Genomic DNA, 288,358 nt, shown 5'->3' with positions numbered 1-288,358 from the left:
TTAAACTTGAACTTAGAAAAAATAAATTATCTTAAACTAAATGAATCCTAGATCTAGTCCTAGTTGTCGCCATCGTCCTCGCTGTCACTTTCGTTCGTGGTGAAGTCATAGATGGGCGGTGGTTGCCACACGTGCGAGAGCGTCGTCTGTTGTGGATCCAGTGGATGTTGCACCACCGACTGACATGACGGGGACGGTGACCATGTCTTCGCCCCTAGCCACACGGTCAGGGGTCGACACATACTCCAGCTGACGAGCATGGTCGACGTCCACGATAAGGACTGACCCACCAGCTAACAGCGGGTTCCAGGACAACTCCTCCTTCACCTCTTCGTCCACCACCCCTTCCTCTGGCATGGGGATGGGGACATACCAGGCGACAGACAAAGCGAGCTGCATCGCCAGGCCGTCCCACTCCCTAAATTTGTCAAGCTTGGAGTCCTCGAGCGCCTTCTTGAAGGCAGCGTCCTCTTTGTCGATGATCATGGCTTCTAGCGGAAATGGCGGTGGGGACGGCGATGGTGAGGGTGCATGTGTGCACCCACGCACGCACATGCAAACAGGGTGAACCGGGAGCACACACACGTGCCCTTGGGTGGGGGTGGGGGTAGGAGCACGCACATGGGCGGCAAAGAAGGACTAGCACGCCATGTTGTGCTCATCTCAGCACCATGTATCCCACATTGGCGATTCGACGACGTACCTTGGGTCATGGAGGAGGTATGAATGCAGCTGAGCTCGACGACGACTGATCTCCATAAGGCTCGTGCGGCCGCTGTCCGGGACGAGAGGCATGGGCACTTGCTCTGAGATTGAGGTGCCATCCATCCGACAGGTGCATGCCGAGCCAAGACAGCCGGGTGGCGGTATCCTAGTAGCGCTGGCACGTCTCCACGCTAACATAGATCCACTGCCATGGCGTAGCGGGCGGCGAAATGGCGAAGGGCGCCACATTCCTCCTCGGCCCCGATTAGCCAGATGATGACCCGACATCATGGTCTGGCTTCCCTGGCTTCCTCGGGATACACTTCCACACCAATGTGGCTGGCGGGCGGTGTTGGCTAGGGTTTGTCGGGTGTCCCACGCACATGGATTAGACGAGGCCGGTGGGAGATTGTTGACGGTCTGATGAGGACGACGAGCGGCATCAGTTCCGTGTTCGCCTTAATGGAAATCAGGCCCAAAATTACGTCAAAAATGCGTTCAGACGGATCGCTCCCGCATTAGGCCATGCTTGGACCCAAACCGAAAAAAATGGTTGGAGTTTTTTTTCCAGGGAAATTCAATGCTTATATTATATTTAACCAAGGTTGTACAAAAGATGTGCTAAAAAAAATTATACTCCAGATTATGTGTACGGAGGCGCGGGTGATGCGTGTGATAAAGCCGGAGGGCAAACGAATTCCAGCTGGCATTCGTATCGCCGTCTATTTAAGTGCGCTCCCACAGCTGCACTGCCGTCGCCATACGTCTCATCCTTTTCACTTCTCCTCCTCTCTCGCTCCACCTCGCCAAAACCCACCAAATCTGACCCGCAGACACAGATCACCGCGGCGGTCGGCGGGGACCTCCGCAGTCCGGCAGGTGAGCCCCGAATGCAGATCCGCTCCCTCCCTCCCTCCCTCCCTCCTCCCTCCTCGGCTCCTCCCTCCTCCCTCCCCCGTCGCTGCGACCCGGCTGGGTGGCCGTGGCCGATTTTGTGGTGCGCCGCTGTTTCGTGCTTTGGTCGATCCATTTGTCGCATCTACATGCGCGCGGCGAGATCGGATTTAGTACTAGTGTCGTGCGGCGTTGCCGATTTCATTCGATTCGCGCTGTGATTCTTTTTGCAAGCGGCGCGGTGGCTTGGGGCGTGCGCGCGCCGGTGGACTAATCGGCGACGTGGAGACGCGGGGGCGCGCGGATCCATCGCGCCTCCTCTCCACGGGCGCCGCAGAGTTGCTCTTGATAGTTGATTCGTGCTTGTTGCCGCTGCCAGGCCTTGTCATCTCGGCGCCGCATGCTACTGGTAAAACCCGTTTCGCTTCTCTGCTTCGCCGCGCCGCCATACGCTTGGTTCTCGAGGCGCTTGAGCAAGATGTACATCCTACCGCGCGCTTAGTAATTACTAGAGGTCAACGCCGGCCATCGTGTCTCATGAACAGTTGTGATTTGTTTTCCTTGGTTCCTTTCCTGCGCTGTGTCCCTTTTTTTGCTTCCGTTTACAGGCAAGCAACTCCGGTGTCCACTGTTTCAATTTAGTGTAATTGATTAATGCGACTTGATTTCAATTCATCTCGTTTCATGCTACTCCAGTACGTACGTACGGTACTCCTAGATACGTAGATCCCGCCTATTTGCCTTCTGGAGTGGAAATGCACTTTGACATGTAGAAATTGATGATGCTCAGGTGTTCCATATGTGCTGCCTGGCTCATGATTGCTAGTGTACCTATGTAGTACTAGTTTCCAGATCTTCGGCGGCGTTAGCAGTTCTGTATACCCTTGTCCATTCCCTTTTCTTTCTTTCTTTCTTTCTTTTTCCCTTATGATCTCATGTTATAATGTACGTGCAACTGTGATGTCAGGACATGAAACCCGTAATAGCTGTCGTTTGGAATCTTGGGGAACCGTTCATTCATCGGGTGATCAAAGAATTGTACCAGAGGATCGGCAAGGAGATTCTCAAGGGCAAAAGGAGGCTGCGATTCCGCTGCGGGGCGGTACGCTACGCCCTGGCCGGCCCGCTGCCAAACTAAGCTCGCGGCATCTAGACGCCCCCGAGCCTCCTGGACGCGATGATGGCCAGGGCGCCCCCTCGACTTGGCCCGGTACTCGTGTGCACTCCCACGTTCGAGACGGTGCCACCTCCTCTGGTCATCGTCAAGCCCACACCACCCGCCGTTGAGCACATCGAGGACATCACCACCACCGACACCGACGGTCACTGGGCAGACCTCCTCCTCTTCCTCGCCGGCGCCGCTTTTCTGGTGTTCATCGCCCACAAGTTGCACCAGCACCGCCTCGCCAACGGCACCCCGGTCGACGACTCCGACGACAACAATTCCCCGACCCCGGCTGACTCGACCCCGATCGCGACCGACTTGACGGCTGCCCCGGTTGACGACTCCGACAACAACGATTCCCCGACCCCGGCTGACTCGACCCCGATCGCGACCGACTCGACGGCTGCCCCCGTCACTCCGACCGAGTCCGACAAGTCAGATCTTTGGTTCGTATACTTGGCCGTTTTCATGGTTCTCTCGATCGTTTAGTTTGTCTCCCACCAACTCCTACTCGGTAAGTATTACCTGGACAAAAGTTATGTGTGCCGTCAATATGTGGAGCTTCTACTCTGTAACTATTACCTGGACAAAAGTTATGAGTGCCGCCAATGTGTGGAGCTTCTATTCTGTAACTATTACCTGGACAAAAGTTATGTGAATGTGTGGAGCTTCTACTCTATAACTATTACCTGGACCATAATTATGTGTGTCCGCAATGTGTGGAGCTTCTACTCTGTAACTATTACCAGGACGAAAATTATCTGCTCATGTTCTCAAGTACTATAGCTGGGATATTTTCGCACAGTCATACTTATATTCGATTTGTTCTTTTGTGAGAATTTTGCACTAGTGGTAGCTAAACGAGAGTTAGTTTTCGATATTCTACAATCGAGAACCACGTATGCGATACCAAAAGGCACTTATATTACGCGATGGGGTAAGCTGGCTCACGTTTGCAAAGAAATGCGACTGGTGGTCCATCCCCTCCACGCCGCTCGGTGCGTGCGCGCATACGTACGTACTACAGTACATTGCATGGCTCGGTCGGACGGGGGTTGGGTCGACGAATCCGGTCGTGGCTCCGTTCGTCTGAGCTCCCAAGGTCTCGTTCGCGCGCCTACCTTACCTTACCTTTGGCAGTAATTAAAAACAAGCAGAAGCAGACAGAAACCCTCAAAACGTGTGCTACCATGCATGTCAATTGATTGGCAATGTACGTGTGCTACCATGCACATGCCAAGAAAAAAAAGGACGTACGCGTCTTTCTAACTTTTTTTTCTAGAGCACCTAACCCGTCTCAAACGGCCGGAGATGTCTTCTTGTCATTGACCGGTCATTAAAAAAAATCCAACCGGACCTCTTAGATCGCGGACAAACGCCCGGACCGACTCTCATCTCTCATATCCAACCCAAATTTATGATATATACGAGGCGGTCCAGGCGCTTCTGTACGGCCCACCACTGGCCCACCCTGACCCCAGAAAATCACCTCCGGAGCAAACTTAGGCTCACTGCGCTCCGCTCCGCTCCCCGACGCACCCCTTTTCCCAACCCGTCCAATCCCGAGCGTCGATGACCATGTCAAGCACCAACAGCCACTCCGACGTCAGCTCGGGAGACGACGACGAGTTGGCGCTCTGTATCGTGCTGGAGCGCTCAAGGGTCGATACGGGCAACATGTTCGGTTCAAGTGCGATGTCACATGTCGCCCATCGCTACAGTGTCGACGCCGATGCCGACCCTTCCCGCCGCGTGCGGATCTGCGAGGTCAGACTGATCTTGAGATGATAAAGTCAACACAGGCACCTCATAGTTAACGAGTATGTTGAAAATGCAAACACATCTGCAAAAGTCTAAGACTTGAAGCCTGGTGAGTTGGTTCCACAATAACAAACCTAACCATCTGAGCTACGCTTGGTTCACCGTGTGACACATTCATATTGTACCGCCTTTGTAGAATGGGACATAGTTGATGCCTAACCGCTCGCTCCATGGATCTAGCACCACGATACACCATCGCCGCCGCTCGCCGTCCATGCTCGTTGCACGGATTGCACGGCCAACGACCACCAGTAAAACGACATTGAATGGATGTAGCAAAATACATCGCCGGTAGTAGCAAAAAAACACCAAAGGTTGTAGCAAAAAAAAGGTAATCGCCGTCGCGGGTCGCAGCTCTGTTACCATGCATGTAGCAAAACCCCTCGCCGGAAGTAGCAAAAGCCAATGACAGTTGCAACAAAAATGTCATCGTCGTTCGCGGGGTTACAACTCCGCTGTGATGGATGTAATAAAATCGTTTACTGATGGCAGCAAATCTGACGGCAGTTGTAGCAAATAAGTCGACACCGTCGCGGGTTGCAACTCCACCGTGATGGATGTAGCAAAAAACATGAGCTGTAGTAGACAAAACAGACAACGATTGTAGCCAATTGCGATGCCGGTTGAAGCATATAGCAAAATAATGACGTCGGTTAATTCCCTGGAGCAGCGCCGCCACGTCCTCGCCGCCCCGCGGTCACCACTCTCCCTGACACTGGTTGCAGCTTCCCTTGACATTGGTTGAAGCTCCTAAGCTTGTCGCCTCCATGTCGGCTATGGGGTCGCATACCTCACGGTCACCGACCACAGCGTTCAGAGGCTGCTGGTCAACGGTGGGGCGATGGGCGAGGGCATGCGAGCTCATCGGGCGGGTGGTGGTTCGCAGGAGAGTGAGAAAAAAAAAGAAGAACTGGGAAAGGGCCGCACGTTTTGCTTTGATCCAATCCAACTATGTCAAGGGAAAGGATGGAAAAGTTTTCCTTGATGTGTTGTCCTGCTGCATAAACCAGCAAGGAACACCAACTACCGGAAGAAAATCTGACCCGCCCAGAAAGCGTAAAGTTTAGACGATGAGTCGCATTTAATCATCGATCGAGCAAGAGCTGTCTTTTACTCCAGCATGGTTGAGCAAATACTTCCTCTCTTTTCGGTTTATAGGGCTTAAATAAAAAATAATACGTAGAGTAGTACAATAAATAATAGTAGCAACGGCAGAGGATTTTTCGATTCAAAAGAAAACGATACGTAGACACCTGGCAGGCCACACGTGTTGACGGCGGGCATGTGGACCATGGATGTACTAGTCCCAGGAGTCCAGCATTGTGAACCTAAAAAAATAGGAGTCCAGCATGCACGTACGACGGCGAGCCGCAGTCCGAACCCGCCAGTGCGTAATCACATGGTCTGTCCTACGGAGTACTAATGACAGTTACGTGCGTCCTCTTTTGTAGTATTCAGATGGTGGCCGATCGGATGGAACGATCCACTCCACGATCCGCCCAGTTGCTGTCGGCCGATCGGACAAAGGAGAAGAAGATCCGGCCCCCTCTCTCTCTCTCCAGATCCAAATTCGGACGTGAAGGGTTGCATGGTCATTCTACGTTCATGAATATTCGTGCTGGCCTGTTCCAAAGGACCGATCGTTTGCATGCTTTTTGCAACTGTCTGTTATTATTAATTGCCAATCATTTGCTCGCTTCCGCAACCAACTGTTGTTTGGTTGTTTGTCAATAATGGCCAATCATACTTTCATAGTTATACTGTAGCTTTCAAAACCATCCTTTCATAGTTAGCATTAATGGTGAATCAATTTTCTATTTCGCTAATCTGACAAGGTAGTCCTTGTCATGCGGTCCGTATTTATATTGATTTGTTCTTGCAGTTAATGATATACTTTCTTCATTTATATTTACTGAGTCCTTCTTATTTTATGTTAAAATTTGATCTCCACAAACCAAATATGAAGTCTATATATGTTATAAAATGTATACTAATGGATTTGTATTCGAAAGAGGTTTCTCGTAATATAATTTATGTGACATACAACTTATATTATATTATTAGTTAATTTTATACTACCTACGTCACGGTTTAGAAGGCACAGTTAAATTTACGTGCATTTCCATAATAGACAAGGTTTAAAGCGCACTGCATTTACTCCTAACAGCTAATTAGTACTCCGCTATACTATTTCTATATGTGTGTATAGTGTGAATACTATTTTTTACTCCATCTCACAGCCAATCAATAACCATCTAGGTTCCAGAGAATTTCCAAACACGCCTTCTAAACCGTGACATAAGTTTCTTTAATTTGGTGAAACCAATGTTTTGAAATAAGTGAAATTGAATTTTTTACATGATTTTTATTGAAATAAGTTTCTTTAATTCAGTGAAACCAATGTTTTGAAATAAGTGAAATTGAATTTTTACTTGCTTTTTTGTTGAAATAAGTTTCTTTAATTCAGTGAAACCAATGTTTTGAAATAAGTGAAATTTAATTTTTAAATAATTTTTTTCTTATTATGAATTTTATATAGTATCACATAACTAGAAACAAAGTTCAGTTCTATTATCTATTTCCAAAAAAAAGACTTGATTCCACACAATTGAATAAAAAACAATTGGATTCATTTATCACCTTATCAATGAATACAATTAATTTCACTGGATTCCACAATTCATAAATCATGTCTTACAAACCATGTTTCAATGGATAGCATTTTAACATCCCCCATAGAGGTTGGGTGTGCACTAAGAGAAGAGGAGAAATTATATTTGATAACATTTTAACAACCAAAACAAACAAACAACCTAGAAAGAAATAAACAATACTCCAAACAAGTTAAATGATGCCTACAAAGACTAAATCACAACATGGCTTCGAGCAAGTCCTAAACTACCATGGTTTAGGGTCATGTTGTGACGATATCTGGTCATGCAAAGGAATGAGTTCAACTAACGACCATCCTAACACATTGAAATGAGAGCCAATTAATGTTTCTAAATCACAAATTACGCTAACCTAGTGTGTTCTATTTTACTAATGATGTTAAAGTTATAGTACTCTTTATGCACGCTACCACATCACATAGCACGACAAGAGGAGGTAATGGACATACCAACGACGGCACTGAAACCTCCATGGCATGGCACGGCTGGGCCTGCACACCATGATGGGAGCACCGAGGTAGAGTATTGGATCATCGAAGCAACATCCCAATGAACAAAGGTTAAGATTTAAATGATGTGGTAGCACGATAAATTATATGTCAGCTATCACTAGACTAAATCACCAATTATGCTAAGTTATGTGTCACTAAATCGCCAACTATCTCATGGAGTTCTTTATCTAAGTGAAAACAAGGAGAGGAGGTGAAGTACATACCAGGGCCGAAAACACCATGGTTTGCGCGACCAAGACGGGAGGTCCAACACAAAATCTTCGGTCATCGCAGCAACATATTACTTCCATCACATCAGAAAAATCCCGTTCGAACAAGGTTAAGCAACCTGCTCGCCGTATCTGAATAGTAAGTATAAGATGGAAGTAATATATCCCAATTAACAAGGTTTGATGCAATACATGCATGAACACACGGTAGAACTTTGGCTACTGGCTGAACATAAATATATCAATGACTTTGACCAGAAACATGTGCAAGATTATTATTTACCACAGCTGACAGTATATCAGAAAAATATCACCAAACATCTACTTGGAAACCTAATATGTCATGCATTCTCAAACAGCCTAATGAGGCTAAAACAACAGTATGGTATAGAGTACAAGTGTACGACACAAAGAGGAGAATGGACTACGGTAGAATGCTGCATCTTCCAAATTAAGACTATGTGCTTTTCGAGCTAGCTAGCACAAGGGAGAACTGGAATCAGTCCAGATTTCCAAAAGATGGGTTAGTCTAAACAATCAACATCAATAGAGAGAGAAGACCAAAGCAACACTAGACGGTCAAAAACAGTAGAGGATCAAGTAGCGGTAGTAGATGGTCGATCAGAGCAACAGCCACATCTTTAAAATTTCAAAAAGAATTAACATTGATTTGCCCAGGAAGATTGAAGTTAACCACTATAAATTTGTAGGTGATGACTTGTGGAATGACACGGTATTGTATGGTTACAACACAAATAGAAGAACAGTCAGAGCATCATAAACTAGTAAGTTCTGAATTTTCGAACACACCAATTATGCCATGAAAATAGGCACAAATAAAAACAAGTGGTCCTGAGCTACCATGAAATAGCAATTGTTATTTACCTTGCATCTGAAAAGCATAAGTCCACCAGATGGCACCTCAGCAAAACAGGAAAAGGTGCCAAATTATTTCCTTGGTATTCAGTTCATATTCAAAATCAGCGCTGGAGTTCAGAAATTCAGGGTGACAAAAAAATACATAGCAAAAACCATCAACAAACTGCTAAATTGGAATACATTAGCTCCAGAATTGTTATGCTCAAGGACAACCCATAAGTGCATTAATCATTCAGTACAAACAAGCAGAAACATCTAATTCAGGCCCTTTAGTTCAGTTTATACTAGAAGTCAGCCCTTGAGTGCAAAAATTCAGGGTTATAAAAAATACATAGCAAAAAACATCAACAAACTACTACATTTCACATTAAAAAACTGCTACACTGGAGATGAAATTGGACATTATGAATAGCTCCAGAATGATTATGCTCAAGGACTACCCATAAGAGCATTAAAACAGTACAAACAAGCAGAAACATCCAACTATGCCTCCCATGTCTAAACGCATGACTGAGCGGTATGTCATGTTTCCACGGGCAACAACATCAAGAAGTTTTGTTATGGACTAATGGACCTCAGCATGAACTAAAGCAAAAAAAAAGAATATTCTGATCCTTGACACCATTCCCATCAGATTTAAGCACCCCATAAACACTTGTATAAACAGACAAAATGGAAGATAGAGACTATGGTTCATTTTTCTCCTCACATCTGTTCAGAATTTCAGACAACCACTACCAAATGACCACCGTCTAAATTCACCGTGGGGTTGACCCTAAAGGTGCATCACTTGGCTAAACAACCTTCAGGCATCTTAAAACGCAAGAAAAACACTCCTACATGCCTAATAATATAAGAAGTAGTCTTCAGGTTCAGTAGAATTCATTGAAGGAAAATTTAAACCTTCAGATCTGAATTTGCATATTTGCAGACAAATAAACAGAGGAGGGGATCATCATATATATGCTTCAGGTATTACTTTCTTTACCTTCCTATTAAAATTATGGGTATGGCTAAGTCTCAGTCGATTGAGATTTAACCAAGTCTTAGTCAAGTGACATAACATACAAGACAGAAAAATAAAAAATTGAAAAGAAAACTTTGCATGGATCTTAATGTAAGACCTCACGGATATAGCATCGACTGAGACTTAACGAAGTCTCAGTCGACTCAGACTTAGCAAGACTGTAAAGTTATTTAGTGTAACAGTACACTGGAATAGCAATATTCAGACATAATATGTTTTACATTCTAAAGTTTGCTTGGTATGCCAAACATTGAACTAAAGAGTACATATGATGTTATGAATTCAGTTGGTTTGGTTGACTGCACGATAACAAATAAAAAGTGTCTCAAAGAAATAAAGCAATATTGTATGGGTAGATAAACAAACAGAGACATGTTTCTTTCAAGTGAAGTCTGTTGGACATTTGCATTGCTATACCCTAAACCCTACAAAACCAAACTATAAAGGGGAGTGTCTATTAGCAAATTTTGGTCTAAATACAGCATAGAAAGACAAGTGCATGAATTCTACAACACTGAGATCTTCAGAAGGTTCCAAAGAAAAATGGAAAACACCATAAGACTACATGTAGTTGAGCAGCAGAAACAAAGATACTATTTGGTGTCTCAGGTTGAAAGCTATCCTTTGAAATAAATCAGAGAAAACCACATTCTCAAAAATGGACCCCATGAAATGTAAAGTTGTTGCTCCATATAATCCAAAAGATTAAAACGACTGACCATAATATATGAAAATATATACTCAGGATTATGTTTTAAATATTCTTACAAAACACAGTAAGTACCCCAGCATAAGAGCTGACAGACTCTCATGTGACACTAAAAATTAAAGCAGTTGGACAGTCTACCGCATAGTTCAATAACACTAAAATATTAGAGCAGCTGGACGCTCTACCGCATAGTTCGATGAACTGAGGTTAGTATACTGTAAATCATGGCAGACAAGGTATTTCAATTACAAAAGGCCCTGTCTGGAAGCAAATTATTTTGAAAAGCAATGTACTCAAAAAGTACAAAAAAGAATGTTGCAGCTATGGAGTACCAGAGCTGACAAGTACTCCCTCAGTCCCGTAATATAAGAGCGTCTTGACACTAGTGTCAAAACGCTCTTATATTACGGCACGGAGGGAGTAGCTCACATGTAGCACAGTTTTCTGCAGTATTAGCAAATCCAAGGTGCCTTTACCAACTTAATTATCCAGGAGAATTGTTTAATTTATCTTCACCAGCAGCAACACAATAATGCTCAGGGTTTGAGCCTTTTGCAACTTATAGCACACCACAAGTGTTAAAATTAAAGCGTTGCAGTGGCAAACCGATGCTAGATTGAAGAATCAACACATTAATAGTCATCATAATTAACAGTCAAGCAATGCCAGATTATAATGAAGAAATAGATAGCAAAGTTAGAAATAACAGTCACACCACAGTTAGGAGATCAAATGTAGAAGATCAACCAGAAAGGAGAATACCATGTGTCTTTTTCCTAAACTAGAGAGAGGCAATTGTGACATGGTTGTTCAATTCCAAATGTAACACCCACAGTTAGGCACTCTGGATTGGGGGACCGTCGTATAATAATGTTGAGATCACGCAGCAACCTTTAAACACAGGTTACTAGACTAGTAGTGCTGGCTTAGGTTAGATACCGTGTTGCAGCACATATCATGACACCCAATACACATAGGCATGCAATCTAGGATTTGTCTTTTTTCTCATTCAAAATGGTGTTCAGCTTTTGCTAGCAAAAAATGAAATTCATATGTCAGGGACATTAACAAGTTTGATCCATAAAAGTTGTATTTCATCCAACATCAGATCATATACTAAAAGTGGTATACATGAATTTAGCTTGATACATCAGATCAAACACATCACAGGATCATGTAATTTACATCTTAACAAGCAACAGATATGTTTTACTAGGGCAGAACTTACGTTATTTCTGGCCCAGCACCAAACAAGTAAAACGAACAGCAGAAAAAAAAAAGATGAAAATTAAATGTCAGGTCTAAGATTTATAGAGCATGAGCAAAGAATAGCAGGCACTAGCTCTGAGCACAAAATATTTACATGACGAACTTACACTTACGTATTACTTTATTAGCAACATGAGTAGTCACAGCATAACAGTTTATATCTGATGGTGCTGTGCTTTGCCTCACATCCTCCTCCCTGCTCTATTTTACCCCACCTCTTTTGTGCTCAATGTTGAGTACGTCTGTTATAGAGTTATAAAAGTTAGTGGCTGGCTGCTTGCCTTCTGTAAAGGATGGTTTGGACGATAATGCATGATGCAACAGAATGCTACGACGATTAAAATAATGCTCACATTCAATTGTCAAGTTTACACTATTTGTGGACTTATTAAATACTTGCTCACTGGTCATGCATCTGTGTGTTTGGGAGAATAACATGTGCAAATAAAATCAAAAGGATAGATGCTACATATATCATATGGCCACAGCAACAAGCAGTTTCAAGGTATGCATGTCTACTGAATAGTTACTTTAATCTGCTGCCACAGTAGGCAGAAGTCAGAACACCATTTTCCATAGTAAATTCTTTTTTCATCATGTTCCCATCACCAACCATCTAGAAAAAATAATGGTTACCATTTAAACTAATCACCTAACGTCAATATGTTTCTATCATTTATATTTCATAACACTCATGTTCCACAAAAACTCATTGCTTGTAAGACTGAATGTAGTACTTTTGTCTTTTGCAGGTATTGAATAAAGTGCGACTTCAAGACTGCCCAACAAAAATGAGCACATTCACCTCAGGTCCGCGTACCCATGTACAATACTTGTTCACACAAATTATCCCTAATATAATCTGTAGTATGACAACCATAAAATGACAGAAGATAAAACAGAAAATTTGGCTAAAGAATAAAGGCCATGGGAATGTTTAATGCATGAAAAGAAGAGAAGGATCTCTTCTTCTAAGGTTAACAGGAGGAAAGAAGCACCAAACAGAAAATGGATGCTTCTGAAACAACCAGAACTTGTATCAAACTCGACCACAAGTCAAAACAGCATTGGATACAGAGCACAACCTAAATTGGGTACAGAGATGTGAGTGATCGATGTTGTCCAAAGTGATTAGCTATCATTCTACTAATTTCCTACCAAGCTGTACATACAGTTTTACTTAACAAAAGAGAATACCAGTGAACATATGCATGTACATCTCTGATGGAAAACATCAGGTTCACAAATGAACATTCATTTGGTATAGAAACAGAGTGAATTGCATGGTCAAGTTGTCCACATTTGCTGCCGTGCAAAAGGATGGAAATTCATTTAACAAGTATGTGTCATGCATGGCAATAAATAAGACCACCTATGATACTACTCTATGATACTATGCACTTAGGATGTAGTATCATACACTGGTATCATATGCATACTACCCATCACGACCAGCCTTAGCCTAAGGCAGTGGAGAGGAGTGAAATGAAATCTTACTTGTGTGCATCCAGCCATTATTCTCCTCGGCACCTGCACCTGCACTCCAACTTGTCTTGCTTGACCAACTTGTCTTCATCACCTTTACCAGTCAGTCGTCTTGCTCGCCCAAGGATCATCTTCTTCACCTACACAAGACCATACAAGTATGATGAAACTTGCAGCATATCGACTACTTCTGCTACGATTGTAAATACTCAGCACATGCAATACAAGCCATCTTGCTAAAGCCAAGGATCAAAGCATCCTTTACCAACACTCAAAGTCTTGAAATTAGTCAAGAGTAATAAAAGAGGCACAATTCTAAGCAGCAGCATTGGATATATATTCGCTCTGCGTTGCACTTCGCAGCGATAAGACTAGGTTCCTATAATCCCTCCCCAGACCCCACCTTGTGTGGGAGCTTCTATGCACTGGGTCTGTCCTTTAGTGTATTGTTGTTGAACATCGTCAGAGTTATCGCTTGGTGACTGTAAATGTTTTGAAGGACATTTATTTATGACTGGAAGTACTCTTAAGGTACATTTTTGTTTTGTGCATAAGCCCGGCTAGATATTAAATGTTCATCTCACATTCCTGCGTCTTTAGGTTTGAAACAAACCGATTGGGCCAGCTAAGATACCTGAGCAGGCGCCATTTTTCTTCCTTGCCCTCGGTTCCATCCCTTTCAGAGGAGATATTGTTTGAGCCTCCTTCCAGTAAAGAAACAGATGGCAACACTACCGAGGACACAATTCATAAAAAGATGGCTCATGTCTCCTCCCACTTCAGTCAGCTGTTGCTATCCTGTGGAGAACTTGACAACTCTAAGTATCTATAACTATATTCGGTCAAGCAAACAGAGATTTTGGTTCACTTTCTTTTGATGAGACTGGAAGAAGTTCCAATCTTCATGGTAAGTGCTGACTTGGAATCTATTTTGCAGATTCAGCGATCACGGACTACCTAAAAGGCCTATCTCCGTCATCTTTAGATATGGAACTACGGATGCTACAGATAATAGATGACGACGAGGTGGAAGAGTCGGAGGAACCAAGACCCATCCGAGCTCCAGTTCATCTCATTGCTGCTGGACTGCTTCATTCATGAGCATTCCTGCAGGAACAACTTTGAGTTTGTTCAAGCTGTTCTGAAATTGTTTCTGAAGGTACTGGCCAGGAACCAACTGGGATTTGGAACCCATTTATAACGTGCATTATTAGTATTATGCCATCTTTCATCAACCTAAAACAGCTATCTTCTTGAGGTCTTATCATTAAGCATTACAACAACAACAACCAAGCCTTTCAGTCCCAAACAAGTTGGGGTAGGCTAGAGTTGAAACCGATAAGATCTCGAAACCAAGTCATGGCTCTGGAACGTTGATAGCTAACTTCCACGCACCCCTGGCCATGGCTAAGTCTTTATCGATATTCCAAACCTTCAGGTCTCTCTTAACGGATTCCTCCCATGTCAAGTTTGGTCTACCACGACCCCTCTTAACATTCTCAGCACGCTTTATCCGTCCGCTATGCACCGGCGCTTCCGATGGCCTCCGTTGAATATGTCCAAACCATCTGAGACGATGCTGGACTAGCTTCTCTTCAATCGGTGCTACCCCAAGTCTCTCTCGTATATCGTCATTCCGTACCCGATCCTTCCTTATGTGGCCACATATCCATCTCAACATGCGCATCTCTGCTACACCTAATTGTTGGATATGCCGTCTCTTGGTTGGCCAACACTCCGCGCCGTACAACACCGCAGGTCGGATAGTTGTCCTATAAAACCTGCCTTTTAGCTTTTGTGGCACTCTCTTGTCACAGAGTACGCCAGAAGCTTGGCGCCACTTCATCCACCCAGCCTTGATTCGGTGGCCCACGTCTTCATCGATATCGCCATCCTTCTGCAACATGGACCCCAAATATCGAAACGTGTCTCTCTCGGTACCACCTGCCCACCAAGGCTAACCTCTCCATCCTCGTGCCTAGTAGCACTAAAACTGCACCTCATGTATTCAGTTTTAGTTCTACTAAGCCAAAAACCTTTCGATTCTAGAGTTGGTCTCCATAACTCTAACTTATCATTAAGCATTAAAGATTAAAAAAGAAGAAAAACCAAAACATCTACAGCGTTGACGGAAAAGGGAGTGCCAAACATGCCTAAGAAAAAAAGGAAACCTAAAGTGTTTCCTGATCCAAATACACTTGTTTGCTAGTACATACGTATTTCTGGAGAATACCGTGGTCAACAAAGGAAACGTGAAATTGCCTTTCATGTGACACAGTATACCATAAGCAATTACCTCTTTAAGTGATCTCCTCTTGGAAATTCTGACACCCAAACAGAACGCACGATAGTCACATCTAGATAGAACAATCTTATCGGGACCTTCTTTCAAAAACGGTCTTAACTCGGAGCAAAAAATTGAGTAGGATCAACAAACATCCATGCAGAAAGTGTATCATGTAACTAATCAACAAATTCTGGCAAATCATTGTTAAGGTATAAAGTTAAAGAACAGCATGCTCCATTGCAACAAGGTACTTACCATAAGACCAGCATATCTACCATTGGCCCCTAACGGCTGTGTAGCTTGCCTGTTGATAACCCAAACAGGAATACCTGAGAAAATAAATAATTTCCAAAACGAATAGTTCAGATCTAGATGAATGAACCCACAATGCAATGACGAAGAACAGTTTTAGCTGCCACAGCATGTTCCATGTAACCAAGCTGGTAAAGACTCGATCACACCTATATGGTTGGAATTATGCAGAACTCAAAAGTATCAAATTCCTGAACTGACAACATAGTGGCATGCTAAAGTAGCACAAGATTAAAATATGCATGGTATTTACTAAGGTCTTGATTGAAATATAAAATTGAAATGGGATACAAAACTTACGAATGTAAATTTACCAACCAATTTACTAGTGTGTTCCTGTTGAACATCATTAAGGTAGCACAACATTAAAATAGATATGGCATTTACGGAGTTGTTGATGGAAAACATCAAATTGATATATGGGATCCAAAACTTAAGAGTACACATTTACCAACCATGATCATTAATAAAGCTACAAGTCTGAAAGGGGCTGCTCACCTCCAGACAGTTTTTTATCCTCCGAGGAGTTACAAGCGGGAGTCTGATATTCATCACATGGCTTGGTGCCTTCATTGGCTGACTGTTTCCCCAGTTTGGTGTATCACTACTGCTCCTTTCCCTTCAAAACTCACAACCTCGATCTCCATTTCTCCAACTATTGTCTCTTCCTCCCCCTCGTCCTCCCCCGATATCCATGAGAGGAACCTAGTGGCATATCTTTTTAACCAATTTATCTCTTGGGTTGATCTCTCTCAACACTACAACTATAGATATATTGAGTAACAGGGTGGAGTGGGTTTAAGAGCACATTACAATAAAGAAAGTAGAGCAAAATGAGAAATTCATGCATAGAAAGATCAAGGTAACATGCATTAGTGAACTATATGTGCATTTCAAATACCATTAAATTTCATTGCGTTCAATTTTGACATCTTCCACTTTTGTTAAGTATTTTCTTGTTGGAAGAATTTTCGTACGTATACTTTAAATCATACTCCGTATTAAAAACCAACTTTATATTGTTTACAATATCTAGAGGTTTAAGAAGGTAGGTTCCTAACGCCTGAGAAGGTAGGGATCTAGAGGTAGGGCCAAGACAATTCATCGTAGGAGTCGGCTCAAGCAGGACGTGGTAAATTGATGGGGTTGGTGGGAGGAACATGACTACCATAAAATTGACTAACGCTAAGGCTAGAACTCACTCTATTGTGAAATAACTGTTTTTCAATTAGCTAGCATTACCATAGGATGTTATTTTTCTAACCTCAAAAAGAGAAGGATATGCACAAATAATTGCAAAGGTCTGATGGTTTAGGAACTATTTGAGATCTAGGCACACAAATACTATCATACAAAGCCATTTATAAAACCAATAGAAGGTATATGTAACACACCTAAAGGTTTTATGTAGTGATAAGGCCAACTCCAACACAGGGACTCAAATGCCTTTTGTCCATTTGGATTGGCCAAACACACACGAGTGTCTGTTTGCGTCCACCGGCCCATAGGTGCGTCCAAGGGGCACACGCATTTCACACATTGAACTTAAACTAAAATTTAAAATATATACATTGCCTCCAAAAGTCGCCGCCATACATTAAACTTGAACTTAGAAAAAAAATTTATCTTAAACTAAATGAATCCTAGATCTAGTCCTAGTTGTCGCCATCGTCCTTGCTGTCACTTTCGTTCGTGGTGAAGTCATAGATGGGCGGTGGTTGCCACACGTGCGAGAGCGTCGTCTGTTGTGGATCCAGTGGATGTTGCACCACCGACTGACATGACGGGGACGGTGACCATGTCTTCGCCCCTAGCCACACGGTCAGGGGTTGACACATACTCCAGCGTGACGAGCATGGTCGACGTCCACGATAAGGACTGACCCACCAGCTAACAGCGGGTTCCAGGACAACTCCTCCTTCACCTCTTCGTCCACCACCCCTTCCTCTGGCATGGGGATGGGGACATACCAGGCGACAGACAAAGCGAGCTGCATCGCCAGGCCGTCCCACTCCCTAAATTTGTCAAGCTTGGAGTCCTCGAGCGCCTTCTTGAAGGCAGCGTCCTCTTTGTCGATGATCATGGCTTCTAGTGGAAATGGCGGTGGGGACGGCGATGGTGAGGGTGCATGTGTGCACCCACGCACGCACATGCAAACAGGGTGAACCGGGAGCACACACACGTGCCCTTGGGTGGGGGTGGGGGTAGGAGCACGCACATGGGCGGCAAAGAAGGACTAGCACGCCATGTTGTGCTCATCTCAGCACCATGTATCCCACATTGGCGATTCGACGACGTACCTTGGGTCATGGAGGAGGTATGAATGCAGCTGAGCTCGACGACGACTGATCTCCATAAGGCTCGTGCGGCCGCTGTCCGGGACGAGAGGCATGGGCACTTGCTCTGAGATTGAGGTGCCATCCATCCGACAGGTGCATGCCGAGCCAAGACAGCCGGGTGGCGGTATCCTAGTAGCGCTGGCACGTCTCCACGCTAACATAGATCCACTGCCATGGCGTAGCGGGCGGCGAAATGGCGAAGGGCGCCACATTCCTCCTCGGCCCCGATTAGCCAGATGATGACCCGACATCATGGTCTGGCTTCCCTGGCTTCCTCGGGATACACTTCCACACCAATGTGGCTGGCGGGCGGTGTTGGCTAGGGTTTGTCGGGTGTCCCACGCACATGGATTAGACGAGGCCGGTGGGAGATTGTTGACGGTCTGATGAGGACGACGAGCGGCATCAGTTCCGTGTTCGCCTTAATGGAAATCAGGCCCAAAATTACGTCAAAAATGCGTTCAGACGGATCGCTCCCGCATTAGGCCATGCTTGGACCCAAACCGAAAAAAATGGTTGGAGTTTTTTTTCCAGGGAAATTCAATGCTTATATTATATTTAACCAAGGTTGTACAAAAGATGTGCTAAAAAAAAATTATACTCCAGATTATGTGTACGGAGGCGCGGGTGATGCGTGTGATAAAGCCGGAGGGCAAACGAATTCCAGCTGGCATTCGTATCGCCGTCTATTTAAGTGCGCTCCCACAGCTGCACTGCCGTCGCCATACGTCTCATCCTTTTCACTTCTCCTCCTCTCTCGCTCCACCTCGCCAAAACCCACCAAATCTGACCCGCAGACACAGATCACCGCGGCGGTCGGCGGGGACCTCCGCAGTCCGGCAGGTGAGCCCCGAATGCAGATCCGCTCCCTCCCTCCCTCCCTCCCTCCTCCCTCCTCGGCTCCTCCCTCCTCCCTCCCCCGTCGCTGCGACCCGGCTGGGTGGCCGTGGCCGATTTTGTGGTGCGCCGCTGTTTCGTGCTTTGGTCGATCCATTTGTCGCATCTACATGCGCGCGGCGAGATCGGATTTAGTACTAGTGTCGTGCGGCGTTGCCGATTTCATTCGATTCGCGCTGTGATTCTTTTTGCAAGCGGCGCGGTGGCTTGGGGCGTGCGCGCGCCGGTGGACTAATCGGCGACGTGGAGACGCGGGGGCGCGCGGATCCATCGCGCCTCCTCTCCACGGGCGCCGCAGAGTTGCTCTTGATAGTTGATTCGTGCTTGTTGCCGCTGCCAGGCCTTGTCATCTCGGCGCCGCATGCTACTGGTAAAACCCGTTTCGCTTCTCTGCTTCGCCGCGCCGCCATACGCTTGGTTCTCGAGGCGCTTGAGCAAGATGTACATCCTACCGCGCGCTTAGTAATTACTAGAGGTCAACGCCGGCCATCGTGTCTCATGAACAGTTGTGATTTGCTTTCCTTGGTTCCTTTCCTGCGCTGTGTCCCTTTTTTTGCTTCCGTTTACAGGCAAGCAACTCCGGTGTCCACTGTTTCAATTTAGTGTAATTGATTAATGCGACTTGATTTCAATTCATCTCGTTTCCTGCTACTCCAGTACGTACGTACGCTACTCCTAGATACGTAGATCCCGCCTATTTGCCTTCTGGAGTGGAAATGCACTTTGACATGTAGAAATTGATGATGCTCAGGTCTTCCATATGTGCTGCCTGGCTCATGATTGCTAGTGTACCTATGTAGTACTAGTTTCCAGATCTTCGGCAGCGTTAGCAGTTCTGTATACCCTTGTCCATTCCCTTTTCTTTCTTTCTTTCTTTCTTTTTCCCTTATGATCTCATGTTATAATGTACGTGCAACTGTGATGTCAGGACATGAAACCCGTAATAGCTGTCGTTTGGAATCTTGGGGAACCGTTCATTCATCGGGTGATCAAAGAATTGTACCAGAGGATCGGCAAGGAGATTCTCAAGGGCAAAAGGAGGCTGCGATTCCGCTGCGGGACGGTACGCTACGCCCTGGCCGGCCCGCTGCCAAACTAAGCTCGCGGCATCTAGACGCCCCCGAGCCTCCTGGACGCGATGATGGCCAGGGCGCCCCCTCGACTTGGCCCGGTACTCGTGTGCACTCCCACGTTCGAGACGGTGCCACCTCCTCTGGTCATCGTCAAGCCCACACCACCCGCCGTTGAGCACATCGAGGACATCACCACCACCGACACCGACGGTCACTGGGCAGACCTCCTCCTCTTCCTCGCCGGCGCCGCTTTTCTGGTGTTCATCGCCCACAAGTTGCACCAGCACCGCCTCGCCAACGGCACCCCGGTCGACGACTCCGACGACAACAATTCCCCGACCCCGGCTGACTCGACCCCGATCGCGACCGACTTGACGGCTGCCCCGGTTGACGACTCCGACAACAACGATTCCCCGACCCCGGCTGACTCGACCCCGATCGCGACCGACTCGACGGCTGCCCCCGTCACTCCGACCGAGTCCGACAAGTCAGATCTTTGGTTCGTATACTTGGCCGTTTTCATGGTTCTCTCGATCGTTTAGTTTGTCTCCCACCAACTCCTACTCGGTAAGTATTACCTGGACAAAAGTTATGTGTGCCGTCAATATGTGGAGCTTCTACTCTGTAACTATTACCTGGACAAAAGTTATGAGTGCCGCCAATGTGTGGAGCTTCTATTCTGTAACTATTACCTGGACAAAAGTTATGTGAATGTGTGGAGCTTCTACTCTGTAACTATTACCTGGACCATAATTATGTGTGTCCGTAATGTGTGGAGCTTCTACTCTGTAACTATTACCAGGACGAAAATTATCTGCTCATGTTCTCAAGTACTATAGCTGGGATATTTTCGCACAGTCATACTTATATTCGATTTGTTCTTTTGTGAGAATTTTGCACTAGTGGTAGCTAAACGAGAGTTAGTTTTCGATATTCTACAATCGAGAACCACGTATGCGATACCAAAAGGCACTTATATTACGCGATGGGGTAAGCTGGCTCACGTTTGCAAAGAAATGCGACTGGTGGTCCATCCCCTCCACGCCGCTCGGTGCGTGCGCGCATACGTACGTACTACAGTACATTGCATGGCTCGGTCGGACGGGGGTTGGGTCGACGAATCCGGTCGTGGCTCCGTTCGTCTGAGCTCCCAAGGTCTCGTTCGCGCGCCTACCTTACCTTACCTTTGGCAGTAATTAAAAACAAGCAGAAGCAGACAGAAACCCTCAAAACGTGTGCTACCATGCATGTCAATTGATTGGCAATGTACGTGTGCTACCATGCACATGCCAAGAAAAAAAAGGACGTACGCGTCTTTCTAACTTTTTTTTCTAGAGCACCTAACCCGTCTCAAACGGCCGGAGATGTCTTCTTGTCATTGACCGGTCATTAAAAAAAATCCAACCGGACCTCTTAGATCGCGGACAAATGCCCGGACCGACTCTCATCTCTCATATCCAACCCAAATTTATGATATATACGAGGCGGTCCAGGCGCTTCTGTACGGCCCACCACTGGCCCACCCTGACCCCAGAAAATCACCTCCGGAGCAAACTTAGGCTCACTGCGCTCCGCTCCACTCCCCGACGCACCCCTTTTCCCAACCCGTCCAATCCCGAGCGTCGATGACCATGTCAAGCACCAACAGCCACTCCGACGTCAGCTCGGGAGACGACGACGAGTTGGCGCTCTGTATCGTGCTGGAGCGCTCAAGGGTCGATACGGGCAACATGTTCGGTTCAAGTGCGATGTCACATGTCGCCCATCGCTACAGTGTCGACGCCGATGCCGACCCTTCCCGCCGCGTGCGGATCTGCGAGGTCAGACTGATCTTGAGATGATAAAGTCAACACAGGCACCTCATAGTTAACGAGTATGTTGAAAATGCAAACACATCTGCAAAAGTCTAAGACTTGAAGCCTGGTGAGTTGGTTTCACAATAACAAACCTAACCATCTGAGCTACGCTTGGTTCACCGTGTGACACATTCATATTGTACCGCCTTTGTAGAATGGGACATAGTTGATGCCTAACCGCTCGCTCCATGGATCTAGCACCACGATACACCGTCGCCGCCGCTCGCCGTCCATGCTCGTTGCACGGATTGCACGGCCAACGACCACCAGTAAAACGACATTGAATGGATGTAGCAAAATACATCGCCGGTAGTAGCAAAAAAACACCAAAGGTTGTAGCAAAAAAAAGGTAATCGCCGTCGCGGGTCGCAGCTCTGTTACCATGCATGTAGCAAAACCCCTCGCCGGAAGTAGCAAAAGCCAATGACAGTTGCAACAAAAATGTCATCGTCGTTCGCGGGGTTACAACTCCGCTGTGATGGATGTAATAAAATCGTTTACTGATGGCAGCAAATCTGACGGCAGTTGTAGCAAATAAGTCGACGCCGTCGCGGGTTGCAACTCCACCGTGATGGATGTAGCAAAAAACATGAGCTGTAGTAGACAAAACAGACAACGATTGTAGCCAATTGCGATGCCGGTTGAAGCATATAGCAAAATAATGACGTCGGTTAATTCCCTGGAGCAGCGCCGCCACGTCCTCGCCGCCCCGCGGTCACCACTCTCCCTGACACTGGTTGCAGCTTCCCTTGACATTGGTTGAAGCTCCTAAGCTTGTCGCCTCCATGTCGGCTATGGGGTCGCATACCTCACGGTCACCGACCACAGCGTTCAGAGGCTGCTGGTCAACGGTGGGGCGATGGGCGAGGGCATGCGAGCTCATCGGGCGGGTGGTGGTTCGCAGGAGAGTGAGAAAAAAAAAGAAGAACTGGGAAAGGGCCGCACGTTTTGCTTTGATCCAATCCAACTATGTCAAGGGAAAGGATGGAAAAGTTTTCCTTGATGTGTTGTCCTGCTGCATAAACCAGCAAGGAACACCAACTACCGGAAGAAAATCTGACCCGCGCAGAAAGCGTAAAGTTTAGACGATGAGTCGCATTTAATCATCGATCGAGCAAGAGCTGTCTTTTACTCCAGCATGGTTGAGCAAATACTTCCTCTCTTTTCGGTTTATAGGGCTTAAATAAAAAATAATACGTAGAGTAGTACAATAAATAATAGTAGCAACGGCAGAGGATTTTTCGATTCAAAAGAAAACGATACGTAGACACCTGGCAGGCCACACGTGTTGACGGCGGGCATGTGGACCATGGATGTACTAGTCCCAGGAGTCCAGCATTGTGAACCTAAAAAAATAGGAGTCCAGCATGCACGTACGACGGCGAGCCGCAGTCCGAACCCGCCAGTGCGTAATCACATGGTCTGTCCTACGGAGTACTAATGACAGTTACGTGCGTCCTCTTTTGTAGTATTCAGATGGTGGCCGATCGGATGGAACGATCCACTCCACGATCCGCCCAGTTGCTGTCGGCCGATCGGACAAAGGAGAAGAAGATCCGGCCCCCTCTCTCTCTCTCCAGATCAAAATTCGGACGTGAAGGGTTGCATGGTCATTCTACGTTCATGAATATTCGTGCTGGCCTGTTCCAAAGGACCGATCGTTTGCATGCTTTTTGCAACTGTCTGTTATTATTAATTGCCAATCATTTGCTCGCTTCCGCAACCAACTGTTGTTTGGTTGTTTGTCAATAATGGCCAATCATACTTTCATAGTTATACTGTAGCTTTCAAAACCATCCTTTCATAGTTAGCATTAATGGTGAATCAATTTTCTATTTCGCTAATCTGACAAGGTAGTCCTTGTCATGCGGTCCGTATTTATATTGATTTGTTCTTGCAGTTAATGATATACTTTCTTCATTTATATTTACTGAGTCCTTCTTATTTTATGTTAAAATTTGATCTCCACAAACCAAATATGAAGTCTATATATGTTATAAAATGTATACTAATGGATTTGTATTCGAAAGAGGTTTCTCGTAATATAATTTATGTGACATACAACTTATATTATATTATTAGTTAATTTTATACTACCTACGTCACGGTTTAGAAGGCACAGTTAAATTTACGTGCATTTCCATAATAGACAAGGTTTAAAGCGCACTGCATTTACTCCTAACAGCTAATTAGTACTCCGCTATACTATTTCTATATGTGTGTATAGTGTGAATACTATTTTTTACTCCATCTCACAGCCAATCAATAACCATCTAGGTTCCAGAGAATTTCCAAACACGCCTTCTAAACCGTGACATAAGTTTCTTTAATTTGGTGAAACCAATGTTTTGAAATAAGTGAAATTGAATTTTTTACATGATTTTTATTGAAATAAGTTTCTTTAATTCAGTGAAACCAATGTTTTGAAATAAGTGAAATTGAATTTTTACTTGCTTTTTTGTTGAAATAAGTTTCTTTAATTCAGTGAAACCAATGTTTTGAAATAAGTGAAATTTAATTTTTAAATAATTTTTTTCTTATTATGAATTTTATATAGTATCACATAACTAGAAACAAAGTTCAGTTCTATTATCTATTTCCAAAAAAAAGACTTGATTCCACACAATTGAATAAAAAACAATTGGATTCGTTTATCACCTTATCAATGAATACAATTAATTTCACTGGATTCCACAATTCATAAATCATGTCTTACAAACCATGTTTCAATGGATAGCATTTTAACATCCCCCATAGAGGTTGGGTGTGCACTAAGAGAAGAGGAGAAATTATATTTGATAGCATTTTAACAACCAAAACAAACAAACAACCTAGAAAGAAATAAACAATACTCCAAACAAGTTAAATGATGCCTACAAAGACTAAATCACAACATGGCTTCGAGCAAGTCCTAAACTACCATGGTTTAGGGTCATGTTGTGACGATATCTGGTCATGCAAAGGAATGAGTTCAACTAACGACCATCCTAACACATTGAAATGAGAGCCAATTAATGTTTCTAAATCACAAATTACGCTAACCTAGTGTGTTCTATTTTACTAATGATGTTAAAGTTATAGTACTCTTTATGCACGCTACCACATCACATAGCACGACAAGAGGAGGTAATGGACATACCAACGACGGCACTGAAACCTCCATGGCATGGCACGGCTGGGCCTGCACACCATGATGGGAGCACCGAGGTAGAGTATTGGATCATCGAAGCAACATCCCAATGAACAAAGGTTAAGATTTAAATGATGTGGTAGCACGATAAATTATATGTCAGCTATCACTAGACTAAATCACCAATTATGCTAAGTTATGTGTCACTAAATCGCCAACTATCTCATGGAGTTCTTTATCTAAGTGAAAACAAGGAGAGGAGGTAAAGTACATACCAGGGCCGAAAACACCATGGTTTGCGCGACCAAGACGGGAGGTCCAACACAAAATCTTCGGTCATCGCAGCAACATATTACTTCCATCACATCAGAAAAATCCTGTTCGAACAAGGTTAAGCAACCTGCTCGCCGTATCTGAATAGTAAGTATAAGATGGAAGTAATATATCCCAATTAACAAGGTTTGATGCAATACATGCATGAACACACGGTAGAACTTTGGCTACTGGCTGAACATAAATATATCAATGACTTTGACCAGAAACATGTGCAAGATTATTATTTACCACAGCTGACAGTATATCAGAAAAATATCACCAAACATCTACTTGGAAACCTAATATGTCATGCATTCTCAAACAGCCTAATGAGGCTAAAACAACAGTATGGTATAGAGTACAAGTGTACGACACAAAGAGGAGAATGGACTACGGTAGAATGCTGCATCTTCCAAATTAAGACTATGTGCTTTTCGAGCTAGCTAGCACAAGGGAGAACTGGAATCAGTCCAGATTTCCAAAAGATGGGTTAGTCTAAACAATCAACATCAATAGAGAGAGAAGACCAAAGCAACACTAGACGGTCAAAAACAGTAGAGGATCAAGTAGCGGTAGTAGATGGTCGATCAGAGCAACAGCCACATCTTTAAAATTTCAAAAAGAATTAACATTGATTTGCCCAGGAAGATTGAAGTTAACCACTATAAATTTGTAGGTGATGACTTGTGGAATGACACGGTATTGTATGGTTACAACACAAATAGAAGAACAGTCAGAGCATCATAAACTAGTAAGTTCTGAATTTTCGAACACACCAATTATGCCATGAAAATAGGCACAAATAAAAACAAGTGGTCCTGAGCTACCATGAAATAGCAATTGTTATTTACCTTGCATCTGAAAAGCATAAGTCCACCAGATGGCACCTCAGCAAAACAGGAAAAGGTGCCAAATTATTTCCTTGGTATTCAGTTCATATTCAAAATCAGCGCTGGAGTTCAGAAATTCAGGGTGACAAAAAAATACATAGCAAAAACCATCAACAAACTGCTAAATTGGAATACATTAGCTCCAGAATTGTTATGCTCAAGGACAACCCATAAGTGCATTAATCATTCAGTACAAACAAGCAGAAACATCTAATTCAGGCCCTTTAGTTCAGTTTATACTAGAAGTCAGCCCTTGAGTGCAAAAATTCAGGGTTATAAAAAATACATAGCAAAAAACATCAACAAACTACTACATTTCACATTAAAAAACTGCTACACTGGAGATGAAATTGGACATTATGAATAGCTCCAGAATGATTATGCTCAAGGACTACCCATAAGAGCATTAAAACAGTACAAACAAGCAGAAACATCCAACTATGCCTCCCATGTCTAAACGCATGACTGAGCGGTATGTCATGTTTCCACGGGCAACAACATCAAGAAGTTTTGTTATGGACTAATGGACCTCAGCATGAACTAAAGCAAAAAAAAAGAATATTCTGATCCTTGACACCATTCCCATCAGATTTAAGCACCCCATAAACACTTGTATAAACAGACAAAATGGAAGATAGAGACTATGGTTCATTTTTCTCCTCACATCTGTTCAGAATTTCAGACAACCACTACCAAATGACCACCGTCTAAATTCACCGTGGGGTTGACCCTAAAGGTGCATCACTTGGCTAAACAACCTTCAGGCATCTTAAAACGCAAGAAAAACACTCCTACATGCCTAATAATATAAGAAGTAGTCTTCAGGTTCAGTAGAATTCATTGAAGGAAAATTTAAACCTTCAGATCTGAATTTGCATATTTGCAGACAAATAAACAGAGGAGGGGATCATCATATATATGCTTCAGGTATTACTTTCTTTACCTTCCTATTAAAATTATGGGTATGGCTAAGTCTCAGTCGATTGAGATTTAACCAAGTCTTAGTCAAGTGACATAACATACAAGACAGAAAAATAAAAAATTGAAAAGAAAACTTTGCATGGATCTTAATGTAAGACCTCACGGATATAGCATCGACTGAGACTTAACGAAGTCTCAGTCGACTCAGACTTAGCAAGACTGTAAAGTTATTTAGTGTAACAGTACACTGGAATAGCAATATTCAGACATAATATGTTTTACATTCTAAAGTTTGCTTGGTATGCCAAACATTGAACTAAAGAGTACATATGATGTTATGAATTCAGTTGGTTTGGTTGACTGCACGATAACAAATAAAAAGTGTCTCAAAGAAATAAAGCAATATTGTATGGGTAGATAAACAAACAGAGACATGTTTCTTTCAAGTGAAGTCTGTTGGACATTTGCATTGCTATACCCTAAACCCTACAAAACCAAACTATAAAGGGGAGTGTCTATTAGCAAATTTTGGTCTAAATACAGCATAGAAAGACAAGTGCATGAATTCTACAACACTGAGATCTTCAGAAGGTTCCAAAGAAAAATGGAAAACACCATAAGACTACATGTAGTTGAGCAGCAGAAACAAAGATACTATTTGGTGTCTCAGGTTGAAAGCTATCCTTTGAAATAAATCAGAGAAAACCACATTCTCAAAAATGGACCCCATGAAATGTAAAGTTGTTGCTCCATATAATCCAAAAGATTAAAACGACTGACCATAATATATGAAAATATATACTCAGGATTATGTTTTAAATATTCTTACAAAACACAGTAAGTACCCCAGCATAAGAGCTGACAGACTCTCATGTGACACTAAAAATTAAAGCAGTTGGACAGTCTACCGCATAGTTCAATAACACTAAAATATTAGAGCAGCTGGACGCTCTACCGCATAGTTCGATGAACTGAGGTTAGTATACTGTAAATCATGGCAGACAAGGTATTTCAATTACAAAAGGCCCTGTCTGGAAGCAAATTATTTTGAAAAGCAATGTACTCAAAAAGTACAAAAAAGAATGTTGCAGCTATGGAGTACCAGAGCTGACAAGTACTCCCTCAGTCCCGTAATATAAGAGCGTCTTGACACTAGTGTCAAAACGCTCTTATATTACGGCACGGAGGGAGTAGCTCACATGTAGCACAGTTTTCTGCAGTATTAGCAAATCCAAGGTGCCTTTACCAACTTAATTATCCAGGAGAATTGTTTAATTTATCTTCACCAGCAGCAACACAATAATGCTCAGGGTTTGAGCCTTTTGCAACTTATAGCACACCACAAGTGTTAAAATTAAAGCGTTGCAGTGGCAAACCGATGCTAGATTGAAGAATCAACACATTAATAGTCATCATAATTAACAGTCAAGCAATGCCAGATTATAATGAAGAAATAGATAGCAAAGTTAGAAATAACAGTCACACCACAGTTAGGAGATCAAATGTAGAAGATCAACCAGAAAGGAGAATACCATGTGTCTTTTTCCTAAACTAGAGAGAGGCAATTGTGACATGGTTGTTCAATTCCAAATGTAACACCCACAGTTAGGCACTCTGGATTGGGGGACCGTCGTATAATAATGTTGAGATCACGCAGCAACCTTTAAACACAGGTTACTAGACTAGTAGTGCTGGCTTAGGTTAGATACCGTGTTGCAGCACATATCATGACACCCAATACACATAGGCATGCAATCTAGGATTTGTCTTTTTTCTCATTCAAAATGGTGTTCAGCTTTTGCTAGCAAAAAATGAAATTCATATGTCAGGGACATTAACAAGTTTGATCCATAAAAGTTGTATTTCATCCAACATCAGATGATATACTAAAAGTGGTATACATGAATTTAGCTTGATACATCAGATCAAACACATCACAGGATCATGTAATTTACATCTTAACAAGCAACAGATATGTTTTACTAGGGCAGAACTTACGTTATTTCTGGCCCAGCCCCAAACAAGTAAAACGAACAGCAGAAAAAAAAAAGATGAAAATTAAATGTCAGGTCTAAGATTTATAGAGCATGAGCAAAGAATAGCAGGCACTAGCTCTGAGCACAAAATATTTACATGACGAACTTACACTTACGTATTACTTTATTAGCAACATGAGTAGTCACAGCATAACAGTTTATATCTGATGGTGCTGTGCTTTGCCTCACATCCTCCTCCCTGCTCTATTTTACCCCACCTCTTTTGTGCTCAATGTTGAGTACGTCTGTTATAGAGTTATAAAAGTTAGTGGCTGGCTGCTTGCCTTCTGTAAAGGATGGTTTGAACGATAATGCATGATGCAGCAGAATGCTACGACGATTAAAATAATGCTCACATTCAATTGTCAAGTTTACACTATTTGTGGACTTATTAAATACTTGCTCACTGGTCATGCATCTGTGTGTTTGGGAGAATAACATGTGCAAATAAAATCAAAAGGATAGATGCTACATATATCATATGGCCACAGCAACAAGCAGTTTCAAGGTATGCATGTCTACTGAATAGTTACTTTAATCTGCTGCCACAGTAGGCAGAAGTCAGAACACCATTTTCCATAGTAAATTCTTTTATCATCATGTTCCCATCACCAACCATCCAGAAAAAATAATGGTTACCATTTAAACTAATCACCTAACGTCAATATGTTTCTATCATTTATATTTCATAACACTCATGTTCCACAAAAACTCATTGCTTGTAAGACTGAATGTAGTACTTTTGTGCTTTTGCAGGTATTGAATAAAGTGCGACTTCAAGACTGCCCAACAAAAATGAGCACATTCACCTCAGGTCCGCGTACCCATGTACAATACTTGTTCACACAAATTATCCCTAATATAATCTGTAGTATGACAACCATAAAATGACAGAAGATAAAACAGAAAATTTGGCTAAAGAATAAAGGCCATGGGAATGTTTAATGCATGAAAAGAAGAGAAGGATCTCTTCTTCTAAGGTTAACAGGAGGAAAGAAGCACCAAACAGAAAATGGATGCTTCTGAAACAACCAGAACTTGTATCAAACTCGACCACAAGTCAAAACAGCATTGGATACAGAGCACAACCTAAATTGGGTACAGAGATGTGAGTGATCGATGTTGTCCAAAGTGATTAGCTATCATTCTACTAATTTCCTACCAAGCTGTACATACAGTTTTACTTAACAAAAGAGAATACCAGTGAACATATGCATGTACATCTCTGATGGAAAACATCAGGTTCACAAATGAACATTCATTTGGTATAGAAACAGAGTGAATTGCATGGTCAAGTTGTCCACATTTGCTGCCGTGCAAAAGGATGGAAATTCATTTAACAAGTATGTGTCATGCATGGCAATAAATAAGACCACCTATGATACTACTCTATGATACTATGCACTTAGGATGTAGTATCATACACTGGTATCATATGCATACTACCCATCACGACCAGCCTTAGCCTAAGGCAGTGGAGAGGAGTGAAATGAAATCTTACTTGTGTGCATCCAGCCATTATTCTCCTCGGCACCTGCACCTGCACTCCAACTTGTCTTGCTTGACCAACTTGTCTTCATCACCTTTACCAGTCAGTCGTCTTGCTCGCCCAAGGATCATTTTTCTTCACCTACACAAGACCATACAAGTATGATGAAACTTGCAGCATATCGACTACTTCTGCTACGATTGTAAATACTCAGCACATGCAATACAAGCCATCTTGCTAAAGCCAAGGATCAAAGCATCCTTTACCAACACTCAAAGTCTTGAAATTAGTCAAGAGTAATAAAAGAGGCACAATTCTAAGCAGCAGCATTGGATATATATTCGCTCTGCGTTGCACTTCGCAGCGATAAGACTAGGTTCCTATAATCCCTCCCCAGACCCCACCTTGTGTGGGAGCTTCTATGCACTGGGTCTGTCCTTTAGTGTATTGTTGTTGAACATCGTCAGAGTTATCGCTTGGTGACTGTAAATGTTTTGAAGGACATTTATTTATGACTGGAAGTACTCTTAAGGTACATTTTTGTTTTGTGCATAAGCCCGGCTAGATATTAAATGTTCATCTCACATTCCTGCGTCTTTAGGTTTGAAACAAACCGATTGGGCCAGCTAAGATACCTGAGCAGGCGCCATTTTTCTTCCTTGCCCTCGGTTCCATCCCTTTCAGAGGAGATATTGTTTGAGCCTCCTTCCAGTAAAGAAACAGATGGCAACACTACCGAGGACACAATTCATAAAAAGATGGCTCATGTCTCCTCCCACTTCAGTCAGCTGTTGCTATCCTGTGGAGAACTTGACAACTCTAAGTATCTATAACTATATTCGGTCAAGCAAACAGAGATTTTGGTTCACTTTCTTTTGATGAGACTGGAAGAAGTTCCAATCTTCATGGTAAGTGCTGACTTGGAATCTATTTTGCAGATTCAGCGATCACGGACTACCTAAAAGGCCTATCTCCGTCATCTTTAGATATGGAACTACGGATGCTACAGATAATAGATGACGACGAGGTGGAAGAGTCGGAGGAACCAAGACCCATCCGAGCTCCAGTTCATCTCATTGCTGCTGGACTGCTTCATTCATGAGCATTCCTGCAGGAACAACTTTGAGTTTGTTCAAGCTGTTCTGAAATTGTTTCTGAAGGTACTGGCCAGGAACCAACTGGGATTTGGAACCCATTTATAACGTGCATTATTAGTATTATGCCATCTTTCATCAACCTAAAACAGCTATCTTCTTGAGGTCTTATCATTAAGCATTACAACAACAACAACCAAGCCTTTCAGTCCCAAACAAGTTGGGGTAGGCTAGAGTTGAAACCCATAAGATCTCGAAACCAAGTCATGGCTCTGGAACGTTGATAGCTAACTTCCACGCACCCCTGGCCATGGCTAAGTCTTTATCGATATTCCAAACCTTCAGGTCTCTCTTAACGGATTCCTCCCATGTCAAGTTTGGTCTACCACGACCCCTCTTAACATTCTCAGCACGCTTTATCCGTCCGCTATGCACCGGCGCTTCCGATGGCCTCCGTTGAATATGTCCAAACCATCTGAGACGATGCTGGACTAGCTTCTCTTCAATCGGTGCTACCCCAAGTCTCTCTCGTATATCGTCATTCCGTACCCGATCCTTCCTTATGTGGCCACATATCCATCTCAACATGCGCATCTCTGCTACACCTAATTGTTGGATATGCCGTCTCTTGGTTGGCCAACACTCCGCGCCGTACAACACCGCAGGTCGGATAGTTGTCCTATAAAACCTGCCTTTTAGCTTTTGTGGCACTCTCTTGTCACAGAGTACGCCAGAAGCTTGGCGCCACTTCATCCACCCAGCCTTGATTCGGTGGCCCACGTCTTCATCGATATCGCCATCCTTCTGCAACATGGACCCCAAATATCGAAACGTGTCTCTCTCGGTACCACCTGCCCACCAAGGCTAACCTCTCCATCCTCGTGCCTAGTAGCACTAAAACTGCACCTCATGTATTCAGTTTTAGTTCTACTAAGCCAAAAACCTTTCGATTCTAGAGTTGGTCTCCATAACTCTAACTTATCATTAAGCATTAAAGATTAAAAAAGAAGAAAAACCAAAACATCTACAGCGTTGACGGAAAAGGGAGTGCCAAACATGCCTAAGAAAAAAAGGAAACCTAAAGTGTTTCCTGATCCAAATACACTTGTTTGCTAGTACATACGTATTTCTGGAGAATACCGTGGTCAACAAAGGAAACGTGAAATTGCCTTTCATGTGACACAGTATACCATAAGCAATTACCTCTTTAAGTGATCTCCTCTTGGAAATTCTGACACCCAAACAGAACGCACGATAGTCACATCTAGATAGAACAATCTTATCGGGACCTTCTTTCAAAAACGGTCTTAACTCGGAGCAAAAAATTGAGTAGGATCAACAAACATCCATGCAGAAAGTGTATCATGTAACTAATCAACAAATTCTGGCAAATCATTGTTAAGGTATAAAGTTAAAGAACAGCATGCTCCATTGCAACAAGGTACTTACCATAAGACCAGCATATCTACCATTGGCCCCTAACGGCTGTGTAGCTTGCCTGTTGATAACCCGAACAGGAATACCTGAGAAAACAAATAATTTCCAAAACGAATAGTTCAGATCTAGATGAATGAACCCACAATGCAATGACGAAGAACAGTTTTAGCTGCCACAGCATGTTCCATGTAACCAAGCTGGTAAAGACTCGATCACACCTATATGGTTGGAATTATGCAGAACTCAAAAGTATCAAATTCCTGAACTGACAACATAGTGGCATGCTAAAGTAGCACAAGATTAAAATATGCATGGTATTTACTAAGGTCTTGATTGAAATATAAAATTGAAATGGGATACAAAACTTACGAATGTAAATTTACCAACCAATTTACTAGTGTGTTCCTGTTGAACATCATTAAGGTAGCACAACATTAAAATAGATATGGCATTTACGGAGTTGTTGATGGAAAACATCAAATTGATATATGGGATCCAAAACTTAAGAGTACACATTTACCAACCATGATCATTAATAAAGCTACAAGTCTGAAAGGGGCTGCTCACCTCCAGACAGTTTTTTATCCTCCGAGGAGTTACAAGCGGGAGTCTGATATTCATCACATGGCTTGGTGCCTTCATTGGCTGACTGTTTCCCCAGTTTGGTGTATCACTACTGCTCCTTTCCCTTCAAAACTCACAACCTCGATCTCCATTTCTCCAACTATTGTCTCTTCCTCCCCCTCGTCCTCCCCCGATATCCATGAGAGGAACCTAGTGGCATATCTTTTTAACCAATTTATCTCTTGGGTTGATCTCTCTCAACACTACAACTATAGATATATTGAGTAACAGGGTGGAGTGGGTTTAAGAGCACATTACAATAAAGAAAGTAGAGCAAAATGAGAAATTCATGCATAGAAAGATCAAGGTAACATGCATTAGTGAACTATATGTGCATTTCAAATACCATTAAATTTCATTGCGTTCAATTTTGACATCTTCCACTTTTGTTAAGTATTTTCTTGTTGGAAGAATTTTCGTACGTATACTTTAAATCATACTCCGTATTAAAAACCAACTTTATATTGTTTACAATATCTAGAGGTTTAAGAAGGTAGGTTCCTAACGCCTGAGAAGGTAGGGATCTAGAGGTAGGGCCAAGACAATTCATCGTAGGAGTCGGCTCAAGCAGGACGTGGTAAATTGATGGGGTTGGTGGGAGGAACATGACTACCATAAAATTGACTAACGCTAAGGCTAGAACTCACTCTATTGTGAAATAACTGTTTTTCAATTAGCTAGCATTACCATAGGATGTTATTTTTCTAACCTCAAAAAGAGAAGGATATGCACAAATAATTGCAAAGGTCTGATGGTTTAGGAACTATTTGAGATCTAGGCACACAAATACTATCATACAAAGCCATTTATAAAACCAATAGAAGGTATATGTAACACACCTAAAGGTTTTATGTAGTGATAAGGCCAACTCCAACACAGGGACTCAAATGCCTTTTGTCCATTTGGATTGGCCAAACACACACGAGTGTCTGTTTGCGTCCACCGGCCCATAGGTGCGTCCAAGGGGCACACGCATTTCACACATTGAACTTAAACTAAAATTTAAAATATATACATTGCCTCCAAAAGTCGCCGCCATACATTAAACTTGAACTTAGAAAAAAAAATTATCTTAAACTAAATGAATCCTAGATCTAGTCCTAGTTGTCGCCATCGTCCTTGCTGTCACTTTCGTTCGTGGTGAAGTCATAGATGGGCGGTGGTTGCCACACGTGCGAGAGCGTCGTCTGTTGTGGATCCAGTGGATGTTGCACCACCGACTGACATGACGGGGACGGTGACCATGTCTTCGCCCCTAGCCACACGGTCAGGGGTTGACACATACTCCAGCGTGACGAGCATGGTCGACGTCCACGATAAGGACTGACCCACCAGCTAACAGCGGGTTCCAGGACAACTCCTCCTTCACCTCTTCGTCCACCACCCCTTCCTCTGGCATGGGGATGGGGACATACCAGGCGACAGACAAAGCGAGCTGCATCGCCAGGCCGTCCCACTCCCTAAATTTGTCAAGCTTGGAGTCCTCGAGCGCCTTCTTGAAGGCAGCGTCCTCTTTGTCGATGATCATGGCTTCTAGTGGAAATGGCGGTGGGGACGGCGATGGTGAGGGTGCATGTGTGCACCCACGCACGCACATGCAAACAGGGTGAACCGGGAGCACACACACGTGCCCTTGGGTGGGGGTGGGGGTAGGAGCACGCACATGGGCGGCAAAGAAGGACTAGCACGCCATGTTGTGCTCATCTCAGCACCATGTATCCCACATTGGCGATTCGACGACGTACCTTGGGTCATGGAGGAGGTATGAATGCAGCTGAGCTCGACGACGACTGATCTTCATAAGGCTCGTGCGGCCGCTGTCCGGGACGAGAGGCATGGGCACTTGCTCTGAGATTGAGGTGCCATCCATCCGACAGGTGCATGCCGAGCCAAGACAGCCGGGTGGCGGTATCCTAGTAGCGCTGGCACGTCTCCACACTAACATAGATCCACTGCCATGGCGTAGCGGGCGGCGAAATGGCGAAGGGCGCCACATTCCTCCTCGGCCCCGATTAGCCAGATGATGACCCGACATCATGGTCTGGCTTCCCTGGCTTCCTCGGGATACACTTCCACACCAATGTGGCTGGCGGGCGGTGTTGGCTAGGGTTTGTCGGGTGTCCCACGCACATGGATTAGACGAGGCCGGTGGGAGATTGTTGACGGTCTGATGAGGACGACGAGCGGCATCAGTTCCGTGTTCGCCTTAATGGAAATCAGGCCCAAAATTACGTCAAAAATGCGTTCAGACGGATCGCTCCCGCATTAGGCCATGCTTGGACCCAAACCGAAAAAAATGGTTGGAGTTTTTTTTCCAAGGAAATTCAATGCTTATATTATATTTAACCAAGGTTGTACAAAAGATGTGCTAAAAAAAATTATACTCCAGATTATGTGTACGGAGGCGCGGGTGATGCGTGTGATAAAGCCGGAGGGCAAACGAATTCCAGCTGGCATTCGTATCGCCGTCTATTTAAGTGCGCTCCCACAGCTGCACTGCCGTCGCCATACGTCTCATCCTTTTCACTTCTCCTCCTCTCTCACTCCACCTCGCCAAAACCCACCAAATCTGACCCGCAGACACAGATCACCGCGGCGGTCGGCGGGGACCTCCGCAGTCCGGCAGGTGAGCCCCGAATGCAGATCCGCTCCCTCCCTCCCTCCCTCCCTCCTCCCTCCTCGGCTCCTCCCTCCTCCCTCCCCCGTCGCTGCGACCCGGCTGGGTGGCCGTGGCCGATTTTGTGGTGCGCCGCTGTTTCGTGCTTTGGTCGATCCATTTGTCGCATCTACATGCGCGCGGCGAGATCGGATTTAGTACTAGTGTCGTGCGGCGTTGCCGATTTCATTCGATTCGCGCTGTGATTCTTTTTGCAAGCGGCGCGGTGGCTTGGGGCGTGCGCGCGCCGGTGGACTAATCGGCGACGTGGAGACGCGGGGGCGCGCGGATCCATCGCGCCTCCTCTCCACGGGCGCCGCAGAGTTGCTCTTGATAGTTGATTCGTGCTTGTTGCCGCTGCCAGGCCGGCGGATCCATCGCGCCTCCTCTCCACGGGCGCCGCAGAGTTGCTCTTGATAGTTGATTCGTGCTTGTTGCCGCTGCCAGGCCTTGTCATCTCGGCGCCGCATGCTACTGGTAAAACCCGTTTCGCTTCTCTGCTTCGCCGCGCCGCCATACGCTTGGTTCTCGAGGCGCTTGAGCAAGATGTACATCCTACCGCGCGCTTAGTAATTACTAGAGGTCAACGCCGGCCATCGTGTCTCATGAACAGTTGTGATTTGTTTTCCTTGGTTCCTTTCCTGCGCTGTGTCCCTTTTTTTGCTTCCGTTTACAGGCAAGCAACTCCGGTGTCCACTGTTTCAATTTAGTGTAATTGATTAATGCGACTTGATTTCAATTCATCTCGTTTCCTGCTACTCCAGTACGTACGTACGCTACTCCTAGATACGTAGATCCCGCCTATTTGCCTTCTGGAGTGGAAATGCACTTTGACATGTAGAAATTGATGATGCTCAGGTGTTCCATATGTGCTGCCTGGCTCATGATTGCTAGTGTACCTATGTAGTACTAGTTTCCAGATCTTCGGCGGCGTTAGCAGTTCTGTATACCCTTGTCCATTCCCTTTTCTTTCTTTCTTTCTTTCTTTTTCCCTTATGATCTCATGTTATAATGTACGTGCAACTGTGATGTCAGGACATGAAACCCGTAATAGCTGTCGTTTGGAATCTTGGGGAACCGTTCATTCATCGGGTGATCAAAGAATTGTACCAGAGGATCGGCAAGGAGATTCTCAAGGGCAAAAGGAGGCTGCGATTCCGCTGCGGGACGGTACGCTACGCCCTGGCCGGCCCGCTGCCAAACTAAGCTCGCGGCATCTAGACGCCCCCGAGCCTCCTGGACGCGATGATGGCCAGGGCGCCCCCTCGACTTGGCCCGGTACTCGTGTGCACTCCCACGTTCGAGACGGTGCCACCTCCTCTGGTCATCGTCAAGCCCACACCACCCGCCGTTGAGCACATCGAGGACATCACCACCACCGACACCGACGGTCACTGGGCAGACCTCCTCCTCTTCCTCGCCGGCGCCGCTTTTCTGGTGTTCATCGCCCACAAGTTGCACCAGCACCGCCTCGCCAACGGCACCCCGGTCGACGACTCCGACGACAACAATTCCCCGACCCCGGCTGACTCGACCCCGATCGCGACCGACTTGACGGCTGCCCCGGTTGACGACTCCGACAACAACGATTCCCCGACCCCGGCTGACTCGACCCCGATCGCGACCGACTCGACGGCTGCCCCGTCACTCCGACCGAGTCCGACAAGTCAGATCTTTGGTTCGTATACTTGGCCGTTTTCATGGTTCTCTCGATCGTTTAGTTTGTCTCCCACCAACTCCTACTCGGTAAGTATTACCTGGACAAAAGTTATGTGTGCCGACAATATGTGGAGCTTCTACTCTGTAACTATTACCTGGACAAAAGTTATGAGTGCCGCCAATGTGTGGAGCTTCTATTCTGTAACTATTACCTGGACAAAAGTTATGTGAATGTGTGGAGCTTCTACTCTGTAACTATTACCTGGACCATAATTATGTGTGTCCGCAATGTGTGGAGCTTCTACTCTGTAACTATTACCAGGACGAAAATTATCTGCTCATGTTCTCAAGTACTATAGCTGGGATATTTTCGCACAGTCATACTTATATTCGATTTGTTCTTTTGTGAGAATTTTGCACTAGTGGTAGCTAAACGAGAGTTAGTTTTCGATATTCTACAATCGAGAACCACGTATGCGATACCAAAAGGCACTTATATTACGCGATGGGGTAAGCTGGCTCACGTTTGCAAAGAAATGCGACTGGTGGTCCATCCCCTCCACGCCGCTCGGTGCGTGCGCGCATACGTACGTACTACAGTACATTGCATGGCTCGGTCGGACGGGGGTTGGGTCGACGAATCCGGTCGTGGCTCCGTTCGTCTGAGCTCCCAAGGTCTCGTTCGCGCGCCTACCTTACCTTACCTTTGGCAGTAATTAAAAACAAGCAGAAGCAGACAGAAACCCTCAAAACGTGTGCTACCATGCATGTCAATTGATTGGCAATGTACGTGTGCTACCATGCACATGCCAAGAAAAAAAAGGACGTACGCGTCTTTCTAACTTTTTTTTCTAGAGCACCTAACCCGTCTCAAACGGCCGGAGATGTCTTCTTGTCATTGACCGGTCATTAAAAAAAATCCAACCGGACCTCTTAGATCGCGGACAAACGCCCGGACCGACTCTCATCTCTCATATCCAACCCAAATTTATGATATATACGAGGCGGTCCAGGCGCTTCTGTACGGCCCACCACTGGCCCACCCTGACCCCAGAAAATCACCTCCGGAGCAAACTTAGGCTCACTGCGCTCCGCTCCGCTCCCCGACGCACCCCTTTTCCCAACCCGTCCAATCCCGAGCGTCGATGACCATGTCAAGCACCAACAGCCACTCCGACGTCAGCTCGGGAGACGACGACGAGTTGGCGCTCTGTATCGTGCTGGAGCGCTCAAGGGTCGATACGGGCAACATGTTCGGTTCAAGTGCGATGTCACATGTCGCCCATCGCTACAGTGTCGACGCCGATGCCGACCCTTCCCGCCGCGTGCGGATCTGCGAGGTCAGACTGATCTTGAGATGATAAAGTCAACACAGGCACCTCATAGTTAACGAGTATGTTGAAAATGCAAACACATCTGCAAAAGTCTAAGACTTGAAGCCTGGTGAGTTGGTTCCACAATAACAAACCTAACCATCTGAGCTACGCTTGGTTCACCGTGTGACACATTCATATTGTACCGTCTTTGTAGAATGGAACATAGTTGATGCCTAACCGCTCGCTCCGTGGATCTAGCACCACGATACACCGTCGCCGCCGCTCGCCGTCAATGCTCGTTGCACGGATTGCACGGCCAACGACCACCAGTAAAACGACATTGAATGGATGTAGCAAAATACATCGCCGGTAGTAGCAAAAAAACACCAAAGGTTGTAGCAAAAAAAAGGTAATCGCCGTCGCGGGTCGCAGCTCTGTTACCATGCATGTAGCAAAACCCCTCGCCGGAAGTAGCAAAAGCCAATGACAGTTGCAACAAAAATGTCATCGTCGTTCGCGGGGTTACAACTCCGCTGTGATGGATGTAATAAAATCGTTTACTGATGGCAGCAAATCTGACGGCAGTTGTAGCAAATAAGTCGACACCGTCGCGGGTTGCAACTCCACCGTGATGGATGTAGCAAAAAACATGAGCTGTAGTAGACAAAACAGACAACGATTGTAGCCAATTGCGATGCCGGTTGAAGCATATAGCAAAATAATGACGTCGGTTAATTCCCTGGAGCAGCGCCGCCACGTCCTCGCCGCCCCGCGGTCACCACTCTCCCTGACACTGGTTGCAGCTTCCCTTGACATTGGTTGAAGCTCCTAAGCTTGTCGCCTCCATGTCGGCTATGGGGTCGCATACCTCACGGTCACCGACCACAACGTTCAGAGGCTGCTGGTCAACGGTGGGGCGATGGGCGAGGGCATGCGAGCTCATCGGGCGGGTGGTGGTTCGCAGGAGAGTGAGAAAAAAAAAAGAAGAACTGGGAAAGGGCCGCACGTTTTGCTTTGATCCAATCCAACTATGTCAAGGGAAAGGATGGAAAAGTTTTCCTTGATGTGTTGTCCTGCTGCATAAACCAGCAAGGAACACCAACTACCGGAAGAAAATCTGACCCGCCCAGAAAGCGTAAAGTTTAGACGATGAGTCGCATTTAATCATCGATCGAGCAAGAGCTGTCTTTTACTCCAGCATGGTTGAGCAAATACTTCCTCTCTTTTCGGTTTATAGGGCTTAAATAAAAAATAATACGTAGAGTAGTACAATAAATAATAGTAGCAACGGCAGAGGATTTTTCGATTCAAAAGAAAACGATACGTAGACACCTGGCAGGCCACACGTGTTGACGGCGGGCATGTGGACCATGGATGTACTAGTCCCAGGAGTCCAGCATTGTGAACCTAAAAAAATAGGAGTCCAGCATGCACGTACGACGGCGAGCCGCAGTCCGAACCCGCCAGTGCGTAATCACATGGTCTGTCCTACGGAGTACTAATGACAGTTACGTGCGTCCTCTTTTGTAGTATTCAGATGGTGGCCGATCGGATGGAACGATCCACTCCACGATCCGCCCAGTTGCTGTCGGCCGATCGGACAAAGGAGAAGAAGATCCGGCCCCTCTCTCTCTCTCTCCAGATCCAAATTCGGACGTGAAGGGTTGCATGGTCATTCTACGTTCATGAATATTCGTGCTGGTCTGTTCCAAAGGACCGATCGTTTGCATGCTTTTTGCAACTGTCTGTTATTATTAATTGCCAATCATTTGCTCGCTTCCGCAACCAACTGTTGTTTGGTTGTTTGTCAATAATGGCCAATCATACTTTCATAGTTATACTGTAGCTTTCAAAACCATCCTTTCATAGTTAGCATTAATGGTGAATCAATTTTCTATTTCGCTAATCTGACAAGGTAGTCCTTGTCATGCGGTCCGTATTTATATTGATTTGTTCTTGCAGTTAATGATATACTTTCTTCATTTATATTTACTGAGTCCTTCTTATTTTATGTTAAAATTTGATCTCCACAAACCAAATATGAAGTCTATATATGTTATAAAATGTATACTAATGGATTTGTATTCGAAAGAGGTTTCTCGTAATATAATTTATGTGACATACAACTTATATTATATTATTAGTTAATTTTATACTACCTACGTCACGGTTTAGAAGGCACAGTTAAATTTACGTGCATTTCCATAATAGACAAGGTTTAAAGCGCACTGCATTTACTCCTAACAACTAATTAGTACTCCGCTATACTATTTCTATATGTGTGTATAGTGTGAATACTATTTTTTACTCCATCTCACAGCCAATCAATAACCATCTAGGTTCCAGAGAATTTCCAAACACGCCTTCTAAACCGTGACATAAGTTTCTTTAATTTGGTGAAACCAATGTTTTGAAATAAGTGAAATTGAATTTTTTACATGATTTTTATTGAAATAAGTTTCTTTAATTCAGTGAAACCAATGTTTTGAAATAAGTGAAATTGAATTTTTACTTGCTTTTTTGTTGAAATAAGTTTCTTTAATTCAGTGAAACCAATGTTTTGAAATAAGTGAAATTTAATTTTTAAATAATTTTTTTCTTATTATGAATTTTATATAGTATCACATAACTAGAAACAAAGTTCAGTTCTATTATCTATTTCCAAAAAAAAGACTTGATTCCACACAATTGAATAAAAAAACAATTGGATTCGTTTATCACCTTATCAATGAATACAATTAATTTCACTGGATTCCACAATTCATAAATCATGTCTTACAAACCATGTTTCAATGGATAGCATTTTAACATCCCCCATAGAGGTTGGGTGTGCACTAAGAGAAGAGGAGAAATTATATTTGATAGCATTTTAACAACCAAAACAAACAAACAACCTAGAAAGAAATAAACAATACTCCAAACAAGTTAAATGATGCCTACAAAGACTAAATCACAACATGGCTTCGAGCAAGTCCTAAACTACCATGGTTTAGGGTCATGTTGTGACGATATCTGGTCATGCAAAGGAATGAGTTCAACTAACGACCATCCTAACACATTGAAATGAGAGCCAATTAATGTTTCTAAATCACAAATTACGCTAACCTAGTGTGTTCTATTTTACTAATGATGTTAAAGTTATAGTACTCTTTATGCACGCTACCACATCACATAGCACGACAAGAGGAGGTAATGGACATACCAACGACGGCACTGAAACCTCCATGGCATGGCACGGCTGGGCCTGCACACCATGATGGGAGCACCGAGGTAGAGTATTGGATCATCGAAGCAACATCCCAATGAACAAAGGTTAAGATTTAAATGATGTGGTAGCACGATAAATTATATGTCAGCTATCACTAGACTAAATCACCAATTATGCTAAGTTATGTGTCACTAAATCGCCAACTATCTCATGGAGTTCTTTATCTAAGTGAAAACAAGGAGAGGAGGTAAAGTACATACCAGGGCCGAAAACACCATGGTTTGCACGACCAAGACGGGAGGTCCAACACAAAATCTTCGGTCATCGCAGCAACATATTACTTCCATCACATCAGAAAAATCCCGTTCGAACAAGGTTAAGCAACCTGCTCGCCGTATCTGAATAGTAAGTATAAGATGGAAGTAATATATCCCAATTAACAAGGTTTGATGCAATACATGCATGAACACACGGTAGAACTTTGGCTACTGGCTGAACATAAATATATCAATGACTTTGACCAGAAACATGTGCAAGATTATTATTTACCACAGCTGACAGTATATCAGAAAAATATCACCAAACATCTACTTGGAAACCTAATATGTCATGCATTCTCAAACAGCCTAATGAGACTAAAACAACAGTATGGTATAGAGTACAAGTGTACGACACAAAGAGGAGAATGGACTACGGTAGAATGCTGCATCTTCCAAATTAAGACGATGTGCTTTTCGAGCTAGCTAGCACAAGGGAGAACTGGAATCAGTCCAGATTTCCAAAAGATGGGTTAGTCTAAACAATCAACATCAATAGAGAGAGAAGATCAAAGCAACACTAGACGGTCAAAAACAGTAGAGGATCAAGTAGCGGTAGTAGATGGTCGATCAGAGCAACAGCCACATCTTTAAAATTTCAAAAAGAATTAACATTGATTTGCCCAGGAAGATTGAAGTTAACCACTATAAATTTGTAGGTGATGACTTGTGGAATGACACGGTATTGTATGGTTACAACACAAATAGAAGAACAGTCAGAGCATCATAAACTAGTAAGTTCTGAATTTTCGAACACAGCAATTATTCCATGAAAATAGGCACAAATAGAAACAAGTGGTCCTGAGCTACCATGAAATAGCAATTGTTATTTACCTTGCATCTGAAAAGCATAAGTCCACCAGATGGCACCTCAGCAAAACAGGAAAAGGTGCCAAATTATTTCCTTGGTATTCAGTTCATATTCAAAATCAGCGCTGGAGTTCAGAAATTCAGGGTGACAAAAAAATACATAGCAAAAACCATCAACAAACTGCTAAATTGGAATACATTAGCTCCAAAATTGTTATGCTCAAGGACAACCCATAAGTGCATTAATCATTCAGTACAAACAAGTAGAAACATCTAATTCAGGCCCTTTAGTTCAGTTTATACTAGAAGTCAGCCCTTGAGTGCAAAAATTCAGGGTTATAAAAAATACATAGCAAAAAACATCAACAAACTACTACATTTCACATTAAAAAACTGCTACACTGGAGATGAAATTGGACATTATGAATAGCTCCAGAATGATTATGCTCAAGGACTACCCATAAGAGCATTAAACCAGTACAAACAAGCAGAAACATCCAACTATGCCTCCCATGTCTAAACCCATGACTAAGCGGTATGTCATGTTTCCACGGGCAACAACATCAAGAAGTTTTGTTATGGACTAATGGACCTCAGCATGAACTAAAGCAAAAAAAAAAGAATATTCTGATCCTTGACACCATTCCCATCAGATTTAAGCACCCCATAAACACTTGTATAAACAGACAAAATGGAAGATAGAGACTATGGTTCATTTTTCTCCTCACATCTGTTCAGAATTTCAGACAACCACTACCAAATGACCACCGTCTAAATTCACCGTGGGGTTGACCCTAAAGGTGCATCACTTGGCTAAACAACCTTCAGGCATCTTAAAACGCAAGAAAAACACTCCTACATGCCTAATAATATAAGAAGTAGTCTTCAGGTTCAGTAGAATTCATTGAAGGAAAATTTAAACCTTCAGATCTGAATTTGCATATTTGCAGACAAATAAACAGAGGAGGGGATCATCATATATATGCTTTAGGTATTACTTTCTTTACCTTCCTATTAAAATTATGGGTGTGGCTAAGTCTCAGTCAACTGAGATTTAACCAAGTCTTAGTCAAGTGACATAACATACAAGACAGAAAAATAAAAAATTGAAAAGAAAACTTTGCATGGATCTTAATGTAAGATCTCACGGATATAGCATCGACTGAGACTTAACGAAGTCTCAGTCGACTGAGACTTAGCAAGACTGTAAAGTTATTTAGTGTAACAGTACACTGGAATAGCAATATTCAGACATAATATGTTTTACATTCTAAAGTTTGCTTGGTATGCCAAACATTGAACTAAAGAGTACATATGATGTTATGAATTCAGTTGGTTTGGTTTACTGCACGATAACAAATAAAAAGTGTTTCAAAGAAATAAAGCAATATTGTATGGGTAGATAAACAAACAGAGACATGTTTCTTTCAAGTGAAGTCTGTTGGACATTTGCATTGCTATACCCTAAACCCAACAAAACCAAACTATAAAGGGGAGTGTCTATTAGCAAATTTTGGTCTAAATACAGCATAGAAAGACAAGTGCATGAATTCTACAACACTGAGATCTTCAGAAGGTTCCAAAGAAAAATGGAAAACCCCATAAGACTACATGTGGTTGAGCAGCAGAAACAAAGATACTATTTGGTGTCTCAGGTTGAAAGCTATCCTTTGAAATAAATCAGAGAAAACCACATTCTCAAAAATGGACCCCATGAAATGTAAAGTTGTTGCTCCATATAATCCAAAAGATTAAAACGACTGACCATAATATATGAAAATATATACTCAGGATTATGTTTTAAATATTCTTACAAAACACAGTAAGTACCCCAGCATAAGAGCTGACAGACTCTCATGTGACACTAAAAATTAAAGAAGTTGGACAGTCTACCGCATAGTTCAATAACACTAAAATATTAGAGCAGCTGGACGCTCTACCGCATAGTTCGATGAACTGAGGTTAGTATACTGTAAATCATGGCAGACGAGGTATTTAAATTACAAAAGGCCGTGTCTGGAAGCAAATTATTTTGAAAAGCAATGTACATAAAAATTGCAAAAAAGAATGTTGCAGCTATGGAGTACCAGAGCTGACAAGTACTCCCTGAGTCCCGTAATATAAGAGCGGCACGGAGGGAGTAGCTCACATGTAGCACAGTTTTTTGCAGTATTAGCAAATCCAAGGTGACTTTACCAACTTAATTATCCAGGAGAATTGTTTAATTTATCTTAACCAGCAGCAACACAATAATGCTCAGGGTTTGAGTCTTTTGCAACTTACAGCACACCACAAGTGTTAAAATTAAAGCGTTGCAGTGGCAAACCGATGCTAGATTGAAGAATCAACACATTAATAGTCATCATAATTAACAGTCAAGCAATGCCAGATTATAATGAAGAAATAGATAGCAAAGTTAGAAATAACAGTCACACCACAGTTAGGAGATCAACTGTAGAAGATTAACCAGAAAGGAGAATACCATGTGTCTTTTTCCTAGACTAGAGAGAGGCAATTGTGACATGGTTGTTCAATTCCAAATGTAACACCCACAGTTAGGCACTCTGGATTGGGGGACCGTCGTATAATAATGTTGAGATCACGCAGCAACCTTTAAACACAGGTTACTAGACTAGTAGTGCTGGCTTAGGTTAGATGCCGTGTTGCAGCACATATCATGACACCCAATACACATAGGCATGCAATCTAGGATTTGTCTTTTTTCTCATTCAAAATGGTGTTCAGCTTTTGCTAGCAAAAAATGGAATTCATATGTCAGGGGCATTAACAAGTTTGATCCATAAAAGTTGTATTTCATCCAACATCAGATGATATACTAAAAGTGGTATACATGAATTTAGCTTGATACATCAGATCAAACACATCACAGGATCATGTAATTTACATCTTAACAAGCAACAGATATGTTTTACTAGGGCAGAACTTACGTTATTTCTGGCCCAGACCCAAACAAGTAAAACGAACAGCAGAAAAAAAAAGATGAAAATTAAATGTCAGGTCTAAGATTTATAGAGCATGAGCAAAGAATAGCAGGCACTAGCTCTGAGCACAAAATATTTACATGACGAACTTACACTTACGTATTACTTTATTAGCAACATGAGTAGTCACAGCATAACAGTTTATATCTGATGGTGATGTGCTTTGCCTCACATCCTCCTCCCTGCTCTATTTTACCCCACCTCTTTTGTTCTCAATGTTGAGTACGTCTGTTATAGAGTTATAAAAGTTAGTGGCTGGCTGCTTGCCTTCTGTAAAGGATGGTTTGAACGATAATGCATGATGCAGCAGAATGCTACGACGATTAAAATAATGCTCACATTCAATTGTCAAGTTTACACTATTTGTGGACTTATTAAATACTTGCTCACTGGTCATGCATCTGTGTGTTTGGGAGAATAACATGTGCATATAAAATCAAAAGGATAGATGCTACATATATCATATGGGCACATCAACAAGCAGTTTCAAGGTATGCATGTCTACTGAATAGTTACTTTAATCTGCTGCCACAGTAGGCAGAAGTCAGAACGCCATTTTCCATAGTAAATTCTTTTTTCATCATGTTCCCATCACCAATCATCTAGAAAAAATAATGGTTACCATTTAAACTAATCACCTAACGTCAATATGTTTCTATCATTTATATTTCATAACACTCATGTTCCACAAAAACTCATTGCTTGTAAGACTGAATGTAGTACTTTTGTGCTTTTGCAGGTATTGAATAAAGTGCGACTTCAAGACTGCCCAACAAAAATGAGCACATTCACCTCAGGTCCGCGTACCCATGTACAATACTTGTTCACACAAATTATCCCTAATATAATCTGTAGTATGACAACCATAAAATGACAGAAGATAAAACAGAAAATTTGGCTAAAGAATAAAGGCCATGGGAATGTTTAATGCATGAAAAGAAGAGAAGGATCTCTTCTTCTAAGGTTAACAGGAGGAAAGAAGCACCAAACAGAAAATGGATGCTTCTGAAACAACCAGAACTTGTATCAAACTCGACCACAAGTCAAAACAGCATTGGATACAGAGCACAACCTAAATTGGGTACAGAGATGTGAGTGATCGATGTTGTCCAAAGTGATTAGCTATCATTCTACTAATTTCCTACCAAGCTGTACATACAGTTTTAGTTAACAAAAGAGAATACCAGTGAACATATGCATGTACATCTCTGATGGAAAACATCAGGTTCACAAATGAACATTCATTTGGTACAGAAACAGAGTGAATTGCATGGTCAAGTTGTCCACATTTGCTGCCGTGCAAAAGGATGGAAATTCATTTAACAAGTATGTGTCATGCATGGCAATAAATAAGACCACTTATGATACTACTCTATGATACTATGCACTTAGGATGTAGTATCATACACTGGTATCATATGCATACTACCCATCACGACCAGCCTTAGCCTAAGGCAGTGGAGAGGAGTGAAATGAAATCTTACTTGTGTGCATCCAGCCATTATTCTCCTCGGCACCTGCACCTGCACTCCAACTTGTCTTGCTTGACCGACTTGTCTTCATCACCTTTACCAGTCAGTCGTCTTGCTCGCCCAAGGATCATCTTCTTCACCTACACAAGACCATACAAGTATGATGAAACTTGCAGCATATCGACTACTTCTGCTACGATTTTAAATACTCAGCACATGCAATACAAGCCATCTTGCTAAAGCCAAGGATCAAAGCATGCTTTACCAACACTCAAAGTCTTGAAATTAGTCAACAGTAATAAAAGAGGCACAATTCTAAGCAGCAGCATTGGATATATATTCGCTCTGCGTTGCACTTCGCAGGGATAAGACTAGGTTCCTATAATCCCTCCCCAGACCCCACCTTGTGTGGGAGCTTCTATGCACTGGGTCTGTCCTTTAGTGTATTGTTGTTGAACATCGTCAGAGTTATCGCTTGGTGACTGTAAATGTTTTGAAGGACATTTATTTATGACTGGAAGTACTCTTAAGGTACATTTTTGTTTTGTGCATAAGCCCGGCTAGATATTAAATGTTCATCTCACATTCCTGCGTCTTTAGGTTTGAAACAAACCGATTGGGCCAGCTAAGATACCTGAGCAGGCGCCATTTTTCTTCCTTGCCCTCGGTTCCATCCCTTTCAGAGGAGATATTGTTTGAGCCTCCTTCCAGTAAAGAAACAGATGGCAACACTACCGAGGACACAATTCATAAAAAGATGGCTCATGTCTCCTCCCACTTCAGTCAGCTGTTGCTATCCTGTGGAGAACTTGACAACTCTAAGTATCTATAACTATCTTCGGTCAAGCAAACAGAGATTTTGGTTCACTTTCTTTTGATGAGACTGGAAGAAGTTCCAATCTTCATGGTAAGTGCTGACTTGGAATCTATTTTGCAGATTCAGCGATCACGGACTACCTAAAAGGCCTATCTCCGTCATCTTTAGATATGGAACTACGGATGCTACAGATAATAGATGACGACGAGGTGGAAGAGTCGGAGGAACCAAGACCCATCCGAGCTCCAGTTCATCTCATTGCTGCTGGACTGCTTCATTCATGAGCATTCCTGCAGGAACAACTTTGAGTTTGTTCAAGCTGTTCTGAAATTGTTTCTGAAGGTACTGGCCAGGAACCAACTGGGATTTGGAACCCATTTATAACGTGCATTATTAGTATTATGCCATCTTTCATCAACCTAAAACAGCTATCTTCTTGAGGTCTTATCATTAAGCATTACAACAACAACAACAACCAACAACAACCAAGCCTTTCAGTCCCAAACAAGTTGGGGTAGGCTAGAGTTGAAACCCATAAGATCTCGAAACCAAGTCATGGCTCTGGAACGTGGATAGCTAACTTCCACGCACCCCTGGCCATGGCTAAGTCTTTATCGATATTCCAAACCTTCAGGTCTCTCTTAACGGACTCCTCCCATGTCAAGTTTGGTCTACCACGACCCCTCTTAACATTCTCAGCACGCTTTATCCGTCCGCTATGCACCGGCGCTTCCGATGGCCTCCGTTGAATATGTCCAAACCATCTGAGACGATGCTGGACCAGCTTCTCTTCAGTCGGTGCTACCCCAAGTCTCTCTCGTATATCGTCATTCCGTACCCGATCCTTCCTTGTGTGGCCACATATCCATCTCAACATGCGCATCTCTGCTACACCTAACTGTTGGATATGCCGTCTCTTGGTTGGCCAACACTCCGCGCCATACAACATCGCAGGTCGGATAGTTGTCCTATAAAACCTGCCTTTTAGCTTTTGTGGCACTCTCTTGTCACAGAGTACGCCAGAAGCTTGGCGCCACTTCATCCACCCAGCCTTGATTCGGTGGCCCACGTCTTCATCGATATCGCCATCCTTCTGCAACATGGACCCCAAATATCGAAACGTGTCTCTCTCGGTACCACCTGCCCACCAAGGCTAACCTCTCCATCCTCGTGCCTAGTAGCACTAAAACTGCACCTCATGTATTCAGTTTTAGTTCTACTAAGCCTAAAACCTTTCGATTCTAGAGTCCGTCTCCATAACTCTAACTTATCATTAAGCATTAAAGAATAAAAAAGAAGAAAAACCAAAACATTTACAGCGTTGACGGAAAAGGGAGTGCCAAACATGCCTAAGAAAAAAAGGAAACCTAAAGTGTTTCCTGATCCAAATACACTTGTTTGCTAGTACATACGTATTTCTGGAGAATACCGTGGTCAACAAAGGAAACGTGAAATTGCCTTTCATGTGACACAGTATACCATAAGCAATTACCTCTTTAAGTGATCTCCTCTTGGAAATTCTGACACCCAAACAGAACGCACGATAGTCACATCTAGATAGAACAATCTTATCGGGACCTTCTTTCAAAAACGGTCTTAACTCGGAGCAAAAAATTGAGTAGGATCAACAAACATCCATGCAGAAAGTGTATCATGTAACTAATCAACAAATTCTGGCAAATCATTGTTAAGGTATAACGTTAAAGAACAGCATGCTCCATTGCAACAAGGTACTTACCATAAGACCAGCATATCTACCATTGGCCCCTAACGGCTGTGTAGCTTGCCTGTTGATAACCCGAACAGGAATACCTGAGAAAACAAATAATTTCCAAAACGAATAGTTCAGATCTAGATGAATGAACCCACAATGCAATGACGAAGAACAGTTTTAGCTGCCACAGCATGTTCCATGTAACCAAGCTGGTAAAGACTCGATCACACCTATATGGTTGGAATTATGCAGAACTCAAAAGTATCAAATTCCTGAACTGACAACATAGTGGCATGCTAAAGTAGCACAAGATTAAGATATGCATGGTATTTACTAAGGTCTTGATTGAAATGGGATTCAAAACTTACGAATGTAAATTTACCAACCAATTTACTAGTGTGTTCCTGTTGAACATCATTAAGGTAGCACAACATTAAAATAGATATGGCATTTACGGAGTTGTTGATGGAAAACATCAAATTGATATATGGGATCCAAAACTTAAAAGTACACATTTACCAACCATGATCATTAATAAAGCTACAAGTCTGAAAGGGGCTGCTCACCTCCAGACAGTTTTTTATCCTCCGAGGAGTTACAAGCGGGAGTGTGATTTTCATCACATGGCTTGGTGCCTTCATTGGCTGATTGTTTCCCCAGTTTGGTGTATCACTACTGCTCCTTTCCCTTCAAAACTCACAACCTCGATCTCCATTTCTCCAACTATTGTCTCTTCCTCCCCCTCGTCCTCCCCTAATATCCATGAGAGGAACCTAGTGGCATATCTTTTTAACCAATTTATCTCTTGGGTTGATCTCTCTCAACACTACAACTATAGATATATTGAGTAACAGGGTGGAGTGGGTTTAAGAGCACATTACAATGAAGAAAGTAGAGCAAAATGAGAAATTCATGCATAGAAAGATCAAGGTAACATGCATTAGTGAACTATATGTGCATTTCAAATACCATTAAATTTCATTGCGTTCAATTTTGACATCTTCCACTTTTGTTAAGTATTTTCTTGTTGGAAGAATTTTCGTACGTATACTTCAAATCATACTCCATATTAAAAACCAACTTTATATTGTTTACAATATCTAGAGGTTTAAGAAGGTAGGTTCCTAACGCCTGAGAAGGTAGGGATCTAGAGGTAGGGCCAAGACAATTCATCATAGGAGTCGGCTCAAGCAGGACGTGGTAAATTGATGGGGTTGGTGGGAGGAACATGACTACCATAAAATTGACTAACGCTAAGGCTAGAACTCACTCTATTGTGAAATAACTGTTTTTCAATTAGCTAGCATTACCATAGGATGTTATTTTTCTAACCTCAAAAAGAGAAGGATATGCACAAATAATTGCAAAGGTCTGATGGTTTAGGAACTATTTGAGATCTAGGCACACAGATACTACCATACAAAGCCATTTATAAAACCAATAGAAGGTATATGTAACACACCTAAAGGTTTTATGTAGTGATAAGGCCAACTCCAACACAGGGACTCAAATGCCTTTTGTGCATTTGGATTGGCCAAACACACACGAGTGTCTGTTTGCGTCCACCGACCCATTGGTGCGTCCAAGGGGCACACGCATTTCACACATTCAACTTAAACTAAAATTTAAAATATATACATTGCCTCCAAAACTCGCCGCCATACATTAAACTTGAACTTAGAAAAAATAAATTATCTTAAACTAAATGAATCCTAGATCTAGTCCTAGTTGTCGCCATCGTCCTCGCTGTCACTTTCGTTCGTGGTGAAGTCATAGATGGGCGGTGGTTGCCACACGTGCGAGAGCGTCGTCTGTTGTGGATCCAGTGGATGTTGCACCACCGACTGACATGACGGGGACGGTGACCATGTCTTCGCCCCTAGCCACACGGTCAGGGGTCGACACATACTCCAGCTGACGAGCATGGTCGACGTCCACGATAAGGACTGACCCACCAGCTAACAGCGGGTTCCAGGACAACTCCTCCTTCACCTCTTCGTCCACCACCCCTTCCTCTGGCATGGGGATGGGGACATACCAGGCGACAGACAAAGCGAGCTGCATCGCCAGGCCGTCCCACTCCCTAAATTTGTCAAGCTTGGAGTCCTCGAGCGCCTTCTTGAAGGCAGCGTCCTCTTTGTCGATGATCATGGCTTCTAGTGGAAATGGCGGTGGGGACGGCGATGGTGAGGGTGCATGTGTGCACCCACGCACGCACATGCAAACAGGGTGAACCGGGAGCACACACACGTGCCCTTGGGTGGGGGTGGGGGTAGGAGCACGCACATGGGCAGCAAAGAAGGACTAGCACGCCATGTTGTGCTCATCTCAGCACCATGTATCCCACATTGGCGATTCGACGACGTACCTTGGGTCATGGAGGAGGTATGAATGCAGCTGAGCTCGACGACGACTGATCTCCATAAGGCTCGTGCGGCCGCTGTCCGGGACGAGAGGCATGGGCACTTGCTCTGAGATTGAGGTGCCATCCATCCGACAGGTGCATGCCGAGCCAAGACAGCCGGGTGGCGGTATCCTAGTAGCGCTGGCACGTCTCCACGCTAACATAGATCCACTGCCATGGCGTAGCGGGCGGCGAAATGGCGAAGGGCGCCACATTCCTCCTCGGCCCCGATTAGCCAGATGATGACCCGACATCATGGTCTGGCTTCCCTGGCTTCCTCGGGATACACTTCCACACCAATGTGGCTGGCGGGCGGTGTTGGCTAGGGTTTGTCGGGTGTCCCACGCACATGGATTAGACGAGGCCGGTGGGAGATTGTTGACGGTCTGATGAGGACGACGAGCGGCATCAGTTCCGTGTTCGCCTTAATGGAAATCAGGCCCAAAATTACGTCAAAAATGCGTTCAGACGGATCGCTCCCGCATTAGGCCATGCTTGGACCCAAACCGAAAAAAATGGTTGGAGTTTTTTTTCCAGGGAAATTCAATGCTTATATTATATTTAACCAAGGTTGTACAAAAGATGTGCTAAAAAAAATTATACTCCAGATTATGTGTACGGAGGCGCGGGTGATGCGTGTGATAAAGCCGGAGGGCAAACGAATTCCAGCTGGCATTCGTATCGCCGTCTATTTAAGTGCGCTCCCACAGCTGCACTGCCGTCGCCATACGTCTCATCCTTTTCACTTCTCCTCCTCTCTCGCTCCACCTCGCCAAAACCCACCAAATCTGACCCGCAGACACAGATCACCGCGGCGGTCGGCGGGGACCTCCGCAGTCCGGCAGGTGAGCCCCGAATGCAGATCCGCTCCCTCCCTCCCTCCCTCCCTCCTCCCTCCTCGGCTCCTCCCTCCTCCCTCCCCCGTCGCTGCGACCCGGCTGGGTGGCCGTGGCCGATTTTGTGGTGCGCCGCTGTTTCGTGCTTTGGTCGATCCATTTGTCGCATCTACATGCGCGCGGCGAGATCGGATTTAGTACTAGTGTCGTGCGGCGTTGCCGATTTCATTCGATTCGCGCTGTGATTCTTTTTGCAAGCGGCGCCGTGGCTTGGGGCGTGCGCGCGCCGGTGGACTAATCGGCGACGTGGAGACGCGGGGGCGCGCAGATCCATCGCGCCTCCTCTCCACGGGCGCCGCAGAGTTGCTCTTGATAGTTGATTCGTGCTTGTTGCCGCTGCCAGGCCTTGTCATCTCGGCGCCGCATGCTACTGGTAAAACCCGTTTCGCTTCTCTGCTTCGCCGCGCCGCCATACGCTTGGTTCTGGAGGCGCTTGAGCAAGATGTACATCCTACCGCGCGCTTAGTAATTACTAGAGGTCAACGCCGGCCATCGTGTCTCATGAACAGTTGTGATTTGTTTTCCTTGGTTCCTTTCCTGCGCTGTGTCCTTTTTTTGCTTCCGTTTACAGGCAAGCAACTCCGGTGTCCACTGTTTCAATTTAGTGTAATTGATTAATGCGACTTGATTTCAATTCATCTCGTTTCCTGCTACTCCAGTACGTACGTACGCTACTCCTAGATACGTAGATCCCGCCTATTTGCCTTCTGGAGTGGAAATGCACTTTGACATGTAGAAATTGATGATGCTCAGGTGTTCCATATGTGCTGCCTGGCTCATGATTGCTAGTGTACCTATGTAGTACTAGTTTCCAGATCTTCGGCGGCGTTAGCAGTTCTGTATACCCTTGTCCATTCCCTTTTCTTTCTTTCTTTCTTTCTTTTTCCCTTATGATCTCATGTTATAATGTACGTGCAACTGTGATGTCAGGACATGAAACCCGTAATAGCTGTCGTTTGGAATCTTGGGGAACCGTTCATTCATCGGGTGATCAAAGAATTGTACCAGAGGATCGGCAAGGAGATTCTCAAGGGCAAAAGGAGGCTGCGATTCCGCTGCGGGACGGTACGCTACGCCCTGGCCGGCCCGCTGCCAAACTAAGCTCGCGGCATCTAGACGCCCCCGAGCCTCCTGGACACGATGATGGCCAGGGCGCCCCCTCGACTTGGCCCGGTACTCGTGTGCACTCCCACGTTCGAGACGGTGCCACCTCCTCTGGTCATCGTCAAGCCCACACCACCCGCCGTTGAGCACATCGAGGACATCACCACCACCGACACCGACGGTCACTGGGCAGACCTCCTCCTCTTCCTCGCCGGCGCCGCTTTTCTGGTGTTCATCGCCCACAAGTTGCACCAGCACCGCCTCGCCAACGGCACCCCGGTCGACGACTCCGACGACAACAATTCCCCGACCCCGGCTGACTCGACCCCGATCGCGACCGACTTGACGGCTGCCCCGGTTGACGACTCCGACAACAACGATTCCCCGACCCCGGCTGACTCGACCCCGATCGCGACCGACTCGACGGCTGCCCCCGTCACTCCGACCGAGTCCGACAAGTCAGATCTTTGGTTCGTATACTTGGCCGTTTTCATGGTTCTCTCGATCGTTTAGTTTGTCTCCCACCAACTCCTACTCGGTAAGTATTACCTGGACAAAAGTTATGTGTGCCGTCAATATGTGGAGCTTCTACTCTGTAACTATTACCTGGACAAAAGTTATGAGTGCCGCCAATGTGTGGAGCTTCTATTCTGTAACTATTACCTGGACAAAAGTTATGTGAATGTGTGGAGCTTCTACTCTGTAACTATTACCTGGACCATAATTATGTGTGTCCGCAATGTGTGGAGCTTCTACTCTGTAACTATTACCAGGACGAAAATTATCTGCTCATGTTCTCAAGTACTATAGCTGGGATATTTTCGCACAGTCATACTTATATTCGATTTGTTCTTTTGTGAGAATTTTGCACTAGTGGTAGCTAAACGAGAGTTAGTTTTCGATATTCTACAATCGAGAACCACGTATGCGATACCAAAAGGCACTTATATTACGCGATGGGGTAAGCTGGCTCACGTTTGCAAAGAAATGCGACTGGTGGTCCATCCCCTCCACGCCGCTCGGTGCGTGCGCGCATACGTACGTACTACAGTACATTGCATGGCTCGGTCGGACGGGGGTTGGGTCGACGAATCCGGTCGTGGCTCCGTTCGTCTGAGCTCCCAAGGTCTCGTTCGCGCGCCTACCTTACCTTACCTTTGGCAGTAATTAAAAACAAGCAGAAGCAGACAGAAACCCTCAAAACGTGTGCTACCATGCATGTCAATTGATTGGCAATGTACGTGTGCTACCATGCACATGCCAAGAAAAAAAAGGACGTACGCGTCTTTCTAACTTTTTTTTTCTAGAGCACCTAACCCGTCTCAAACGGCCGGAGATGTCTTCTTGTCATTGACCGGTCATTAAAAAAAATCCAACCGGACCTCTTAGATCGCGGACAAACGCCCGGACCGACTCTCATCTCTCATATCCAACCCAAATTTATGATATATACGAGGCGGTCCAGGCGCTTCTGTACGGCCCACCACTGGCCCACCCTGACCCCAGAAAATCACCTCCGGAGCAAACTTAGGCTCACTGCGCTCCGCTCCGCTCCCCGACGCACCCCTTTTCCCAACCCGTCCAATCCCGAGCGTCGATGACCATGTCAAGCACCAACAGCCACTCCGACGTCAGCTCGGGAGACGACGACGAGTTGGCGCTCTGTATCGTGCTGGAGCGCTCAAGGGTCGATACGGGCAACATGTTCGGTTCAAGTGCGATGTCACATGTCGCCCATCGCTACAGTGTCGACGCCGATGCCGACCCTTCCCGCCGCGTGCGGATCTGCGAGGTCAGACTGATCTTGAGATGATAAAGTCAACACAGGCACCTCATAGTTAACGAGTATGTTGAAAATGCAAACACATCTGCAAAAGTCTAAGACTTGAAGCCTGGTGAGTTGGTTCCACAATAACAAACCTAACCATCTGAGCTACGCTTGGTTCACCGTGTGACACATTCATATTGTACCGCCTTTGTAGAATGGAACATAGTTGATGCCTAACCGCTCGCTCCGTGGATCTAGCACCACGATACACCGTCGCCGCCGCTCGCCGTCAATGCTCGTTGCACGGATTGCACGGCCAACGACCACCAGTAAAACGACATTGAATGGATGTAGCAAAATACATCGCCGGTAGTAGCAAAAAAACACCAAAGGTTGTAGCAAAAAAAAGGTAATCGCCGTCGCGGGTCGCAGCTCTGTTACCATGCATGTAGCAAAACCCCTCGCCGGAAGTAGCAAAAGCCAATGACAGTTGCAACAAAAATGTCATCGTCGTTCGCGGGGTTACAACTCCGCTGTGATGGATGTAATAAAATCGTTTACTGATGGCAGCAAATCTGACGGCAGTTGTAGCAAATAAGTCGACACCGTCGCGGGTTGCAACTCCACCGTGATGGATGTAGCAAAAAACATGAGCTGTAGTAGACAAAACAGACAACGATTGTAGCCAATTGCGATGCCGGTTGAAGCATATAGCAAAATAATGACGTCGGTTAATTCCCTGGAGCAGCGCCGCCACGTCCTCGCCGCCCCGCGGTCACCACTCTCCCTGACACTGGTTGCAGCTTCCCTTGACATTGGTTGAAGCTCCTAAGCTTGTCGCCTCCATGTCGGCTATGGGGTCGCATACCTCACGGTCACCGACCACAGCGTTCAGAGGCTGCTGGTCAACGGTGGGGCGATGGGCGAGGGCATGCGAGCTCATCGGGCGGGTGGTGGTTCGCAGGAGAGTGAGAAAAAAAAAGAAGAACTGGGAAAGGGCCGCACGTTTTGCTTTGATCCAATCCAACTATGTCAAGGGAAAGGATGGAAAAGTTTTCCTTGATGTGTTGTCCTGCTGCATAAACCAGCAAGGAACACCAACTACCGGAAGAAAATCTGACCCGCCCAGAAAGCGTAAAGTTTAGACGATGAGTCGCATTTAATCATCGATCGAGCAAGAGCTGTCTTTTACTCCAGCATGGTTGAGCAAATACTTCCTCTCTTTTCGGTTTATAGGGCTTAAATAAAAAATAATACGTAGAGTAGTACAATAAATAATAATAGCAACGGCAGAGGATTTTTCGATTCAAAAGAAAACGATACGTAGACACCTGGCAGGCCACACGTGTTGACGGCGGGCATGTGGACCATGGATGTACTAGTCCCAGGAGTCCAGCATTGTGAACCTAAAAAAATAGGAGTCCAGCATGCACGTACGACGGCGAGCCGCAGTCCGAACCCGCCAGTGCGTAATCACATGGTCTGTCCTACGGAGTACTAATGACAGTTACGTGCGTCCTCTTTTGTAGTATTCAGATGGTGGCCAATCGGATGGAACGATCCACTCCACGATCCGCCCAGTTGCTGTCGGCCGATCGGACAAAGGAGAAGAAGATCCGGCCCCCTCTCTCTCTCTCCAGATCCAAATTCGGACGTGAAGGGTTGCATGGTCATTCTACGTTCATGAATATTCGTGCTGGCCTGTTCCAAAGGACCGATCGTTTGCATGCTTTTTGCAACTGTCTGTTATTATTAATTGCCAATCATTTGCTCGCTTCCGCAACCAACTGTTGTTTGGTTGTTTGTCAATAATGGCCAATCATACTTTCATAGTTATACTGTAGCTTTCAAAACCATCCTTTCATAGTTAGCATTAATGGTGAATCAATTTTCTATTTCGCTAATCTGACAAGGTAGTCCTTGTCATGCGGTCCGTATTTATATTGATTTGTTCTTGCAGTTAATGATATACTTTCTTCATTTATATTTACTGAGTCCTTCTTATTTTATGTTAAAATTTGATCTCCACAAACCAAATATGAAGTCTATATATGTTATAAAATGTATACTAATGGATTTGTATTCGAAAGAGGTTTCTCGTAATATAATTTATGTGACATACAACTTATATTATATTATTAGTTAATTTTATACTACCTACGTCACGGTTTAGAAGGCACAGTTAAATTTACGTGCATTTCCATAATAGACAAGGTTTAAAGCGCACTGCATTTACTCCTAACAGCTAATTAGTACTCCGCTATACTATTTCTATATGTGTGTATAGTGTGAATACTATTTTTTACTCCATCTCACAGCCAATCAATAACCATCTAGGTTCCAGAGAATTTCCAAACACGCCTTCTAAACCGTGACATAAGTTTCTTTAATTTGGTGAAACCAATGTTTTGAAATAAGTGAAATTGAATTTTTTACATGATTTTTATTGAAATAAGTTTCTTTAATTCAGTGAAACCAATGTTTTGAAATAAGTGAAATTGAATTTTTACTTGCTTTTTTGTTGAAATAAGTTTCTTTAATTCAGTGAAACCAATGTTTTGAAATAAGTGAAATTTAATTTTTAAATAATTTTTTTCTTATTATGAATTTTATATAGTATCACATAACTAGAAACAAAGTTCAGTTCTATTATCTATTTCCAAAAAAAAGACTTGATTCCACACAATTGAATAAAAAACAATTGGATTCGTTTATCACCTTATCAATGAATACAATTAATTTCACTGGATTCCACAATTCATAAATCATGTCTTACAAACCATGTTTCAATGGATAGCATTTTAACATCCCCCATAGAGGTTGGGTGTGCACTAAGAGAAGAGGAGAAATTATATTTGATAGCATTTTAACAACCAAAACAAACAAACAACCTAGAAAGAAATAAACAATACTCCAAACAAGTTAAATGATGCCTACAAAGACTAAATCACAACATGGCTTCGAGCAAGTCCTAAACTACCATGGTTTAGGGTCATGTTGTGACGATATCTGGTCATGCAAAGGAATGAGTTCAACTAACGACCATCCTAACACATTGAAATGAGAGCCAATTAATGTTTCTAAGTCACAAATTACGCTAACCTAGTGTGTTCTATTTTACTAATGATGTTAAAGTTATAGTACTCTTTATGCACGCTACCACATCACATAGCACGACAAGAGGAGGTAATGGACATACCAACGACGGCACTGAATCCTCCATGGCATGGCACGGCTGGGCCTGCACACCATGATGGGAGCACCGAGGTAGAGTATTGGATCATCGAAGCAACATCCCAATGAACAAAGGTTAAGATTTAAATGATGTGGTAGCACGATAAATTATATGTCAGCTATCACTAGACTAAATCACCAATTATGCTAAGTTATGTGTCACTAAATCGCCAACTATCTCATGGAGTTCTTTATCTAAGTGAAAACAAGGAGAGGAGGTAAAGTACATACCAGGGCCGAAAACACCATGCTTTGCGCGACCAAGACGGGAGGTCCAACACAAAATCTTCGGTCATCGCAGCAACATATTACTTCCATCACATCAGAAAAATCCCGTTCGAACAAGGTTAAGCAACCTGCTCGCCGTATCTGAATAGTAAGTATAAGATGGAAGTAATATATCCCAATTAACAAGGTTTGATGCAATACATGCATGAACACACGGTAGAACTTTGGCTACTGGCTGAACATAAATATATCAATGACTTTGACCAGAAACATGTGCAAGATTATTATTTACCACAGCTGACAGTATATCAGAAAAATATCACCAAACATCTACTTGGAAACCTAATATGTCATGCATTCTCAAACAGCCTAATGAGGCTAAAACAACAGTATGGTATAGAGTACAAGTGTACGACACAAAGAGGAGAATGGACTACGGTAGAATGCTGCATCTTCCAAATTAAGACTATGTGCTTTTCGAGCTAGCTAGCACAAGGGAGAACTGGAATCAGTCCAGATTTCCAAAAGATGGGTTAGTCTAAACAATCAACATCAATAGAGAGAGAAGACCAAAGCAACACTAGACGGTCAAAAACAGTAGAGGATCAAGTAGCGGTAGTAGATGGTCGATCAGAGCAACAGCCACATCTTTAAAATTTCAAAAAGAATTAACATTGATTTGCCCAGGAAGATTGAAGTTAACCACTATAAATTTGTAGGTGATGACTTGTGGAATGACACGGTATTGTATGGTTACAACACAAATAGAAGAACAGTCAGAGCATCATAAACTAGTAAGTTCTGAATTTTCGAACACACCAATTATGCCATGAAAATAGGCACAAATAAAAACAAGTGGTCCTGAGCTACCATGAAATAGCAATTGTTATTTACCTTGCATCTGAAAAGCATAAGTCCACCAGATGGCACCTCAGCAAAACAGGAAAAGGTGCCAAATTATTTCCTTGGTATTCAGTTCATATTCAAAATCAGCGCTGGAGTTCAGAAATTCAGGGTGACAAAAAAAATACATAGCAAAAACCATCAACAAACTGCTAAATTGGAATACATTAGCTCCAGAATTGTTATGCTCAAGGACAACCCATAAGTGCATTAATCATTCAGTACAAACAAGCAGAAACATCTAATTCAGGCCCTTTAGTTCAGTTTATACTAGAAGTCAGCCCTTGAGTGCAAAAATTCAGGGTTATAAAAAATACATAGCAAAAAACATCAACAAACTACTACATTTCACATTAAAAAACTGCTACACTGGAGATGAAATTGGACATTATGAATAGCTCCAGAATGATTATGCTCAAGGACTACCCATAAGAGCATTAAACCAGTACAAACAAGCAGAAACATCCAACTATGCCTCCCATGTCTAAACGCATGACTGAGCGGTATGTCATGTTTCCACGGGCAACAACATCAAGAAGTTTTGTTATGGACTAATGGACCTCAGCATGAACTAAAGCAAAAAAAAAGAATATTCTGATCCTTGACACCATTCCCATCAGATTTAAGCACCCCATAAACACTTGTATAAACAGACAAAATGGAAGATAGAGACTATGGTTCATTTTTCTCCTCACATCTGTTCAGAATTTCAGACAACCACTACCAAATGACCACCGTCTAAATTCACCGTGGGGTTGACCCTAAAGGTGCATCACTTGGCTAAACAACCTTCAGGCATCTTAAAACGCAAGAAAAACACTCCTACATGCCTAATAATATAAGAAGTAGTCTTCAGGTTCAGTAGAATTCATTGAAGGAAAATTTAAACCTTCAGATCTGAATTTGCATATTTGCAGACAAATAAACAGAGGAGGGGATCATCATATATATGCTTCAGGTATTACTTTCTTTACCTTCCTATTAAAATTATGGGTGTGGCTAAGTCTCAGTCGATTGAGATTTAACCAAGTCTTAGTCAAGTGACATAACATACAAGACAGAAAAATAAAAAATTGAAAAGAAAACTTTGCATGGATCTTAATGTAAGACCTCACGGATATAGCATCGACTGAGACTTAACGAAGTCTCAGTCGACTCAGACTTAGCAAGACTGTAAAGTTATTTAGTGTAACAGTACACTGGAATAGCAATATTCAGACATAATATGTTTTACATTCTAAAGTTTGCTTGGTATGCCAAACATTGAACTAAAGAGTACATATGATGTTATGAATTCAGTTGGTTTGGTTTACTGCACGATAACAAATAAAAAGTGTCTCAAAGAAATAAAGCAATATTGTATGGGTAGATAAACAAACAGAGACATGTTTCTTTCAAGTGAAGTCTGTTGGACATTTGCATTGCTATACCCTAAACCCTACAAAACCAAACTATAAAGGGGAGTGTCTATTAGCAAATTTTGGTCTAAATACAGCATAGAAAGACAAGTGCATGAATTCTACAACACTGAGATCTTCAGAAGGTTCCAAAGAAAAATGGAAAACACCATAAGACTACATGTAGTTGAGCAGCAGAAACAAAGATACTATTTGGTGTCTCAGGTTGAAAGCTATCCTTTGAAATAAATCAGAGAAAACCACATTCTCAAAAATGGACCCCATGAAATGTAAAGTTGTTGCTCCATATAATCCAAAAGATTAAAACGACTGACCATAATATATGAAAATATATACTCAGGATTATGTTTTAAATATTCTTACAAAACACAGTAAGTACCCCAGCATAAGAGCTGACAGACTCTCATGTGACACTAAAAATTAAAGCAGTTGGACAGTCTACCGCATAGTTCAATAACACTAAAATATTAGAGCAGCTGGACGCTCTACCGCATAGTTCGATGAACTGAGGTTAGTATACTGTAAATCATGGCAGACAAGGTATTTCAATTACAAAAGGCCCTGTCTGGAAGCAAATTATTTTGAAAAGCAATGTACTCAAAAAGTACAAAAAAGAATGTTGCAGCTATGGAGTACCAGAGCTGACAAGTACTCCCTCAGTCCCGTAATATAAGAGCGTCTTGACACTAGTGTCAAAACGCTCTTATATTACGGCACGGAGGGAGTAGCTCACATGTAGCACAGTTTTCTGCAGTATTAGCAAATCCAAGGTGCCTTTACCAACTTAATTATCCAGGAGAATTGTTTAATTTATCTTAACCAGCAGCAACACAATAATGCTCAGGGTTTGAGCCTTTTGCAACTTATAGCACACCACAAGTGTTAAAATTAAAGCGTTGCAGTGGCAAACCGATGCTAGATTGAAGAATCAACACATTAATAGTCATCATAATTAACAGTCAAGCAATGCCAGATTATAATGAAGAAATAGATAGCAAAGTTAGAAATAACAGTCACACCACAGTTAGGAGATCAAATGTAGAAGATCAACTAGAAAGGAGAATACCATGTGTCTTTTTCCTAAACTAGAGAGAGGCAATTGTGACATGGTTGTTCAATTCCAAATGTAACACCCACAGTTAGGCACTCTGGATTGGGGGACCGTCGTATAATAATGTTGAGATCACGCAGCAACCTTTAAACACAGGTTACTAGACTAGTAGTGCTGGCTTAGGTTAGATACCGTGTTGCAGCACATATCATGACACCCAATACACATAGGCATGCAATCTAGTATTTGTCTTTTTTCTCATTCAAAATGGTGTTCAGCTTTTGCTAGCAAAAAATGAAATTCATATGTCAGGGACATTAACAAGTTTGATCCATAAAAGTTGTATTTCATCCAACATCAGATGATATACTAAAAGTGGTATACATGAATTTAGCTTGATACATCAGATCAAACACATCACAGGATCATGTAATTTACATCTTAACAAGCAACAGATATGTTTTACTAGGGCAGAACTTACGTTATTTCTGGCCCAGCCCCAAACAAGTAAAACGAACAGCAGAAAAAAAAAAGATGAAAATTAAATGTCAGGTCTAAGATTTATAGAGCATGAGCAAAGAATAGCAGGCACTAGCTCTCAGCACAAAATATTTACATGACGAACTTACACTTACGTATTACTTTATTAGCAACATGAGTAGTCACAGCATAACAGTTTATATCTGATGGTGCTGTGCTTTGCCTCACATCCTCCTCCCTGCTCTATTTTACCCCACCTCTTTTGTGCTCAATGTTGAGTACGTCTGTTATAGAGTTATAAAAGTTAGTGGCTGGCTGCTTGCCTTCTGTAAAGGATGGTTTGAACGATAATGCATGATGTAGCAGAATGCTACGACGATTAAAATAATGCTCACATTCAATTGTCAAGTTTACACTATTTGTGGACTTATTAAATACTTGCTCACTGGTCATGCATCTGTGTGTTTGGGAGAATAACATGTGCAAATAAAATCAAAAGGATAGATGCTACATATATCATATGGCCACAGCAACAAGCAGTTTCAAGGTATGCATGTCTACTGAATAGTTACTTTAATCTGCTGCCACAGTAGGCAGAAGTCAGAACACCATTTTCCATAGTAAATTCTTTTTTCATCATGTTCCCATCACCAACCATCTAGAAAAAATAATGGTTACCATTTAAACTAATCACCTAACGTCAATATGTTTCTATCATTTATATTTCATAACACTCATGTTCCACAAAAACTCATTGCTTGTAAGACTGAATGTAGTACTTTTGTGCTTTTGCAGGTATTGAATAAAGTGCGACTTCAAGACTGCCCAACAAAAATGAGCACATTCACCTCAGGTCCGCGTACCCATGTACAATACTTGTTCACACAAATTATCCCTAATATAATCTGTAGTATGACAACCATAAAATGACAGAAGATAAAACAGAAAATTTGGCTAAAGAATAAAGGCCATGGGAATGTTTAATGCATGAAAAGAAGAGAAGGATCTCTTCTTCTAAGGTTAACAGGAGGAAAGAAGCACCAAACAGAAAATGGATGCTTCTGAAACAACCAGAACTTGTATCAAACTCGACCACAAGTCAAAACAGCATTGGATACAGAGCACAACCTAAATTGGGTACAGAGATGTGAGTGATCGATGTTGTCCAAAGTGATTAGCTATCATTCTACTAATTTCCTACCAAGCTGTACATACAGTTTTACTTAACAAAAGAGAATACCAGTGAACATATGCATGTACATCTCTGATGGAAAACATCAGGTTCACAAATGAACATTCATTTGGTATAGAAACAGAGTGAATTGCATGGTCAAGTTGTCCACATTTGCTGCCGTGCAAAAGGATGGAAATTCATTTAACAAGTATGTGTCATGCATGGCAATAAATAAGACCACCTATGATACTACTCTATGATACTATGCACTTAGGATGTAGTATCATACACTGGTATCATATGCATACTACCCATCACGACCAGCCTTAGCCTAAGGCAGTGGAGAGGAGTGAAATGAAATCTTACTTGTGTGCATCCAGCCATTATTCTCCTCGGCACCTGCACCTGCACTCCAACTTGTCTTGCTTGACCAACTTGTCTTCATCACCTTTACCAGTCAGTCGTCTTGCTCGCCCAAGGATCATCTTCTTCACCTACACAAGACCATACAAGTATGATGAAACTTGCAGCATATCGACTACTTCTGCTACGATTGTAAATACTCAGCACATGCAATACAAGCCATCTTGCTAAAGCCAAGGATCAAAGCATCCTTTACCAACACTCAAAGTCTTGAAATTAGTCAAGAGTAATAAAAGAGGCACAATTCTAAGCAGCAGCATTGGATATATATTCGCTCTGCGTTGCACTTCGCAGCGATAAGACTAGGTTCCTATAATCCCTCCCCAGACCCCACCTTGTGTGGGAGCTTCTATGCACTGGGTCTGTCCTTTAGTGTATTGTTGTTGAACATCGTCAGAGTTATCGCTTGGTGACTGTAAATGTTTTGAAGGACATTTATTTATGACTGGAAGTACTCTTAAGGTACATTTTTGTTTTGTGCATAAGCCCGGCTAGATATTAAATGTTCATCTCACATTCCTGCGTCTTTAGGTTTGAAACAAACCGATTGGGCCAGCTAAGATACCTGAGCAGGCGCCATTTTTCTTCCTTGCCCTCGGTTCCATCCCTTTCAGAGGAGATATTGTTTGAGCCTCCTTCCAGTAAAGAAACAGATGGCAACACTACCGAGTACACAATTCATAAAAAGATGGCTCATGTCTCCTCCCACTTCAGTCAGCTGTTGCTATCCTGTGGAGAACTTGACAACTCTAAGTATCTATAACTATATTCGGTCAAGCAAACAGAGATTTTGGTTCACTTTCTTTTGATGAGACTGGAAGAAGTTCCAATCTTCATGGTAAGTGCTGACTTGGAATCTATTTTGCAGATTCAGCGATCACGGACTACCTAAAAGGCCTATCTCCGTCATCTTTAGATATGGAACTACGGATGCTACAGATAATAGATGACGACGAGGTGGAAGAGTCGGAGGAACCAAGACCCATCCGAGCTCCAGTTCATCTCATTGCTGCTGGACTGCTTCATTCATGAGCATTCCTGCAGGAACAACTTTGAGTTTGTTCAAGCTGTTCTGAAATTGTTTCTGAAGGTACTGGCCAGGAACCAACTGGGATTTGGAACCCATTTATAACGTGCATTATTAGTATTATGCCATCTTTCATCAACCTAAAACAGCTATCTTCTTGAGGTCTTATCATTAAGCATTACAACAACAACAACCAAGCCTTTCAGTCCCAAACAAGTTGGGGTAGGCTAGAGTTGAAACCCATAAGATCTCGAAACCAAGTCATGGCTCTGGAACGTTGATAGCTAACTTCCACGCACCCCTGGCCATGGCTAAGTCTTTATCGATATTCCAAACCTTCAGGTCTCTCTTAACGGATTCCTCCCATGTCAAGTTTGGTCTACCACGACCCCTCTTAACATTCTCAGCACGCTTTATCCGTCCGCTATGCACCGGCGCTTCCGATGGCCTCCGTTGAATATGTCCAAACCATCTGAGACGATGCTGGACTAGCTTCTCTTCAATCGGTGCTACCCCAAGTCTCTCTCGTATATCGTCATTCCGTACCCGATCCTTCCTTATGTGGCCACATATCCATCTCAACATGCGCATCTCTGCTACACCTAATTGTTGGATATGCCGTCTCTTGGTTGGCCAACACTCCGCGCCGTACAACATCGCAGGTCGGATAGTTGTCCTATAAAACCTGCCTTTTAGCTTTTGTGGCACTCTCTTGTCACAGAGTACGCCAGAAGCTTGGCGCCACTTCATCCACCCAGCCTTGATTCGGTGGCCCACGTCTTCATCGATATCGCCATCCTTCTGCAACATGGACCCCAAATATCGAAACGTGTCTCTCTCGGTACCACCTGCCCACCAAGGCTAACCTCTCCATCCTCGTGCCTAGTAGCACTAAAACTGCACCTCATGTATTCAGTTTTAGTTCTACTAAGCCAAAAACCTTTCGATTCTAGAGTTGGTCTCCATAACTCTAACTTATCATTAAGCATTAAAGATTAAAAAAGAAGAAAAACCAAAACATCTACAGCGTTGACGGAAAAGGGAGTGCCAAACATGCCTAAGAAAAAAAGGAAACCTAAAGTGTTTCCTGATCCAAATACACTTGTTTGCTAGTACATACGTATTTCTGGAGAATACCGTGGTCAACAAAGGAAACGTGAAATTGCCTTTCATGTGACACAGTATACCATAAGAAATTACCTCTTTAAGTGATCTCCTCTTGGAAATTCTGACACCCAAACAGAACGCACGATAGTCACATCTAGATAGAACAATCTTATCGGGACCTTCTTTCAAAAACGGTCTTAACTCGGAGCAAAAAATTGAGTAGGATCAACAAACATCCATGCAGAAAGTGTATCATGTAACTAATCAACAAATTCTGGCAAATCATTGTTAAGGTATAAAGTTAAAGAACAGCATGCTCCATTGCAACAAGGTACTTACCATAAGACCAGCATATCTACCATTGGCCCCTAACGGCTGTGTAGCTTGCCTGTTGATAACCCGAACAGGAATACCTGAGAAAACAAATAATTTCCAAAACGAATAGTTCAGATCTAGATGAATGAACCCACAATGCAATGACGAAGAACAGTTTTAGCTGCCACAGCATGTTCCATGTAACCAAGCTGGTAAAGACTCGATCACACCTATATGGTTGGAATTATGCAGAACTCAAAAGTATCAAATTCCTGAACTGACAACATAGTGGCATGCTAAAGTAGCACAAGATTAAAATATGCATGGTATTTACTAAGGTCTTGATTGAAATATAAAATTGAAATGGGATACAAAACTTACGAATGTAAATTTACCAACCAATTTACTAGTGTGTTCCTGTTGAACATCATTAAGGTAGCACAACATTAAAATAGATATGGCATTTACGGAGTTGTTGATGGAAAACATCAAATTGATATATGGGATCCAAAACTTAAGAGTACACATTTACCAACCATGATCATTAATAAAGCTACAAGTCTGAAAGGGGCTGCTCACCTCCAGACAGTTTTTTATCCTCCGAGGAGTTACAAGCGGGAGTCTGATATTCATCACATGGCTTGGTGCCTTCATTGGCTGACTGTTTCCCCAGTTTGGTGTATCACTACTGCTCCTTTCCCTTCAAAACTCACAACCTCGATCTCCATTTCTCCAACTATTGTCTCTTCCTCCCCCTCGTCCTCCCCCGATATCCATGAGAGGAACCTAGTGGCATATCTTTTTAACCAATTTATCTCTTGGGTTGATCTCTCTCAACACTACAACTATAGATATATTGAGTAACAGGGTGGAGTGGGTTTAAGAGCACATTACAATAAAGAAAGTAGAGCAAAATGAGAAATTCATGCATAGAAAGATCAAGGTAACATGCATTAGTGAACTATATGTGCATTTCAAATACCATTAAATTTCATTGCGTTCAATTTTGACATCTTCCACTTTTGTTAAGTATTTTCTTGTTGGAAGAATTTTCGTACGTATACTTTAAATCATACTCCGTATTAAAAACCAACTTTATATTGTTTACAATATCTAGAGGTTTAAGAAGGTAGGTTCCTAACGCCTGAGAAGGTAGGGATCTAGAGGTAGGGCCAAGACAATTCATCGTAGGAGTCGGCTCAAGCAGGACGTGGTAAATTGATGGGGTTGGTGGGAGGAACATGACTACCATAAAATTGACTAACGCTAAGGCTAGAACTCACTCTATTGTGAAATAACTGTTTTTCAATTAGCTAGCATTACCATAGGATGTTATTTTTCTAACCTCAAAAAGAGAAGGATATGCACAAATAATTGCAAAGGTCTGATGGTTTAGGAACTATTTGAGATCTAGGCACACAAATACTATCATACAAAGCCATTTATAAAACCAATAGAAGGTATATGTAACACACCTAAAGGTTTTATGTAGTGATAAGGCCAACTCCAACACAGGGACTCAAATGACTTTTGTCCATTTGGATTGGCCAAACACACACGAGTGTCTGTTTGCGTCCACCGGCCCATAGGTGCGTCCAAGGGGCACACGCATTTCACACATTGAACTTAAACTAAAATTTAAAATATATACATTGCCTCCAAAAGTCGCCACCATACATTAAACTTGAACTTAGAAAAAAAATTATCTTAAACTAAATGAATCCTAGATCTAGTCCTAGTTGTCGCCATCGTCCTTGCTGTCACTTTCGTTCGTGGTGAAGTCATAGATGGGCGGTGGTTGCCACACGTGCGAGAGCGTCGTCTGTTGTGGATCCAGTGGATGTTGCACCACCGACTGACATGACGGGGACGGTGACCATGTCTTCGCCCCTAGCCACACGGTCAGGGGTTGACACATACTCCAGCGTGACGAGCATGGTCGACGTCCACGATAAGGACTGACCCACCAGCTAACAGCGGGTTCCAGGACAACTCCTCCTTCACCTCTTCGTCCACCACCCCTTCCTCTGGCATGGGGATGGGGACATACCAGGCGACAGACAAAGCGAGCTGCATCGCCAGGCCATCCCACTCCCTAAATTTGTCAAGCTTGGAGTCCTCGAGCGCCTTCTTGAAGGCAGCGTCCTCTTTGTCGATGATCATGGCTTCTAGTGGAAATGGCGGTGGGGACGGCGATGGTGAGGGTGCATGTGTGCACCCACGCACGCACATGCAAACAGGGTGAACCGGGAGCACACACACGTGCCCTTGGGTGGGGGTGGGGGTAGGAGCACGCACATGGGCGGCAAAGAAGGACTAGCACGCCATGTTGTGCTCATCTCAGCACCATGTATCCCACATTGGCGATTCGACGACGTACCTTGGGTCATGGAGGAGGTATGAATGCAGCTGAGCTCGACGACGACTGATCTCCATAAGGCTCGTGCGGCCGCTGTCCGGGACGAGAGGCATGGGCACTTGCTCTGAGATTGAGGTGCCATCCATCCGACAGGTGCATGCCGAGCCAAGACAGCCGGGTGGCGGTATCCTAGTAGCGCTGGCACGTCTCCACGCTAACATAGATCCACTGCCATGGCGTAGCGGGCGGCGAAATGGCGAAGGGCGCCACATTCCTCCTCGGCCCCGATTAGCCAGATGATGACCCGACATCATGGTCTGGCTTCCCTGGCTTCCTCGGGATACACTTCCACACCAATGTGGCTGGCGGGCGGTGTTGGCTAGGGTTTGTCGGGTGTCCCACGCACATGGATTAGACGAGGCCGGTGGGAGATTGTTGACGGTCTGATGAGGACGACGAGCGGCATCAGTTCCGTGTTCGCCTTAATGGAAATCAGGCCCAAAATTACGTCAAAAATGCGTTCAGACGGATCGCTCCCGCATTAGGCCATGCTTGGACCCAAACCGAAAAAAATGGTTGGAGTTTTTTTTCCAGGGAAATTCAATGCTTATATTATATTTAACCAAGGTTGTACAAAAGATGTGCTAAAAAAAATTATACTCCAGATTATGTGTACGGAGGCGCGGGTGATGCGTGTGATAAAGCCGGAGGGCAAACGAATTCCAGCTGGCATTCGTATCGCCGTCTATTTAAGTGCGCTCCCACAGCTGCACTGCCGTCGCCATACGTCTCATCCTTTTCACTTCTCCTCCTCTCTCACTCCACCTCGCCAAAACCCACCAAATCTGACCCGCAGACACAGATCACCGCGGCGGTCGGCGGGGACCTCCGCAGTCCGGCAGGTGAGCCCCGAATGCAGATCCGCTCCCTCCCTCCCTCCCTCCCTCCTCCCTCCTCGGCTCCTCCCTCCTCCCTCCCCCGTCGCTGCGACCCGGCTGGGTGGCCGTGGCCGATTTTGTGGTGCGCCGCTGTTTCGTGCTTTGGTCGATCCATTTGTCGCATCTACATGCGCGCGGCGAGATCGGATTTAGTACTAGAGTCGTGCGGCGTTGCCGATTTCATTCGATTCGCGCTGTGATTCTTTTTGCAAGCGGCGCGGTGGCTTGGGGCGTGCGCGCGCCGGTGGACTAATCGGCGACGTGGAGACGCGGGGGCGCGCGGATCCATCGCGCCTCCTCTCCACGGGCGCCGCAGAGTTGCTCTTGATAGTTGATTCGTGCTTGTTGCCGCTGCCAGGCCGGCGGATCCATCGCGCCTCCTCTCCACGGGCGCCGCAGAGTTGCTCTTGATAGTTGATTCGTGCTTGTTGCCGCTGCCAGGCCTTGTCATCTCGGCGCCGCATGCTACTGGTAAAACCCGTTTCGCTTCTCTGCTTCGCCGCGCCGCCATACGCTTGGTTCTCGAGGCGCTTGAGCAAGATGTACATCCTACCGCGCGCTTAGTAATTACTAGAGGTCAACGCCGGCCATCGTGTCTCATGAACAGTTGTGATTTGTTTTCCTTGGTTCCTTTCCTGCGCTGTGTCCCTTTTTTTGCTTCCGTTTACAGGCAAGCAACTCCGGTGTCCACTGTTTCAATTTAGTGTAATTGATTAATGCGACTTGATTTCAATTCATCTCGTTTCCTGCTACTCCAGTACGTACGTACGCTACTCCTAGATACGTAGATCCCGCCTATTTGCCTTCTGGAGTGGAAATGCACTTTGACATGTAGAAATTGATGATGCTCAGGTGTTCCATATGTGCTGCCTGGCTCATGATTGCTAGTGTACCTATGTAGTACTAGTTTCCAGATCTTCGGCGGCGTTAGCAGTTCTGTATACCCTTGTCCATTCCCTTTTCTTTCTTTCTTTCTTTCTTTTTCCCTTATGATCTCATGTTATAATGTACGTGCAACTGTGATGTCAGGACATGAAACCCGTAATAGCTGTCGTTTGGAATCTTGGGGAACCGTTCATTCATCGGGTGATCAAAGAATTGTACCAGAGGATCGGCAAGGAGATTCTCAAGGGCAAAAGGAGGCTGCGATTCCGCTGCGGAACGGTACGCTACGCCCTGGCCGGCCCGCTGCCAAACTAAGCTCGCGGCATCTAGACGCCCCCGAGCCTCCTGGACGCGATGATGGCCAGGGCGCCCCCTCGACTTGGCCCGGTACTCGTGTGCACTCCCACGTTCGAGACGGTGCCACCTCCTCTGGTCATCGTCAAGCCCACACCACCCGCCGTTGAGCACATCGAGGACATCACCACCACCGACACCGACGGTCACTGGGCAGACCTCCTCCTCTACCTCGCCGGCACCGCTTTTCTGGTGTTCATCGCCCACAAGTTGCACCAGCACCGCCTCGCCAACGGCACCCCGGTCGACGACTCCGACGACAACAATTCCCCGACCCTGGCTGACTCGACCCCGATCGCGACCGACTTGACGGCTGCCCCGGTTGACGACTCCGACAACAACGATTCCCTGACCCCGGCTGACTCGACCCCGATCGCGACCGACTCGACGGCTGCCCCCGTCACTCCGACCGAGTCCGACAAGTCAGATCTTTGGTTCGTATACTTGGCCGTTTTCATGGTTCTCTCGATCGTTTAGTTTGTCTCCCACCAACTCCTACTCGGTAAGTATTACCTGGACAAAAGTTATGTGTGCCGTCAATATGTGGAGCTTCTACTCTGTAACTATTACCTGGACAAAAGTTATGAGTGCCGCCAATGTGTGGAGCTTCTATTCTGTAACTATTACCTGGACAAAAGTTATGTGAATGTGTGGAGCTTCTACTCTGTAACTATTACCTGGACCATAATTATGTGTGTCCGCAATGTGTGGAGCTTCTACTCTGTAACTATTACCAGGACGAAAATTATCTGCTCATGTTCTCAAGTACTATAGCTGGGATATTTTCGCACAGTCATACTTATATTCGATTTGTTCTTTTGTGAGAATTTTGCACTAGTGGTAGCTAAACGAGAGTTAGTTTTCGATATTCTACAATCGAGAACCACGTATGCGATACCAAAAGGCACTTATATTACGCGATGGGGTAAGCTGGCTCACGTTTGCAAAGAAATGCGACTGGTGGTCCATCCCCTCCACGCCGCTCGGTGCGTGCGCGCATACGTACGTACTACAGTACATTGCATGGCTCGGTCGGACGGGGGTTGGGTCGACGAATCCGGTCGTGGCTCCGTTCGTCTGAGCTCCCAAGGTCTCGTTCGCGCGCCTACCTTACCTTACCTTTGGCAGTAATTAAAAACAAGCAGAAGCAGACAGAAACCCTCAAAACGTGTGCTACCATGCATGTCAATTGATTGGCAATGTACGTGTGCTACCATGCACATGCCAAGAAAAAAAAGGACGTACGCGTCTTTCTAACTTTTTTTTCTAGAGCACCTAACCCGTCTCAAACGGCCGGAGATGTCTTCTTGTCATTGACCGGTCATTAAAAAAAATCCAACCGGACCTCTTAGATCGCGGACAAACGCCCGGACCGACTCTCATCTCTCATATCCAACCCAAATTTATGATATATACGAGGCGGTCCAGGCGCTTCTGTACGGCCCACCACTGGCCCACCCTGACCCCAGAAAATCACCTCCGGAGCAAACTTAGGCTCACTGCGCTCCGCTCCGCTCCCCGACGCACCCCTTTTCCCAACCCGTCCAATCCCGAGCGTCGATGACCATGTCAAGCACCAACAGCCACTCCGACGTCAGCTCGGGAGACGACGACGAGTTGGCGCTCTGTATCGTGCTGGAGCGCTCAAGGGTCGATACGGGCAACATGTTCGGTTCAAGTGCGATGTCACATGTCGCCCATCGCTACAGTGTCGACGCCGATGCCGACCCTTCCCGCCGCGTGCGGATCTGCGAGGTCAGACTGATCTTGAGATGATAAAGTCAACACAGGCACCTCATAGTTAACGAGTATGTTGAAAATGCAAACACATCTGCAAAAGTCTAAGACTTGAAGCCTGGTGAGTTGGTTCCACAATAACAAACCTAACCATCTGAGCTACGCTTGGTTCACCGTGTGACACATTCATATTGTACCGCCTTTGTAGAATGGAACATAGTTGATGCCTAACCGCTCGCTCCGTGGATCTAGCACCACGATACACCGTCGCCGCCGCTCGCCGTCAATGCTCGTTGCACGGATTGCACGGCCAACGACCACCAGTAAAACGACATTGAATGGATGTAGCAAAATACATCGCCGGTAGTAGCAAAAAAACACCAAAGGTTGTAGCAAAAAAAAGGTAATCGCCGTCGCGGGTCGCAGCTCTGTTACCATGCATGTAGCAAAACCCCTCGCCGGAAGTAGCAAAAGCCAATGACAGTTGCAACAAAAATGTCATCGCCGTTCGCGGGGTTACAACTCTGCTGTGATGGATGTAATAAAATCGTTTACTGATGGCAGCAAATCTGACGGCAGTTGTAGCAAATAAGTCGACACCGTCGCGGGTTGCAACTCCACCGTGATGGATGTAGCAAAAAACATGAGCTGTAGTAGACAAAACAGACAACGATTGTAGCCAATTGCGATGCCGGTTGAAGCATATAGCAAAATAATGACGTCGGTTAATTCCCTGGAGCAGCGCCGCCACGTCCTCGCTGCCCCGCGGTCACCACTCTCCCTGACACTGGTTGCAGCTTCCCTTGACATTGGTTGAAGCTCCTAAGCTTGTCGCCTCCATGTCGGCTATGGGGTCGCATACCTCACGGTCACCGACCACAGCGTTCAGAGGCTGCTGGTCAACGGTGGGGCGATGGGCGAGGGCATGCGAGCTCATCGGGCGGGTGGTGGTTCGCAGGAGAGTGAGAAAAAAAAAGAAGAACTGGGAAAGGGCCGCACGTTTTGCTTTGATCCAATCCAACTATGTCAAGGGAAAGGATGGAAAAGTTTTCCTTGATGTGTTGTCCTGCTGCATAAACCAGCAAGGAACACCAACTACCGGAAGAAAATCTGACCCGCCCAGAAAGCGTAAAGTTTAGACGATGAGTCGCATTTAATCATCGATCGAGCAAGAGCTGTCTTTTACTCCAGCATGGTTGAGCAAATACTTCCTCTCTTTTCGGTTTATAGGGCTTAAATAAAAAATAATACGTAGAGTAGTACAATAAATAATAGTAGCAACGGCAGAGGATTTTTCGATTCAAAAGAAAACGATACGTAGACACCTGGCAGGCCACACGTGTTGACGGCGGGCATGTGGACCATGGATGTACTAGTCCCAGGAGTCCAGCATTGTGAACCTAAAAAAATAGGAGTCCAGCATGCACGTAGGACGGCGAGCCGCAGTCCGAACCCGCCAGTGCGTAATCACATGGTCTGTCCTACGGAGTACTAATGACAGTTACGTGCGTCCTCTTTTGTAGTATTCAGATGGTGGCCGATCGGATGGAACGATCCACTCCACGATCCGCCCAGTTGCTGTCGGCCGATCGGACAAAGGAGAAGAAGATCCGGCCCCCTCTCTCTCTCTCCAGATCCAAATTCGGACGTGAAGGGTTGCATGGTCATTCTACGTTCATGAATATTCGTGCTGGCCTGTTCCAAAGGACCGATCGTTTGCATGCTTTTTGCAACTGTCTGTTATTATTAATTGCCAATCATTTGCTCGCTTCCGCAACCAACTGTTGTTTGGTTGTTTGTCAATAATGGCCAATCATACTTTCATAGTTATACTGTAGCTTTCAAAACCATCCTTTCATAGTTAGCATTAATGGTGAATCAATTTTCTATTTCGCTAATCTGACAAGGTAGTCCTTGTCATGCGGTCCGTATTTATATTGATTTGTTCTTGCAGTTAATGATATACTTTCTTCATTTATATTTACTGAGTCCTTCTTATTTTATGTTAAAATTTGATCTCCACAAACCAAATATGAAGTCTATATATGTTATAAAATGTATACTAATGGATTTGTATTCGAAAGAGGTTTCTCGTAATATAATTTATGTGACATACAACTTATATTATATTATTAGTTAATTTTATAGTACCTACGTCACGGTTTAGAAGGCACAGTTAAATTTACGTGCATTTCCATAATAGACAAGGTTTAAAGCGCACTGCATTTACTCCTAACAGCTAATTAGTACTCCGCTATACTATTTCTATATGTGTGTATAGTGTGAATACTATTTTTTACTCCATCTCACAGCCAATCAATAACCATCTAGGTTCCAGAGAATTTCCAAACACGCCTTCTAAACCGTGACATAAGTTTCTTTAATTTGGTGAAACCAATGTTTTGAAATAAGTGAAATTGAATTTTTTACATGATTTTTATTGAAATAAGTTTCTTTAATTCAGTGAAACCAATGTTTTGAAATAAGTGAAATTGAATTTTTTACATGATTTTTTGTTGAAATAAGTTTCTTTAATTCAGTGAAACCAATGTTTTGAAATAAGTGAAATTTAATTTTTACTTGCTTTTTTGTTGAAATAAGTTTCTTTAATTCAGTGAAACCAATGTTTTGAAATAAGTGAAATTTAATTTTTAAATAATTTTTTTCTTATTATGAATTTTATATAGTATCACATAACTAGAAACAAAGTTCAGTTCTATTATCTATTTCCAAAAAAAAGACTTGATTCCACACAATTGAATAAAAAACAATTGGATTCGTTTATCACCTTATCAATGAATACAATTAATTTCACTGGATTCCACAATTCATAAATCATGTCTTACAAACCATGTTTCAATGGATAGCATTTTAACATCCCCCATAGAGGTTGGGTGTGCACTAAGAGAAGAGGAGAAATTATATTTGATAGCATTTTAACAACCAAAACAAACAAACAACCTAGAAAGAAATAAACAATACTCCAAACAAGTTAAATGATGCCTACAAAGACTAAATCACAACATGGCTTCGAGCAAGTCCTAAACTACCATGGTTTAGGGTCATGTTGTGACGATATCTGGTCATGCAAAGGAATGAGTTCAACTAACGACCATCCTAACACATTGAAATGAGAGCCAATTAATGTTTCTAAATCACAAATTACGCTAACCTAGTGTGTTCTATTTTACTAATGATGTTAAAGTTATAGTACTCTTTATGCACGCTACCACATCACATAGAACGACAAGAGGAGGTAATGGACATACCAACGACGGCACTGAAACCTCCATGGCATGGCACGGCTGGGCCTGCACACCATGATGGGAGCACCGAGGTAGAGTATTGGATCATCGAAGCAACATCCCAATGAACAAAGGTTAAGATTTAAATGATGTGGTAGCACGATAAATTATATGTCAGCTATCACTAGACTAAATCACCAATTATGCTAAGTTATGTGTCACTAAATCGCCAACTATCTCATGGAGTTCTTTATCTAAGTGAAAACAAGGAGAGGAGGTAAAGTACATACCAGGGCCGAAAACACCATGGTTTGCGCGACCAAGACGGGAGGTCCAACACAAAATCTTCGGTCATCGCAGCAACATATTACTTCCATCACATCAGAAAAATCCCGTTCGAACAAGGTTAAGCAACCTGCTCGCCGTATCTGAATAGTAAGTATAAGATGGAAGTAATATATCCCAATTAACAAGGTTTGATGCAATACATGCATGAACACACGGTAGAACTTTGGCTACTGGCTGAACATAAATATATCAATGACTTTGACCAGAAACATGTGCAAGATTATTATTTACCACAGCTGACAGTATATCAGAAAAATATCACCAAACATCTACTTGGAAACCTAATATGTCATGCATTCTCAAACAGCCTAATGAGGCTAAAACAACAGTATGGTATAGAGTACAAGTGTACGACACAAAGAGGAGAATGGACTACGGTAGAATGCTGCATCTTCCAAATTAAGACTATGTGCTTTTCGAGCTAGCTAGCACAAGGGAGAACTGGAATCAGTCCAGATTTCCAAAAGATGGGTTAGTCTAAACAATCAACATCAATAGAGAGAGAAGACCAAAGCAACACTAGACGGTCAAAAACAGTAGAGGATCAAGTAGCGGTAGTAGATGGTCGATCAGAGCAACAGCCACATCTTTAAAATTTCAAAAAGAATTAACATTGATTTGCCCAGGAAGATTGAAGTTAACCACTATAAATTTGTAGGTGATGACTTGTGGAATGACACGGTATTGTATGGTTACAACACAAATAGAAGAACAGTCAGAGCATCATAAACTAGTAAGTTCTGAATTTTCGAACACACCAATTATGCCATGAAAATAGGCACAAATAAAAACAAGTGGTCCTGAGCTACCATGAAATAGCAATTGTTATTTACCTTGCATCTGAAAAGCATAAGTCCACCAGATGGCACCTCAGCAAAACAGGAAAAGGTGCCAAATTATTTCCTTGGTATTCAGTTCATATTCAAAATCAGCGCTGGAGTTCAGAAATTCAGGGTGACAAAAAAATACATAGCAAAAACCATCAACAAACTGCTAAATTGGAATACATTAGCTCCAGAATTGTTATGCTCAAGGACAACCCATAAGTGCATTAATCATTCAGTACAAACAAGCAGAAACATCTAATTCAGGCCCTTTAGTTCAGTTTATACTAGAAGTCAGCCCTTGAGTGCAAAAATTCAGGGTTATAAAAAATACATAGCAAAAAACATCAACAAACTACTACATTTCACATTAAAAAACTGCTACACTGGAGATGAAATTGGACATTATGAATAGCTCCAGAATGATTATGCTCAAGGACTACCCATAAGAGCATTAAACCAGTACAAACAAGCAGAAACATCCAACTATGCCTCCCATGTCTAAACGCATGACTGAGCGGTATGTCATGTTTCCACGGGCAACAACATCAAGAAGTTTTGTTATGGACTAATGGACCTCAGCATGAACTAAAGCAAAAAAAAAGAATATTCTGATCCTTGACACCATTCCCATCAGATTTAAGCACCCCATAAACACTTGTATAAACAGACAAAATGGAAGATAGAGACTATGGTTCATTTTTCTCCTCACATCTGTTCAGAATTTCAGACAACCACTACCAAATGACCACCGTCTAAATTCACCGTGGGGTTGACCCTAAAGGTGCATCACTTGGCTAAACAACCTTCAGGCATCTTAAAACGCAAGAAAAACACTCCTACATGCCTAATAATATAAGAAGTAGTCTTCAGGTTCAGTAGAATTCATTGAAGGAAAATTTAAACCTTCAGATCTGAATTTGCATATTTGCAGACAAATAAACAGAGGAGGGGATCATCATATATATGCTTCAGGTATTACTTTCTTTACCTTCCTATTAAAATTATGGGTGTGGCTAAGTCTCAGTCGATTGAGATTTAACCAAGTCTTAGTCAAGTGACATAACATACAAGACAGAAAAATAAAAAATTGAAAAGAAAACTTTGCATGGATCTTAATGTAAGACCTCACGGATATAGCATCGACTGAGACTTAACGAAGTCTCAGTCGACTCAGACTTAGCAAGACTGTAAAGTTATTTAGTGTAACAGTACACTGGAATAGCAATATTCAGACATAATATGTTTTACATTCTAAAGTTTGCTTGGTATGCCAAACATTGAACTAAAGAGTACATATGATGTTATGAATTCAGTTGGTTTGGTTTACTGCACGATAACAAATAAAAAGTGTCTCAAAGAAATAAAGCAATATTGTATGGGTAGATAAACAAACAGAGACATGTTTCTTTCAAGTGAAGTCTGTTGGACATTTGCATTGCTATACCCTAAACCCTACAAAACCAAACTATAAAGGGGAGTGTCTATTAGCAAATTTTGGTCTAAATACAGCATAGAAAGACAAGTGCATGAATTCTACAACACTGAGATCTTCAGAAGGTTCCAAAGAAAAATGGAAAACACCATAAGACTACATGTAGTTGAGCAGCAGAAACAAAGATACTATTTGGTGTCTCAGGTTGAAAGCTATCCTTTGAAATAAATCAGAGAAAACCACATTCTCAAAAATGGACCCCATGAAATGTAAAGTTGTTGCTCCATATAATCCAAAAGATTAAAACGACTGACCATAATATATGAAAATATATACTCAGGATTATGTTTTAAATATTCTTACAAAACACAGTAAGTACCCCAGCATAAGAGCTGACAGACTCTCATGTGACACTAAAAATTAAAGCAGTTGGACAGTCTACCGCATAGTTCAATAACACTAAAATATTAGAGCAGCTGGACGCTCTACCGCATAGTTCGATGAACTGAGGTTAGTATACTGTAAATCATGGCAGACAAGGTATTTCAATTACAAAAGGCCCTGTCTGGAAGCAAATTATTTTGAAAAGCAATGTACTCAAAAAGTACAAAAAAGAATGTTGCAGCTATGGAGTACCAGAGCTGACAAGTACTCCCTCAGTCCCGTAATATAAGAGCGTCTTGACACTAGTGTCAAAACGCTCTTATATTACGGCACGGAGGGAGTAGCTCACATGTAGCACAGTTTTCTGCAGTATTAGCAAATCCAAGGTGCCTTTACCAACTTAATTATCCAGGAGAATTGTTTAATTTATCTTAACCAGCAGCAACACAATAATGCTCAGGGTTTGAGCCTTTTGCAACTTATAGCACACCACAAGTGTTAAAATTAAAGCGTTGCAGTGGCAAACCGATGCTAGATTGAAGAATCAACACATTAATAGTCATCATAATTAACAGTCAAGCAATGCCAGATTATAATGAAGAAATAGATAGCAAAGTTAGAAATAACAGTCACACCACAGTTAGGAGATCAAATGTAGAAGATCAACCAGAAAGGAGAATACCATGTGTCTTTTTCCTAAACTAGAGAGAGGCAATTGTGACATGGTTGTTCAATTCCAAATGTAACACCCACAGTTAGGCACTCTGGATTGGGGGACCGTCGTATAATAATGTTGAGATCACGCAGCAACCTTTAAACACAGGTTACTAGACTAGTAGTGCTGGCTTAGGTTAGATACCGTGTTGCAGCACATATCATGACACCCAATACACACAGGCATGCAATCTAGGATTTGTCTTTTTTCTCATTCAAAATGGTGTTCAGCTTTTGCTAGCAAAAAATGAAATTCATATGTCTGTCGTCTTGCTCGCCCAAGGATCATCTTCTTCACCTACACAAGACCATACAAGTATGATGAAACTTGCAGCATATCGACTACTTCTGCTACGATTGTAAATACTCAGCACATGCAATACAAGCCATCTTGCTAAAGCCAAGGATCAAAGCATCCTTTACCAACACTCAAAAGTCTTGAAATTAGTCAAGAGTAATAAAAGAGGCACAATTCTAAGCAGCAGCATTGGATATATATTCGCTCTGCGTTGCACTTCGCAGCGATAAGACTAGGTTCCTATAATCCCTCCCCAGACCCCACCTTGTGTGGGAGCTTCTATGCACTGGGTCTGTCCTTTAGTGTATTGTTGTTGAACATCGTCAGAGTTATCGCTTGGTGACTGTAAATGTTTTGAAGGACATTTATTTATGACTGGAAGTACTCTTAAGGTACATTTTTGTTTTGTGCATAAGCCCGGCTAGATATTAAATGTTCATCTCACATTCCTGCGTCTTTAGGTTTGAAACAAACCGATTGGGCCAGCTAAGATACCTGAGCAGGCGCCATTTTTCTTCCTTGCCCTCGGTTCCATCCCTTTCAGAGGAGATATTGTTTGAGCCTCCTTCCAGTAAAGAAACAGATGGCAACACTACCGAGGACACAATTCATAAAAAGATGGCTCATGTCTCCTCCCACTTCAGTCAGCTGTTGCTATCCTGTGGAGAACTTGACAACTCTAAGTATCTATAACTATATTCGGTCAAGCAAACAGAGATTTTGGTTCACTTTCTTTTGATGAGACTGGAAGAAGTTCCAATCTTCATGGTAAGTGCTGACTTGGAATCTATTTTGCAGATTCAGCGATCACGGACTACCTAAAAGGCCTATCTCCGTCATCTTTAGATATGGAACTACGGATGCTACAGATAATAGATGACGACGAGGTGGAAGAGTCGGAGGAACCAAGACCCATCCGAGCTCCAGTTCATCTCATTGCTGTTGGACTGCTTCATTCATGAGCATTCCTGCAGGAACAACTTTGAGTTTGTTCAAGCTGTTCTGAAATTGTTTCTGAAGGTACTGGCCAGGAACCAACTGGGATTTGGAACCCATTTATAACGTGCATTATTAGTATTATGCCATCTTTCATCAACCTAAAACAGCTATCTTCTTGAGGTCTTATCATTAAGCATTACAACAACAACAACCAAGCCTTTCAGTCCCAAACAAGTTGGGGTAGGCTAGAGTTGAAACCCATAAGATCTCGAAACCAAGTCATGGCTCTGGAACGTTGATAGCTAACTTCCACGCACCCCTGGCCATGGCTAAGTCTTTATCGATATTCCAAACCTTCAGGTCCCTCTTAACGGATTCCTCCCATGTCAAGTTTGGTCTACCACGACCCCTCTTAACATTCTCAGCACGCTTTATCTGTCCGCTATGCACCGGCGCTTCCGATGGCCTCCGTTGAATATGTCCAAACCATCTGAGACGATGCTGGACTAGCTTCTCTTCAATCGGTGCTACCCCAAGTCTCTCTCGTATATCGTCATTCCGTACCCGATCCTTCCTTATGTGGCCACATATCCATCTCAACATGCGCATCTCTGCTACACCTAATTGTTGGATATGCCGTCTCTTGGTTGGCCAACACTCCGCGCCGTACAACACCGCAGGTCGGATAGTTGTCCTATAAAACCTGCCTTTTAGCTTTTGTGGCACTCTCTTGTCACAGAGTACGCCAGAAGCTTGGCGCCACTTCATCCACCCAGCCTTGATTCGGTGGCCCACGTCTTCATCGATATCGCCATCCTTCTGCAACATGGACCCCAAATATCGAAACGTGTCTCTCTCGGTACCACCTGCCCACCAAGGCTAACCTCTCCATCCTCGTGCCTAGTAGCACTAAAACTGCACCTCATGTATTCAGTTTTAGTTCTACTAAGCCAAAAACCTTTCGATTCTAGAGTTGGTCTCCATAACTCTAACTTATCATTAAGCATTAAAGATTAAAAAAGAAGAAAAACCAAAACATCTACAGCGTTGACGGAAAAGGGAGTGCCAAACATGCCTAAGAAAAAAAGGAAACCTAAAGTGTTTCCTGATCCAAATACACTTGTTTGCTAGTACATACGTATTTCTGGAGAATACCGTGGTCAACAAAGGAAACGTGAAATTGCCTTTCATGTGACACAGTATACCATAAGCAATTACCTCTTTAAGTGATCTCCTCTTGGAAATTCTGACACCCAAACAGAACGCACGATAGTCACATCTAGATAGAACAATCTTATCGGGACCTTCTTTCAAAAACGGTCTTAACTCGGAGCAAAAAATTGAGTAGGATCAACAAACATCCATGCAGAAAGTGTATCATGTAACTAATCAACAAATTCTGGCAAATCATTGTTAAGGTATAAAGTTAAAGAACAGCATGCTCCATTGCAACAAGGTACTTACCATAAGACCAGCATATCTACCATTGGCCCCTAACGGCTGTGTAGCTTGCCTGTTGATAACCCGAACAGGAATACCTGAGAAAACAAATAATTTCCAAAACGAATAGTTCAGATCTAGATGAATGAACCCACAATGCAATGACGAAGAACAGTTTTAGCTGCCACAACATGTTCCATGTAACCAAGCTGGTAAAGACTCGATCACACCTATATGGTTGGAATTATGCAGAACTCAAAAGTATCAAATTCCTGAACTGACAACATAGTGGCATGCTAAAGTAGCACAATATTAAAATATGCATGGTATTTACTAAGGTCTTGATTGAAATATAAAATTGAAATGGGATACAAAACTTACGAATGTAAATTTACCAACCAATTTACTAGTGTGTTCCTGTTGAACATCATTAAGGTAGCACAACATTAAAATAGATATGGCATTTACGGAGTTGTTGATGGAAAACATCAAATTGATATATGGGATCCAAAACTTAAGAGTACACATTTACCAACCATGATCATTAATAAAGCTACAAGTCTGAAAGGGGCTGCTCACCTCCAGACAGTTTTTTATCCTCCGAGGAGTTACAAGCGGGAGTCTGATATTCATCACATGGCTTGGTGCCTTCATTGGCTGACTGTTTCCCCAGTTTGGTGTATCACTACTGCTCCTTTCCCTTCAAAACTCACAACCTCGATCTCCATTTCTCCAACTATTGTCTCTTCCTCCCCCTCGTCCTCCCCCGATATCCATGAGAGGAACCTAGTGGCATATCTTTTTAACCAATTTATCTCTTGGGTTGATCTCTCTCAACACTACAACTATAGATATATTGAGTAACAGGGTGGAGTGGGTTTAAGAGCACATTACAATAAAGAAAGTAGAGCAAAATGAGAAATTCATGCATAGAAATATGAAGGTAACATGCATTAGTGAACTATATGTGCATTTCAAATACCATTAAATTTCATTGCGTTCAATTTTGACATCTTCCACTTTTGTTAAGTATTTTCTTGTTGGAAGAATTTTCGTACGTATACTTTAAATCATACTCCGTATTAAAAACCAACTTTATATTGTTTACAATATCTAGAGGTTTAAGAAGGTAGGTTCCTAACGCCTGAGAAGGTAGGGATCTAGAGGTAGGGCCAAGACAATTCATCGTAGGAGTCGGCTCAAGCAGGACGTGGTAAATTGATGGGGTTGGTGGGAGGAACATGACTACCATAAAATTGACTAACGCTAAGGCTAGAACTCACTCTATTGTGAAATAACTGTTTTTCAATTAGCTAGCATTACCATAGGATGTTATTTTTCTAACCTCAAAAAGAGAAGGATATGCACAAATAATTGCAAAGGTCTGATGGTTTAGGAACTATTTGAGATCTAGGCACACAAATACTATCATACAAAGCCATTTATAAAACCAATAGAAGGTATATGTAACACACCTAAAGGTTTTATGTAGTGATAAGGCCAACTCCAACACAGGGACTCAAATGCCTTTTGTCCATTTGGATTGGCCAAACACACACGAGTGTCTGTTTGCGTCCACCGGCCCATAGGTGCGTCCAAGGGGCACACGCATTTCACACATTGAACTTAAACTAAAATTTAAAATATATACATTGCCTCCAAAAGTCGCCGCCATACATTAAACTTGAACTTAGAAAAAAATTTTATCTTAAACTAAATGAATCCTAGATCTAGTCCTAGTTGTCGCCATCGTCCTTGCTGTCACTTTCGTTCGTGGTGAAGTCATAGATGGGCGGTGGTTGCCACACGTGCGAGAGCGTCGTCTGTTGTGGATCCAGTGGATGTTGCACCACCGACTGACATGACGGGGACGGTGACCATGTCTTCGCCCCTAGCCACACGGTCAGGGGTTGACACATACTCCAGCGTGACGAGCATGGTCGACGTCCACGATAAGGACTGACCCACCAGCTAACAGCGGGTTCCAGGACAACTCCTCCTTCACCTCTTCGTCCACCACCCCTTCCTCTGGCATGGGGATGGGGACATACCAGGCGACAGACAAAGCGAGCTGCATCGCCAGGCCGTCCCACTCCCTAAATTTGTCAAGCTTGGAGTCCTCGAGCGCCTTCTTGAAGGCAGCGTCCTCTTTGTCGATGATCATGGCTTCTAGTGGAAATGGCGGTGGGGACGGCGATGGTGAGGGTGCATGTGTGCACCCACGCACGCACATGCAAACAGGGTGAACCGGGAGCACACACACGTGCCCTTGGGTGGGGGTGGGGGTAGGAGCACGCACATGGGCGGCAAAGAAGGACTAGCACGCCATGTTGTGCTCATCTCAGCACCATGTATCCCACATTGGCGATTCGACGACGTACCTTGGGTCATGGAGGAGGTATGAATGCAGCTGAGCTCGACGACGACTGATCTCCATAAGGCTCGTGCGGCCGCTGTCCGGGACGAGAGGCATGGGCACTTGCTCTGAGATTGAGGTGCCATCCATCCGACAGGTGCATGCCGAGCCAAGACAGCCGGGTGGCGGTATCCTAGTAGCGCTGGCACGTCTCCACGCTAACATAGATCCACTGCCATGGCGTAGCGGGCGGCGAAATGGCGAAGGGCGCCACATTCCTCCTCGGCCCCGATTAGCCAGATGATGACCCGACATCATGGTCTGGCTTCCCTGGCTTCCTCGGGATACACTTCCACACCAATGTGGCTGGCGGGCGGTGTTGGCTAGGGTTTGTCGGGTGTCCCACGCACATGGATTAGACGAGGCCGGTGGGAGATTGTTGACGGTCTGATGAGGACGACGAGCGGCATCAGTTCCGTGTTCGCCTTAATGGAAATCAGGCCCAAAATTACGTCAAAAATGCGTTCAGACGGATCGCTCCCGCATTAGGCCATGCTTGGACCCAAACCGAAAAAAATGGTTGGAGTTTTTTTTCCAGGGAAATTCAATGCTTATATTATATTTAACCAAGGTTGTACAAAAGATGTGCTAAAAAAAATTATACTCCAGATTATGTGTACGGAGGCGCGGGTGATGCGTGTGATAAAGCCGGAGGGCAAACGAATTCCAGCTGGCATTCGTATCGCCGTCTATTTAAGTGCGCTCCCACAGCTGCACTGCCGTCGCCATACGTCTCATCCTTTTCACTTCTCCTCCTCTCTCACTCCACCTCGCCAAAACCCACCAAATCTGACCCGCAGACACAGATCACCGCGGCGGTCGGCGGGGACCTCCGCAGTCCGGCAGGTGAGCCCCGAATGCAGATCCGCTCCCTCCCTCCCTCCCTCCCTCCTCCCTCCTCGGCTCCTCCCTCCTCCCTCCCCCGTCGCTGCGACCCGGCTCGGTGGCCGTGGCCGATTTTGTGGTGCGCCGCTGTTTCGTGCTTTGGTCGATCCATTTGTCGCATCTACATGCGCGCGGCGAGATCGGATTTAGTACTAGTGTCGTGCGGCGTTGCCGATTTCATTCGATTCGCGCTGTGATTCTTTTTGCAAGCGGCGCGGTGGCTTGGGGCGTGCGCGCGCCGGTGGACTAATCGGCGACGTGGAGACGCGGGGGCGCGCGGATCCATCGCGCCTCCTCTCCACGGGCGCCGCAGAGTTGCTCTTGATAGTTGATTCGTGCTTGTTGCCGCTGCCAGGCCGGCGGATCCATCGCGCCTCCTCTCCACGGGCGCCGCAGAGTTGCTCTTGATAGTTGATTCGTGCTTGTTGCCGCTGCCAGGCCTTGTCATCTCGGCGCCGCATGCTACTGGTAAAACCCGTTTCGCTTCTCTGCTTCGCCGCGCCGCCATACGCTTGGTTCTCGAGGCGCTTGAGCAAGATGTACATCCTACCGCGCGCTTAGTAATTACTAGAGGTCAACGCCGGCCATCGTGTCTCATGAACAGTTGTGATTTGTTTTCCTTGGTTCCTTTCCTGCGCTGTGTCCCTTTTTTTGCTTCCGTTTACAGGCAAGCAACTCCGGTGTCCACTGTTTCAATTTAGTGTAATTGATTAATGCGACTTGATTTCAATTCATCTCGTTTCCTGCTACTCCAGTACGTACGTACGCTACTCCTAGATACGTAGATCCCGCCTATTTGCCTTCTGGAGTGGAAATGCACTTTGACATGTAGAAATTGATGATGCTCAGGTGTTCCATATGTGCTGCCTGGCTCATGATTGCTAGTGTACCTATGTAGTACTAGTTTCCAGATCTTCGGCGGCGTTAGCAGTTCTGTATACCCTTGTCCATTCCCTTTTCTTTCTTTCTTTCTTTCTTTTTCCCTTATGATCTCATGTTATAATGTACGTGCAACTGTGATGTCAGGACATGAAACCCGTAATAGCTGTCGTTTGGAATCTTGGGGAACCGTTCATTCATCGGGTGATCAAAGAATTGTACCAGAGGATCGGCAAGGAGATTCTCAAGGGCAAAAGGAGGCTGCGATTCCGCTGCGGGACGGTACGCTACGCCCTGGCCGGCCCGCTGCCAAACTAAGCTCGCGGCATCTAGACGCCCCCGAGCCTCCTGGACGCGATGATGGCCAGGGCGCCCCCTCGACTTGGCCCGGTACTCGTGTGCACTCCCACGTTCGAGACGGTGCCACCTCCTCTGGTCATCGTCAAGCCCACACCACCCGCCGTTGAGCACATCGAGGACATCACCACCACCGACACCGACGGTCACTGGGCAGACCTCCTCCTCTTCCTCGCCGGCGCCGCTTTTCTGGTGTTCATCGCCCACAAGTTGCACCAGCACCGCCTCGCCAACGGCACCCCGGTCGACGACTCCGACGACAACAATTCCCCGACCCCGGCTGACTCGACCCCGATCGCGACCGACTTGACGGCTGCCCCGGTTGACGACTCCGACAACAACGATTCCCCGACCCCGGCTGACTCGACCCCGATCGCGACCGACTCGACGGCTGCCCCCGTCACTCCGACCGAGTCCGACAAGTCAGATCTTTGGTTCGTATACTTGGCCGTTTTCATGGTTCTCTCGATCGTTTAGTTTGTCTCCCACCAACTCCTACTCGGTAAGTATTACCTGGACAAAAGTTATGTGTGCCGTCAATATGTGGAGCTTCTACTCTGTAACTATTACCTGGACAAAAGTTATGAGTGCCGCCAATGTGTGGAGCTTCTATTCTGTAACTATTACCTGGACAAAAGTTATGTGAATGCGTGGAGCTTCTACTCTGTAACTATTACCTGGACCATAATTATGTGTGTCCGCAATGTGTGGAGCTTCTACTCTGTAACTATTACCAGGACAAAAATTATCTGCTCATGTTCTCAAGTACTATAGCTGGGATATTTTCGCACAGTCATACTTATATTCGATTTGTTCTTTTGTGAGAATTTTGCACTAGTGGTAGCTAAACGAGAGTTAGTTTTCGATATTCTACAATCGAGAACCACGTATGCGATACCAAAAGGCACTTATATTACGCGATGGGGTAAGCTGGCTCACGTTTGCAAAGAAATGCGACTGGTGGTCCATCCCCTCCACGCCGCTCGGTGCGTGCGCGCATACGTACGTACTACAGTACATTGCATGGCTCGGTCGGACGGGGGTTGGGTCGACGAATCCGGTCGTGGCTCCGTTCGTCTGAGCTCCCAAGGTCTCGTTCGCGCGCCTACCTTACCTTACCTTTGGCAGTAATTAAAAACAAGCAGAAGCAGACAGAAACCCTCAAAACGTGTGCTACCATGCATGTCAATTGATTGGCAATGTACGTGTGCTACCATGCACATGCCAAGAAAAAAAAGGACGTACGCGTCTTTCTAACTTTTTTTTCTAGAGCACCTAACCCGTCTCAAACGGCCGGAGATGTCTTCTTGTCATTGACCGGTCATTAAAAAAAATCCAACCGGACCTCTTAGATCGCGGACAAACGCCCGGACCGACTCTCATCTCTCATATCCAACCCAAATTTATGATATATACGAGGCGGTCCAGGCGCTTCTGTACGGCCCACCACTGGCCCACCCTGACCCCAGAAAATCACCTCCGGAGCAAACTTAGGCTCACTGCGCTCCGCTCCGCTCCCCGACGCACCCCTTTTCCCAACCCGTCCAATCCCGAGCGTCGATGACCATGTCAAGCACCAATAGCCACTCCGACGTCAGCTCGGGAGACGACGACGAGTTGGCGCTCTGTATCGTGCTGGAGCGCTCAAGGGTCGATACGGGCAACATGTTCGGTTCAAGTGCGATGTCACATGTCGCCCATCGCTACAGTGTCGACGCCGATGCCGACCCTTCCCGCCGCGTGCGGATCTGCGAGGTCAGACTGATCTTGAGATGATAAAGTCAACACAGGCACCTCATAGTTAACGAGTATGTTGAAAATGCAAACACATCTGCAAAAGTCTAAGACTTGAAGCCTGGTGAGTTGGTTCCACAATAACAAACCTAACCATCTGAGCTACGCTTGGTTCACCGTGTGACACATTCATATTGTACCGCCTTTGTAGAATGGGACATAGTTGATGCCTAACCGCTCGCTCCATGGATCTAGCACCACGATACACCGTCGCCGCCGCTCGCCGTCCATGCTCGTTGCACGGATTGCACGGCCAACGACCACCAGTAAAACGACATTGAATGGATGTAGCAAAATACATCGCCGGTAGTAGCAAAAAAACACCAAAGGTTGTAGCAAAAAAAAGGTAATCGCCGTCGCGGGTCGCAGCTCTGTTACCATGCATGTAGCAAAACCCAATGACAGTTGCAACAAAAATGTCATCGTCGTTCGCGGGGTTACAACTCCGCTGTGATGGATGTAATAAAATCGTTTACTGATGGCAGCAAATCTGACGGCAGTTGTAGCAAATAAGTCGACACCGTCGCGGGTTGCAACTCCACCGTGATGGATGTAGCAAAAAACATGAGCTGTAGTAGACAAAACAGACAACGATTGTAGCCAATTGCGATGCCGGTTGAAGCATATAGCAAAATAATGACGTCGGTTAATTCCCTGGAGCAGCGCCGCCACGTCCTCGCCGCCCCGCGGTCACCACTCTCCCTGACACTGGTTGCAGCTTCCCTTGACATTGGTTGAAGCTCCTAAGCTTGTCGCCTCCATGTCGGCTATGGGGTCGCATACCTCACGGTCACCGACCACAGCGTTCAGAGGCTGCTGGTCAACGGTGGGGCGATGGGCGAGGGCATGCGAGCTCATCGGGCGGGTGGTGGTTCGCAGGAGAGTGAGAAAAAAAAAGAAGAACTGGGAAAGGGCCGCACGTTTTGCTTTGATCCAATCCAACTATGTCAAGGGAAAGGATGGAAAAGTTTTCCTTGATGTGTTGTCCTGCTGCATAAACCAGCAAGGAACACCAACTACCGGAAGAAAATCTGACCCGCCCAGAAAGCGTAAAGTTTAGACGATGAGTCGCATTTAATCATCGATCGAGCAAGAGCTGTCTTTTACTCCAGCATGGTTGAGCAAATACTTCCTCTCTTTTCGGTTTATAGGGCTTAAATAAAAAATAATACGTAGAGTAGTACAATAAATAATAGTAGCAACGGCAGAGGATTTTTCGATTCAAAAGAAAACGATACGTAGACACCTGGCAGGCCACACGTGTTGACGGCGGGCATGTGGACCATGGATGTACTAGTCCCAGGAGTCCAGCATTGTGAACCTAAAAAAATAGGAGTCCAGCATGCACGTAGGACGGCGAGCCGCAGTCCGAACCCGCCAGTGCATAATCACATGGTCTGTCCTACGGAGTACTAATGACAGTTACGTGCGTCCTCTTTTGTAGTATTCAGATGGTGGCCGATCGGATGGAACGATCCACTCCACGATCCGCCCAGTTGCTGTCGGCCGATCGGACAAAGGAGAAGAAGATCCGGCCCCCTCTCTCTCTCTCCAGATCCAAATTCGGACGTGAAGGGTTGCATGGTCATTCTACGTTCATGAATATTCGTGCTGGCCTGTTCCAAAGGACCGATCGTTTGCATGCTTTTTGCAACTGTCTGTTATTATTAATTGCCAATCATTTGCTCGCTTCCGCAACCAACTGTTGTTTGGTTGTTTGTCAATAATGGCCAATCATACTTTCATAGTTATACTGTAGCTTTCAAAACCATCCTTTCATAGTTAGCATTAATGGTGAATCAATTTTCTATTTCGCTAATCTGACAAGGTAGTCCTTGTCATGCGGTCCGTATTTATATTGATTTGTTCTTGCAGTTAATGATATACTTTCTTCATTTATATTTACTGAGTCCTTCTTATTTTATGTTAAAATTTGATCTCCACAAACCAAATATGAAGTCTATATATGTTATAAAATGTATACTAATGGATTTGTATTCGAAAGAGGTTTCTCGTAATATAATTTATGTGACATACAACTTATATTATATTATTAGTTAATTTTATACTACCTACGTCACGGTTTAGAAGGCACAGTTAAATTTACGTGCATTTTCATAATAGACAAGGTTTAAAGCGCACTGCATTTACTCCTAACAGCTAATTAGTACTCCGCTATACTATTTCTATATGTGTGTATAGTGTGAATACTATTTTTTACTCCATCTCACAGCCAATCAATAACCATCTAGGTTCCAGAGAATTTCCAAACACGCCTTCTAAACCGTGACATAAGTTTCTTTAATTTGGTGAAACCAATGTTTTGAAATAAGTGAAATTGAATTTTTTACATGATTTTTATTGAAATAAGTTTCTTTAATTCAGTGAAACCAATGTTTTGAAATAAGTGAAATTGAATTTTTACTTGCTTTTTTGTTGAAATAAGTTTCTTTAATTCAATGAAACCAATGTTTTGAAATAAGTGAAATTTAATTTTTAAATAATTTTTTTCTTATTATGAATTTTATATAGTATCACATAACTAGAAACAAAGTTCAGTTCTATTATCTATTTCCAAAAAAAAGACTTGATTCTACACAATTGAATAAAAAACAATTGGATTCGTTTATCACCTTATCAATGAATACAATTAATTTCACTGGATTCCACAATTCATAAATCATGTCTTACAAACCATGTTTCAATGGATAGCATTTTAACATCCCCCATAGAGGTTGGGTGTGCACTAAGAGAAGAGGAGAAATTATATTTGATAGCATTTTAACAACCAAAACAAACAAACAACCTAGAAAGAAATAAACAATACTCCAAACAAGTTAAATGATGCCTACAAAGACTAAATCACAACATGGCTTCGAGCAAGTCCTAAACTACCATGGTTTAGGGTCATGTTGTGACGATATCTGGTCATGCAAAGGAATGAGTTCAACTAACGACCATCCTAACACATTGAAATGAGAGCCAATTAATGTTTCTAAATCACAAATTACGCTAACCTAGTGTGTTCTATTTTACTAATGATGTTAAAGTTATAGTACTCTTTATGCACGCTACCACATCACATAGCACGACAAGAGGAGGTAATGGACATACCAACGACGGCACTGAAACCTCCATGGCATGGCACGGCTGGGCCTGCACACCATGATGGGAGCACCGAGGTAGAGTATTGGATCATCGAAGCAACATCCCAATGAACAAAGGTTAAGATTTAAATGATGTGGTAGCACGATAAATTATATGTCAGCTATCACTAGACTAAATCACCAATTATGCTAAGTTATGTGTCACTAAATCGCCAACTATCTCATGGAGTTCTTTATCTAAGTGAAAACAAGGAGAGGAGGTAAAGTACATACCAGGGCCGAAAACACCATGGTTTGCGCGACCAAGACGGGAGGTCCAACACAAAATCTTCGGTCATCGCAGCAACATATTACTTCCATCACGTCAGAAAAATCCCGTTCGAACAAGGTTAAGCAACCTGCTCGCCGTATCTGAATAGTAAGTATAAGATGGAAGTAATATATCCCAATTAACAAGGTTTGATGCAATACATGCATGAACACACGGTAGAACTTTGGCTACTGGCTGAACATAAATATATCAATGACTTTGACCAGAAACATGTGCAAGATTATTATTTACCACAGCTGACAGTATATCAGAAAAATATCACCAAACATCTACTTGGAAACCTAATATGTCATGCATTCTCAAACAGCCTAATGAGGCTAAAACAACAGTATGGTATAGAGTACAAGTGTACGACACAAAGAGGAGAATGGACTACGGTAGAATGCTGCATCTTCCAAATTAAGACTATGTGCTTTTCGAGCTAGCTAGCACAAGGGAGAACTGGAATCAGTCCAGATTTCCAAAAGATGGGTTAGTCTAAACAATCAACATCAATAGAGAGAGAAGACCAAAGCAACACTAGACGGTCAAAAACAGTAGAGGATCAAGTAGCGGTAGTAGATGGTCGATCAGAGCAACAGCCACATCTTTAAAATTTCAAAAAGAATTAACATTGATTTGCCCAGGAAGATTGAAGTTAACCACTATAAATTTGTAGGTGATGACTTGTGGAATGACACGGTATTGTATGGTTACAACACAAATAGAAGAACAGTCAGAGCATCATAAACTAGTAAGTTCTGAATTTTCGAACACACCAATTATGCCATGAAAATAGGCACAAATAAAAACAAGTGGTCCTGAGCTACCATGAAATAGCAATTGTTATTTACCTTGCATCTGAAAAGCATAAGTCCACCAGATGGCACCTCAGCAAAACAGGAAAAGGTGCCAAATTATTTCCTTGGTATTCAGTTCATATTCAAAATCAGCGCTGGAGTTCAGAAATTCAGGGTGACAAAAAAATACATAGCAAAAACCATCAACAAACTGCTAAATTGGAATACATTAGCTCCAGAATTGTTATGCTCAAGGACAACCCATAAGTGCATTAATCATTCAGTACAAACAAGCAGAAACATCTAATTCAGGCCCTTTAGTTCAGTTTATACTAGAAGTCAGCCCTTGAGTGCAAAAATTCAGGGTTATAAAAAATACATAGCAAAAAACATCAACAAACTACTACATTTCACATTAAAAAACTGCTACACTGGAGATGAAATTGGACATTATGAATAGCTCCAGAATGATTATGCTTAAGGACTACCCATAAGAGCATTAAACCAGTACAAACAAGAAGAAACATCCAACTATGCCTCCCATGTCTAAACGCATGACTGAGCGGTATGTCATGTTTCCACGGGCAACAACATCAAGAAGTTTTGTTATGGACTAATGGACCTCAGCATGAACTAAAGCAAAAAAAAAAGAATATTCTGATCCTTGACACCATTCCCATCAGATTTAAGCACCCCATAAACACTTGTATAAACAGACAAAATGGAAGATAGAGACTATGGTTCATTTTTCTCCTCACATCTGTTCAGAATTTCAGACAACCACTACCAAATGACCACTGTCTAAATTCACCGTGGGGTTGACCCTAAAGGTGCATCACTTGGCTAAACAACCTTCAGGCATCTTAAAACGCAAGAAAAACACTCCTACATGCCTAATAATATAAGAAGTAGTCTTCAGGTTCAGTAGAATTCATTGAAGGAAAATTTAAACCTTCAGATCTGAATTTGCATATTTGCAGACAAATAAACAGAGGAGGGGATCATCATATATATGCTTCAGGTATTACTTTCTTTACCTTCCTATTAAAATTATGGGTGTGGCTAAGTCTCAGTCGATTGAGATTTAACCAAGTCTTAGTCAAGTGACATAACATACAAGACAGAAAAATAAAAAATTGAAAAGAAAACTTTGCATGGATCTTAATGTAAGACCTCACGGATATAGCATCGACTGAGACTTAACGAAGTCTCAGTCGACTCAGACTTAGCAAGACTGTAAAGTTATTTAGTGTAACAGTACACTGGAATAGCAATATTCAGACATAATATGTTTTACATTCTAAAGTTTGCTTGGTATGCCAAACATTGAACTAAAGAGTACATATGATGTTATGAATTCAGTTGGTTTGGTTTACTGCACGATAACAAATAAAAAGTGTCTCAAAGAAATAAAGCAATATTGTATGGGTAGATAAACAAACAGAGACATGTTTCTTTCAAGTGAAGTCTGTTGGACATTTGCATTGCTATACCCTAAACCCTACAAAACCAAACTATAAAGGGGAGTGTCTATTAGCAAATTTTGGTCTAAATACAGCATAGAAAGACAAGTGCATGAATTCTACAACACTGAGATCTTTAGAAGGTTCCAAAGAAAAATGGAAAACACCATAAGACTACATGTAGTTGAGCAGCAGAAACAAAGATACTATTTGGTGTCTCAGGTTGAAAGCTATCCTTTGAAATAAATCAGAGAAAACCACATTCTCAAAAATGGACCCCATGAAATGTAAAGTTGTTGCTCCATATAATCCAAAAGATTAAAACGACTGACCATAATATATGAAAATATATACTCAGGATTATGTTTTAAATATTCTTACAAAACACAGTAAGTACCCCAGCATAAGAGCTGACAGACTCTCATGTGACACTAAAAATTAAAGCAGTTGGACAGTCTACCGCATAGTTCAATAACACTAAAATATTAGAGCAGCTGGACGCTCTACCGCATAGTTCGATGAACTGAGGTTAGTATACTGTAAATCAGGGCAGACAAGGTATTTCAATTACAAAAGGCCCTGTCTGGAAGCAAATTATTTTGAAAAGCAATGTACTCAAAAAGTACAAAAAAGAATGTTGCAGCTATGGAGTACCAGAGCTGACAAGTACTCCCTCAGTCCCGTAATATAAGAGCGTCTTGACACTAGTGTCAAAACGCTCTTATATTACGGCACGGAGGGAGTAGCTCACATGTAGCACAGTTTTCTGCAGTATTAGCAAATCCAAGGTGCCTTTACCAACTTAATTATCCAGGAGAATTGTTTAATTTATCTTAACCAGCAGCAACACAATAATGCTCAGGGTTTGAGCCTTTTGCAACTTATAGCACACCACAAGTGTTAAAATTAAAGCGTTGCAGTGGCAAACCGATGCTAGATTGAAGAATCAACACATTAATAGTCATCATAATTAACAGTCAAGCAATGCCAGATTATAATGAAGAAATAGATAGCAAAGTTAGAAATAACAGTCACACCACAGTTAGGAGATCAAATGTAGAAGATCAACCAGAAAGGAGAATACCATGTGTCTTTTTCCTAAACTAGAGAGAGGCAATTGTGACATGGTTGTTCAATTCCAAATGTAACACCCACAGTTAGGCACTCTGGATTGGGGGACCGTCGTATAATAATGTTGAGATCACGCAGCAACCTTTAAACACAGGTTACTAGACTAGTAGTGCTGGCTTAGGTTAGATACCGTGTTGCAGCACATATCATGACACCCAATACACATAGGCATGCAATCTAGGATTTGTCTTTTTTCTCATTCAAAATGGTGTTCAGCTTTTGCTAGCAAAAAATGAAATTCATATGTCAGGGACATTAACAAGTTTGATCCATAAAAGTTGTATTTCATCCAACATCAGATGATATACTAAAAGTGGTATACATGAATTTAGCTTGATACATCAGATCAAACACATCACAGGATCATGTAATTTACATCTTAACAAGCAACAGATATGTTTTACTAGGGCAGAACTTACGTTATTTCTGGCCCAGCCCCAAACAAGTAAAACGAACAGCAGAAAAAAAAAAGATGAAAATTAAATGTCAGGTCTAAGATTTATAGAGCATGAGCAAAGAATAGCAGGCACTAGCACTGAGCACAAAATATTTACATGACGAACTTACACTTACGTATTACTTTATTAGCAACATGAGTAGTCACAGCATAACAGTTTATATCTGATGGTGCTGTGCTTTGCCTCACATCCTCCTCCCTGCTCTATTTTACCCCACCTCTTTTGTGCTCAATGTTGAGTACGTCTGTTATAGAGTTATAAAAGTTAGTGGCTGGCTGCTTGCCTTCTGTAAAGGATGGTTTGAACGATAATGCATGATGCAGCAGAATGCTACGACGATTAAAATAATGCTCACATTCAATTGTCAAGTTTACACTATTTGTGGACTTATTAAATACTTGCTCACTGGTCATGCATCTGTGTGTTTGGGAGAATAACATGTGCAAATAAAATCAAAAGGATAGATGCTACATATATCATATGGCCACAGCAACAAGCAGTTTCAAGGTATGCATGTCTACTGAATAGTTACTTTAATCTGCTGCCACAGTAGGCAGAAGTCAGAACACCATTTTCCATAGTAAATTCTTTTTTCATCATGTTCCCATCACCAACCATCTAGAAAAAATAATGGTTACCATTTAAACTAATCACCTAACGTCAATATGTTTCTATCATTTATATTTCATAACACTCATGTTCCACAAAAACTCATTGCTTGTAAGACTGAATGTAGTACTTTTGTGCTTTTGCAGGTATTGAATAAAGTGCGACTTCAAGACTGCCCAACAAAAATGAGCACATTCACCTCAGGTCCGCGTACCCATGTACAATACTTGTTCACACAAATTATCCCTAATATAATCTGTAGTATGACAACCATAAAATGACAGAAGATAAAACAGAAAATTTGGCTAAAGAATAAAGGCCATGGGAATGTTTAATGCATGAAAAGAAGAGAAGGATCTCTTCTTCTAAGGTTAACAGGAGGAAAGAAGCACCAAACAGAAAATGGATGCTTCTGAAACAACCAGAACTTGTATCAAACTCGACCACAAGTCAAAACAGCATTGGATAGAGAGCACAACCTAAATTGGGTACAGAGATGTGAGTGATCGATGTTGTCCAAAGTGATTAGCTATCATTCTACTAATTTCCTACCAAGCTGTACATACAGTTTTACTTAACAAAAGAGAATACCAGTGAACATATGCATGTACATCTCTGATGGAAAACATCAGGTTCACAAATGAACATTCATTTGGTATAGAAACAGAGTGAATTGCATGGTCAAGTTGTCCACATTTGCTGCCGTGCAAAAGGATGGAAATTCATTTAACAAGTATGTGTCATGCATGGCAATAAATAAGACCACCTATGATACTACTCTATGATACTATGCACTTAGGATGTAGTATCATACACTGGTATCATATGCATACTACCCATCACGACCAGCCTTAGCCTAAGGCAGTGGAGAGGAGTGAAATGAAATCTTACTTGTGTGCATCCAGCCATTATTCTCCTCGGCACCTGCACCTGCACTCCAACTTGTCTTGCTTGACCAACTTGTCTTCATCACCTTTACCAGTCAGTCGTCTTGCTCGCCCAAGGATCATCTTCTTCACCTACACAAGACCATACAAGTATGATGAAACTTGCAGCATATCGACTACTTCTGCTACGATTGTAAATACTCAGCACATGCAATACAAGCCATCTTGCTAAAGCCAAGGATCAAAGCATCCTTTACCAACACTCAAAGTCTTGAAATTAGTCAAGAGTAATAAAAGAGGCACAATTCTAAGCAGCAGCATTGGATATATATTCGCTCTGCGTTGCACTTCGCAGCGATAAGACTAGGTTCCTATAATCCCTCCCCAGACCCCACCTTGTGTGGGAGCTTCTATGCACTGGGTCTGTCCTTTAGTGTATTGTTGTTGAACATCGTCAGAGTTATCGCTTGGTGACTGTAAATGTTTTGAAGGACATTTATTTATGACTGGAAGTACTCTTAAGGTACATTTTTGTTTTGTGCATAAGCCCGGCTAGATATTAAATGTTCATCTCACATTCCTGCGTCTTTAGGTTTGAAACAAACCGATTGGGCCAGCTAAGATACCTGAGCAGGCGCCATTTTTCTTCCTTGCCCTCGGTTCCATCCCTTTCAGAGGAGATATTGTTTGAGCCTCCTTCCAGTAAAGAAACAGATGGCAACACTACCGAGGACACAATTCATAAAAAGATGGCTCATGTCTCCTCCCACTTCAGTCAGCTGTTGCTATCCTGTGGAGAACTTGACAACTCTAAGTATCTATAACTATATTCGGTCAAGCAAACAGAGATTTTGGTTCACTTTCTTTTGATGAGACTGGAAGAAGTTCCAATCTTCATGGTAAGTGCTGACTTGGAATCTATTTTGCAGATTCAGCGATCACGGACTACCTAAAAGGCCTATCTCCGTCATCTTTAGATATGGAACTACGGATGCTATAGATAATAGATGACGACGAGGTGGAAGAGTCGGAGGAACCAAGACCCATCCGAGCTCCAGTTCATCTCATTGCTGCTGGACTGCTTCATTCATGAGCATTCCTGCAGGAACAACTTTGAGTTTGTTCAAGCTGTTCTGAAATTGTTTCTGAAGGTACTGGCCAGGAACCAACTGGGATTTGGAACCCATTTATAACGTGCATTATTAGTATTATGCCATCTTTCATCAACCTAAAACAGCTATCTTCTTGAGGTCTTATCATTAAGCATTACAACAACAACAACCAAGCCTTTCAGTCCCAAACAAGTTGGGGTAGGCTAGAGTTGAAACCCATAAGATCTCGAAACCAAGTCATGGCTCTGGAACGTTGATAGCTAACTTCCACGCACCCCTGGCAATGGCTAAGTCTTTATCGATATTCCAAACCTTCAGGTCTCTCTTAACGGATTCCTCCCATGTCAAGTTTGGTCTACCACGACCCCTCTTAACATTCTCAGCACGCTTTATCCGTCAGCTATGCACCGGCGCTTCCGATGGCCTCCGTTGAATATGTCCAAACCATCTGAGACGATGCTGGACTAGCTTCTCTTCAATCGGTGCTACCCCAAGTCTCTCTCGTATATCGTCATTCCGTACCCGATCCTTCCTTATGTGGCCACATATCCATCTCAACATGCGCATCTCTGCTACACCTAATTGTTGGATATGCCGTCTCTTGGTTGGCCAACACTCCGCGCCGTACAACACCGCAGGTCGGATAGTTGTCCTATAAAACCTGCCTTTTAGCTTTTGTGGCACTCTCTTGTCACAGAGTACGCCAGAAGCTTGGCGCCACTTCATCCACCCAGCCTTGATTCGGTGGCCCACGTCTTCATCGATATCGCCATCCTTCTGCAACATGGACCCCAAATATCGAAACGTGTCTCTCTCGGTACCACCTGCCCACCAAGGCTAACCTCTCCATCCTCGTGCCTAGTAGCACTAAAACTGCACCTCATGTATTCAGTTTTAGTTCTACTAAGCCAAAAACCTTTCGATTCTAGAGTTGGTCTCCATAACTCTAACTTATCATTAAGCATTAAAGATTAAAAAAGAAGAAAAACCAAAACATCTACAGCGTTGACGGAAAAGGGAGTGCCAAACATGCCTAAGAAAAAAAGGAAACCTAAAGTGTTTCCTGATCCAAATACACTTGTTTGCTAGTACATACGTATTTCTGGAGAATACCGTGGTCAACAAAGGAAACGTGAAATTGCCTTTCATGTGACACAGTATACCATAAGCAATTACCTCTTTAAGTGATCTCCTCTTGGAAATTCTGACACCCAAACAGAACGCACGATAGTCACATCTAGATAGAACAATCTTATCGGGACCTTCTTTCAAAAACGGTCTTAACTCGGAGCAAAAAATTGAGTAGGATCAACAAACATCCATGCAGAAAGTGTATCATGTAACTAATCAACAAATTCTGGCAAATCATTGTTAAGGTATAAAGTTAAAGAACAGCATGCTCCATTGCAACAAGGTACTTACCATAAGACCAGCATATCTACCATTGGCCCCTAACGGCTGTGTAGCTTGCCTGTTGATAACCCGAACAGGAATACCTGAGAAAACAAATAATTTCCAAAACGAATAGTTCAGATCTAGATGAATGAACCCACAATGCAATGACGAAGAACAGTTTTAGCTGCCACAGCATGTTCCATGTAACCAAGCTGGTAAAGACTCGATCACACCTATATGGTTGGAATTATGCAGAACTCAAAAGTATCAAATTCCTGAACTGACAACATAGTGGCATGCTAAAGTAGCACAAGATTAAAATATGCATGGTATTTACTAAGGTCTTGATTGAAATATAAAATTGAAATGGGATACAAAACTTACGAATGTAAATTTACCAACCAATTTACTAGTGTGTTCCTGTTGAACATCATTAAGGTAGCACAACATTAAAATAGATATGGCATTTACGGAGTTGTTGATGGAAAACATCAAATTGATATATGGGATCCAAAACATAAGAGTACACATTTACCAACCATGATCATTAATAAAGCTACAAGTCTGAAAGGGGCTGCTCACCTCCAGACAGTTTTTTATCCTCCGAGGAGTTACAAGCGGGAGTCTGATATTCATCACATGGCTTGGTGCCTTCATTGGCTGACTGTTTCCCCAGTTTGGTGTATCACTACTGCTCCTTTCCCTTCAAAACTCACAACCTCGATCTCCATTTCTCCAACTATTGTCTCTTCCTCCCCCTCGTCCTCCCCCGATATCCATGAGAGGAACCTAGTGGCATATCTTTTTAACCAATTTATCTCTTGGGTTGATCTCTCTCAACACTACAACTATAGATATATTGAGTAACAGGGTGGAGTGGGTTTAAGAGCACATTACAATAAAGAAAGTAGAGCAAAATGAGAAATTCATGCATAGAAAGATCAAGGTAACATGCATTAGTGAACTATATGTGCATTTCAAATACCATTAAATTTCATTGCGTTCAATTTTGACATCTTCCACTTTTGTTAAGTATTTTCTTGTTGGAAGAATTTTCGTACGTATACTTTAAATCATACTCCGTATTAAAAACCAACTTTATATTGTTTACAATATCTAGAGGTTTAAGAAGGTAGGTTCCTAACGCCTGAGAAGGTAGGGATCTAGAGGTAGGGCCAAGACAATTCATCGTAGGAGTCGGCTCAAGCAGGACGTGGTAAATTGATGGGGTTGGTGGGAGGAACATGACTACCATAAAATTGACTAACGCTAAGGCTAGAACTCACTCTATTGTGAAATAACTGTTTTTCAATTAGCTAGCATTACCATAGGATGTTATTTTTCTAACCTCAAAAAGAGAAGGATATGCACAAATAATTGCAAAGGTCTGATGGTTTAGGAACTATTTGAGATCTAGGCACACAAATACTATCATACAAAGCCATTTATAAAACCAATAGAAGGTATATGTAACACACCTAAAGGTTTTATGTAGTGATAAGGCCAACTCCAACACAGGGACTCAAATGCCTTTTGTCCATTTGGATTGGCCAAACACACACGAGTGTCTGTTTGCGTCCACCGGCCCATAGGTGCATCCAAGGGGCACACGCATTTCACACATTGAACTTAAACTAAAATTTAAAATATATACATTGCCTCCAAAAGTCGCCGCCATACATTAAACTTGAACTTAGAAAAAAAAATTATCTTAAACTAAATGAATCCTAGATCTAGTCCTAGTTGTCGCCATCGTCCTTGCTGTCACTTTCGTTCGTGGTGAAGTCATAGATGGGCGGTGGTTGCCACACGTGCGAGAGCGTCGTCTGTTGTGGATCCAGTGGATGTTGCACCACCGACTGACATGACGGGGACGGTGACCATATCTTCGCCCCTAGCCACACGGTCAGGGGTTGACACATACTCCAGCGTGACGAGCATGGTCGACGTCCACGATAAGGACTGACCCACCAGCTAACAGCGGGTTCCAGGACAACTCCTCCTTCACCTCTTCGTCCACCACCCCTTCCTCTGGCATGGGGATGGGGACATACCAGGCAACAGACAAAGCGAGCTGCATCGCCAGGCCGTCCCACTCCCTAAATTTGTCAAGCTTGGAGTCCTCGAGCGCCTTCTTGAAGGCAGCGTCCTCTTTGTCGATGATCATGGCTTCTAGTGGAAATGGCGGTGGGGACGGCGATGGTGAGGGTGCATGTGTGCACCCACGCACGCACATGCAAACAGGGTGAACCGGGAGCACACACACGTGCCCTTGGGTGGGGGTGGGGGTAGGAGCACGCACATGGGCGGCAAAGAAGGACTAGCACGCCATGTTGTGCTCATCTCAGCACCATGTATCCCACATTGGCGATTCGACGACGTACCTTGGGTCATGGAGGAGGTATGAATGCAGCTGAGCTCGACGACGACTGATCTCCATAAGGCTCGTGCGGCCGCTGTCCGGGACGAGAGGCATGGGCACTTGCTCTGAGATTGAGGTGCCATCCATCCGACAGGTGCATGCCGAGCCAAGACAGCCGGGTGGCGGTATCCTAGTAGCGCTGGCACGTCTCCACGCTAACATAGATCCACTGCCATGGCGTAGCGGGCGGCGAAATGGCGAAGGGCGCCACATTCCTCCTCGGCCCCGATTAGCCAGATGATGACCCGACATCATGGTCTGGCTTCCCTGGCTTCCTCGGGATACACTTCCACACCAATGTGGCTGGCAGGCGGTGTTGGCTAGGGTTTGTCGGGTGTCCCACGCACATGGATTAGACGAGGCCGGTGGGAGATTGTTGACGGTCTGATGAGGACGACGAGCGGCATCAGTTCTGTGTTCGCCTTAATGGAAATCAGGCCCAAAATTACGTCAAAAATGCGTTCAGACGGATCGCTCCCGCATTAGGCCATGCTTGGACCCAAACCGAAAAAAATGGTTGGAGTTTTTTTTCCAGGGAAATTCAATGCTTATATTATATTTAACCAAGGTTGTACAAAAGATGTGCTAAAAAAAATTATACTCCAGATTATGTGTACGGAGGCGCGGGTGATGCGTGTGATAAAGCCGGAGGGCAAACGAATTCCAGCTGGCATTCGTATCGCCGTCTATTTAAGTGCGCTCCCACAGCTGCACTGCCGTCGCCATACGTCTCATCCTTTTCACTTCTCCTCCTCTCTCACTCCACCTCGCCAAAACCCACCAAATCTGACCCGCAGACACAGATCACCGCGGCGGTCGGCGGGGACCTCCGCAGTCCGGCAGGTGAGCCCCGAATGCAGATCCGCTCCCTCCCTCCCTCCCTCCCTCCTCCCTCCTCGGCTCCTCCCTCCTCCCTCCCCCGTCGCTGCGACCCGGCTGGGTGGCCGTGGCCGATTTTGTGGTGCGCCGCTGTTTCGTGCTTTGGTCGATCCATTTGTCGCATCTACATGCGCGCGGCGAGATCGGATTTAGTACTAGTGTCGTGCGGCGTTGCCGATTTCATTCGATTCGCGCTGTGATTCTTTTTGCAAGCGGCGCGGTGGCTTGGGGCGTGCGCGCGCCGGTGGACTAATCGGCGACGTGGAGACGCGGGGGCGCGCGGATCCATCGCGCCTCCTCTCCACGGGCGCCGCAGAGTTGCTCTTGATAGTTGATTCGTGCTTGTTGCCGCTGCCAGGCCGGCGGATCCATCGCGCCTCCTCTCCACGGGCGCCGCAGAGTTGCTCTTGATAGTTGATTCGTGCTTGTTGCCGCTGCCAGGCCTTGTCATCTCGGCGCCGCATGCTACTGGTAAAACCCGTTTCGCTTCTCTGCTTCGCCGCGCCGCCATACGCTTGGTTCTCGAGGCGCTTGAGCAAGATGTACATCCTACCGCGCGCTTAGTAATTACTAGAGGTCAACGCCGGCCATCGTGTCTCATGAACAGTTGTGATTTGTTTTCCTTGGTTCCTTTCCTGCGCTGTGTCCCTTTTTTTGCTTCCGTTTACAGGCAAGCAACTCCGGTGTCCACTGTTTCAATTTAGTGTAATTGATTAATGCGACTTGATTTCAATTCATCTCGTTTCCTGCTACTCCAGTACGTACGTACGCTACTCCTAGATACGTAGATCCCGCCTATTTGCCTTCTGGAGTGGAAATGCACTTTGACATGTAGAAATTGATGATGCTCAGGTGTTCCATATGTGCTGCCTGGCTCATGATTGCTAGTGTACCTATGTAGTACTAGTTTCCAGATCTTCGGCGGCGTTAGCAGTTCTGTATACCCTTGTCCATTCCCTTTTCTTTCTTTCTTTCTTTCTTTTTCCCTTATGATCTCATGTTATAATGTACGTGCAACTGTGATGTCAGGACATGAAACCCGTAATAGCTGTCGTTTGGAATCTTGGGGAACCGTTCATTCATCGGGTGATCAAAGAATTGTACCAGAGGATCGGCAAGGAGATTCTCAAGGGCAAAAGGAGGCTGCGATTCCGCTGCGGGACGGTACGCTACGCCCTGGCCGGCCCGCTGCCAAACTAAGCTCGCGGCATCTAGACGCCCCCGAGCCTCCTGGACGCGATGATGGCCAGGGCGCCCCCTCGACTTGGCCCGGTACTCGTGTGCACTCCCACGTTCGAGACGGTGCCACCTCCTCTGGTCATCGTCAAGCCCACACCACCCGCCGTTGAGCACATCGAGGACATCACCACCACCGACACCGACGGTCACTGGGCAGACCTCCTCCTCTTCCTCGCCGGCGCCGCTTTTCTGGTGTTCATCGCCCACAAGTTGCACCAGCACCGCCTCGCCAACGGCACCCCGGTCGACGACTCCGACGACAACAATTCCCCGACCCCGGCTGACTCGACCCCGATCGCGACCGACTTGACGGCTGCCCCGGTTGACGACTCCGACAACAACGATTCCCCGACCCCGGCTGACTCGACCCCGATCGCGACCGACTCGACGGCTGCCCCCGTCACTCCGACCGAGTCCGACAAGTCAGATCTTTGGTTCGTATACTTGGCCGTTTTCATGGTTCTCTCGATCGTTTAGTTTGTCTCCCACCAACTCCTACTCGGTAAGTATTACCTGGACAAAAGTTATGTGTGCCGTCAATATGTGGAGCTTCTACTCTGTAACTATTACCTGGACAAAAGTTATGAGTGCCGCCAATGTGTGGAGCTTCTATTCTGTAACTATTATCTGGACAAAAGTTATGTGAATGTGTGGAGCTTCTACTCTGTAACTATTACCTGGACCATAATTATGTGTGTCCGCAATGTGTGGAGCTTCTACTCTGTAACTATTACCAGGACGAAAATTATCTGCTCATGTTCTCAAGTACTATAGCTGGGATATTTTCGCACAGTCATACTTATATTCGATTTGTTCTTTTGTGAGAATTTTGCACTAGTGGTAGCTAAACGAGAGTTAGTTTTCGATATTCTACAATCGAGAACCACGTATGCGATACCAAAAGGCACTTATATTACGCGATGGGGTAAGCTGGCTCACGTTTGCAAAGAAATGCGACTGGTGGTCCATCCCCTCCACGCCGCTCGGTGCGTGCGCGCATACGTACGTACTACAGTACATTGCATGGCTCGGTCGGACGGGGGTTGGGTCGACGAATCCGGTCGTGGCTCCGTTCGTCTGAGCTCCCAAGGTCTCGTTCGCGCGCCTACCTTACCTTACCTTTGGCAGTAATTAAAAACAAGCAGAAGCAGACAGAAACCCTCAAAACGTGTGCTACCATGCATGTCAATTGATTGGCAATGTACGTGTGCTACCATGCACATGCCAAGAAAAAAAAGGACGTACGCGTCTTTCTAACTTTTTTTTCTAGAGCACCTAACCCGTCTCAAACGGCCGGAGATGTCTTCTTGTCATTGACCGGTCATTAAAAAAAATCCAACCGGACCTCTTAGATCGCGGACAAACGCCCGGACCGACTCTCATCTCTCATATCCAACCCAAATTTATGATATATACGAGGCGGTCCAGGCGCTTCTGTACGGCCCACCACTGGCCCACCCTGACCCCAGAAAATCACCTCCGGAGCAAACTTAGGCTCACTGCGCTCCGCTCCGCTCCCCGACGCACCCCTTTTCCCAACCCGTCCAATCCCGAGCGTCGATGACCATGTCAAGCACCAACAGCCACTCCGACGTCAGCTCGGGAGACGACGACGAGTTGGCGCTCTGTATCGTGCTGGAGCGCTCAAGGGTCGATACGGGCAACATGTTCGGTTCAAGTGCGATGTCACATGTCGCCCATCGCTACAGTGTCGACGCCGATGCCGACCCTTCCCGCCGCGTGCGGATCTGCGAGGTCAGACTGATCTTGAGATGATAAAGTCAACACAGGCACCTCATAGTTAACGAGTATGTTGAAAATGCAAACACATCTGCAAAAGTCTAAGACTTGAAGCCTGGTGAGTTGGTTCCACAATAACAAACCTAACCATCTGAGCTACGCTTGGTTCACCGTGTGACACATTCATATTGTACCGCCTTTGTAGAATGGGACATAGTTGATGCCTAACCGCTCGCTCCATGGATCTAGCACCACGATACACCGTCGCCGCCGCTCGCCGTCCATGCTCGTTGCACGGATTGCACGGCCAACGACCACCAGTAAAACGACATTGAATGGATGTAGCAAAATACATCGCCGGTAGTAGCAAAAAAACACCAAAGGTTGTAGCAAAAAAAAGGTAATCGGCGTCGCGGGTCGCAGCTCTGTTACCATGCATGTAGCAAAACCCCTCGCCGGAAGTAGCAAAAGCCAATGACAGTTGCAACAAAAATGTCATCGTCGTTCGCGGGGTTACAACTCCGCTGTGATGGATGTAATAAAATCGTTTACTGATGGCAGCAAATCTGACGGCAGTTGTAGCAAATAAGTCGACACCGTCGCGGGTTGCAACTCCACCGTGATGGATGTAGCAAAAAACATGAGCTGTAGTAGACAAAACAGACAACGATTGTAGCCAATTGCGATGCCGGTTGAAGCATATAGCAAAATAATGACGTCGGTTAATTCCCTGGAGCAGCGCCGCCACGTCCTCGCCGCCCCGCGGTCACCACTCTCCCTGACACTGGTTGCAGCTTCCCTTGACATTGGTTGAAGCTCCTAAGCTTGTCGCCTCCATGTCGGCTATGGGGTCGCATACCTCACGGTCACCGACCACAGCGTTCAGAGGCTGCTGGTCAACGGTGGGGCGATGGGCGAGGGCATGCGAGCTCATCGGGCGGGTGGTGGTTCGCAGGAGAGTGAGAAAAAAAAAGAAGAACTGGGAAAGGGCCGCACGTTTTGCTTTGATCCAATCCAACTATGTCAAGGGAAAGGATGGAAAAGTTTTCCTTGATGTGTTGTCCTGCTGCATAAACCAGCAAGGAACACCAACTACCGGAAGAAAATCTGACCCGCCCAGAAAGCGTAAAGTTTAGACGATGAGTCGCATTTAATCATCGATCGAGCAAGAGCTGTCTTTTACTCCAGCATGGTTGAGCAAATACTTCCTCTCTTTTCGGTTTATAGGGCTTAAATAAAAAATAATACGTAGAGTAGTACAATAAATAATAGTAGCAACGGCAGAGGATTTTTCGATTCAAAAGAAAACGATACGTAGACACCTGGCAGGCCACACGTGTTGACGGCGGGCATGTGGACCATGGATGTACTAGTCCCAGGAGTCCAGCATTGTGAACCTAAAAAAATAGGAGTCCAGCATGCACGTACGACGGCGAGCCGCAGTCCGAACCCGCCAGTGCGTAATCACATGGTCTGTCCTACGGAGTACTAATGACAGTTACGTGCGTCCTCTTTTGTAGTATTCAGATGGTGGCCGATCGGATGGAACGATCCACTCCACGATCCGCCCAGTTGCTGTCGGCCGATCGGACAAAGGAGAAGAAGATCCGGCCCCCTCTCTCTCTCTCTCCAGATCCAAATTCGGACGTGAAGGGTTGCATGGTCATTCTACGTTCATGAATATTCGTGCTGGCCTGTTCCAAAGGACCGATCGTTTGCATGCTTTTTGCAACTGTCTGTTATTATTAATTGCCAATCATTTGCTCGCTTCCGCAACCAACTGTTGTTTGGTTGTTTGTCAATAATGGCCAATCATACTTTCATAGTTATACTGTAGCTTTCAAAACCATCCTTTCATAGTTAGCATTAATGGTGAATCAATTTTCTATTTCGCTAATCTGACAAGGTAGTCCTTGTCATGCGGTCCGTATTTATATTGATTTGTTCTTGCAGTTAATGATATACTTTCTTCATTTATATTTACTGAGTCCTTCTTATTTTATGTTAAAATTTGATCTCCACAAACCAAATATGAAGTCTATATATGTTATAAAATGTATACTAATGGATTTGTATTCGAAAGAGGTTTCTCGTAATATAATTTATGTGACATACAACTTATATTATATTATTAGTTAATTTTATACTACCTACGTCACGGTTTAGAAGGCACAGTTAAATTTACGTGCATTTCCATAATAGACAAGGTTTAAAGCGCACTGCATTTACTCCTAACAGCTAATTAGTACTCCGCTATACTATTTCTATATGTGTGTATAGTGTGAATACTATTTTTTACTCCATCTCACAGCCAATCAATAACCATCTAGGTTCCAGAGAATTTCCAAACACGCCTTCTAAACCGTGACATAAGTTTCTTTAATTTGGTGAAACCAATGTTTTGAAATAAGTGAAATTGAATTTTTTACATGATTTTTATTGAAATAAGTTTCTTTAATTCAGTGAAACCAATGTTTTGAAATAAGTGAAATTGAATTTTTACTTGCTTTTTTGTTGAAATAAGTTTCTTTAATTCAGTGAAACCAATGTTTTGAAATAAGTGAAATTTAATTTTTAAATAATTTTTTTCTTATTATGAATTTTATATAGTATCACATAACTAGAAACAAAGTTCAGTTCTATTATCTATTTCCAAAAAAAAGACTTGATTCCACACAATTGAATAAAAAACAATTGGATTCATTTATCACCTTATCAATGAATACAATTAATTTCACTGGATTCCACAATTCATAAATCATGTCTTACAAACCATGTTTCAATGGATAGCATTTTAACATCCCCCATAGAGGTTGGGTGTGCACTAAGAGAAGAGGAGAAATTATATTTGATAACATTTTAACAACCAAAACAAACAAACAACCTAGAAAGAAATAAACAATACTCCAAACAAGTTAAATGATGCCTACAAAGACTAAATCACAACATGGCTTCGAGCAAGTCCTAAACTACCATGGTTTAGGGTCATGTTGTGACGATATCTGGTCATGCAAAGGAATGAGTTCAACTAACGACCATCCTAACACATTGAAATGAGAGCCAATTAATGTTTCTAAATCACAAATTACGCTAACCTAGTGTGTTCTATTTTACTAATGATGTTAAAGTTATAGTACTCTTTATGCACGCTACCACATCACATAGCACGACAAGAGGAGGTAATGGACATACCAACGACGGCACTGAAACCTCCATGGCATGGCACGGCTGGGCCTGCACACCATGATGGGAGCACCGAGGTAGAGTATTGGATCATCGAAGCAACATCCCAATGAACAAAGGTTAAGATTTAAATGATGTGGTAGCACGATAAATTATATGTCAGCTATCACTAGACTAAATCACCAATTATGCTAAGTTATGTGTCACTAAATCGCCAACTATCTCATGGAGTTCTTTATCTAAGTGAAAACAAGGAGAGGAGGTAAAGTACATACCAGGGCCGAAAACACCATGGTTTGCGCGACCAAGACGGGAGGTCCAACACAAAATCTTCGGTCATCGCAGCAACATATTACTTCCATCACATCAGAAAAATCCCGTTCGAACAAGGTTAAGCAACCTGCTCGCCGTATCTGAATAGTAAGTATAAGATGGAAGTAATATATCCCAATTAACAAGGTTTGATGCAATACATGCATGAACACACGGTAGAACTTTGGCTACTGGCTGAACATAAATATATCAATGACTTTGACCAGAAACATGTGCAAGATTATTATTTACCACAGCTGACAGTATATCAGAAAAATATCACCAAACATCTACTTGGAAACCTAATATGTCATGCATTCTCAAACAGCCTAATGAGGCTAAAACAACAGTATGGTATAGAGTACAAGTGTACGACACAAAGAGGAGAATGGACTACGGTAGAATGCTGCATCTTCCAAATTAAGACTATGTGCTTTTCGAGCTAGCTAGCACAAGGGAGAACTGGAATCAGTCCAGATTTCCAAAAGATGGGTTAGTCTAAACAATCAACATCAATAGAGAGAGAAGACCAAAGCAACACTAGACGGTCAAAAACAGTAGAGGATCAAGTAGCGGTAGTAGATGGTCGATCAGAGCAACAGCCACATCTTTAAAATTTCAAAAAGAATTAACATTGATTTGCCCAGGAAGATTGAAGTTAACCACTATAAATTTGTAGGTGATGACTTGTGGAATGACACGGTATTGTATGGTTACAACACAAATAGAAGAACAGTCAGAGCATCATAAACTAGTAAGTTCTGAATTTTCGAACACACCAATTATGCCATGAAAATAGGCACAAATAAAAACAAGTGGTCCTGAGCTACCATGAAATAGCAATTGTTATTTACCTTGCATCTGAAAAGCATAAGTCCACCAGATGGCACCTCAGCAAAACAGGAAAAGGTGCCAAATTATTTCCTTGGTATTCAGTTCATATTCAAAATCAGCGCTGGAGTTCAGAAATTCAGGGTGACAAAAAAATACATAGCAAAAACCATCAACAAACTGCTAAATTGGAATACATTAGCTCCAGAATTGTTATGCTCAAGGACAACCCATAAGTGCATTAATCATTCAGTACAAACAAGCAGAAACATCTAATTCAGGCCCTTTAGTTCAGTTTATACTAGAAGTCAGCCCTTGAGTGCAAAAATTCAGGGTTATAAAAAATACATAGCAAAAAACATCAACAAACTACTACATTTCACATTAAAAAACTGCTACACTGGAGATGAAATTGGACATTATGAATAGCTCCAGAATGATTATGCTCAAGGACTACCCATAAGAGCATTAAAACAGTACAAACAAGCAGAAACATCCAACTATGCCTCCCATGTCTAAACGCATGACTGAGCGGTATGTCATGTTTCCACGGGCAACAACATCAAGAAGTTTTGTTATGGACTAATGGACCTCAGCATGAACTAAAGCAAAAAAAAAGAATATTCTGATCCTTGACACCATTCCCATCAGATTTAAGCACCCCATAAACACTTGTATAAACAGACAAAATGGAAGATAGAGACTATGGTTCATTTTTCTCCTCACATCTGTTCAGAATTTCAGACAACCACTACCAAATGACCACCGTCTAAATTCACCGTGGGGTTGACCCTAAAGGTGCATCACTTGGCTAAACAACCTTCAGGCATCTTAAAACGCAAGAAAAACACTCCTACATGCCTAATAATATAAGAAGTAGTCTTCAGGTTCAGTAGAATTCATTGAAGGAAAATTTAAACCTTCAGATCTGAATTTGCATATTTGCTGACAAATAAACAGAGGAGGGGATCATCATATATATGCTTCAGGTATTACTTTCTTTACCTTCCTATTAAAATTATGGGTGTGGCTAAGTCTCAGTCGATTGAGATTTAACCAAGTCTTAGTCAAGTGACATAACATACAAGACAGAAAAATAAAAAATTGAAAAGAAAACTTTGCATGGATCTTAATGTAAGACCTCACGGATATAGCATCGACTGAGACTTAACGAAGTCTCAGTCGACTCAGACTTAGCAAGACTGTAAAGTTATTTAGTGTAACAGTACACTGGAATAGCAATATTCAGACATAATATGTTTTACATTCTAAAGTTTGCTTGGTATGCCAAACATTGAACTAAAGAGTACATATGATGTTATGAATTCAGTTGGTTTGGTTTACTGCACGATAACAAATAAAAAGTGTCTCAAAGAAATAAAGCAATATTGTATGGGTAGATAAACAAACAGAGACATGTTTCTTTCAAGTGAAGTCTGTTGGACATTTGCATTGCTATACCCTAAACCCTACAAAACCAAACTATAAAGGGGAGTGTCTATTAGCAAATTTTGGTCTAAATACAGCATAGAAAGACAAGTGCATGAATTCTACAACACTGAGATCTTCAGAAGGTTCCAAAGAAAAATGGAAAACACCATAAGACTACATGTAGTTGAGCAGGAGAAACAAAGATACTATTTGGTGTCTCAGGTTGAAAGCTATCCTTTGAAATAAATCAGAGAAAACCACATTCTCAAAAATGGACCCCATGAAATGTAAAGTTGTTGCTCCATATAATCCAAAAGATTAAAACGACTGACCATAATATATGAAAATATATACTCAGGATTATGTTTTAAATATTCTTACAAAACACAGTAAGTACCCCAGCATAAGAGCTGACAGACTCTCATGTGACACTAAAAATTAAAGCAGTTGGACAGTCTACCGCATAGTTCAATAACACTAAAATATTAGAGCAGCTGGACGCTCTACCGCATAGTTCGATGAACTGAGGTTAGTATACTGTAAATCATGGCAGACAAGGTATTTCAATTACAAAAGGCCCTGTCTGGAAGCAAATTATTTTGAAAAGCAATGTACTCAAAAAGTACAAAAAAGAATGTTGCAGCTATGGAGTACCAGAGCTGACAAGTACTCCCTCAGTCCCGTAATATAAGAGCGTCTTGACACTAGTGTCAAAACGCTCTTATATTACGGCACGGAGGGAGTAGCTCACATGTAGCACAGTTTTCTGCAGTATTAGCAAATCCAAGGTGCCTTTACCAACTTAATTATCCAGGAGAATTGTTTAATTTATCTTCACCAGCAGCAACACAATAATGCTCAGGGTTTGAGCCTTTTGCAACTTATAGCACACCACAAGTGTTAAAATTAAAGCGTTGCAGTGGCAAACCGATGCTAGATTGAAGAATCAACACATTAATAGTCATCATAATTAACAGTCAAGCAATGCCAGATTATAATGAAGAAATAGATAGCAAAGTTAGAAATAACAGTCACACCACAGTTAGGAGATCAAATGTAGAAGATCAACCAGAAAGGAGAATACCATGTGTCTTTTTCCTAAACTAGAGAGAGGCAATTGTGACATGGTTGTTCAATTCCAAATGTAACACCCACAGTTAGGCACTCTGGATTGGGGGACCGTCGTATAATAATGTTGAGATCACGCAGCAACCTTTAAACACAGGTTACTAGACTAGTAGTGCTGGCTTAGGTTAGATACCGTGTTGCAGCACATATCATGACACCCAATACACATAGGCATGCAATCTAGGATTTGTCTTTTTTCTCATTCAAAATGGTGTTCAGCTTTTGCTAGCAAAAAATGAAATTCATATGTCAGGGACATTAACAAGTTTGATCCATAAAAGTTGTATTTCATCCAACATCAGATGATATACTAAAAGTGGTATACATGAATTTAGCTTGATACATCAGATCAAACACATCACAGGATCATGTAATTTACATCTTAACAAGCAACAGATATGTTTTACTAGGGCAGAACTTACGTTATTTCTGGCCCAGCCCCAAACAAGTAAAACGAACAGCAGAAAAAAAAAAGATGAAAATTAAATGTCAGGTCTAAGATTTATAGAGCATGAGCAAAGAATAGCAGGCACTAGCTCTGAGCACAAAATATTTACATGACGAACTTACACTTACGTATTACTTTATTAGCAACATGAGTAGTCACAGCATAACAGTTTATATCTGATGGTGCTGTGCTTTGCCTCACATCCTCCTCCCTGCTCTATTTTACCCCACCTCTTTTGTGCTCAATGTTGAGTACGTCTGTTATAGAGTTATAAAAGTTAGTGGCTGGCTGCTTGCCTTCTGTAAAGGATGGTTTGAACGATAATGCATGATGCAGCAGAATGCTACGACGATTAAAATAATGCTCACATTCAATTGTCAAGTTTACACTATTTGTGGACTTATTAAATACTTGCTCACTGGTCATGCATCTGTGTGTTTGGGAGAATAACATGTGCAAATAAAATCAAAAGGATAGATGCTACATATATCATATGGCCACAGCAACAAGCAGTTTCAAGGTATGCATGTCTACTGAATAGTTACTTTAATCTGCTGCCACAGTAGGCAGAAGTCAGAACACCATTTTCCATAGTAAATTCTTTTTTCATCATGTTCCCATCACCAACCATCTAGAAAAAATAATGGTTACCATTTAAACTAATCACCTAACGTCAATATGTTTCTATCATTTATATTTCATAACACTCATGTTCCACAAAAACTCATTGCTTGTAAGACTGAATGTAGTACTTTTGTGCTTTTGCAGGTATTGAATAAAGTGCGACTTCAAGACTGCCCAACAAAAATGAGCACATTCACCTCAGGTCCGCGTACCCATGTACAATACTTGTTCACACAAATTATCCCTAATATAATCTGTAGTATGACAACCATAAAATGACAGAAGATAAAACAGAAAATTTGGCTAAAGAATAAAGGCCATGGGAATGTTTAATGCATGAAAAGAAGAGAAGGATCTCTTCTTCTAAGGTTAACAGGAGGAAAGAAGCACCAAACAGAAAATGGATGCTTCTGAAACAACCAGAACTTGTATCAAACTCGACCACAAGTCAAAACAGCATTGGATACAGAGCACAACCTAAATTGGGTACAGAGATGTGAGTGATCGATGTTGTCCAAAGTGATTAGCTATCATTCTACTAATTTCCTACCAAGCTGTACATACAGTTTTACTTAACAAAAGAGAATACCAGTGAACATATGCATGTACATCTCTGATGGAAAACATCAGGTTCACAAATGAACATTCATTTGGTATAGAAACAGAGTGAATTGCATGGTCAAGTTGTCCACATTTGCTGCCGTGCAAAAGGATGGAAATTCATTTAACAAGTATGTGTCATGCATGGCAATAAATAAGACCACCTATGATACTACTCTATGATACTATGCACTTAGGATGTAGTATCATACACTGGTATCATATGCATACTACCCATCACGACCAGCCTTAGCCTAAGGCAGTGGAGAGGAGTGAAATGAAATCTTACTTGTGTGCATCCAGCCATTATTCTCCTCGGCACCTGCACCTGCACTCCAACTTGTCTTGCTTGACCAACTTGTCTTCATCACCTTTACCAGTCAGTCGTCTTGCTCGCCCAAGGATCATCTTCTTCACCTACACAAGACCATACAAGTATGATGAAACTTGCAGCATATCGACTACTTCTGCTACGATTGTAAATACTCAGCACATGCAATACAAGCCATCTTGCTAAAGCCAAGGATCAAAGCATCCTTTACCAACACTCAAAGTCTTGAAATTAGTCAAGAGTAATAAAAGAGGCACAATTCTAAGCAGCAGCATTGGATATATATTCGCTCTGCGTTGCACTTCGCAGCGATAAGACTAGGTTCCTATAATACCTCCCCAGACCCCACCTTGTGTGGGAGCTTCTATGCACTGGGTCTGTCCTTTAGTGTATTGTTGTTGAACATCGTCAGAGTTATCGCTTGGTGACTGTAAATGTTTTGAAGGACATTTATTTATGACTGGAAGTACTCTTAAGGTACATTTTTGTTTTGTGCATAAGCCCGGCTAGATATTAAATGTTCATCTCACATTCCTGCGTCTTTAGGTTTGAAACAAACCGATTGGGCCAGCTAAGATACCTGAGCAGGCGCCATTTTTCTTCCTTGCCCTCGGTTCCATCCCTTTCAGAGGAGATATTGTTTGAGCCTCCTTCCAGTAAAGAAACAGATGGCAACACTACCGAGGACACAATTCATAAAAAGATGGCTCATGTCTCCTCCCACTTCAGTCAGCTGTTGCTATCCTGTGGAGAACTTGACAACTCTAAGTATCTATAACTATATTCGGTCAAGCAAACAGAGATTTTGGTTCACTTTCTTTTGATGAGACTGGAAGAAGTTCCAATCTTCATGGTAAGTGCTGACTTGGAATCTATTTTGCAGATTCAGCGATCACGGACTACCTAAAAGGCCTATCTCCGTCATCTTTAGATATGGAACTACGGATGCTACAGATAATAGATGACGACGAGGTGGAAGAGTCGGAGGAACCAAGACCCATCCGAGCTCCAGTTCATCTCATTGCTGCTGGACTGCTTCATTCATGAGCATTCCTGCAGGAACAACTTTGAGTTTGTTCAAGCTGTTCTGAAATTGTTTCTGAAGGTACTGGCCAGGAACCAACTGGGATTTGGAACCCATTTATAACGTGCATTATTAGTATTATGCCATCTTTCATCAACCTAAAACAGCTATCTTCTTGAGGTCTTATCATTAAGCATTACAACAACAACAACCAAGCCTTTCAGTCCCAAACAAGTTGGGGTAGGCTAGAGTTGAAACCCATAAGATCTCGAAACCAAGTCATGGCTCTGGAACGTTGATAGCTAACTTCCACGCACCCCTGGCCATGGCTAAGTCTTTATCGATATTCCAAACCTTCAGGTCTCTCTTAACGGATTCCTCCCATGTCAAGTTTGGTCTACCACGACCCCTCTTAACATTCTCAGCACGCTTTATCCGTCCGCTATGCACCGGCGCTTCCGATGGCCTCCGTTGAATATGTCCAAACCATCTGAGACGATGCTGGACTAGCTTCTCTTCAATCGGTGCTACCCCAAGTCTCTCTCGTATATCGTCATTCCGTACCCGATCCTTCCTTATGTGGCCACATATCCATCTCAACATGCGCATCTCTGCTACACCTAATTGTTGGATATGCCGTCTCTTGGTTGGCCAACACTCCGCGCCGTACAACACCGCAGGTCGGATAGTTGTCCTATAAAACCTGCCTTTTAGCTTTTGTGGCACTCTCTTGTCACAGAGTACGCCAGAAGCTTGGCGCCACTTCATCCACCCAGCCTTGATTCGGTGGCCCACGTCTTCATCGATATCGCCATCCTTCTGCAACATGGACCCCAAATATCGAAACGTGTCTCTCTCGGTACCACCTGCCCACCAAGGCTAACCTCTCCATCCTCGTGCCTAGTAGCACTAAAACTGCACCTCATGTATTCAGTTTTAGTTCTACTAAGCCAAAAACCTTTCGATTCTAGAGTTGGTCTCCATAACTCTAACTTATCATTAAGCATTAAAGATTAAAAAAGAAGAAAAACCAAAACATCTACAGCGTTGACGGAAAAGGGAGTGCCAAACATGCCTAAGAAAAAAAGGAAACCTAAAGTGTTTCCTGATCCAAATACACTTGTTTGCTAGTACATACGTATTTCTGGAGAATACCGTGGTCAACAAAGGAAACGTGAAATTGCCTTTCATGTGACACAGTATACCATAAGCAATTACCTCTTTAAGTGATCTCCTCTTGGAAATTCTGACACCCAAACAGAACGCACGATAGTCACATCTAGATAGAACAATCTTATCGGGACCTTCTTTCAAAAACGGTCTTAACTCGGAGCAAAAAATTGAGTAGGATCAACAAACATCCATGCAGAAAGTGTATCATGTAACTAATCAACAAATTCTGGCAAATCATTGTTAAGGTATAAAGTTAAAGAACAGCATGCTCCATTGCAACAAGGTACTTACCATAAGACCAGCATATCTACCATTGGCCCCTAATGGCTGTGTAGCTTGCCTGTTGATAACCCAAACAGGAATACCTGAGAAAATAAATAATTTCCAAAACGAATAGTTCAGATCTAGATGAATGAACCCACAATGCAATGACGAAGAACAGTTTTAGCTGCCACAGCATGTTCCATGTAACCAAGTTGGTAAAGACTCGATCACACCTATATGGTTGGAATTATGCAGAACTCAAAAGTATCAAATTCCTGAACTGACAACATAGTGGCATGCTAAAGTAGCACAAGATTAAAATATGCATGGTATTTACTAAGGTCTTGATTGAAATATAAAATTGAAATGGGATACAAAACTTACGAATGTAAATTTACCAACCAATTTACTAGTGTGTTCCTGTTGAACATCATTAAGGTAGCACAACATTAAAATAAATATGGCATTTACGGAGTTGTTGATGGAAAACATCAAATTGATATATGGGATCCAAAACTTAAGAGTACACATTTACCAACCATGATAATTAATAAAGCTACAAGTCTGAAAGGGGCTGCTCACCTCCAGACAGTTTTTTATCCTCCGAGGAGTTACAAGCGGGAGTCTGATATTCATCACATGGCTTGGTGCCTTCATTGGCTGACTGTTTCCCCAGTTTGGTGTATCACTACTGCTCCTTTCCCTTCAAAACTCACAACCTCGATCTCCATTTCTCCAACTATTGTCTCTTCCTCCCCCTCGTCCTCCCCCGATATCCATGAGAGGAACCTAGTGGCATATCTTTTTAACCAATTTATCTCTTGGGTTGATCTCTCTCAACACTACAACTATAGATATATTGAGTAACAGGGTGGAGTGGGTTTAAGAGCACATTACAATAAAGAAAGTAGAGCAAAATGAGAAATTCATGCATAGAAAGATCAAGGTAACATGCATTAGTGAACTATATGTGCATTTCAAATACCATTAAATTTCATTGCGTTCAATTTTGACATCTTCCACTTTTGTTAAGTATTTTCTTGTTGGAAGAATTTTCGTACGTATACTTTAAATCATACTCCGTATTAAAAACCAACTTTATATTGTTTACAATATCTAGAGGTTTAAGAAGGTAGGTTCCTAACGCCTGAGAAGGTAGGGATCTAGAGGTAGGGCCAAGACAATTCATCGTAGGAGTCGGCTCAAGCAGGACGTGGTAAATTGATGGGGTTGGTGGGAGGAACATGACTACCATAAAATTGACTAACGCTAAGGCTAGAACTCACTCTATTGTGAAATAACTGTTTTTCAATTAGCTAGCATTACCATAGGATGTTATTTTTCTAACCTCAAAAAGAGAAGGATATGCACAAATAATTGCAAAGGTCTGATGGTTTAGGAACTATTTGAGATCTAGGCACACAAATACTATCATACAAAGCCATTTATAAAACCAATAGAAGGTATATGTAACACACCTAAAGGTTTTATGTAGTGATAAGGCCAACTCCAACACAGGGACTCAAATGCCTTTTGTCCATTTGGATTGGCCAAACACACACGAGTGTCTGTTTGCGTCCACCGGCCCATAGGTGCGTCCAAGGGGCACACGCATTTCACACATTGAACTTAAACTAAAATTTAAAATATATACATTGCCTCCAAAAGTCGCCGCCATACATTAAACTTGAACTTAGAAAAAAAATTTATCTTAAACTAAATGAATCCTAGATCTAGTCCTAGTTGTCGCCATCGTCCTTGCTGTCACTTTCGTTCGTGGTGAAGTCATAGATGGGCGGTGGTTGCCACACGTGCGAGAGCGTCGTCTGTTGTGGATCCAGTGGATGTTGCACCACCGACTGACATGACGGGGACGGTGACCATGTCTTCGCCCCTAGCCACACGGTCAGGGGTTGACACATACTCCAGCGTGACGAGCATGGTCGACGTCCACGATAAGGACTGACCCACCAGCTAACAGCGGGTTCCAGGACAACTCCTCCTTCACCTCTTCGTCCACCACCCCTTCCTCTGGCATGGGGATGGGGACATACCAGGCGACAGACAAAGCGAGCTGCATCGCCAGGCCGTCCCACTCCCTAAATTTGTCAAGCTTGGAGTCCTCGAGCGCCTTCTTGAAGGCAGCGTCCTCTTTGTCGATGATCATGGCTTCTAGTGGAAATGGCGGTGGGGACGGCGATGGTGAGGGTGCATGTGTGCACACACGCACGCACATGCAAACAGGGTGAACCGGGAGCACACACACGTGCCCTTGGGTGGGGGTGGGGGTAGGAGCACGCACATGGGCGGCAAAGAAGGACTAGCACGCCATGTTGTGCTCATCTCAGCACCATGTATCCCACATTGGCGATTCGACGACGTACCTTGGGTCATGGAGGAGGTATGAATGCAGCTGAGCTCGACGACGACTGATCTCCATAAGGCTCGTGCGGCCGCTGTCCGGGACGAGAGGCATGGGCACTTGCTCTGAGATTGAGGTGCCATCCATCCGACAGGTGCATGCCGAGCCAAGACAGCCGGGTGGCGGTATCCTAGTAGCGCTGGCACGTCTCCACGCTAACATAGATCCACTGCCATGGCGTAGCGGGCGGCGAAATGGCGAAGGGCGCCACATTCCTCCTCGGCCCCGATTAGCCAGATGATGACCCGACATCATGGTCTGGCTTCCCTGGCTTCCTCGGGATACACTTCCACACCAATGTGGCTGGCGGGCGGTGTTGGCTAGGGTTTGTCGGGTGTCCCACGCACATGGATTAGACGAGGCCGGTGGGAGATTGTTGACGGTCTGATGAGGACGACGAGCGGCATCAGTTCCGTGTTCGCCTTAATGGAAATCAGGCCCAAAATTACGTCAAAAATGCGTTCAGACGGATCGCTCCCGCATTAGGCCATGCTTGGACCCAAACCGAAAAAAATGGTTGGAGTTTTTTTTCCAGGGAAATTCAATGCTTATATTATATTTAACCAAGGTTGTACAAAAGATGTGCTAAAAAAAATTATACTCCAGATTATGTGTACGGAGGCGCGGGTGATGCGTGTGATAAAGCCGGAGGGCAAACGAATTCCAGCTGGCATTCGTATCGCCGTCTATTTAAGTGCGCTCCCACAGCTGCACTGTCGTCGCCATACGTCTCATCCTTTTCACTTCTCCTCCTCTCTCGCTCCACCTCGCCAAAACCCACCAAATCTGACCCGCAGACACAGATCACCGCGGCGGTCGGCGGGGACCTCCGCAGTCCGGCAGGTGAGCCCCGAATGCAGATCCGCTCCCTCCCTCCCTCCCTCCCTCCTCCCTCCTCGGCTCCTCCCTCCTCCCTCCCCCGTCGCTGCGACCCGGCTGGGTGGCCGTGGCCGATTTTGTGGTGCGCCGCTGTTTCGTGCTTTGGTCGATCCATTTGTCGCATCTACATGCGCGCGGCGAGATCGGATTTAGTACTAGTGTCGTGCGGCGTTGCCGATTTCATTCGATTCGCGCTGTGATTCTTTTTGCAAGCGGCGCGGTGGCTTGGGGCGTGCGCGCGCCGGTGGACTAATCGGCGACGTGGAGACGCGGGGGCGCGCGGATCCATCGCGCCTCCTCTCCACGGGCGCCGCAGAGTTGCTCTTGATAGTTGATTCGTGCTTGTTGCCGCTGCCAGGCCTTGTCATCTCGGCGCCGCATGCTACTGGTAAAACCCGTTTCGCTTCTCTGCTTCGCCGCGCCGCCATACGCTTGGTTCTCGAGGCGCTTGAGCAAGATGTACATCCTACCGCGCGCTTAGTAATTACTAGAGGTCAACGCCGGCCATCGTGTCTCATGAACAGTTGTGATTTGTTTTCCTTGGTTCCTTTCCTGCGCTGTGTCCCTTTTTTTGCTTCCGTTTACAGGCAAGCAACTCCGGTGTCCACTGTTTCAATTTAGTGTAATTGATTAATGCGACTTGATTTCAATTCATCTCGTTTCCTGCTACTCCAGTACGTACGTACGCTACTCCTAGATACGTAGATCCCGCCTATTTGCCTTCTGGAGTGGAAATGCACTTTGACATGTAGAAATTGATGATGCTCAGGTCTTCCATATGTGCTGCCTGGCTCATGATTGCTAGTGTACCTATGTAGTACTAGTTTCCAGATCTTCGGCAGCGTTAGCAGTTCTGTATACCCTTGTCCATTCCCTTTTCTTTCTTTCTTTCTTTCTTTTTCCCTTATGATCTCATGTTATAATGTACGTGCAACTGTGATGTCAGGACATGAAACCCGTAATAGCTGTCGTTTGGAATCTTGGGGAACCGTTCATTCATCGGGTGATCAAAGAATTGTACCAGAGGATCGGCAAGGAGATTCTCAAGGGCAAAAGGAGGCTGCGATTCCGCTGCGGGACGGTACGCTACGCCCTGGCCGGCCCGCTGCCAAACTAAGCTCGCGGCATCTAGACGCCCCCGAGCCTCCTGGACGCGATGATGGCCAGGGCGCCCCCTCGACTTGGCCCGGTACTCGTGTGCACTCCCACGTTCGAGACGGTGCCACCTCCTCTGGTCATCGTCAAGCCCACACCACCCGCCGTTGAGCACATCGAGGACATCACCACCACCGACACCGACGGTCACTGGGCAGACCTCCTCCTCTTCCTCGCCGGCGCCGCTTTTCTGGTGTTCATCGCCCACAAGTTGCACCAGCACCGCCTCGCCAACGGCACCCCGGTCGACGACTCCGACGACAACAATTCCCCGACCCCGGCTGACTCGACCCCGATCGCGACCGACTTGACGGCTGCCCCGGTTGACGACTCCGACAACAACGATTCCCCGACCCCGGCTGACTCGACCCCGATCGCGACCGACTCGACGGCTGCCCCCGTCACTCCGACCGAGTCCGACAAGTCAGATCTTTGGTTCGTATACTTGGCCGTTTTCATGGTTCTCTCGATCGTTTAGTTTGTCTCCCACCAACTCCTACTCGGTAAGTATTACCTGGACAAAAGTTATGTGTGCCGTCAATATGTGGAGCTTCTACTCTGTAACTATTACCTGGACAAAAGTTATGAGTGCCGCCAATGTGTGGAGCTTCTATTCTGTAACTATTACCTGGACAAAAGTTATGTGAATGTGTGGAGCTTCTACTCTGTAACTATTACCTGGACCATAATTATGTGTGTCCGTAATGTGTGGAGCTTCTACTCTGTAACTATTACCAGGACGAAAATTATCTGCTCATGTTCTCAAGTACTATAGCTGGGATATTTTCGCACAGTCATACTTATATTCGATTTGTTCTTTTGTGAGAATTTTGCACTAGTGGTAGCTAAACGAGAGTTAGTTTTCGATATTCTACAATCGAGAACCACGTATGCGATACCAAAAGGCACTTATATTACGCGATGGGGTAAGCTGGCTCACGTTTGCAAAGAAATGCGACTGGTGGTCCATCCCCTCCACGCCGCTCGGTGCGTGCGCGCATACGTACGTACTACAGTACATTGCATGGCTCGGTCGGACGGGGGTTGGGTCGACGAATCCGGTCGTGGCTCCGTTCGTCTGAGCTCCCAAGGTCTCGTTCGCGCGCCTACCTTACCTTACCTTTGGCAGTAATTAAAAACAAGCAGAAGCAGACAGAAACCCTCAAAACGTGTGCTACCATGCATGTCAATTGATTGGCAATGTACGTGTGCTACCATGCACATGCCAAGAAAAAAAAGGACGTACGCGTCTTTCTAACTTTTTTTTCTAGAGCACCTAACCCGTCTCAAACGGCCGGAGATGTCTTCTTGTCATTGACCGGTCATTAAAAAAAATCCAACCGGACCTCTTAGATCGCGGACAAACGCCCGGACCGACTCTCATCTCTCATATCCAACCCAAATTTATGATATATACGAGGCGGTCCAGGCGCTTCTGTACGGCCCACCACTGGCCCACCCTGACCCCAGAAAATCACCTCCGGAGCAAACTTAGGCTCACTGCGCTCCGCTCCGCTCCCCGACGCACCCCTTTTCCCAACCCGTCCAATCCCGAGCGTCGATGACCATGTCAAGCACCAACAGCCACTCCGACGTCAGCTCGGGAGACGACGACGAGTTGGCGCTCTGTATCGTGCTGGAGCGCTCAAGGGTCGATACGGGCAACATGTTCGGTTCAAGTGCGATGTCACATGTCGCCCATCGCTACAGTGTCGACGCCGATGCCGACCCTTCCCGCCGCGTGCGGATCTGCGAGGTCAGACTGATCTTGAGATGATAAAGTCAACACAGGCACCTCATAGTTAACGAGTATGTTGAAAATGCAAACACATCTGCAAAAGTCTAAGACTTGAAGCCTGGTGAGTTGGTTCCACAATAACAAACCTAACCATCTGAGCTACGCTTGGTTCACCGTGTGACACATTCATATTGTACCGCCTTTGTAGAATGGGACATAGTTGATGCCTAACCGCTCGCTCCATGGATCTAGCACCACGATACACCGTCGCCGCCGCTCGCCGTCCATGCTCGTTGCACGGATTGCACGGCCAACGACCACCAGTAAAACGACATTGAATGGATGTAGCAAAATACATCGCCGGTAGTAGCAAAAAAACACCAAAGGTTGTAGCAAAAAAAAGGTAATCGCCGTCGCGGGTCGCAGCTCTGTTACCATGCATGTAGCAAAACCCCTCGCCGGAAGTAGCAAAAGCCAATGACAGTTGCAACAAAAATGTCATCGTCGTTCGCGGGGTTACAACTCCGCTGTGATGGATGTAATAAAATCGTTTACTGATGGCAGCAAATCTGACGGCAGTTGTAGCAAATAAGTCGACACCGTCGCGGGTTGCAACTCCACCGTGATGGATGTAGCAAAAAACATGAGCTGTAGTAGACAAAACAGACAACGATTGTAGCCAATTGCGATGCCGGTTGAAGCATATAGCAAAATAATGACGTCGGTTAATTCCCTGGAGCAGCGCCGCCACGTCCTCGCCGCCCCGCGGTCACCACTCTCCCTGACACTGGTTGCAGCTTCCCTTGACATTGGTTGAAGCTCCTAAGCTTGTCGCCTCCATGTCGGCTATGGGGTCGCATACCTCACGGTCACCGACCACAGCGTTCAGAGGCTGCTGGTCAACGGTGGGGCGATGGGCGAGGGCATGCGAGCTCATCGGGCGGGTGGTGGTTCGCAGGAGAGTGAGAAAAAAAAAGAAGAACTGGGAAAGGGCCGCACGTTTTGCTTTGATCCAATCCAACTATGTCAAGGGAAAGGATGGAAAAGTTTTCCTTGATGTGTTGTCCTGCTGCATAAACCAGCAAGGAACACCAACTACCGGAAGAAAATCTGACCCGCCCAGAAAGCGTAAAGTTTAGACGATGAGTCGCATTTAATCATCGATCGAGCAAGAGCTGTCTTTTACTCCAGCATGGTTGAGCAAATACTTCCTCTCTTTTCGGTTTATAGGGCTTAAATAAAAAATAATACGTAGAGTAGTACAATAAATAATAGTAGCAACGGCAGAGGATTTTTCGATTCAAAAGAAAACGATACGTAGACACCTGGCAGGCCACACGTGTTGACGGCGGGCATGTGGACCATGGATGTACTAGTCCCAGGAGTCCAGCATTGTGAACCTAAAAAAATAGGAGTCCAGCATGCACGTACGACGGCGAGCCGCAGTCCGAACCCGCCAGTGCGTAATCACATGGTCTGTCCTACGGAGTACTAATGACAGTTACGTGCGTCCTCTTTTGTAGTATTCAGATGGTGGCCGATCGGATGGAACGATCCACTCCACGATCCGCCCAGTTGCTGTCGGCCGATCGGACAAAGGAGAAGAAGATCCGGCCCCCTCTCTCTCTCTCTCCAGATCCAAATTCGGACGTGAAGGGTTGCATGGTCATTCTACGTTCATGAATATTCGTGCTGGCCTGTTCCAAAGGACCGATCGTTTGCATGCTTTTTGCAACTGTCTGTTATTATTAATTGCCAATCATTTGCTCGCTTCCGCAACCAACTGTTGTTTGGTTGTTTGTCAATAATGGCCAATCATACTTTCATAGTTATACTGTAGCTTTCAAAACCATCCTTTCATAGTTAGCATTAATGGTGAATCAATTTTCTATTTCGCTAATCTGACAAGGTAGTCCTTGTCATGCGGTCCGTATTTATATTGATTTGTTCTTGCAGTTAATGATATACTTTCTTCATTTATATTTACTGAGTCCTTCTTATTTTATGTTAAAATTTGATCTCCACAAACCAAATATGAAGTCTATATATGTTATAAAATGTATACTAATGGATTTGTATTCGAAAGAGGTTTCTCGTAATATAATTTATGTGACATACAACTTATATTATATTATTAGTTAATTTTATACTACCTACGTCACGGTTTAGAAGGCACAGTTAAATTTACGTGCATTTCCATAATAGACAAGGTTTAAAGCGCACTGCATTTACTCCTAACAGCTAATTAGTACTCCGCTATACTATTTCTATATGTGTGTATAGTGTGAATACTATTTTTTACTCCATCTCACAGCCAATCAATAACCATCTAGGTTCCAGAGAATTTCCAAACACGCCTTCTAAACCGTGACATAAGTTTCTTTAATTTGGTGAAACCAATGTTTTGAAATAAGTGAAATTGAATTTTTTACATGATTTTTATTGAAATAAGTTTCTTTAATTCAGTGAAACCAATGTTTTGAAATAAGTGAAATTGAATTTTTACTTGCTTTTTTGTTGAAATAAGTTTCTTTAATTCAGTGAAACCAATGTTTTGAAATAAGTGAAATTTAATTTTTAAATAATTTTTTTCTTATTATGAATTTTATATAGTATCACATAACTAGAAACAAAGTTCAGTTCTATTATCTATTTCCAAAAAAAAGACTTGATTCCACACAATTGAATAAAAAACAATTGGATTCGTTTATCACCTTATCAATGAATACAATTAATTTCACTGGATTCCACAATTCATAAATCATGTCTTACAAACCATGTTTCAATGGATAGCATTTTAACATCCCCCATAGAGGTTGGGTGTGCACTAAGAGAAGAGGAGAAATTATATTTGATAACATTTTAACAACCAAAACAAACAAACAACCTAGAAAGAAATAAACAATACTCCAAACAAGTTAAATGATGCCTACAAAGACTAAATCACAACATGGCTTCGAGCAAGTCCTAAACTACCATGGTTTAGGGTCATGTTGTGACGATATCTGGTCATGCAAAGGAATGAGTTCAACTAACGACCATCCTAACACATTGAAATGAGAGCCAATTAATGTTTCTAAATCACAAATTACGCTAACCTAGTGTGTTCTATTTTACTAATGATGTTAAAGTTATAGTACTCTTTATGCACGCTACCACATCACATAGCACGACAAGAGGAGGTAATGGACATACCAACGACGGCACTGAAACCTCCATGGCATGGCACGGCTGGGCCTGCACACCATGATGGGAGCACCGAGGTAGAGTATTGGATCATCGAAGCAACATCCCAATGAACAAAGGTTAAGATTTAAATGATGTGGTAGCACGATAAATTATATGTCAGCTATCACTAGACTAAATCACCAATTATGCTAAGTTATGTGTCACTAAATCGCCAACTATCTCATGGAGTTCTTTATCTAAGTGAAAACAAGGAGAGGAGGTAAAGTACATACCAGGGCCGAAAACACCATGGTTTGCGCGACCAAGACGGGAGGTCCAACACAAAATCTTCGGTCATCGCAGCAACATATTACTTCCATCACATCAGAAAAATCCCGTTCGAACAAGGTTAAGCAACCTGCTCGCCGTATCTGAATAGTAAGTATAAGATGGAAGTAATATATCCCAATTAACAAGGTTTGATGCAATACATGCATGAACACACGGTAGAACTTTGGCTACTGGCTGAACATAAATATATCAATGACTTTGACCAGAAACATGTGCAAGATTATTATTTACCACAGCTGACAGTATATCAGAAAAATATCACCAAACATCTACTTGGAAACCTAATATGTCATGCATTCTCAAACAGCCTAATGAGGCTAAAACAACAGTATGGTATAGAGTACAAGTGTACGACACAAAGAGGAGAATGGACTACGGTAGAATGCTGCATCTTCCAAATTAAGACTATGTGCTTTTCGAGCTAGCTAGCACAAGGGAGAACTGGAATCAGTCCAGATTTCCAAAAGATGGGTTAGTCTAAACAATCAACATCAATAGAGAGAGAAGACCAAAGCAACACTAGACGGTCAAAAACAGTAGAGGATCAAGTAGCGGTAGTAGATGGTCGATCAGAGCAACAGCCACATCTTTAAAATTTCAAAAAGAATTAACATTGATTTGCCCAGGAAGATTGAAGTTAACCACTATAAATTTGTAGGTGATGACTTGTGGAATGACACGGTATTGTATGGTTACAACACAAATAGAAGAACAGTCAGAGCATCATAAACTAGTAAGTTCTGAATTTTCGAACACACCAATTATGCCATGAAAATAGGCACAAATAAAAACAAGTGGTCCTGAGCTACCATGAAATAGCAATTGTTATTTACCTTGCATCTGAAAAGCATAAGTCCACCAGATGGCACCTCAGCAAAACAGGAAAAGGTGCCAAATTATTTCCTTGGTATTCAGTTCATATTCAAAATCAGCGCTGGAGTTCAGAAATTCAGGGTGACAAAAAAATACATAGCAAAAACCATCAACAAACTGCTAAATTGGAATACATTAGCTCCAGAATTGTTATGCTCAAGGACAACCCATAAGTGCATTAATCATTCAGTACAAACAAGCAGAAACATCTAATTCAGGCCCTTTAGTTCAGTTTATACTAGAAGTCAGCCCTTGAGTGCAAAAATTCAGGGTTATAAAAAATACATAGCAAAAAACATCAACAAACTACTACATTTCACATTAAAAAACTGCTACACTGGAGATGAAATTGGACATTATGAATAGCTCCAGAATGATTATGCTCAAGGACTACCCATAAGAGCATTAAACCAGTACAAACAAGCAGAAACATCCAACTATGCCTCCCATGTCTAAACGCATGACTGAGCGGTATGTCATGTTTCCACGGGCAACAACATCAAGAAGTTTTGTTATGGACTAATGGACCTCAGCATGAACTAAAGCAAAAAAAAAGAATATTCTGATCCTTGACACCATTCCCATCAGATTTAAGCACCCCATAAACACTTGTATAAACAGACAAAATGGAAGATAGAGACTATGGTTCATTTTTCTCCTCACATCTGTTCAGAATTTCAGACAACCACTACCAAATGACCACCGTCTAAATTCACCGTGGGGTTGACCCTAAAGGTGCATCACTTGGCTAAACAACCTTCAGGCATCTTAAAACGCAAGAAAAACACTCCTACATGCCTAATAATATAAGAAGTAGTCTTCAGGTTCAGTAGAATTCATTGAAGGAAAATTTAAACCTTCAGATCTGAATTTGCATATTTGCAGACAAATAAACAGAGGAGGGGATCATCATATATATGCTTCAGGTATTACTTTCTTTACCTTCCTATTAAAATTATGGGTGTGGCTAAGTCTCAGTCGATTGAGATTTAACCAAGTCTTAGTCAAGTGACATAACATACAAGACAGAAAAATAAAAAATTGAAAAGAAAACTTTGCATGGATCTTAATGTAAGACCTCACGGATATAGCATCGACTGAGACTTAACGAAGTCTCAGTCGACTCAGACTTAGCAAGACTGTAAAGTTATTTAGTGTAACAGTACACTGGAATAGCAATATTCAGACATAATATGTTTTACATTCTAAAGTTTGCTTGGTATGCCAAACATTGAACTAAAGAGTACATATGATGTTATGAATTCAGTTGGTTTGGTTTACTGCACGATAACAAATAAAAAGTGTCTCAAAGAAATAAAGCAATATTGTATGGGTAGATAAACAAACAGAGACATGTTTCTTTCAAGTGAAGTCTGTTGGACATTTGCATTGCTATACCCTAAACCCTACAAAACCAAACTATAAAGGGGAGTGTCTATTAGCAAATTTTGGTCTAAATACAGCATAGAAAGACAAGTGCATGAATTCTACAACACTGAGATCTTCAGAAGGTTCCAAAGAAAAATGGAAAACACCATAAGACTACATGTAGTTGAGCAGCAGAAACAAAGATACTATTTGGTGTCTCAGGTTGAAAGCTATCCTTTGAAATAAATCAGAGAAAACCACATTCTCAAAAATGGACCCCATGAAATGTAAAGTGGTTGCTCCATATAATCCAAAAGATTAAAACGACTGACCATAATATATGAAAATATATACTCAGGATTATGTTTTAAATATTCTTACAAAACACAGTAAGTACCCCAGCATAAGAGCTGACAGACTCTCATGTGACACTAAAAATTAAAGCAGTTGGACAGTCTACCGCATAGTTCAATAACACTAAAATATTAGAGCAGCTGGACGCTCTACCGCATAGTTCGATGAACTGAGGTTAGTATACTGTAAATCATGGCAGACAAGGTATTTCAATTACAAAAGGCCCTGTCTGGAAGCAAATTATTTTGAAAAGCAATGTACTCAAAAAGTACAAAAAAGAATGTTGCAGCTATGGAGTACCAGAGCTGACAAGTACTCCCTCAGTCCCGTAATATAAGAGCGTCTTGACACTAGTGTCAAAACGCTCTTATATTACGGCACGGAGGGAGTAGCTCACATGTAGCACAGTTTTCTGCAGTATTAGCAAATCCAAGGTGCCTTTACCAACTTAATTATCCAGGAGAATTGTTTAATTTATCTTAACCAGCAGCAACACAATAATGCTCAGGGTTTGAGCCTTTTGCAACTTATAGCACACCACAAGTGTTAAAATTAAAGCGTTGCAGTGGCAAACCGATGCTAGATTGAAGAATCAACACATTAATAGTCATCATAATTAACAGTCAAGCAATGCCAGATTATAATGAAGAAATAGATAGCAAAGTTAGAAATAACAGTCACACCACAGTTAGGAGATCAAATGTAGAAGATCAACCAGAAAGGAGAATACCATGTGTCTTTTTCCTAAACTAGAGAGAGGCAATTGTGACATGGTTGTTCAATTCCAAATGTAACACCCACAGTTAGGCACTCTGGATTGGGGGACCGTCGTATAATAATGTTGAGATCACGCAGCAACCTTTAAACACAGGTTACTAGACTAGTAGTGCTGGCTTAGGTTAGATACCGTGTTGCAGCACATATCATGACACCCAATACACATAGGCATGCAATCTAGGATTTGTCTTTTTTCTCATTCAAAATGGTGTTCAGCTTTTGCTAGCAAAAAATGAAATTCATATGTCAGGGACATTAACAAGTTTGATCCATAAAAGTTGTATTTCATCCAACATCAGATGATATACTAAAAGTGGTATACATGAATTTAGCTTGATACATCAGATCAAACACATCACAGGATCATGTAATTTACATCTTAACAAGCAACAGATATGTTTTACTAGGGCAGAACTTACGTTATTTCTGGCCCAGCCCCAAACAAGTAAAACGAACAGCAGAAAAAAAAAAGATGAAAATTAAATGTCAGGTCTAAGATTTATAGAGCATGAGCAAAGAATAGCAGGCACTAGCTCTGAGCACAAAATATTTACATGACGAACTTACACTTACGTATTACTTTATTAGCAACATGAGTAGTCACAGCATAACAGTTTATATCTGATGGTGCTGTGCTTTGCCTCACATCCTCCTCCCTGCTCTATTTTACCCCACCTCTTTTGTGCTCAATGTTGAGTACGTCTGTTATAGAGTTATAAAAGTTAGTGGCTGGCTGCTTGCCTTCTGTAAAGGATGGTTTGAACGATAATGCATGATGCAGCAGAATGCTACGACGATTAAAATAATGCTCACATTCAATTGTCAAGTTTACACTATTTGTGGACTTATTAAATACTTGCTCACTGGTCATGCATCTGTGTGTTTGGGAGAATAACATGTGCAAATAAAATCAAAAGGATAGATGCTACATATATCATATGGCCACAGCAACAAGCAGTTTCAAGGTATGCATGTCTACTGAATAGTTACTTTAATCTGCTGCCACAGTAGGCAGAAGTCAGAACACCATTTTCCATAGTAAATTCTTTTTTCATCATGTTCCCATCACCAACCATCTAGAAAAAATAATGGTTACCATTTAAACTAATCACCTAACGTCAATATGTTTCTATCATTTATATTTCATAACACTCATGTTCCACAAAAACTCATTGCTTGTAAGACTGAATGTAGTACTTTTGTGCTTTTGCAGGTATTGAATAAAGTGCGACTTCAAGACTGCCCAACAAAAATGAGCACATTCACCTCAGGTCCGCGTACCCATGTACAATACTTGTTCACACAAATTATCCCTAATATAATCTGTAGTATGACAACCATAAAATGACAGAAGATAAAACAGAAAATTTGGCTAAAGAATAAAGGCCATGGGAATGTTTAATGCATGAAAAGAAGAGAAGGATCTCTTCTTCTAAGGTTAACAGGAGGAAAGAAGCACCAAACAGAAAATGGATGCTTCTGAAACAACCAGAACTTGTATCAAACTCGACCACAAGTCAAAACAGCATTGGATACAGAGCACAACCTAAATTGGGTACAGAGATGTGAGTGATCGATGTTGTCCAAAGTGATTAGCTATCATTCTACTAATTTCCTACCAAGCTGTACATACAGTTTTACTTAACAAAAGAGAATACCAGTGAACATATGCATGTACATCTCTGATGGAAAACATCAGGTTCACAAATGAACATTCATTTGGTATAGAAACAGAGTGAATTGCATGGTCAAGTTGTCCACATTTGCTGCCGTGCAAAAGGATGGAAATTCATTTAACAAGTATGTGTCATGCATGGCAATAAATAAGACCACCTATGATACTACTCTATGATACTATGCACTTAGGATGTAGTATCATACACTGGTATCATATGCATACTACCCATCACGACCAGCCTTAGCCTAAGGCAGTGGAGAGGAGTGAAATGAAATCTTACTTGTGTGCATCCAGCCATTATTCTCCTCGGCACCTGCACCTGCACTCCAACTTGTCTTGCTTGACCAACTTGTCTTCATCACCTTTACCAGTCAGTCGTCTTGCTCGCCCAAGGATCATCTTCTTCACCTACACAAGACCATACAAGTATGATGAAACTTGCAGCATATCGACTACTTCTGCTACGATTGTAAATACTCAGCACATGCAATACAAGCCATCTTGCTAAAGCCAAGGATCAAAGCATCCTTTACCAACACTCAAAGTCTTGAAATTAGTCAAGAGTAATAAAAGAGGCACAATTCTAAGCAGCAGCATTGGATATATATTCGCTCTGCGTTGCACTTCGCAGCGATAAGACTAGGTTCCTATAATCCCTCCCCAGACCCCACCTTGTGTGGGAGCTTCTATGCACTGGGTCTGTCCTTTAGTGTATTGTTGTTGAACATCGTCAGAGTTATCGCTTGGTGACTGTAAATGTTTTGAAGGACATTTATTTATGACTGGAAGTACTCTTAAGGTACATTTTTGTTTTGTGCATAAGCCCGGCTAGATATTAAATGTTCATCTCACATTCCTGCGTCTTTAGGTTTGAAACAAACCGATTGGGCCAGCTAAGATACCTGAGCAGGCGCCATTTTTCTTCCTTGCCCTCGGTTCCATCCCTTTCAGAGGAGATATTGTTTGAGCCTCCTTCCAGTAAAGAAACAGATGGCAACACTACCGAGGACACAATTCATAAAAAGATGGCTCATGTCTCCTCCCACTTCAGTCAGCTGTTGCTATCCTGTGGAGAACTTGACAACTCTAAGTATCTATAACTATATTCGGTCAAGCAAACAGAGATTTTGGTTCACTTTCTTTTGATGAGACTGGAAGAAGTTCCAATCTTCATGGTAAGTGCTGACTTGGAATCTATTTTGCAGATTCAGCGATCACGGACTACCTAAAAGGCCTATCTCCGTCATCTTTAGATATGGAACTACGGATGCTACAGATAATAGATGACGACGAGGTGGAAGAGTCGGAGGAACCAAGACCCATCCGAGCTCCAGTTCATCTCATTGCTGCTGGACTGCTTCATTCATGAGCATTCCTGCAGGAACAACTTTGAGTTTGTTCAAGCTGTTCTGAAATTGTTTCTGAAGGTACTGGCCAGGAACCAACTGGGATTTGGAACCCATTTATAACGTGCATTATTAGTATTATGCCATCTTTCATCAACCTAAAACAGCTATCTTCTTGAGGTCTTATCATTAAGCATTACAACAACAACAACCAAGCCTTTCAGTCCCAAACAAGTTGGGGTAGGCTAGAGTTGAAACCCATAAGATCTCGAAACCAAGTCATGGCTCTGGAACGTTGATAGCTAACTTCCACGCACCCCTGGCCATGGCTAAGTCTTTATCGATATTCCAAACCTTCAGGTCTCTCTTAACGGATTCCTCCCATGTCAAGTTTGGTCTACCACGACCCCTCTTAACATTCTCAGCACGCTTTATCCGTCCGCTATGCACCGGCGCTTCCGATGGCCTCCGTTGAATATGTCCAAACCATCTGAGACGATGCTGGACTAGCTTCTCTTCAATCGGTGCTACCCCAAGTCTCTCTCGTATATCGTCATTCCGTACCCGATCCTTCCTTATGTGGCCACATATCCATCTCAACATGCGCATCTCTGCTACACCTAATTGTTGGATATGCCGTCTCTTGGTTGGCCAACACTCCGCGCCGTACAACACCGCAGGTCGGATAGTTGTCCTATAAAACCTGCCTTTTAGCTTTTGTGGCACTCTCTTGTCACAGAGTACGCCAGAAGCTTGGCGCCACTTCATCCACCCAGCCTTGATTCGGTGGCCCACGTCTTCATCGATATCGCCATCCTTCTGCAACATGGACCCCAAATATCGAAACGTGTCTCTCTCGGTACCACCTGCCCACCAAGGCTAACCTCTCCATCCTCGTGCCTAGTAGCACTAAAACTGCACCTCATGTATTCAGTTTTAGTTCTACTAAGCCAAAAACCTTTCGATTCTAGAGTTGGTCTCCATAACTCTAACTTATCATTAAGCATTAAAGATTAAAAAAGAAGAAAAACCAAAACATCTACAGCGTTGACGGAAAAGGGAGTGCCAAACATGCCTAAGAAAAACAGGAAACCTAAAGTGTTTCCTGATCCAAATACACTTGTTTGCTAGTACATACGTATTTCTGGAGAATACCGTGGTCAACAAAGGAAACGTGAAATTGCCTTTCATGTGACACAGTATACCATAAGCAATTACCTCTTTAAGTGATCTCCTCTTGGAAATTCTGACACCCAAACAGAACGCACGATAGTCACATCTAGATAGAACAATCTTATCGGGACCTTCTTTCAAAAACGGTCTTAACTCGGAGCAAAAAATTGAGTAGGATCAACAAACATCCATGCAGAAAGTGTATCATGTAACTAATCAACAAATTCTGGCAAATCATTGTTAAGGTATAAAGTTAAAGAACAGCATGCTCCATTGCAACAAGGTACTTACCATAAGACCAGCATATCTACCATTGGCCCCTAACGGCTGTGTAGCTTGCCTGTTGATAACCCGAACAGGAATACCTGAGAAAACAAATAATTTCCAAAACGAATAGTTCAGATCTAGATGAATGAACCCACAATGCAATGACGAAGAACAGTTTTAGCTGCCACAGCATGTTCCATGTAACCAAGCTGGTAAAGACTCGATCACACCTATATGGTTGGAATTATGCAGAACTCAAAAGTATCAAATTCCTGAACTGACAACATAGTGGCATGCTAAAGTAGCACAAGATTAAAATATGCATGGTATTTACTAAGGTCTTGATTGAAATATAAAATTGAAATGGGATACAAAACTTACGAATGTAAATTTACCAACCAATTTACTAGTGTGTTCCTGTTGAACATCATTAAGGTAGCACAACATTAAAATAGATATGGCATTTACGGAGTTGTTGATGGAAAACATCAAATTGATATATGGGATCCAAAACTTAAGAGTACACATTTACCAACCATGATCATTAATAAAGCTACAAGTCTGAAAGGGGCTGCTCACCTCCAGACAGTTTTTTATCCTCCGAGGAGTTACAAGCGGGAGTCTGATATTCATCACATGGCTTGGTGCCTTCATTGGCTGACTGTTTCCCCAGTTTGGTGTATCACTACTGCTCCTTTCCCTTCAAAACTCACAACCTCGATCTCCATTTCTCCAACTATTGTCTCTTCCTCCCCCTCGTCCTCCCCCGATATCCATGAGAGGAACCTAGTGGCATATCTTTTTAACCAATTTATCTCTTGGGTTGATCTCTCTCAACACTACAACTATAGATATATTGAGTAACAGGGTGGAGTGGGTTTAAGAGCACATTACAATAAAGAAAGTAGAGCAAAATGAGAAATTCATGCATAGAAAGATCAAGGTAACATGCATTAGTGAACTATATGTGCATTTCAAATACCATTAAATTTCATTGCGTTCAATTTTGACATCTTCCACTTTTGTTAAGTATTTTCTTGTTGGAAGAATTTTCGTACGTATACTTTAAATCATACTCCGTATTAAAAACCAACTTTATATTGTTTACAATATCTAGAGGTTTAAGAAGGTAGGTTCCTAACGCCTGAGAAGGTAGGGATCTAGAGGTAGGGCCAAGACAATTCATCGTAGGAGTCGGCTCAAGCAGGACGTGGTAAATTGATGGGGTTGGTGGGAGGAACATGACTACCATAAAATTGACTAACGCTAAGGCTAGAACTCACTCTATTGTGAAATAACTGTTTTTCAATTAGCTAGCATTACCATAGGATGTTATTTTTCTAACCTCAAAAAGAGAAGGATATGCACAAATAATTGCAAAGGTCTGATGGTTTAGGAACTATTTGAGATCTAGGCACACAAATACTATCATACAAAGCCATTTATAAAACCAATAGAAGGTATATGTAACACACCTAAAGGTTTTATGTAGTGATAAGGCCAACTCCAACACAGGGACTCAAATGCCTTTTGTCCATTTGGATTGGCCAAACACACACGAGTGTCTGTTTGCGTCCACCGGCCCATAGGTGCGTCCAAGGGGCACACGCATTTCACACATTGAACTTAAACTAAAATTTAAAATATATACATTGCCTCCAAAAGTCGCCGCCATACATTAAACTTGAACTTAGAAAAAAAAATTATCTTAAACTAAATGAATCCTAGATCTAGTCCTAGTTGTCGCCATCGTCCTTGCTGTCACTTTCGTTCGTGGTGAAGTCATAGATGGGCGGTGGTTGCCACACGTGCGAGAGCGTCGTCTGTTGTGGATCCAGTGGATGTTGCACCACCGACTGACATGACGGGGACGGTGACCATGTCTTCGCCCCTAGCCACACGGTCAGGGGTTGACACATACTCCAGCGTGACGAGCATGGTCGACGTCCACGATAAGGACTGACCCACCAGCTAACAGCGGGTTCCAGGACAACTCCTCCTTCACCTCTTCGTCCACCACCCCTTCCTCTGGCATGGGGATGGGGACATACCAGGCGACAGACAAAGCGAGCTGCATCGCCAGGCCGTCCCACTCCCTAAATTTGTCAAGCTTGGAGTCCTCGAGCGCCTTCTTGAAGGCAGCGTCCTCTTTGTCGATGATCATGGCTTCTAGTGGAAATGGCGGTGGGGACGGCGATGGTGAGGGTGCATGTGTGCACCCACGCACGCACATGCAAACAGGGTGAACCGGGAGCACACACACGTGCCCTTGGGTGGGGGTGGGGGTAGGAGCACGCACATGGGCGGCAAAGAAGGACTAGCACGCCATGTTGTGCTCATCTCAGCACCATGTATCCCACATTGGCGATTCGACGACGTACCTTGGGTCATGGAGGAGGTATGAATGCAGCTGAGCTCGACGACGACTGATCTCCATAAGGCTCGTGCGGCCGCTGTCCGGGACGAGAGGCATGGGCACTTGCTCTGAGATTGAGGTGCCATCCATCCGACAGGTGCATGCCGAGCCAAGACAGCCGGGTGGCGGTATCCTAGTAGCGCTGGCACGTCTCCACGCTAACATAGATCCACTGCCATGGCGTAGCGGGCGGCGAAATGGCGAAGGGCGCCACATTCCTCCTCGGCCCCGATTAGCCAGATGATGACCCGACATCATGGTCTGGCTTCCCTGGCTTCCTCGGGATACACTTCCACACCAATGTGGCTGGCGGGCGGTGTTGGCTAGGGTTTGTCGGGTGTCCCACGCACATGGATTAGACGAGGCCGGTGGGTGATTGTTGACGGTCTGATGAGGACGACGAGCGGCATCAGTTCCGTGTTCGCCTTAATGGAAATCAGGCCCAAAATTACGTCAAAAATGCGTTCAGACGGATCGCTCCCGCATTAGGCCATGCTTGGACCCAAACCGAAAAAAATGGTTGGAGTTTTTTTTCCAAGGAAATTCAATGCTTATATTATATTTAACCAAGGTTGTACAAAAGATGTGCTAAAAAAAATTATACTCCAGATTATGTGTACGGAGGCGCGGGTGATGCGTGTGATAAAGCCGGAGGGCAAACGAATTCCAGCTGGCATTCGTATCGCCGTCTATTTAAGTGCGCTCCCACAGCTGCACTGCCGTCGCCATACGTCTCATCCTTTTCACTTCTCCTCCTCTCTCACTCCACCTCGCCAAAACCCACCAAATCTGACCCGCAGACACAGATCACCGCGGCGGTCGGCGGGGACCTCCGCAGTCCGGCAGGTGAGCCCCGAATGCAGATCCGCTCCCTCCCTCCCTCCCTCCCTCCTCCCTCCTCGGCTCCTCCCTCCTCCCTCCCCCGTCGCTGCGACCCGGCTGGGTGGCCGTGGCCGATTTTGTGGTGCGCCGCTGTTTCGTGCTTTGGTCGATCCATTTGTCGCATCTACATGCGCGCGGCGAGATCGGATTTAGTACTAGTGTCGTGCGGCGTTGCCGATTTCATTCGATTCGCGCTGTGATTCTTTTTGCAAGCGGCGCGGTGGCTTGGGGCGTGCGCGCGCCGGTGGACTAATCGGCGACGTGGAGACGCGGGGGCGCGCGGATCCATCGCGCCTCCTCTCCACGGGCGCCGCAGAGTTGCTCTTGATAGTTGATTCGTGCTTGTTGCCGCTGCCAGGCCTTGTCATCTCGGCGCCGCATGCTACTGGTAAAACCCGTTTCGCTTCTCTGCTTCGCCGCGCCGCCATACGCTTGGTTCTCGAGGCGCTTGAGCAAGATGTACATCCTACCGCGCGCTTAGTAATTACTAGAGGTCAACGCCGGCCATCGTGTCTCATGAACAGTTGTGATTTGTTTTCCTTGGTTCCTTTCCTGCGCTGTGTCCCTTTTTTTGCTTCCGTTTACAGGCAAGCAACTCCGGTGTCCACTGTTTCAATTTAGTGTAATTGATTAATGCGACTTGATTTCAATTCATCTCGTTTCCTGCTACTCCAGTACGTACGTACGCTACTCCTAGATACGTAGATCCCGCCTATTTGCCTTCTGGAGTGGAAATGCACTTTGACATGTAGAAATTGATGATGCTCAGGTGTTCCATATGTGCTGCCTGGCTCATGATTGCTAGTGTACCTATGTAGTACTAGTTTCCAGATCTTCGGCGGCGTTAGCAGTTCTGTATACCCTTGTCCATTCCCTTTTCTTTCTTTCTTTCTTTCTTTTTCCCTTATGATCTCATGTTATAATGTACGTGCAACTGTGATGTCAGGACATGAAACCCGTAATAGCTGTCGTTTGGAATCTTGGGGAACCGTTCATTCATCGGGTGATCAAAGAATTGTACCAGAGGATCGGCAAGGAGATTCTCAAGGGCAAAAGGAGGCTGCGATTCCGCTGCGGGACGGTACGCTACGCCCTGGCCGGCCCGCTGCCAAACTAAGCTCGCGGCATCTAGACGCCCCCGAGCCTCCTGGACGCGATGATGGCCAGGGCGCCCCCTCGACTTGGCCCGGTACTCGTGTGCACTCCCACGTTCGAGACGGTGCCACCTCCTCTGGTCATCGTCAAGCCCACACCACCCGCCGTTGAGCACATCGAGGACATCACCACCACCGACACCGACGGTCACTGGGCAGACCTCCTCCTCTTCCTCGCCGGCGCCGCTTTTCTGGTGTTCATCGCCCACAAGTTGCACCAGCACCGCCTCGCCAACGGCACCCCGGTCGACGACTCCGACGACAACAATTCCCCGACCCCGGCTGACTCGACCCCGATCGCGACCGACTTGACGGCTGCCCCGGTTGACGACTCCGACAACAACGATTCCCCGACCCCGGCTGACTCGACCCCGATCGCGACCGACTCGACGGCTGCCCCGTCACTCCGACCGAGTCCGACAAGTCAGATCTTTGGTTCGTATACTTGGCCGTTTTCATGGTTCTCTCGATCGTTTAGTTTGTCTCCCACCAACTCCTACTCGGTAAGTATTACCTGGACAAAAGTTATGTGTGCCGTCAATATGTGGAGCTTCTACTCTGTAACTATTACCTGGACAAAAGTTATGAGTGCCGCCAATGTGTGGAGCTTCTATTCTGTAACTATTACCTGGACAAAAGTTATGTGAATGTGTGGAGCTTCTACTCTGTAACTATTACCTGGACCATAATTATGTGTGTCCGCAATGTGTGGAGCTTCTACTCTGTAACTATTACCAGGACGAAAATTATCTGCTCATGTTCTCAAGTACTATAGCTGGGATATTTTCGCACAGTCATACTTATATTCGATTTGTTCTTTTGTGAGAATTTTGCACTAGTGGTAGCTAAACGAGAGTTAGTTTTCGATATTCTACAATCGAGAACCACGTATGCGATACCAAAAGGCACTTATATTACGCGATGGGGTAAGCTGGCTCACGTTTGCAAAGAAATGCGACTGGTGGTCCATCCCCTCCACGCCGCTCGGTGCGTGCGCGCATACGTACGTACTACAGTACATTGCATGGCTCGGTCGGACGGGGGTTGGGTCGACGAATCCGGTCGTGGCTCCGTTCGTCTGAGCTCCCAAGGTCTCGTTCGCGCGCCTACCTTACCTTACCTTTGGCAGTAATTAAAAACAAGCAGAAGCAGACAGAAACCCTCAAAACATGTGCTACCATGCATGTCAATTGATTGGCAATGTACGTGTGCTACCATGCACATGCCAAGAAAAAAAAGGACGTACGCGTCTTTCTAACTTTTTTTTCTAGAGCACCTAACCCGTCTCAAACGGCCGGAGATGTCTTCTTGTCATTGACCGGTCATTAAAAAAAATCCAACCGGACCTCTTAGATCGCGGACAAACGCCCGGACCGACTCTCATCTCTCATATCCAACCCAAATTTATGATATATACGAGGCGGTCCAGGCGCTTCTGTACGGCCCACCACTGGCCCACCCTGACCCCAGAAAATCACCTCCGGAGCAAACTTAGGCTCACTGCGCTCCGCTCCGCTCCCCGACGCACCCCTTTTCCCAACCCGTCCAATCCCGAGCGTCGATGACCATGTCAAGCACCAACAGCCACTCCGACGTCAGCTCGGGAGACGACGACGAGTTGGCGCTCTGTATCGTGCTGGAGCGCTCAAGGGTCGATACGGGCAACATGTTCGGTTCAAGTGCGATGTCACATGTCGCCCATCGCTACAGTGTCGACGCCGATGCCGACCCTTCCCGCCGCGTGCGGATCTGCGAGGTCAGACTGATCTTGAGATGATAAAGTCAACACAGGCACCTCATAGTTAACGAGTATGTTGAAAATGCAAACACATCTGCAAAAGTCTAAGACTTGAAGCCTGGTGAGTTGGTTCCACAATAACAAACCTAACCATCTGAGCTACGCTTGGTTCACCGTGTGACACATTCATATTGTACCGTCTTTGTAGAATGGAACATAGTTGATGCCTAACCGCTCGCTCCGTGGATCTAGCACCACGATACACCGTCGCCGCCGCTCGCCGTCAATGCTCGTTGCACGGATTGCACGGCCAACGACCACCAGTAAAACGACATTGAATGGATGTAGCAAAATACATCGCCGGTAGTAGCAAAAAAACACCAAAGGTTGTAGCAAAAAAAAGGTAATCGCCGTCGCGGGTCGCAGCTCTGTTACCATGCATGTAGCAAAACCCCTCGCCGGAAGTAGCAAAAGCCAATGACAGTTGCAACAAAAATGTCATCGTCGTTCGCGGGGTTACAACTCCGCTGTGATGGATGTAATAAAATCGTTTACTGATGGCAGCAAATCTGACGGCAGTTGTAGCAAATAAGTCGACACCGTCGCGGGTTGCAACTCCACCGTGATGGATGTAGCAAAAAACATGAGCTGTAGTAGACAAAACAGACAACGATTGTAGCCAATTGCGATGCCGGTTGAAGCATATAGCAAAATAATGACGTCGGTTAATTCCCTGGAGCAGCGCCGCCACGTCCTCGCCGCCCCGCGGTCACCACTCTCCCTGACACTGGTTGCAGCTTCCCTTGACATTGGTTGAAGCTCCTAAGCTTGTCGCCTCCATGTCGGCTATGGGGTCGCATACCTCACGGTCACCGACCACAGCGTTCAGAGGCTGCTGGTCAACGGTGGGGCGATGGGCGAGGGCATGCGAGCTCATCGGGCGGGTGGTGGTTCGCAGGAGAGTGAGAAAAAAAAAAGAAGAACTGGGAAAGGGCCGCACGTTTTGCTTTGATCCAATCCAACTATGTCAAGGGAAAGGATGGAAAAGTTTTCCTTGATGTGTTGTCCTGCTGCATAAACCAGCAAGGAACACCAACTACCGGAAGAAAATCTGACCCGCCCAGAAAGCGTAAAGTTTAGACGATGAGTCGCATTTAATCATCGATCGAGCAAGAGCTGTCTTTTACTCCAGCATGGTTGAGCAAATACTTCCTCTCTTTTCGGTTTATAGGGCTTAAATAAAAAATAATACGTAGAGTAGTACAATAAATAATAGTAGCAACGGCAGAGGATTTTTCGATTCAAAAGAAAACGATACGTAGACACCTGGCAGGCCACACGTGTTGACGGCGGGCATGTGGACCATGGATGTACTAGTCCCAGGAGTCCAGCATTGTGAACCTAAAAAAATAGGAGTCCAGCATGCACGTACGACGGCGAGCCGCAGTCCGAACCCGCCAGTGCGTAATCACATGGTCTGTCCTACGGAGTACTAATGACAGTTACGTGCGTCCTCTTTTGTAGTATTCAGATGGTGGCCGATCGGATGGAACGATCCACTCCACGATCCGCCCAGTTGCTGTCGGCCGATCGGACAAAGGAGAAGAAGATCCGGCCCCTCTCTCTCTCTCTCCAGATCCAAATTCGGACGTGAAGGGTTGCATGGTCATTCTACGTTCATGAATATTCGTGCTGGCCTGTTCCAAAGGACCGATCGTTTGCATGCTTTTTGCAACTGTCTGTTATTATTAATTGCCAATCATTTGGTCGCTTCCGCAACCAACTGTTGTTTGGTTGTTTGTCAATAATGGCCAATCATACTTTCATAGTTATACTGTAGCTTTCAAAACCATCCTTTCATAGTTAGCATTAATGGTGAATCAATTTTCTATTTCGCTAATCTGACAAGGTAGTCCTTGTCATGCGGTCCGTATTTATATTGATTTGTTCTTGCAGTTAATGATATACTTTCTTCATTTATATTTACTGAGTCCTTCTTATTTTATGTTAAAATTTGATCTCCACAAACCAAATATGAAGTCTATATATGTTATAAAATGTATACTAATGGATTTGTATTCGAAAGAGGTTTCTCGTAATATAATTTATGTGACATACAACTTATATTATATTATTAGTTAATTTTATACTACCTACGTCACGGTTTAGAAGGCACAGTTAAATTTACGTGCATTTCCATAATAGACAAGGTTTAAAGCGCACTGCATTTACTCCTAACAGCTAATTAGTACTCCGCTATACTATTTCTATATGTGTGTATAGTGTGAATACTATTTTTTACTCCATCTCACAGCCAATCAATAACCATCTAGGTTCCAGAGAATTTCCAAACACGCCTTCTAAACCGTGACATAAGTTTCTTTAATTTGGTGAAACCAATGTTTTGAAATAAGTGAAATTGAATTTTTTACATGATTTTTATTGAAATAAGTTTCTTTAATTCAGTGAAACCAATGTTTTGAAAGAAGTGAAATTGAATTTTTACTTGCTTTTTTGTTGAAATAAGTTTCTTTAATTCAGTGAAACCAATGTTTTGAAATAAGTGAAATTTAATTTTTAAATAATTTTTTTCTTATTATGAATTTTATATAGTATCACATAACTAGAAACAAAGTTCAGTTCTATTATCTATTTCCAAAAAAAAGACTTGATTCCACACAATTGAATAAAAAACAATTGGATTCGTTTATCACCTTATCAATGAATACAATTAATTTCACTGGATTCCACAATTCATAAATCATGTCTTACAAACCATGTTTCAATGGATAGCATTTTAACATCCCCCATAGAGGTTGGGTGTGCACTAAGAGAAGAGGAGAAATTATATTTGATAGCATTTTAACAACCAAAACAAACAAACAACCTAGAAAGAAATAAACAATACTCCAAACAAGTTAAATGATGCCTACAAAGACTAAATCACAACATGGCTTCGAGCAAGTCCTAAACTACCATGGTTTAGGGTCATGTTGTGACGATATCTGGTCATGCAAAGGAATGAGTTCAACTAACGACCATCCTAACACATTGAAATGAGAGCCAATTAATGTTTCTAAATCACAAATTACGCTAACCTAGTGTGTTCTATTTTACTAATGATGTTAAAGTTATAGTACTCTTTATGCACGCTACCACATCACATAGCACGACAAGAGGAGGTAATGGACATACCAACGACGGCACTGAAACCTCCATGGCATGGCACGGCTGGGCCTGCACACCATGATGGGAGCACCGAGGTAGAGTATTGGATCATCGAAGCAGCATCCCAATGAACAAAGGTTAAGATTTAAATGATGTGGTAGCACGATAAATTATATGTCAGCTATCACTAGACTAAATCACCAATTATGCTAAGTTATGTGTCACTAAATCGCCAACTATCTCATGGAGTTCTTTATCTAAGTGAAAACAAGGAGAGGAGGTAAAGTACATACCAGGGCCGAAAACACCATGGTTTGCACGACCAAGACGGGAGGTCCAACACAAAATCTTCGGTCATCGCAGCAACATATTACTTCCATCACATCAGAAAAATCCCGTTCGAACAAGGTTAAGCAACCTGCTCGCCGTATCTGAATAGTAAGTATAAGATGGAAGTAATATATCCCAATTAACAAGGTTTGATGCAATACATGCATGAACACACGGTAGAACTTTGGCTACTGGCTGAACATAAATATATCAATGACTTTGACCAGAAACATGTGCAAGATTATTATTTACCACAGCTGACAGTATATCAGAAAAATATCACCAAACATCTACTTGGAAACCTAATATGTCATGCATTCTCAAACAGCCTAATGAGACTAAAACAACAGTATGGTATAGAGTACAAGTGTACGACACAAAGAGGAGAATGGACTACGGTAGAATGCTGCATCTTCCAAATTAAGACGATGTGCTTTTCGAGCTAGCTAGCACAAGGGAGAACTGGAATCAGTCCAGATTTCCAAAAGATGGGTTAGTCTAAACAATCAACATCAATAGAGAGAGAAGATCAAAGCAACACTAGACGGTCAAAAACAGTAGAGGATCAAGTAGCGGTACTAGATGGTCGATCAGAGCAACAGCCACATCTTTAAAATTTCAAAAAGAATTAACATTGATTTGCCCAGGAAGATTGAAGTTAACCACTATAAATTTGTAGGTGATGACTTGTGGAATGACACGGTATTGTATGGTTACAACACAAATAGAAGAACAGTCAGAGCATCATAAACTAGTAAGTTCTGAATTTTCGAACACAGCAATTATTCCATGAAAATAGGCACAAATAGAAACAAGTGGTCCTGAGCTACCATGAAATAGCAATTGTTATTTACCTTGCATCTGAAAAGCATAAGTCCACCAGATGGCACCTCAGCAAAACAGGAAAAGGTGCCAAATTATTTCCTTGGTATTCAGTTCATATTCAAAATCAGCGCTGGAGTTCAGAAATTCAGGGTGACAAAAAAATACATAGCAAAAACCATCAACAAACTGCTAAATTGGAATACATTAGCTCCAAAATTGTTATGCTCAAGGACAACCCATAAGTGCATTAATCATTCAGTACAAACAAGTAGAAACATCTAATTCAGGCCCTTTAGTTCAGTTTATACTAGAAGTCAGCCCTTGAGTGCAAAAATTCAGGGTTATAAAAAATACATAGCAAAAAACATCAACAAACTACTACATTTCACATTAAAAAACTGCTACACTGGAGATGAAATTGGACATTATGAATAGCTCCAGAATGATTATGCTCAAGGACTACCCATAAGAGCATTAAACCAGTACAAACAAGCAGAAACATCCAACTATGCCTCCCATGTCTAAACCCATGACTAAGCGGTATGTCATGTTTCCACGGGCAACAACATCAAGAAGTTTTGTTATGGACTAATGGACCTCAGCATGAACTAAAGCAAAAAAAAAAGAATATTCTGATCCTTGACACCATTCCCATCAAATTTAAGCACCCCATAAACACTTGTATAAACAGACAAAATGGAAGATAGAGACTATGGTTCATTTTTCTCCTCACATCTGTTCAGAATTTCAGACAACCACTACCAAATGACCACCGTCTAAATTCACCGTGGGGTTGACCCTAAAGGTGCATCACTTGGCTAAACAACCTTCAGGCATCTTAAAACGCAAGAAAAACACTCCTACATGCCTAATAATATAAGAAGTAGTCTTCAGGTTCAGTAGAATTCATTGAAGGAAAATTTAAACCTTCAGATCTGAATTTGCATATTTGCAGACAAATAAACAGAGGAGGGGATCATCATATATATGCTTTAGGTATTACTTTCTTTACCTTCCTATTAAAATTATGGGTGTGGCTAAGTCTCAGTCAACTGAGATTTAACCAAGTCTTAGTCAAGTGACATAACATACAAGACAGAAAAATAAAAAATTGAAAAGAAAACTTTGCATGGATCTTAATGTAAGATCTCACGGATATAGCATCGACTGAGACTTAACGAAGTCTCAGTCGACTGAGACTTAGCAAGACTGTAAAGTTATTTAGTGTAACAGTACACTGGAATAGCAATATTCAGACATAATATGTTTTACATTCTAAAGTTTGCTTGGTATGCCAAACATTGAACTAAAGAGTACATATGATGTTATGAATTCAGTTGGTTTGGTTTACTGCACGATAACAAATAAAAAGTGTTTCAAAGAAATAAAGCAATATTGTATGGGTAGATAAACAAACAGAGACATGTTTCTTTCAAGTGAAGTCTGTTGGACATTTGCATTGCTATACCCTAAACCCAACAAAACCAAACTATAAAGGGGAGTGTCTATTAGCAAATTTTGGTCTAAATACAGCATAGAAAGACAAGTGCATGAATTCTACAACACTGAGATCTTCAGAAGGTTCCAAAGAAAAATGGAAAACCCCATAAGACTACATGTGGTTGAGCAGCAGAAACAAAGATACTATTTGGTGTCTCAGGTTGAAAGCTATCCTTTGAAATAAATCAGAGAAAACCACATTCTCAAAAATGGACCCCATGAAATGTAAAGTTGTTGCTCCATATAATCCAAAAGATTAAAACGACTGACCATAATATATGAAAATATATACTCAGGATTATGTTTTAAATATTCTTACAAAACACAGTAAGTACCCCAGCATAAGAGCTGACAGACTCTCATGTGACACTAAAAATTAAAGCAGTTGGACAGTCTACCGCATAGTTCAATAACACTAAAATATTAGAGCAGCTGGACGCTCTACCGCATAGTTCGATGAACTGAGGTTAGTATACTGTAAATCATGGCAGACGAGGTATTTAAATTACAAAAGGCCGTGTCTGGAAGCAAATTATTTTGAAAAGCAATGTACATAAAAATTGCAAAAAAGAATGTTGCAGCTATGGAGTACCAGAGCTGACAAGTACTCCCTGAGTCCCGTAATATAAGAGCGTCTTGACACTAGTGTCAAAACGCTCTTATATTACGGCACGGAGGGAGTAGCTCACATGTAGCACAGTTTTCTGCAGTATTAGCAAATCCAAGGTGACTTTACCAACTTAATTATCCAGGAGAATTGTTTAATTTATCTTAACCAGCAGCAACACAATAATGCTCAGGGTTTGAGTCTTTTGCAACTTACAGCACACCACAAGTGTTAAAATTAAAGCGTTGCAGTGGCAAACCGATGCTAGATTGAAGAATCAACACATTAATAGTCATCATAATTAACAGTCAAGCAATGCCAGATTATAATGAAGAAATAGATAGCAAAGTTAGAAATAACAGTCACACCACAGTTAGGAGATCAACTGTAGAAGATTAACCAGAAAGGAGAATACCATGTGTCTTTTTCCTAGACTAGAGAGAGGCAATTGTGACATGGTTGTTCAATTCCAAATGTAACACCCACAGTTAGGCACTCTGGATTGGGGGACCGTCGTATAATAATGTTGAGATCACGCAGCAACCTTTAAACACAGGTTACTAGACTAGTAGTGCTGGCTTAGGTTAGATGCCGTGTTGCAGCACATATCATGACACCCAATACACATAGGCATGCAATCTAGGATTTGTCTTTTTTCTCATTCAAAATGGTGTTCAGCTTTTGCTAGCAAAAAATGGAATTCATATGTCAGGGGCATTAACAAGTTTGATCCATAAAAGTTGTATTTCATCCAACATCAGATGATATACTAAAAGTGGTATACATGAATTTAGCTTGATACATCAGATCAAACACATCACAGGATCATGTAATTTACATCTTAACAAGCAACAGATATGTTTTACTAGGGCAGAACTTACGTTATTTCTGGCCCAGACCCAAACAAGTAAAACGAACAGCAGAAAAAAAAAGATGAAAATTAAATGTCAGGTCTAAGATTTATAGAGCATGAGCAAAGAATAGCAGGCACTAGCTCTGAGCACAAAATATTTACATGACGAACTTACACTTACGTATTACTTTATTAGCAACATGAGTAGTCACAGCATAACAGTTTATATCTGATGGTGATGTGCTTTGCCTCACATCCTCCTCCCTGCTCTATTTTACCCCACCTCTTTTGTTCTCAATGTTGAGTACGTCTGTTATAGAGTTATAAAAGTTAGTGGCTGGCTGCTTGCCTTCTGTAAAGGATGGTTTGAACGATAATGCATGATGCAGCAGAATGCTACGACGATTAAAATAATGCTCACATTCAATTGTCAAGTTTACACTATTTGTGGACTTATTAAATACTTGCTCACTGGTCATGCATCTGTGTGTTTGGGAGAATAACATGTGCAAATAAAATCAAAAGGATAGATGCTACATATATCATATGGGCACATCAACAAGCAGTTTCAAGGTATGCATGTCTACTGAATAGTTACTTTAATCTGCTGCCACAGTAGGCAGAAGTCAGAACGCCATTTTCCATAGTAAATTCTTTTTTCATCATGTTCCCATCACCAATCATCTAGAAAAAATAATGGTTACCATTTAAACTAATCACCTAACGTCAATATGTTTCTATCATTTATATTTCATAACACTCATGTTCCACAAAAACTCATTGCTTGTAAGACTGAATGTAGTACTTTTGTGCTTTTGCAGGTATTGAATAAAGTGCGACTTCAAGACTGCCCAACAAAAATGAGCACATTCACCTCAGGTCCGCGTACCCATGTACAATACTTGTTCACACAAATTATCCCTAATATAATCTGTAGTATGACAACCATAAAATGACAGAAGATAAAACAGAAAATTTGGCTAAAGAATAAAGGCCATGGGAATGTTTAATGCATGAAAAGAAGAGAAGAATCTCTTCTTCTAAGGTTAACAGGAGGAAAGAAGCACCAAACAGAAAATGGATGCTTCTGAAACAACCAGAACTTGTATCAAACTCGACCACAAGTCAAAACAGCATTGGATACAGAGCACAACCTAAATTGGGTACAGAGATGTGAGTGATCGATGTTGTCCAAAGTGATTAGCTATCATTCTACTAATTTCCTACCAAGCTGTACATACAGTTTTAGTTAACAAAAGAGAATACCAGTGAACATATGCATGTACATCTCTGATGGAAAACATCAGGTTCACAAATGAACATTCATTTGGTACAGAAACAGAGTGAATTGCATGGTCAAGTTGTCCACATTTGCTGCCGTGCAAAAGGATGGAAATTCATTTAACAAGTATGTGTCATGCATGGCAATAAATAAGACCACTTATGATACTACTCTATGATACTATGCACTTAGGATGTAGTATCATACACTGGTATCATATGCATACTACCCATCACGACCAGCCTTAGCCTAAGGCAGTGGAGAGGAGTGAAATGAAATCTTACTTGTGTGCATCCAGCCATTATTCTCCTCGGCACCTGCACCTGCACTCCAACTTGTCTTGCTTGACCGACTTGTCTTCATCACCTTTACCAGTCAGTCGTCTTGCTCGCCCAAGGATCATCTTCTTCACCTACACAAGACCATACAAGTATGATGAAACTTGCAGCATATCGACTACTTCTGCTACGATTTTAAATACTCAGCACATGCAATACAAGCCATCTTGCTAAAGCCAAGGATCAAAGCATGCTTTACCAACACTCAAAGTCTTGAAATTAGTCAACAGTAATAAAAGAGGCACAATTCTAAGCAGCAGCATTGGATATATATTCGCTCTGCGTTGCACTTCGCAGGGATAAGACTAGGTTCCTATAATCCCTCCCCAGACCCCACCTTGTGTGGGAGCTTCTATGCACTGGGTCTGTCCTTTAGTGTATTGTTGTTGAACATCGTCAGAGTTATCGCTTGGTGACTGTAAATGTTTTGAAGGACATTTATTTATGACTGGAAGTACTCTTAAGGTACATTTTTGTTTTGTGCATAAGCCCGGCTAGATATTAAATGTTCATCTCACATTCCTGCGTCTTTAGGTTTGAAACAAACCGATTGGGCCAGCTAAGATACCTGAGCAGGCGCCATTTTTCTTCCTTGCCCTCGGTTCCATCCCTTTCAGAGGAGATATTGTTTGAGCCTCCTTCCAGTAAAGAAACAGATGGCAACACTACCGAGGACACAATTCATAAAAAGATGGCTCATGTCTCCTCCCACTTCAGTCAGCTGTTGCTATCCTGTGGAGAACTTGACAACTCTAAGTATCTATAACTATCTTCGGTCAAGCAAACAGAGATTTTGGTTCACTTTCTTTTGATGAGACTGGAAGAAGTTCCAATCTTCATGGTAAGTGCTGACTTGGAATCTATTTTGCAGATTCAGCGATCACGGACTACCTAAAAGGCCTATCTCCGTCATCTTTAGATATGGAACTACGGATGCTACAGATAATAGATGACGACGAGGTGGAAGAGTCGGAGGAACCAAGACCCATCCGAGCTCCAGTTCATCTCATTGCTGCTGGACTGCTTCATTCATGAGCATTCCTGCAGGAACAACTTTGAGTTTGTTCAAGCTGTTCTGAAATTGTTTCTGAAGGTACTGGCCAGGAACCAACTGGGATTTGGAACCCATTTATAACGTGCATTATTAGTATTATGCCATCTTTCATCAACCTAAAACAGCTATCTTCTTGAGGTCTTATCATTAAGCATTACAACAACAACAACAACCAACAACAACCAAGCCTTTCAGTCCCAAACAAGTTGGGGTAGGCTAGAGTTGAAACCCATAAGATCTCGAAACCAAGTCATGGCTCTGGAACGTGGATAGCTAACTTCCACGCACCCCTGGCCATGGCTAAGTCTTTATCGATATTCCAAACCTTCAGGTCTCTCTTAACGGACTCCTCCCATGTCAAGTTTGGTCTACCACGACCCCTCTTAACATTCTCAGCACGCTTTATCCGTCCGCTATGCACCGGCGCTTCCGATGGCCTCCGTTGAATATGTCCCAACCATCTGAGACGATGCTGGACCAGCTTCTCTTCAGTCGGTGCTACCCCAAGTCTCTCTCGTATATCGTCATTCCGTACCCGATCCTTCCTTGTGTGGCCACATATCCATCTCAACATGCGCATCTCTGCTACACCTAACTGTTGGATATGCCGTCTCTTGGTTGGCCAACACTCCGCGCCATACAACATCGCAGGTCGGATAGTTGTCCTATAAAACCTGCCTTTTAGCTTTTGTGGCACTCTCTTGTCACAGAGTACGCCAGAAGCTTGGCGCCACTTCATCCACCCAGCCTTGATTCGGTGGCCCACGTCTTCATCGATATCGCCATCCTTCTGCAACATGGACCCCAAATATCGAAACGTGTCTCTCTCGGTACCACCTGCCCACCAAGGCTAACCTCTCCATCCTCGTGCCTAGTAGCACTAAAACTGCACCTCATGTATTCAGTTTTAGTTCTACTAAGCCTAAAACCTTTCGATTCTAGAGTCCGTCTCCATAACTCTAACTTATCATTAAGCATTAAAGATTAAAAAAGAAGAAAAACCAAAACATTTACAGCGTTGACGGAAAAGGGAGTGCCAAACATGCCTAAGAAAAAAAGGAAACCTAAAGTGTTTCCTGATCCAAATACACTTGTTTGCTAGTACATACGTATTTCTGGAGAATACCGTGGTCAACAAAGGAAACGTGAAATTGCCTTTCATGTGACACAGTATACCATAAGCAATTACCTCTTTAAGTGATCTCCTCTTGGAAATTCTGACACCCAAACAGAACGCACGATAGTCACATCTAGATAGAACAATCTTATCGGGACCTTCTTTCAAAAACGGTCTTAACTCGGAGCAAAAAATTGAGTAGGATCAACAAACATCCATGCAGAAAGTGTATCATGTAACTAATCAACAAATTCTGGCAAATCATTGTTAAGGTATAACGTTAAAGAACAGCATGCTCCATTGCAACAAGGTACTTACCATAAGACCAGCATATCTACCATTGGCCCCTAACGGCTGTGTAGCTTGCCTGTTGATAACCCGAACAGGAATACCTGAGAAAACAAATAATTTCCAAAACGAATAGTTCAGATCTAGATGAATGAACCCACAATGCAATGACGAAGAACAGTTTTAGCTGCCACAGCATGTTCCATGTAACCAAGCTGGTAAAGACTCGATCACACCTATATGGTTGGAATTATGCAGAACTCAAAAGTATCAAATTCCTGAACTGACAACATAGTGGCATGCTAAAGTAGCACAAGATTAAGATATGCATGGTATTTACTAAGGTCTTGATTGAAATGGGATTCAAAACTTACGAATGTAAATTTACCAACCAATTTACTAGTGTGTTCCTGTTGAACATCATTAAGGTAGCACAACATTAAAATAGATATGGCATTTACGGAGTTGTTGATGGAAAACATCAAATTGATATATGGGATCCAAAACTTAAAAGTACACATTTACCAACCATGATCATTAATAAAGCTACAAGTCTGAAAGGGGCTGCTCACCTCCAGACAGTTTTTTATCCTCCGAGGAGTTACAAGCGGGAGTGTGATTTTCATCACATGGCTTGGTGCCTTCATTGGCTGATTGTTTCCCCAGTTTGGTGTATCACTACTGCTCCTTTCCCTTCAAAACTCACAACCTCGATCTCCATTTCTCCAACTATTGTCTCTTCCTCCCCCTCGTCCTCCCCTAATATCCATGAGAGGAACCTAGTGGCATATCTTTTTAACCAATTTATCTCTTGGGTTGATCTCTCTCAACACTACAACTATAGATATATTGAGTAACAGGGTGGAGTGGGTTTAAGAGCACATTACAATGAAGAAAGTAGAGCAAAATGAGAAATTCATGCATAGAAAGATCAAGGTAACATGCATTAGTGAACTATATGTGCATTTCAAATACCATTAAATTTCATTGCGTTCAATTTTGACATCTTCCACTTTTGTTAAGTATTTTCTTGTTGGAAGAATTTTCGTACGTATACTTCAAATCATACTCCATATTAAAAACCAACTTTATATTGTTTACAATATCTAGAGGTTTAAGAAGGTAGGTTCCTAACGCCTGAGAAGGTAGGGATCTAGAGGTAGGGCCAAGACAATTCATCATAGGAGTCGGCTCAAGTAGGACGTGGTAAATTGATGGGGTTGGTGGGAGGAACATGACTACCATAAAATTGACTAACGCTAAGGCTAGAACTCACTCTATTGTGAAATAACTGTTTTTCAATTAGCTAGCATTACCATAGGATGTTATTTTTCTAACCTCAAAAAGAGAAGGATATGCACAAATAATTGCAAAGGTCTGATGGTTTAGGAACTATTTGAGATCTAGGCACACAGATACTACCATACAAAGCCATTTATAAAACCAATAGAAGGTATATGTAACACACCTAAAGGTTTTATGTAGTGATAAGGCCAACTCCAACACAGGGACTCAAATGCCTTTTGTGCATTTGGATTGGCCAAACACACACGAGTGTCTCTTTGCGTCCACCGACCCATTGGTGCGTCCAAGGGGCACACGCATTTCACACATTCAACTTAAACTAAAATTTAAAATATATACATTGCCTCCAAAAGTCGCCGCCATACATTAAACTTGAACTTAGAAAAAATAAATTATCTTAAACTAAATGAATCCTAGATCTAGTCCTAGTTGTCGCCATCGTCCTCGCTGTCACTTTCGTTCGTGGTGAAGTCATAGATGGGCGGTGGTTGCCACACGTGCGAGAGCGTCGTCTGTTGTGGATCCAGTGGATGTTGCACCACCGACTGACATGACGGGGACGGTGACCATGTCTTCGCCCCTAGCCACACGGTCAGGGGTCGACACATACTCCAGCTGACGAGCATGGTCGACGTCCACGATAAGGACTGACCCACCAGCTAACAGCGGGTTCCAGGACAACTCCTCCTTCACCTCTTCGTCCACCACCCCTTCCTCTGGCATGGGGATGGGGACATACCAGGCGACAGACAAAGCGAGCTGCATCGCCAGGCCGTCCCACTCCCTAAATTTGTCAAGCTTGGAGTCCTCGAGCGCCTTCTTGAAGGCAGCGTCCTCTTTGTCGATGATCATGGCTTCTAGTGGAAATGGCGGTGGGGACGGCGATGGTGAGGGTGCATGTGTGCACCCACGCACGCACATGCAAACAGGGTGAACCGGGAGCACACACACGTGCCCTTGGGTGGGGGTGGGGGTAGGAGCACGCACATGGGCAGCAAAGAAGGACTAGCACGCCATGTTGTGCTCATCTCAGCACCATGTATCCCACATTGGCGATTCGACGACGTACCTTGGGTCATGGAGGAGGTATGAATGCAGCTGAGCTCGACGACGACTGATCTCCATAAGGCTCGTGCGGCCGCTGTCCGGGACGAGAGGCATGGGCACTTGCTCTGAGATTGAGGTGCCATCCATCCGACAGGTGCATGCCGAGCCAAGACAGCCGGGTGGCGGTATCCTAGTAGCGCTGGCACGTCTCCACGCTAACATAGATCCACTGCCATGGCGTAGCGGGCGGCGAAATGGCGAAGGGCGCCACATTCCTCCTCGGCCCCGATTAGCCAGATGATGACCCGACATCATGGTCTGGCTTCCCTGGCTTCCTCGGGATACACTTCCACACCAATGTGGCTGGCGGGCGGTGTTGGCTAGGGTTTGTCGGGTGTCCCACGCACATGGATTAGACGAGGCCGGTGGGAGATTGTTGACGGTCTGATGAGGACGACGAGCGGCATCAGTTCCGTGTTCGCCTTAATGGAAATCAGGCCCAAAATTACGTCAAAAATGCGTTCAGACGGATCGCTCCCGCATTAGGCCATGCTTGGACCCAAACCGAAAAAAATGGTTGGAGTTTTTTTTCCAGGGAAATTCAATGCTTATATTATATTTAACCAAGGTTGTACAAAAGATGTGCTAAAAAAAATTATACTCCAGATTATGTGTACGGAGGCGCGGGTGATGCGTGTGATAAAGCCGGAGGGCAAACGAATTCCAGCTGGCATTCGTATCGCCGTCTATTTAAGTGCGCTCCCACAGCTGCACTGCCGTCGCCATACGTCTCATCCTTTTCACTTCTCCTCCTCTCTCGCTCCACCTCGCCAAAACCCACCAAATCTGACCCGCAGACACAGATCACCGCGGCGGTCGGCGGGGACCTCCGCAGTCCGGCAGGTGAGCCCCGAATGCAGATCCGCTCCCTCCCTCCCTCCCTCCCTCCTCCCTCCTCGGCTCCTCCCTCCTCCCTCCCCCGTCGCTGCGACCCGGCTGGGTGGCCGTGGCCGATTTTGTGGTGCGCCGCTGTTTCGTGCTTTGGTCGATCCATTTGTCGCATCTACATGCGCGCGGCGAGATCGGATTTAGTACTAGTGTCGTGCGGCGTTGCCGATTTCATTCGATTCGCGCTGTGATTCTTTTTGCAAGCGGCGCGGTGGCTTGGGGCGTGCGCGCGCCGGTGGACTAATCGGCGACGTGGAGACGCGGGGGCGCGCGGATCCATCGCGCCTCCTCTCCACGGGCGCCGCAGAGTTGCTCTTGATAGTTGATTCGTGCTTGTTGCCGCTGCCAGGCCGGCGGATCCATCGCGCCTCCTCTCCACGGGCGCCGCAGAGTTGCTCTTGATAGTTGATTCGTGCTTGTTGCCGCTGCCAGGCCTTGTCATCTCGGCGCCGCATGCTACTGGTAAAACCCGTTTCGCTTCTCTGCTTCGCCGCGCCGCCATACGCTTGGTTCTCGAGGCGCTTGAGCAAGATGTACATCCTACCGCGCGCTTAGTAATTACTAGAGGTCAACGCCGGCCATCGTGTCTCATGAACAGTTGTGATTTGTTTTCCTTGGTTCCTTTCCTGCGCTGTGTCCCTTTTTTTGCTTCCGTTTACAGGCAAGCAACTCCGGTGTCCACTGTTTCAATTTAGTGTAATTGATTAATGCGACTTGATTTCAATTCATCTCGTTTCCTGCTACTCCAGTACGTACGTACGCTACTCCTAGATACGTAGATCCCGCCTATTTGCCTTCTGGAGTGGAAATGCACTTTGACATGTAGAAATTGATGATGCTCAGGTGTTCCATATGTGCTGCCTGGCTCATGATTGCTAGTGTACCTATGTAGTACTAGTTTCCAGATCTTCGGCGGCGTTAGCAGTTCTGTATACCCTTGTCCATTCCCTTTTCTTTCTTTCTTTCTTTCTTTTTCCCTTATGATCTCATGTTATAATGTACGTGCAACTGTGATGTCAGGACATGAAACCCGTAATAGCTGTCGTTTGGAATCTTGGGGAACCGTTCATTCATCGGGTGATCAAAGAATTGTACCAGAGGATCGGCAAGGAGATTCTCAAGGGCAAAAGGAGGCTGCGATTCCGCTGCGGGACGGTACGCTACGCCCTGGCCGGCCCGCTGCCAAACTAAGCTCGCGGCATCTAGACGCCCCCGAGCCTCCTGGACACGATGATGGCCAGGGCGCCCCCTCGACTTGGCCCGGTACTCGTGTGCACTCCCACGTTCGAGACGGTGCCACCTCCTCTGGTCATCGTCAAGCCCACACCACCCGCCGTTGAGCACATCGAGGACATCACCACCACCGACACCGACGGTCACTGGGCAGACCTCCTCCTCTTCCTCGCCGGCGCCGCTTTTCTGGTGTTCATCGCCCACAAGTTGCACCAGCACCGCCTCGCCAACGGCACCCCGGTCGACGACTCCGACGACAACAATTCCCCGACCCCGGCTGACTCGACCCCGATCGCGACCGACTTGACGGCTGCCCCGGTTGACGACTCCGACAACAACGATTCCCCGACCCCGGCTGACTCGACCCCGATCGCGACCGACTCGACGGCTGCCCCCGTCACTCCGACCGAGTCCGACAAGTCAGATCTTTGGTTCGTATACTTGGCCGTTTTCATGGTTCTCTCGATCGTTTAGTTTGTCTCCCACCAACTCCTACTCGGTAAGTATTACCTGGACAAAAGTTATGTGTGCCGTCAATATGTGGAGCTTCTACTCTGTAACTATTACCTGGACAAAAGTTATGAGTGCCGCCAATGTGTGGAGCTTCTATTCTGTAACTATTACCTGGACAAAAGTTATGTGAATGTGTGGAGCTTCTACTCTGTAACTATTACCTGGATCATAATTATGTGTGTCCGCAATGTGTGGAGCTTCTACTCTGTAACTATTACCAGGACGAAAATTATCTGCTCATGTTCTCAAGTACTATAGCTGGGATATTTTCGCACAGTCATACTTATATTCGATTTGTTCTTTTGTGAGAATTTTGCACTAGTGGTAGCTAAACGAGAGTTAGTTTTCGATATTCTACAATCGAGAACCACGTATGCGATACCAAAAGGCACTTATATTACGCGATGGGGTAAGCTGGCTCACGTTTGCAAAGAAATGCGACTGGTGGTCCATCCCCTCCACGCCGCTCGGTGCGTGCGCGCATACGTACGTACTACAGTACATTGCATGGCTCGGTCGGACGGGGGTTGGGTCGACGAATCCGGTCGTGGCTCCGTTCGTCTGAGCTCCCAAGGTCTCTTCGCGCGCCTACCTTACCTTACCTTTGGCAGTAATTAAAAACAAGCAGAAGCAGACAGAAACCCTCAAAACGTGTGCTACCATGCATGTCAATTGATTGGCAATGTACGTGTGCTACCATGCACATGCCAAGAAAAAAAAGGACGTACGCGTCTTTCTAACTTTTTTTTCTAGAGCACCTAACCCGTCTCAAACGGCCGGAGATGTCTTCTTGTCATTGACCGGTCATTAAAAAAAATCCAACCGGACCTCTTAGATCGCGGACAAACGCCCGGACCGACTCTCATCTCTCATATCCAACCCAAATTTATGATATATACGAGGCGGTCCAGGCGCTTCTGTACGGCCCACCACTGGCCCACCCTGACCCCAGAAAATCACCTCCGGAGCAAACTTAGGCTCACTGCGCTCCGCTCCGCTCCCCGACGCACCCCTTTTCCCAACCCGTCCAATCCCGAGCGTCGATGACCATGTCAAGCACCAACAGCCACTCCGACGTCAGCTCGGGAGACGACGACGAGTTGGCGCTCTGTATCGTGCTGGAGCGCTCAAGGGTCGATACGGGCAACATGTTCGGTTCAAGTGCGATGTCACATGTCGCCCATCGCTACAGTGTCGACGCCGATGCCGACCCTTCCCGCCGCGTGCGGATCTGCGAGTTCAGACTGATCTTGAGATGATAAAGTCAACACAGGCACCTCATAGTTAACGAGTATGTTGAAAATGCAAACACATCTGCAAAAGTCTAAGACTTGAAGCCTGGTGAGTTGGTTCCACAATAACAAACCTAACCATCTGAGCTACGCTTGGTTCACCGTGTGACACATTCATATTGTACCGCCTTTGTAGAATGGAACATAGTTGATGCCTAACCGCTCGCTCCGTGGATCTAGCACCACGATACACCGTCGCCGCCGCTCGCCGTCAATGCTCGTTGCACGGATTGCACGGCCAACGACCACCAGTAAAACGACATTGAATGGATGTAGCAAAATACATCGCCGGTAGTAGCAAAAAAACACCAAAGGTTGTAGCAAAAAAAAGGTAATCGCCGTCGCGGGTCGCAGCTCTGTTACCATGCATGTAGCAAAACCCCTCGCCGGAAGTAGCAAAAGCCAATGACAGTTGCAACAAAAATGTCATCGTCGTTCGCGGGGTTACAACTCCGCTGTGATGGATGTAATAAAATCGTTTACTGATGGCAGCAAATCTGACGGCAGTTGTAGCAAATAAGTCGACACCGTCGCGGGTTGCAACTCCACCGTGATGGATGTAGCAAAAAACATGAGCTGTAGTAGACAAAACAGACAACGATTGTAGCCAATTGCGATGCCGGTTGAAGCATATAGCAAAATAATGACGTCGGTTAATTCCCTGGAGCAGCGCCGCCACGTCCTCGCCGCCCCGCGGTCACCACTCTCCCTGACACTGGTTGCAGCTTCCCTTGACATTGGTTGAAGCTCCTAAGCTTGTCGCCTCCATGTCGGCTATGGGGTCGCATACCTCACGGTCACCGACCACAGCGTTCAGAGGCTGCTGGTCAACGGTGGGGCGATGGGCGAGGGCATGCGAGCTCATCGGGCGGGTGGTGGTTCGCAGGAGAGTGAGAAAAAAAAAAGAAGAACTGGGAAAGGGCCGCACGTTTTGCTTTGATCCAATCCAACTATGTCAAGGGAAAGGATGGAAAAGTTTTCCTTGATGTGTTGTCCTGCTGCATAAACCAGCAAGGAACACCAACTACCGGAAGAAAATCTGACCCGTCCAGAAAGCGTAAAGTTTAGACGATGAGTCGCATTTAATCATCGATCGAGCAAGAGCTGTCTTTTACTCCAGCATGGTTGAGCAAATACTTCCTCTCTTTTCGGTTTATAGGGCTTAAATAAAAAATAATACGTAGAGTAGTACAATAAATAATAATAGCAACGGCAGAGGATTTTTCGATTCAAAAGAAAACGATACGTAGACACCTGGCAGGCCACACGTGTTGACGGCGGGCATGTGGACCATGGATGTACTAGTCCCAGGAGTCCAGCATTGTGAACCTAAAAAAATAGGAGTCCAGCATGCACGTACGACGGCGAGCCGCAGTCCGAACCCGCCAGTGCGTAATCACATGGTCTGTCCTACGGAGTACTAATGACAGTTACGTGCGTCCTCTTTTGTAGTATTCAGATGGTGGCCGATCGGATGGAACGATCCACTCCACGATCCGCCCAGTTGCTGTCGGCCGATCGGACAAAGGAGAAGAAGATCCGGCCCCCTCTCTCTCTCTCCAGATCCAAATTCGGACGTGAAGGGTTGCATGGTCATTCTACGTTCATGAATATTCGTGCTGGCCTGTTCCAAAGGACCGATCGTTTGCATGCTTTTTGCAACTGTCTGTTATTATTAATTGCCAATCATTTGCTCGCTTCCGCAACCAACTGTTGTTTGGTTGTTTGTCAATAATGGCCAATCATACTTTCATAGTTATACTGTAGCTTTCAAAACCATCCTTTCATAGTTAGCATTAATGGTGAATCAATTTTCTATTTCGCTAATCTGACAAGGTAGTCCTTGTCATGCGGTCCGTATTTATATTGATTTGTTCTTGCAGTTAATGATATACTTTCTTCATTTATATTTACTAGGTCCTTCTTATTTTATGTTAAAATTTGATCTCCACAAACCAAATATGAAGTCTATATATGTTATAAAATGTATACTAATGGATTTGTATTCGAAAGAGGTTTCTCGTAATATAATTTATGTGACATACAACTTATATTATATTATTAGTTAATTTTATACTACCTACGTCACGGTTTAGAAGGCACAGTTAAATTTACGTGCATTTCCATAATAGACAAGGTTTAAAGCGCACTGCATTTACTCCTAACAGCTAATTAGTACTCCGCTATACTATTTCTATATGTGTGTATAGTGTGAATACTATTTTTTACTCCATCTCACAGCCAATCAATAACCATCTAGGTTCCAGAGAATTTCCAAACACGCCTTCTAAACCGTGACATAAGTTTCTTTAATTTGGTGAAACCAATGTTTTGAAATAAGTGAAATTGAATTTTTTACATGATTTTTATTGAAATAAGTTTCTTTAATTCAGTGAAACCAATGTTTTGAAATAAGTGAAATTGAATTTTTCTTGCTTTTTTGTTGAAATAAGTTTCTTTAATTCAGTGAAACCAATGTTTTGAAATAAGTGAAATTTAATTTTTAAATAATTTTTTTCTTATTATGAATTTTATATAGTATCACATAACTAGAAACAAAGTTCAGTTCTATTATCTATTTCCAAAAAAAAGACTTGATTCCACACAATTGAATAAAAAACAATTGGATTCGTTTATCACCTTATCAATGAATACAATTAATTTCACTGGATTCCACAATTCATAAATCATGTCTTACAAACCATGTTTCAATGGATAGCATTTTAACATCCCCCATAGAGGTTGGGTGTGCACTAAGAGAAGAGGAGAAATTATATTTGATAGCATTTTAACAACCAAAACAAACAAACAACCTAGAAAGAAATAAACAATACTCCAAACAAGTTAAATGATGCCTACAAAGACTAAATCACAACATGGCTTCGAGCAAGTCCTAAACTACCATGGTTTAGGGTCATGTTGTGACGATATCTGGTCATGCAAAGGAATGAGTTCAACTAACGACCATCCTAACACATTGAAATGAGAGCCAATTAATGTTTCTAAGTCACAAATTACGCTAACCTAGTGTGTTCTATTTTACTAATGATGTTAAAGTTATAGTACTCTTTATGCACGCTACCACATCACATAGCACGACAAGAGGAGGTAATGGACATACCAACGACGGCACTGAAACCTCCATGGCATGGCACGGCTGGGCCTGCACACCATGATGGGAGCACCGAGGTAGAGTATTGGATCATCGAAGCAACATCCCAATGAACAAAGGTTAAGATTTAAATGATGTGGTAGCACGATAAATTATATGTCAGCTATCACTAGACTAAATCACCAATTATGCTAAGTTATGTGTCACTAAATCGCCAACTATCTCATGGAGTTCTTTATCTAAGTGAAAACAAGGAGAGGAGGTAAAGTACATACCAGGGCCGAAAACACCATGGTTTGCGCGACCAAGACGGGAGGTCCAACACAAAATCTTCGGTCATCGCAGCAACATATTACTTCCATCACATCAGAAAAATCCCGTTCGAACAAGGTTAAGCAACCTGCTCGCCGTATCTGAATAGTAAGTATAAGATGGAAGTAATATATCCCAATTAACAAGGTTTGATGCAATACATGCATGAACACACGGTAGAACTTTGGCTACTGGCTGAACATAAATATATCAATGACTTTGACCAGAAACATGTGCAAGATTATTATTTACCACAGCTGACAGTATATCAGAAAAATATCACCAAACATCTACTTGGAAACCTAATATGTCATGCATTCTCAAACAGCCTAATGAGGCTAAAACAACAGTATGGTATAGAGTACAAGTGTACGACACAAAGAGGAGAATGGACTACGGTAGAATGCTGCATCTTCCAAATTAAGACTATGTGCTTTTCGAGCTAGCTAGCACAAGGGAGAACTGGAATCAGTCCAGATTTCCAAAAGATGGGTTAGTCTAAACAATCAACATCAATAGAGAGAGAAGACCAAAGCAACACTAGACGGTCAAAAACAGTAGAGGATCAAGTAGCGGTAGTAGATGGTCGATCAGAGCAACAGCCACATCTTTAAAATTTCAAAAAGAATTAACATTGATTTGCCCAGGAAGATTGAAGTTAACCACTATAAATTTGTAGGTGATGACTTGTGGAATGACACGGTATTGTATGGTTACAACACAAATAGAAGAACAGTCAGAGCATCATAAACTAGTAAGTTCTGAATTTTCGAACACACCAATTATGCCATGAAAATAGGCACAAATAAAAACAAGTGGTCCTGAGCTACCATGAAATAGCAATTGTTATTTACCTTGCATCTGAAAAGCATAAGTCCACCAGATGGCACCTCAGCAAAACAGGAAAAGGTGCCAAATTATTTCCTTGGTATTCAGTTCATATTCAAAATCAGCGCTGGAGTTCAGAAATTCAGGGTGACAAAAAAATACATAGCAAAAACCATCAACAAACTGCTAAATTGGAATACATTAGCTCCAGAATTGTTATGCTCAAGGACAACCCATAAGTGCATTAATCATTCAGTACAAACAAGCAGAAACATCTAATTCAGGCCCTTTAGTTCAGTTTATACTAGAAGTCAGCCCTTGAGTGCAAAAATTCAGGGTTATAAAAAATACATAGCAAAAAACATCAACAAACTACTACATTTCACATTAAAAAACTGCTACACTGGAGATGAAATTGGACATTATGAATAGCTCCAGAATGATTATGCTCAAGGACTACCCATAAGAGCATTAAACCAGTACAAACAAGCAGAAACATCCAACTATGCCTCCCATGTCTAAACGCATGACTGAGCGGTATGTCATGTTTCCACGGGCAACAACATCAAGAAGTTTTGTTATGGACTAATGGACCTCAGCATGAACTAAAGCAAAAAAAAAGAATATTCTGATCCTTGACACCATTCCCATCAGATTTAAGCACCCCATAAACACTTGTATAAACAGACAAAATGGAAGATAGAGACTATGGTTCATTTTTCTCCTCACATCTGTTCAGAATTTCAGACAACCACTACCAAATGACCACCGTCTAAATTCACCGTGGGGTTGACCCTAAAGGTGCATCACTTGGCTAAACAACCTTCAGGCATCTTAAAACGCAAGAAAAACACTCCTACATGCCTAATAATATAAGAAGTAGTCTTCAGGTTCAGTAGAATTCATTGAAGGAAAATTTAAACCTTCAGATCTGAATTTGCATATTTGCAGACAAATAAACAGAGGAGGGGATCATCATATATATGCTTCAGGTATTACTTTCTTTACCTTCCTATTAAAATTATGGGTGTGGCTAAGTCTCAGTCGATTGAGATTTAACCAAGTCTTAGTCAAGTGACATAACATACAAGACAGAAAAATAAAAAATTGAAAAGAAAACTTTGCATGGATCTTAATGTAAGACCTCACGGATATAGCATCGACTGAGACTTAACGAAGTCTCAGTCGACTCAGACTTAGCAAGACTGTAAAGTTATTTAGTGTAACAGTACACTGGAATAGCAATATTCAGACATAATATGTTTTACATTCTAAAGTTTGCTTGGTATGCCAAACATTGAACTAAAGAGTACATATGATGTTATGAATTCAGTTGGTTTGGTTTACTGCACGATAACAAATAAAAAGTGTCTCAAAGAAATAAAGCAATATTGTATGGGTAGATAAACAAACAGAGACATGTTTCTTTCAAGTGAAGTCTGTTGGACATTTGCATTGCTATACCCTAAACCCTACAAAACCAAACTATAAAGGGGAGTGTCTATTAGCAAATTTTGGTCTAAATACAGCATAGAAAGACAAGTGCATGAATTCTACAACACTGAGATCTTCAGAAGGTTCCAAAGAAAAATGGAAAACACCATAAGACTACATGTAGTTGAGCAGCAGAAACAAAGATACTATTTGGTGTCTCAGGTTGAAAGCTATCCTTTGAAATAAATCAGAGAAAACCACATTCTCAAAAATGGACCCCATGAAATGTAAAGTTGTTGCTCCATATAATCCAAAAGATTAAAACGACTGACCATAATATATGAAAATATATACTCAGGATTATGTTTTAAATATTCTTACAAAACACAGTAAGTACCCCAGCATAAGAGCTGACAGACTCTCATGTGACACTAAAAATTAAAGCAGTTGGACAGTCTACCGCATAGTTCAATAACACTAAAATATTAGAGCAGCTGGACGCTCTACCGCATAGTTCGATGAACTGAGGTTAGTATACTGTAAATCATGGCAGACAAGGTATTTCAATTACAAAAGGCCCTGTCTGGAAGCAAATTATTTTGAAAAGCAATGTACTCAAAAAGTACAAAAAAGAATGTTGCAGCTATGGAGTACCAGAGCTGACAAGTACTCCCTCAGTCCCGTAATATAAGAGCGTCTTGACACTAGTGTCAAAACGCTCTTATATTACGGCACGGAGGGAGTAGCTCACATGTAGCACAGTTTTCTGCAGTATTAGCAAATCCAAGGTGCCTTTACCAACTTAATTATCCAGGAGAATTGTTTAATTTATCTTAACCAGCAGCAACACAATAATGCTCAGGGTTTGAGCCTTTTGCAACTTATAGCACACCACAAGTGTTAAAATTAAAGCGTTGCAGTGGCAAACCGATGCTAGATTGAAGAATCAACACATTAATAGTCATCATAATTAACAGTCAAGCAATGCCAGATTATAATGAAGAAATAGATAGCAAAGTTAGAAATAACAGTCACACCACAGTTAGGAGATCAAATGTAGAAGATCAACCAGAAAGGAGAATACCATGTGTCTTTTTCCTAAACTAGAGAGAGGCAATTGTGACATGGTTGTTCAATTCCAAATGTAACACCCATAGTTAGGCACTCTGGATTGGGGGACCGTCGTATAATAATGTTGAGATCACGCAGCAACCTTTAAACACAGGTTACTAGACTAGTAGTGCTGGCTTAGGTTAGATACCGTGTTGCAGCACATATCATGACACCCAATACACATAGGCATGCAATCTAGTATTTGTCTTTTTTCTCATTCAAAATGGTGTTCAGCTTTTGCTAGCAAAAAATGAAATTCATATGTCAGGGACATTAACAAGTTTGATCCATAAAAGTTGTATTTCATCCAACATCAGATGATATACTAAAAGTGGTATACATGAATTTAGCTTGATACATCAGATCAAACACATCACAGGATCATGTAATTTACATCTTAACAAGCAACAGATATGTTTTACTAGGGCAGAACTTACGTTATTTCTGGCCCAGCCCCAAACAAGTAAAACGAACAGCAGAAAAAAAAAAGATGAAAATTAAATGTCAGGTCTAAGATTTATAGAGCATGAGCAAAGAATAGCAGGCACTAGCTCTCAGCACAAAATATTTACATGACGAACTTACACTTACGTATTACTTTATTAGCAACATGAGTAGTCACAGCATAACAGTTTATATCTGATGGTGCTGTGCTTTGCCTCACATCCTCCTCCCTGCTCTATTTTACCCCACCTCTTTTGTGCTCAATGTTGAGTACGTCTGTTATAGAGTTATAAAAGTTAGTGGCTGGCTGCTTGCCTTCTGTAAAGGATGGTTTGAACGATAATGCATGATGTAGCAGAATGCTACGACGATTAAAATAATGCTCACATTCAATTGTCAAGTTTACACTATTTGTGGACTTATTAAATACTTGCTCACTGGTCATGCATCTGTGTGTTTGGGAGAATAACATGTGCAAATAAAATCAAAAGGATAGATGCTACATATATCATATGGCCACAGCAACAAGCAGTTTCAAGGTATGCATGTCTACTGAATAGTTACTTTAATCTGCTGCCACAGTAGGCAGAAGTCAGAACACCATTTTCCATAGTAAATTCTTTTTTCATCATGTTCCCATCACCAACCATCTAGAAAAAATAATGGTTACCATTTAAACTAATCACCTAACGTCAATATGTTTCTATCATTTATATTTCATAACACTCATGTTCCACAAAAACTCATTGCTTGTAAGACTGAATGTAGTACTTTTGTGCTTTTGCAGGTATTGAATAAAGTGCGACTTCAAGACTGCCCAACAAAAATGAGCACATTCACCTCAGGTCCGCGTACCCATGTACAATACTTGTTCACACAAATTATCCCTAATATAATCTGTAGTATGACAACCATAAAATGACAGAAGATAAAACAGAAAATTTGGCTAAAGAATAAAGGCCATGGGAATGTTTAATGCATGAAAAGAAGAGAAGGATCTCTTCTTCTAAGGTTAACAGGAGGAAAGAAGCACCAAACAGAAAATGGATGCTTCTGAAACAACCAGAACTTGTATCAAACTCGACCACAAGTCAAAACAGCATTGGATACAGAGCACAACCTAAATTGGGTACAGAGATGTGAGTGATCGATGTTGTCCAAAGTGATTAGCTATCATTCTACTAATTTCCTACCAAGCTGTACATACAGTTTTACTTAACAAAAGAGAATACCAGTGAACATATGCATGTACATCTCTGATGGAAAACATCAGGTTCACAAATGAACATTCATTTGGTATAGAAACAGAGTGAATTGCATGGTCAAGTTGTCCACATTTGCTGCCGTGCAAAAGGATGGAAATTCATTTAACAAGTATGTGTCATGCATGGCAATAAATAAGACCACCTATGATACTATTCTATGATACTATGCACTTAGGATGTAGTATCATACACTGGTATCATATGCATACTACCCATCACGACCAGCCTTAGCCTAAGGCAGTGGAGAGGAGTGAAATGAAATCTTACTTGTGTGCATCCAGCCATTATTCTCCTCGGCACCTGCACCTGCACTCCAACTTGTCTTGCTTGACCAACTTGTCTTCATCACCTTTACCAGTCAGTCGTCTTGCTTGCCCAAGGATCATCTTCTTCACCTACACAAGACCATACAAGTATGATGAAACTTGCAGCATATCGACTACTTCTGCTACGATTGTAAATACTCAGCACATGCAATACAAGCCATCTTGCTAAAGCCAAGGATCAAAGCATCCTTTACCAACACTCAAAGTCTTGAAATTAGTCAAGAGTAATAAAAGAGGCACAATTCTAAGCAGCAGCATTGGATATATATTCGCTCTGCGTTGCACTTCGCAGGGATAAGACTAGGTTCCTATAATCCCTCCCCAGACCCCACCTTGTGTGGGAGCTTCTATGCACTGGGTCTGTCCTTTAGTGTATTGTTGTTGAACATCGTCAGAGTTATCGCTTGGTGACTGTAAATGTTTTGAAGGACATTTATTTATGACTGGAAGTACTCTTAAGGTACATTTTTGTTTTGTGCATAAGCCCGGCTAGATATTAAATGTTCATCTCACATTCCTGCGTCTTTAGGTTTGAAACAAACCGATTGGGCCAGCTAAGATACCTGAGCAGGCGCCATTTTTCTTCCTTGCCCTCGGTTCCATCCCTTTCAGAGGAGATAATGTTTGAGCCTCCTTCCAGTAAAGAAACAGATGGCAACACTACCGAGGACACAATTCATAAAAAGATGGCTCATGTCTCCTCCCACTTCAGTCAGCTGTTGCTATCCTGTGGAGAACTTGACAACTCTAAGTATCTATAACTATCTTCGGTCAAGCAAACAGAGATTTTGGTTCACTTTCTTTTGATGAGACTGGAAGAAGTTCCAATCTTCATGGTAAGTGCTGACTTGGAATCTATTTTGCAGATTCAGCGATCACGGACTACCTAAAAGGCCTATCTCCGTCATCTTTAGATATGGAACTACGGATGCTACAGATAATAGATGACGACGAGGTGGAAGAGTCGGAGGAACCAAGACCCATCCGAGCTCCAGTTCATCTCATTGCTGCTGGACTGCTTCATTCATGAGCATTCCTGCAGGAACAACTTTGAGTTTGTTCAAGCTGTTCTGAAATTGTTTCTGAAGGTACTGGCCAGGAACCAACTGGGATTTGGAACCCATTTATAACGTGCATTATTAGTATTATGCCATCTTTCATCAACCTAAAACAGCTATCTTCTTGAGGTCTTATCATTAAGCATTACAACAACAACAACCAAGCCTTTCAGTCCCAAACAAGTTGGGGTAGGCTAGAGTTGAAACCCATAAGATCTCGAAACCAAGTCATGGCTCTGGAACGTTGATAGCTAACTTCCACGCACCCCTGGCCATGGCTAAGTCTTTATCGATATTCCAAACCTTCAGGTCTCTCTTAACGGATTCCTCCCATGTCAAGTTTGGTCTACCACGACCCCTCTTAACATTCTCAGCACGCTTTATCCGTCCGCTATGCACCGGCGCTTCCGATGGCCTCCGTTGAATATGTCCAAACCATCTGAGACGATGCTGGACTAGCTTCTCTTCAATCGGTGCTACCCCAAGTCTCTCTCGTATATCGTCATTCCGTACCCGATCCTTCCTTATGTGGCCACATATCCATCTCAACATGCGCATCTCTGCTACACCTAATTGTTGGATATGCCGTCTCTTGGTTGGCCAACACTCCGCGCCGTACAACACCGCAGGTCGGATAGTTGTCCTATAAAACCTGCCTTTTAGCTTTTGTGGCACTCTCTTGTCACAGAGTACGCCAGAAGCTTGGCGCCACTTCATCCACCCAGCCTTGATTCGGTGGCCCACGTCTTCATCGATATCGCCATCCTTCTGCAACATGGACCCCAAATATCGAAACGTGTCTCTCTCGGTACCACCTGCCCACCAAGGCTAACCTCTCCATCCTCGTGCCTAGTAGCACTAAAACTGCACCTCATGTATTCAGTTTTAGTTCTACTAAGCCAAAAACCTTTCGATTCTAGAGTTGGTCTCCATAACTCTAACTTATCATTAAGCATTAAAGATTAAAAAAGAAGAAAAACCAAAACATCTACAGCGTTGACGGAAAAGGGAGTGCCAAACATGCCTAAGAAAAAAAGGAAACCTAAAGTGTTTCCTGATCCAAATACACTTGTTTGCTAGTACATACGTATTTCTGGAGAATACCGTGGTCAACAAAGGAAACGTGAAATTGCCTTTCATGTGACACAGTATACCATAAGCAATTACCTCTTTAAGTGATCTCCTCTTGGAAATTCTGACACCCAAACAGAACGCACGATAGTCACATCTAGATAGAACAATCTTATCGGGACCTTCTTTCAAAAACGGTCTTAACTCGGAGCAAAAAATTGAGTAGGATCAACAAACATCCATGCAGAAAGTGTATCATGTAACTAATCAACAAATTCTGGCAAATCATTGTTAAGGTATAAAGTTAAAGAACAGCATGCTCCATTGCAACAAGGTACTTACCATAAGACCAGCATATCTACCATTGGCCCCTAACGGCTGTGTAGCTTGCCTGTTGATAACCCGAACAGGAATACCTGAGAAAACAAATAATTTCCAAAACGAATAGTTCAGATCTAGATGAATGAACCCACAATGCAATGACGAAGAACAGTTTTAGCTGCCACAGCATGTTCCATGTAACCAAGCTGGTAAAGACTCGATCACACCTATATGGTTGGAATTATGCAGAACTCAAAAGTATCAAATTCCTGAACTGACAACATAGTGGCATGCTAAAGTAGCACAAGATTAAAATATGCATGGTATTTACTAAGGTCTTGATTGAAATATAAAATTGAAATGGGATACAAAACTTACGAATGTAAATTTACCAACCAATTTACTAGTGTGTTCCTGTTGAACATCATTAAGGTAGCACAACATTAAAATAGATATGGCATTTACGGAGTTGTTGATGGAAAACATCAAATTGATATATGGGATCCAAAACTTAAGAGTACACATTTACCAACCATGATCATTAATAAAGCTACAAGTCTGAAAGGGGCTGCTCACCTCCAGACAGTTTTTTATCCTCCGAGGAGTTACAAGCGGGAGTCTGATATTCATCACATGGCTTGGTGCCTTCATTGGCTGACTGTTTCCCCAGTTTGGTGTATCACTACTGCTCCTTTCCCTTCAAAACTCACAACCTCGATCTCCATTTCTCCAACTATTGTCTCTTCCTCCCCCTCGTCCTCCCCCGATATCCATGAGAGGAACCTAGTGGCATATCTTTTTAACCAATTTATCTCTTGGGTTGATCTCTCTCAACACTACAACTATAGATATATTGAGTAACAGGGTGGAGTGGGTTTAAGAGCACATTACAATAAAGAAAGTAGAGCAAAATGAGAAATTCATGCATAGAAAGATCAAGGTAACATGCATTAGTGAACTATATGTGCATTTCAAATACCATTAAATTTCATTGCGTTCAATTTTGACATCTTCCACTTTTGTTAAGTATTTTCTTGTTGGAAGAATTTTCGTACGTATACTTTAAATCATACTCCGTATTAAAAACCAACTTTATATTGTTTACAATATCTAGAGGTTTAAGAAGGTAGGTTCCTAACGCCTGAGAAGGTAGGGATCTAGAGGTAGGGCCAAGACAATTCATCGTAGGAGTCGGCTCAAGCAGGACGTGGTAAATTGATGGGGTTGGTGGGAGGAACATGACTACCATAAAATTGACTAACGCTAAGGCTAGAACTCACTCTATTGTGAAATAACTGTTTTTCAATTAGCTAGCATTACCATAGGATGTTATTTTTCTAACCTCAAAAAGAGAAGGATATGCACAAATAATTGCAAAGGTCTGATGGTTTAGGAACTATTTGAGATCTAGGCACACAAATACTATCATACAAAGCCATTTATAAAACCAATAGAAGGTATATGTAACACACCTAAAGGTTTTATGTAGTGATAAGGCCAACTCCAACACAGGGACTCAAATGCCTTTTGTCCATTTGGATTGGCCAAACACACACGAGTGTCTGTTTGCGTCCACCGGCCCATAGGTGCGTCCAAGGGGCACACGCATTTCACACATTGAACTTAAACTAAAATTTAAAATATATACATTGCCTCCAAAAGTCGCCACCATACATTAAACTTGAACTTAGAAAAAAAATTATCTTAAACTAAATGAATCCTAGATCTAGTCCTAGTTGTCGCCATCGTCCTTGCTGTCACTTTCGTTCGTGGTGAAGTCATAGATGGGCGGTGGTTGCCACACGTGCGAGAGCGTCGCCTGTTGTGGATCCAGTGGATGTTGCACCACCGACTGACATGACGGGGACGGTGACCATGTCTTCGCCCCTAGCCACACGGTCAGGGGTTGACACATACTCCAGCGTGACGAGCATGGTCGACGTCCACGATAAGGACTGACCCACCAGCTAACAGCGGGTTCCAGGACAACTCCTCCTTCACCTCTTCGTCCACCACCCCTTCCTCTGGCATGGGGATGGGGACATACCAGGCGACAGACAAAGCGAGCTGCATCGCCAGGCCGTCCCACTCCCTAAATTTGTCAAGCTTGGAGTCCTCGAGCGCCTTCTTGAAGGCAGCGTCCTCTTTGTCGATGATCATGGCTTCTAGTGGAAATGGCGGTGGGGACGGCGATGGTGAGGGTGCATGTGTGCACCCACGCACGCACATGCAAACAGGGTGAACCGGGAGCACACACACGTGCCCTTGGGTGGGGGTGGGGGTAGGAGCACGCACATGGGCGGCAAAGAAGGACTAGCACGCCATGTTGTGCTCATCTCAGCACCATGTATCCCACATTGGCGATTCGACGACGTACCTTGGGTCATGGAGGAGGTATGAATGCAGCTGAGCTCGACGGCGACTGATCTCCATAAGGCTCGTGCGGCCGCTGTCCGGGACGAGAGGCATGGGCACTTGCTCTGAGATTGAGGTGCCATCCATCCGACAGGTGCATGCCGAGCCAAGACAGCCGGGTGGCGGTATCCTAGTAGCGCTGGCACGTCTCCACGCTAACATAGATCCACTGCCATGGCGTAGCGGGCGGCGAAATGGCGAAGGGCGCCACATTCCTCCTCGGCCCCGATTAGCCAGATGATGACCCGACATCATGGTCTGGCTTCCCTGGCTTCCTCGGGATACACTTCCACACCAATGTGGCTGGCGGGCGGTGTTGGCTAGGGTTTGTCGGGTGTCCCACGCACATGGATTAGACGAGGCCGGTGGGAGATTGTTGACGGTCTGATGAGGACGACGAGCGGCATCAGTTCCGTGTTCGCCTTAATGGAAATCAGGCCCAAAATTACGTCAAAAATGCGTTCAGACGGATCGCTCCCGCATTAGGCCATGCTTGGACCCAAACCGAAAAAAATGGTTGGAGTTTTTTTTCCAGGGAAATTCAATGCTTATATTATATTTAACCAAGGTTGTACAAAAGATGTGCTAAAAAAAATTATACTCCAGATTATGTGTACGGAGGCGCGGGTGATGCGTGTGATAAAGCCGGAGGGCAAACGAATTCCAGCTGGCATTCGTATCGCCGTCTATTTAAGTGCGCTCCCACAGCTGCACTGCCGTCGCCATACGTCTCATCCTTTTCACTTCTCCTCCTCTCTCACTCCACCTCGCCAAAACCCACCAAATCTGACCCGCAGACACAGATCACCGCGGCGGTCGGCGGGGACCTCCGCAGTCCGGCAGGTGAGCCCCGAATGCAGATCCGCTCCCTCCCTCCCTCCCTCCCTCCTCCCTCCTCGGCTCCTCCCTCCTCCCTCCCCCGTCGCTGCGACCCGGCTGGGTGGCCGTGGCCGATTTTGTGGTGCGCCGCTGTTTCGTGCTTTGGTCGATCCATTTGTCGCATCTACATGCGCGCGGCGAGATCGGATTTAGTACTAGAGTCGTGCGGCGTTGCCGATTTCATTCGATTCGCGCTGTGATTCTTTTTGCAAGCGGCGCGGTGGCTTGGGGCGTGCGCGCGCCGGTGGACTAATCGGCGACGTGGAGACGCGGGGGCGCGCGGATCCATCGCGCCTCCTCTCCACGGGCGCCGCAGAGTTGCTCTTGATAGTTGATTCGTGCTTGTTGCCGCTGCCAGGCCTTGTCATCTCGGCGCCGCATGCTACTGGTAAAACCCGTTTCGCTTCTCTGCTTCGCCGCGCCGCCATACGCTTGGTTCTCGAGGCGCTTGAGCAAGATGTACATCCTACCGCGCGCTTAGTAATTACTAGAGGTCAACGCCGGCCATCGTGTCTCATGAACAGTTGTGATTTGCTTTCCTTGGTTCCTTTCCTGCGCTGTGTCCCTTTTTTTGCTTCCGTTTACAGGCAAGCAACTCCGGTGTCCACTGTTTCAATTTAGTGTAATTGATTAATGCGACTTGATTTCAATTCATCTCGTTTCCTGCTACTCCAGTACGTACGTACGCTACTCCTAGATACGTAGATCCCGCCTATTTGCCTTCTGGAGTGGAAATGCACTTTGACATGTAGAAATTGATGATGCTCAGGTGTTCCATATGTGCTGTCTGGCTCATGATTGCTAGTGTACCTATGTAGTACTAGTTTCCAGATCTTCGGCGGCGTTAGCAGTTCTGTATACCCTTGTCCATTCCCTTTTCTTTCTTTCTTTCTTTCTTTTTCCCTTATGATCTCATGTTATAATGTACGTGCAACTGTGATGTCAGGACATGAAACCCGTAATAGCTGTCGTTTGGAATCTTGGGGAACCGTTCATTCATCGGGTGATCAAAGAATTGTACCAGAGGATCGGCAAGGAGATTCTCAAGGGCAAAAGGAGGCTGCGATTCCGCTGCGGGACGGTACGCTACGCCCTGGCCGGCCCGCTGCCAAACTAAGCTCGCGGCATCTAGACGCCCCCGAGCCTCCTGGACGCGATGATGGCCAGGGCGCCCCCTCGACTTGGCCCGGTACTCGTGTGCACTCCCACGTTCGAGACGGTGCCACCTCCTCTGGTCATCGTCAAGCCCACACCACCCGCCGTTGAGCACATCGAGGACATCACCACCACCGACACCGACGGTCACTGGGCAGACCTCCTCCTCTTCCTCGCCGGCGCCGCTTTTCTGGTGTTCATCGCCCACAAGTTGCACCAGCACCGCCTCGCCAACGGCACCCCGGTCGACGACTCCGACGACAACAATTCCCCGACCCCGGCTGACTCGACCCCGATCGCGACCGACTTGACGGCTGCCCCGGTTGACGACTCCGACAACAACGATTCCCCGACCCCGGCTGACTCGACCCCGATCGCGACCGACTCGACGGCTGCCCCCGTCACTCCGACCGAGTCCGACAAGTCAGATCTTTGGTTCGTATACTTGGCCGTTTTCATGGTTCTCTCGATCGTTTAGTTTGTCTCCCACCAACTCCTACTCGGTAAGTATTACCTGGACAAAAGTTATGTGTGCCGTCAATATGTGGAGCTTCTACTCTGTAACTATTACCTGGACAAAAGTTATGAGTGCCGCCAATGTGTGGAGCTTCTATTCTGTAACTATTACCTGGACAAAAGTTATGTGAATGTGTGGAGCTTCTACTCTGTAACTATTACCTGGACCATAATTATGTGTGTCCGCAATGTGTGGAGCTTCTACTCTGTAACTATTACCAGGACGAAAATTATCTGCTCATGTTCTCAAGTACTATAGCTGGGATATTTTCGCACAGTCATACTTATATTCGATTTGTTCTTTTGTGAGAATTTTGCACTAGTGGTAGCTAAACGAGAGTTAGTTTTCGATATTCTACAATCGAGAACCACGTATGCGATACCAAAAGGCACTTATATTACGCGATGGGGTAAGCTGGCTCACGTTTGCAAAGAAATGCGACTGGTGGTCCATCCCCTCCACGCCGCTCGGTGCGTGCGCGCATACGTACGTACTACAGTACATTGCATGGCTCGGTCGGACGGGGGTTGGGTCGACGAATCCGGTCGTGGCTCCGTTCGTCTGAGCTCCCAAGGTCTCGTTCGCGCGCCTACCTTACCTTACCTTTGGCAGTAATTAAAAACAAGCAGAAGCAGACAGAAACCCTCAAAACGTGTGCTACCATGCATGTCAATTGATTGGCAATGTACGTGTGCTACCATGCACATGCCAAGAAAAAAAAGGACGTACGCGTCTTTCTAACTTTTTTTTCTAGAGCACCTAACCCGTCTCAAACGGCCGGAGATGTCTTCTTGTCATTGACCGGTCATTAAAAAAAATCCAACCGGACCTCTTAGATCGCGGACAAACGCCCGGACCGACTCTCATCTCTCATATCCAACCCAAATTTATGATATATACGAGGCGGTCCAGGCGCTTCTGTACGGCCCACCACTGGCCCACCCTGACCCCAGAAAATCACCTCCGGAGCAAACTTAGGCTCACTGCGCTCCGCTCCGCTCCCCGACGCACCCCTTTTCCCAACCCGTCCAATCCCGAGCGTCGATGACCATGTCAAGCACCAACAGCCACTCCGACGTCAGCTCGGGAGACGACGACGAGTTGGCGCTCTGTATCGTGCTGGAGCGCTCAAGGGTCGATACGGGCAACATGTTCGGTTCAAGTGCGATGTCACATGTCGCCCATCGCTACAGTGTCGACGCCGATGCCGACCCTTCCCGCCGCGTGCGGATCTGCGAGGTCAGACTGATCTTGAGATGATAAAGTCAACACAGGCACCTCATAGTTAACGAGTATGTTGAAAATGCAAACACATCTGCAAAAGTCTAAGACTTGAAGCCTGGTGAGTTGGTTCCACAATAACAAACCTAACCATCTGAGCTACGCTTGGTTCACCGTGTGACACATTCATATTGTACCGCCTTTGTAGAATGGAACATAGTTGATGCCTAACCGCTCGCTCCGTGGATCTAGCACCACGATACACCGTCGCCGCCGCTCGCCGTCAATGCTCGTTGCACGGATTGCACGGCCAACGACCACCAGTAAAACGACATTGAATGGATGTAGCAAAATACATCGCCGGTAGTAGCAAAAAAACACCAAAGGTTGTAGCAAAAAAAAGGTAATCGCCGTCGCGGGTCGCAGCTCTGTTACCATGCATGTAGCAAAACCCCTCGCCGGAAGTAGCAAAAGCCAATGACAGTTGCAACAAAAATGTCATCGTCGTTCGCGGGGTTACAACTCTGCTGTGATGGATGTAATAAAATCGTTTACTGATGGCAGCAAATCTGACGGCAGTTGTAGCAAATAAGTCGACACCGTCGCGGGTTGCAACTCCACCGTGATGGATGTAGCAAAAAACATGAGCTGTAGTAGACAAAACAGACAACGATTGTAGCCAATTGCGATGCCGGTTGAAGCATATAGCAAAATAATGACGTCGGTTAATTCCCTGGAGCAGCGCCGCCACGTCCTCGCCGCCCCGCGGTCACCACTCTCCCTGACACTGGTTGCAGCTTCCCTTGACATTGGTTGAAGCTCCTAAGCTTGTCGCCTCCATGTCGGCTATGGGGTCGCATACCTCACGGTCACCGACCACAGCGTTCAGAGGCTGCTGGTCAACGGTGGGGCGATGGGCGAGGGCATGCGAGCTCATCGGGCGGGTGGTGGTTCGCAGGAGAGTGAGAAAAAAAAAGAAGAACTGGGAAAGGGCCGCACGTTTTGCTTTGATCCAATCCAACTATGTCAAGGGAAAGGATGGAAAAGTTTTCCTTGATGTGTTGTCCTGCTGCATAAACCAGCAAGGAACACCAACTACCGGAAGAAAATCTGACCCGCCCAGAAAGCGTAAAGTTTAGACGATGAGTCGCATTTAATCATCGATCGAGCAAGAGCTGTCTTTTACTCCAGCATGGTTGAGCAAATACTTCCTCTCTTTTCGGTTTATAGGGCTTAAATAAAAAATAATACGTAGAGTAGTACAATAAATAATAGTAGCAACGGCAGAGGATTTTTCGATTCAAAAGAAAACGATACGTAGACACCTGGCAGGCCACACGTGTTGACGGCGGGCATGTGGACCATGGATGTACTAGTCCCAGGAGTCCAGCATTGTGAACCTAAAAAAATAGGAGTCCAGCATGCACGTAGGACGGCGAGCCGCAGTCCGAACCCGCCAGTGCGTAATCACATGGTCTGTCCTACGGAGTACTAATGACAGTTACGTGCGTCCTCTTTTGTAGTATTCAGATGGTGGCCGATCGGATGGAACGATCCACTCCACGATCCGCCCAGTTGCTGTCGGCCGATCGGACAAAGGAGAAGAAGATCCGGCCCCCTCTCTCTCTCTCCAGATCCAAATTCGGACGTGAAGGGTTGCATGGTCATTCTACGTTCATGAATATTCGTGCTGGCCTGTTCCAAAGGACCGATCGTTTGCATGCTTTTTGCAACTGTCTGTTATTATTAATTGCCAATCATTTGCTCGCTTCCGCAACCAACTGTTGTTTGGTTGTTTGTCAATAATGGCCAATCATACTTTCATAGTTATACTGTAGCTTTCAAAACCATCCTTTCATAGTTAGCATTAATGGTGAATCAATTTTCTATTTCGCTAATCTGACAAGGTAGTCCTTGTCATGCGGTCCGTATTTATATTGATTTGTTCTTGCAGTTAATGATATACTTTCTTCATTTATATTTACTGAGTCCTTCTTATTTTATGTTAAAATTTGATCTCCACAAACCAAATATGAAGTCTATATATGTTATAAAATGTATACTAATGGATTTGTATTCGAAAGAGGTTTCTCGTAATATAATTTATGTGACATACAACTTATATTATATTATTAGTTAATTTTATACTACCTACGTCACGGTTTAGAAGGCACAGTTAAATTTACGTGCATTTCCATAATAGACAAGGTTTAAAGCGCACTGCATTTACTCCTAACAGCTAATTAGTACTCCGCTATACTATTTCTATATGTGTGTATAGTGTGAATACTATTTTTTACTCCATCTCACAGCCAATCAATAACCATCTAGGTTCCAGAGAATTTCCAAACACGCCTTCTAAACCGTGACATAAGTTTCTTTAATTTGGTGAAACCAATGTTTTGAAATAAGTGAAATTGAATTTTTTACATGATTTTTATTGAAATAAGTTTCTTTAATTCAGTGAAACCAATGTTTTGAAATAAGTGAAATTGAATTTTTTACATGATTTTTTGTTGAAATAAGTTTCTTTAATTCAGTGAAACCAATGTTTTGAAATAAGTGAAATTTAATTTTTACTTGCTTTTTTGTTGAAATAAGTTTCTTTAATTCAGTGAAACCAATGTTTTGAAATAAGTGAAATTTAATTTTTAAATAATTTTTTTCTTATTATGAATTTTATATAGTATCACATAACTAGAAACAAAGTTCAGTTCTATTATCTATTTCCAAAAAAAAAGACTTGATTCCACACAATTGAATAAAAAACAATTGGATTCGTTTATCACCTTATCAATGAATACAATTAATTTCACTGGATTCCACAATTCATAAATCATGTCTTACAAACCATGTTTCAATGGATAGCATTTTAACATCCCCCATAGAGGTTGGGTGTGCACTAAGAGAAGAGGAGAAATTATATTTGATAGCATTTTAACAAACAAAACAAACAAACAACCTAGAAAGAAATAAACAATACTCCAAACAAGTTAAATGATGCCTACAAAGACTAAATCACAACATGGCTTCGAGCAAGTCCTAAACTACCATGGTTTAGGGTCATGTTGTGACGATATCTGGTCATGCAAAGGAATGAGTTCAACTAACGACCATCCTAACACATTGAAATGAGAGCCAATTAATGTTTCTAAATCACAAATTACGCTAACCTAGTGTGTTCTATTTTACTAATGATGTTAAAGTTATAGTACTCTTTATGCACGCTACCACATCACATAGAACGACAAGAGGAGGTAATGGACATACCAACGACGGCACTGAAACCTCCATGGCATGGCACGGCTGGGCCTGCACACCATGATGGGAGCACCGAGGTAGAGTATTGGATCATCGAAGCAACATCCCAATGAACAAAGGTTAAGATTTAAATGATGTGGTAGCACGATAAATTATATGTCAGCTATCACTAGACTAAATCACCAATTATGCTAAGTTATGTGTCACTAAATCGCCAACTATCTCATGGAGTTCTTTATCTAAGTGAAAACAAGGAGAGGAGGTAAAGTACATACCAGGGCCGAAAACACCATGGTTTGCGCGACCAAGACGGGAGGTCCAACACAAAATCTTCGGTCATCGCAGCAACATATTACTTCCATCACATCAGAAAAATCCCGTTCGAACAAGGTTAAGCAACCTGCTCGCCGTATCTGAATAGTAAGTATAAGATGGAAGTAATATATCCCAATTAACAAGGTTTGATGCAATACATGCATGAACACACGGTAGAACTTTGGCTACTGGCTGAACATAAATATATCAATGACTTTGACCAGAAACATGTGCAAGATTATTATTTACCACAGCTGACAGTATATCAGAAAAATATCACCAAACATCTACTTGGAAACCTAATATGTCATGCATTCTCAAACAGCCTAATGAGGCTAAAACAACAGTATGGTATAGAGTACAAGTGTACGACACAAAGAGGAGAATGGACTACGGTAGAATGCTGCATCTTCCAAATTAAGACTATGTGCTTTTCGAGCTAGCTAGCACAAGGGAGAACTGGAATCAGTCCAGATTTCCAAAAGATGGGTTAGTCTAAACAATCAACATCAATAGAGAGAGAAGACCAAAGCAACACTAGACGGTCAAAAACAGTAGAGGATCAAGTAGCGGTAGTAGATGGTCGATCAGAGCAACAGCCACATCTTTAAAATTTCAAAAAGAATTAACATTGATTTGCCCAGGAAGATTGAAGTTAACCACTATAAATTTGTAGGTGATGACTTGTGGAATGACACGGTATTGTATGGTTACAACACAAATAGAAGAACAGTCAGAGCATCATAAACTAGTAAGTTCTGAATTTTCGAACACACCAATTATGCCATGAAAATAGGCACAAATAAAAACAAGTGGTCCTGAGCTACCATGAAATAGCAATTGTTATTTACCTTGCATCTGAAAAGCATAAGTCCACCAGATGGCACCTCAGCAAAACAGGAAAAGGTGCCAAATTATTTCCTTGGTATTCAGTTCATATTCAAAATCAGCGCTGGAGTTCAGAAATTCAGGGTGACAAAAAAATACATAGCAAAAACCATCAACAAACTGCTAAATTGGAATACATTAGCTCCAGAATTGTTATGCTCAAGGACAACCCATAAGTGCATTAATCATTCAGTACAAACAAGCAGAAACATCTAATTCAGGCCCTTTAGTTCAGTTTATACTAGAAGTCAGCCCTTGAGTGCAAAAATTCAGGGTTATAAAAAATACATAGCAAAAAACATCAACAAACTACTACATTTCACATTAAAAAACTGCTACACTGGAGATGAAATTGGACATTATGAATAGCTCCAGAATGATTATGCTCAAGGACTACCCATAAGAGCATTAAACCAGTACAAACAAGCAGAAACATCCAACTATGCCTCCCATGTCTAAACGCATGACTGAGCGGTATGTCATGTTTCCACGGGCAACAACATCAAGAAGTTTTGTTATGGACTAATGGACCTCAGCATGAACTAAAGCAAAAAAAAAGAATATTCTGATCCTTGACACCATTCCCATCAGATTTAAGCACCCCATAAACACTTGTATAAACAGACAAAATGGAAGATAGAGACTATGGTTCATTTTTCTCCTCACATCTGTTCAGAATTTCAGACAACCACTACCAAATGACCACCGTCTAAATTCACCGTGGGGTTGACCCTAAAGGTGCATCACTTGGCTAAACAACCTTCAGGCATCTTAAAACGCAAGAAAAACACTCCTACATGCCTAATAATATAAGAAGTAGTCTTCAGGTTCAGTAGAATTCATTGAAGGAAAATTTAAACCTTCAGATCTGAATTTGCATATTTGCAGACAAATAAACAGAGGAGGGGATCATCATATATATGCTTCAGGTATTACTTTCTTTACCTTCCTATTAAAATTATGGGTGTGGCTAAGTCTCAGTCGATTGAGATTTAACCAAGTCTTAGTCAAGTGACATAACATACAAGACAGAAAAATAAAAAATTGAAAAGAAAACTTTGCATGGATCTTAATGTAAGACCTCACGGATATAGCATCGACTGAGACTTAACGAAGTCTCAGTCGACTCAGACTTAGCAAGACTGTAAAGTTATTTAGTGTAACAGTACACTGGAATAGCAATATTCAGACATAATATGTTTTACATTCTAAAGTTTGCTTGGTATGCCAAACATTGAACTAAAGAGTACATATGATGTTATGAATTCAGTTGGTTTGGTTTACTGCACGATAACAAATAAAAAGTGTCTCAAAGAAATAAAGCAATATTGTATGGGTAGATAAACAAACAGAGACATGTTTCTTTCAAGTGAAGTCTGTTGGACATTTGCATTGCTATACCCTAAACCCTACAAAACCAAACTATAAAGGGGAGTGTCTATTAGCAAATTTTGGTCTAAATACAGCATAGAAAGACAAGTGCATGAATTCTACAACACTGAGATCTTCAGAAGGTTCCAAAGAAAAATGGAAAACACCATAAGACTACATGTAGTTGAGCAGCAGAAACAAAGATACTATTTGGTGTCTCAGGTTGAAAGCTATCCTTTGAAATAAATCAGAGAAAACCACATTCTCAAAAATGGACCCCATGAAATGTAAAGTTGTTGCTCCATATAATCCAAAAGATTAAAACGACTGACCATAATATATGAAAATATATACTCAGGATTATGTTTTAAATATTCTTACAAAACACAGTAAGTACCCCAGCATAAGAGCTGACAGACTCTCATGTGACACTAAAAATTAAAGCAGTTGGACAGTCTACCGCATAGTTCAATAACACTAAAATATTAGAGCAGCTGGACGCTCTACCGCATAGTTCGATGAACTGAGGTTAGTATACTGTAAATCATGGCAGACAAGGTATTTCAATTACAAAAGGCCCTGTCTGGAAGCAAATTATTTTGAAAAGCAATGTACTCAAAAAGTACAAAAAAGAATGTTGCAGCTATGGAGTACCAGAGCTGACAAGTACTCCCTCAGTCCCGTAATATAAGAGCGTCTTGACACTAGTGTCAAAACGCTCTTATATTACGGCACGGAGGGAGTAGCTCACATGTAGCACAGTTTTCTGCAGTATTAGCAAATCCAAGGTGCCTTTACCAACTTAATTATCCAGGAGAATTGTTTAATTTATCTTAACCAGCAGCAACACAATAATGCTCAGGGTTTGAGCCTTTTGCAACTTATAGCACACCACAAGTGTTAAAATTAAAGCGTTGCAGTGGCAAACCGATGCTAGATTGAAGAATCAACACATTAATAGTCATCATAATTAACAGTCAAGCAATGCCAGATTATAATGAAGAAATAGATAGCAAAGTTAGAAATAACAGTCACACCACAGTTAGGAGATCAAATGTAGAAGATCAACCAGAAAGGAGAATACCATGTGTCTTTTTCCTAAACTAGAGAGAGGCAATTGTGACATGGTTGTTCAATTCCAAATGTAACACCCACAGTTAGGCACTCTGGATTGGGGGACCGTCGTATAATAATGTTGAGATCACGCAGCAACCTTTAAACACAGGTTACTAGACTAGTAGTGCTGGCTTAGGTTAGATACCGTGTTGCAGCACATATCATGACACCCAATACACACAGGCATGCAATCTAGGATTTGTCTTTTTTCTCATTCAAAATGGTGTTCAGCTTTTGCTAGCAAAAAATGAAATTCATATGTCAGTCGTCTTGCTCGCCCAAGGATCATCTTCTTCACCTACACAAGACCATACAAGTATGATGAAACTTGCAGCATATCGACTACTTCTGCTACGATTGTAAATACTCAGCACATGCAATACAAGCCATCTTGCTAAAGCCAAGGATCAAAGCATCCTTTACCAACACTCAAAAGTCTTGAAATTAGTCAAGAGTAATAAAAGAGGCACAATTCTAAGCAGCAGCATTGGATATATATTCGCTCTGCGTTGCACTTCGCAGCGATAAGACTAGGTTCCTATAATCCCTCCCCAGACCCCACCTTGTGTGGGAGCTTCTATGCACTGGGTCTGTCCTTTAGTGTATTGTTGTTGAACATCGTCAGAGTTATCGCTTGGTGACTGTAAATGTTTTGAAGGACATTTATTTATGACTGGAAGTACTCTTAAGGTACATTTTTGTTTTGTGCATAAGCCCGGCTAGATATTAAATGTTCATCTCACATTCCTGCGTCTTTAGGTTTGAAACAAACCGATTGGGCCAGCTAAGATACCTGAGCAGGCGCCATTTTTCTTCCTTGCCCTCGGTTCCATCCCTTTCAGAGGAGATATTGTTTGAGCCTCCTTCCAGTAAAGAAACAGATGGCAACACTACCGAGGACACAATTCATAAAAAGATGGCTCATGTCTCCTCCCACTTCAGTCAGCTGTTGCTATCCTGTGGAGAACTTGACAACTCTAAGTATCTATAACTATATTCGGTCAAGCAAACAGAGATTTTGGTTCACTTTCTTTTGATGAGACTGGAAGAAGTTCCAATCTTCATGGTAAGTGCTGACTTGGAATCTATTTTGCAGATTCAGCGATCACGGACTACCTAAAAGGCCTATCTCCGTCATCTTTAGATATGGAACTACGGATGCTACAGATAATAGATGACGACGAGGTGGAAGAGTCGGAGGAACCAAGACCCATCCGAGCTCCAGTTCATCTCATTGCTGCTGGACTGCTTCATTCATGAGCATTCCTGCAGGAACAACTTTGAGTTTGTTCAAGCTGTTCTGAAATTGTTTCTGAAGGTACTGGCCAGGAACCAACTGGGATTTGGAACCCATTTATAACGTGCATTATTAGTATTATGCCATCTTTCATCAACCTAAAACAGCTATCTTCTTGAGGTCTTATCATTAAGCATTACAACAACAACAACCAAGCCTTTCAGTCCCAAACAAGTTGGGGTAGGCTAGAGTTGAAACCCATAAGATCTCGAAACCAAGTCATGGCTCTGGAACGTTGATACCTAACTTCCACGCACCCCTGGCCATGGCTAAGTCTTTATCGATATTCCAAACCTTCAGGTCCCTCTTAACGGATTCCTCCCATGTCAAGTTTGGTCTACCACGACCCCTCTTAACATTCTCAGCACGCTTTATCCGTCCGCTATGCACCGGCGCTTCCGATGGCCTCCGTTGAATATGTCCAAACCATCTGAGACGATGCTGGACTAGCTTCTCTTCAATCGGTGCTACCCCAAGTCTCTCTCGTATATCGTCATTCCGTACCCGATCCTTCCTTATGTGGCCACATATCCATCTCAACATGCGCATCTCTGCTACACCTAATTGTTGGATATGCCGTCTCTTGGTTGGCCAACACTCCGCGCCGTACAACACCGCAGGTCGGATAGTTGTCCTATAAAACCTGCCTTTTAGCTTTTGTGGCACTCTCTTGTCACAGAGTACGCCAGAAGCTTGGCGCCACTTCATCCACCCAGCCTTGATTCGGTGGCCCACGTCTTCATCGATATCGCCATCCTTCTGCAACATGGACCCCAAATATCGAAACGTGTCTCTCTCGGTACCACCTGCCCACCAAGGCTAACCTCTCCATCCTCGTGCCTAGTAGCACTAAAACTGCACCTCATGTATTCAGTTTTAGTTCTACTAAGCCAAAAACCTTTCGATTCTAGAGTTGGTCTCCATAACTCTAACTTATCATTAAGCATTAAAGATTAAAAAAGAAGAAAAACCAAAACATCTACAGCGTTGACGGAAAAGGGAGTGCCAAACATGCCTAAGAAAAAAAGGAAACCTAAAGTGTTTCCTGATCCAAATACACTTGTTTGCTAGTACATACGTATTTCTGGAGAATACCGTGGTCAACAAAGGAAACGTGAAATTGCCTTTCATGTGACACAGTATACCATAAGCAATTACCTCTTTAAGTGATCTCCTCTTGGAAATTCTGACACCCAAACAGAACGCACGATAGTCACATCTAGATAGAACAATCTTATCGGGACCTTCTTTCAAAAACGGTCTTAACTCGGAGCAAAAAATTGAGTAGGATCAACAAACATCCATGCAGAAAGTGTATCATGTAACTAATCAACAAATTCTGGCAAATCATTGTTAAGGTATAAAGTTAAAGAACAGCATGCTCCATTGCAACAAGGTACTTACCATAAGACCAGCATATCTACCATTGGCCCCTAACGGCTGTGTAGCTTGCCTGTTGATAACCCGAACAGGAATACCTGAGAAAACAAATAATTTCCAAAACGAATAGTTCAGATCTAGATGAATGAACCCACAATGCAATGACGAAGAACAGTTTTAGCTGCCACAACATGTTCCATGTAACCAAGCTGGTAAAGACTCGATCACACCTATATGGTTGGAATTATGCAGAACTCAAAAGTATCAAATTCCTGAACTGACAACATAGTGGCATGCTAAAGTAGCACAATATTAAAATATGCATGGTATTTACTAAGGTCTTGATTGAAATATAAAATTGAAATGGGATACAAAACTTACGAATGTAAATTTACCAACCAATTTACTAGTGTGTTCCTGTTGAACATCATTAAGGTAGCACAACATTAAAATAGATATGGCATTTACGGAGTTGTTGATGGAAAACATCAAATTGATATATGGGATCCAAAACTTAAGAGTACACATTTACCAACCATGATCATTAATAAAGCTACAAGTCTGAAAGGGGCTGCTCACCTCCAGACAGTTTTTTATCCTCCGAGGAGTTACAAGCGGGAGTCTGATATTCATCACATGGCTTGGTGCCTTCATTGGCTGACTGTTTCCCTAGTTTGGTGTATCACTACTGCTCCTTTCCCTTCAAAACTCACAACCTCGATCTCCATTTCTCCAACTATTGTCTCTTCCTCCCCCTCGTCCTCCCCCGATATCCATGAGAGGAACCTAGTGGCATATCTTTTTAACCAATTTATCTCTTGGGTTGATCTCTCTCAACACTACAACTATAGATATATTGAGTAACAGGGTGGAGTGGGTTTAAGAGCACATTACAATAAAGAAAGTAGAGCAAAATGAGAAATTCATGCATAGAAAGATGAAGGTAACATGCATTAGTGAACTATATGTGCATTTCAAATACCATTAAATTTCATTGCGTTCAATTTTGACATCTTCCACTTTTGTTAAGTATTTTCTTGTTGGAAGAATTTTCGTACGTATACTTTAAATCATACTCCGTATTAAAAACCAACTTTATATTGTTTACAATATCTAGAGGTTTAAGAAGGTAGGTTCCTAACGCCTGAGAAGGTAGGGATCTAGAGGTAGGGCCAAGACAATTCATCGTAGGAGTCGGCTCAAGCAGGACGTGGTAAATTGATGGGGTTGGTGGGAGGAACATGACTACCATAAAATTGACTAACGCTAAGGCTAGAACTCACTCTATTGTGAAATAACTGTTTTTCAATTAGCTAGCATTACCATAGGATGTTATTTTTCTAACCTCAAAAAGAGAAGGATATGCACAAATAATTGCAAAGGTCTGATGGTTTAGGAACTATTTGAGATCTAGGCACACAAATACTATCATACAAAGCCATTTATAAAACCAATAGAAGGTATATGTAACACACCTAAAGGTTTTATGTAGTGATAAGGCCAACTCCAACACAGGGACTCAAATGCCTTTTGTCCATTTGGATTGGCCAAACACACACGAGTGTCTGTTTGCGTCCACCGGCCCATAGGTGCGTCCAAGGGGCACACGCATTTCACACATTGAACTTAAACTAAAATTTAAAATATATACATTGCCTCCAAAAGTCGCCGCCATACATTAAACTTGAACTTAGAAAAAAAAATTATCTTAAACTAAATGAATCCTAGATCTAGTCCTAGTTGTCGCCATCGTCCTTGCTGTCACTTTCGTTCGTGGTGAAGTCATAGATGGGCGGTGGTTGCCACACGTGCGAGAGCGTCGTCTGTTGTGGATCCAGTGGATGTTGCACCACCGACTGACATGACGGGGACGGTGACCATGTCTTCGCCCCTAGCCACACGGTCAGGGGTTGACACATACTCCAGCGTGACGAGCATGGTCGACGTCCACGATAAGGACTGACCCACCAGCTAACAGCGGGTTCCAGGACAACTCCTCCTTCACCTCTTCGTCCACCACCGCTTCCTCTGGCATGGGGATGGGGACATACCAGGCGACAGACAAAGCGAGCTGCATCGCCAGGCCGTCCCACTCCCTAAATTTGTCAAGCTTGGAGTCCTCGAGCGCCTTCTTGAAGGCAGCGTCCTCTTTGTCGATGATCATGGCTTCTAGTGGAAATGGCGGTGGGGACGGCGATGGTGAGGGTGCATGTGTGCACCCACGCACGCACATGCAAACAGGGTGAACCGGGAGCACACACACGTGCCCTTGGGTGGGGGTGGGGGTAGGAGCACGCACATGGGCGGCAAAGAAGGACTAGCACGCCATGTTGTGCTCATCTCAGCACCATGTATCCCACATTGGCGATTCGACGACGTACCTTGGGTCATGGAGGAGGTATGAATGCAGCTGAGCTCGACGACGACTGATCTCCATAAGGCTCGTGCGGCCGCTGTCCGGGACGAGAGGCATGGGCACTTGCTCTGAGATTGAGGTGCCATCCATCCGACAGGTGCATGCCGAGCCAAGACAGCCGGGTGGCGGTATCCTAGTAGCGCTGGCACGTCTCCACGCTAACATAGATCCACTGCCATGGCGTAGCGGGCGGCGAAATGGCGAAGGGCGCCACATTCCTCCTCGGCCCCGATTAGCCAGATGATGACCCGACATCATGGTCTGGCTTCCCTGGCTTCCTCGGGATACACTTCCACACCAATGTGGCTGGCGGGCGGTGTTGGCTAGGGTTTGTCGGGTGTCCCACGCACATGGATTAGACGAGGCCGGTGGGAGATTGTTGACGGTCTGATGAGGACGACGAGCGGCATCAGTTCCGTGTTCGCCTTAATGGAAATCAGGCCCAAAATTACGTCAAAAATGCATTCAGACGGATCGCGCCATGCTTGGACCCAAACCGAAAAAAATGGTTGGAGTTTTTTTTCCAGGGAAATTCAATGCTTATATTATATTTAACCAAGGTTGTACAAAAGATGTGCTAAAAAAAATTATACTCCAGATTATGTGTACGGAGGCGCGGGTGATGCGTGTGATAAAGCCGGAGGGCAAACGAATTCCAGCTGGCATTCGTATCGCCGTCTATTTAAGTGCGCTCCCACAGCTGCACTGCCGTCGCCATACGTCTCATCCTTTTCACTTCTCCTCCTCTCTCACTCCACCTCGCCAAAACCCACCAAATCTGACCCGCAGACACAGATCACCGCGGCGGTCGGCGGGGTCCTCCGCAGTCCGGCAGGTGAGCCCCGAATGCAGATCCGCTCCCTCCCTCCCTCCCTCCCTCCTCCCTCCTCGGCTCCTCCCTCCTCCCTCCCCCGTCGCTGCGACCCGGCTGGGTGGCCGTGGCCGATTTTGTGGTGCGCCGCTGTTTCGTGCTTTGGTCGATCCATTTGTCGCATCTACATGCGCGCGGCGAGATCGGATTTAGTACTAGTGTCGTGCGGCGTTGCCGATTTCATTCGATTCGCGCTGTGATTCTTTTTGCAAGCGGCGCGGTGGCTTGGGGCGTGCGCGCGCCGGTGGACTAATCGGCGACGTGGAGACGCGGGGGCGCGCGGATCCATCGCGCCTCCTCTCCACGGGCGCCGCAGAGTTGCTCTTGATAGTTGATTCGTGCTTGTTGCCGCTGCCAGGCCGGCGGATCCATCGCGCCTCCTCTCCACGGGCGCCGCAGAGTTGCTCTTGATAGTTGATTCGTGCTTGTTGCCGCTGCCAGGCCTTGTCATCTCGGCGCCGCATGCTACTGGTAAAACCCGTTTCGCTTCTCTGCTTCGCCGCGCCGCCATACGCTTGGTTCTCGAGGCGCTTGAGCAAGATGTACATCCTACCGCGCGCTTAGTAATTACTAGAGGTCAACGCCGGCCATCGTGTCTCATGAACAGTTGTGATTTCTTTTCCTTGGTTCCTTTCCTGCGCTGTGTCCCTTTTTTTGCTTCCGTTTACAGGCAAGCAACTCCGGTGTCCACTGTTTCAATTTAGTGTAATTGATTAATGCGACTTGATTTCAATTCATCTCGTTTCCTGCTACTCCAGTACGTACGTACGCTACTCCTAGATACGTAGATCCCGCCTATTTGCCTTCTGGAGTGGAAATGCACTTTGACATGTAGAAATTGATGATGCTCAGGTGTTCCATATGTGCTGCCTGGCTCATGATTGCTAGTGTACCTATGTAGTACTAGTTTCCAGATCTTCGGCGGCGTTAGCAGTTCTGTATACCCTTGTCCATTCCCTTTTCTTTCTTTCTTTCTTTCTTTTTCCCTTATGATCTCATGTTATAATGTACGTGCAACTGTGATGTCAGGACATGAAACCCGTAATAGCTGTCGTTTGGAATCTTGGGGAACCGTTCATTCATCGGGTGATCAAAGAATTGTACCAGAGGATCGGCAAGGAGATTCTCAAGGGCAAAAGGAGGCTGCGATTCCGCTGCGGGACGGTACGCTACGCCCTGGCCGGCCCGCTGCCAAACTAAGCTCGCGGCATCTAGACGCCCCCGAGCCTCCTGGACGCGATGATGGCCAGGGCGCCCCCTCGACTTGGCCCGGTACTCGTGTGCACTCCCACGTTCGAGACGGTGCCACCTCCTCTGGTCATCGTCAAGCCCACACCACCCGCCGTTGAGCACATCGAGGACATCACCACCACCGACACCGACGGTCACTGGGCAGACCTCCTCCTCTTCCTCGCCGGCGCCGCTTTTCTGGTGTTCATCGCCCACAAGTTGCACCAGCACCGCCTCGCCAACGGCACCCCGGTCGACGACTCCGACGACAACAATTCCCCGACCCCGGCTGACTCGACCCCGATCGCGACCGACTTGACGGCTGCCCCGGTTGACGACTCCGACAACAACGATTCCCCGACCCCGGCTGACTCGACCCCGATCGCGACCGACTCGACGGCTGCCCCCGTCACTCCGACCGAGTCCGACAAGTCAGATCTTTGGTTCGTATACTTGGCCGTTTTCATGGTTCTCTCGATCGTTTAGTTTGTCTCCCACCAACTCCTACTCGGTAAGTATTACCTGGACAAAAGTTATGTGTGCCGTCAATATGTGGAGCTTCTACTCTGTAACTATTACCTGGACAAAAGTTATGAGTGCCGCCAATGTGTGGAGCTTCTATTCTGTAACTATTACCTGGACAAAAGTTATGTGAATGTGTGGAGCTTCTACTCTGTAACTATTACCTGGACCATAATTATGTGTGTCCGCAATGTGTGGAGCTTCTACTCTGTAACTATTACCAGGACGAAAATTATCTGCTCATGTTCTCAAGTACTATAGCTGGGATATTTTCGCACAGTCATACTTATATTCGATTTGTTCTTTTGTGAGAATTTTGCACTAGTGGTAGCTAAACGAGAGTTAGTTTTCGATATTCTACAATCGAGAACCACGTATGCGATACCAAAAGGCACTTATATTACGCGATGGGGTAAGCTGGCTCACGTTTGCAAAGAAATGCGACTGGTGGTCCATCCCCTCCACGCCGCTCGGTGCGTGCGCGCATACGTACGTACTACAGTACATTGCATGGCTCGGTCGGACGGGGGTTGGGTCGACGAATCCGGTCGTGGCTCCGTTCGTCTGAGCTCCCAAGGTCTCGTTCGCGCGCCTACCTTACCTTACCTTTGGCAGTAATTAAAAACAAGCAGAAGCAGACAGAAACCCTCAAAACGTGTGCTACCATGCATGTCAATTGATTGGCAATGTACGTGTGCTACCATGCACATGCCAAGAAAAAAAAGGACGTACGCGTCTTTCTAACTTTTTTTTCTAGAGCACCTAACCCGTCTCAAACGGCCGGAGATGTCTTCTTGTCATTGACCGGTCATTAAAAAAAATCCAACCGGACCTCTTAGATCGCGGACAAACGCCCGGACCGACTCTCATCTCTCATATCCAACCCAAATTTATGATATATACGAGGCGGTCCAGGCGCTTCTGTACGGCCCACCACTGGCCCACCCTGACCCCAGAAAATCACCTCCGGAGCAAACTTAGGCTCACTGCGCTCCGCTCCGCTCCCCGACGCACCCCTTTTCCCAACCCGTCCAATCCCGAGCGTCGATGACCATGTCAAGCACCAACAGCCACTCCGACGTCAGCTCGGGAGACGACGACGAGTTGGCGCTCTGTATCGTGCTGGAGCGCTCAAGGGTCGATACGGGCAACATGTTCGGTTCAAGTGCGATGTCACATGTCGCCCATCGCTACAGTGTCGACGCCGATGCCGACCCTTCCCGCCGCATGCGGATCTGCGAGGTCAGACTGATCTTGAGATGATAAAGTCAACACAGGCACCTCATAGTTAACGAGTATGTTGAAAATGCAAACACATCTGCAAAAGTCTAAGACTTGAAGCCTGGTGAGTTGGTTCCACAATAACAAACCTAACCATCTGAGCTACGCTTGGTTCACCGTGTGACACATTCATATTGTACCGCCTTTGTAGAATGGAACATAGTTGATGCCTAACCGCTCGCTCCGTGGATCTAGCACCACGATACACCGTCGCCGCCGCTCGCCGTCAATGCTCGTTGCACGGATTGCACGGCCAACGACCACCAGTAAAACGACATTGAATGGATGTAGCAAAATACATCGCCGGTAGTAGCAAAAAAACACCAAAGGTTGTAGCAAAAAAAAGGTAATCGCCGTCGCGGGTCGCAGCTCTGTTACCATGCATGTAGCAAAACCCCTCGCCGGAAGTAGCAAAAGCCAATGACAGTTGCAACAAAAATGTCATCGTCGTTCGCGGGGTTACAACTCTGCTGTGATGGATGTAATAAAATCGTTTACTGATGGCAGCAAATCTGACGGCAGTTGTAGCAAATAAGTCGACACCGTCGCGGGTTGCAACTCCACCGTGATGGATGTAGCAAAAAACATGAGTTGTAGTAGACAAAACAGACAACGATTGTAGCCAATTGCGATGCCGGTTGAAGCATATAGCAAAATAATGACGTCGGTTAATTCCCTGGAGCAGCGCCGCCACGTCCTCGCCGCCCCGCGGTCACCACTCTCCCTGACACTGGTTGCAGCTTCCCTTGACATTGGTTGAAGCTCCTAAGCTTGTCGCCTCCATGTCGGCTATGGGGTCGCATACCTCACGGTCACCGACCACAGCGTTCAGAGGCTGCTGGTCAACGGTGGGGCGATGGGCGAGGGCATGCGAGCTCATCGGGCGGGTGGTGGTTCGCAGGAGAGTGAGAAAAAAAAAGAAGAACTGGGAAAGGGCCGCACGTTTTGCTTTGATCCAATCCAACTATGTCAAGGGAAAGGATGGAAAAGTTTTCCTTGATGTGTTGTCCTGCTGCATAAACCAGCAAGGAACACCAACTACCGGAAGAAAATCTGACCCGCCCAGAAAGCGTAAAGTTTAGACGATGAGTCGCATTTAATCATCGATCGAGCAAGAGCTGTCTTTTACTCCAGCATGGTTGAGCAAATACTTCCTCTCTTTTCGGTTTATAGGGCTTAAATAAAAAATAATACGTAGAGTAGTACAATAAATAATAGTAGCAACGGCAGAGGATTTTTCGATTCAAAAGAAAACGATACGTAGACACCTGGCAGGCCACACGTGTTGACGGCGGGCATGTGGACCATGGATGTACTAGTCCCAGGAGTCCAGCATTGTGAACCTAAAAAAATAGGAGTCCAGCATGCACGTAGGACGGCGAGCCGCAGTCCGAACCCGCCAGTGCGTAATCACATGGTCTGTCCTACGGAGTACTAATGACAGTTACGTGCGTCCTCTTTTGTAGTATTCAGATGGTGGCCGATCGGATGGAACGATCCACTCCACGATCCGCCCAGTTGCTGTCGGCCGATCGGACAAAGGAGAAGAAGATCCGGCCCCCTCTCTCTCTCTCCAGATCCAAATTCGGACGTGAAGGGTTGCATGGTCATTCTACGTTCATGAATATTCGTGCTGGCCTGTTCCAAAGGACCGATCGTTTGCATGCTTTTTGCAACTGTCTGTTATTATTAATTGCCAATCATTTGCTCGCTTCCACAACCAACTGTTGTTTGGTTGTTTGTCAATAATGGCCAATCATACTTTCATAGTTATACTGTAGCTTTCAAAACCATCCTTTCATAGTTAGCATTAATGGTGAATCAATTTTCTATTTCGCTAATCTGACAAGGTAGTCCTTGTCATGCGGTCCGTATTTATATTGATTTGTTCTTGCAGTTAATGATATACTTTCTTCATTTATATTTACTGAGTCCTTCTTATTTTATGTTAAAATTTGATCTCCACAAACCAAATATGAAGTCTATATATGTTATAAAATGTATACTAATGGATTTGTATTCGAAAGAGGTTTCTCGTAATATAATTTATGTGACATACAACTTATATTATATTATTAGTTAATTTTATAGTACCTACGTCACGGTTTAGAAGGCACAGTTAAATTTACGTGCATTTCCATAATAGACAAGGTTTAAAGCGCACTGCATTTACTCCTAACAGCTAATTAGTACTCCGCTATACTATTTCTATATGTGTGTATAGTGTGAATACTATTTTTTACTCCATCTCACAGCCAATCAATAACCATCTAGGTTCCAGAGAATTTCCAAACACGCCTTCTAAACCGTGACATAAGTTTCTTTAATTTGGTGAAACCAATGTTTTGAAATAAGTGAAATTGAATTTTTTACATGATTTTTATTGAAATAAGTTTCTTTAATTCAGTGAAACCAATGTTTTGAAATAAGTGAAATTGAATTTTTTACATGATTTTTTGTTGAAATAAGTTTCTTTAATTCAGTGAAACCAATGTTTTGAAATAAGTGAAATTTAATTTTTACTTGCTTTTTTGTTGAAATAAGTTTCTTTAATTCAGTGAAACCAATGTTTTGAAATAAGTGAAATTTAATTTTTAAATAATTTTTTTCTTATTATGAATTTTATATAGTATCACATAACTAGAAACAAAGTTCAGTTCTATTATCTATTTCCAAAAAAAAGACTTGATTCCACACAATTGAATAAAAAACAATTGGATTCGTTTATCACCTTATCAATGAATACAATTAATTTCACTGGATTCCACAATTCATAAATCATGTCTTACAAACCATGTTTCAATGGATAGCATTTTAACATCCCCCATAGAGGTTGGGTGTGCACTAAGAGAAGAGGAGAAATTATATTTGATAGCATTTTAACAACCAAAACAAACAAACAACCTAGAAAGAAATAAACAATACTCCAAACAAGTTAAATGATGCCTACAAAGACTAAATCACAACATGGCTTCGAGCAAGTCCTAAACTACCATGGTTTAGGGTCATGTTGTGACGATATCTGGTCATGCAAAGGAATGAGTTCAACTAACGACCATCCTAACACATTGAAATGAGAGCCAATTAATGTTTCTAAATCACAAATTACGCTAACCTAGTGTGTTCTATTTTACTAATGATGTTAAAGTTATAGTACTCTTTATGCACGCTACCACATCACATAGAACGACAAGAGGAGGTAATGGACATACCAACGACGGCACTGAAACCTCCATGGCATGGCACGGCTGGGCCTGCACACCATGATGGGAGCACCGAGGTAGAGTATTGGATCATCGAAGCAACATCCCAATGAACAAAGGTTAAGATTTAAATGATGTGGTAGCACGATAAATTATATGTCAGCTATCACTAGACTAAATCACCAATTATGCTAAGTTATGTGTCACTAAATCGCCAACTATCTCATGGAGTTCTTTATCTAAGTGAAAACAAGGAGAGGAGGTAAAGTACATACCAGGGCCGAAAACACCATGGTTTGCGCGACCAAGACGGGAGGTCCAACACAAAATCTTCGGTCATCGCAGCAACATATTACTTCCATCACATCAGAAAAATCCCGTTCGAACAAGGTTAAGCAACCTGCTCGCCGTATCTGAATAGTAAGTATAAGATGGAAGTAATATATCCCAATTAACAAGGTTTGATGCAATACATGCATGAACACACGGTAGAACTTTGGCTACTGGCTGAACATAAATATATCAATGACTTTGACCAGAAACATGTGCAAGATTATTATTTACCACAGCTGACAGTATATCAGAAAAATATCACCAAACATCTACTTGGAAACCTAATATGTCATGCATTCTCAAACAGCCTAATGAGGCTAAAACAACAGTATGGTATAGAGTACAAGTGTACGACACAAAGAGGAGAATGGACTACGGTAGAATGCTGCATCTTTCAAATTAAGACTATGTGCTTTTCGAGCTAGCTAGCACAAGGGAGAACTGGAATCAGTCCAGATTTCCAAAAGATGGGTTAGTCTAAACAATCAACATCAATAGAGAGAGAAGACCAAAGCAACACTAGACGGTCAAAAACAGTAGAGGATCAAGTAGCGGTAGTAGATGGTCGATCAGAGCAACAGCCACATCTTTAAAATTTCAAAAAGAATTAACATTGATTTGCCCAGGAAGATTGAAGTTAACCACTATAAATTTGTAGGTGATGACTTGTGGAATGACACGGTATTGTATGGTTACAACACAAATAGAAGAACAGTCAGAGCATCATAAACTAGTAAGTTCTGAATTTTCGAACACACCAATTATGCCATGAAAATAGGCACAAATAAAAACAAGTGGTCCTGAGCTACCATGAAATAGCAATTGTTATTTACCTTGCATCTGAAAAGCATAAGTCCACCAGATGGCACCTCAGCAAAACAGGAAAAGGTGCCAAATTATTTCCTTGGTATTCAGTTCATATTCAAAATCAGCGCTGGAGTTCAGAAATTCAGGGTGACAAAAAAATACATAGCAAAAACCATCAACAAACTGCTAAATTGGAATACATTAGCTCCAGAATTGTTATGCTCAAGGACAACCCATAAGTGCATTAATCATTCAGTACAAACAAGCAGAAACATCTAATTCAGGCCCTTTAGTTCAGTTTATACTAGAAGTCAGCCCTTGAGTGCAAAAATTCAGGGTTATAAAAAATACATAGCAAAAAACATCAACAAACTACTACATTTCACATTAAAAAACTGCTACACTGGAGATGAAATTGGACATTATGAATAGCTCCAGAATGATTATGCTCAAGGACTACCCATAAGAGCATTAAACCAGTACAAACAAGCAGAAACATCCAACTATGCCTCCCATGTCTAAACGCATGACTGAGCGGTATGTCATGTTTCCACGGGCAACAACATCAAGAAGTTTTGTTATGGACTAATGGACCTCAGCATGAACTAAAGCAAAAAAAAAGAATATTCTGATCCTTGACACCATTCCCATCAGATTTAAGCACCCCATAAACACTTGTATAAACAGACAAAATGGAAGATAGAGACTATGGTTCATTTTTCTCCTCACATCTGTTCAGAATTTCAGACAACCACTACCAAATGACCACCGTCTAAATTCACCGTGGGGTTGACCCTAAAGGTGCATCACTTGGCTAAACAACCTTCAGGCATCTTAAAACGCAAGAAAAACACTCCTACATGCCTAATAATATAAGAAGTAGTCTTCAGGTTCAGTAGAATTCATTGAAGGAAAATTTAAACCTTCAGATCTGAATTTGCATATTTGCAGACAAATAAACAGAGGAGGGGATCATCATATATATGCTTCAGGTATTACTTTCTTTACCTTCCTATTAAAATTATGGGTGTGGCTAAGTCTCAGTCGATTGAGATTTAACCAAGTCTTAGTCAAGTGACATAACATACAAGACAGAAAAATAAAAAATTGAAAAGAAAACTTTGCATGGATCTTAATGTAAGACCTCACGGATATAGCATCGACTGAGACTTAACGAAGTCTCAGTCGACTCAGACTTAGCAAGACTGTAAAGTTATTTAGTGTAACAGTACACTGGAATAGCAATATTCAGACATAATATGTTTTACATTCTAAAGTTTGCTTGGTATGCCAAACATTGAACTAAAGAGTACATATGATGTTATGAATTCAGTTGGTTTGGTTTACTGCACGATAACAAATAAAAAGTGTCTCAAAGAAATAAAGCAATATTGTATGGGTAGATAAACAAACAGAGACATGTTTCTTTCAAGTGAAGTCTGTTGGACATTTGCATTGCTATACCCTAAACCCTACAAAACCAAACTATAAAGGGGAGTGTCTATTAGCAAATTTTGGTCTAAATACAGCATAGAAAGACAAGTGCATGAATTCTACAACACTGAGATCTTCAGAAGGTTCCAAAGAAAAATGGAAAACACCATAAGACTACATGTAGTTGAGCAGCAGAAACAAAGATACTATTTGGTGTCTCAGGTTGAAAGCTATCCTTTGAAATAAATCAGAGAAAACCACATTCTCAAAAATGGACCCCATGAAATGTAAAGTTGTTGCTCCATATAATCCAAAAGATTAAAACGACTGACCATAATATATGAAAATATATACTCAGGATTATGTTTTAAATATTCTTACAAAACACAGTAAGTACCCCAGCATAAGAGCTGACAGACTCTCATGTGACACTAAAGTTGGACAGTCTACCGCATAGTTCAATAACACTAAAATATTAGAGCAGCTGGACGCTCTACCGCATAGTTCGATGAACTGAGGTTAGTATACTGTAAATCATGGCAGACAAGGTATTTCAATTACAAAAGGCCCTGTCTGGAAGCAAATTATTTTGAAAAGCAATGTACTCAAAAAGTACAAAAAAGAATGTTGCAGCTATGGAGTACCAGAGCTGACAAGTACTCCCTCAGTCCCGTAATATAAGAGCGTCTTGACACTAGTGTCAAAACGCTCTTATATTACGGCACGGAGGGAGTAGCTCACATGTAGCACAGTTTTCTGCAGTATTAGCAAATCCAAGGTGCCTTTACCAACTTAATTATCCAGGAGAATTGTTTAATTTATCTTAACCAGCAGCAACACAATAATGCTCAGGGTTTGAGCCTTTTGCAACTTATAGCACACCACAAGTGTTAAAATTAAAGCGTTGCAGTGGCAAACCGATGCTAGATTGAAGAATCAACACATTAATAGTCATCATAATTAACAGTCAAGCAATGCCAGATTATAATGAAGAAATAGATAGCAAAGTTAGAAATAACAGTCACACCACAGTTAGGAGATCAAATGTAGAAGATCAACCAGAAAGGAGAATACCATGTGTCTTTTTCCTAAACTAGAGAGAGGCAATTGTGACATGGTTGTTCAATTCCAAATGTAACACCCACAGTTAGGCACTCTGGATTGGGGGACCGTCGTATAATAATGTTGAGATCACGCAGCAACCTTTAAACACAGGTTACTAGACTAGTAGTGCTGGCTTAGGTTAGATACCGTGTTGCAGCACATATCATGACACCCAATACACACAGGCATGCAATCTAGGATTTGTCTTTTTTCTCATTCAAAATGGTGTTCAGCTTTTGCTAGCAAAAAATGAAATTCATATGTCAGTCGTCTTGCTCGCCCAAGGATCATCTTCTTCACCTACACAAGACCATACAAGTATGATGAAACTTGCAGCATATCGACTACTTCTGCTACGATTGTAAATACTCAGCACATGCAATACAAGCCATCTTGCTAAAGCCAAGGATCAAAGCATCCTTTACCAACACTCAAAAGTCTTGAAATTAGTCAAGAGTAATAAAAGAGGCACAATTCTAAGCAGCAGCATTGGATATATATTCGCTCTGCGTTGCACTTCGCAGCGATAAGACTAGGTTCCTATAATCCCTCCCCAGACCCCACCTTGTGTGGGAGCTTCTATGCACTGGGTCTGTCCTTTAGTGTATTGTTGTTGAACATCGTCAGAGTTATCGCTTGGTGACTGTAAATGTTTTGAAGGACATTTATTTATGACTGGAAGTACTCTTAAGGTACATTTTTGTTTTGTGCATAAGCCCGGCTAGATATTAAATGTTCATCTCACATTCCTGCGTCTTTAGGTTTGAAACAAACCGATTGGGCCAGCTAAGATACCTGAGCAGGCGCCATTTTTCTTCCTTGCCCTCGGTTCCATCCCTTTCAGAGGAGATATTGTTTGAGCCTCCTTCCAGTAAAGAAACAGATGGCAACACTACCGAGGACACAATTCATAAAAAGATGGCTCATGTCTCCTCCCACTTCAGTCAGCTGTTGCTATCCTGTGGAGAACTTGACAACTCTAAGTATCTATAACTATATTCGGTCAAGCAAACAGAGATTTTGGTTCACTTTCTTTTGATGAGACTGGAAGAAGTTCCAATCTTCATGGTAAGTGCTGACTTGGAATCTATTTTGCAGATTCAGCGATCACGGACTACCTAAAAGGCCTATCTCCATCATCTTTAGATATGGAACTACGGATGCTACAGATAATAGATGACGACGAGGTGGAAGAGTCGGAGGAACCAAGACCCATCCGAGCTCCAGTTCATCTCATTGCTGCTGGACTGCTTCATTCATGAGCATTCCTGCAGGAACAACTTTGAGTTTGTTCAAGCTGTTCTGAAATTGTTTCTGAAGGTACTGGCCAGGAACCAACTGGGATTTGGAACCCATTTATAACGTGCATTATTAGTATTATGCCATCTTTCATCAACCTAAAACAGCTATCTTCTTGAGGTCTTATCATTAAGCATTACAACAACAACAACCAAGCCTTTCAGTCCCAAACAAGTTGGGGTAGGCTAGAGTTGAAACCCATAAGATCTCGAAACCAAGTCATGGCTCTGGAACGTTGATACCTAACTTCCACGCACCCCTGGCCATGGCTAAGTCTTTATCGATATTCCAAACCTTCAGGTCCCTCTTAACGGATTCCTCCCATGTCAAGTTTGGTCTACCACGACCCCTCTTAACATTCTCAGCACGCTTTATCCGTCCGCTATGCACCGGCGCTTCCGATGGCCTCCGTTGAATATGTCCAAACCATCTGAGACGATGCTGGACTAGCTTCTCTTCAATCGGTGCTACCCCAAGTCTCTCTCGTATATCGTCATTCCATACCCGATCCTTCCTTATGTGGCCACATATCCATCTCAACATGCGCATCTCTGCTACACCTAATTGTTGGATATGTCGTCTCTTGGTTGGCCAACACTCCGCGCCGTACAACACCGCAGGTCGGATAGTTGTCCTATAAAACCTGCCTTTTAGCTTTTGTGGCACTCTCTTGTCACAGAGTACGCCAGAAGCTTGGCGCCACTTCATCCACCCAGCCTTGATTCGGTGGCCCACGTCTTCATCGATATCGCCATCCTTCTGCAACATGGACCCCAAATATCGAAACGTGTCTCTCTCGGTACCACCTGCCCACCAAGGCTAACCTCTCCATCCTCGTGCCTAGTAGCACTAAAACTGCACCTCATGTATTCAGTTTTAGTTCTACTAAGCCAAAAACCTTTCGATTCTAGAGTTGGTCTCCATAACTCTAACTTATCATTAAGCATTAAAGATTAAAAAAGAAGAAAAACCAAAACATCTACAGCGTTGACGGAAAAGGGAGTGCCAAACATGCCTAAGAAAAAAAGGAAACCTAAAGTGTTTCCTGATCCAAATACACTTGTTTGCTAGTACATACGTATTTCTGGAGAATACCGTGGTCAACAAAGGAAACGTGAAATTGCCTTTCATGTGACACAGTATACCATAAGCAATTACCTCTTTAAGTGATCTCCTCTTGGAAATTCTGACACCCAAACAGAACGCACGATAGTCACATCTAGATAGAACAATCTTATCGGGACCTTCTTTCAAAAACGGTCTTAACTCGGAGCAAAAAATTGAGTAGGATCAACAAACATCCATGCAGAAAGTGTATCATGTAACTAATCAACAAATTCTGGCAAATCATTGTTAAGGTATAAAGTTAAAGAACAGCATGCTCCATTGCAACAAGGTACTTACCATAAGACCAGCATATCTACCATTGGCCCCTAACGGCTGTGTAGCTTGCCTGTTGATAACCCGAACAGGAATACCTGAGAAAACAAATAATTTCCAAAACGAATAGTTCAGATCTAGATGAATGAACCCACAATGCAATGACGAAGAACAGTTTTAGCTGCCACAACATGTTCCATGTAACCAAGCTGGTAAAGACTCGATCACACCTATATGGTTGGAATTATGCAGAACTCAAAAGTATCAAATTCCTGAACTGACAACATAGTGGCATGCTAAAGTAGCACAATATTAAAATATGCATGGTATTTACTAAGGTCTTGATTGAAATATAAAATTGAAATGGGATACAAAACTTACGAATGTAAATTTACCAACCAATTTACTAGTGTGTTCCTGTTGAACATCATTAAGGTAGCACAACATTAAAATAGATATGGCATTTACGGAGTTGTTGATGGAAAACATCAAATTGATATATGGGATCCAAAACTTAAGAGTACACATTTACCAACCATGATCATTAATAAAGCTACAAGTCTGAAAGGGGCTGCTCACCTCCAGACAGTTTTTTATCCTCCGAGGAGTTACAAGCGGGAGTCTGATATTCATCACATGGCTTGGTGCCTTCATTGGCTGACTGTTTCCCCAGTTTGGTGTATCACTACTGCTCCTTTCCCTTCAAAACTCACAACCTCGATCTCCATTTCTCCAACTATTGTCTCTTCCTCCCCCTCGTCCTCCCCCGATATCCATGAGAGGAACCTAGTGGCATATCTTTTTAACCAATTTATCTCTTGGGTTGATCTCTCTCAACACTACAACTATAGATATATTGAGTAACAGGGTGGAGTGGGTTTAAGAGCACATTACAATAAAGAAAGTAGAGCAAAATGAGAAATTCATGCATAGAAAGATGAAGGTAACATGCATTAGTGAACTATATGTGCATTTCAAATACCATTAAATTTCATTGCGTTCAATTTTGACATCTTCCACTTTTGTTAAGTATTTTCTTGTTGGAAGAATTTTCGTACGTATACTTTAAATCATACTCCGTATTAAAAACCAACTTTATATTGTTTACAATATCTAGAGGTTTAAGAAGGTAGGTTCCTAACGCCTGAGAAGGTAGGGATCTAGAGGTAGGGCCAAGACAATTCATCGTAGGAGTCGGCTCAAGCAGGACGTGGTAAATTGATGGGGTTGGTGGGAGGAACATGACTACCATAAAATTGACTAACGCTAAGGCTAGAACTCACTCTATTGTGAAATAACTGTTTTTCAATTAGCTAGCATTACCATAGGATGTTATTTTTCTAACCTCAAAAAGAGAAGGATATGCACAAATAATTGCAAAGGTCTGATGGTTTAGGAACTATTTGAGATCTAGGCACACAAATACTATCATACAAAGCCATTTATAAAACCAATAGAAGGTATATGTAACACACCTAAAGGTTTTATGTAGTGATAAGGCCAACTCCAACACAGGGACTCAAATGCCTTTTGTCCATTTGGATTGGCCAAACACACACGAGTGTCTGTTTGCGTCCACCGGCCCATAGGTGCGTCCAAGGGGCACACGCATTTCACACATTGAACTTAAACTAAAATTTAAAATATATACATTGCCTCCAAAAGTCGCCGCCATACATTAAACTTGAACTTAGAAAAAAAAATTATCTTAAACTAAATGAATCCTAGATCTAGTCCTAGTTGTCGCCATCGTCCTTGCTGTCACTTTCGTTCGTGGTGAAGTCATAGATGGGCGGTGGTTGCCACACGTGCGAGAGCGTCGTCTGTTGTGGATCCAGTGGATGTTGCACCACCGACTGACATGACGGGGACGGTGACCATGTCTTCGCCCCTAGCCACACGGTCAGGGGTTGACACATACTCCAGCGTGACGAGCATGGTCGACGTCCACGATAAGGACTGACCCACCAGCTAACAGCGGGTTCCAGGACAACTCCTCCTTCACCTCTTCGTCCACCACCCCTTCCTCTGGCATGGGGATGGGGACATACCAGGCGACAGACAAAGCGAGCTGCATCGCCAGGCCGTCCCACTCCCTAAATTTGTCAAGCTTGGAGTCCTCGAGCGCCTTCTTGAAGGCAGCGTCCTCTTTGTCGATGATCATGGCTTCTAGTGGAAATGGCGGTGGGGACGGCGATGGTGAGGGTGCATGTGTGCACCCACGCACGCACATGCAAACAGGGTGAACCGGGAGCACACACACGTGCCCTTGGGTGGGGGTGGGGGTAGGAGCACGCACATGGGCGGCAAAGAAGGACTAGCACGCCATGTTGTGCTCATCTCAGCACCATGTATCCCACATTGGCGATTCGACGACGTACCTTGGGTCATGGAGGAGGTATGAATGCAGCTGAGCTCGACGACGACTGATCTCCATAAGGCTCGTGCGGCCGCTGTCCGGGACGAGAGGCATGGGCACTTGCTCTGAGATTGAGGTGCCATCCATCCGACAGGTGCATGCCGAGCCAAGACAGCCGGGTGGCGGTATCCTAGTAGCGCTGGCACGTCTCCACGCTAACATAGATCCACTGCCATGGCGTAGCGGGCGGCGAAATGGCGAAGGGCGCCACATTCCTCCTCGGCCCCGATTAGCCAGATGATGACCCGACATCATGGTCTGGCTTCCCTGGCTTCCTCGGGATACACTTCCACACCAATGTGGCTGGCGGGCGGTGTTGGCTAGGGTTTGTCGGGTGTCCCACGCACATGGATTAGACGAGGCCGGTGGGAGATTGTTGACGGTCTGATGAGGACGACGAGCGGCATCAGTTCCGTGTTCGCCTTAATGGAAATCAGGCCCAAAATTACGTCAAAAATGCGTTCAGACGGATCGCTCCCGCATTAGGCCATGCTTGGACCCAAACCGAAAAAAATGGTTGGAGTTTTTTTTCCAAGGAAATTCAATGCTTATATTATATTTAACCAAGGTTGTACAAAAGATGTGCTAAAAAAAATTATACTCCAGATTATGTGTACGGAGGCGCGGGTGATGCGTGTGATAAAGCCGGAGGGCAAACGAATTCCAGCTGGCATTCGTATCGCCGTCTATTTAAGTGCGCTCCCACAGCTGCACTGCCGTCGCCATACGTCTCATCCTTTTCACTTCTCCTCCTCTCTCACTCCACCTCGCCAAAACCCACCAAATCTGACCCGCAGACACAGATCACCGCGGCGGTCGGCGGGGACCTCCGCAGTCCGGCAGGTGAACCCCGAATGCAGATCCGCTCCCTCCCTCCCTCCCTCCCTCCTCCCTCCTCGGCTCCTCCCTCCTCCCTCCCCCGTCGCTGCGACCCGGCTGGGTGGCCGTGGCCGATTTTGTGGTGCGCCGCTGTTTCGTGCTTTGGTCGATCCATTTGTCGCATCTACATGCGCGCGGCGAGATCGGATTTAGTACTAGTGTCGTGCGGCGTTGCCGATTTCATTCGATTCGCGCTGTGATTCTTTTTGCAAGCGGCGCGGTGGCTTGGGGCGTGCGCGCGCCGGTGGACTAATCGGCGACGTGGAGACGCGGGGGCGCGCGGATCCATCGCGCCTCCTCTCCACGGGCGCCGCAGAGTTGCTCTTGATAGTTGATTCGTGCTTGTTGCCGCTGCCAGGCCGGCGGATCCATCGCGCCTCCTCTCCACGGGCGCCGCAGAGTTGCTCTTGATAGTTGATTCGTGCTTGTTGCCGCTGCCAGGCCTTGTCATCTCGGCGCCGCATGCTACTGGTAAAACCCGTTTCGCTTCTCTGCTTCGCCGCGCCGCCATACGCTTGGTTCTCGAGGCGCTTGAGCAAGATGTACATCCTACCGCGCGCTTAGTAATTACTAGAGGTCAACGCCGGCCATCGTGTCTCATGAACAGTTGTGATTTGTTTTCCTTGGTTCCTTTCCTGCGCTGTGTCCCTTTTTTTGCTTCCGTTTACAGGCAAGCAACTCCGGTGTCCACTGTTTCAATTTAGTGTAATTGATTAATGCGACTTGATTTCAATTCATCTCGTTTCCTGCTACTCCAGTACGTACGTACGCTACTCCTAGATACGTAGATCCCGCCTATTTGCCTTCTGGAGTGGAAATGCACTTTGACATGTAGAAATTGATGATGCTCAGGTGTTCCATATGTGCTGTCTGGCTCATGATTGCTAGTGTACCTATGTAGTACTAGTTTCCAGATCTTCGGCGGCGTTAGCAGTTCTGTATACCCTTGTCCATTCCCTTTTCTTTCTTTCTTTCTTTCTTTTTCCCTTATGATCTCATGTTATAATGTACGTGCAACTGTGATGTCAGGACATGAAACCCGTAATAGCTGTCGTTTGGAATCTTGGGGAACCGTTCATTCATCGGGTGATCAAAGAATTGTACCAGAGGATCGGCAAGGAGATTCTCAAGGGCAAAAGGAGGCTGCGATTCCGCTGCGGGACGGTACGCTACGCCCTGGCCGGCCCGCTGCCAAACTAAGCTCGCGGCATCTAGACGCCCCCGAGCCTCCTGGACGCGATGATGGCCAGGGCGCCCCCTCGACTTGGCCCGGTACTCGTGTGCACTCCCACGTTCGAGACGGTGCCACCTCCTCTGGTCATCGTCAAGCCCACACCACCCGCCGTTGAGCACATCGAGGACATCACCACCACCGACACCGACGGTCACTGGGCAGACCTCCTCCTCTTCCTCGCCGGCGCCGCTTTTCTGGTGTTCATCGCCCACAAGTTGCACCAGCACCGCCTCGCCAACGGCACCCCGGTCGACGACTCCGACGACAACAATTCCCCGACCCCGGCTGACTCGACCCCGATCGCGACCGACTTGACGGCTGCCCCGGTTGACGACTCCGACAACAACGATTCCCCGACCCCGGCTGACTCGACCCCGATCGCGACCGACTCGACGGCTGCCCCCGTCACTCCGACCGAGTCCGACAAGTCAGATCTTTGGTTCGTATACTTGGCCGTTTTCATGGTTCTCTCGATCGTTTAGTTTGTCTCCCACCAACTCCTACTCGGTAAGTATTACCTGGACAAAAGTTATGTGTGCCGTCAATATGTGGAGCTTCTACTCTGTAACTATTACCTGGACAAAAGTTATGAGTGCCGCCAATGTGTGGAGCTTCTATTCTGTAACTATTACCTGGACAAAAGTTATGTGAATGTGTGGAGCTTCTACTCTGTAACTATTACCTGGACCATAATTATGTGTGTCCGCAATGTGTGGAGCTTCTACTCTGTAACTATTACCAGGACGAAAATTATCTGCTCATGTTCTCAAGTACTATAGCTGGGATATTTTCGCACAGTCATACTTATATTCGATTTGTTCTTTTGTGAGAATTTTGCACTAGTGGTAGCTAAACGAGAGTTAGTTTTCGATATTCTACAATCGAGAACCACGTATGCGATACCAAAAGGCACTTATATTACGCGATGGGGTAAGCTGGCTCACGTTTGCAAAGAAATGCGACTGGTGGTCCATCCCCTCCACGCCGCTCGGTGCGTGCGCGCATACGTACGTACTACAGTACATTGCATGGCTCGGTCGGACGGGGGTTGGGTCGACGAATCCGGTCGTGGCTCCGTTCGTCTGAGCTCCCAAGGTCTCGTTCGCGCGCCTACCTTACCTTACCTTTGGCAGTAATTAAAAACAAGCAGAAGCAGACAGAAACCCTCAAAACGTGTGCTACCATGCATGTCAATTGATTGGCAATGTACGTGTGCTACCATGCACATGCCAAGAAAAAAAAGGACGTACGCGTCTTTCTAACTTTTTTTTCTAGAGCACCTAACCCGTCTCAAACGGCCGGAGATGTCTTCTTGTCATTGACCGGTCATTAAAAAAAATCCAACCGGACCTCTTAGATCGCGGACAAACGCCCGGACCGACTCTCATCTCTCATATCCAACCCAAATTTATGATATATACGAGGCGGTCCAGGCGCTTCTGTACGGCCCACCACTGGCCCACCCTGACCCCAGAAAATCACCTCCGGAGCAAACTTAGGCTCACTGCGCTCCGCTCCGCTCCCCGACGCACCCCTTTTCCCAACCCGTCCAATCCCGAGCGTCGATGACCATGTCAAGCACCAACAGCCACTCCGACGTCAGCTCGGGAGACGACGACGAGTTGGCGCTCTGTATCGTGCTGGAGCGCTCAAGGGTCGATACGGGCAACATGTTCGGTTCAAGTGCGATGTCACATGTCGCCCATCGCTACAGTGTCGACGCCGATGCCGACCCTTCCCGCCGCGTGCGGATCTGCGAGGTCAGACTGATCTTGAGATGATAAAGTCAACACAGGCACCTCATAGTTAACGAGTATGTTGAAAATGCAAACACATCTGCAAAAGTCTAAGACTTGAAGCCTGGTGAGTTGGTTCCACAATAACAAACCTAACCATCTGAGCTACGCTTGGTTCACCGTGTGACACATTCATATTGTACCGCCTTTGTAGAATGGAACATAGTTGATGCCTAACCGCTCGCTCCGTGGATCTAGCACCACGATACACCGTCGCCGCCGCTCGCCGTCAATGCTCGTTGCACGGATTGCACGGCCAACGACCACCAGTAAAACGACATTGAATGGATGTAGCAAAATACATCGCCGGTAGTAGCAAAAAAACACCAAAGGTTGTAGCAAAAAAAAGGTAATCGCCGTCGCGGGTCGCAGCTCTGTTACCATGCATGTAGCAAAACCCCTCGCCGGAAGTAGCAAAAGCCAATGACAGTTGCAACAAAAATGTCATCGTCGTTCGCGGGGTTACAACTCTGCTGTGATGGATGTAATAAAATCGTTTACTGATGGCAGCAAATCTGACGGCAGTTGTAGCAAATAAGTCGACACCGTCGCGGGTTGCAACTCCACCGTGATGGATGTAGCAAAAAACATGAGCTGTAGTAGACAAAACAGACAACGATTGTAGCCAATTGCGATGCCGGTTGAAGCATATAGCAAAATAATGACGTCGGTTAATTCCCTGGAGCAGCGCCGCCACGTCCTCGCCGCCCCGCGGTCACCACTCTCCCTGACACTGGTTGCAGCTTCCCTTGACATTGGTTGAAGCTCCTAAGCTTGTCGCCTCCATGTCGGCTATGGGGTCGCATACCTCACGGTCACCGACCACAGCGTTCAGAGGCTGCTGGTCAACGGTGGGGCGATGGGCGAGGGCATGCGAGCTCATCGGGCGGGTGGTGGTTCGCAGGAGAGTGAGAAAAAAAAAGAAGAACTGGGAAAGGGCCGCACGTTTTGCTTTGATCCAATCCAACTATGTCAAGGGAAAGGATGGAAAAGTTTTCCTTGATGTGTTGTCCTGCTGCATAAACCAGCAAGGAACACCAACTACCGGAAGAAAATCTGACCCGCCCAGAAAGCGTAAAGTTTAGACGATGAGTCGCATTTAATCATCGATCGAGCAAGAGCTGTCTTTTACTCCAGCATGGTTGAGCAAATACTTCCTCTCTTTTCGGTTTATAGGGCTTAAATAAAAAATAATACGTAGAGTAGTACAATAAATAATAGTAGCAACGGCAGAGGATTTTTCGATTCAAAAGAAAACGATACGTAGACACCTGGCAGGCCACACGTGTTGACGGCGGGCATGTGGACCATGGATGTACTAGTCCCAGGAGTCCAGCATTGTGAACCTAAAAAAATAGGAGTCCAGCATGCACGTAGGACGGCGAGCCGCAGTCCGAACCCGCCAGTGCGTAATCACATGGTCTGTCCTACGGAGTACTAATGACAGTTACGTGCGTCCTCTTTTGTAGTATTCAGATGGTGGCCGATCGGATGGAACGATCCACTCCACGATCCGCCCAGTTGCTGTCGGCCGATCGGACAAAGGAGAAGAAGATCCGGCCCCCTCTCTCTCTCTCCAGATCCAAATTCGGACGTGAAGGGTTGCATGGTCATTCTACGTTCATGAATATTCGTGCTGGCCTGTTCCAAAGGACCGATCGTTTGCATGCTTTTTGCAACTGTCTGTTATTATTAATTGCCAATCATTTGCTCGCTTCCACAACCAACTGTTGTTTGGTTGTTTGTCAATAATGGCCAATCATACTTTCATAGTTATACTGTAGCTTTCAAAACCATCCTTTCATAGTTAGCATTAATGGTGAATCAATTTTCTATTTCGCTAATCTGACAAGGTAGTCCTTGTCATGCGGTCCGTATTTATATTGATTTGTTCTTGCAGTTAATGATATACTTTCTTCATTTATATTTACTGAGTCCTTCTTATTTTATGTTAAAATTTGATCTCCACAAACCAAATATGAAGTCTATATATGTTATAAAATGTATACTAATGGATTTGTATTCGAAAGAGGTTTCTCGTAATATAATTTATGTGACATACAACTTATATTATATTATTAGTTAATTTTATAGTACCTACGTCACGGTTTAGAAGGCACAGTTAAATTTACGTGCATTTCCATAATAGACAAGGTTTAAAGCGCACTGCATTTACTCCTAACAGCTAATTAGTACTCCGCTATACTATTTCTATATGTGTGTATAGTGTGAATACTATTTTTTACTCCATCTCACAGCCAATCAATAACCATCTAGGTTCCAGAGAATTTCCAAACACGCCTTCTAAACCGTGACATAAGTTTCTTTAATTTGGTGAAACCAATGTTTTGAAATAAGTGAAATTGAATTTTTTACATGATTTTTATTGAAATAAGTTTCTTTAATTCTGTGAAACCAATGTTTTGAAATAAGTGAAATTGAATTTTTTACATGATTTTTTGTTGAAATAAGTTTCTTTAATTCAGTGAAACCAATGTTTTGAAATAAGTGAAATTTAATTTTTACTTTCTTTTTTGTTGAAATAAGTTTCTTTAATTCAGTGAAACCAATGTTTTGAAATAAGTGAAATTTAATTTTTAAATAATTTTTTTCTTATTATGAATTTTATATAGTATCACATAACTAGAAACAAAGTTCAGTTCTATTATCTATTTCCAAAAAAAAGACTTGATTCCACACAATTGAATAAAAAACAATTGGATTCGTTTATCACCTTATCAATGAATACAATTAATTTCACTGGATTCCACAATTCATAAATCATGTCTTACAAACCATGTTTCAATGGATAGCATTTTAACATCCCCCATAGAGGTTGGGTGTGCACTAAGAGAAGAGGAGAAATTATATTTGATAGCATTTTAACAACCAAAACAAACAAACAACCTAGAAAGAAATAAACAATACTCCAAACAAGTTAAATGATGCCTACAAAGACTAAATCACAACATGGCTTCGAGCAAGTCCTAAACTACCATGGTTTAGGGTCATGTTGTGACGATATCTGGTCATGCAAAGGAATGAGTTCAACTAACGACCATCCTAACACATTGAAATGAGAGCCAATTAATGTTTCTAAATCACAAATTACGCTAACCTAGTGTGTTCTATTTTACTAATGATGTTAAAGTTATAGTACTCTTTATGCACGCTACCACATCACATAGAACGACAAGAGGAGGTAATGGACATACCAACGACGGCACTGAAAGCTCCATGGCATGGCACGGCTGGGCCTGCACACCATGATGGGAGCACCGAGGTAGAGTATTGGATCATCGAAGCAACATCCCAATGAACAAAGGTTAAGATTTAAATGATGTGGTAGCACGATAAATTATATGTCAGCTATCACTAGACTAAATCACCAATTATGCTAAGTTATGTGTCACTAAATCGCCAACTATCTCATGGAGTTCTTTATCTAAGTGAAAACAAGGAGAGGAGGTAAAGTACATACCAGGGCCGAAAACACCATGGTTTGCGCGACCAAGACGGGAGGTCCAACACAAAATCTTCGGTCATCGCAGCAACATATTACTTCCATCACAACATATTACTTCCATCACATCAGAAAAATCCCGTTCGAACAAGGTTAAGCAACCTGCTCGCCGTATCTGAATAGTAAGTATAAGATGGAAGTAATATATCCCAATTAACAAGGTTTGATGCAATACATGCATGAACACACGGTAGAACTTTGGCTACTGGCTGAACATAAATATATCAATGACTTTGACCAGAAACATGTGCAAGATTATTATTTACCACAGCTGACAGTATATCAGAAAAATATCACCAAACATCTACTTGGAAACCTAATATGTCATGCATTCTCAAACAGCCTAATGAGGCTAAAACAACAGTATGGTATAGAGTACAAGTGTACGACACAAAGAGGAGAATGGACTACGGTAGAATGCTGCATCTTCCAAATTAAGACTATGTGCTTTTCGAGCTAGCTAGCACAAGGGAGAACTGGAATCAGTCCAGATTTCCAAAAGATGGGTTAGTCTAAACAATCAACATCAATAGAGAGAGAAGACCAAAGCAACACTAGACGGTCAAAAACAGTAGAGGATCAAGTAGCGGTAGTAGATGGTCGATCAGAGCAACAGCCACATCTTTAAAATTTCAAAAAGAATTAACATTGATTTGCCCAGGAAGATTGAAGTTAACCACTATAAATTTGTAGGTGATGACTTGTGGAATGACACGGTATTGTATGGTTACAACACAAATAGAAGAACAGTCAGAGCATCATAAACTAGTAAGTTCTGAATTTTCGAACACACCAATTATGCCATGAAAATAGGCACAAATAAAAACAAGTGGTCCTGAGCTACCATGAAATAGCAATTGTTATTTACCTTGCATCTGAAAAGCATAAGTCCACCAGATGGCACCTCAGCAAAACAGGAAAAGGTGCCAAATTATTTCCTTGGTATTCAGTTCATATTCAAAATCAGCGCTGGAGTTCAGAAATTCAGGGTGACAAAAAAATACATAGCAAAAACCATCAACAAACTGCTAAATTGGAATACATTAGCTCCAGAATTGTTATGCTCAAGGACAACCCATAAGTGCATTAATCATTCAGTACAAACAAGCAGAAACATCTAATTCAGGCCCTTTAGTTCAGTTTATACTAGAAGTCAGCCCTTGAGTGCAAAAATTCAGGGTTATAAAAAATACATAGCAAAAAACATCAACAAACTACTACATTTCACATTAAAAAACTGCTACACTGGAGATGAAATTGGACATTATGAATAGCTCCAGAATGATTATGCTCAAGGACTACCCATAAGAGCATTAAACCAGTACAAACAAGCAGAAACATCCAACTATGCCTCCCATGTCTAAACGCATGACTGAGCGGTATGTCATGTTTCCACGGGCAACAACATCAAGAAGTTTTGTTATGGACTAATGGACCTCAGCATGAACTAAAGCAAAAAAAAAGAATATTCTGATCCTTGACACCATTCCCATCAGATTTAAGCACCCCATAAACACTTGTATAAACAGACAAAATGGAAGATAGAGACTATGGTTCATTTTTCTCCTCACATCTGTTCAGAATTTCAGACAACCACTACCAAATGACCACCGTCTAAATTCACCGTGGGGTTGACCCTAAAGGTGCATCACTTGGCTAAACAACCTTCAGGCATCTTAAAACGCAAGAAAAACACTCCTACATGCCTAATAATATAAGAAGTAGTCTTCAGGTTCAGTAGAATTCATTGAAGGAAAATTTAAACCTTCAGATCTGAATTTGCATATTTGCAGACAAATAAACAGAGGAGGGGATCATCATATATATGCTTCAGGTATTACTTTCTTTACCTTCCTATTAAAATTATGGGTGTGGCTAAGTCTCAGTCGATTGAGATTTAACCAAGTCTTAGTCAAGTGACATAACATACAAGACAGAAAAATAAAAAATTGAAAAGAAAACTTTGCATGGATCTTAATGTAAGACCTCACGGATATAGCATCGACTGAGACTTAACGAAGTCTCAGTCGACTCAGACTTAGCAAGACTGTAAAGTTATTTAGTGTAACAGTACACTGGAATAGCAATATTCAGACATAATATGTTTTACATTCTAAAGTTTGCTTGGTATGCCAAACATTGAACTAAAGAGTACATATGATGTTATGAATTCAGTTGGTTTGGTTTACTGCACGATAACAAATAAAAAGTGTCTCAAAGAAATAAAGCAATATTGTATGGGTAGATAAACAAACAGAGACATGTTTCTTTCAAGTGAAGTCTGTTGGACATTTGCATTGCTATACCCTAAACCCTACAAAACCAAACTATAAAGGGGAGTGTCTATTAGCAAATTTTGGTCTAAATACAGCATAGAAAGACAAGTGCATGAATTCTACAACACTGAGATCTTCAGAAGGTTCCAAAGAAAAATGGAAAACACCATAAGACTACATGTAGTTGAGCAGCAGAAACAAAGATACTATTTGGTGTCTCAGGTTGAAAGCTATCCTTTGAAATAAATCAGAGAAAACCACATTCTCAAAAATGGACCCCATGAAATGTAAAGTTGTTGCTCCATATAATCCAAAAGATTAAAACGACTGACCATAATATATGAAAATATATACTCAGGATTATGTTTTAAATATTCTTACAAAACACAGTAAGTACCCCAGCATAAGAGCTGACAGACTCTCATGTGACACTAAAGTTGGACAGTCTACCGCATAGTTCAATAACACTAAAATATTAGAGCAGCTGGACGCTCTACCGCATAGTTCGATGAACTGAGGTTAGTATACTGTAAATCATGGCAGACAAGGTATTTCAATTACAAAAGGCCCTGTCTGGAAGCAAATTATTTTGAAAAGCAATGTACTCAAAAAGTACAAAAAAGAATGTTGCAGCTATGGAGTACCAGAGCTGACAAGTACTCCCTCAGTCCCGTAATATAAGAGCGTCTTGACACTAGTGTCAAAACGCTCTTATATTACGGCACGGAGGGAGTAGCTCACATGTAGCACAGTTTTCTGCAGTATTAGCAAATCCAAGGTGCCTTTACCAACTTAATTATCCAGGAGAATTGTTTAATTTATCTTAACCAGCAGCAACACAATAATGCTCAGGGTTTGAGCCTTTTGCAACTTATAGCACACCACAAGTGTTAAAATTAAAGCGTTGCAGTGGCAAACCGATGCTAGATTGAAGAATCAACACATTAATAGTCATCATAATTAACAGTCAAGCAATGCCAGATTATAATGAAGAAATAGATAGCAAAGTTAGAAATAACAGTCACACCACAGTTAGGAGATCAAATGTAGAAGATCAACCAGAAAGGAGAATACCATGTGTCTTTTTCCTAAACTAGAGAGAGGCAATTGTGACATGGTTGTTCAATTCCAAATGTAACACCCACAGTTAGGCACTCTGGATTGGGGGACCGTCGTATAATAATGTTGAGATCACGCAGCAACCTTTAAACACAGGTTACTAGACTAGTAGTGCTGGCTTAGGTTAGATACCGTGTTGCAGCACATATCATGACACCCAATACACACAGGCATGCAATCTAGGATTTGTCTTTTTTCTCATTCAAAATGGTGTTCAGCTTTTGCTAGCAAAAAATGAAATTCATATGTCAGTCGTCTTGCTCGCCCAAGGATCATCTTCTTCACCTACACAAGACCATACAAGTATGATGAAACTTGCAGCATATCGACTACTTCTGCTACGATTGTAAATACTCAGCACATGCAATACAAGCCATCTTGCTAAAGCCAAGGATCAAAGCATCCTTTACCAACACTCAAAAGTCTTGAAATTAGTCAAGAGTAATAAAAGAGGCACAATTCTAAGCAGCAGCATTGGATATATATTCGCTCTGCGTTGCACTTCGCAGCGATAAGACTAGGTTCCTATAATCCCTCCCCAGACCCCACCTTGTGTGGGAGCTTCTATGCACTGGGTCTGTCCTTTAGTGTATTGTTGTTGAACATCGTCAGAGTTATCGCTTGGTGACTGTAAATGTTTTGAAGGACATTTATTTATGACTGGAAGTACTCTTAAGGTACATTTTTGTTTTGTGCATAAGCCCGGCTAGATATTAAATGTTCATCTCACATTCCTGCGTCTTTAGGTTTGAAACAAACCGATTGGGCCAGCTAAGATACCTGAGCAGGCGCCATTTTTCTTCCTTGCCCTCGGTTCCATCCCTTTCATAGGAGATATTGTTTGAGCCTCCTTCCAGTAAAGAAACAGATGGCAACACTACCGAGGACACAATTCATAAAAAGATGGCTCATGTCTCCTCCCACTTCAGTCAGCTGTTGCTATCCTGTGGAGAACTTGACAACTCTAAGTATCTATAACTATATTCGGTCAAGCAAACAGAGATTTTGGTTCACTTTCTTTTGATGAGACTGGAAGAAGTTCCAATCTTCATGGTAAGTGCTGACTTGGAATCTATTTTGCAGATTCAGCGATCACGGACTACCTAAAAGGCCTATCTCCGTCATCTTTAGATATGGAACTACGGATGCTACAGATAATAGATGACGACGAGGTGGAAGAGTCGGAGGAACCAAGACCCATCCGAGCTCCAGTTCATCTCATTGCTGCTGGACTGCTTCATTCATGAGCATTCCTGCAGGAACAACTTTGAGTTTGTTCAAGCTGTTCTGAAATTGTTTCTGAAGGTACTGGCCAGGAACCAACTCGGATTTGGAACCCATTTATAACGTGCATTATTAGTATTATGCCATCTTTCATCAACCTAAAACAGCTATCTTCTTGAGGTCTTATCATTAAGCATTACAACAACAACAACCAAGCCTTTCAGTCCCAAACAAGTTGGGGTAGGCTAGAGTTGAAACCCATAAGATCTCGAAACCAAGTCATGGCTCTGGAACGTTGATACCTAACTTCCACGCACCCCTGGCCATGGCTAAGTCTTTATCGATATTCCAAACCTTCAGGTCCCTCTTAACGGATTCCTCCCATGTCAAGTTTGGTCTACCACGACCCCTCTTAACATTCTCAGCACGCTTTATCCGTCCGCTATGCACCGGCGCTTCCGATGGCCTCCGTTGAATATGTCCAAACCATCTGAGACGATGCTGGACTAGCTTCTCTTCAATCGGTGCTACCCCAAGTCTCTCTCGTATATCGTCATTCCGTACCCGATCCTTCCTTATGTGGCCACATATCCATCTCAACATGCGCATCTCTGCTACACCTAATTGTTGGATATGCCGTCTCTTGGTTGGCCAACACTCCGCGCCGTACAACACCGCAGGTCGGATAGTTGTCCTATAAAACCTGCCTTTTAGCTTTTGTGGCACTCTCTTGTCACAGAGTACGCCAGAAGCTTGGCGCCACTTCATCCACCCAGCCTTGATTCGGTGGCCCACGTCTTCATCGATATCGCCATCCTTCTGCAACATGGACCCCAAATATCGAAACGTGTCTCTCTCGGTACCACCTGCCCACCAAGGCTAACCTCTCCATCCTCGTGCCTAGTAGCACTAAAACTGCACCTCATGTATTCAGTTTTAGTTCTACTAAGCCAAAAACCTTTCGATTCTAGAGTTGGTCTCCATAACTCTAACTTATCATTAAGCATTAAAGATTAAAAAAGAAGAAAAACCAAAACATCTACAGCGTTGACGGAAAAGGGAGTGCCAAACATGCCTAAGAAAAAAAGGAAACCTAAAGTGTTTCCTGATCCAAATACACTTGTTTGCTAGTACATACGTATTTCTGGAGAATACCGTGGTCAACAAAGGAAACGTGAAATTGCCTTTCATGTGACACAGTATACCATAAGCAATTACCTCTTTAAGTGATCTCCTCTTGGAAATTCTGACACCCAAACAGAACGCACGATAGTCACATCTAGATAGAACAATCTTATCGGGACCTTCTTTCAAAAACGGTCTTAACTCGGAGCAAAAAATTGAGTAGGATCAACAAACATCCATGCAGAAAGTGTATCATGTAACTAATCAACAAATTCTGGCAAATCATTGTTAAGGTATAAAGTTAAAGAACAGCATGCTCCATTGCAACAAGGTACTTACCATAAGACCAGCATATCTACCATTGGCCCCTAACGGCTGTGTAGCTTGCCTGTTGATAACCCGAACAGGAATACCTGAGAAAACAAATAATTTCCAAAACGAATAGTTCAGATCTAGATGAATGAACCCACAATGCAATGACGAAGAACAGTTTTAGCTGCCACAACATGTTCCATGTAACCAAGCTGGTAAAGACTCGATCACACCTATATGGTTGGAATTATGCAGAACTCAAAAGTATCAAATTCCTGAACTGACAACATAGTGGCATGCTAAAGTAGCACAATATTAAAATATGCATGGTATTTACTAAGGTCTTGATTGAAATATAAAATTGAAATGGGATACAAAACTTACGAATGTAAATTTACCAACCAATTTACTAGTGTGTTCCTGTTGAACATCATTAAGGTAGCACAACATTAAAATAGATATGGCATTTACGGAGTTGTTGATGGAAAACATCAAATTGATATATGGGATCCAAAACTTAAGAGTACACATTTACCAACCATGATCATTAATAAAGCTACAAGTCTGAAAGGGGCTGCTCACCTCCAGACAGTTTTTTATCCTCCGAGGAGTTACAAGCGGGAGTCTGATATTCATCACATGGCTTGGTGCCTTCATTGGCTGACTGTTTCCCCAGTTTGGTGTATCACTACTGCTCCTTTCCCTTCAAAACTCACAACCTCGATCTCCATTTCTCCAACTATTGTCTCTTCCTCCCCCTCGTCCTCCCCCGATATCCATGAGAGGAACCTAGTGGCATATCTTTTTAACCAATTTATCTCTTGGGTTGATCTCTCTCAACACTACAACTATAGATATATTGAGTAACAGGGTGGAGTGGGTTTAAGAGCACATTACAATAAAGAAAGTAGAGCAAAATGAGAAATTCATGCATAGAAAGATGAAGGTAACATGCATTAGTGAACTATATGTGCATTTCAAATACCATTAAATTTCATTGCGTTCAATTTTGACATCTTCCACTTTTGTTAAGTATTTTCTTGTTGGAAGAATTTTCGTACGTATACTTTAAATCATACTCCGTATTAAAAACCAACTTTATATTGTTTACAATATCTAGAGGTTTAAGAAGGTAGGTTCCTAACGCCTGAGAAGGTAGGGATCTAGAGGTAGGGCCAAGACAATTCATCGTAGGAGTCGGCTCAAGCAGGACGTGGTAAATTGATGGGGTTGGTGGGAGGAACATGACTACCATAAAATTGACTAACGCTAAGGCTAGAACTCACTCTATTGTGAAATAACTGTTTTTCAATTAGCTAGCATTACCATAGGATGTTATTTTTCTAACCTCAAAAAGAGAAGGATATGCACAAATAATTGCAAAGGTCTGATGGTTTAGGAACTATTTGAGATCTAGGCACACAAATACTATCATATAAAGCCATTTATAAAACCAATAGAAGGTATATGTAACACACCTAAAGGTTTTATGTAGTGATAAGGCCAACTCCAACACAGGGACTCAAATGCCTTTTGTCCATTTGGATTGGCCAAACACACACGAGTGTCTGTTTGCGTCCACCGGCCCATAGGTGCGTCCAAGGGGCACACGCATTTCACACATTGAACTTAAACTAAAATTTAAAATATATACATTGCCTCCAAAAGTCGCCGCCATACATTAAACTTGAACTTAGAAAAAAAAATTATCTTAAACTAAATGAATCCTAGATCTAGTCCTAGTTGTCGCCATCGTCCTTGCTGTCACTTTCGTTCGTGGTGAAGTCATAGATGGGCGGTGATTGCCACACGTGCGAGAGCGTCGTCTGTTGTGGATCCAGTGGATGTTGCACCACCGACTGACATGACGGGGACGGTGACCATGTCTTCGCCCCTAGCCACACGGTCAGGGGTTGACACATACTCCAGCGTGACGAGCATGGTCGACGTCCACGATAAGGACTGACCCACCAGCTAACAGCGGGTTCCAGGACAACTCCTCCTTCACCTCTTCGTCCACCACCCCTTCCTCTGGCATGGGGATGGGGACATACCAGGCGACAGACAAAGCGAGCTGCATCGCCAGGCCGTCCCACTCCCTAAATTTGTCAAGCTTGGAGTCCTCGAGCGCCTTCTTGAAGGCAGCGTCCTCTTTGTCGATGATCATGGCTTCTAGTGGAAATGGCGGTGGGGACGGCGATGGTGAGGGTGCATGTGTGCACCCACGCACGCACATGCAAACAGGGTGAACCGGGAGCACACACACGTGCCCTTGGGTGGGGGTGGGGATAGGAGCACGCACATGGGCGGCAAAGAAGGACTAGCACGCCATGTTGTGCTCATCTCAGCACCATGTATCCCACATTGGCGATTCGACGACGTACCTTGGGTCATGGAGGAGGTATGAATGCAGCTGAGCTCGACGACGACTGATCTCCATAAGGCTCGTGCGGCCGCTGTCCGGGACGAGAGGCATGGGCACTTGCTCTGAGATTGAGGTGCCATCCATCCGACAGGTGCATGCCGAGCCAAGACAGCCGGGTGGCGGTATCCTAGTAGCGCTGGCACGTCTCCACGCTAACATAGATCCACTGCCATGGCGTAGCGGGCGGCGAAATGGCGAAGGGCGCCACATTCCTCCTCGGCCCCGATTAGCCAGATGATGACCCGACATCATGGTCTGGCTTCCCTGGCTTCCTCGGGATACACTTCCACACCAATGTGGCTGGCGGGCGGTGTTGGCTAGGGTTTGTCGGGTGTCCCACGCACATGGATTAGACGAGGCCGGTGGGAGATTGTTGACGGTCTGATGAGGACGACGAGCGGCATCAGTTCCGTGTTCGCCTTAATGGAAATCAGGCCCAAAATTACGTCAAAAATGCGTTCAGACGGATCGCGCCATGCTTGGACCCAAACCGAAAAAAATGGTTGGAGTTTTTTTTCCAGGGAAATTCAATGCTTATATTATATTTAACCAAGGTTGTACAAAAGATGTGCTAAAAAAAATTATACTCCAGATTATGTGTACGGAGGCGCGGGTGATGCGTGTGATAAAGCCGGAGGGCAAACGAATTCCAGCTGGCATTCGTATCGCCGTCTATTTAAGTGCGCTCCCACAGCTGCACTGCCGTCGCCATACGTCTCATCCTTTTCACTTCTCCTCCTCTCTCACTCCACCTCGCCAAAACCCACCAAATCTGACCCGCAGACACAGATCACCGCGGCGGTCGGCGGGGACCTCCGCAGTCCGGCAGGTGAGCCCCGAATGCAGATCCGCTCCCTCCCTCCCTCCCTCCCTCCTCCCTCCTCGGCTCCTCCCTCCTCCCTCCCCCGTCGCTGCGACCCGGCTGGGTGGCCGTGGCCGATTTTGTGGTGCGCCGCTGTTTCGTGCTTTGGTCGATCCATTTGTCGCATCTACATGCGCGCGGCGAGATCGGATTTAGTACTAGTGTCGTGCGGCGTTGCCGATTTCATTCGATTCGCGCTGTGATTCTTTTTGCAAGCGGCGCGGTGGCTTGGGGCGTGCGCGCGCCGGTGGACTAATCGGCGACGTGGAGACGCGGGGGCGCGCGGATCCATCGCGCCTCCTCTCCACGGGCGCCGCAGAGTTGCTCTTGATAGTTGATTCGTGCTTGTTGCCGCTGCCAGGCCGGCGGATCCATCGCGCCTCCTCTCCACGGGCGCCGCAGAGTTGCTCTTGATAGTTGATTCGTGCTTGTTGCCGCTGCCAGGCCTTGTCATCTCGGCGCCGCATGCTACTGGTAAAACCCGTTTCGCTTCTCTGCTTCGCCGCGCCGCCATACGCTTGGTTCTCGAGGCGCTTGAGCAAGATGTACATCCTACCGCGCGCTTAGTAATTACTAGAGGTCAACGCCGGCCATCGTGTCTCATGAACAGTTGTGATTTGTTTTCCTTGGTTCCTTTCCTGCGCTGTGTCCCTTTTTTTGCTTCCGTTTACAGGCAAGCAACTCCGGTGTCCACTGTTTCAATTTAGTGTAATTGATTAATGCGACTTGATTTCAATTCATCTCGTTTCCTGCTACTCCAGTACGTACGTACGCTACTCCTAGATACGTAGATCCCGCCTATTTGCCTTCTGGAGTGGAAATGCACTTTGACATGTAGAAATTGATGATGCTCAGGTGTTCCATATGTGCTGCCTGGCTCATGATTGCTAGTGTACCTATGTAGTACTAGTTTCCAGATCTTCGGCGGCGTTAGCAGTTCTGTATACCCTTGTCCATTCCCTTTTCTTTCTTTCTTTCTTTCTTTTTCCCTTATGATCTCATGTTATAATGTACGTGCAACTGTGATGTCAGGACATGAAACCCGTAATAGCTGTCGTTTGGAATCTTGGGGAACCGTTCATTCATCGGGTGATCAAAGAATTGTACCAGAGGATCGGCAAGGAGATTCTCAAGGGCAAAAGGAGGCTGCGATTCCGCTGCGGGACGGTACGCTACGCCCTGGCCGGCCCGCTGCCAAACTAAGCTCGCGGCATCTAGACGCCCCCGAGCCTCCTGGACGCGATGATGGCCAGGGCGCCCCCTCGACTTGGCCCGGTACTCGTGTGCACTCCCACGTTCGAGACGGTGCCACCTCCTCTGGTCATCGTCAAGCCCACACCACCCGCCGTTGAGCACATCGAGGACATCACCACCACCGACACCGACGGTCACTGGGCAGACCTCCTCCTCTTCCTCGCCGGCGCCGCTTTTCTGGTGTTCATCGCCCACAAGTTGCACCAGCACCGCCTCGCCAACGGCACCCCGGTCGACGACTCCGACGACAACAATTCCCCGACCCCGGCTGACTCGACCCCGATCGCGACCGACTTGACGGCTGCCCCGGTTGACGACTCCGACAACAACGATTCCCCGACCCCGGCTGACTCGACCCCGATCGCGACCGACTCGACGGCTGCCCCCGTCACTCCGACCGAGTCCGACAAGTCAGATCTTTGGTTCGTATACTTGGCCGTTTTCATGGTTCTCTCGATCGTTTAGTTTGTCTCCCACCAACTCCTACTCGGTAAGTATTACCTGGACAAAAGTTATGTGTGCCGTCAATATGTGGAGCTTCTACTCTGTAACTATTACCTGGACAAAAGTTATGAGTGCCGCCAATGTGTGGAGCTTCTATTCTGTAACTATTACCTGGACAAAAGTTATGTGAATGTGTGGAGCTTCTACTCTGTAACTATTACCTGAACCATAATTATGTGTGTCCGCAATGTGTGGAGCTTCTACTCTGTAACTATTACCAGGACGAAAATTATCTGCTCATGTTCTCAAGTACTATAGCTGGGATATTTTCGCACAGTCATACTTATATTCGATTTGTTCTTTTGTGAGAATTTTGCACTAGTGGTAGCTAAACGAGAGTTAGTTTTCGATATTCTACAATCGAGAACCACGTATGCGATACCAAAAGGCACTTATATTACGCGATGGGGTAAGCTGGCTCACGTTTGCAAAGAAATGCGACTGGTGGTTCATCCCCTCCACGCCGCTCGGTGCGTGCGCGCATACGTACGTACTACAGTACATTGCATGGCTCGGTCGGACGGGGGTTGGGTCGACGAATCCGGTCGTGGCTCCGTTCGTCTGAGCTCCCAAGGTCTCGTTCGCGCGCCTACCTTACCTTACCTTTGGCAGTAATTAAAAACAAGCAGAAGCAGACAGAAACCCTCAAAACGTGTGCTACCATGCATGTCAATTGATTGGCAATGTACGTGTGCTACCATGCACATGCCAAGAAAAAAAAGGACGTACGCGTCTTTCTAACTTTTTTTTCTAGAGCACCTAACCCGTCTCAAACGGCCGGAGATGTCTTCTTGTCATTGACCGGTCATTAAAAAAAATCCAACCGGACCTCTTAGATCGCGGACAAACGCCCGGACCGACTCTCATCTCTCATATCCAACCCAAATTTATGATATATACGAGGCGGTCCAGGCGCTTCTGTACGGCCCACCACTGGCCCACCCTGACCCCAGAAAATCACCTCCGGAGCAAACTTAGGCTCACTGCGCTCCGCTCCGCTCCCCGACGCACCCCTTTTCCCAACCCGTCCAATCCCGAGCGTCGATGACCATGTCAAGCACCAACAGCCACTCCGACGTCAGCTCGGGAGACGACGACGAGTTGGCGCTCTGTATCGTGCTGGAGCGCTCAAGGGTCGATACGGGCAACATGTTCGGTTCAAGTGCGATGTCACATGTCGCCCATCGCTACAGTGTCGACGCCGATGCCGACCCTTCCCGCCGCGTGCGGATCTGCGAGGTCAGACTGATCTTGAGATGATAAAGTCAACACAGGCACCTCATAGTTAACGAGTATGTTGAAAATGCAAACACATCTGCAAAAGTCTAAGACTTGAAGCCTGGTGAGTTGGTTCCACAATAACAAACCTAACCATCTGAGCTACGCTTGGTTCACCGTGTGACACATTCATATTGTACCGCCTTTGTAGAATGGAACATAGTTGATGCCTAACCGCTCGCTCCGTGGATCTAGCACCACGATACACCGTCGCCGCCGCTCGCCGTCAATGCTCGTTGCACGGATTGCACGGCCAACGACCACCAGTAAAACGACATTGAATGGATGTAGCAAAATACATCGCCGGTAGTAGCAAAAAAACACCAAAGGTTGTAGCAAAAAAAAGGTAATCGCCGTCGCGGGTCGCAGCTCTGTTACCATGCATGTAGCAAAACCCCTCGCCGGAAGTAGCAAAAGCCAATGACAGTTGCAACAAAAATGTCATCGTCGTTCGCGGGGTTACAACTCCGCTGTGATGGATGTAATAAAATCGTTTACTGATGGCAGCAAATCTGACGGCAGTTGTAGCAAATAAGTCGACACCGTCGCGGGTTGCAACTCCACCGTGATGGATGTAGCAAAAAACATGAGCTGTAGTAGACAAAACAGACAACGATTGTAGCCAATTGCGATGCCGGTTGAAGCATATAGCAAAATAATGACGTCGGTTAATTCCCTGGAGCAGCGCCGCCACGTCCTCGCCGCCCCGCGGTCACCACTCTCCCTGACACTGGTTGCAGCTTCCCTTGACATTGGTTGAAGCTCCTAAGCTTGTCGCCTCCATGTCGGCTATGGGGTCGCATACCTCACGGTCACCGACCACAGCGTTCAGAGGCTGCTGGTCAACGGTGGGGCGATGGGCGAGGGCATGCGAGCTCATCGGGCGGGTGGTGGTTCGCAGGAGAGTGAGAAAAAAAAAGAAGAACTGGGAAAGGGCCGCACGTTTTGCTTTGATCCAATCCAACTATGTCAAGGGAAAGGATGGACAAGTTTTCCTTGATGTGTTGTCCTGCTGCATAAACCAGCAAGGAACACCAACTACCGGAAGAAAATCTGACCCGCCCAGAAAGCGTAAAGTTTAGACGATGAGTCGCATTTAATCATCGATCGAGCAAGAGCTGTCTTTTACTCCAGCATGGTTGAGCAAATACTTCCTCTCTTTTCGGTTTATAGGGCTTAAATAAAAAATAATACGTAGAGTAGTACAATAAATAATAGTAGCAACGGCAGAGGATTTTTCGATTCAAAAGAAAACGATACGTAGACACCTGGCAGGCCACACGTGTTGACGGCGGGCATGTGGACCATGGATGTACTAGTCCCAGGAGTCCAGCATTGTGAACCTAAAAAAATAGGAGTCCAGCATGCACGTAGGACGGCGAGCCGCAGTCCGAACCCGCCAGTGCGTAATCACATGGTCTGTCCTACGGAGTACTAATGACAGTTACGTGCGTCCTCTTTTGTAGTATTCAGATGGTGGCCGATCGGATGGAACGATCCACTCCACGATCCGCCCAGTTGCTGTCGGCCGATCGGACAAAGGAGAAGAAGATCCGGCCCCCTCTCTCTCTCTCCAGATCCAAATTCGGACGTGAAGGGTTGCATGGTCATTCTACGTTCATGAATATTCGTGCTGGCCTGTTCCAAAGGACCGATCGTTTGCATGCTTTTTGCAACTGTCTGTTATTATTAATTGCCAATCATTTGCTCGCTTCCGCAACCAACTGTTGTTTGGTTGTTTGTCAATAATGGCCAATCATACTTTCATAGTTATACTGTAGCTTTCAAAACCATCCTTTCATAGTTAGCATTAATGGTGAATCAATTTTCTATTTCGCTAATCTGACAAGGTAGTCCTTGTCATGCGGTCCGTATTTATATTGATTTGTTCTTGCAGTTAATGATATACTTTCTTCATTTATATTTACTGAGTCCTTCTTATTTTATGTTAAAATTTGATCTCCACAAACCAAATATGAAGTCTATATATGTTATAAAATGTATACTAATGGATTTGTATTCGAAAGAGGTTTCTCGTAATATAATTTATGTGACATACAACTTATATTATATTATTAGTTAATTTTATAGTACCTACGTCACGGTTTAGAAGGCACAGTTAAATTTACGTGCATTTCCATAATAGACAAGGTTTAAAGCGCACTGCATTTACTCCTAACAGCTAATTAGTACTCCGCTATACTATTTCTATATGTGTGTATAGTGTGAATACTATTTTTTACTCCATCTCACAGCCAATCAATAACCATCTAGGTTCCAGAGAATTTCCAAACACGCCTTCTAAACCGTGACATAAGTTTCTTTAATTTGGTGAATACAATGTTTTGAAATAAGTGAAATTGAATTTTTTACATGATTTTTATTGAAATAAGTTTCTTTAATTCAGTGAAACCAATGTTTTGAAATAAGTGAAATTGAATTTTTACTTGCTTTTTTGTTGAAATAAGTTTCTTTAATTCAGTGAAACCAATGTTTTGAAATAAGTGAAATTTAATTTTTAAATAATTTTTTTCTTATTATGAATTTTATATAGTATCACATAACTAGAAACAAAGTTCAGTTCTATTATCTATTTCCAAAAAAAAGACTTGATTCCACACAATTGAATAAAAAACAATTGGATTCGTTTATCACCTTATCAATGAATACAATTAATTTCACTGGATTCCACAATTCATAAATCATGTCTTACAAACCATGTTTCAATGGATAGCATTTTAACATCCCCCATAGAGGTTGGGTGTGCACTAAGAGAAGAGGAGAAATTATATTTGATAGCATTTTAACAACCAAAACAAACAAACAACCTAGAAAGAAATAAACAATACTCCAAACAAGTTAAATGATGCCTACAAAGACTAAATCACAACATGGCTTCGAGCAAGTCCTAAACTACCATGGTTTAGGGTCATGTTGTGACGATATCTGGTCATGCAAAGGAATGAGTTCAACTAACGACCATCCTAACACATTGAAATGAGAGCCAATTAATGTTTCTAAATCACAAATTACGCTAACCTAGTGTGTTCTATTTTACTAATGATGTTAAAGTTATAGTACTCTTTATGCACGCTACCACATCACATAGAACGACAAGAGGAGGTAATGGACATACCAACGACGGCACTGAAACCTCCATGGCATGGCACGGCTGGGCCTGCACACCATGATGGGAGCACCGAGGTAGAGTATTGGATCATCGAAGCAACATCCCAATGAACAAAGGTTAAGATTTAAATGATGTGGTAGCACGATAAATTATATGTCAGCTATCACTAGACTAAATCACCAATTATGCTAAGTTATGTGTCACTAAATCGCCAACTATCTCATGGAGTTCTTTATCTAAGTGAAAACAAGGAGAGGAGGTAAAGTACATACCAGGGCCGAAAACACCATGGTTTGCGCGACCAAGACGGGAGGTCCAACACAAAATCTTCGGTCATCGCAGCAACATATTACTTCCATCACATCAGAAAAATCCCGTTCGAACAAGGTTAAGCAACCTGCTCGCCGTATCTGAATAGTAAGTATAAGATGGAAGTAATATATCCCAATTAACAAGGTTTGATGCAATACATGCATGAACACACGGTAGAACTTTGGCTACTGGCTGAACATAAATATATCAATGACTTTGACCAGAAACATGTGCAAGATTATTATTTACCACAGCTGACAGTATATCAGAAAAATATCACCAAACATCTACTTGGAAACCTAATATGTCATGCATTCTCAAACAGCCTAATGAGACTAAAACAACAGTATGGTATAGAGTACAAGTGTACGACACAAAGAGGAGAATGGACTACGGTAGAATGCTGCATCTTCCAAATTAAGACGATGTGCTTTTCGAGCTAGCTAGCACAAGGGAGAACTGGAATCAGTCCAGATTTCCAAAAGATGGGTTAGTCTAAACAATCAACATCAATAGAGAGAGAAGACCAAAGCAACACTAGACGGTCAAAAACAGTAGAGGATCAAGTAGCGGTAGTAGATGGTCGATCAGAGCAACAGCCACATCTTTAAAATTTCAAAAAGAATTAACATTGATTTGCCCAGGAAGATTGAAGTTAACCACTATAAATTTGTAGGTGATGACTTGTGGAATGACACGGTATTGTATGGTTACAACACAAATAGAAGAACAGTCAGAGCATCATAAACTAGTAAGTTCTGAATTTTCGAACACACCAATTATGCCATGAAAATAGGCACAAATAGAAACAAGTGGTCCTGAGCTACCATGAAATAGCAATTGTTATTTACCTTGCATCTGAAAAGCATAAGTCCACCAGATGGCACCTCAGCAAAACAGGAAAAGGTGCCAAATTATTTCCTTGGTATTCAGTTCATATTCAAAATCAGCGCTGGAGTTCAGAAATTCAGGGTGACAAAAAAATACATAGCAAAAACCATCAACAAACTGCTAAATTGGAATACATTAGCTCCAGAATTGTTATGCTCAAGGACAACCCATAAGTGCATTAATCATTCAGTACAAACAAGTAGAAACATCTAATTCAGGCCCTTTAGTTCAGTTTATACTAGAAGTCAGCCCTTGAGTGCAAAAATTCAGGGTTATAAAAAATACATAGCAAAAAACATCAACAAACTACTACATTTCACATTAAAAAACTGCTACACTGGAGATGAAATTGGACATTATGAATAGCTCCAGAATGATTATGCTCAAGGACTACCCATAAGAGCATTAAACCAGTACAAACAAGCAGAAACATCCAACTATGCCTCCCATGTCTAAACCCATGACTAAGCGGTATGTCATGTTTCCACGGGCAACAACATCAAGAAGTTTTGTTATGGACTAATGGACCTCAGCATGAACTAAAGCAAAAAAAAAAGAATATTCTGATCCTTGACACCATTCCCATCAGATTTAAGCACCCCATAAACACTTGTATAAACAGACAAAATGGAAGATAGAGACTATGGTTCATTTTTCTCCTCACATCTGTTCAGAATTTCAGACAACCACTACCAAATGACCACAGTCTAAATTCACCGTGGGGTTGACCCTAAAGGTGCATCACTTGGCTAAACAACCTTCAGGCATCTTAAAACGCAAGAAAAACACTCCTACATGCCTAATAATATAAGAAGTAGTCTTCAGGTTCAGTAGAATTCATTGAAGGAAAATTTAAACCTTCAGATCTGAATTTGCATATTTGCAGACAAATAAACAGAGGAGGGGATCATCATATATATGCTTCAGGTATTACTTTCTTTACCTTCCTATTAAAATTATGGGTGTGGCTAAGTCTCAGTCAACTGAGATTTAACCAAGTCTTAGTCAAGTGACATAACATACAAGACAGAAAAATAAAAAATTGAAAAGAAAACTTTGCATGGATCTTAATGTAAGATCTCACGGATATAGCATCGACTGAGACTTAACGAAGTCTCAGTCGACTGAGACTTAGCAAGACTGTAAAGTTATTTAGTGTAACAGTACACTGGAATAGCAATATTCAGACATAATATGTTTTACATTCTAAAGTTTGCTTGGTATGCCAAACATTGAACTAAAGAGTACATATGATGTTATGAATTCAGTTGGTTTGGTTTACTGCACGATAACAAATAAAAAGTGTTTCAAAGAAATAAAGCAATATTGTATGGGTAGATAAACAAACAGAGACATGTTTCTTTCAAGTGAAGTCTGTTGGACATTTGCATTGCTATACCCTAAACCCAACAAAACCAAACTATAAAGGGGAGTGTCTATTAGCAAATTTTGGTCTAAATACAGCATAGAAAGACAAGTGCATGAATTCTACAACACTGAGATCTTCAGAAGGTTCCAAAGAAAAATGGAAAACCCCATAAGACTACATGTGGTTGAGTAGCAGAAACAAAGATACTATTTGGTGTCTCAGGTTGAAAGCTATCCTTTGAAATAAATCAGAGAAAACCACATTCTCAAAAATGGACCCCATGAAATGTAAAGTTGTTGCTCCATATAATCCAAAAGATTAAAACGACTGACCATAATATATGAAAATATATACTCAGGATTATGTTTTAAATATTCTTACAAAACACAGTAAGTACCCCAGCATAAGAGCTGACAGACTCTCATGTGACACTAAAAATTAAAGCAGTTGGACAGTCTACCGCATAGTTCAATAACACTAAAATATTAGAGCAGCTGGACGCTCTACCGCATAGTTCGATGAACTGAGGTTAGTATACTGTAAATCATGGCAGACGAGGTATTTAAATTACAAAAGGCCGTGTCTGGAAGCAAATTATTTTGAAAAGCAATCTACATAAAAATTGCAAAAAAGAATGTTGCAGCTATGGAGTACCAGAGCTGACAAGTACTCCCTGAGTCCCGTAATATAAGAGCGTCTTGACACTAGTGTCAAAACGCTCTTATATTACGGCACGGAGGGAGTAGCTCACATGTAGCACAGTTTTCTGCAGTATTAGCAAATCCAAGGTGACTTTACCAACTTAATTATCCAGGAGAATTGTTTAATTTATCTTAACCAGCAGCAACACAATAATGCTCAGGGTTTGAGTCTTTTGCAACTTACAGCACACCACAAGTGTTAAAATTAAAGCGTTGCAGTGGCAAACCGATGCTAGATTGAAGAATCAACACATTAATAGTCATCATAATTAACAGTCAAGCAATGCCAGATTATAATGAAGAAATAGATAGCAAAGTTAGAAATAACAGTCACACCACAGTTAGGAGATCAACTGTAGAAGATCAACCAGAAAGGAGAATACCATGTGTCTTTTTCCTAGACTAGAGAGAGGCAATTGTGACATGGTTGTTCAATTCCAAATGTAACACCCACAGTTAGGCACTCTGGATTGGGGGACCGTCGTATAATAATGTTGAGATCACGCAGCAACCTTTAAACACAGGTTACTAGACTAGTAGTGCTGGCTTAGGTTAGATGCCGTGTTGCAGCACATATCATGACACCCAATACACATAGGCATGCAATCTAGGATTTGTCTTTTTTCTCATTCAAAATGGTGTTCAGCTTTTGCTAGCAAAAAATGGAATTCATATGTCAGGGGCATTAACAAGTTTGATCCATAAAAGTTGTATTTCATCCAACATCAGATGATATACTAAAAGTGGTATACATGAATTTAGCTTGATACATCAGATCAAACACATCACAGGATCATGTAATTTACATCTTAACAAGCAACAGATATGTTTTACTAGGGCAGAACTTACGTTATTTCTGGCCCAGACCCAAACAAGTAAAACGAACAGCAGAAAAAAAAAGATGAAAATTAAATGTCAGGTCTAAGATTTATAGAGCATGAGCAAAGAATAGCAGGCACTAGCTCTGAGCACAAAATATTTACATGACGAACTTACACTTACGTATTACTTTATTAGCAGCATGAGTAGTCACAGCATAACAGTTTATATCTGATGGTGATGTGCTTTGCCTCACATCCTCCTCCCTGCTCTATTTTACCCCACCTCTTTTGTTCTCAATGTTGAGTACGTCTGTTATAGAGTTATAAAAGTTAGTGGCTGGCTGCTTGCCTTCTGTAAAGGATGGTTTGAACATTAATGCATGATGCAGCAGAATGCTACGACGATTAAAATAATGCTCACATTCAATTGTCAAGTTTACACTATTTGTGGACTTATTAAATACTTGCTCACTGGTCATGCATCTGTGTGTTTGGGAGAATAACATGTGCAAATAAAATCAAAAGGATAGATGCTACATATATCATATGGGCACATCAACAAGCAGTTTCAAGGTATGCATGTCTACTGAATAGTTACTTTAATCTGCTGCCACAGTAGGCAGAAGTCAGAACGCCATTTTCCATAGTAAATTCTTTTTTCATCATGTTCCCATCACCAATCATCTAGAAAAAATAATGGTTACCATTTAAACTAATCACCTAACGTCAATATGTTTCTATCATTTATATTTCATAACACTCATGTTCCACAAAAACTCATTGCTTGTAAGACTGAATGTAGTACTTTTGTGCTTTTGCACGTATTGAATAAAGTGTGACTTCAAGACTGCCCAACAAAAATGAGCACATTCACCTCAGGTCCGCGTACCCATGTACAATACTTGTTCACACAAATTATCCCTAATATAATCTGTAGTATGACAACCATAAAATGACAGAAGATAAAACAGAAAATTTGGCTAAAGAATAAAGGCCATGGGAATGTTTAATGCATGAAAAGAAGAGAAGGATCTCTTCTTCTAAGGTTAACAGGAGGAAAGAAGCACCAAACAGAAAATGGATGCTTCTGAAACAACCAGAACTTGTATCAAACTCGACCACAAGTCAAAACAGCATTGGATACAGAGCACAACCTAAATTGGGTACAGAGATGTGAGTGATCGATGTTGTCCAAAGTGATTAGCTATCATTCTACTAATTTCCTACCAAGCTGTACATACAGTTTTAGTTAACAAAAGAGAATACCAGTGAACATATGCATGTACATCTCTGATGGAAAACATCAGGTTCACAAATGAACATTCATTTGGTACAGAAACAGAGTGAATTGCATGGTCAAGTTGTCCACATTTGCTGCCGTGCAAAAGGATGGAAATTCATTTAACAAGTATGTGTCATGCATGGCAATAAATAAGACCACTTATGATACTACTCTATGATACTATGCACTTAGGATGTAGTATCATACACTGGTATCATATGCATACTACCCATCACGACCAGCCTTAGCCTAAGGCAGTGGAGAGGAGTGAAATGAAATCTTACTTGTGTGCATCCAGCCATTATTCTCCTCGGCACCTGCACCTGCACTCCAACTTGTCTTGCTTGACCGACTTGTCTTCATCACCTTTACCAGTCAGTCGTCTTGCTCGCCCAAGGATCATCTTCTTCACCTACACAAGACCATACAAGTATGATGAAACTTGCAGCATATCGACTACTTCTGCTACGATTTTAAATACTCAGCACATGCAATACAAGCCATCTTGCTAAAGCCAAGGATCAAAGCATGCTTTACCAACACTCAAAGTCTTGAAATTAGTCAACAGTAATAAAAGAGGCACAATTCTAAGCAGCAGCATTGGATATATATTCGCTCTGCGTTGCACTTCGCAGGGATAAGACTAGGTTCCTATAATCCCTCCCCAGACCCCACCTTGTGTGGGAGCTTCTATGCACTGGGTCTGTCCTTTAGTGTATTGTTGTTGAACATCGTCAGAGTTATCGCTTGGTGACTGTAAATGTTTTGAAGGACATTTATTTATGACTGGAAGTACTCTTAAGGTACATTTTTATTTTGTGCATAAGCCCGGCTAGATATTAAATGTTCATCTCACATTCCTGCGTCTTTAGGTTTGAAACAAACCGATTGGGCCAGCTAAGATACCTGAGCAGGCGCCATTTTTCTTCCTTGCCCTCGGTTCCATCCCTTTCAGAGGAGATATTGTTTGAGCCTCCTTCCAGTAAAGAAACAGATGGCAACACTACCGAGGACACAATTCATAAAAAGATGGCTCATGTCTCCTCCCACTTCAGTCAGCTGTTGCTATCCTGTGGAGAACTTGAAAACTCTAAGTATCTATAACTATCTTCGGTCAAGCAAACAGAGATTTTGGTTCACTTTCTTTTGATGAGACTGGAAGAAGTTCCAATCTTCATGGTAAGTGCTGACTTGGAATCTATTTTGCAGATTCAGCGATCACGGACTACCTAAAAGGCCTATCTCCGTCATCTTTAGATATGGAACTACGGATGCTACAGATAATAGATGACGACGAGGTGGAAGAGTCGGAGGAACCAAGACCCATCCGAGCTCCAGTTCATCTCATTGCTGCTGGACTGCTTCATTCATGAGCATTCCTGCAGGAACAACTTTGAGTTTGTTCAAGCTGTTCTGAAATTGTTTCTGAAGGTACTGGCCAGGAACCAACTGGGATTTGGAACCCATTTATAACGTGCATTATTAGTATTATGCCATCTTTCATCAACCTAAAACAGCTATCTTCTTGAGGTCTTATCATTAAGCATTACAACAACAACAACCAAGCCTTTCAGTCCCAAACAAGTTGGGGTAGGCTAGAGTTGAAACCCATAAGATCTCGAAACCAAGTCATGGCTCTGGAACGTGGATAGCTAACTTCCACGCACCCCTGGCCATGGCTAAGTCTTTATCGATATTCCAAACCTTCAGGTCTCTCTTAACGGACTCCTCCCATGTCAAGTTTGGTCTACCACGACCCCTCTTAACATTCTCAGCACGCTTTATCCGTCCGCTATGCACCGGCGCTTCCGATGGCCTCCGTTGAATATGTCCAAACCATCTGAGACGATGCTGGACCAGCTTCTCTTCAGTCGGTGCTACCCCAAGTCTCTCTCGTATATCGTCATTCCGTACCCGATCCTTCCTTGTGTGGCCACATATCCATCTCAACATGCGCATCTCTGCTACACCTAACTGTTGGATATGCCGTCTCTTGGTTGGCCAACACTCCGCGCCATACAACATCGCAGGTCGGATAGTTGTCCTATAAAACCTGCCTTTTAGCTTTTGTGGCACTCTCTTGTCACAGAGTACGCCAGAAGCTTGGCGCCACTTCATCCATCCAGCCTTGATTCGGTGGCCCACGTCTTCATCGATATCGCCATCCTTCTGCAACATGGACCCCAAATATCGAAACGTGTCTCTCTCGGTACCACCTGCCCACCAAGGCTAACCTCTCCATCCTCGTGCCTAGTAGCACTAAAACTGCACCTCATGTATTCAATTTTAGTTCTACTAAGCATAAAACCTTTCGATTCTAGAGTCCGTCTCCATAACTCTAACTTATCATTAAGCATTAAAGATTAAAAAAGAAGAAAAACCAAAACATTTATAGCGTTGACGGAAAAGGGAGTGCCAAACATGCCTAAGAAAAAAAGGAAACCTAAAGTGTTTCCTGATCCAAATACACTTGTTTGCTAGTACATACGTATTTCTGGAGAATACCGTGGTCAACAAAGGAAACGTGAAATTGCCTTTCATGTGACACAGTATACCATAAGCAATTACCTCTTTAAGTGATCTCCTCTTGGAAATTCTGACACCCAAACAGAACGCACGATAGTCACATCTAGATAGAACAATCTTATCGGGACCTTCTTTCAAAAACGGTCTTAACTCGGAGCAAAAAATTGAGTAGGATCAACAAACATCCATGCAGAAAGTGTATCATGTAACTAATCAACAAATTCTGGCAAATCATTGTTAAGGTATAAAGTTAAAGAACAGCATGCTCCATTGCAACAAGGTACTTACCATAAGACCAGCATATCTACCATTGGCCCCTAACGGCTGTGTAGCTTGCCTGTTGATAACCCGAACAGGAATACCTGAGAAAACAAATAATTTCCAAAACGAATAGTTCAGATCTAGATGAATGAACCCACAATGCAATGACGAAGAACAGTTTTAGCTGCCACAACATGTTCCATGTAACCAAGCTGGTAAAGACTCGATCACACCTATATGGTTGGAATTATGCAGAACTCAAAAGTATCAAATTCCTGAACTGACAACATAGTGGCATGCTAAAGTAGCACAAGATTAAGATATGCATGGTATTTACTAAGGTCTTGATTGAAATGGGATTCAAAACTTACGAATGTAAATTTACCAACCAATTTACTAGTGTGTTCCTGTTGAACATCATTAAGGTAGCACAACATTAAAATAGATATGGCATTTACGGAGTTGTTGATGGAAAACATCAAATTGATATATGGGATCCAAAACTTAAAAGTACACATTTACCAACCATGATCATTAATAAAGCTACAAGTCTGAAAGGGGCTGCTCACCTCCAGACAGTTTTTTATCCTCCGAGGAGTTACAAGCGGGAGTGTGATTTTCATCACATGGCTTGGTGCCTTCATTGGCTGATTGTTTCCCCAGTTTGGTGTATCACTACTGCTCCTTTCCCTTCAAAACTCACAACCTCGATCTCCATTTCTCCAACTATTGTCTCTTCCTCCCCCTCGTCCTCCCCTAATATCCATGAGAGGAACCTAGTGGCATATCTTTTTAACCAATTTATCTCTTGGGTTGATCTCTCTCAACACTACAACTATAGATATATTGAGTAACAGGGTGGAGTGGGTTTAAGAGCACATTACAATGAAGAAAGTAGAGCAAAATGAGGAATTCATGCATAGAAAGATCAAGGTAACATGCATTAGTGAACTATATGTGCATTTCAAATACCATTAAATTTCATTGCGTTCAATTTTGACATCTTCCACTTTTGTTAAGTATTTTCTTGTTGGAAGAATTTTCGTACGTATACTTCAAATCATACTCCATATTAAAAACCAACTTTATATTGTTTACAATATCTAGAGGTTTAAGAAGGTAGGTTCCTAACGCCTGAGAAGGTAGGGATCTAGAGGTAGGGCCAAGACAATTCATCATAGGAGTCGGCTCAAGCAGGACGTGGTAAATTGATGGGGTTGGTGGGAGGAACATGACTACCATAAAATTGACTAACGCTAAGGCTAGAACTCACTCTATTGTGAAATAACTGTTTTTCAATTAGCTAGCATTACCATAGGATGTTATTTTTCTAACCTCAAAAAGAGAAGGATATGCACAAATAATTGCAAAGGTCTGATGGTTTAGGAACTATTTGAGATCTAGGCACACAGATACTACCATACAAAGCCATTTATAAAACCAATAGAAGGTATATGTAACACACCTAAAGGTTTTATGTAGTGATAAGGCCAACTCCAACACAGGGACTCAAATGCCTTTTGTGCATTTGGATTGGCCAAACACACACGAGTGTCTGTTTGCGTCCACCGGCCCATTGGTGCGTCCAAGGGGCACACGCATTTCACACATTCAACTTAAACTAAAATTTAAAATATATACATTGCCTCCAAAAGTCGCCGCCATACATTAAACTTGAACTTAGAAAAAATAAATTATCTTAAACTAAATGAATCCTAGATCTAGTCCTAGTTGTCGCCATCGTCCTCGCTGTCACTTTCGTTCGTGGTGAAGTCATAGATGGGTGGTGGTTGCCACACGTGCGAGAGCGTCGTCTGTTGTGGATCCAGTGGATGTTGCACCACCGACTGACATGACGGGGACGGTGACCATGTCTTCGCCCCTAGCCACACGGTCAGGGGTCGACACATACTCCAGCTGACGAGCATGGTCGACGTCCACGATAAGGACTGACCCACCAGCTAACAGCGGGTTCCAGGACAACTCCTCCTTCACCTCTTCGTCCACCACCCCTTCCTCTGGCATGGGGATGGGGACATACCAGGCGACAGACAAAGCGAGCTGCATCGCCAGGCCGTCCCACTCCCTAAATTTGTCAAGCTTGGAGTCCTCGAGCGCCTTCTTGAAGGCAGCGTCCTCTTTGTCGATGATCATGGCTTCTAGTGGAAATGGCGGTGGGGACGGCGATGGTGAGGGTGCATGTGTGCACCCACGCACGCACATGCAAACAGGGTGAACCGGGAGCACACACACGTGCCCTTGGGTGGGGGTGGGGGTAGGAGCACGCACATGGGCAGCAAAGAAGGACTAGCACGCCATGTTGTGCTCATCTCAGCACCATGTATCCCACATTGGCGATTCGACGACGTACCTTGGGTCATGGAGGAGGTATGAATGCAGCTGAGCTCGACGATGACTGATCTCCATAAGGCTCGTGCGGCCGCTGTCCGGGACGAGAGGCATGGGCACTTGCTCTGAGATTGAGGTGCCATCCATCCGACAGGTGCATGCCGAGCCAAGACAGCCGGGTGGCGGTATCCTAGTAGCGCTGGCACGTCTCCACGCTAACATAGATCCACTGCCATGGCGTAGCGGGCGGCGAAATGGCGAAGGGCGCCACATTCCTCCTCGGCCCCGATTAGCCAGATGATGACCCGACATCATGGTCTGGCTTCCCTGGCTTCCTCGGGATACACTTCCACACCAATGTGGCTGGCGGGCGGTGTTGGCTAGGGTTTGTCGGGTGTCCCACGCACATGGATTAGACGAGGCCGGTGGGAGATTGTTGACGGTCTGATGAGGACAACGAGCGGCATCAGTTCCGTGTTCGCCTTAATGGAAATCAGGCCCAAAATTACGTCAAAAATGCGTTCAGACGGATCGCTCCCGCATTAGGCCATGCTTGGACCCAAACCGAAAAAAATGGTTGGAGTTTTTTTTCCAGGGAAATTCAATGCTTATATTATATTTAACCAAGGTTGTACAAAAGATGTGCTAAAAAAAATTATACTCCAGATTATGTGTACGGAGGCGCGGGTGATGCGTGTGATAAAGCCGGAGGGCAAACGAATTCCAGCTGGCATTCGTATCGCCGTCTATTTAAGTGCGCTCCCACAGCTGCACTGCCGTCGCCATACGTCTCATCCTTTTCACTTCTCCTCCTCTCTCGCTCCACCTCGCCAAAACCCACCAAATCTGACCCGCAGACACAGATCACCGCGGCGGTCGGCGGGGACCTCCGCAGTCCGGCAGGTGAGCCCCGAATGCAGATCCGCTCCCTCCCTCCCTCCCTCCCTCCTCCCTCCTCGGCTCCTCCCTCCTCCCTCCCCCGTCGCTGCGACCCGGCTGGGTGGCCGTGGCCGATTTTGTGGTGCGCCGCTGTTTCGTGCTTTGGTCGATCCATTTGTCGCATCTACATGCGCGCGGCGAGATCGGATTTAGTACTAGTGTCGTGCGGCGTTGCCGATTTCATTCGATTCGCGCTGTGATTCTTTTTGCAAGCGGCGCGGTGGCTTGGGGCGTGCGCGCGCCGGTGGACTAATCGGCGACGTGGAGACGCGGGGGCGCGCGGATCCATCGCGCCTCCTCTCCACGGGCGCCGCAGAGTTGCTCTTGATAGTTGATTCGTGCTTGTTGCCGCTGCCAGGCCTTGTCATCTCGGCGCCGCATGCTACTGGTAAAACCCGTTTCGCTTCTCTGCTTCGCCGCGCCGCCATACGCTTGGTTCTCGAGGCGCTTGAGCAAGATGTACATCCTACCGCGCGCTTAGTAATTACTAGAGGTCAACGCCGGCCATCGTGTCTCATGAACAGTTGTGATTTGTTTTCCTTGGTTCCTTTCCTGCGCTGTGTCCCTTTTTTTGCTTCCGTTTACAGGCAAGCAACTCCGGTGTCCACTGTTTCAATTTAGTGTAATTGATTAATGCGACTTGATTTCAATTCATCTCGTTTCATGCTACTCCAGTACGTACGTACGGTACTCCTAGATACGTAGATCCCGCCTATTTGCCTTCTGGAGTGGAAATGCACTTTGACATGTAGAAATTGATGATGCTCAGGTGTTCCATATGTGCTGCCTGGCTCATGATTGCTAGTGTACCTATGTAGTACTAGTTTCCAGATCTTCGGCGGCGTTAGCAGTTCTGTATACCCTTGTCCATTCCCTTTTCTTTCTTTCTTTCTTTCTTTCTTTTTTCCTTATGATCTCATGTTATAATGTACGTGCAACTGTGATGTCAGGACATGAAACCCGTAATAGCTGTCGTTTGGAATCTTGGGGAACCGTTCATTCATCGGGTGATCAAAGAATTGTACCAGAGGATCGGCAAGGAGATTCTCAAGGGCAAAAGGAGGCTGCGATTCCGCTGCGGGACGGTACGCTACGCCCTGGCCGGCCCGCTGCCAAACTAAGCTCGCGGCATCTAGATGCCCCCGAGCCTCCTGGACGCGATGATGGCCAGGGCGCCCCCTCGACTTGGCCCGGTACTCGTGTGCACTCCCACGTTCGAGACGGTGCCACCTCCTCTGGTCATCGTCAAGCCCACACCACCCGCCGTTGAGCACATTGAGGACATCACCACCACCGACACCGACGGTCACTGGGCAGACCTCCTCCTCTTCCTCGCCGGCGCCGCTTTTCTGGTGTTCATCGCCCACAAGTTGCACCAGCACCGCCTCGCCAACGGCACCCCGGTCGACGACTCCGACGACAACAATTCCCCGACCCCGGCTGACTCGACCCCGATCGCGACCGACTTGACGGCTGCCCCGGTTGACGACTCCGACAACAACGATTCCCCGACCCCGGCTGACTCGACCCCGATCGCGACCGACTCGACGGCTGCCCCCGTCACTCCGACCGAGTCCGACAAGTCAGATCTTTGGTTCGTATACTTGGCCGTTTTCATGGTTCTCTCGATCGTTTAGTTTGTCTCCCACCAACTCCTACTCGGTAAGTATTACCTGGACAAAAGTTATGTGTGCCGTCAATATGTGGAGCTTCTACTCTGTAACTATTACCTGGACAAAAGTTATGAGTGCCGCCAATGTGTGGAGCTTCTATTCTGTAACTATTACCTGGACAAAAGTTATGTGAATGTGTGGAGCTTCTACTCTGTAACTATTACCTGGACCATAATTATGTGTGTCCGCAATGTGTGGAGCTTCTACTCTGTAACTATTACCAGGACGAAAATTATCTGCTCATGTTCTCAAGTACTATAGCTGGGATATTTTCGCACAGTCATACTTATATTCGATTTGTTCTTTTGTGAGAATTTTGCACTAGTGGTAGCTAAACGAGAGTTAGTTTTCGATATTCTACAATCGAGAACCACGTATGCGATACCAAAAGGCACTTATATTACGCGATGGGGTAAGCTGGCTCACGTTTGCAAAGAAATGCGACTGGTGGTCCATCCCCTCCACGCCGCTCGGTGCGTGCGCGCATACGTACGTACTACAGTACATTGCATGGCTCGGTCGGACGGGGGTTGGGTCGACGAATCCGGTCGTGGCTCCGTTCGTCTGAGCTCCCAAGGTCTCGTTCGCGCGCCTACCTTACCTTACCTTTGGCAGTAATTAAAAACAAGCAGAAGCAGACAGAAACCCTCAAAACGTGTGCTACCATGCATGTCAATTGATTGGCAATGTACGTGTGCTACCATGCACATGCCAAGAAAAAAAAGGACGTACGCGTCTTTCTAACTTTTTTTTCTAGAGCACCTAACCCGTCTCAAACGGCCGGAGATGTCTTCTTGTCATTGACCGGTCATTAAAAAAAATCCAACCGGACCTCTTAGATCGCGGACAAACGCCCGGACCGACTCTCATCTCTCATATCCAACCCAAATTTATGATATATACGAGGCGGTCCAGGCGCTTCTGTACGGCCCACCACTGGCCCACCCTGACCCCAGAAAATCACCTCCGGAGCAAACTTAGGCTCACTGCGCTCCGCTCCGCTCCCCGACGCACCCCTTTTCCCAACCCGTCCAATCCCGAGCGTCGATGACCATGTCAAGCACCAACAGCCACTCCGACGTCAGCTCGGGAGACGACGACGAGTTGGCGCTCTGTATCGTGCTGGAGCGCTCAAGGGTCGATACGGGCAACATGTTCGGTTCAAGTGCGATGTCACATGTCGCCCATCGCTACAGTGTCGACGCCGATGCCGACCCTTCCCGCCGCGTGCGGATCTGCGAGGTCAGACTGATCTTGAGATGATAAAGTCAACACAGGCACCTCATAGTTAACGAGTATGTTGAAAATGCAAACACATCTGCAAAAGTCTAAGACTTGAAGCCTGGTGAGTTGGTTCGACAATAACAAACCTAACCATCTGAGCTACGCTTGGTTCACCGTGTGACACATTCATATTGTACCGCCTTTGTAGAATGGGACATAGTTGATGCCTAACCGCTCGCTCCATGGATCTAGCACCACGATACACCGTCGCCGCCGCTCGCCGTCCATGCTCGTTGCACGGATTGCACGGCCAACGACCACCAGTAAAACGACATTGAATGGATGTAGCAAAATACATCGCCGGTAGTAGCAAAAAAACACCAAAGGTTGTAGCAAAAAAAAGGTAATCGCCGTCGGGGGTCGCAACTCTGTTACCATGGATGTAGCAAAACCCCTCGCCCGAAGTAGCAAAAGCCAATGACAGTTGCAACAAAAATGTCACCGTCGTTCGCGGGGTTACAACTCCGCTGTGATGGATGTAATAAAATCGTTTACTGATGGCAGCAAATCTGACGGCAGTTGTAGCAAATAAGTCGACACCGTCGCGGGTTGCAACTCCACCGTGATGGATGTAGCAAAAAACATGAGCTGTAGTAGACAAAACAGACCACGATTGTAGCCAATTGCGATGCCGGTTGAAGCATATAGCAAAATAATGACGTCGGTTAATTCCCTGGAGCAGCGCCGCCACGTCATCGCCGCCCCGCGGTCACCACTCTCCCTGACACTGGTTGCAGCTTCCCTTGACATCGGTTGAAGCTCCTAGGCTTGTCGCCTCCATGTCGGCTATGGGGTCGCATACCTCACGGTCACCGACCACAGCGTTCAGAGGCTGCTGGTCAACGGTGGGGCGATGGGCGAGGGCATGCGAGCTCATCGGGCGGGTGGTGGTTCGCAGGAGAGTGAGAAAAAAAAACTGGGAAAGGGCCGCACGTTTTGCTTTGATCCAATCCATGGCACACGCCTGATGCAACGGTCCGGCTAACACGCCGGCCAAGGAACGTTTTTTTTGGGTGGGAAAGGATGGAAAAGTTTTCCTTGATGTGTTGTCCTGCTGCATAAACCAACTACCGGAAGTAAATCTAACCCGCCCAGAAAGCGTAAAGTTTAGACAATGCATCGCATTTAATCATCGATCTAGCAATAGCTGTCTTTTACTCTCTCCGTTCCTAAATATAAGTCTCTCTAGAGATTCTACTAGGAAACTACATACGGATGTATATAGACATATTTTAGAGTGTAGATTTACTCTTTTTATTTAGTATGTAGTCCCTGGTGAAATCTCTTAAAAGACTTATATTTAGGAATGGAGGGAGTACAACAGCATGGTTGAGCAAATACTTCCTCTCATTTCGGCTTGTAAGGCTTAAATCAAAAATAATACGTAGAGTAGTACAATAAATAATAGTAGCAACGGCACGGGATTTTTCGATTTAAAAGAAAACGATACGTAGACACCTGGCAGGCCACACGTGTTGACGGCGGGCATGTGGACCATGGATGTACTAGTCCCAGGAGTCCAGCATGTGAACCTAAAAAAATAGGAGTCCAGCATGCACGTACGACGGCGAGCCGCAGTCCGAACCCGCCAGTGCGTAATCACATGGTCTGTCCTACGGAGTACTAATGACAGTTACGTGCGTCCTCTTTTATAGTATTCAGATGGTGGCCGATCGGATGGAACGGTCCACTCCACGATCCGTCCAGTTGCTGTCGGCCGATCGGACAAAGGAGAAGAAGATCCGGCCCCCCTCTCTCTCTCTCCAGATCCAAATTCGGACGTGAAGGGTTGCATGGTCATTCTACGTTCATGAATATTCGTGCTGGCCTGTTCCAAAGGACCGATCGTTTGCATGCTTTTCGCAACTGTCTGTTGTCATTAATTGCCAATCATTTGCTCGCTTCCGCAACCAATCGTTGTTTGGTTGTTTGTCAATAATGGCCAATCATACTTTCATAGTTATATTGTAGCTTTCAAAACCATCCTTTCATAGTTAGCATTAATGGTGAATCAATTTTCTATTTCGCTAATCTGACAAGGTAGTCCTTGTCATGCGGTCCGTATTTATATTGATTTGTTCTTGCAGTTAATGATATACTTTCTTCATTTATATTTACTGAGTCCTTCTTATTTTATGTTAAAATTTGATCTCCACAAACCAAATATGAAGTCTATATATGTTATAAAATGTATACTAATGGATTTGTATTCGAAAGAGGTTTCTCGTAATATAATTTATGTGACATACAACTTATATTATATTATTAGTTAATTTTATACTACCTCCGTCACGGTTTAGAAGGCACAGTTAAATTTACGTGCATTTTCCTAATAGACAAGGTTTAAAGCGCATTGCATTTACTCCTAGCAGCTAATTAGTACTCCACTATACTATTTCTATATGCGTGTATAGTGTGAATACTATATTTTACTCCATCTCACAGCCAATCAATAACCATCTAGGTTCCAGAGAATTTCCAAACACGCCTTCTAAACCGTGACATAAGTTTCTTTAATTTGGTGAAACCAATGTTTTGAAATAAGTGAAATTGAATTTTTTACATGATTTTTATTGAATTAAGTTTCTTTAATTCAGTGAAACCAATGTTTTGAAATAAGTGAAATTGAATTTGTACTTGCTTTTTTGTTGAAATAAGTTTCTTTAATTCAGTGAAACCAATGTTTTGAAATAAGTGAAATTTAATTTTTAAATAATTTGTTTCTTATTATGAGTTTCATATAGTATCACATAACTAGAAACAAAGTTCAGTTCTATTATCTATTTCCAAAAAAAAAAGACTTGATTCCACACAATTGAATAAAAAACAATTGGATTCGTTTATCACCTTATCAATGAGTACAATTAATTTCACTGGATTCCACAATTCATAAATCATGTCTTACAAACCATGTTTCAATGGATTTCACAAATCATTCGAAATTCATCTCACCCAAAAAGAGTGAAATTGTATTTCAGCAACTATTTCAATACATCTCACACTGAAGTAAGAAATTACACATAACAGAAATATCAATTTCATATTTTCGAAAAAATAGTTTTACAACTTGCAACAACACATTGAAATAACAGTTTCACTTGATTTCCAAAAAATATATATGAGTGTAACGTATTTTCTGAAATGAGTGAAACCTATATTTTATAAATGATTGTATTGCATTTTCTGAATCTAGTGTCATGTGAAACTGACTCAATGGTTTTCTGAAACTAGTGAAATGTGAAATTGACTGAAATGTATTCTGAAATGAGTGTAATGGTAAAATTCAAACTAGCCAGAGTGTATTCACAGATTGATCTTGTTTTAAAGGTCTGGTCGCTCTGAATTCAAAAATATAAAAAGTTTCAAAACTGCATATTTACTTTAGAAGTTATGAGCCTTTTAAAATTCCACATAGAAAATAAGTTCAAGTATTTAGGGCGTGCATGCAACCATCCTCCATTTGTGCTCTCTCACCCCTCCACCTCACAAAAGGTGTTGCTGTGGACCCGTTCAACCTTGTATATCTGTTTGTTCAAGAGTTGTATTGCTAAAAAAGAGAAACAAAAGCATTGTGGGGGTCTTCCAGCCACACCAATCTCAAAGCAATGTTTGCGATCGATTCCCAACCGGTACATCCCGGCACCAGTAAAAACTTTTTCGTCGCCCCGTCCCAGTGCAGGTCGCCGCCACCCGACGAGCAGTGGAAACGAGGAGCAGTGATTGCGCACGCGTGCCCTGCAGCGGATGTGGGCAAGATGCCGAGGGTGGACGTCACCGTCTTAGGTGTCGTCGGTGTTGTCGTCTCTCTGTCGCCCTTCATGCGCACATGAGACTGGCAAGGCTCGCTGACTCCCGTTCCCGATGGCCGCTGGCCAAGATATGTGATGGCGTAGCGGCATTGCCCGATGACGCTTGGTTGAGGCACGCATGATGGAGAAGGACCGGGGGAAGGAAGGAAAGAGTGCCGCGAGGTCAGGACCTTGCAGCTTGCCGGTGACCGCTGGCCTCGATGGTAGAACCCAAGGGAAAGGGAGCCCAGTCGTGGCTGTGCGCTCGAGGGAGAAGGTGTGAGCCCGGCCGTGGCTGTCCGGCGGCGGCAGCCGTGGCCTCGCGGGCTGCGGGGTGAATTGGGGAAGACGAAGGAATTGGGAAAGACGGTCGTGATATAACGCCTTTTGACTTGGCGATACAAATTTGGTACAAACTAATTAATTTGGGAGAGCGTAGAACTCATCTAGATAAGATGTAGTTTAGTCTCATTTATTTAAAAAATAAAAACAAATACAAAGTAGTACTACATCCAAGTTAGCACAGACATATTTTAAAGTATCACATCAAATGATTATAAAGGTGAATGAGAGATAACTAAAACTCAGCTAGATGAGTTATAACAAACTTGAATTAACTTACCCAAATGATAACACCCACACGTGTGGCATGTTTGCACTTTGCCCACATGCGTCGATCCATGTTGATTCTATTTTGCACGAATCTTAAAGAAATTTGTTGGAATTTAAATGCCACGTAGGCATCATCATGTGTGTGGGCGATGGAGAGTTCGCCCACACGATCCGCAATACGCCGTAGACATCTGCACTATGTGGGCGAACCCGTTTCTATACACACACTCATCACCTAGTCCACGCGTGTGTGGGCAAACTGGTCTTCTCTCACACGACGCTCGTACGTTGCTAGATGGCAACTGCAGTTGCGCGTACGTGACAACTAGGTAAACTCACATGGCAACTATGATTCATTACTAGATGGCAACTGCAGTTGCGCATATGTGGCAACCAGATAAACATACGTGGCAACTATGATTAACCATACATGACAACTATGGTTGGATCACATGTGGCAACTAGATAAACACATATGACTACTATCTCCGAATAACTAAGTATCATTCCGCGGGTAACTATATTTAATCAAAATAGAGAGAGTTGTTATATTTTTCAACTACATTTGCCATCTCGGGTTACTAAAATTGTCATTTCCGGGGGTAACTAAAGTGTCATTCCGCGGATAACTAACGTAGCTGCGCCATGTGTGTGGGCAGATTTGCTTCGTGCCACATGCGGGGATGAAAATGAGTAGTACTTGTTGGATGTGTAGTACGAAGTAGGTGCGTCCACACGTATGGGTAGTTCTAATTTTCGCACACACATGATCCATATGGGTTGCCTCTTGTGTACACCACACACGGTATGTGGACGGATATGTAATATGTTGTGGTGAATATCGGGACCCTTAATTTAACGTCTTGGACTTTTCTTTCCATGTAGGCGCGAGTGTCACATGTGATTTGGGATAATGCATGCCTATGATTGGGAAGAAACATTTTTTGCCTATGATCACATGCAAGGGTTGTATATTAGCTAAGATATAATCTTATTTTTTTTCATTAACTAGTATATCATGTCAGCAAAATGTCTATAAACCGTGCTAAGAAATTAGCATTGACACAAGTCTAAGCTGAGCATTTTTTCTGTTTTGACCTATGAGACAAAGAAAATACAGATTTGACATCGCTTTCAAAAGAATTCCTGATCTAACCTCTTTTCCTGACGCCAACATCACTGACGTCTGGTTTCCGTACGAGACGCCGAGGTCTCTGGAGTCTGGTACGGGCCTACATGACCGGCTGACCTGCTGAGTTTCTGACCAAACGCCAGGGACACTGGCGTCTGGTTCAGGACCAGACGCAAGGACCTTGGCGTCTCGTACCAGACGCCAGGGTCCCTGGCGTTTGATACCAATGCCACGTTAGAAGTTTAGCGGGTCAGCCGGTCATGCCATCCCGTACCAGACGCCAGGGACCTCGACGTCTCGCATGCAAACCTGACGCCAGGGATGTTGACGTCAGGAAAAGAGGTTAAATTGGGTATTCTTTTGAAAGCGAGGTCAAATCTGTATTTTCTTTGTCCCATAGGTTAAAACAGAAAAATTGTCCCTCTAAGCTCACTAGACACCAAGGCAGGAGACGGCTGCGGGCGGATATATGCACGGGTGCAGAGCTGCTGCATTCATTGTGTGGGCGGACTGAACCGCTACCAGGGCCGCGACATGCGCGAACAATCTGGGCCCACCATTTCCTAATTAATCACTCGGACGGTGTACTGTGCCTGATGATCTCGGATCTCTCCTCCTCCACTGCGGCGGCGGGGCTGTGTGTGTGTGCATGTGAGAGATACGCGCGTCCTATTCTAATCGATCGCATGTGGAAAGGCCCACTAGCCGACCCGTCCTCCAAAGCCAAGCCAAGTGATGCGCTTTTCTTTTTCGCTCTCTCCCCCGTAAAGGGTTGCATTGTCATTTTACAAATTCCGTACACGCCTTGTCTGTTCTTGCCATTATTAATGACCAATCGCTTTCGCAACTGTCTTTTTCTGTTAGTATCATTACTGACCAATCAACTGCTTGTCTTTGCAGTTGTTCTTTTTCTTACTGTCGGCCATCATCGCACGCATTTAGTACTTCCTCTGTTCTAAAATAACTGTGTCAATTCTATATTAATTTTAATAACATAATTATGTTGAACTTAAGATATTTATTTTGAAACAGAAGGAGTATCTTTCATCAGATCACACACACTTAATGAGCCAAGTCCCAAATTTGGAATGAACCAACCGTTTTGTTAAAGCATGAGTGTTGCACCTCCAAAGGATGTTATTAAGCATTTACCTAAGAACATCTCCAACAGACATGCGCTAGCGTGACGTGCTAAAAGAAATCATATAGCATCAAAATAATGTTTTTTGGCTCATTGGAGGACGTTTGCTCCAACAAACGTGCGCCACCATGGCGTCCAATCCAGCGGACTCACCTGTAGCAGCCCAAAGTTTGCAGCGCGCACGAGTGGACGCATTAAATAAACAACGCGCTTCACGCGCGGAACCAACTATAGCGCACACGTTTTTTACGCGTCTGCTGGAGCGTCCGGAACAGCTGCACGCGCGCAAAAATTGATTTCTCCAGCGCAACGTTAAAAACGGGTGTGTGTTGGAGATGCTCTAAGTCATCTCATTCTTCTAGCAAAAGAAACAAATTTCAAGCTAAGATCATGGGCTACAAAGATGGTTAACTAGGCCTTTCTCAGTGCACCGGTGCTAAGAGTGTCATATAGGCAAAAAAAAATGATGTGGCAAAGTAATTAAAGAAGAGAGGGTGCTAAGTGCATAAACCTATGTAAAATGACTACCAACCAATGCATGAAAAAAAATTAATTATTAAATAATTTCATGAGGTTAGCAATAAAAGCTAAACATCTATGCATTGAAGAGACTAGTTGTTAATGTTTTTCATACACTTAGCATCTTATCTAAACATCGATGCATTGAAAGTAACCTTAAGCCGATCAGTTCCGCTGTTCTAGTAGTGCTCATAAGCACGCTGGACACGCATCAAAGAATGTCTCATTCTACAAAAACATCCCATTCTACAAATCTGTTGCTTTGAGGGCCCTCTTCTGCCTGTTTAATGATTAACTGCCTAGCCTAGCGCAGCAAGGACACAGGCAGTGGCGGAGCTTGGTGGGGACCAATATGGGCCATGGCCCTCCCAACTCAAAAGAAATCAGGTCATGTTTCTTTAAAAAGTTTTAGAACTTTTTTAGTCCTAACTAAAAAGCCTTTAGTCCCTATCCGTTTCTTTCCAAGGACTAAACAAGTACTAGAGGTTATTAAATGACATGCAAAAAGATCAAGTTACCCTAGTAATATACTAGAAGTTATTAAATGACATGCTAAGAGTAGGGGCATTGTTGAAAAAAGTGTCAAAAAAGTACCAAAAAGTCTCTTCCATAGGGACTTCTTCCTTTAGTCCAAATACCCCCTTTTAGTCCCTAAAAGCCCCTCCCGTTTCTTTCACATGAGACTAAAAGGGACTTTTTTTAGTCTCTATACAAAAAGTCCCTGGAAAGAAACATCCCCTCAAGCCTATATATATTTGTATTAAGCTTATTTTTCATTAAAACCAGTTAAAAATAGTTATGTTTGCCTCCCCTCAAACTCATTGCCCTTTCATGTTTTTGAGCCGAGCCATCAGAGACAGAGACATGTGCAGGTGGATGCCGCCGCCCCGCACAGAGACATGTGCAACCAGGCACCGGTCAGTCGCTGCTCCTCAACTCGTCTCGGCACCGATCGATCGAACCAAGGCACCCACAGACAAAGAGGAGTGGCACCGGGCCGACGTCTAGCCTACGTATGCTGCCAGCCCTGCCATGCCTTTAGAGCGGAAGGATGGCAGTAAGATTATTTCGCATGGTCATCCGCTCACAGATCATGCCATGCATGTCGTAACAAACGTTCTAGCGAGCCGGTATGGGCATGGATAATCATTCATGGTAGGTAGTACTACATCCATTCCACTTTAGTGCGCCTTCGCTTTTCAAGATCTAAGTTTGATCATATATTTAATTAATGAGATTGATTGAGACGGAAAGAAAAATCATACCACCGAATTTGTATTTTCGATACGAATTCACTGGTACAATTTTTGCTCCCGCAGCAGTCGTTCTTGTTGGTAAAATTTATGATCAAACTTAGATTACGAAAAATAAGAACGCATTATATTGTGTACTTCCTCAGCATCTAAGAGAATTCAAGATTTTCAAGAATATAAGTCGTCCTTAGGCTGCCCGAAATGAGAGTATCATAGGTAGTATTATGCATGTCAACTAAGCAATTCGATGAGGTGGCATATAATTAAATGAAAAAAGAGGGTTGAGTATCATATTAAATGAGGTATCCTATGTGTCTTGCATGATAATAAATGAACTATCCTATGATACTTCTTTCATCACAGTATATTGGGCGTATCTCACAGGGCTCTGGGACCTAGATGTTTTTTTATTGGTAGAAAAAATCAAGCCGACCAGCTGTAGAAGTGCCTAATTAACCGCAAAACTGACGCATTAGTAACCCCCGTTCACTGTACGAACGACTTCCTCGCATATGCATTGGTGAAGAAAGTTTTCAAAACACCTCAATTAATAGGCTAATTAATGCCATGAACCTTATTTCCTTCTAATTATAAAAAATATCGTTTTGAAGATACGTTCAATATACTGTGATGGAGGAAGTACTAACATATGATATTATATATTACGGATGTGATAACATAAACTAGTATCATATACATGATACTACTCATTACAACCAGCCTTAACAGTTAGCATGACATGATAATTAAATTCGTGAGCCAATCCTAATTACTAGCACGTGAAGTGGCGGTCCGTTCCTGCAAAGAGCCGACCCATCTTCCCGTGCATGCAAGGGCACTAATTACGTTTGCATGCAGTCCTCAGAGCAAGTACAATAGCTATAAGCCATTGTCATATCATCTATAGCACATCTTATAGCCAACATGTATAATAGTTCATTACAAAAATGTACTACTTCTTTATTATATGGTCCGCCTTTCATACTCACAAAATGCCTATGAGCACGTGCTAGAGCTGGCTCTTAGCTAAGAGCCCGCTTACCTTTTCTCTCTTCTTCTCTTTCCTCTAACTAACCAAAAATATATTAGTTTATTCTTTATAGCCAGCTGACTCAACTCTATTGTACTTGCTCTCATATTCTCAAGCAAATTGGTTGGCCGAGGTCGTTTGGATAGCATGCTAATTGTCCATAAACAATACTCCCTCCATCACAACATATTGGGCGTATCTTTAAAACGATATTTTTTCATAATTATAAGAAAATAATGCGCATGATATTAATTAGCCTATTAATTGGGGTGTTTTAAAAACCGTCTCCACCAATGCATGTGAGGAAGTCGCTTGTTTAGTAGACGGTGGGTTACTAATGCATTAGATTTGCGATTAATTAGGGGCTTTTACAGCTCGTCGGCTCAGTTTTTCTTACCAATAGAAAACATCTAGGTCCGAAAGCCCCGTGAGATACACCTAATATACGGTGATGGAGGGAGTACCATTTAATTTCTCTCTCGTCCAATCTCTACACGCCTAGATCACGCTGGACGACGGAGGGAGAATACGTAGCAAGCGGTACTCCCTCCATCTCGATGCATCAGCCATCTTAGAAGGTGCACTACAACCTAGACATACAGAAATTAGATAGGAGAAGAAATTGAATTACAAAGGAAGTACAATATTCCTTTCTCAACAGAAAACATGATATTAATGAGACATCTTCAAATCCAAAACCATGTCATATAAATTGCATACATTGGTCCTTCAATTAATAGATAATGTCTAATTAATATGCATATAACTAGTAGTATTATTGTAATGTGCATTATCATTTTAGAATTATTTAACTTTTGTAAGATGTCTAATTCACCAAGATACGCATGATTAAGTTCTCGAGGGTGGGCTCGATTGGTTCTTTGACGTGTGTCACGCCTTCCGTGGATCGGCCGTTCGTCGTTGTATCCACGTTGCCGTGTTTGGCCCTGTTTGTTTAGTCCCTATCTGTTTGGTTTCAGGAACTAAACATAGATTAGAGGTTATTAAATGACATATTAAAAAACCATGTTAGCCCTATTAATGAACTAAAGGTTATTAAATGACATGCTAAAAACAGGGACATTGTTGAAAAAAGTCTTAAAAAGACTCTTCCTTAGGGACTTTTTTCTTAGTCCCAAATGTCCACTTTTAGTTTCTAAAAATCCCTCATGTTTGATATAGATGGGATTAAGAGGGATTTTTGTTAGTCCCTACATCAAAAAATTCATGCAAACAAACACCACTTGCGTGTGCTGCCAATAAATGAACCTCAATAAATGAACGTTGGGTCTGTAGTAGTAGTAGTGTACTAGTACTAGTGCTAGGGCGCGACGGTTCCACTTCCACCTGGACGTGAGCAAAAGAGTGGCATGGTCAGCTGGTGAGGATCCACCGGACTACGATTAATTGGGACTCAGCAGGTATACAATCAACGTGTGTCTCTTTTATGATAGGTAGTAGACGACTTTGGCCCCTTCCTTATTTAGACTGTAAAGTTTCGTAAAACTCAAATGCCCGTTTGAGCTGTTGCACTTCTCCCGAAAAATAAACTACATAATTAGATAATTGTGGCATATATGCGCAACATTTTATGCGTGTATAGCTTGGCCAGATAGATTAAAACTGACATAGAAAACAACCACAATTGTGGTCAATCTCTTAGAGTTAAAACGCGACCAAGATTCCAAAGTTGGAGAAGAGCATTAGGGTGTGTTTGGTTTGAGGATATGGTGGCACGGGACGGGTTCATTCCGTCCCCAGTCCACCATTTCAGTGTTTAGTTGAGGATGGAAGCGGAACCGGGTGATCCTCAAAAAAAGAATATTCCCTATATATGCTTCATCAAGCGATTCCACCAAATCGAAGGAATCACCTGGTTATTCTTCTCTTATTGATAGAAGAAAAAAAGAAAATACCCCTGCTAATTGTTAAAACCAAAAATACAATGGAAATGTTGCTGGAATTTATATAATATATCGATAAAAGAAAAATAAAAACCCCACAAAGTGAGTTGAGTCATATTCTTCTCATTTCATATCTCCAACCAAACACAAGAATGGAACGAACCCGTGACGTTTTTTATCTTCAACCGAACACAAGAATGGAACCAACCCATTCCTTCAAAACGAGACCATGACATGCCATGCCTTTTGGTTCTCAAACCAAACACACCCTTAGAGTTACGCTAAATGAAGCATGGCAACCATGAACCAATCATTTGTGTAGAAACAAAGTGAGGGTATATGAGAAAAACAACCGACATTTAACACTTTGATATTCATGGCTTTGTTTCCGTGACAAAGCATTGGGGATTAAACTAGTTTAAATGAAGTGAAAACAAAATACACGAATGTCAAGGCTCCACTCATATACTCCTTCCATCTCAAAATTCTTGTCTTAAACTTGTCTAGATATGAATGTATCTAGTCACACTTTAGTATTTAGATACATCTATTTCTAGATAAAGCTAAGACAAGAATTTTACAGTGGAGGGGGTAGTATATATTAGGAGCATCTATAACTGGGCACTTCAAACCCATCGAACACCCAGGCGGACGTCCAGTGACCGGTAAAAAAATGCGACTCAAACGAGCGTCTCAAACTCCAGACCTGTCAAAATCTTGGGTGGCCCAGACGTGCCAGACGTGTTTGAACCCAACGACCCGACCCCAACGTAGTTTGCACCAACTCCACCCCCAACCTACCAATTCCATTTGCTCCTCTCCTCTCTTCTTCCTCCTCCGCGTAGGACGTCTCGTAGCTCCGCCACCCTTTACGAGCCTTAGTGCCACCAACATCGGCACTACATTCTCCCATCCGTGCTTTTTGTCATGCACAACATCGTGGTACGCCTGACAACTTTCGGTCTGCACTTTGCCCTCTATGTGTTCGACACGTTGTCCAATCGGATTTTCTGTAATTTATTTGTAGGTAAAACGATGAATTCCGATACTACATGGGACTAGGCGTATGGACCAACGAAGCTTGAAAAAATGATTGAAAATGATTTCTTTGATTCATTGAATTCGAGGTATGTGCATTTAATATTAGTTTTATGTAAGAACTATGTCTTTTCGGTATCCATAATTTGTTATTTACGTGTGATAATAGCGCGTATGATGGACGCACATTAAGTTGCATGTATTTGAGGTACGTGCCTATCGGGCACGACATATGAGGGGCGGTTTGGCTGCGTCCGCGGACGGGGCTCAGAGGGTGCTTGGATACATTTTAGTCTCACGACTAAAAGTAATGAGACTAAAATTTGCTAGCCTCATCCATGCTTGGATCCAAATACTAAAGAGACTAAAATCAAGTTAATGAGCATTTATTATCCTCCAAACCCTCCAATCCAGGACTTGCCTGAGGAGTTAAATGAGGAGAGAAAGAATTAATGCATATTTTAGTAAGGGTATCCCTGACTAAAAGATTTTAGCCTCAAGACTAGTTTTAGCCTCTCTTTAGTCAGGGGTGCTTGGAACTTTAGCCTTTTAAAGAGACTAGTTTTAGTCAGACTAGTTTTAGTCCCTTGGATTCAAGCACCCTCATTCCCGGACGTATAGTCCAATTTGTCATGTCCAGGTGTAAATGCATTAAGAGGTGTCATTTAGCCCAACTGTTCATCTGTATTGTTAGAGAATCTATAGCCAGAATTGACAGATTCAACCCACTATACGTCCACGAAAATGCCCGCACGCATCCATGAATAGTGACCAGTCATCCATCATAGTTCGTCCGCTGCGTCCAACTACCTCAGACTTGATATATACCTAGCTAAATCCATATAAACCATGCAAAATGGAATCTACGTACTATGTAGATAACCTAGCCTACCCGATGCATTTGTCAAAGATGTCAACGATAACCTAGCCTACCCGAATCTTGAGACTGCAGCTCCGACTACATCGTAGCAAATAGGGGCAAGCACACCCAGAGAGTCAACTACGACATCCTTAGAACATCTATAGCCGGACTTAGCAAATATGATCTCCTATACGTCCGAGGCGCATCCAGTTAGTGACCGGACGTGTCCCTTTTAAGTCCTTATTTTTTCGTCCACGCAACCACACTTCTCATTTTTTTTTCATATGTCCGATCACTTGCACGTGATTGGTGGAGAAGAAGGTAGAAAAAACTGAATAAATAAAGAAAAATGGTGGTTCGGGATGGAGTCGCGTCCTACGTGACGGACTGACCGGGCGCGTCCGCGAGCCTTCATACCTCCTCATATTTGAAATGGATATGAGGGATGCTGGTATGTCCGGACGTTTAAGACGGGTATAAGATGTTCGGTTGGGTCACGTTTTTCTGACCGACCAGTGACCGGATGGCCTACCCAAACATTTAGGACAGATACGAGAGATCCGGTTATAGATACTCTTAGTCATGACCCTAATCTCGCTCATTCACTAAGTCATTATGCAAGGCACCCACAAGCAACAACAAATCCAACCAGATCCAACTACAAATGATGGCCCTAAGAGGGAAAAAACTATACTAGTGACGCTCATTGACCCCTATGTGCATGTATATGAGCAACATACGTTTGTAGTACTACAAGTCTCTGATTTTACAACCGCATGACCGGCCTACATACGTTTGTACTCCCTCCGTTCCAAAATATAAGACCTTTTAGGAATTTCACTAGAAGACTACATACGGAGCAAAATAAGTGAATCTATACTCTAAAATATGTCTGTGTACATCCGTATGTAGTTTATAGTATACAATCTATAAAAGGTCTTATATTTAGGAACGGAGGGAGTAGTAGTACACAAGTCTGGTAGGATGGACTAGTAGTAGCGGTCCACATCTGGGTTTATTATTGAATTGTGTGGGCGACCTGATCAGGGGGATTCTGCTGCGAACAATCTGGGCCCACCAGTGCCTAACTAATCACACGGTCCAGTGATGATAGTGATGATAGTACTACTATAGTAGTATCTCTGATCTCTCCTCCTCCGCGGAGGCGGCTGTGTGCATGTGAGCAGATATACGCACGTCCTATTCCAATCAATCGCATAGAATGGAATGATCCACTAGTCGACCCGTCCTCCAAAGTCAAGTACTCTATTGTACTCCCTCCGTCTTAAATTTTTTGTCTTAGATATATATAAATATGAATGTATCTAGTCACATTTTCGTATTTAGATACATCTATTTTAAAACAAATTTAAGACAATAATTTTAAAACCGAGGGAGTATTCATCTTAAATACTCCCCCGTCTCAAAATAAATGTCTTAAACTTGATACTACCTCCGTCACGGTTTAGAAAACACATTTAAATTTATGCGCATTTCCATAATATACAAGCTTTCAAACGCATTACATTTACTCCTAGCAGCTAATTAGTACTCCGTTGTACTATTTCTATATGCATGCATAGTGTGAATGTTATTTTTTAGCCCATCTCACAGTCAATCAATAACCACCTAGGTTCCACAGAATTTCCAAACACGTCTTCTAAACCGTGACAGGGTGAGTACAATTTCATATTAAATTTAATAAAAAATTGAGACACTTATTTTAAAACAGAGAAAATATGATGATGTGAGGTGATGGTTATATTCATCATATTCATCTCAAAGCCAAGTAGTAGTAGGTATTGCCAAATGATGGTCTTTCTTTATTTCTTTTGATGTGAATGTCAGGTGATGCTTTTCGCGCGTAAAGGGTTGCATGGTCATTTTATTAGTTCCGTACACGTATACCGTTTCAAGTTGTCTGTTTCTACTATTATTAATGACCAATCATTGGCTCGTGATTGTCTTTTTTTGTTATCATTAATGGCCAATCATTTGCTTGCCTTTGTGGTTGTCGTTTTTCCTGTCGGTCCCGTGCTTGTTACACGTATTTATTGATTAGTGTAATTAATGAGCCAAGCCCCTAAGAGCCTGTTTGGTTTTAATAAGTCAGGTGACTTAAAATCAGTGACTTATAAGTCACGCCTGTTTGGTTGTCATCTGACTTATAAGTCACCTGACCACACAAAAAAAGGATGCAAATTCATAGAAAATAAACACCCAGGCAATTTTAGGCAACAACAGTCCAACATAGGTAGTGTTACACCACTAAAACAAAAACACGAAGTTTCCAATCAATTGCCTTACATAATTTTGGTACAGAAATCTAAAGGATGTTACTAACATAAAAGCAATGATATGGTGGCTCCATTCATGTACATCAACGCTATGAAAAGCATGTCTTGGCACAAAAAGGCAGCATGATAAAATTAAATGTGGATAATTATAAGGTAAAAGAAGAACGAAACAAGATGAATAGCCATATCTCAATATGGAGTATCATTATAATTAAAATTCATGCACTCAAATTTGTTTCGTAGTGCATCCTCTTCAACTATTCGTTTAGGCTTTGTTCGTTTAACCCCACCCCCGCCAAGATCTGGCCCAAACCCCGTCGATCCCCGTGGGTTTCTCCCCGACCGGGGTCGGATCCCGGTCTGGCTTATAACAGCCTTCGGTTAGACCCGGCCTGGATTAATCCCCTCCCAAATCCCTCCCAAACCCCGTGGGAACCGCAGGGAAATGACCCACGCGTCCCACGCTGTGGAAGCAAACCCCGTCTCTCTCTCCCCCAAACGCTTTCACTCACCCCGACTCCCTTTCTCGATTCGGCGGCGGCGACTGCGACGGCGACGACGCCGGAGAAGAATGGACAGCAGCAGCGCTACTGGTGGAGACGGCGGCGGCGTCCTTCCCCATCCCCTTCCCCTCCTCCTCCCTTCCCCTTCCTCCTCCCCCTCCCCTTCCTTGTCCAACCGGCGCCACCGCATCCGATCACAGCGGCACGTGCTGGGCGGTGATCCGAAGCAGCCACAGCGCAAGCTGTGGCAGCACGAACAAGGCACTGTCGGCATGACTCTCCCCGGACAGTAGACCAGTACGCTGTTAGTCCTCTTCTTGATTGAAAGTTGTAACCGAGCAGAATTAAGACAAGGGATTGTGTGGATCTGTGGGGAAGGGGTTGGCCGGGGATGGGTGACATGAGGGGATTATCAAATCCCTGCAGGTGTTGGTTACCCGTGGTGAAGAAACCCCAACAACCGAACAAAGCCTTGATGGAAGTGCATCCAAAATGAAACCGATGTTAGATATTCTATAGCCATGAATAGATTACCAACACGTGAGTAAGCGGCGAAATCTCCCGTCGCCGCACGCGAACCTAGGGTAGTGGCGAAGATTCAGGGGTGGCGCAACGAGAGAAGGTGGTGGCGAAGACGCCCAGTTCGTGAGCGGCGTTGGTCCCGTCGATGACTACGAGGCTCCGACCAGGGGCAAGTCGCAACGAGTCCGCCTCTCGGGAAGGGGGTGGAGGGAGGATGTGAAGCAGGAGTCGACGGCGAGAAGGCGAGAGGCCTCCCCAGCCGCGCCATGCCAGCTCCCGCTGTCCGTACCGAAAGTCGCGCCGCGCTCGCCATGGCCCACGTCGGCTGATTGCAGCACCAAGAGTCGCCAATGGACCACGTCCTCCTACCCGGCCCTGGTTCGGAGGGCATGGGTAGCAGCGCCGTCGGAGGGGGAGCCCGAGCAGCAGGCGGGGGGACGACCAAGAGCAGTAGCGCGGGGGGCTGAGAGGTGGGGCTGGCCGGCGACCTAGGAGACGGTTGGCGAGCAACTCGTCCAGCCGCCGCACACCGAACTGGCCGTATGGGCGGCGGCGGGGAGAGACGGCTCGTGCAGCGCGTAGGGGGCGGCGGCGGCGGCGGCGGCGGGGAGAGACGCCTCGTGCAGCGCGTACGGGGCGGAGGCGGCGGCCGGGCTTGGTGGGGAGGGAGGGAGGGAGGGGAGGAGCAGGGCATAGCAAAGGCCGCGCTGTGGCCTGGCGGTGGGGCCTGTGCCCACGCACGGGGAGGATGAGGATGAACAACAAACCACGCGGAACTGCATTCATTCGGAAAAAATGGTTTATTTGCTCACTTTAAAAACACCTCAATCCAAAAAGGTTCCAGTCATACAGATTATCATCCTGCAAAAAATAGCAACACGTCAAGAAACAAAAACTATACTATACTAGTGGGTTTGGCTATAAATGAAGTCTACACATTGCCAAATATAATAACATGCTAAATATACCTTACCAAAAATCTTAGGATATGGCACAATCAAAATTTAATAGTACAATGTATGTATACCAAATCCAAATTAACATGAATTCTCCTGAAACATCTTTTGTTTAAAATGATTAATAGTCGACGACTATTTCATTTTTCTTACATAGATCTAGCGGATAACAATAAATGTTCCCAACAACGTTTCCTTCCTCGTCTCTTGACGGCTAGGGCAAATCCATCTCCTCCAGGCTTTATCGGCAAGCCAGTGGATCCGCCTCCTCTCTACCTACCTCTCCGGCGTCCAGTGACACGAAGGAGAGGTCCGATGCCTTCGCTATGGTCAAGGAAGGAGAGGTTTGATGCCTTCTCTATGGTTAGTAGTTTAGGTTAGGATTTTTAGTCCTTGCATATGTGGTACTCGGGCCGATGGTTGCACTTCATCTTTGACTTTGTCTCCCGGGCTCCGATCCTCCTCGAGTTCTTCTTTCTGGATATAGTCGACGGAATTTCGTGTAAACTTGTGTTGTCTCTTTGGGACGGTGAGATTAGGGGTTTCCGTTATGTGTGGAGATGCGGTGTTAGGTGTTTCAAATCTATTCAAGGGTGCTAGTCCTTAAGGGTACCTGCATGAAGACTTCTCGGTCGCCATCGATAAAGCCAAGCCGACTCCGATAAGGGAGTGACGAAAATGGCGCAACGGTGGCTCATCCTGGCGGTGCTAATGGTCGTTCAATGATCTCGGAATCTTGATGTAAGCTTTATTATGTTTGAGATGCTTTGTATTTGCCATGAACATTTATAATAGATTTGGATCTTTTTTCGCAAAAAATATAAGATCAAAAAACATGAGAAAGAGGGTCGAGGCGAGTGATTGAACCCTATCTGTCACTCATCGATTACCCGTATCACTGCCGCCAGGGCAAGTCATTGAGTAAGACCGCGTGACGTTGGTGGGGGAAGGCCCTGATCAGGGTGGCCTGGTGAAGTGGTGTCGAAGGGTTGTCATAGATGGCAAAAAATATGAGGGATTTAATGGTGGTCTTCGTGAGGTGGTTCTCGACGACTAAAGTTCCCTCCTTCGTTCGACAATGTCGGACTGCAAGGCCTCCTCCTCCTCCTAGTCGACATCATAAAGAACATTTAATTTTCCCAATCAAGCTTGCCAAACAAGTGTCGAGTGCAACATTTTGTCGAGCACTTGGCGAGTGTCTCGGCCAGCAAAGAAGTAGGTGGTGGGAAAGGGGATGCGTACGGGCCTGGGAGAGGGTGAGGAGGTCCCAGACAATGTCGTAAAGAACCTACTCGTGGTGTGAAGCCTTTTCCATGGGCACGATGGCCATCCATCGTCCTCGGTAGCTCGAGAGAAGGCCGCTCTTAGGGCACAGGTGGAAGCGGGGCGGGACGATGAACAACAATGCAGTGGTGTCGATGGCATGTAGGATGTCTAGGATAGCTCGATAGGGGCGTCATGGTTCGGGTGTAGGCTAGCGGTATGGTTGTATGCGTCGCGGCAGCGAAATCAAGAGCGGCGATGATGACGTGTGGCGTGGCATAATGCGTCAATGTGAAAAATTGTGGTTTTATGAAGGGGATTGGCACACGAAGCAATCCATCCCAACAATTGGTCATAATTCCCCCACTACCTGTTTTTTCAAGGCACGAACATGCATTAAAAACAGATTGGATAGCTCTTGCATCTTGGCTGAAAGTGGAAGGTGTTGATTAATGCTCGTTGCGCCAACCGCAACAACGGATCATGGTGGCGGCCACACCGCCACTACTGTACGGAGTGTATGTCATAGTTGCTCGGTCGCCCTCACGTTGATGTGTGTTGAAACGTTTTCCTTGATGGCCAACACAAGTAAACCTGAGAATGGTTATTAAAAACCGGGTTTAACAGTTTGGTTTTTTTACTTTGAATTTAATTGGTTCAGATTTTATTGAACTGAGCGCTTTTTAGTTTGGTTTTGGTTTGGGTATATGAAGAAACCAGTTTGGGTATAGTTGGTTATGGGTTTAAACAGTTTGGTTATTAGCGTATGGATCAAATTTGGTTTTGGGGCATTGGTTATGTGCAATAACCAACGACGATCGAGAACGACTATCTTTGACCCGCATGCATGTTGTAATGCACTATGTAAATACTCCCTCCGTCCTAAAATAAGTGTCTTAAGCTTAGTATAATTTTGTACTAGATCTAATACAAAGTTGAGAGAGTTATTTTGGGACAGAGGGAGTATGTATTATGGGAAAACATCACATGAAAATCAGAAGTGTTTTCTTGTGCTTTGGCTAAGCAATTTGGTTTTCAATCTTGGGCATTTTCTTTTTACCTCTTGTTGTGTGTTGACTATATCTTAAGAATAATTTTGTTCCCAAACTGTTGTAGATGCACTTATGTCTTTTCTATCTCATTACCTTCTTAACATGTCAATTTATGCAATTTATCTATTGGGTTTAAACCCACGGTTATGTATTGGATTTAAATTGATTTGGGTGAAAAAATAGTGAATTTAGTTTTGGTTGGACTGAAAATGACAGTAATTGGATGTGATTTAAGTATAGTTTTCAAAGATAAATATATCGATATGGTTTAAATAAGGTTTAAATATGAAACCATTCTCGGGTTTGGCAAAGCTCCGATACGCCGGGTGAAAAGTTTTCCTTATTGTTTTGGATGTCCGGCCACACACCCAGCAAGTTCGAGGCGGCCTGGCCATCAGCTATCAAAGATGTAAATGATTGCTGTTTTGGGTGATTCTAGCAGTATGAATATAGTATTGTAGTTCAAATTTCAAACTACAACTAGAAATTTATTTTGAATCGGAGAGAGTAGTTTATTTGTTACTCCCTCCGTTCCTAAATATAAGTTTTTTTAGAGATTTCATCAAAGAGCTACATACGGAGTAAAATGATTGAATCTATATTCTAAAGTATGTCTATATACATCCGTATGTAGTCCCCTAATGAAATTTCTTAAAAGACTTATATTTAAGAACAGAGGAGTCGTTATTTATCAAATATAGATCAACTTGACCACGCACTTCATAAAAAAGTAATGTATATTTAATTGATGATAGTCTATTGATGATATATTTATTAAATAATCATTGCATTTCACACGAGCGCATGGCACCATGCAGCCAAAAATAGATATGCATGCAAGGACCGTTGGAAGGGAGTTGAAAAGGTACATCATGCATGGCCATGCATGCGTCGGAGTTGAATGAGTACGTACATGTACACATGTGGTGTAGTGCATATCATGTCTAGTCCAATGAGGTTGTCCGTAATGAAAATATCACATATAGTATCACACATGTTAACTAGAAAATTTTGATCAGCCTGGAGGTGACATATAAATAAATAAATAAAACAGTATTGACTATCATATCATGATATTGTAACATATCAAATGATATGATGTGCATATGTGATGCATGACAATAAATGAACTATATTATGATACTCCATCCGTCACAGTTTATAAGACATGCGCGTGTATCTAGGTCGTCAATTTGACTTATATAAAATATATTGTTTAACATGAAAATTATATCATTAGAAAATAGAACATCTAAACTTTCTAATGATATATTTTTTATAATATATGTCTCTCATTAAGTTGGTCAAATTGACGACCTAGATACACGTACAGGACTTATAAATTGAAACGGAGGAAGTACCAACATATGATACTATATGTCCAGTTCTTTTGAGCAGATTATAGAGAATCTCAGCTCCGAAAATCCCGAGCCAAAAGAACTCGATTGACCTTCCAAAATCTCGACCAGATTATGTAGAATCCTAGTGCAATCTAAAATCCCACGAAAACCTGGTTTCTCCCACAATCCCAGGATTCTGGCTAGTCCCACAAAAGAAAACGTTTCGAAATAAAACTATGCCCCTAGTGTATCAGGTAATTACGGGCAAAATGCCACCGAACTATCATCCCCTGGAACCAAAAACGATCGAGCTCCTCGTCTCGCTTCCCCGTTTCCCCTCTGGCCTCGCTGCGCTCCCCTCCCGCCTCACCTCGCCGCACATCTCGCCGTCGCTGCCGGCAAAGCCGTCGCCGCCCCCCGCTGGCCATCTTGGCTCCTCAGGCCGGCCCCGCCCCGTCAATCCCTCCCCACCCCGCCGTCAACCCGCCCCGCCCCATAGTTCGCCCTGCCTCGCGGCTAGGGTTACCACGCCGCCGCCGGCCAGGCCAGGCCCCGTCCCGCCTCCCTCCTCAAATCCGCGCCACCGTGCAGTCTGCCCCCAGCTGGCCAGTTTCGACGCTCACGGTGAGTTTCTTTTTCCCATCTCTGTTTCTTCCCTCTTCATTTTGTCTGCTATTGCTCATAGATAAAATAGCTATTTGTTAGATGGATTGATGCTTGAATTTGCTAGATGTTTCCTGTTGTCAATGCAAATGTGCTAATGTTGAATAATAATGGTAGATGGAGAAAGTTAAAGAACCTAAAGCAAATTGGGATAGTGCTGCTCATATAATTTATATGACTGCTTGCGTAGAGGAGGTTCGAGCAAATAATCGCAACGCCAACTTTTTGTCGGACATAGGACAAGCTAATTTGCATAAAAAGTTCAATGAACGCTTCGGAAGAAACTATTCAACCCGACAAATCAAAAATAGGTGGAGTGTGTGTAGGAGCGACTACAATACATGGAAGACGTTGATCCAGCAAGCATCTGGCCTAGGAAGAGATGAGCATACGAAGACTATTGCTGCTACAAATGAGTGGTGGGCATTGGAGATAAAGGTATTGTTTTTGTCATATCATTTTTAAATAATGAGTCATGTTGCTTCACTTTGATATTAACATGTGGTGGCTTATGATTACACGCACATCACGAAGCTGCCAAGTTCCGGTATGCTCCACTAGCGGAGGAGGAAAAAATGTCAGAGGTTTTCGATAGTTGTTGTGTAACAAATGAGCATGCGAGGGTGCCAAACTCCCTCTTATCAAGGTGATCCCTCCCAAATCATTTTGGAGGATGACTCGGGGTGTGAAAGTCAGGAATGCCAAGTTACCCCTATTCAAAACCGAGGAAAGAGTGGGAAGAAGAGGGCGTGTCCTTACTCGCCAAGTCCAAAGATGAATGATAAGTGGGCAGGTGAGAATGCTAAAAGTGAGGCTTTTGTACGCATGGTGGATCTCTTTAGTGCAAGAGACAAAAGGGATGCAGATGAGAGTGCAAGGGAGAAGAGGGAGACAGAGGAGAGGGCAAGGGAGAAGAGGGAGACAGAGGAGAGTGTGGATCAAACAAGACAAGAGATTCAACACATGATGGCCATGGTGGAAGCGGATGGTGCAAAACCAGGAAGTGATGAGCATTTCTATGCTACCTTTCTTTTCATGGAAAAGAAATATCGCGATGTTTTCTCCTCTTTCACAGCTCATGAACCTATTGCGAGGCTTGGATGGATAAAGAGGATATGGGATCTTAACAACAAGTAGACCATGTTTGAATTGCATGTACTATTATTTCCTTTCATCCTCATGAAGCAGACTATTTGCTTGTAATGTTATTTGCTTTCAACATGTACTATTGTGATTTAAGCTATTTATTGGTACTGTCGTGAACCAAGTATTTGTTATGAATTGTGTTGTATTTAATATTATATTGTGTGCATGTTGTTGTGGCAGATGGATATTTCCAAAAAAATTGCCAGAAAGAAACAAGATGATAAAGAATTTGAGGCGGCAATGGTTGCATTTGCTATGGATGTGGCGTCGTCAAGTATGACACTACCGTATGCACCAAGAAAAATACATCTTGTTACAGGCCTCCAATGGGTAGAAGAGAAGGAGAAAGATGCAAAAACTTTCTATGCGATGTTTAGAATGAGGAGGTCAGTGTTTCGCACATTGCATGATCTGCTAGTTCAGAGCTATGGGCTTGAGTCAACGAGCAACATATCATCAAAAGAGGCATTGGCACAATTTTTATGGACTATCAGTACATGTCAGACAACTGATAATGTCGCAGATCGGTTTGCACATAGTCGTTCAGTCATTAACAAAAAAATTCACAAGGTTTTGGACTGTGTAGACCGCATGGCTGGCGATTACATTAGACCAACTGATCCAACTTTCTCTGAACTGCACCCAGTACTTACAAAAACAAAGTTTTGGCCTCATTTTCAACATGTTATTGGAGCCATTGATGGAACAATCAAGGTAATTGTGCCCAAGGAGTTCGAGCCCCAACACAGGAATAGAAAAGGTTACACAAGTGAAAATGTTATGGTTGTGTGTGATTTTGATATGAGGTTCACGTTTGTTGTTCCCGGATGGCCCGGATCTGTTCATGACACACGTGTATGGAGCGATGCCATAGTTTGTTATGATCACTTTCCACAACCCCCCACAGGTAATCTCTCTCATGTGTCCATGTAGTAATATTCAACATGGTATGCTATAAATTTCTAATGTCTTATGTTGTTGTCCTACTGTGGGTAAATATTATCTTGTGGACTCCGAATGTCCAAACAGGGCTGGTTATCTAGCTCCATACAAAGGGCAATGATACCATGTACCAGATTTCCAACAACACCCACCAGTTGGGAGATCTGAGACATTCAACCATCGACATTCTTCTTTGCGAAATATCATCGAAAGAACATTTGGTGTTCTGAAGATGAAATGGCGAATTCTCGAAGACATACCTCGGTACAAACCGGAGACCCAAAAAATGATTGTCACTGCATGCATGTGTCTCCATAATTGGATCCGTGATAGCAAGTTACGGGATGAGCATTTCGACAAGTTTGACAATGATGCATACGTGCAACCTCCATTGCCGTTTACAGGCGCCAACGCTCTACCACCAAAAGATGATGGTACCATGAACGCAACACGTGAGGCTATTGTTGCTAGTCTTGTACCTTGAGAGTATTCTTTTTTTTAGTTTATGCACTTGCGGTTATGAACAAAACTTTAAACCCATTGTAATATTTAGCACTTTTTATGACATCCGTAAAATACACTTTCGTTACTGTTAGAAACAACACAGTGTTAACAATTCATCAAACAACTTCTGTCTAAGGGCAGTACAGACATTTCAACACATAACACTTTTCAAAATCTCAAACTACAATCTCTGAAAAGAACTCGATGACAGATTCTGGGAGAAGCAGATTCTGGAAGAATTTTCCATAATCTTGATTCTCTAGAATCCAGGGTGAAAAGAACTGGACCTATGTATTATGGATATAATATCATACACTACATATGCATGATACTCCTCATTACGACCAGCCTGATAGCTACATGTCGAATGTATACTATGGTCGTCCCATGCATAGATGTGCTTGTGTAGTCCGACGATGAATGCACAACAAAGGTATATTTGTGCCCGTGGACGTCCAATTAGGGCATGCATATCGTGTGTAATAGACAATGGGCGCATAATGAACCTATAGTGTTTACATTGACACGCCATGTGTAGTCCACCAGTAGATATGTATGTCGAACCGTGCCAACGGCGGAGCTATGTTGATGCCAAGCGTGGCTGGTGTCCCTCATCCTTGGATCAATTCCTGAAGGAAAAAAGAATATGAGGACTTATGTTAGAATGCATACTTGCGTTGGCATGCATCACACTAAAGTTCCGCTAACTTGGCATTCGGCTAGGTGAGGGTATCTACACACTACATAGGCTATGCAGAAATTAATGGGTGAGTATAATATCAATGCTGATCTCTGTGGACATTGGAACAATATGCTGATTACGTGAGAGGATGGAAGGGGATTAACAGAAACAAAGACAAAAAAGGGAAAATGAGTACATTGTAGATCAAAGCAACATGCAGTGCATTCTAAGTGGACTTTGAATTTTACAAACCCACATAATGTTCAACTTTTATGCTAATATTTATGATTTTCCATTTCTCAGTAAATTTACAACATAATTTTAATCTTAATCAATTAGTTTATATATTGTACAATATATATTTAGAAATCAAATCTCAAGCATGTCTTGTGGGACATAAGCCATAAAAATGTATGACTTGTTAATTGCAGAGAAATAAAAATATAAGATCACGTTAGAAAGTTGAATGATAGTATAGATATTGAAAAAGTCTCTTTGATGTAACAATTAAGTATTGTTTTATTCACACGTGTCTGAAAATAAAAGACATTATAAAATATATTATCTCTGATGAAATTATTTTATACAACAATTCAGTGGTACAAATTCTATCAAGTTTATTAAGTTGTTTATTTGTTACTTCTTTGTCAAATATAGATCAACTCGACTGCACAATTTATATAGAATTTCATGTATATTTAATCGATGACAATATACTGAGATTTATTAGATAAGCATTGTGTTTCACAAGAACCCATGCCACCATGCACCCGAAAATAGTTACATGCAACATATCAGTCCCGCACAATAAGAAACACCAACCACATGAACAACAAGCAAAAAATTGAATCCCCGCAAAATATATCAAATTAGAGAACGAGGTCCAATGTAAATCAAGACATATATGCTCAAAATAAGGAACTGCCATGTAAATCAGTAACATATATTCTGAAAATAAAGACATTAATTGACAACATAGTAGATTGATCAATAACCCCGCAAAAAAAACAGTACTACCTCACTCCGGGTGTATAAGGCATGCAAGTAGTTCAAGGTCAACAATTTAACTACTTAAATATGTATTACACGCGACAAAAAAATATATTTTGAAACTACATCCGTGTAAAAATCTAGTGATATACTTTTCATGATATATAACACATATTTAGTTTCTTAAATCGATGACCTAGAACTACGCGAATGCCCTATACACCGGGAGAGAGGTATAGGTTGATCAATAGGCATTCAATGAGGAGCATGCAAAAGCATCAATGAGCACCTGCTTTCCAACTCCACCGAATCCTCCCTGTTTCCTTCTTCACCAATCCTCTAATCTTCCCCCAATTCTAAGTACATCGAAGATGGACTTCAGCGCCAATGTGCCACTATCTCAAACCAACTGTGTGACTGACCCCCCTGTCTAGTGAAAGCTCACTGTCCCAAGTTCAAGAACCCGTCGACACGTTGCAAGCCATAAATGGCACTAGCCCTATGGATCCGGTTTTTTGTGACCCCTTATCTTCATTTGCTCAGGTGATAGAGGTGCTCTCTCTCCCTTCTATAGCTCTCCCTCTCTCTCTCTCTCTCTCTCTCTCTCTCTCACACACACACACACACACACACACAAACAAACAAACACACGCGCGCGCGAGGACAACAAATTTACAAATTATTGGGCACAACGACAACGTCTAGAGGGTGGTGACGACGCTGGGACAATAGTGTGGTGGTTCCAATGTGCAAGTCGGGAGCGATATCGGCGCAATGGCGTGGTAGGGAGTGCAAGAGTGGGGCAATGCAAGCCTGGTGGACTATATGTGGGCGTGTGCATGATTTAAGAGTGAATCGGGATGCTCCGTGATAAATAATATGGGAAAATACCTCAGAATTAATAAGGCATGTGCATGGGTAGAAAACCAAAAAGGAGAGCAGGTGATATGTATTGGGGAATGGACGAGCAAGGATGAGCAGAACGGGGAGGCAAAGCGAAATGGGGAACCTTGGAGTTCTCTTTGGTTCGCATGATTTGTGAATAGTATGGTAATAGAAAAAACACAAGAATATGATAGGATTGGAAAACAATATGAATCTGCGGAACTTGGTGTAGGAATGGGAATATGTCCTTTGTCTAGTACTCCCTCCGTCCCATAATATAAGAACGTTTTTGATACTAGTATAGTGTTAGACATTCTTATATTATAGGATGGAGGTAATACTACCTCCGTCCGAAAATACTTGTCCTAGAAATAAATAAAATTGATGTATCTATAACTAAAATAAGTCTAGATAAATCCATTTCGAAGACAACTATTTTCGGACGGAGGGAGTACTTATTTATTTTGCAGTCTAAAAGTTCTTCCAATTTATTCTATGTTGATATTATGAATGATGGATGAATTAGATTATGTGGGCCAACTTAGCGTATGTGAGATGGTTAGGTTTCTTTTGGTGAAACCAACCCATGAGAGTTTGAGTCCTGGACTTGGCACTGATGGTGACATTCTGGATTTATTTCAGGCCTTTCGACGAAATGTGTTCAGTGTGATGATACATTTCTGGCGACTACTAAAACGTCTATGACGACTTCGTTAATTTCAAGATGATGTATCAACTCATCTATTGAAGATGCTCATAGGATAGTACCGGTGTGCTATAAAAATAAGGATATGTGCGTATGTAGGAGCGTCTGTGTTTGTATTGTGTTTAAAAAAAAGAATTACCTTAGCTGTTTTCAAAGTAGAGGAGGGTAATGAACCGTTTCCTCAAAAATAAAAGCGTAATGAGCAACCAGAGCCGCGGCACGCATCCGCGCCGCGCGGAAGGAGATCCAGCTAGGATGAGCTGTCGGGTCACGCCAGCTGGGCGGCCGATGAACAGCCGTCCGATCCGGATGGATCCGTCGGCTGCCAGCAAGCACAGGGGGCTATAAATACCCCCCCGTCTCGCACGGTAGCTCGCCCCAACAAGTCCCGTCACACGCTAGGGGTCTCACACGCTTCCGTCGCACCTTACGCTCCTCTCTCCCCTCTGCAGCACGGCAGGCAAGGAACTAGATCCAGGTACATGTGGAGCCTGTTCATCCCTGATGCTGCGTGCGTGCGTGCGTGCGTGTGGGTGAATTCGGGTGTTGCTGCCTGCATGCGCAAGGATTTCCCTGCTCCGCGATTCGCTAGATCTACATGTAACTCGGTTCGTGCTGCGCGTATGGAACTTTGGTTGGGTTTTGCTTTGCTGCTCCCGGCCGGATTCGCTATAGGGATCCTAAGTATTACTCGTGCGCTGATTTACTGTGTCGAGTAGTTAGGTAGAAACGAGAACTCGCGTCCCATTTACTTGTTTATTACTTGATTGATGATCTATCCAAATCCTTTCCTGTGTTGATATATATCTACCGCTGCATTTGCGGGATCTGGCAGTAAACTAGAGCACGCGTAATGAATCTCTCCATTGATTTGGTGTTTCCTGTGTTTTCTTAAGTGCGTGCACCGTCGTGATTTGTGTGCTTCTGATGACGCAGGGGTGAGGCCATGGAGCCGGCCGGTGTCGCCGCGTACCGCGCCTGGAAGGTGTTCGGGCGGCACCTCCTCAACAAGGCGGCAATCGAACAGGCGATGAGGTGGTGCAAGGAGTGGGTGGACGGGGACGAAGACAAGCCTCGTCCGGAGCCCGGCAATGAAGGCTGCGTACCGACGGTGGAGGACATACTCCAGGGGCCCGTGCCCGCGCACCGGATCTCGCGTCATCTGCCCAGCATCACCGACGCCTTGCCCGGCCCGCTCCCCCCGCCGAGCACCGTCACCGGCCTCTTCGCAAGTGCTCTTCCGGTGCCAAGCAGCAGCTCCGACGTCGTCTCCTACGCTCACTTCAGACACTGGGCCGCCGCGGGGTGTGCGCTCGTGGCGAGCGCGCTCCTCTACCTCACCTACAGGAGGCCCCGCCCGCACAAGTCTGAAGTGAGCGTCCTCGTTGAGCCGGCCACGCCAGACACAACCAAGTCCGACGCCTCCGACCCTGCGACGCCCGACGACACAACCAAGTCCGACGCCGCCGACCCGGACCCCGACGCCGCCGACGAGACCTCCGGGGTCATGGCCCGCGCCGTCATCATCTTGCTTCTTTTCAGCGCCCTCAACTACCTCGGTCCGGAAGGGCCCTACGCATAGGTAGATGGTACGTATCTCGCTTACGATCGGCGGTGGTAAATCGTTTTTGGCCACGATTCCGAGCTAGCGTACGTTCTTCATACAGACTCTATGATGGTAGTCGTACATTTTCTTTCGATTTGGTGTGTGGAAAGGTGGAACTACGTTCTGCAATACTATCTGGATCTACGCGGACATCATTTGCAGTTCGAACTCGCCGTCATTTAATGTGGTGAATCAATATCCAGTACTAGTATATTTGAGAGTAATTGATCTTTGGAGTAATTGGGTAAAGTGTCTATGAGTAGTATTTGGTATTTTTTTCCCTTTCTTTATCTGTTTGTCTTATTATTTGGCGTCTCCGGAAGATTCTCTTGTTGGTCGCCTTTATTTTTCCGCAGCCCACCGCAGTCGGCATCCGACTAGAGTTTCCGTCAGCCGCCGCTCTACTCTACTCCGCTACCAGATCTCGTCCGCCGCCTGCGCCGTCGCCGTCGCCCTCGCCCTCGACGCCGTGGCCCAATCTCGTCGCCGTCCCTACCAAGCCGACGAGCCCGGACGAAGGAATCATGGCATTGGCGGCGGGCATCCCACCGCATCTGCTCATCCTCCCGCCCAGGACGACGGCGGCGGATCTGCGAGCGCCATGGAGGAGAGGGGGAGGAGCAGGAGGTGGTGTTGGATGCGGCGGAGCCACCGGGCACGCAACACTGCTGCCACGCGCCGCCGGCCGACCACCATCGCCAGATCCAGCAGGAGGTCGTCCGCGCGGGCCGCAGCCAGAGCGGTCCGGATCGCGCGCTCGACTGGTTGAAGGCATTGGGATCGCTCCCAGCGCTGGCACGGGTATAAAACCCATGACATGCTCGTTGTAATGGCCGTGGGTGCTGGAGTTTGAGCGCTGCCAGAGCCGCGGGCATTCGCCGCCGGAAAAACACCCGTGTCCCTCTCTTCTTCCTTCTCTATTCGTGCCACGTCCACGAGCCGGTGCGCCGGCCACTTGGGTCGTTCGGGTGCGCGCTGGTTCCCGTGCCCGTGCGCCACGCCTCTCGGCATCGGCCGGGGACGAGCCGAGGAATCGCTCGCTCGCCTCGCCTGCTTTTTTTTGGGCTCCTGTTTTCCTTTCTTTTCTTTAGAGCAAAATGGGCTCTGCTTTCGTTCACCTGCCTCGGAGTCCTTGCGCTAGCTAGCTAATCATCAAACAGGTAGAAGCGGAGTAGCGGACACGTTCGTAGAATGGGACATTCTTTGAATTCATTTTTTTTTTTGTACTGTAGAGAACATTCTTTCATGCATGTCCTGCCTGCCTGCCTATGAGTACTAGAACAGCGAAACTGGTCGGCTTAATCATGTATCTTTTGCTATACTAGAAGAATTGAGATAATAATTTATGTGAATGCTCGATAGCATCCTTGAGAGGAGGTGCAACATTCATTCTAAATTAGGGGCTTGGCTCATTAATGGAATTACACTAATCAATAAATACACGTGACGGGCGCGGGGCCAACAGGAAAACGACAATTGCTAATGCAAGCAAATGATTGGCCATTTATGATAACAGAAAAAGACAGTCGCAGAAGCGAGCAAATGATCGGTCATTAATAATAGCAGAAACAGACAACTTGAAAAGCGTGCGTGTATAGAATTAATGAAATGACCATTGCAACCCTTTACGCGCGGAAAGCACCACCTGGCATTCACAACAAAAGGAAAAAAAAACATCATTTGACGGTACCTACTACTGCTACTTGCCTTTGAGATGGATATAATGGATATAATCATCACGTGACATCTTCATATTTGAGATCAAATGATTGGTCATCAACATCTTCACGTGCACACAGCCGCCACAGCGGAGGAGAAGAGATCAGACATACTAGTACTATCATCACGTGGACCGTGTGGTTAGTTAGACACTCGTGGGCCTAGATTGTTCGCAGCAGAATCCCCCTGATCAGGTCGTCCACACAATTCAATAATAAACCCAGATGTGGACCGCTACTACTAGTCCATAAAAAATGCTACCTTCCTTTCTCCATTAATCAAACTGCCCCCTGATTTTCAGGGAGGTCCCGCGCGGGCCTAATGACTAATGATAGTCCTCCAACTCAGCCTCTGCGTAACCTTGCGTAGATAAATTATGTAGACGTAGCATTGCTTTCATCCTACCAGACTTGTGTACTACAAACGTATGTAGGCCGGTCATGCGGTTGTAAAATCACAGACTTGTACTTACTACAAACGTATGTTGCTTATATACATGCATATATGGGTCAATGAACGTTACTACTCCCTCCGTTCCAAAATATAAGACATTTTAGAGATTTCACTAGAAGACTACATACGGAGCAAAATGAGTGAATCTATAGTCTAAAATATGTCTATGTACATTCGTATGTAGTACATGGTGCAATCTCTAAAAGGTCTTATATTTAGGAACGGAGGGAGTAGTATAGTTTTTTCCCCTCTTGGGGCCATCATTTGTAGTTGGATCTAGTATAGTTTTTTTCCCTCTTGGGGCCATCATTTGTAGTTGGATCTGGTTGGATTTGTTGTTGCTTGTCGGTGCCTTGCATAGGACGACTAAGAGCATCTACAACCGGATCCCTCATATCCGTTTTGAACATTCGTGTAGGTCATCCGGTCATTGACCGGTTACAAAAAGCGACCCAATTGGACACCTCATACGTGCCCGTCTTAAATGCCCGGACTGATCGACATCCCTCATATTCATCTCAAATATGAAGAAGATATGAGGACTCACGAACGCGTCCGGGCATGCCGAGTTAGTCCGCCACGGAGGACACGACTCAATCCCGGCTCACTTTTTTTCTTTCTTATTCAGTTTTCTCTCTCTTCTTCTCCATTGATTACATGCAAGTGACCGGACATATGAAAAAAATAATATGAGAAGTGGAGGCTGCATGGACGAAAAAATAGTGGCTTAAAACGGACACGCCTGGTCACTGATTGGACACGTCCTCGGACGTATACGAGATCATATTTGCTAAGTCCGGCTATAGATACTCTAAGGATGCCGTAGTTGAATCTCTAGATGTGTCATGCCCTGTTTGCTACCATGTAGTCGGAGCTGCAGCAGTGAGATTCGGGTGCTAATAATGAATCGTTGACATCTTCAACAAAGCATCGGGTAGGCTAGGTTATATACATAGTACGATAGATTTCATTTTACATGGTTTGTATGGATTCAGGTATCAACTCTGTGGTAGCTGGGTGCAGCGGATGAACTATGATGGATGACAGGTCACTATTCATGGACGCGCATGAGCATTTCCGCAGGCGTATAGTGGGTTGGATCCCTCAATAGATTCTCTAACAATCTAGATAGACAGTTTGACTAAATGACACCTCTTAGAGTATCTATAACCGGACAAGATAAAATTGACCCCTATAAGTCTGGGGACGAGCCCCGCCCGAAGTCGCAGCCAACCCGCCTTCATATGCCATGCCCAACAGGCACGTACCTCAAATACATGCAACTTCATGCGCGTCCATCATACATGTCATTATCGCATGTAAATAACAAATTGTGGATGCAGAAAAGACTATAAAATTAATATTAAGTGCACAACTCAAACATTAGCTCTTTGATTTCTGTTGCGGTTACCCTTGAGGTTGAGAATATGCGAGCTGCCTTTTCATTTTTTCTTACATGCTCATGAGCATGATCATATTCACTTTTTTGTCCGAATCCGGTGAACCAAAGAAATTATTTTCAATCATTTTATCAAGCTCCTTTGTCCATACGCCTAGTCCCATGTAGTATCGAAATTCATCGTTTTACCTACAAATAAATTACAAAAAATATGATTAGACAATGTGTCGAACACATAGAGGGCAAAGTGCAGACCGGAAGTTGTCGGACGTACCACGGTGTTGTCCGTGACAACAAGCACGGATGGGAGAATGTAGTGCCGGTGTTGGCGGCATTGAGGCTTGTAACGGCGGCGGAGCTACGAGACGTCCTATGCGGATGAGGAAGAAGAGAGGAGAGGAGCAAATGAAATTCGTAGATTGGGGGTTGGTGTTGGTGCAAACTATGTTGGGCTCGGGTCATTAATTGGGTTCAAACACGTCTGGCGCGCATGGGCCATCCCGATTTTGTCTGAATATGAGGGTGTCGGTCAACCCGGAGTTTGAGACGTCCGTCTGAATCATATTTTTTGACCGGTAACTGTCCGGGACGTCCGCCTGGGCGTTTGATGGGTCTGAAGTGCCGGTTGTAGTTGGAGCCTTGACATGCATGCATATTGCTATATTTTGTTTTCACTTTATTTGAATTGACCGCAATTGTGGTTGTTTTCTATATCAGTTTTAATCAACCTGGCCAAGCTATACACGCAGAAAATGTTGCCAATGTATGCCACAATTTTCTAATTCTGGAGTTTATCTTTTGGGAGAAATGCAACAGCTGAAACGAGCATTTGAGTCCTACGAAACTCTACCGTCTAAATATGGAAAGGGTCAAAGTCGTCTACCTATCATAAAAGACAAACACGTTGTTTCCCACTGATTGGTATACCTGCAGCGTCCTGATTAATTGGAGTCCGGTGGATCCTCAGCAGCTGACCGTGCCACTCTTTTGCTCACGTCCACCTGGAAGTGGAACCGTCGCGCCCTAGCACTAGTATTAGTACTGGTACGTACTACTACAGACCTAACATTCATATATTGATTCTAAAAAAAACGTTCATTTATTGACAGCAGACGCAGGTGAGCATAAGAACATCGTGAATAGTATAGCCAACTGCTCGCTATAAGTTATCTTATAGTCAATCTTATAGCTATCTTGTACAATAGTTAGTTATAAATGAGTATTACTTTTATCATATATGACCCATTTTTCATTCTCACAAAAGCACCTGAAGCACGTGCTAGAGCTAGCTCTTCACGAAGAGTCCGCTTCACTTCTCTCTTCTCTCCTCTTCTCTCTCATCCAACTTTAAAAAATAGTATTTTAATCCTTACAGTCGGCTGACTGTACCTTATTGTACTTGCTCTAACACGGCGACGTGGACGCGATGTTCATCTTAAAAAAAATCCATTTGAAAAATCCAAAAAATATTCTTCAAATTAACAAAAGAATAAGATCTTTCAAAACAAATAAAAATCATGTTCATCTAGCATGTATTGTATGCACCCAAACTCTTTCATCAGATGAAAGTGTCAAGCTAAAGTAGGTCCGAACAAACGATTAGAATGTTTTATGCACATCTAAATTATATGACCCAAAAAGCAGTAGTTCAGTGTAATCTTATTTTGTAAGTTTACCAAAACTAAATATAAAAAACGACGTGTAAAGGCACATAGTGTAATTTTTTTCGCTCGTTGCAACGCACGGACATTTGTACTAGTCCTTACAGTCGGCTGACTGTACCTTATTGTACTTGCTCTAACACGGCGACATGAACGCGACGGCGAATGGCCGATCCACGGAAGACGCGACACATGTCAAAGAGCCAATCGAGCCCACCCTAGAGAACCTACTCATACGTACCACTTACTTATCATAAATGATTACCCAAGCCCATACCGGATCGCAGATGACCATTCATGGTAAGTATTAGCATCATTTTTTTTTGAGGAAGTAGTAGTAGCAGCATCCTTCAAAGGAGGTGCAACACTCATGCTTTAACAAAAGGGAAAAGTCCATTTTAAACCCTAAATTTGTACAAGTCCGTCGGAATGAACCTTCAAATTAAAATCCCGGTCGATTGTATCATAAACTATGCATTCTCGGTCTAAATCAAACCTTCGAGTCATTTTTCAAACATGGATTGGCGATGTAGCACATGATGATTGGGATTGGGCCGGCCCAGCTCAGGGAAGCGCGTGATGCGTGTTGTTGCTTTAGTTTTTTTGTTCGTTATTTGTTTTTTTTTGTGATTCTTTTTTCCTTTTGTTTTTTTTCTTGTTCTTTTTTCCCTCTTTTTTATGATTTTTTTACAGTTTCTTTTTTCTCGTTTTTATGATTTTTTTTACGGTTTCTTTTTTCCTATATTATACAAAGTTGTTTCCTTTCAATTTAATTCAACATGTATTTATAGAGTTTGGTTTGTATAATCGTTCACTAGTTGTTCGTAGACCACTCATCGTCTACTAGTGTAGGCATCTACTCTACTACTCCGTTGTAGTAGTAGTAGTAGTACATTTTTTGTTACTGTACCGTGTTGATGTGTCACACTCTTTCATGGCAGTTCTTGCTTTTCATCCGTGTTCATCACCGAAAGTTTTTCAGGTACTAGATGATTTTATATTTTTGCCACTCAACATTGTACCCACGGACAAAAAGTCATCCTGGAGGTGGCCCTTTCTTGAAAAGAACCACAGTCAAAAAGTCTATCTGCAGGCAGTCGGTGATAGCTTTCTTCATAGAAACACTGAAATAAAAACATTTTACCGACCCCGTGAAAAAACATTTTACCGGGTGTCATGAACAAATGGCACGTTCTTTGTTTCATTTTATCAAATCATATGTTTCTATAATGGAAAATGTTGCTTCGATCTAGATTCGAGGGCAACCACCCTAATGGAAAGTATTTTTTTGCATCGATGTAAAGTAAATTTTCCATGGTCTATAAAGCTAGATAGTGTAGAGTGTAGACTAGACTATAGATGCATGGATTAGTATTTCTAAAGATTTGTACGTGTGCTACAATGTCTCGAAACGTGGGAGTCTACGCGTGCATTTCTAGATGGAGGGATTCACGTTTTTTCTACCTTGTATTTCTACTAGATGGTGAAGTGTCGAGTGGTTTTCAAAGACATGTACGTGTGGGTTGGAAGACGAGCGAGGGAAACGTATAGCGGGAAGAAAAGAAACAGGCGTGTTGGAATCCATCCACCAGTGGCAAGCGAGGGTCGTCGGAGGATTTTGATCTATCGCCCCGACGGTGGAGGATCCGAGGATGTGATACGGTCGCCGGTCGGGTCCGATCCGCGGGTGTAGTGGACCATTTTTTGGTCAGGTCAAACGCAAACGGCATCCATCGCCGACCGACCGGCGGCGAGAACCCAGCCAAGAGCCACCTAGCCCAGCACGCCAGTGTCGATTTTTATTTAAATGAAAATAAATAAAATCGGACCGGTCCATTAGATGAATTCCAGTTGAACCTTATTAGGGTTTGATTTAAATCGAAAATGTATGGTTCAAGGTACAGTTGATCAGGATTTTGATTTGGGTTCATTTCGCCGGACCTCTACCAATTCAAGCTTTAAAATGAACTTTTTCCTTAACAAAACGGTTGGTTCATTCCAAATTCGGGACTTGGCTCATTAAGTGCGTGTGATCTGATAATTTTTTTATAAATGCGTGCGATGGCCGACAGAAAAACGACAGTTGCAAAGACAAGCAGGTGATTGGTCACTAATGATACTAACAGAAAAAGACAATCGCGAAAGCGATTGGACATTAATAACGGCAAGAACAGACAAGGCGTGTACGGAATTTGTAAAATGACAATGCAACCCTTTACGGGGGAGAGAGCGAAAAGGAAAAGCGCATCAGTTGGCAAAAGGAGTAGTACTACTTGGCTTTGGAGGACGTGTCGGCTAGTGGGCCGTTCCACATGCGACCGATTAGAATAGGACGCGCGTATCTCTCACATGCACACACACAGCCGCCGCCGCCGCCGCAGTGGAGGAGGAGAGATCCGAGATCATCAGGCACAGTACTAGTACACCGTCTCAGTGATTAATTAGGAAATGGTGGGCCCAGATTGTTCGCGCTTGTCGCGGCAGAATACCCCTGGTCGCGGTTCAGTCCGCCCGCACAATAAATGCAGAAGCTCTGCACATATATCCGCCCGCAGCCGTGGACCAGCACCCGCAACAATGGTCCATACGCGCGCACGGCCGCGCCGAACACGGATCGCATGCGTGTCTGCCCTCGGCCTGCCTAGGGTATCTTTTTGATCGTGATAACGCATGTGAGCAATATCATATCTCCCCTAATAATAATCTTTATCTAATAATAAAGAGGCTATCGTTTCCGTCGGAAAACTTACCAAGATGATTTTACAAAAAAGACCTTACTGTTTATGACATTAAACTCGTAGTATATATTAAATATTTTTTTAAATACTCATATCTTTTAAACCGTAACTCCAAGTTTAACATATTATACATGGAATTTGATTAAAAAAATATGTAGAATTTAAATATGATATTATTTTATCTGTTAAACGTTTAATAAAAATACTATCTAGGATGCAAACTGAAGGTCACTTGACTGATTCTTTGTACGTATTAAATCTACATGCAAGCCGTGTTAAAATAGAAGACTTGTGAAATTTTAAACTGCATTTTTGTAGGATAAGACCATCTTTATTTGTATCGTAACTATAAATTCTCAAATTATAAACATTTTTTTATAAATTGAGAGCATGTGTCGTGTGGTATTTCTTTCTCCCGTTGGAACGCATGGGCCCTTTTGCTAGTAATAATAAAGCACGTAGTGTTTCTGTCATCCGTCGCGGCATTTTTGCAAAAACACCCCTCTATTTTCCGGTATTCAACCCGCGGTACATTTTTAAGTGATACTCCCTCCGTCTCGGTGCATTAGGCATTTTAGGAGGTGCACTGCAACCTAGGCACGCATAGATTGGGTAGGAGAAGAAAATTAAATTGCAGAGGAAGCCAATCACACCATTCCTTTCTCAACTGAAAACGTGCTATTAGTTAGAAGACCTCTTGAAATCCAAAAAGTGTGCCGCATAAATTGCATGCATCGGTCCTTCAATTAATAGATGTGGTCTAATTAATATGCATGCAACTAGTACTACTCTAATGTGCCTTAGTGTTTTGGGATTATTTGATTTTCGTAAGATGCCTAATGCACCGAGACGGAGGAAGTACAAAGAGAAAAAACGTTTCATTTTTTGTAGAAACGCCCCTGTAGAAAAGAAAAAAGCCCACCTTTCACACATCCCGATCCACATCCCCCGCACCCAACTTGCCACCCGCCCACCGCCCCGCGCCAGCCGACCGCTCGCCGTCGGCACCGTCTCCATGCTCCATCCATGAAGCTCCGCCCCCAACCGCCTTCATCTCCCGCACCCACGAGCAGCCCCTGATCTGCTCCCCGCGCCGTCGCCCCGCTCCTCCCGCCGGTCGCCGGCCCCGATCCACGCCGGATCCCGCCGCCGACGAGCTGCTGCCCTGCCTCCTCCGGAGCTCCGCCCAGATCCAGAGTGCCGCCCCCGCGAGCAGCCGCGCAGCCCTGCCTCCTGCGCCTCCCCGCTCTCCCTGCCTCTCCTTGCGCCGCCGCCTCGCGCCGCCGCAGCTCGCGTCGGCAGCCGCCCCCGCCGTGCGCCTCGCCTGCCAGTCCCTCCGGACGCCGCAACCGCCTGCTCGTCGAGCACCTCCGCCCCGTCGCGCCCTGGATCGGATCCAGATTGGGCTCGCCCTCTACGGCCTCGTCTGGCTCCAGCCGCTCATCGGCTTCCTCCGGCCCGACAGGTCCGGCGGATACATGGACGAACACCTTGATTTTCCTCTGTGGTGACTTTTGCTGACAGATCTCTTGATCTTCAAGGGGGTGAAGGCGAGGAGCGTGTGGTACCTTGCTCACTGGCTGCTGGGGGTGGCCGTGTGCGCGGTCGGGGTGGCCAACGTCTACATCGGCCTGCACACGTACCGGGAGAGGAGCCGTCGTACCTGGCCAACGACCACAAGGAGGTGGCCGTGATGCCGTAGCATGACGATGGGAGCTCGCTTGGGCTGAAAAATGCAACACCAATTCTGTGCTCGATCAAATGTGAGGCCTGCTTTGCTTGCATTTCCCTTGACATGGACCGTCAGGTATGTGAACAAGAAGTTCAGTCAGCAGTACAAGGCGACCACCGGCGTCGACTTCCTCACCAAGTCATCGAGGACAGGCTCATCACCTTGCAGGTCAGTCAGCCTCCTGCCTCCTCCACTGATTTGGATTCTCGAGACTCTCTTGCATAATGCTTAATTAACATTGTCAGTTTGCGCTGCATGCTCTGCGTGGCGGTTAACATCGTTGTTGTGCGCTGCTTTGAGTTCCTTCATTGATTGTTTGTTGTAGCTCCCACTTCATATAGCTTTGCTGAAGTAATTTTAAATAAGTGGGTTAAGAAAAACCCTACCAATAAGGAAAATAATCAGGATGGACAAGGTGAGGGGAATGCACTCCTCCACTCTTACATTGCAATGAACACTCACCCAATTAGATGCATGCTCAGCAGAATTCCACATTTTTTCTATATTGAAATATCCAGAACATCTTATATTTTTGAATGAGGGAGTATTTTATGAAATGTACTGTGCTTCGTACATGCAGGATATGTTTGGAATAATTCCAGGTGATACAGATTATAGGATATTTGCTGAAGACGTAGCAAAAATCCCAGGACTTGATATTATCTTTGTTCTTGGTGGTTATTTTTATCATACTTCTTATGATACACTGGAAAACCTGCTGTATGTATTATTAAACTCCTTGCCTGATGAAAATTTTAACTTTCCATATGAATGCAGTAATTCTTACTATATACTTATCCTTTTTCTGTTTCAGTCCTGGAAGTATTCTAGCGTGTGGTGCTAATTTATTCAACCTCATAAAGGCTTTCACAAATTCTCCGATGATGCTAAAAGAGAGTGAAAGATCCAATAAAGCTGTTAATGAGGGAATCAACGATCTGAGAGCTATCTTCTTTGATTACTTGACTTGGTTGATGGTATATTGACTGTATTCTTCCAAATTGGAACGATTATGATATTATGATATCAATGTTCTGAACAAGTTCATTTCACCACTTTCCCTACATTGTAAAATGCAGCTACAATATGCATCACTAAAGGATATTTAGCATGAAATTCATTCATTTTCTTGGGACTAAACTAACATGTTTATTCTTGCGTCCAGATCTTTTATCCACGTGATGTGTCTCTGATTATTCACAGTCTTCCTGTAGCTATTTTCCTTCTTACACCATTGTTCCAGAGCTTCCCAAATATTACCATGATATCATTGTTTCGGACTTTTATGGAGTTAGCAAAAGGTATGTTGTTGAAATGTACTATGAAATGGTGTGATATCATGCTTTACCTACTGGATGTTGTGACATGTGCCTTGAAAGGGGATATAACGCTATTCATCACCCAGGGTGCATAATAAGTTATTCTGCACCAGAGGTTTTCTTATGTTGTCTCATTAAGAATTTATGTTTGATATACAAATAGTTCCGTTCATATTGGCATAAGAAACCAAAATATAAGTTACAGTACTTACAGAATTTACATTATGTGTGTGTGTGCGTGTGTGCATACTATTGTAAGCGTGAGTGTCGGCATTGAGTAACCGTAGAATTATATTTTTCTTAGCGATACTATAAAAAAGGGTCAGCCCGATGCATGTAGCTCCCGCTTGCGCAGGGTCCGGGGAAAGGGCCGACCACTTTGAGTCTATTGTACGCAGCCTTTTTCTATACTTCTGCAAACCTATACAAATTAAGATTGGGCTTGCTAATCTTCTGTGTATATATATAGTGTATATTTGCCTACATGGACAATAAAATCAAGTCAGCATATAACATAATTTCTCTTCTATTTATTTATTGTTTGTAATATTTTAATATTGATTCTAATTTCAGTTGATATAGAAAACAATATTTTCTATTCCAGCGAGACCGAGCGACCTATATTACAAACATAGCATCCCGATTTAAAGTATTGAGCTACAACCACTAGCTAGCTGCTGATTTCAAAAACAAATGCTATTGATAGTGACATTGTTTCAGCTACAAATGCTATTGATAGAGTCCTCCATGCAGCTCCATTCTAAGTTTTTGATTCCATGGTATATGATGCAACTACAACTGAAATCCACATCATCCGCCCTCAATTATTGTTCTTTTATGACAAGGTTTCTCTGTACTTTTGCATGCCTAATTTGGCTATTTCTATGTACAGTGTATCTGGAATAGTACCGCTGTCACTGTTGGCAAGAGCGGAAAGAAGGACAAGCGACGACATGGGCGGGGTACCGTGTCAAAAAAGAGGACACATATCTGTGGGTTTTTTAGTTATGCTTATTGGCTAAGGATGTGGGATATTATTAGTTTCTCCCGTTGCAACGCACGGGCTTTTTTACTAGTACCTATAATATATAAATTGCGTCATGTTACCGTATACATGCATGTGGAGATTTTTTTTTTATTTCCAGCTTTTAAAAATTTTCATCTCTTAAATAAAAAATCCGACCGAAGATCCGTTTTCATCATTAAATCCGTCTCGACGAAATCTTTGAAACTAGAATTCATGTTGTTATATTTCAACGATTTTTTTTTCGGACAACAGTTACCATGTCCATTACACATGAATTGTCATGACGTTTACACTGAAGTTGTCATGATATGTTTCAGGTATTTTTTTCTTCTACCTTTAAAAGTAAATTTTGATGGATTACTGAAGAATTGCCATGATCCATGCATTAATTTTACGGTGGTTAATTACTAAAAATTGCCATGGTCAATTAAGAAAAAATGCCATAAAAATAGTTGATAGCTTTAAATGTAGAAGAAAAAATAGTTAGAACATGCCATGAAAACTTTACTGTAAACATTATGACAGCTACAATGTAACATCATGACAACTATTGCAAAAAAAAAAAATTAATCGAAACATATCAACGTGAGATCTAGTTTTGAAGATCTCATAGAGACGGATTTAAAGACCAAAACAGATTTTTAATTGGATTTTTTAATTAGAAGTTAAAATATTTTTAAACCAAAAACCAAAAAAGATATCCGCCGATGTCATCTATTTTGACGTGGCAAAATGAGTGATAACGAAGACATATAGCAAATTGCAAACGCCCACAAGCTTTTCTCATCTTTTTTTTTTTGACATCTCCTGCCTTGGTATCTAGTGAGCTTAGCTTAGGGAGTCCTGTTTCTTTTTAACTCGTCAAATCCCCTGCCATAGGCCATAGCTGTTGTAGTCCGGTGGATGTTCACCAGCTGGCGCCGCCACTCTTTGAAAGCGCCAGGCGGGTATTAATGCGACATGTTTCTGCTGGAAAATGCGACTTGTTTCGCGTCGATTGATGGATAGACCACCCAATTCTGGCACGGCGTCGGCTCCCGTTCTGGTGGAAGTGGAACCGTCGCGCCCTAGCACCTAGTGAACCAGGCAGAACATTTGTTACGACACGTCGTGATCTGTCAGCAGATGACATGCGAAGAATCGTAGTATTATCATTACTAAAATGACCCCCGGTGGATCTTACGTTGTCCACCAACATCCTGAAAAACTTATTTCGTGATGTCATCCCTACAAACACGTCAATGCTTCTGGTATTTTTTTTATACGCTACGCAACACCAATTGATCTGACGACAATAAATCACATATGACACTCGCGTCTACATGGAAAGAAAAATTCAAGATGCTAAATTAATTCGGGTTTGCTACAACTGAACTAGTTGAGTTTTAGTTATGCCTCATTCATCTTTATGGTCATTGGATGTGATACTTTAAAATATGTCTGTGGATGTGGTACTACCTGGTATCTGTTTTTGTTTTCAAATAAATGAGACTAAACTATATCGCATCTATATGACTTCTAAACACTCCCAGATTAATTAGTGTGTACCAAATTTCTATCACCAAGTCAAAAGGCGCTGTATCACCTCGTAGCCCGCGAGGCGACCGGCTGTCCGGCCGGGCTTACTCCTTCTCCGTTGAGCGCACAGTCACGACCGGGCTTCCTTTCCCTTGGGATCTACAACCGAGGCCAGCGCCCACCGGCGAGATGCAAGGTCCTGACCTCGCCACCCTCTTTCCTTCCTTCCCCTCGACCCTTCTCCACTACGCATGCCTCGGCCAAGCGCCATCGGGCAAGGCCGCTGCGCCATCACATATCTTGGACAACGGCTGTTGGGAACGGGCGCCGGCGAGCCTTGCCACTCTGGTGTTCGCACGAAGGGCGACAGCGAGAGGACGACACGTAAGACGGCAACGTCCACCCTCGGGATCTCGCCCACATCCATTGCAGGACGCGTGTGTGCAATCGCTGCTCCTCGTTCCTACTGCTCGTCGGGCGGCGGCGACCTGCACTGAGACAGGGCAGCAATCTTTTTTACCGTTGCCGGGATGTACCGGTTGGGAATCGACCGCAAACATTGCTTTGAGATTGGTGTGACTGGAAGACCCCACAATCGACGTGGCATTTTGAAAGGCTCATAACTTCTAAAGTAAATATGAACTTTTGAAACTTCTTATATTTTTGAATGCAGAGCGACTAGACCTTTAAAAGAAGATCAATCTCGGATACACTCTAGCTAGTTTAAATTTTACCATTTCACTTATTTTAGAATGCATTTCACTCAGTTTCAGAAAACCTTTGAGTCAGTTCACATAACACTAGATTCAGAAAACACATTACAATCATTTATGAAGTATATATTTCACTTATTTCAGAAAACACATTACACTCATATATTTTTTTGGAAAGCAAGTGAAACTAATATTTCAATGTGTTGTTACAGGTTGTGAAACTATTTTCTGGAAAATATGAAAATGATATTTCTTTTATGTGTAATTTCTTACTTCAGTGTGATTTTGTTGGGTAACGTAGCATAAATTTAAAAAAATTTCTACGCATATTCAGATCTTCCTATGGAGAGACCAGCAACGAGAGAGGGGTGAGAGCATCTTCATACCTTTAAAGATCGCTAAGCGGAAGCGTTGCTAGAACGCGGTTGATGGAGTCGTACTCGCGGCGATTCAGATCGCGGTGTGATTCCGATCTAGTGCCGAACCACGGCACCTCCGCGTTCAAGACACGTGCAACCCGGTGACATCTCCCGCACCTTGATCCAACAAGGAGGAGGGAGAGGTTGGGGAAGATCTTCGGCAGCACGACGGCGTGGTGTCGATGGAGAGACGAGGTCTCCCGGTAGGGCTTCGCCAAGCACCGGCAGAGAGGAGGAGAAAGAAGAGCAGGGCTGCGCCGAGGGAGAGGGAAAACTGTGTCTCCAAAAGCCCAAAAGTGTCCACTATATATAGAAGGAGGGGAGGGGGTGCCACCCCAGATGGGAGGTGCGGTGGCCAGGGCAAGGGGGAGGGGTGGCGCACCCCTAGGTGGGCCTTAGGCCCACCAGCGCCTAGGGTTTCTCCCCTGTCCACCTCCTGCGCCTTGGGCTGAGTGT

This window comes from Hordeum vulgare, chromosome 7H, assembly GCF_904849725.1.
Source record: "Hordeum vulgare subsp. vulgare chromosome 7H, MorexV3_pseudomolecules_assembly, whole genome shotgun sequence".
NCBI lineage: Eukaryota > Viridiplantae > Streptophyta > Magnoliopsida > Poales > Poaceae > Hordeum > Hordeum vulgare.
The sequence above is the reverse complement of the archived record's forward strand: the minus strand, read 5'-3'. Positions refer to the sequence as shown.